This window comes from Ammospiza nelsoni, chromosome 4 (assembly GCF_027579445.1).
Source record: "Ammospiza nelsoni isolate bAmmNel1 chromosome 4, bAmmNel1.pri, whole genome shotgun sequence".
Classification (NCBI taxonomy): domain Eukaryota; kingdom Metazoa; phylum Chordata; class Aves; order Passeriformes; family Passerellidae; genus Ammospiza; species Ammospiza nelsoni.
Window position 1 is genome coordinate 20,055,599 of NC_080636.1, and position 279,065 is coordinate 20,334,663.

Genomic DNA, 279,065 nt, shown 5'->3' on the forward strand with positions numbered 1-279,065 from the left:
TTTCAGCATGGAGATTGTGTTCCCTTTCTGCTTCTCTATTCAGATGATCAGCAGTGATGCTGAGAATTTCTTAGTGTCCCTTAGCCCAGCAGAGACACAATCTTCAATTGCAATCCCCAGAGTGATGAGGGAAACCTGCAGCACAGTATGGAAGTACATGACATTCCTTATTTTTTCTGGATTGAAAATAAGCAATTTTTTTTTATAGTCCAAAAAATAATCCAAAATTATTTTCTGGATTGAAAATAATATTTATTCATATAGATCTAAGGTTTTTTAACCATTGTGGAGGAAGAAACCTGTCCTCAGTCTAAATTTCACCAAGTCCCAAGTAATTGACACTGAACAGAGGCAACATGTTGCTAAGGCCTCAGGATTGCTCTCAGAGTCAGTGGCACTCACTCTTCCTGCTCTGGTGTCCAGGCACCAGCAGCTCCTGTGCTGCAGGATCCTCACTGCCCTCTCAGTCCCTGCACAAAGCACTCTCCCATCTCTAAAATCAAAAGGTCAGAAAGGAGTTCTTATCCCCATCCTGTTCTCAGTTTTAACTGAAACTTTCAGATATGGGGATTAGGATACGAAAATCCCAGTACGGACACTGACACCACATTTAGAGGACCTAAGGCAGGGCCAGTCTGCAAGGCACTGTGACATATTTACCCAATAGGGACAGCAAAGCAGGGGAATGAATGCATTGTTACCCTGTGGCTTCCTGAGAAGAGTCATGACAATAATGGTGACGTCCTTACAACCACATATATCTGTTTCCCTGGGGAACCAGGCAGCTAGGAGTTAAACTTCACCATACAGCTGACAACACACAGGGAGCAGTGCCCATCCCAAACTTCCTAAATCAAGCAGCTTTGATCACCACAATGGCTGTCACTGGAGAAGATGGGAAAGGGCTAGGGGACACTGTTTCAGCCTTGCCAAGTGTTGTCACAGGCCATGTGTATCTCGTGCTGTCAGCACAAATCCAGTGCATTACAAGGCTCTGGGTTAGACACATGTCCAGGACAAAGAGAGACTGATCAGGTCATCTGATGCTGATGCCTCTTCTCTGATCTCATTACTGGCATCTGTCAACACCATACTCTGGAAAGTCCCTCCCTGATTAAAGGTCTCCACTCCCATCATCCTTCCCAAGCCAGATGTGGGGAATCCAGCCTCCCCAGATTGGTTTCCTTGTTTAGTCTCCTACTGCAGTAGAAAAGGCTTTGTCTCCACAAGGAAGCAGCAAAGGGATCCTGGGTGGCTTTCCTTAGGCTGAGGAGCAGCCATCAACTCCTAAACCAGAGAGAGCTAAAAAAAATGGCATCTTCACTTGGAGACAAGCACTTCTGTTTTCTTACCTGGGCCTCACAGACAGGCAGGATGCTCTGCCACTGACATGTAGGGTCCAAGTCTGATCCAGCTAAAACTCTCTTTTAACTGGCTTAAAGAAAAGGTTGTGTTTATTATAGATATAGCTACAGCTGTTTTTATTGTAGATAAAAAGTTATATGTAACTTTGACAATGTGGAAAAGTAAACATGGCTTTGCCCAATTTTTTCTCTCTGCTTTTAACATTCAGCATTTTTTATTCTCTCAGACTCTTGGAAGAAGAGGGAGTGGTTGACTCTTGAAAGAGTGCATTGTGTCTCCAGCGTTTTGTGACATCATCTTCTGTAGCATGTTTGGGCCTCCTTGGAGGAAAAGTATCACATGAAGGAAACCACCTCAGACAGGGCTTTCAGAAAGATAGATGTGCCACTCTTGACAATGTCATATTAATAAATAGTGCTTCCCTTCCTAGTCCCAGGGAAGAGCTCTTTCCTAGATGGGAAAGCAGCTTTCCGTGTCACAAGCAGAAGATCTGAAATTAGCTGAGGGGTTTGAAGTCTTTGCCAGCAGTGCTCAAGCAGCATTACCTCCTGGCAGGGTGCCTGGGCTCTCTCTGTCCCTGCTGGAGAGCCACAGCTGGCAGGGGCTGTTAACCCTTGAGGCCATCCCCCAATCCCCCCACCAGCATGGGAAGTGTTGGGGGGCTTGGCTGGAGAGGTGAGCCAGTGTAAACCTCCTCAAGTTCAGCAAAGCAAAGTGCAGGGTCTTCCATCTGGATCATGGGAATTCAAAGTTGATAAAGGACTGGAGCAGCTCCCGTGCAAAGACAGGCTGAGAAAGTTGGGGCTGTTCAGCTTGGAGAAGAGGAGGTTGCATGGAGATCTCATAGGAAACTTCCAGTACCTGAACAAGGCCTGCAGGGAAGCCAGAGATGGACTTCTCATCAGAAACTGTAGTGATAGGATAAGGAGTAATGGATAAAAATTGAAAGAGGGGAAATTTAGGTTAGATATTAGGAAGAAACCACTTAACATTCTATGATTTCGTGTCCTTAGTCAAAGCCAAACCTGCCCAAGGAGCCCTGTGGAAAAAAGTTAAACCCCAACAGCTCTCCCACACAGCAGCTGTGTGGGAGAGGAGCCCACCGAAATGCCAGGTCCCAGGAGGCCACACCAGAACTACACATTCCTGCTGCAGTCAAAGAGACCCCAGAGGAGAAGCAGGTCTGTGCTGCATTATGTGCTTTAGAGATGCAGTCCAGGGTATTTGTCATCCCAAAGACTTTAGCATTCAGGAGGAACTTACAAGTACTGCTGGGATCTCAGCTTCACTTGATTCTTTTTTTTAAGGATGAGGATTCTCCACAAGCAGCATAACTTGAGTCACTGAGTACATCCTGAACAGCAATTAGAGATTGAAGGAGCAGTGGGGATACCTTTATTTCTCCCCTTGCAGGGATGTGGCTGGGATCTCTGCTCTTCAGCTGCCTTGGCTCAGTCACTGTTCCTGTCCTCACCTGGGACTCTCTCCATGACTCTTGTGCCTGGTAGGACACAAGGCCTGACTGCCATGCACAGACTTCCTCCTTGCCTTGTCTCCTGTTCACTCTTCAATAATGCTAAATATTAACTCATCCCAGGAACTGATTTCATTCCATGCTTGACTTCACATCTCAGACCCAGGAGGAGCTCTGCAGGTCTCAAAGCTCATCAGAAATCCATGATCCTTTCAGATGCCTAATAACAAGAATGACTGCCTCTGTCTTGTTCCCTGACCAGACATTTTCCTCCTGCACCAAAGTTAAATGCTCCCTCTGAAATATATCTTTATGAAATAAACTTCCAAGTGCCACTAGCTCCTAACTCCTCTGTGCTTCTGGTTCCCCCAGCTTTTCTGTCCTCCTCTGATGTCTCCTCCTTTTGCTGTCACAGTCAGAGCAGGCTGGTGGAGGTGTTGGCCTGACACTGCTGGGCAGGCAGGTGGGCTGACACAGACACTTCTTAGCCCCACTCCTGGCTCCCTTTTCCACACTCATCACAGTGACAGGTTGATCTGGTGTGGGTGGGCTGGGAGACAGCAGCACAGATGGGAGACCCAGACAGCCCATTCAGGAGCACAGCAGTAGGGCAAGAAGCAAGAAGATTCCTGAAGAGTGTTGAAACTGCAGGGGAACTGCAACCACAACTGGGAAACACAAGTGAACTTGCATAAATCACTCCACATGCCACATTTATTCCTCTAGTGCTCATAGAAATGGCAGAGCCTAGCTACCCTTTGGTGTTTATTGGATTGCTGCTGGGCTAACAAGATTCATGGGAAAATTAAAAATTGATCAGATGAGCTAAAAACATTGTGTTCTGCTGGAAAAAAAAGTTGGCTTTGAGTAATTTTGCAAGTTGGAAAAGTATTTTTTGAACCACACTTGACATTGTTGAACACATATTGTTTTGCAGCTGGAGTGGGGTGACAGGCAATTGCTGCATTCTTGAAATGGAACATTTCAGTTGCACATACTGGAATCTTTCTTCAGGTTTACAGCTGGAAAACACTTTGGTGATGGTGGCTTTTCGTGGCAACTCATAACAGATTTATTATTCTTTTCTTTGACACCCTAACAAATTTCACAGGGAGAGAAAACCACACTCTACTGAGCTCTGGCTACACGCACTTGGGGGCCAGGCATTGTTCTGCAGGGAAGGCTGTAGTGTGTGCAGCTAAAACAAGGGCAAGTTGTGCAGCTGCCTATTTAACCCAAACAGACACAATAACAGTCAATAATCAGATCAACTGGAGCTGCTCCCGTCTCAAACAATGACATCTTGGAGTCAGGGTACAAGTGACCCCACCAGGCTCTGCCTACCTGCACCAGGGTCTGGTTTTGCAAAGCAGAACCAGCATGTGTGCCATGCAGCTGCCCATGCAGAGGTACAGAGCACCACTGAGGTGTTCTGTAGGCACTGGACCATCTGTAGGGGAGTGGTGGCTGTGACAGGGGGCCTGAAGCAGGATCCTCCCCATACAGAGCAGCTGGAAACCAGGTAGGCTGTGAAATGGCATCACCTTCCTCTGTTTAGGCAAGAACACTTTACTGTCCTCATCTGCTTAAAGAGAAAATATTCTCTTCCCAAATGTTTCTGGGAGAATGAGATCATGGCTGTGTTCATACTCCTGCTTGTAGAGCTTCTCCCCACTACTGAGGCAGTCAGGTCTGGTGGGTGGATCCCAGCCCTTTCCTGACATTAAGCACTGTCATTAAACTGGACACTTAATGGAAGACCTCTAAATGCAGACCAAAGTTCTTGCAGGGCCCCAGCACCTCAGCATTCTAGCAGCAGAATTCAGTGGCTGACAACTTGATCTCCCCCACACAATGAGCCAAGGCTGGCTCAGGAGGAGACGCAAAGATTTGCAGATTGCCTTGGAGCAAGAAGCACTAGCAGCCTTGGAACGTCCCCTGCAATGGCCGGCTGAGGAGGTGGATGTCCCTGCAGAAAGCAGTACTCAGCATGATATTTACAATGATTTACAACCAGAATTTACAACAGAAATTGCCTCTGGTAGAAAAAACTGAGCATTATTAGCAGCACAGTAAAATATTCTGGGAGTCTCTGAGGATCAGAGCAGGGCACAAGAGAGGCAGGGTGCTGGGTCCTTCAAACAGGTCCTTTTCTGTGAGGAAAATTGGTTTTTAAAATTTAGGCACTGACTTGCATTTGTCTCGGGACTTTAGCTGGTCAGAGTGACCCCAAGATATGTTAAAAACTCTCTTTTCCCAGTATGGCGGTTGAAGAAGGAGTCAGAGCTCTTCAGTTCTCGGTCTCAAGGTTGTTTATTGTTCCTTATCTATAAAATATTTGCTCCTGTCCAGCTGAGGTCTGCTCAGCAGGACAGTCAGAGGCACTCTGCCTCCCCTGGGGCAGTGTTATCTTTTTATACTAAAACTACATATACAATGTTTCCAATACCTATCACCTATGTTAGACAGTGAGCTTCTACTCTAAACCAATCTAAAAGTGCCACCATCACAGCAGAAGATGGAGGCCAAGAAGAAGGAGAAAGGCAGGACATGCCCAGATTCCTCCATCTTGCCCTCCAACCCCCATTCTAAAAACCCCAAAAAATATATTTTTTTCACCCTGTGATAAATTCACTATCATTCTACTTAAACTGTCATGGCTTGCAGATCCTCATATAAGGTTGGTAACTTGCTCCATGGGTCATAATCAAAACCACAGGCATCTTGGGCTCTGTGCCAGGGTCTCTGAGCCCCCCAGCAGGGATCTTGGCAGTCCAGGACAGCCAGAGGGATGTCCTGAATTCCAACACATTTGCTCTCATCTGAGTGACTTGCTGGGGTGGCTCAGTTTTGGTTTGATCTGCTGGAAGGGCCAGGCAGGCTGGGACAAGCTCTGTTCAGTCTTACTCATCTGGCGTCTCGCTATCACGCTTCTCTCCTGGCCGGACCAGCTGTTCCCTACAATCAGCCCCTCTGAGATAGCAGAACGAGCCAAACGTGCTGTTCCCAGTGTCCCTCCAGCCTACAAACTGCCTCATGCCTGCCACAAGTGATGGAGGGAAGTCCCTGAGCAGGATGTGGACTCCTCTTGGGGCCTCTGAGACATGCAGAGAATTATTGAAAGCAGAAATGAAGTGAAACTTCTCAAAACTTGTCCTCAGCACTCAGGACCCAGAGGGGCTTCAGTGTAGATCCAACCATAAAGAACCCAAACCTCACCATGGTATGGATGTGGTGTCTGGGGGCTGACTTGCCTTTTGTCCTTCTCCTGTCCTTCTTTTCCCAGAAGGTGTGAGACATCTGGCCCAGGTGGCCTTCTGTGACAGCACACCAGTTACATAAGCTCCCAGCTACAGAGAGGAAAGGAAATCTCTGGGAAAAGCCCAAGGAGAGCAGATTTCTACCTTCTCCCTACAGGAAGGGGAGGAAAAGTGTATCCAGGCATGTTTCCTCAGAAAGATGTACTACCAGCCCAGGCTGCCTTGCTCCAGGAATGTTGCACAGGCTTTTGCACTGAGCAAAGACAAAGCAAAAGCCTTTAAGGACAGATTCTGCTCCATTTCCTTTCCTGTCCACAGCACCAAAACAGCCAAAACCACCAGGAAGCTCAAAACCAAAGACACAGGTTGTGTCCTTTCCTGAGAAGCCTCCCAAAGAAGTTGGGCTGTGGCAATGCCACTGGGAACCAAGGCAGACACACACTGCAAAACACAATGGTTGCAACAAGGAGATGAATCTCTGGGTTTCAGATGGGTCTTGGCTTGTTTAGTCTAGAAAAGAAAGCTAAAATGCCAAAAGAGGATAATCATTCAACATGGGAAAGGTTGCTGTAGAGCTGGAGATGGTCAGACACTGTCCCTCAGATCCTGACAGGAGAACAACAGATAACTGGAGTAATATCCAGCAAAAGTGGCTCAACTTAGACAAGTAACTAAAAGGAGATATCAGACAATAAAAACAGAGATGAAAATGCTGAAGAAAGCTTCAGATTCCCATCTATAAAGGTTTGTAATGACAGATCAGACTAACTTTGCCCTAGAATAGTATGGAAACATGCTGAGTGCTTGATGAAGGAAATCTTCATAAACTCTGGCCTCATCTCAAACAGAAATGCTGTTTGAGAGGCTGAACATGGGCAAACAGATGAACAAAAATAAAAAATAAAGCTACTTGGAGAAATGACTGCCCACAAGAGCAAGTCACTCTATGAAATATGACATCCCAACATTTTTTTCTTTGCTTACTTCCCATCTCCTGTATTGCAGTTATGTGTATTTGTCAGTCACTGACCCTGTCTTTCTATCCTCCCCCCTTTCCCAAGGCCTGGCCATGCTTTCCCCCAGGGCTGCTACATATTTAATAGGTATTTTTAGTACATGCATCACTATGCATCTCCTCCCACCTAAAAAAGCTGAAGTCAGTACCTGGTCATGCTGTGATGTGAACCTGTAGTTCCCAAGAGTGGGGGCATGAGCTGCTGAGCTGCACATTCCAAATGACACAATTTACTGAAACTTCAGGGCCAGACTGATTTATGGAAGCTTCCTGAAGCCTGCAGGTATGGCAGTGACCTTGTGCTGGTAGCAAAGGCCAGCTGATGTTTCAAGATGCTCACACTCGAAACAGGTGGATGAAATCCATCCTCACCCCAGCAGAATAGCTGTAAGCACTGAGCCTGTTTCAAAGTGGCATCCAGTGACCTCCTGGTAGCCAAGTGCTGAACCAGCTGAAAAGGTCAATAGCATATCAGCCAGAACAGCTGGATTTAATAGAAAATGAGTTAAGATGATACACAGCTGGCATTGCAGAAATAACAGATGTCATCTGGGCTGGTTGTACCAGCGGTTTGATGTGCTAAAACAACTGAAAAGAGACTCACATAACCACAGCAAATCACCCTCTTCCCAGCCACTGAAACTGAGATAACCCACAGATGTTGCACACAGATTTTCTGGAGACCAGGTTTCTGCACATGGCAGATACAAGGCAGATCTCATGGCAAAGCATGCTCTTGAGAAGGGCTATTTGCAAGGAGGGATACAGAGATGGAGCAGATTGCAAGGTAATAGATATCACCCACAGTATTGACTTACATTAGGACTCTGAAGTTTTCAGTCCCAGGCAACATTGCTGCCATCCTGGATCATGCATACCCAAAACCCACATTTTCCATTTCACTTTCTCTGCTATAGTTGAAGAGATGGTGATGTTTGCAGATTTAAAAATAATAATAGTCATAAAAAGCAGCTGCTTAGCTCAGAGCATCTTTTATTGTCCAAATTACAGGGGGCTCATGGGGGCAAGGTGAGGAAAGCAGGAGGCAGAGAGTGAGGCTGAGAAGCCAGTAAGTCTTTCTGGGGGCCCTGCAATGCTGCACCTCGCTCCCAGAGCTGTAAAAAAAGGATTAACTTAACAAATTTAGAAAGAAAAAGAAGGCTAAAATAGGAGTCTAAAATAAGAATCAGAATCCCTCTGGTAAATTGCTGAGTTCGCTCCCTACTGTAGAGAGCCAGTGGTGTCAGGGGGAGTGAGCTATTTTCTGGAGATGTACTGGAAATAGCACGGGGTAGTCAGGGAGCAGCAGAGGGTTCAGAGAGCATCAGCAAGGGAACTTGTGGACCCTCAAAAGTTTTCCCACCAGGTAGGGGCACCCCAGAGTACAGTGAGAGGATACAGCAGGGACGAGGTGGATGTGGGATGGGATGGGATGGGATGGGATGGGATGGGATGGGATGGGATGGGATGGGATGGGATGGGATGGGATGGGATGGAGAAGGATGTTCACTTTGCTGCTGATTCAAGGCTCTAATCCTCAGCAACCACAAGGCACTGAGCCTTGGTGTGCCACTCATGGAGTGAGTGCAGGGCACGCTGACCCAAAAGCATGGGGCTTCTTGCAGCCCTGTGACTTATGGCACTATCCCAGCACCACATCCCAGCTGCTCTGGCCCCCCAGCATGCAGGCAGTGATGAGCAGAGAGTTGTCTGACAAAGCAATTACTGCCAGGCCCAACATGCCACTGCCAGTGCAGAAATTGAATTTTGAAGCAGTCAGCAGCACTCCCCAGGGAGCACCAGCAGGTGGATGGGGGACAGCAAGGAAGGAGATTTTTCTTACCAAGCTTCAATCCTCGCTTGGACATGCTGAAATTAGACACTAAGCCTTGAACTCAAATCCTCTGATCTTCCCTTTTGTGCTCAGCACAGCTCTTGACTTTCTCTTATAAAACCTGTTTGTTGTAGCCACTCAAGATACCTCATTTGTATCTAAATCATTTGTCCTGAATTTTGAGATGATTCTGCCTCTTGCAGACGGCATGATGGGAAGGTGATGGACATCAGGAAAATCAGAAAAAGCCATGGAGGAGACTGAGGCTAAGACATTAGGCTAAGTAAAACCAGCCATTTGGTGCAAAGGGATCACAGAAGAAAAAAGCCTCAAAGCTAATTCCTTGGTCATTGTTAAACCCAGGAAATCATCACCAAACCCTAGGGGTTTGTACTGCTACTTTTTTTTCCTCACAGGAGCAGCAGACTGGCACGTAGAGCACTACCTTGTAAATGAGTAACCACTCCTTATGGAGGTGTTTACAATAGAGGCACATGAAGAAATGGTGGTTATTAGAAGGGCCTTGATGAAATCACATGAAGCTGATGAGTTCAAACCTTGTGCCTGTCTGGATGAGAACACCAGGAGGGAGGATATCCATGGGAAAGCCCCTCTGCATCTCAAAGAAAGAGGGAGGGAGGGAGGGAGGGAGGGAGGGAGGGAGGGAGGGAGGGAGGGAGGGAGGGAGGGAGGGAGGGAGGGAGGGAGGGAGGGAGGGAGGGAGGGAGGGAGGCACTGAGTTTCTGTACTGCACCCGTTCCTGTGGGTGGGAGGTTATGTGTGATGCTTGTCCCAGTGATGCACTCTAAAGATCCTTTTTCTGGACCTTCAGGGTTTCCCACTGAGCATTCCTGAGCCCTGCTCCCTGGTTGTAAGAAGGCATATGGTCAAGTATGGGAAACAAAATCCCCAGCTGCCTCACCTGCTCTCAGGTTCTGTGTTTCCAAGGGGCAGCAGGGGCTCTAAGGAGCTGAGGCCACGCCAGGTCCCAGAGCCACATTAGGACTGGGAAGGTTTATCTGCATTTCCAGGGCCTGTCCCTGAGAACACCCTCCTAGAGAAGCTGCAGGCTCTGGGCCTCAGAAGTGAGATGGAGCCAGGGCTGCCACGGGGCACTGTCACACAGTGCTCCACTGCATGAGCACTGCCCTGTCTCTCCCTGAGACCCGAGGCACAGCCTGCAGCCTCAGCCAATGTGATTTATTTAACCCTAAGCACTGGCCACTTGCTCGGGATACAGAGTAGACGGGGTCGACTGATGAGGTGATTAAAGCTAGTTTATTGCAAAATCAGCCTCGTGGAAGGGTGAGACTGTAAGGTTGTTCCATCCATTGAAGCGGGGAGGAGAGGAGTGACTCTTCCATATCCCTTTGCTTTCCTACAGGACCCCTCACCGTGCACATGAGCTCTTGTTCGCTCACTTGCAGGGGCGGGGGAAGAAGAGGCGCCTCAGGCGAGGTCCCCGTCCCTGGGGTGGCGGTGGCAGTGCCAGCGACAGTGCCGTGTAGTACTCGGGAGGGCCACTGGAGGTCTGCGTGCATTCGCTGTCTCCTGCTGCTCCCCGCACCGCTCGGCATGAGGAGCCCCGCTCGCAGTCCCTTAGCCCGGCCCGCACAGCGCACGCAGCCCCCCGGGCCAGCCCTGTCCCCCAGGGCGGCTCCGCTCCGTCCAGGCATCCCAGGGCAGCCTTGGGCTCGCTCTGGCTCCAAGAGCGGAACTCGAACGTGGGGAGATTAGCTCGTCTGGCTGCTCTCCACGCAGGAGGCACTATGGGCAGCTGAAGCTGCACCGGCTCTCTGTTTCCCAAGGAACTTGCACCTTTCCCAAGTTCGGAGTGAATTCATCCTCGGGCCAGACCAGCATGAAGCTTTCTACCTTTAGGACATGAAAGCCTCCTTCCTTTCCCTAGCTGGCTGGCACCATTGACTGGATGATTTTGGTATTCTCACAGCAATGCTCCTTTTTTCAGGGTCACAGGTTGCTATTTTCTGAAGACAGCCGCTGTCATCCAGCCCCTGCAGCTCCAGCCCTGCACCTCTTGCCTGTATCCATCATTGCTTCCCTGGCCCCTGCTGCATCAGTTGCCCTGATTTTGTTTTTAGTCAAGTTCAAATTCATTTGTGAGCTGCAGGATAACAGCATGAGTGTGTGTTTGCACAGTGGTTTCATTCTAGGAAGGTGCTCACCCACTTTCCCAGCTGGACAAACAGACAGGCACAGCAGCTGTCTGACAGAGGGAGCAGCTCAGTGCCAGCACTGAGGATGCAGGATCACAGGTGACTCAAGGCTGGCTCACTTTGACCATGTTTCAGCCCAATTTTGTTTACCCACAATGGCAGGATGGCATCTTCCCTGCCCAGGGTGCCAGACTGTGCTCATGGCTCTAGACTGTGATGCCATGGGAAGGCACTGTGGTTTTTGAATTTGCCCACTGCATTCAATATAACAAAATCACCACTATGAAAATGCCACCAGATCTTTCAAACTTCACAAGCTTTTAGGACTTCAGTTTTAAAGGAAATAGGGCACACAAGGATCAAAACATCCCCACTGCAGCAAAATCAGAGCAGAACACACGGAAAACCAAACTGGACTTCTCAGGAGAGCCTAGGCTGAAGCTGCTCTAGCTTCATCTACACAAGGCAAATGAGCAGATCTGCATCTAACACTGGAAACCAGTGTGTGAAACAGATGCCTGGCTGTGTCCTGCTGCAGCAGGTCTATCCTCCTGCCCCAACAGTGAATTTTGAGTGGAACCTACCTTGGGCAGATGCCCAAAATGCCCTTTCCAGGGGGCACATGTGAGCCCTGCTGCCTGTGGCCAGATCAGAGTTTGCCCAGGGCTCCCCCAAAACCTCTTTGTGGACCCCAATCAATGATGCCCAACATCTATGCTCAGTTCAAACTGTCCCTGAGGAGGATGCTGGACTCCTGGATCTCTGTAGAGAAGAGCACCAAGCATCAGGCAGCTGTGGGAAGTGTGATTTTTAGAACTTGAGGTCCCCCAGAGAGAGAAGGGAGGATCAGTCAGATGCTTCTGTCTGTGATAAGTGTTGCTTCTCCAGGTCCCTGTGTCATGTGGGTGAGTGTCCCCCTGCCCCACCTACAGAGGGAAGGGGATCTGTGGTCCTTGTCTTGCAGCAGTGTGGCCTGGGGGCATCACTGAGCAGGAAAACTGGAAATACCTGAAAATTTGCCTCAGTTCCTTGGTGAAATGCATTATGAAGGGAAAGGAAAATGCCAGCCTGGATCAAGTGCTGGAAAAACCAGAGTAAAGTCAGCTCTGACATGAGCCCATGAGGGATGATCTATATTGCCTCCCCCGAGGCTACACACACACTGCTGAGGCATTTGCTGGACATTGTATGCAGTTACAGGGCAGCCTTGCAGGCCAAGCTGAAAATGTGACTTTCCTTTGCTCGGCAGCAGAACTGACTCTCAAATGTTGCCAGAAAAACTTCAAGTAATCTTGCCACATCTTTTTCTGCCTTATTGCAGAGCTCATCTTGAATCAGGGCATTTAGAAGTAGTATTTTGAGGTTTTTCTACCCGTGGTTAGTTTCAAATCTAATTTTCCTGTCCTTGCTACAGAATATCCTCATATCTTCTTTGCTCCAATTTTCTTCCTGTTTTCCTTTTAACCTCCCCATGGTCCTTTTCAAACTCCTTCCCCCCTGCCTGCTGTCAGGCTGCTGCAGTGTCTGCCATGTGGAGAGTAAATAGGATGCTCCTCATCCAAGTCCAATCATAAAGCTACAGTTATACTTTGGTGATCATTAGTTAAAACAATCATTGTTTAAAACACCAGGAAAATAGCTGCTGGTCAAAAGTACAGTCAATAACCTCATGTTCTCCCCTTCTTCCTTAGCAAAGATGGATACACATTGACAGAGTAGCTCATGATACAGCAGATTTTGTAATTGTGCTACCCTGCTGACCCAAGCAGGTAGCCAAAATTCAGGTGGCTGGAGGTTATTTACAGCAAGAGAAGGAACTGACTGTGGAGGAAAGGTGATTTTCCAAAGTGGTGCTGCTAATTTACAAAGAAGGTGCAAAGTCCTGCACTGAAAACCCCAAGAAATGAGCATTTCCTGGCTCACACCATCTGTGCTATTCCCACGTGCATAAGGGCTCTCATGCTCTCAGCTTTTCTCAGGACACACATCATCCTGTCCCCTCCTTCATGGCCTTGTGCTCCCAACACAGCCCCTGGACAGCCTCTCTCATTCATCACAGAGCTTGGTCTGCTTGCACAGCTCTGTCTCCTACACCTCATTGAAGTGAAAGTTTCTGGTAATGTTTGGGAGAAAACCAAACCTTCATTAAAAAAAAAAAAAAAAAAAAAAAAAAAAAAAAAAAAACTAAGCTTACAGCAAAAATATAATAAGGAAGAAAGATACGTTGTCTCCCCAGGACTTCATATCCAGTGTCAGAAAATACTACTCAAATTAAAATGCTTAAAATCTCTACAGAATCATGGAATGGTTTGGATTGGAAAGGACTCTAAAGACCATCCAGTTCCAATCCCTGTCCATGGACAAGGACACCTTACACTAGACCAGGCTGCTCAGAGCCCCATTTTCTCTGCCTTGAACACTTCTTTGTTGGAAAGTATTCATGATGGCTGCACCGAGATAAATGGCTGCTTTAGATAAATCTCCAAGTAATTGCTACATGGCTCAGATTTTAATGTTGCTTTGATCTAGAAGGGGTTTTCTTCACCATAGATGTTATTGTACATTAAATGTACATGCAAGTTCCAAAAATCCCCATTCGACAGAGGATAAAGCCAGCCGTGGGCGTGCACACTGTTTGGGAAACATTCATATTTAATTCACAACCCACAAAATTCTTTCAGCCCAAAAAATTTGTAGGAAGAGATTAATCTTCAGAGATACCCCAGGGAGACTTACACAGCTAAACTAGTCACCCTTAACTCCCTTTTATATATAAACTCAACTGCTTTTAGCACATGATTCATTTGATCTATTTGAGATCCACATTGGGTTGTGGGGCTCCATGACTCCAAAGGAGCCTGTTTTCCTACTTTGCTGTGCCCAAAGCAAAAGTCAGCCAGCTCCAACACCAGCAGAGATCTGTGTGTGTCAGCAGATCCCACCTCTGGCCCTGGTTACCAATTCATGGATTTTTACCAATTGGAAATAATTCAGCATGTCAGGTTTTATAGTGACATTCACAGCACCCAGACACACAGGGAAGGAGGGAGCCCTCATCATTGTTGGGATGGGTCACAGTGAATGGCAGGACTGGGGAAACCAGGCTGTGTGTGTGGTTACTGCCAGACACTCACACAGCACGGGAGCTGCTGCCAGTGTTGGCTCCTGAGCAGGAGATTTGTGAATCCTCAGCCCCGGGGGTCTGTGCAGCAGGAAAGGGGCCAGCAAAACACTCTCAGCAGGAAACCAGCGTCCCTAAGAGAAGGTGCTGCAGAGCTGCTGCAGTCAGAGGGAGTGCAAAGAGAAACCTTGGGATGCTAATTAATCCCCCTTTGGGAAGATATTTATTAGGCAAATGCCTCACATTCATATGTACATCTGCAGTCAACAAAGAGGCTTTTACTTTTCCCCCAGCCCAGCAAAGCAGGAGGGTGAGAGGTTGCTGTGACCAAACAGCCAGAGGTGCTGGGGTGCTCAGCCTGCTCCGGGCATCTTGGGTCAAGCATGGAAAAAACAGCTGAAATTACCAAGGTCCAGGTTAAAGGAGAACCTGGAGGCAGTTGAGATCTTTAAACCTGAATATCTTCTCCCCCGCTCACTGATGGAGACTTTGCAAAGGACAGGGTGGGAGCCATCCCTGATAGACAGCCTCAGCCTGCTGGGATGAGCTGTTCCAGAATCACTGCATTAATATAACCTGGGGCAGCTTTTGCTGTCAACCAGTTAATTGCTGAGGTTGATAGATACAGCCCCTAATGAGCAAAGGATTGTGGCTGCTTGCAGCTTTTGCAGAACAGGCAGCAGGGCCTCTCCTTGTCCAGCAGACACTGAGCAGCGGGTCACGGAGGTTTGCCTTGGTGTTCCCCGCGCCTTAGGTATAGGTGCTTTGGGAGAGCAACTGCTCTTCCTGAATTGTTTCCGTGATCTGCAATCACACTGATCTCACTGCTTCAGGAGTTACAGTAAAATCTGGCTGGAAGATGTTTCAAGTCATGCAAAGCCCAGGGTTGCACAGAAAACCCAAAATTTCAGACAAAGAGCAGGGCATGATCCTGTCAGCAGGGGAATTGGTAATTCTGTTCTACATTTGCTGGGTGTTTCCTAGGGCTCATGGGAGGGACTCCCCTTGACCCAAGATGAGAGCTGCTGACTTGGGAAGGATAAATAATGGCATTTCCAAGGCTTACTGGTTTGATGTGCTAATCCAAAGCAAAGTCAGCCTAAAGCAGACCTGCTGAAGGCAAAGCATGTTTCTTACTGAAATACTCAAACCTCCTCAGCCCCCAGAGTCACACAGGCTGCCCTCATTATCCCAGGTTTTTTCCCCAATGTACCAATGGATCAAACATCTATACAATCTCCTGTTTTACACTGAGCAGTGAGAGCTGCTGAGAGCACTGGCACGACACTCAAACTTTAAACTGTCCATCTTAATTAAATTAGTTCTATCTGTGAGGTTCAGCAGTCGGTCATGGCATGTGGGAGATTCACCCTCAGGTCCTGAAGGAGCAGAAGTAAACTCAAGAGTAAAATCCTCAGTGACTTGGGATGACAACTGTGTTCTTAAAGACCAAAAGCTCCTGGCAGAGCAGTTGCCTTGCCAGCAAGCTGCTGTTAACAATATCCTTTTCATTCCAGGGACCCAAATCTGCCGTCTGTGAACCTGACTGGCTTTTGCAGTGGATTTCAGAGAGGCCCTTAATTTTCACTGACATTTGCTTCAGTCAGTCACAGCTTTCAGCTCCTCATTCCCTCTTCCCCATTGTGCAGTACCCCTAGAACTTCCCCTTCACCCTCATTTTCAGAGAAAGCTGAATCCTGGCTTTGCAATAATAAAGGCAAAGTTTGGCATTCCTACAGTGAGGACTCAGGAAATTTGGTCCAGTGCTTTGTGTTTTCTTTGAGTCACTGCATGATGGTGCACAAATCTCTGCATCCTTCTGTGCCTCAGTTCCCTTGCTGTGGCCAAGGATGAAACCCCCTTATCTTGGGGGAACAGGAGATATTCATTACTGCTCATAAGATGCTCAAATGGCAGCATAAATAGTAAACAAGTATTTAGTACTTTTCTAAAGATAACTCATCTGCAAACACTCAGGTCCACAGCCCAGAACTGGGAGCTCCCTTGGCTGTTACATAACTGCAGTAGGTTGTTTTTATTTATTTTTTTTTTTTTTAGGAATGAGTTGTTTTTATTACTGTAGTAATTTCATAAATAAAGAATACATCTGACTAGAAAGGATGAAGCAAAAATAAATGCCTGCTTGACCCAGGCATATGGGAACTAAGCATTATCTTAATTATATTTCTGAAACAGCAACCTCCTATCTTTGGCCCAAAGCTTTCAGAATTCAAAGGCAAACACTGCCCTGATTTTTCAGCTTTTCTCCCCCATCCACCAACTCTTTGTGTTGGTGAATTTGGGGCTGCCAGGTATCTCCCAAGTGCATGAGTCCAACTGCTCCTTCCTTGCTGAAATGAGATGTTAGGGGGCATGCAGGGGTGCCATGTGCCTTGCCTCTCCTCCCTGGGGTGATCTCCCTCCCACAGGAGGCTCCACTTTAGAGCAGGAGATGCTCTTTTGGCCAACTCATCCACTATTGTACCTGTGCCACGATGCCTTTTATAATCCCGTGTTTTGATCTCCAGTGCAGAGGCTTTGGGAGCTGAGGGTCGCTCTGGCTGCAGTTGCAGGTGATGCTGGTTACAAAGGGGAGCTCTGCAGGTGCCCAAGCAGCCTGGCAGCTCTGCAGTGCCTGGCCACGAGCAGGGCCCACAGCCACCCGAGGAGCAACTTCTCACCAGGGTGCCCAACGCAGCGCAAGCCTGTGGGGTGCTGGCACTGCTCCTCTGGGTGGGAAGGCTTCCAAGTCCTTATCTAAACCTTCCCCCCTCCCTCCTCTCATACTCCTGAACTATTTTTAATAGAAAAAGTGAAGAAATGAAACCACTATGAAATCATCACGGTGAAATAAATCTTTAGCTTGAAGCCAAGATCCAGTCACTGCATCTTCCTGAGGACCAAAGCCTGGGAGCTCCAGGAAGGCAAATCCCGCAGAGTTCCAGCGACACAACCGCACTCCCTGAGGGCAGAGTGCATCTCCCAAGACATGCAGCGACAGAACTTGTAGGGAGGGTGCACGGGTGCATCTCACAGGGACATGTGCACATGGCAGGGGGACACAGGGGTGTTGACTGCACGGGGGGTGCACAGGAGCACCTTACCGGAGCAAGAGGCACCGATGAAACTCTGATGGGGTGTATGGGTGCACCCTGTAGGTGAAGGCACGGCTGAGGCTCGCAGGAGTTGCAAGTCCCGGGGGGATGCACAGGTGAAGTTTGAGGAGAGGCACAGCTGCTACGGCTGGGCGCTGTCACCGGGCAGGGGGAGGCGCAGACGGAGGAGCTCTTGGGGGATGCACCTCACGGGACCGGGGGGGTCCGGGGCCTCCCGCCTCCCCGCCCAGCATCCCCCGCCCACCCCGTCCCTGCACCGGCCGCGCACGGCGCATGCCTCGGGCAGATGCCGGCCGGTTCCAACCGGGAGAGGCCGAAGCTTTTCGGGTCCTGCGAAGAGGAGGAGCCCGTCCTCCTCCCTGCGCATCCCTCCTCCCCCTCCATCTCTTCTCACCGCCCCACGGAGGGGCGCGGAGGCGGCTGGGCCGGCTGCGCTCTCCGCACCGCGCAGTGGCGTGGGCACGGCAGGAAAAGTTACTGACCGGGGGGCGCTGAGGGATGGAGAGGGGCATTTACCGGGGCTTGGGACGAGCCGGGGCCGCGCGGCTGCACCCCCAGGCCGTTCCGCTCCGCAGAGCGTTCCGCGCGGGATGGCGGAGCGGGGGCGCGCAGAGGCGCGGGGAAGGACTCACGGCGGAGCAGCCGCGCCGCAGCCCGCGGGGACGGGGTGCGGAGCCCACCCGGGACGCGGTGCGGAGCCCCACCGGCCGGCCCTCCCTCCCCGCGGCTCCGCGCTCCCGCAGCGCCCTGCGCAGTTCCGCGCACCCGCAGCAACTACTCCAGAAATCTGCTGAGCGCACAGCGCGTTCGCAGTAGATAAACAGACACATAAAAAATAAATTAATAACCCTCTTCCGCGTGCACCGATGCATGCGGGCAGGGATGCGCGGCCCCCGACTCTCCGCGCAACCCCGCGCCGTAGTAATTTGCAAGGGGCGGTGCAGGGATGGGGGGGGCAAGGGGGAGGTGTCCCGCCCCCCCGATCACATGGCGACCCCGCGCAGCCAATGCGGGGGGCTCTAGGACCCGGGGGACCCGCGGCCCCCCCGCCCTATAAATGCCTCTCCAAAATGCAGCGGGGCTCCTTCCTCTCGTCCCGCCCGGCCGCGCTGCTCTGCGCCCCGCTGCCCGCGGGTCTCCGTGCCGGCTCCGCGCCCCGCTCCTTCCCCCTCCCCTTTTTCCTTTTTTTTTTTTTTTTTTTTAATCTTATTTTTTTGTTAATTTTCTGACACCTCCCCTCCCGTTTTTCTCCTCGCCCCCTCCCCACGGCCGGTTTGCATGCATTGTCTGTCTCCCAAGATGGTTTGTGAGACCAAGATTGTGGCGGAAGATCATGAATCAATCCCGGGATCCAAAAAAGACACGATCATTGTTTCCTCCTCCCAGATGTGGCCCTCTTTGGCGGGCTCCCCTCCCTCACCCCCACCTCCCCTCACCCCACCAAAAGAAGACCCCAGGCGCGACAATGTCTATATCCGCGAATTCCACCCCTCTGAACAGGAGGTGGTGCGCCGCATCTTTTACGAGGGGATCATGGAGCGAATCCCCAACACGGCGTTCAGGGGGCTGAAGCAGCAGCCCCTCACTCAGCTGCTCTACGGGCTGCTGGCGGGTGAGTATCCGCTCCCTTTTGGGGCGGGGGGCGCCGGGCCTATTCGCCGCCGCGGGTCTTCACAAAATGGTCGGAGAGGCGGGAGGCGGCGGGACCCGCGGGCGCGGTGCGGCCGGGCAGCGCCGCAGCATCGTGCGGGGCGGCCGCGGAGCCGCAGCGCTGCGGCGGGGCCAGGCGGGCTGGGAGGGGGAGCCTGGCGCCGCCGGGGATGCGCGACCCTCGCGGGTGGAAGGGCGGGCAGCCGTGCAGGGGAGGTCGCGGCGGGGGTGAGGGCACATCGGTCATTGTGGTTATTACAGGGCTCGGGGGTGCGCGGAGGGGAGCGGAGCCGGAGCCCACCGGCCGCCCCCGCGCAGCCCGGCGAGGGGGGCACGGCGTGCCGGCGTTGCTTGGAGACAGCCGGGCCCGCCGGTGAGCGGCCCCCATTCGCCCCCGGCGTGGGGAGGGGGTACCCCTGCAGCCGCACCGAGCCGCGGGGTCACCGCACCTCCCCGAGTTAAAAATAGCGCTTGCAAGGTGTCCTCTCCCCGCGCGAATAATTAATAACGCGCGCCCCCCGCCCCGAGAGGGCTTTGGGGTGGTCTCCTGTCCCCGGTGGGTGCAGGCTGGTCGCACCCCGTGTCCCAGATACCGCGGCGGACGGGATCCCACGCTGAGGGGGCCCCCGGCAGGCGCTGGGGAGCTGGGGGACGCAGCCGGTGGCTCTGGGCCGTGCCGAGAGAGCCGCCGGCTCAGAGGCACTCGCGGAAGCGCCCCAGGATGGGGACGGGCAGGGTGGCTGCCCGGAGAGTCGGTGCTGATGGAAATAGCAGTGCCGCAGTGCCGAACACATGGCTGCGGAGCGGTGCCCGCAGCGCGGCTCCTCCACCCGGCCGCGTTCCGGCCTCGTCGGGGACAGCGGAGGGGCCGGGGGCGTGCGGGGCTCTGGGGGTGCCCACGGCCCCGCTCCGGAGGGGCTCGGTGGGCCCCGGCGTGGCGCGGCGGCATCCTCCCCACCGGCTCCTTCAGGACCTCATAAACTTCTCCGGGTTGTCTCGTCGCGATACGCCGTCCCTTAACACGATAATCTCGAGAACGTGAACTGTGTGTGTACTGCAAATGTATATTTTGACTGTGCTTGTTTTGTTGATTTATTTTTATAACGAGTTTGTATTCCGAAATCAACACTAAATTCTCTTTTCTGACAGGTGTCGTTTATTTCTCTTCCTTATCTCCATAGTAATGTGCTTTGTTGTGACCAAGTCCTTCCTGCTGACCTGCTGTTTGCCCATCTTTCTGATGGGCATGAGGTACTACTTCAGTAGAAAAGTTATCCTGCACTATCTCGATTGTGCGCTGCACACGGACATGTCCGATATTGAGCAATATTACATGAAACCGCCAGGTGAGTACGAATTCCCCGAGGGAGCCTTCCTCCCCCAGCCTGCTGGGGAACATGGCTGCTCCCTGCTGCTGGCGCCTTTTCCTCCTGTCAGCAGCACTGAGCAAGCTCAAAAGTCGCCAGAATGCAGCTCTTTAGCCACACCAGGCACAAAGCCATCTCTGGCTTTGGTTTGGGGTTTTTTTTTGCTGATTTTGGTTTCTTTAATTTTTTTTTTTTTCATTACTCCCCCTCCCCCAAGTGCCTAGTCATCCCAGGCAGGCTCTGTCCACCCCTGGAGCGCTGTGCTGCTGGGTCCCACAGCCGCCCCGAGGGCTGGACTGAGGTGCCTGGGGACACTGAGGCTGGAGGATGTTATTCTGGAGGATGTGGGTCATTCCCTGCAGCCTGGGCCCACCCTAGCCCTTACATCCTCAGCTCGGTGGTTTTTTGCTCCATGCATTTGGTATTAGCTCTGACTGCAGGAGGAGAGGGAGATGAAGAGGCCTTTTAGCCCAAATGCTCAGAGGAGCCCATTGTAGCTATTGAGCCCATTTTCCCATGTCATTCAAGAACATTCCTTAATGCTGGTGTTTTGGAGGAGGCTTGGATCAGGTATGTAAAGGGCTGCTGCCACATAAGCTTGCCCTGATCTGGGTTCATCCCTTTGTTCCATATATGCATATAATTAAAAATACAGTATCTAATGATGATGATACCTTGTTAAGCTGTAAAAGACGACTTAGGTTCTAAAGACCCTTTTTTTTTTATGACCTGTCAGGTGCTATTTCCCTTTTTGTAGGCACACAACCATACTGAGGACAAGGGCAGGGGGATGCCTGGGCAGTCAGTTGGGGTTTGAGGTTTGCTTTTGGTGGTCACAGAGTGCTAGTGGTGAGCTGGAAAAGCAAGGCAAGGATGGTATCCCACCTGAGTTCCATCTTCTTGGGGTACCTGCTCTCTTCTTGGGTACCTGCTGTGTTATTTTTCCACATGACCATGTTTTTGCTGTATCATTTGCTGTATCATTCATGTTCCCCAGGTGGGACAAACCTTTCCCTGGGCACTTCTAGAGAACTGCTAGGAAGTGTAGTAACCACAAGCCTTCCCTTCCTTCTAATATGCAGTGTTACATTTTGCTAAAGTGTTGCTCCTCTTATGAAAATCGTTAACTAGCTTAATTTAGCTGTCTCTTCCCATCATAGTGTATATCTTGTACAGATATATCTTATATCTATACATAGTGCATATCTTATATCTTGTCCCATCTTACACACAGAGTGTGTTTCATTTACAGAGAGTGTTTTTGTAAAATTAAGTGATGTGTGATGTATATTGAAAAAAGCTCAATCTTCATTAAAGGTGGTGTCACAGAAATCAAAGGGTTCATAGCAAAACATTTCTGCACCTCTGTAGTGAGGCCCAGCAAAGTATTATGCTGGAGAAAAGAGCAGAAGATTCCAGTAGAATAAGAATGTGTGACATGGAGTTAATAGGTGAGCTGCTTCGCTTGTTAATGCTCAGGGCTTGCGTGGTCACAACTGAGAGGGATCACAGTGCCTGTGTTTATAACACTTGCAGACACAGAAAATAAGGGAAAGAGACTCAAAGTAATGCCCTCAATTTGTTTAGGGTCAGTAATGTAATTTAGTTCAGCTGTGTTGCCAAAATGTCTTTGAAATGTTAGCATTGCTTTTATTTGGTACCTGAAAGAGCTAATTGCAATTTTAGAGCAAATGTGTGGGCTTTAATTTTTGACAGAATTTAATCATCTAATTAGGCTTCTGCCATGGCATAAAAAGCAGATTTATGGGATTGTTGGTGCTTGTTAAAAGTTCTTGATGATAATGGTGTTGGGAAAAGGGACCAGGGAGGCTTTGGGGTATGGAGAAGGGTGTCTGTGCATTGGAACCAGCGCTGTGTGCCATAAATCCATGTGGTGCTATTTGGTGTAGCTGGCCACAAGGCATGAATCCAGTGGTTTGCTCCTGTTTCCTCCAAAAATGCAGTTGGTGGATTTTTTTTTTCTGTAGGACTGCAGGATAAACACAGTTATCCTAGAAAATGCCAGAGTTTTGTGCACTTTGAAGGCTGGCTGGCTGAACATCCAGAGGAAGGCAGCAATGTGCCCCACTGGCATTGCCCGTCCCACCCAAAGGGCACAACAATGGCAATAAAACAAATTCAAGCCCCAAGTTTGTCTTTTATTTGCCTAGTTTACAAATTAGCACTCAGGCAGAAATTATTGCAGTGGGAATGAGAAGGGCTTGTTGTATTGTGGCAGCTGAGATATTTGTGAGAGCTTTCTCGGTGAGGTGTTAAGAGTAATGGGATGTGGGGACAGGGTCCCAGAGAGGCTGGAGGTGGCCAGAGCTTGACCAGACAAGTTAAACCCAACCTAATATATAACTGCAGCTTGGCCTGGGAATATGACCAGGCAGCTTGCTGCTCCTTCTCTAGAGAATCCATGTTTTCCTCCTTCAATATATTTTTTTCTCAGCACGGAAAAAAGAGAAAGAGAGTTTTTTTGTGGTGGGGTCATGAATTCCTGTTTCTCAGGGTGATGAATGCAAAGGTAGAAGTGGGACATGGATAAAGATGTTGGTTGAGGCTTTGCTGAGGTTTTTGCCCTTGGAATCCAAGATACCCAGGCACAAAAACCCGTTGTTTGCAGCCAGCTCTGTGTGGTGCCTAGAGCTGGGGAGTAGTGTTGTAGTGAGTATCTACAGCAAATAGCTTCTGGTGAGGCAGGCATCTACAGTGAGGGGGTATTTTAACTATTAAAATGGATTATTCTTGGTGGTATTGTGAAAGCATCCACAGAACATGTGGGTCAGTTTATAACCAAGCCAAAAGGACCAAGTTTGCTGTGGGATACTGTGAGCACCCAGGTTAATGATTAGTGTTGAACAATTCCATGAGTTGCACCATATTAGGGCTTTTCTTCAGTAGCTTTTTTGAACCTCTTCAAGTTAGTTATTGTTTGAATTTTCCTCTGCTGGATTTTGTATGAACTGAAAAATATGTGCTGACAGTGATTTTGCAGAAGTACACTAGCCAAAATTCAAATCTTTGTTTTCTATTGCCCTCCTACACTTATGCCAAGGGTCTGGCAGAACATTTGGGCCAGTGCTTAACTTGGAGCTTGTACACAGCAGTGTGACTTGAAATTGCTTTCAATATGAAAGGAATTGTTTGTGTTGTGCTTGCTGGGGTCTTAAAACAGAAGGTCGAATGGTTCAAACACCTTCCTGAGCTCTTTGTAAATTCACATTTTTCATTTTAAAATAGCACTTATTGGAATTTACCTTCTTTTTTTTTTTTTCCTTTTTCAAAGGCTATGAAAAAAGACTAGTGGAATGGCGAAAAAGAAAGAAAGGAATTGGATAATGGGCTTAATTGTCAACCAGAGTAACAAGCTCTAGTAAACAGAAAAAACCCCAACCAAAACCAACAAAAAAAAAGGAATTAATTTTAAATAGAGCCCTGCCTCTAGCATTTATCTACACAAAAAAAAAGATGAGCACAGCTGGAGCATCTTTTATGGTCTGATGATTTTGATGACTAATCAATTTTACAGTGTCTCTTTAAGCTTCTGTCCCAGTTGGTTGTGTTGTATATTTTTTTGCAGTGGTTGGTGTGTTAGAGAGATTCTTGTGAGGCTGAGGTCTCAGCTGGAGAGCTTATGGAAACCAAGACTCCTTGTGTCCCATGCAAAACTGCTGTTCCCCAAAGCGACAGGGACTGGAGCTTTGGCTGACGAATTTATGAATTTCCTTGTGTCTGTGGTTGTTCATCGAGTTGCTGTGGCTGTCCTGGCAGGGTTTGCTGAGGTGTGTGCATACCTGACCCGGTCCTGCAAAGACCCCGTGGTGGTGGCAGCTGGGCTGTGTCAGGTTTTGGAGTTGGTGACAAGCTTGGTGGCTGCATCACAGTGCCCAGTGCTGCAGGGGAGGCTGGACAGACAGACAGCACAGAGGGGACACCCTGGGGAGCTGAGGCTGCAGCACCTGGGGGGTATTGGTGCCCTGGTGATGCAGCAGCTGAAGCTGCAGTGCTGCTGCAGGTGCTGGGTCACAGAGCCACCCGTGCCGAGGGCTGTGGCAGCTGCACAGCTCCAGCCCTGCTCCGTGGGCAGCCAGACACCTCTGGGTGCTCCAGGCAGGGAGGGGATGGTGCTTTGCTCTCCTGCCTCCATCCAGGGTGAGCAGAGCCTTCCTGTGCTGCTGCCCTTTGTCCCCTGTGTGTGACAGTGCACGGGAGGAGCCTGCAGGGATATCCTGGCCTCCCTGCGGCACAGGGCCCTGGAAGAGGGACTGCAGGGGGATGGCTCTATAGGGGTCAGTTTCTGCTGCTCTTGGGTGGCACATTCCTCAGCTGAGCCCAAAGGGGGATGTCCTGCCCTTCTTGGCAGAGGTTCTGGGATCATGCCCTTCTGCCAGAAGAACACCAGTTAGGCAGGTCCAGAGCTGGGTTGTGATCAGGTGAGATCCTGTTTGCTGCCTCCACCTTTTGAGGTTTCCCTCACCTGCTGTGAGGTGTCTGTCTGGGTAACAAGTGAGTATTTGTGTCTTGCATCAGGCCATTTGGCAGTGGGTTTTTTCCCTCTGGCACGATGTTTGCACGGTGAACAGCTGTTTGTGAGTCCTGTGGCACCTGCTACCTCTGCTCCATAAGTGCTGAGCCTTGGGAGGCTCAGAGGTGAGCACCAGTGACTTTTGGGGTGCAGGGAAAATACAGGGTCTACCTTGGGAGGAGATCCTCAGCCCTGGAGCTGCGGTTGCTCTGCCATGCCTAAACTCTTCCAAAGACACACAGAGGGGGTGGGGAGGGTGTTTCTCCCCACTGAGCCCCGGGGCAGAGGGGCAGCCACAGAGCCCAGTTCTTCCACATTCTGGATAATGCTCAAGCTGCTAGATAAGCAGGAGTGAAGCTGCCGAGTGATAACATTGTTGGGGAAGAATAGAGCAGCTCTTGCTTTGCAATGAAACTGCTCAGTTACCTGAGCCAGAGAGGGCTCGGGGCTGCTGCTTCTCAGTGGAGGAATGTGTTTTTGGAGAGCCCTGCCCCACTCCTGGTGCCCAAGGGGCAGCTGGAATCTGAAGCATCCCTATCTGCAGCATTTCTTGCTGGCTTATGCCGTGCCCTGACCTCGTGTATCTGCCAAGCCCCCTGAGCTGCCTGTCCTGTGTTGGGGTTTTCATGCTTGCCTTTCCCCCAGTGGGGTAGGGTGGTGAGCAGTTCTGTGTGGGGCTGGGAAAGCCACGGGAGAGGCTGTGTCCTTATCTCCTCCTGGGTGTTCCCCAGCTCTGCTTCCTATCACTGCTGGCAACTGAGGTTAGGTCTCTTCAGCAGAGGAAAGTCTGTCCTGTGAGAATATCACTGCTGGCATCTCTCTGCAGCTCCATGAGAGTGCTTCCAGGGACGTGACCTCCATAGCAGAGAGATCCTAGAAGATTAGGATTACAGGCTTTCCATATACTTTATAGTGGGAAGTATTTTGTTGAAGTGTTTCCAAAGCTGACTTCCTGCAAAGGAGACAGTCAGAGATTTTTCTACTGTTGCTTTTGGGTTTCTACAACTTAGCAGCATGAAACTGCCTGGTTTGGCATCTCTCATCTCCAGTGCAGAGTTTTTTGGGAAGCAAGATAAAAACAACTCGTGTTTCCAGGTGTTAGGGATGGGCTTTATCCAGCATTTTTAGTGGGCTGAAATGTTTTGGTTTTATTTGAGTAATGTAAAATGTCTTAAGAGTGGGATTGCCTCCCAAAACCCACCTCCTCTCACACTGGCACTCCATCACTCATGGCTGTCTCATTTCGCTGTGCTGGGGCCTTGGCTTTTCCATCTGGATGCAGCCCTGTCCTGCAGGCATGGGCACAGTGAGCAAGGCAAAGAGCTGCTGGCACCAGCTCTGCCCCCACCTGAATTCCCAGAGCTGGCCAAGGGCTGTCCTGGCCCAGCAGCAGAGCCCCAGTGCTGCAGCCCTGCTGATAACAGCTGGGCTAGATCAGGATGTGACACAGCTTGGGTCCCTTGCAGTGCTGAGCCACGTGGGCCCACTCTGCTCAATCCACTGGAGGGTCTGCAGGGTCTTTCCACCTCACAAAATCTTTTTTTCCCCACTTCTGGGGGCTCAGGTAGTACAGAGTAGAAGTGCAATGCTCTTGGTGAAAGGCCCACATAGGAAAACTGGAGTTGCCTGATGAGGGGAGCAGTCTGTAGATTCAGGGCTGTGTCATCCACAGCCAGTGGAATAAACATGGTTATGGGCAAGCAGCTGCAGCCTCCCCCCCTCCCGATTTATTTATCACAGGAGCAGGAACATATGCAACAAACCCATTACTCAATGTGCATACCCATAACATAAAAATAGCTCTCCCTTTAGATCCACAAGTTTGGCACAGTCCCATGTCAAAATTAGATGAAAATAGATTTTATAGTAAATTTTGCAGAGTAATATGACCTTTTTTTCACCCTCCACGTGTTCAAGCATTCTCTCTAAAACAGCCAGTCCCTCGTGTACATGACCATCACTCAGTGTTTGAGCTGTAGCCATGACTGGTGGATGTGATGCTGCTGAACCTGAGCTCAGCCTGCAGGTGCTGAAGATCCTCAGCACATGCCAGTGCTGCTCATTAATCTTCAGTAGAGGAAGTAACCAGTTGTGTAAATTGAACATCAGTAGTTTTTTAGGTGCAGTTAACTTCTCAAGACCAGCAAACACACCACATTAGGATTTAGGAACGTGAAGGAGTTAAGGACATCAGGTGTTTTGTGTTTTTTTCCTAGCTTTGAGTAATTTTTTTAATGTTTTCTGCAGTGTTAAATGTTTTCTGGCATGACTGTATGCATTTTTTCAGGACTGTCTTAGTGAATAAACCAAAATGGGTTCTGACTCCAGAATTTTGTTCACAAGTTTAAATGCAAATTTATTACTCTTATAAAGGGGTTTTGGCAGCTCTTTTTTCTCTTGCTTTCTTAGGAATGACCAAAATTTAAAACAATTGCCCAAAAGTGTTTCAGTTTAAGGTTTCATAATAGCCTAAATTTAGGCTCTGTGTTGGATATCTGACTAGTGGCAGGAGTTTTACAGGTACAAAGCTTTGAGCTCCTCTTGACACTGAATTTTGAATGTAGGAACATGAACTGATAAATCTTATTCTCACGTTGTATTTATTTATTATATTCAGCCTCCTAGGATTACCCAAGTGTGGTCATGTTGCTGCCTCTCAGTGTGCACCACCAGTGGTCTTAATACTTTAGAAATTGCCATGGAGGATTGCTCTCTACTTGAAGAGACCTCTAAATATATTGAAAAAAAACCTGGTTTTATGTAAAAGTCTAAATCCATGGCCTGATTTTTCAAGAAGGTAGAGCATTCAAAATCTCCCCAAATTTCAGAGTGGATTTCTGAAATTCCCTCTGTAGGCTTAGATCTTGATTCAGGCAGGTTATATTTAACTTCTCAGGGTGGGAATGACTTTTGGGGTGGCTGTGAGCCCCTTGGGGACTCTGGGAGCTCACAGAGTTGTTTGCTGATGTATTGGCTTTATTTTGGTAATGCACTGCTGGGGATCTGTTACAAATAATCACATACTTGGTGCTGTTCCCTTCCAGGCTACAGCAAAAAGAGAGACCTGGAGTGTTTTGCTGGTATCTGGTTCTGTGATGAGCTGAGGGATGTATGAGCCTTTGTTGTCACTTTCTGCATCAGCAAAACAGGGAGCTTCAAAGTGTATTTTTAGATTTTCTCTTTTTCCATTCTGTGGAAAGCTGAGGCATCGTTTTGTTATCCTGACAGGTGGCTAATGAAAGGAGTCTTAAAGAATATCCAAAGATAGCAGCATGTCTTACCTAGTTTCTATTGACATATTTATTCCTTGTAACCAAATAATAGGGTTTAGGGGGGTTTTGTGGGGATTTTTGGGGGTTTTTTTTCCTTCTTTTTTTGTTTTTGTGTTTTAGTAAGGGGGGCACTTGCAATTGCCAAGAAGCCTCATGTCCTTTATTAAGGATGCTTCAAAAATTTGTTCATAGTGGTCTGGTCAGAGCCAGGTACAAGCTGTGGTATCTGTTACAGATGGCTTTGAGCCATTCTTTTAAGTCATCTATTGACCCATTGGACCCCAGCAATCAATTAACAATTTATGACAGCACAGTACAGTATCATTCATTGTCTTCTATAACTGTTTGAAGAGTGTTTCTTTCAAAAGGAAAAAAATTTATTTCTTACAGGATAGTTCTGAAATGTACACCTGTGATTCCCAGGGCTTAGTGCCAGGCTGGGCTTCTGCTTTAAAATGGGATTCTGGGAGTGAAAGGAGACCTTTCAAAATTGGTAATGGGAAGCATGCATTACAGTTGTATTTTTAAGTGGCTACATGAGATATTGTTATTTAAAGTGGGATTTGCAACAGTGTAAATGCTAATGGAATAATGCAAGGTATTAGTCCCACCACAGCGTGTCCTGCTTGAAATTGTAACTAGCAAGTCATATTTGTCACTTAAAATTCATGTGTTATTTCTAGGGCTCATCCAAGTGGCAAAACTGAAAAACAGGTTTTGTGAGAAAATGATTTTTCAGTTCAGGAACTGGAAAGTAAAAGGAAGGAAGGGTAGTTTTGGTCCAAAGCAAGCTGATTTACTACTCCCTCTCTGTTTTTTCATGTGATGAAGCAAGGATCTGTGTTTAGTGGGGGATGTAATGCTTTTTTCAGCCCAAAACACAATAGTTGGCTGTTAGAGCTTTCCTTAAGAAGCACAGGTCAGACCCAAGTGCATACCTAGGAAATGCTGACCATGATAGAGCCATGACATGGTAAAGTGTTGGTTCCCCTCAGGCAGGTCCTGCTTTGCATGGCACTGTTAAATCTGTACTGAGTCAGTGCTGGCATTTCAGGCCCTGTTTGAATTACATATTTAGGTATTTTATACCGGTGCAGTAGTTGAAGAAGTGGTGTTGAGGGGTCCGTCTCTGAAGTCCTGGCTGCTGGGGCATCCCTTCCATGTGATCCTTGGAGCACTGAGCTGTGTGCCTGTGTCCTGGCCAGCAGTGCTGGGGGCTGAGCTCTGTGCAGGATTTGTGCCAGCCTGGCTTTCCTCTGCCTTTCATTTTCCACCTTTGGTGATTCAGGACAAATGTGTGAATTGTTTTGCATTGACAAAAACTGCATTTTTAAGTAAGCTGCTTGCCGAGATTTACCCTCAATCACCAGTAATTGCTATACAAGCTGCTCCCACTCTCCCTTGCCAGTGTGCTGAATCCTGACTTGGAAGCCAGCATCAGCAGTGCAAGTTTGTTTGCTTTTTACCCTTGCAACTCTTGGGCTCCGTGCTGGTGCTGCTAATTGAAATGGGGGTGCTGGACCAGCTGTCTGGTCATGTGCACCTTGCACAAAGCTCACTTTAACAGGTATCAGATATCATTAGTGATTCCTTGAGGGTTTTATTTTCCCATTTTTTTTACCCCTCTTCCATCCCCTAGCACAGTAGTTCAGTATCCCACATTTCCAGTCTTGGGTCTAACTGCAATATTTGCATTCCTTTGAGTTCTGCTCACCTCTCTTGTCCATCCCTGTGTTGAATTCTCCCGCGATTTTTGGTCTGATCTACTTCTTGCTTTACTCATCACTTCTGGCATTTCCCATGGTTGGTGGTCCCCTACCCAGGATCCCTCTGTATCTTTGATTTTCCCCTTCCTTCCATCAAACTTTTCAATTTATGTGCCTTTACCTAATTTTATTGTATATGTACTTTCTTCTCTTCTTAGTTCGTCCAGATGTGTGGTGAGTGCAAGTAAATACTTGCAAGTATCTTTTGGTAGAAGTGTGAGAATAACAAAGATGAGAAAATAAATAGAGGTCAGCAGCTCGAGGATATTTTGTGTCTGCTAAGCTGCAAACAGTGCACAAACCCACATGTCACTGCTGGGGGGAGAACATTTTACCTAAAGGCAAATGAGCTGCCAGCAACAACATTTCTTACACCTTCTTCAGAGCATCTAACCCACATCACTTCTAGGTGTATCGATTGATCTTTTCCCCTATAACTTTTCTTACAAGCCTAATCCTTCCCATTTTAACAAGATATATAAAATCCTTATTGCATTCAGAGTGTGCAAGAAAAAAAAACACAAACTACTTCATTTTCTGAGACCAGGGTTTTTTGTTCTTTTTTTGGAGGTGCCAAATCTGTTCATCCTCCCTGGATCTAGAGAACAGCATCAGAAACACTGTGTAACACTTCTAGTGGGAATCCAGGGAAGACCTAAATCTGTAGTCTTCCAATTTAAAATAATGTTAAATAGTAGAACTGCAAAGAGAAGCTTTTGAAAACAGCCTGGTTTGGAGCACCTGCCATTTCCAAGTGCTAATTCAGATGATGGTTAGTGAGAGGCAGAGCAATGAAAGCACAGCAGAAACCTGGCTGCTGAACATCCTGATGAAGTCCTCCTTGGTGGAATTACATTATTATTGTGGGATTTGTTAAAAAAGAGAGAAAGCAAGCAGTGAAAAAGTTACTGTACAATAGAGATGCTAATGAGAGGGTTGTGTTGTTTTTTAAAATCCAAACTGTCTAAAATGGGTATTTGTAAAACACCTTTTCAAACTTTTGCTGCTTGTAAAGTCAATTAGAGTCACTTAATGTCTCTGAAAATTTATGTCTGGTGGGGTTTCAGAAGCTGTCAGTGTTCGGAGGATAACATCAAGCTGTGCCTCTTGGACAGTGATTCTTGTCTGGGAATAAGCCATCATCAGGTTTTATGGGGCTTTTTTTGAGCCATCAGTAGTCTGAGGAACATCAAAGCATCTGCAAGGATTCTCAAGAAGTGGGAACATTTTTCATGGATAACTCAAATAGCTAAAGAGGATTTCAGTGAAATCCTAAAAAAAAATCTTCACATAACCCCCCACATTGACTGAGACTGAACTCTTGGGACAGTTTGGCTTAAAGATTCAGTGGAGCATTTGCTTTAGCTTAATCATGGGCTTAAATCCCTTGCCTCTTGCTGGGAGTTTAGCATATACTTAGGGGCAGTATAGGTCCAAGTCCTCTTTGATAGTTACAGGTGGTAAACCTTGGGTTTGCTGTGTGTGCTGTCAGCTGCCTGCAAGATGAATTTATGATGCTTTAGGGAATACTGATGCACTGGAAAAAGGAGTTGTAGTTGTGAACCTGCCCTTGGATATATTCGTCCTGCCCTATCCTGGCATTGTGTGTGGAGGTTTAGTGTTGTCTTTGTAGATAGGACAATCCAACAGATCCTTAAAATACTGCAGTTCTACCCAGTCTTGTGTGGATTTTAATATCTTCTGGCTCAGGTTGCTGTAGTGCAGTTTGTATTCAGTTTGTATTTGTAAGTTGATCCCCTTTCCACAGGTCCTTTGTGAATGAGCCTCAGTCTGAGGGGGCAGGCATGAAGGTGTCTGCTTTCCCTAGCCCTGAGCAGCCTGCCCTTCATTTGCCACGTGTGTTCCTGATGGAGTGAGACATGGCCTGTTACCTACTCACTCCAGTAATTCACTTCACAGATGTCTTTCAAATCTCCAGCTCTTGTGGCTGGTATTGAGGCTGGGGTTCACAGAATGTGAGGTGTAACAAGCTGATAGGTGCTTATCACAGGAGGTATGGAATAGACTTCTGTAGGGACTTTTTTGGCCTGAATGTGTGGCAAAGGTTAGGGTTTTTTTCTTATTTAGTTTTAGAGATGTAGAGAGTTACACATGTAATTTTCATTTTCTGTTAATGCATCATCCACAACACATCCATTGTCTGTGCCCAGCCTGACAGATGTTTGTGTATTTATGGATGTGGAATTTTCTTGTGCTGCCAGGTTAAATAGATGTGCTGGTTTGAGTCTGGACTAGTGGACCTCAGCAGAGCTATACCCAAAGCACATTGGCTTTGATGTGCTGGGAGAGGCATGTAGAAAACTGTTGGCTTTCACAAGAGTGGCCATCCAGGTGTGTGCTTTTTCTGCACCATGGCAGAGCTCTGGCCTCATGTGGGGCATTGCCACTGGTTTGCTGAGAGTTAAGGGTTGAAGCAGTGTGTGGTGATGAAGACTCCAGCTGCCTGGGAGGTTTTTCTGGGGTCTGCTCTATTGAAAGACATTCCTTCCTATGGCAGGGGATTGGAGCCAAATGATTTTTAAGGTTCCTTCCAACCCAAATCTTGGTAGGATTCTGTGACCTGTGGCAGAAGGAGGTGAAGTCCTGAGGCAGTGTTTGCTCTGCTTGTGTGAGAGGCTCCAGCAGCAGAGTGGGAGTGGGAGCCCTTTGCCTTGGCATACACAGGTGAGTGTGTGTACACACAATACACTGGAGCAGCCTCACCCCAGGGCTTGTTTGGCTGAGTTAGGGGTAAATATTGCAGCCCCAGGGGTTACATATTCACAGTGAGGCTGGAGAAGCAAGAGGGCTGCAGGCCAGAAAGGTGTTCATTTACAGTGGGAGGTGGGGTGGGGTGCCCATGGGGAAGGGGGTACCTGAAGGATGGTGGGTTGCCTTCTCCTGCTGTGTTTATTTTCAAGGACAGCTCTCATTGCAGTAGTGCCACTGGCTGTCCCAGTTGCCTCAGAAGGGCTGAGTACCCTCTGACACCATCTCAGGGGGGCTCAGCATCTCCCCAAACCAGGCTTTGCAAACACAGTGAGAGTAGAAAGCAGTGGTACCAGCCCTGTCTGCTGGCTCTGCCTGGTCATGGAAGTCACCACCCACCTGGTGGGGGTTGGGTTGAAGATGTGGGAAGGTGCAGATACCAGGAGGTGCCTGCAGCTCTGAGTGGGTCAGATCCAGCCCCAGCAGGACTAGGGAACACCTTAGGGTGTGGTGGGGAAAGGGCCTCCTTCCCTGCTCATCCCAAATGGGATGGGCTGATTGGTGTGCCCAATTGGAGAGGGTCATTGCTCTAGGAAGTCCTCCAGTGTTAGAAGTGTGATGCTGCTAAAAGCACATCAAGAATACTCAGAATGCTTACTTCCAGAGAGGTTTGGTAGTTATTTATTCATTTATTTATATGGGCCAGGAGTTGGATTTGCTACAAACTGTAGGATTAGTCCTGTTACTGCCTCTAGCCTTGGATGTCAGAAGTACATCAGACCCCATTCCAAGGGAAAGGACATGTTTCTTGGCATGCTGCAGACAGAAATTGGTTTTTTCCCATCACTTTCCATGATAGGATGAGCACCTCTGCATGCTGCCTTGATGGGAGCATGCTGAAAGCCTGGGCTTGGGTGTCCAAGCCTGGTTCTCCTGACCAGGTTGATTCTCTTTCCCAGTTTCCCTGTTTAGTCACATACCCCTTCCCCAGAGGTTAGGGGAATAGGTTTGCCCAGGTGTTTGGGGGCTCATGCAGGTCAGAGAGGGTTGGTCCAGTGAGAAATATCCAAGTGAGAGCCCTTGGTGAGCAGCTGGGCAGGACAGAGGTGATGAGCTCACTCCTCACATCTTGATCTCTTCCCAATCCATTGTAATGGATTTTAGGGGCTCACCTGGGTGTGGCAGCTGGTGACAGGGTGGGTTTGTCCCAGCTGATGATAACTGATGTCCTTGCTGGTTTCCTGTGCCCTGGAAAGATTGTGTGTGCAGCACCATTTCAAGGTGTTACACTAGAAATAGGAAATATTTATTGCTTGCAATAGACTTAATGACATCAAACCATCTACCACCTGACTTCAGCCTGTAGTTTTTTACCAAATCTCCACCCTAAACCTCTTATTTTTTCCTGATGTCTTCCTCAATATTGAGTAATGAATTCTTCACTGTGGTTTCAGAGAGAATATAACTCCTTGTGGTTGCTGTTTCACTCCTATAGGTTATGAAAAGCTGGAGGTCAGGGAGGTTTGATTCATTGTGTCAGGGATTCTTGTGGAACCACTGCCATGGGCAGAAGGAAAGGCTCTGAGTACAGCAGAGCCATATTTATTGTGGGTGTTAGGATGTCCTGGTTGCTTCTCTTGGCTGTGCAGGGTTTGGTGAAGTGCAAGTCCCTGTCTGTCAGATCAGTTTGTCCTGGGAAGGAAAGCAGAGGGGCTACCCTGGGATCTGGGACTTTTCTGGTCAGTGTTTCTGCACCACAAATATTGCCTTGTCATTGCCACTCCTCAGCTGCTGGGGTAGGGAAGTCCTCATTTAGAGACTCTGAGGGCAGCAAGAATGTGGCAGGGGCTAACATCATGCTCAGAAGCACTGAAACATGCTGTGCAGCTTGTTTTGGTTGAATATATCCTATGTGTGTATATATATATATATATATGAATGAATATATACCCATTATTTGACTTGGTCTGTTGTGGTTTCTTTTCCTGGGTGGTTTTTTTTTTTTTTTTTTTTTTTGTTTGGTTTTTTTCTGCTACTTTTTAAGTATGGAAATATTCTTAGCTGCTCCCTTTTTTACCTTTTAGGGGAGGCACCTCTCAGCCTTGTTTTTGACTCTGATTTAAAGAATTTGCATGTACAGATGAGTTATTCTGTCCTGATGCATCATTCTGCCATATCCTAAGGTTGAACTTACATCTTGGCTGCAATTCATCTTACCTAAGTTTCTCCTGACTGAAAGCAGTTGTTTGCAGTGAGCTCTGTAGGCTTTAGCTGTGGTCTTTGGCAGAAGAGGGGCTCTCCTGAAAAGTGACTCATGTCAAAGGTTGTTGGCCTCAAAGCAGCATAAAACCCCCTGGAAGTCTTTGTACAGCTCAGAATTATGTTTATTGTTTAACCTTAAGTAAATGAACCTTCGTTTCTCCCTTTGCTGTGAAGCATTTGGTGCAGTACCTATGTAGATACAGGCACTCTGTTGAATAAAGGGAGTCTTGGCTAAATTTAGACCAGAAGAGTAGTGATGGATGGTACAAATCAGATTGATTCTGCCCATTTTCCCTGTTTGATTTATGGCTTGGCCAAGTGCTAAGCTAAAGAAAGCCATTCAATAGTTATTGCTCAGTCCCTTTTAACAGTAAAGCATATAAAGTAAAAGTCAGCCACCAAGTAATGAATTCTAGAACATCCAATAATTGTAGATTTCCCAGTTTGTTCAATGTTTGGGAGTGAAAATTGCTGCAAGGCAAATTCAGTACCTTTTGAAAGCAATAAAGCCATGTAGTGAAAGATTGATGTAGGAGATGGAGACCAAGCTTTAACAATGTCCTTTTAAGGAGCTGGCTCAAAACACAACCAGCAGCACATTTGATCTTGTAAACTAATTTCACTAACAAGGAGCTAATTGTCACATCAGTCTTTCAGAGCTGGCACAACCAAGGCTAGCAAAGCAGGCAGAAGAGCTTGGTTTCTTTTGTCCTTAAAACTTCTAACTAAAAAACAGTTTTAACTTCTGGGACATAGGTTTACTTAAGGCTTGACTCTGCAGTTAGCTTAGTGTGTATTTTTCATGCATAAGGAGCATCTACCCTGAAAAGTTTAAATACTTTTTTCTGGTTTTGTCCGTTTGTGCAGACCAGACTGTTCTGCTGAGCCAGCTCTATTGCACTGGGACTCATCACCCAGCCAGCCTGGAGGACAATGCCCAGCCAAAATCACACATCCCAGTCTCTATCTGCTCCTTTAAGCTGTTTAATTCCTTGCTGATCGATAACAATTGCTCACATGCCAGAAGCACAGATGCTGCCTCGTTCCTCAATCTGTGCTTTCCCCCTGGTGACCCAGCAGCAGGTAGACAGACCCTGGTTGCTGCATCTGTGGTTTTGTCTTTGCTTTCTCTGTGTTGTGTCATCCTTTTCAGCAGCAGAGAGATGGGCCAGGCTACGTCTGTCCAGATAACCAGGCTGCTCCTAATCCCCCACAACTGCTTCTGCAGCTTTTGCTTAAACAGTTGTTATACACTGGCTTTGTTACAGTCTTTGCTTTTCAAGGTGCAGCATGGCCAGCAAAAAGAGCCTGATAGAAGATTTTTTAAAGTCCTGCTGTTACACTTCTTAATATAGCAGCCTCTGAAATGTGCTGGAAGGGCTGTCTTTATCCCATCTGCGGCATCGCCCGGGTTTCTGGCTGTCTCATCAAAAGCTTGCTCCTGCCAGTGCCCAGCACTTCCCGGGGCTTTGCTGAGCACCCCCTCGGGTGCTGTCACACGTGGTGACACTCTGGGCCCCAGGGGACTTCAGCATGTTTGTAGACTCAACCAGTGAAGTGCTGACATGGGGCAGGGCCACTGACAGCTCGCATTGATCCGGGCTGGGTGCTCCAAAGCCTTGCCGGGAGTGAGGTGCGTGGGCAGGAGCTGTTGGAAAGGTGCTTCACAGGAACAGGGTGAGGCTTAAAGCAAAGGTTTTAAGAAGATTAGAAATGCCTGCTGGGTTATCTCCCCAGGAGTTGCTATTTAGGACCAAACCTAGCCACTTCCTGAAGTCCCTTTGCTGCAGAATATGTTTTTCTTTTTTCCTGTCAAAATGAGTGTGAAAGTAAGCTATAGCTAGCCATCAGCATCTTAGGGGTTTTCTGGGGGCTTGGCACCCCAAAATGGAATGCCTGTGTTGGAGTAGCTGGGTGCTTTTGGGGCTGCACCAGCTCCATGAAAGTTTTCATACTGTTACTCTAAATTGCAACCCCACCGCCCTTTCCTCCCCCAGGTGCATGTAGAGCTGCAGTGGGGCCATCACCTTTGCAGATGTGCTGCTGCTCCAGGCTTGTCAGCCCTGGCATGGTACAGCACATGCCACTCTGAATGCAGATATGGTTGTGGCTTGCGCTGGTGCTTAGGGCAGCAGTTCCTGCAGTCCAAACCCCATCACCCTGCCTCTCATTCCATGCTCAGGTTTATCAGCTCAGAGGCCAACTCTGCACTCCTGTCTCCCGGGGCAGTTTGAGACCCACTGCTGTGCTGGATTGGGGTCACAGTGTTTCTGGTAGCAAATGTCCATGGATCTGCCCTGTGGCTGTGTTGCAGACTGAATGCTGGATGTCACTGTCATCCCACTGTTTCCCTGCTGCTTGCAACTCCAGAGGCTTTGGCTGAGCCTTGTGCTTGTGGCAAGTACCTTCAGCCCTTGGTAACAACACAGGTGAAACCTAGCAAGGATGGAAAAGGAGGTTGATGGAGAAGTAGATGAAGTGGTTGCTCAGAACCAAACCATCCATCTCTTTTCATGCTTTGTAGGTGATCTCATTGCCTGCTGCCCAGATGCTCCATGAATTAAGGGATGTCACCCACCCTTGGCATATAGATGCACTGCCCTGTGCTCTCCAGACAGGAATTATTTATAACAGGGCAATGTGTCCTGCAGTGGTAGATTATGTGGGCTTATTTATGGGGAGGAAGGTGTCCCACAGCATTTCTTATTTCATGCATGGATAATTCCTGTGTCCCTGACATATTTTGTTCCCCCACACCTGGGCCTTGTCTGATGCTCATGGATGTCAGGAGTGTTGGAGTCAGGATCTCTTGCATCTCACTCAGTTTTCATAGCCATAAACTACACTAAAATGCCATTATTTTGTAGGACCCTTCTAGGAAAGCCTTTTAACTGAAGTCAAGTGTAGAGTTACTAGCAGAACTTGTGGGAGCTGTCATGCAGCCCTGCCTGAAGCCAAGGGAAACTAGAAAGGTGGAAAGGAGAGAAACTCAACACTTGGGAAAGATGGAGGGAACGAGGGATAATAGGATAATGGCATGCCTCATAAACACAGGGAGAAATCCCTCCCCATCCTGGCTAGCTGAGCAGTTGTAGTCAGTGACAGGGACAGCTGCTGCCTGTCCTTGGTTGGTCGCTGCACCCAGGCTGCCTGTGTCTGGCTGGGTGGCAGCTGATGTGCCCTGTCTGTGCCCTCCTGCCAGCAGCATTCACGTCCCAGCAGCCAGGCTGTCCCCAAAAGAGCCTCCTTTCTCCCCTGATGCTGATGTGACTCGGCTGCTCTGCCCTGTGTTTCACCAAGGATGAAGGGCAAGGAGGAGGGAGTGTTGCCTCGAGTGCTGGGTGATTCCTCTTCTCCTTCTTCAAGACCCAGACAGGATAAAAGGGCAGGAATTTAAGCAACATCAGCAATACACAGCCACAGCACAGCCAGCTTTGGGCTAGGGACTCTGTCCACTTGCTGCCATGTCCAGCTTGTCTGTTAGAGTGATGCATGTGAATAGTGCTGGCAGGAGGAGAGCCCAGACACTGAACTTTGGGGCTTTTCAGCAGGTTATTGGTGAATAGGTAAAAACAGCTCTGCACTGGGTCCTGATTCCCTCTGTACTGCCCTGCTTGGGCCACCCCTGCTTAGCACAAAGAGCTGCTGCTCTGGCCACAATCACACCAAAAGGTGGCACAGCAGGCTGAACAAGTGACTGCAAGGGCAAGCACTCGAAGCTCCATGATGTGACAGCATGTTGTGCCTCCTCTGTGCAGGTGTTTCTGTGTGGTAGTGTCACACCAGGCTGTGCTGCAGCCAGGGGTCACAGGGAGGAGTCAGGGAGCTTTTGGATCTCTGGGATGAGCAAGCCTGTCACTTTTGGCAAGCCTTTGTGCAGGTATATTAAGAGCATGGAACACAGGCAATTGCAGACCCTGTCCTATGGGAAGTACAGAAATTATTTTGAGCTTTTTGGTATTTGGACTTTTTTCCTTCCCTTTGCCGCTTCATAACAGCCTGGAGGAAAATGTAGGAGAGGGGTTTGCCCTGTGCAGGGTGCTTTCCTGTCTCTGCTGTAAGGATGCACAGGAGCTGGTGCTGTCCTGGTGGGCTCCCAGCAGTGGTGATGGAAACTGCCAGTCCCTTTGCTGGATGATGCTCCAGGGACATCACCTGTGACAGCTTTGAGCCAGCAGGGAAATTGCTCACATTTGTGTTGTTGTGACATGCCAAAGCAGAATTGAAAGTCACAGTCTCTGCTTGAAGGGATATTTTCTTAAGGAGTTGCATGTCTGTCTAGAAATTATGTTCCATGCATAAGCCTCTAAGAATTAATGAGAGCTTGGCTGCACAGATAGCAGTGCCACCCCTGAAGAAAAGGAGAGAAGACTGGCATGCCTCTGGGCAAGATTTCCATGCTTGCCTGTGCTGAGCTTCCAAGGAAAACTCCTTCCCACAGGGATGCATCCATGCAAAATTAGCACCAACAGCCAGTGGTGGCCCCAGGATCTGCTGTGTCCTCTCCCCAGCCCTAAGGAAAACAGGGATAGGTTTTACCTGCCTCAGCCCTCACCCCTCAGTGTGCAGGTGCTGGCACTAGGGAGCACACAAGTGTTGAGGCAGCAAAGGTTTGCTTGCTCTTGTGGGAATGCTAGAATTTTCTAGAAAGCAATGTATTTGAAAAGCATGTGGAAGACAGAGCTTTGCCTTTTCAGAGCAACACAATTCTGGGGCTGCTGAGGCTTAAGAAAGCTGTTGGATCCTGCAATAGTCAGTCATGTGGGACTCATGCTGGTGAGGAAGGCTGCTGTCCCTGTCCCCTCTCCCTTCTAGCACTACTCTGCTATTGCTTTTGGCTCCAGTCTTTCCACCCATCCACCCACCGGCCTTTTATTCATCAAAAGGTGTAGAAGAATTTGCAGCAAAAATAAATGAATTTATTTTCACCCACCATCCATCCTTGTGGGCTGCGTGGGGGAGAGCTGTGCAGCTCATGGCAGTGGGGAAGGCTGGGAGAGGAGGCTGCAGGCACAGCCAGAGGATTCCATGGCAGCCTCGGCAGGAGGGGAAGATACGTGGCCAGCATGTGCCACTACTCTGGGGACATCCTTGGTGTCACATCCTTGGGGTGGTGTGTCAGCAGGACTATGAAGGCAGCCCTGTGCTGTGGGAGTTGGGTAGATGGATTAGAAGAATACCCTCTTTGGTCTTCCTCTAAATTTAAGGGAACCATCCTTAAATTTAGAGCAGAAAGACAGTGCCATCTTGTGTGCTTTCAGGCTCTGGATGCCATCAGCTGAGCAACCATGTCTGACCTTCCTGTGAAGCATGAGCAAGCTGAAATTGTGTTCCTTGGCAGGCACATCACAGCCATTTAGTGCCTTTTTTCATAGGTGTGTGCATCACAAGGTGGTTTTTTTAATGGAATGGTTTGGGTTGGAAGGGACCTTTCAGGACCATCTTGTTTCAACCCCTCTGCCATGGGCAGGGACATCTTCCATCAGACCAGGTTGCTCAGAGCCCCATCTAACCTGGCCTTGAGCACTGCCAGGGATGGGGCAGCCACAGCTTCTGTGGGCAGCCTGTGCCAGTGCCTCACCACCCTCATGGTAAAAAAACCCAAATCTTTCTTTATTGCATCTTTAGTCTGTGATGTGAGCTCCTGATGTCAACATTGTGTGGTGAGGCAGCAAGCTGAGGAAGAGGAGAGAGCTAAGGGAGGGTGGTAGTGGGTTTTCCATGTCTGCTTCTCCTCACTTTTACTTTTGGCAGCCCAGAAGGAGTCAGGAGGGAGTGCTTGGTGTTTGGCTGGGAGCAGATGGGGCCTCTGGAAAGTGCCTCCAGTGCTTCAGAGTGGTGTTCCCAGGGCAGCTGTGGTTAAATGGAAGATGTCCATGAAGAACAGATCCTGGAGTGAGGAGGAAGGGCTTTGGGTGACCACAATGATGGGTTGGCAGAAGGTGGAGGCAAGTGAGGATGAAGGCAAAGGTAGAGATGCTGCCATGAGATGAGTATCTGGAAGGGCAGGGAGAGTTGTAGCTGTCAGGGTCTGTGTTTATCTTTGCAGCAGTGATTATTTTCAGATAGCATGTGAGAGAGTAAAACGTCAGCTCCTGCTAATAATAGCCCTGCAAACAAGGCTGTTGCTCATTACTGACAGCTGAGATGAAGTTAGTTTTGTTTCATCCTAGGTATGAAAAAGTGCAAAAACAAGCTGTGCTCTGAGTCAATATCCTCAGCCCAGAAAAGGTCAGGAGGAGACCCTCTCCCAGCCCTGGGATGTGGCAGTGCCAGGTGCTTTTTCCAGGCAGCTTCCACCATGCTCCAGGGTTAAGTGCTGCTGGAAGAGTGGGTATGGTGAGGAGCTGCAGCTGGCTGGCATTGTGGAAAACATAGAATCATAGGATAGGATAGTTTGGGCTGGAAAGGACCTTTAGAGGTCATCTAGTTGAGCCTGGGTAAAAATCAGTCTGAGGACCTTCTTCCTGTGGAACTGGAGGGATTTCCCAGAGGAGAGGAAGTCTCAGCCCAGGGTTGGCAGCCTGTGGTGATCCCAGGACAGCTTTCAGGGGCAAGTCCCCATCCCAATGGAATGCAGCTGCTTGGAGAAGGGATTTGACAGCCCCATGGGGGAAAGCTGTTCCTGACCTTGTTCCCACCTTTGGGAGCTTGAGGTGTCTTCAGTAGCCTGAAGGAACTGGCTGCTGGTGATCCTTGGAGCAGACACAGACACAAGGAGGACAGCAGGGTAGAAGTCTTGGGGACTAATGGTGCTTGTGTAAAGGAGAGCTGAATACAACTCTCATTGTTTGAGCAGATGTGTCCTGTCTGTGGCTAATTATAAGTGTTGTGTGCACAAAACACACTGGGACATTTGCCAGATACTATTTCTTTTCGTGTTGAACTCAAAATCATTATAATTAAGCTTTAGAATTGTAAGCAAAAACTAACAAGGAGTGCATATTTGCTGTCATGCTGCTTGTAACCAGGTCCAGTCCCTGCTGGGATGGACAGGGGTGGGAGTATGGACAGGGTGGTCAGAGGGCTGGGAATGTGAAAGGTTTGGCGGCTCTGTGGTAGCGGATGTGTCCAAATTTGGGTTTTAAATATTCAGAATGCCTCAAAGTACCAGAAACGTGCCATTTTACAAATGTGGGAAGTGTTGCTGAGTGAGCTTTAGCAGCCTCTCAGGTTTGGTGGGCACAGAGAAGAGGTGCTTGCTGAGAGGAGAAAATAAGGAATAAAAGTGGGAAGCAGTCGTGGAAGCAATTGTGTAATCTTGGGTTGAGAGGAACCCAGGTTGTTTCTCTGGTTTGAGGGGAAATGAGGCAGACTTGCTGAAGAAGCAGCTCCAGGAGGAGTTGCTGTGGATGGGGCTAGATGACGGAGATGTGACAACTGTACCACCAGCTGCAGCCCGGTGGACACCAGGTGATGGCTGCTTCAGGGCATTTTTGGGGGCTGCCCCAGGAATGGAGCCCCAGCTCCCCAAGTGTGGGGAAATTCCTGAACCTCCTTTTTGGAATTACACTACAGGAGTGGTAGCCATGCATGTAGGGTGAGAATCACTGTGACCCTTATGTTTGGTGTGCTCGCCGTATGGCCAGAGGTGTGATGGATGGGCTGGGGAGTGAATTGGGCTCAGCCACCACGTGATGAGCACTTTAAGACCAGCAGTGAGATCTCCACCCTGCAATTTGTATGCAGAGTGAGGGTGGCTGCTTGATTTCAGTGCTTGTAGGTGTTCGTCTGGGGTCGTGTCTGAATAAATCACGTTGTGAGATCCGAGCGAGCGCTGGGGAACAAGTCGCGCTGTCAGTGCGGCAGCGGAGCAGAGACATCTCCACTGCTCGTGATAAATGGGTCAAGATGGGCCCTGGTGTTTTAAAAATTAGCTGTTGACCTAGATAGCAGCAGCATGATGACTTGCCCACAGTGGGAACAAGAGTGAGTGTTGCTGGAGCTGCACATTCCTCTGAATGTGAGGATGAGCCCAGTGTGCTGAGGTGAACCTGGGATGGTTCCCTGCCCCTTGTTTGTAGCCAGCTTTTCCTTGGAAGCTGGACTGTGCCACAGGGAAGAGGGCAACACCTGGGGCATCTCATTTGGATGGCTTCATGGAGTCACTAGGTGCACTTTTCCTACTACAGCTGCAAATGCGCCTCCCACCACCCCATGCTTTGCTCTCCTCCAGTGAGAAAGTGTACTGAGTTGTCTTACTCATGTTTCCCCTGGTTTTTCAGGAGGGGTGGTCCCTTGCCCCCCTGGGCTGCATTACTCAGGTCTTACAGAGGTGTGCCATGCATTTGGGTTGGAGCAGTAGGAAGGGTTGGTGCAGAAGATGGAGCTGCTGCCCAAGTCAGGTTCTCTTCTGCTTAGCAGCTGGGAAGAAGCCCATTGCCTGCACCGGGGGTTTCTCCTGTCATGGGGTCTTCTTCCTCTGGATGAAAACATATTGCTCCAGAGCACTGAAAGTCAGTGCTTTTCATCTGGGCAAGAGACCTCTCAGTGCCCATGATTGGCTGCTGTATTGAAAAGTGGCTTCTTGAGTTATTAAGCAACTGGTCAGGCCACACCTGGAGTACTGTGTCCAGTTCTGGGCCCCTCAATGATGCTGAGGTGTTGGAGCACATCCAGAGAAGGGCAACAAGGCTGGTGAAGGGTCTAGAGCGCAAGTTCTGTGAGGAGCATCTGAGGGAGCTGGGGCTGTTCAGGCTGGAGAAAAGGAGGATCATGGGAGACCTTCTCATTTTCTACAACTCCCTGACAGGAGGTTGTAGCCCCTGTGCATTTTCCTTGGGAAAACAACATTTCCTTCACGTTGTCAGGGAAGAGTGTTTTTTCCTTTCTTATGGAGGTCATTAGTCCCCAGATGTGACGTGATTTTGGACCCCAGGCCCTGCTCCCAGAGGTGTCTTTGACAATGGCCACTTGTCTGTCGGGGGTGACTCCATGTGCTGCTTTATCTCCCACAGGCTCCTGCTTCTGGGTTGCCGTCCTGGACGGCAACGTGGTGGGGATCGTGGCAGCGCGGGGCAACGAGGAGGACAACACGGTGGAGCTGCGGCGCATGTCCGTGGATTCCAACTACCGCGGCAAAGGCATCGCCAAGGCCCTGGGCCGCAAGGTGCTGGAGTTCGCCATGCTCAACAACTACTCCTCTGTCGTGCTGGGAACCACGGCCGTGAAGATGGCAGCCCACAAGCTCTACGAGTCCTTGGGCTTCAAGCACGTGGGTGTCGTCGAACATTACGCCCTGCCAGGGATGACGCGCTCCTTACTGGAGAGAATGTTTTTCCAGGTCCGCTACCACCGCTACCGCCTGCAGCTGCGGGAAGAATAAAAAAAAAACCCCACCAACCAAAACAAAACAAAAAAGTATTTTTTTCCCCCCTTCCTCCCCCTTCAAAAATAATAAATTATCCTTCTATTTCTCATCACCATTGATTTGCCAATTTTGGGTTAGAGTTTTTGTACCCTCACGTCACGTTTTGGTTTGCTCCGTTCAGCTCGATGGGCCGGCCGAGCAGCGCCCCTTCCTCGCATGCTGTAGGTGGTGGTGTTGGGAGTCCTGCAACCCAGCGGGACGGAGCAGCGGCCTCTCCTTCCCAGGTACCTCTGTAAAGCACAGAAACTTACTGCAAAATAGTACAACTGCTCTGGTGTACATAGTCCTCTCCTTTTCCAGGTGTAAGATAACATAGTGATGCATTCATAATAGTGCAGAAATATTACTTGAATGCAGTTTTCAGTATTTCACGCACCAGTAAGTAGAATATGCATTCCTCTTACCGTAACCTACTGGTTAATAGAGAAAAGGTGGGGGGTGCACCTGCCCCTCCGCCCCAACCCGCTTGCTACAATGCATGAAGAGGGAAGCGCACGCACTCAAACACATCGCACTGCCACCACGGCACTGGTGTTGCACTTTTTTTGGATGTGCCTCATTCTGCCAAATGTCTGAGAGACCCCAGGTGCATCCGTAACCACGATTCCGCTCCAGCTCCCCCTCCTTCCTAAGCCAGCACAGACTCGGACCGGCTGAACTGAGCCCCATTGTACCATAGTGTGAAGTTAAGATCAAACCTGAGCATCTCCTGCGCTGTTCCGTAGCCACGCGTAACCTGCAGTCCTGGGCCAGACTCCGCATGTGCGTTGGACTTTCTCTTTGCTGCCTTTTGGGGTTTTGGTTTTGTTTGTTTTCATCTTATTTTTAAGGGTTTTTTTGTTGTTGTTGTTATTTTTAGTTTTGGCTTTTGCTGAATGGTGTCGTTGAGGTGTAATGGAGGCTGCAGTTCCTATGGCAACACATTTGCACATTAATGTGCGCACCAAATCTCACCACTTCAGAGAAGCAACGTGTGACAGATAATAGCATTTTGGGGAGCACCAGGGTGGGGGGGAGCGTACTTATTATCTTAACCAGCTGCTTGTTTGATAAATGTAGATGGCCTCACTGCAGCCTTCCATCAAAGGTAATTAACTGCTTTAATGATGTCAGATTTGTGAATTGTATAATGCAAAAAGCAATGCAAAGCAGATTTGGCATGTGTCTGTACCCGGTATGTATGTACAGTGCCTGCCAACTAAAGAATAACCAAGACTACAGCTTCTTCTAGCCTGAGATATCAACTTTTATAACTTATTTAAACAAATAGCAACTTTGCATGAATTACATCTTGGGGAAAAAGAAGACTGGTAGGTTTTAATTTTTAAAGCGTGGTATCAGAGGTATTACAGAAAACCATTTCTGGCTGCACTTAATTTCGGGTGGGTAGAGGGGTTTGGCTCTGCTAATACATTGAAAGGGAAAACCCCTTTATTTACTGGGAAAAACAATTGTAATTTTATGAAGTATTATGTGTGTGGTGAGGGGGGAACCCCCCACCTCACCGTGATGAAGTTGGTGAAGGGGGTAGAGCATGTGTTAACCACGCTTGTGAATACAATGGAAGAGTCAGCAGGAGAGCTGCAGAAGGAGGGAGCCTTGGGGTGTAGGGAGAGGACAGGAGCCCTGGGGCACATGGGGGGACAGACAGCACAGACCTTGGACATGGGGTGCTGTCTGTCCCACTCCTACCAGGAGCCGCCCTTTCCTCTCCAGCCAGAGGCTTTCCCTGCACTGAGATGTGGCTGGTGGCGCTGAAGGAGAGCAGGGGGCTCAGCCCATCCCTGCCAGGGCCATGGGCCAGGCACTGGTGCTGGGGATGGAGGAGCCATTTGGCACAACCCCAGCTGCCCTCTCATTGCTTGGCTTGGGCTGGGTCCAGCCTGTGAGGAGTGGAGGGGCAGAGTCCCAACGTGTGTTCCAGCAATAAGGGGGTCATGAGGATGGTGAAGGACACTGTAGCAAGAGACCATGAGTTTAATTAACAAAATTTCTCTATGGGGCACTATATTTTTAAAAGTCTTTCTATGCTGTACATTTCTCCTGAAGCTGAAATAATGTACTGTTGGTAGGGGTTCTTGTATAGTGTACAGAAATCGGCAGAATATTTTCTTGCTGCGTTCAGTGATTTATTAACCGAAGTAAAGCAGACAAATATGAAGTGTTAGCAAAAGTTGAAAGAAAAAACACAAAAGTTTGTGCCTTTTTTAGTTTATTTTTCTGTTGCTATATAATCACTGCACTAAAACCTTTCCAGAGGGGTAAAAAAAACAAAAAGCAAAAACTAGTCTCTTAATAAGGGAGGAATATGTAAAGTCTAAATTGAGCATTAACTTTTTTATTAGGCTATTTAATTAAACTAATGTTGCTGGTTTTATTTGATACCTGTGCCTTTGAAATAAAACTCCACATCCTGTCAGAAAATCCAAACCTGGAATAAATCCCACCAGATCCCACAGACACAGATGTACCATCAGGTTTACCAGTATTTTCTTCTAAAACGTGTAAATTTTACCTGATGATATTACAGTATCTGATTGTAATACCTGTTGAGTTTCCTGGGGAAGAGGTGCTTTGGGAAGGTGTGGCTTTGGGGGTGCTGTCTGCATTCCTCCCCAGCACACGGAAATGCACTGATAAGGATTGAGTTGTTGCCACTTGGCCGGTAGCTGCCAAGAAAATTTATTCCCTTAATGCTTCTGCCAGTTGCTTTGTGACCAGGCTTTTTGGAAGAAGTCCAGCTGGTTGCTCCCAGCTCTCCAGCCAGGACAGCTTGTTTCTGAAGGAAAGGGCTGGCTGCCAAATAGGCTGGGATTTGCTCTCCTTGGAAGATGGCGCAGGCTGCCAGAGCTGCATCCCTGGTGGAAGCAGTGGGACAGGGGTGCTGCCAAGGTTGGCCTTAAAAGCACCACATGATGCTGTTGTTCTGTCTGCATTCATGGGAAGTTTCCCTAAGTGCCGTAGCTCAGGCACAGCTCTGGGGTCAGGGGTGCTGGGTTCTGCCCAGCCAGGCTCACCTGCTGCCAGGGAAGTGTAGGGCAGACCACAGTGCAGCTCACAGGGTGGCACATGAGGTTGAGCTGCCTTTGGCAGATCCATCCCTCCGGTCTGCATCTTTCAGGTTTTAACAAAGTGCTTAGAAAAGATCAGCACAGCCCTTTCTCAGGCCCTGAGCATCTTCTCCTGACTCTCCCCATCCCAGCTCAGGGCTGGGTGGGTGAGGAGCAGCACAAGGTGGTTGTGGGATTGGTCCCAAGCAGATGAGGTGGTGATCTGGACCTCCTGCCAGTCCTTGAGTCTTGATTCCAACAGAGACCCACATCAGTGTGAGATGAGAGGGGATTTTCCTGAGTCAGTTTGGGGGCTTCTCTTTCCAAGGACAACATTGGCAGGAGTGTGTGGAAGAGTGGAGCGTGTCTTGGGTTTGAGCCCAAGGTTGGTAAATGTGGTGGTTGAGTAAGATCAGTTCAGATTTAGGTGGGGGATGTTTTAGACATGTGAAGGCATTTCCCACACTGCTCTTACTCTGCAGTGCAGGGGGGCTCTCACAGGCCTCGTGCTGCCTGCAGGGGTGCAGTTTCCTCACCTGGTTGCTCCCTCCTTAGACTGGGGCTTTTTCTGCTAATCCCTGTGCACGAGACACTGCTCAAGTGTCCTTTGCTTGGAGGGGCTTGGGGCAGAGCCTTTGTTCCCGGCGGAAAGCACTAGGTGTTATGTCCAAAAATTAAAAAAAAAAGAAAATGGGAAATAAGGGAAAATTTGCATTACTGTGGCTGAGATCCACAGCCTTGGGGTTGTCCCAGCCCTCCAGCACAGCCTGGGCCATTCCCTGTGGAGTGAGTGGGAACTCCCTCCACATCCTGAGCAAACTGGCATCTCAAGCACATGTCAGATTTGGCAATAAGCTCTCTGGGAAGCTTGGCCCCTAAACAGATCCAGGCTGATAATGCTAAGCAATCAAGCCAACAAAGAAAGTGGTTTCTAGTCTGACTTGAAACCCTTGAATTTGTATTTGTTGTAAATTCATGCTGTGTTCTCCCTCAGTGCAGCAGACAGCCCCTGCAAGATGCTTAGGAATGGCACCTGTGTCTCTGCTGGGAGATGCAGAAAAGTCCAGGGCATTACCATCAGTGGAAAGCTGCTCTTTTCCCTCCCCTCTGTCCCTAGGTGGGGTGCTATCTCTGAGAAAGCCTTCACCTTTCTCCAGAAGTGATCCTGCTTTGTGGGGATGGGTGCAGCCTGCAGGATTCATTTCAGAATTGCCTTTCAACAAATGCAGGGGGCAAATGACCCTGGGGACATCTGTCCCCGGGGCTGGGACCTGGGGTTGTTCTACCCTGTGTTCCTCCCCATGGCAAATGAGGATGATTCTTCAGGCCATGCTGTCAGAATTTGTGTCCCTGCGGAGGGCAGGCAGGACCAAGGGCCAGCAGAGGCTGCTGGGGCTGGGATGTGCCTGGTGGGGTCCTGGTGCTGCTCACCTGCAGCACGAGCACAAAGGCTTTGGTGCCAGGGCTGTCCTGGGCCCTGTCCTTGCTGTGGCCACCTGGAAGAGCAGAAAGTCCCATGGTCAGAATTCCCAAGGGAGCTGTGGCTTTGCAGAACTTTGTCCCAGTCCTTGCTGCTGCTGTTGCTCACTGATCCACACCCCTGTGTGATGCAGGTCTGCTGCCTTTTAATTTGCCAGATTTGCTGGCTGAGGTGCAAATGGATAGAAACTGCAGGGACTTCCAAATTGCCAAACACACAAAGGCATGAACCAGCTCTGGTTACCTCTGAATTAACAATCTCACTTTGGGTGTGCTGGGGCCTGTGTTTCATTAGTGCTGGTGTGATGCTCTTGGTATGCACTCTACTTAAAGCTTAATAAAGGCATTTTAATTGGACACTAACTGGAGTCTTGCAGTGGAATATACTGCACCACATAAAGAAAATGAAGTAATGCTAAGTGTTAAGTAAGCTTTAAAATGCAAAAGGAAAATATTCTTTTTTTTCTCCCTCAAAATAGATCCACATAGAATCTTGAGGAAAAATTGGTGTGCTCTTGCATCCCTCAGTCATAGAGACTATGCAACAGAGCTAATCCCACCCACCAAAACCTGCTACCTGAATGGTGCTTGGGACTATCTTTCATAGAAAGTAAATCAGAAGATTAATTTGGATAACTGAGAGTTTAGTCAAAACACAGTATTGTTTAAAATAACAAGCTCCAAGTCAGCATTTGGAGTTTGATCACAGTTAAAAGTCACTGTTCAGTGCTGTCTTTGTATTGCACGTGATCACCTGTGGGAGAGAACATGCTTTTAACATCTAAATAGTAGAAGACAGACCTAGTGAGACCAAGAGCATAACAAATACATAATGCAACTGTAAATTTATTTACAAGTAACACATTTGAATGCAGAAGCAGCTACTCCTATGTAAGTGTAATGAACTTACAGCTAATATTGTTTCCAATTTCTTTTCCTCCAAAGCTTAATCCTTTTGCCTTGTAATATGTATATTTGATTTTTTTAAATGTAATTAGGTTTAACAAAGCATCAGTTGCTTTGTGAGTTGTACTTATGATTGTGCTGGGCAGTTAGCTTTAAGCAGTTTGTGTGCTTGTGTTATTTTATTAAAGCAAAAGTCTTCTTGAGACAAATGCAGTAAAGGAAAAAAATAATATTTTTGGTAGTGTTAAGCAGATGTGTGGTATGCATTTGGAAAATGTCCAATGTCAGTTAAAAAAAACAAAAACAACAACAAACAGGCTGAATTGCTTCCCAGAACTGCTTGTGTTTAAGGCAGTGGCTTACTCACTCATGTCTAAATAAGAAACTTGGATTTCCCCAAACAGCCTCTTACTCTGCATCTCCTCCCCATTGTACAAGACCAATGTGAAATGAGTCTTGTGTTTTCTATGTTCAGCATAGTATGTACTGTATCTGTAATGGGAAGTGGCTACAAGTCCTCAAAGAAAAATGAACACACTCTAAAACAGCAATAATTACCACTGGAAAGCAAAAGAGCACGTGGGGGAGAGCCAGGGAGATGGTTCATGAAGGTGATGCTGTCAGGAGCACACTGTGTGTGTGTTCTAAGGAGTGCTCTTGCACCTGGGGAGCAGGATGAAGTACAGGGAAGGCCATCAGTCTCTGGAGCTGGGTGTCACCTTGGCAGAGAACCTGCCTGTGTGGGGTCCCTAGAGCTGGGGCATTGCCAGCCCTGATGCAGTGCAGGCTTTTCACCAGGTAAGGGTGAGTTACTGCAAATACCATTCCTGGTGGGAGAGACAGACATCAGGAAGAGCTGTCAGAGTCACACAGAGGAAGGTGAACACTTATTGCCACAGCCTTGTACCCCAGCACATTCTGCTACTGCACTTCTGGGGCTCAGCAATGGCAGAAAACAGAATCAATTGCTCCCATTTCTGTGGAGGGAAGCAGGAGCCAGCTAGGTTGGAAAACTCTTTGCATAGCTTTAAGGTAGCAATGCAAACCATTCCCCGGGTGTGGCACGTGCTAAGGTGGGTACAAGTTATCCCTTGGTGTGCTTCAGGCTTTGAGCTGCAGCCTCCCCAGCGTGGCCCCGGGAGCCAGGCAGCTCTCCAGGGCCAGCAGGGTGTCCCCAGGCAGGGACAGCTCTGCAGGGCCAGCAGGGTGTCCCCAGGCAGGGACAGCTCTGCAGGGCCAGCAGGGTGTCCCCAGGCAGGGACAGCTCTGCAGGGCCAGCAGGGTGTCCCCAGGCAGGGGCAGGCTGGGTGCTCTGCACAAGTGACTTGTAGGTACTTAAGTTCTGTTCCTGATGGCCGCTGTAACTGTGAAAATTAACCAGACCTGCTGTGATAAATTTGGTTATATAAGGTTTATTTGGTTAATTTTTTATAAGTGAAAACTGAAAAGATGAAAGAGAATTGTAATATGAAAGCAACTGCTGTAAATAATGTACGAATGAATAAAATCTAAAACTTATGTCAGTTTTTTCCTAAACTGTATTGCTGTCAAGTTACTGATGTGCAGATGGTGCCTGCATCTTTTCCAGCTCCCCAGCTCCAGATGGGCAGACACCACTCATTCCTGCTTCCATTGATAACAGGGATATCTTTTGGTGCCTCATGCTTGTCCTTAGATTGTATTTCCAGGCTATTCCAGCTCATACTGCCATGTCCAGAAGCTGCACACAGTAATGTGGAGACAGCCCTGCCTGGGACCTGACTGCTCCAGCCACCTGCCTGGTGAGCACTCACCCCAAATCCCCCCAGGGATCAGAGGTGGCCCTGAGGAATGTGCCACTGGAGCAAGGACACAGCAAAACCACACAGTGTCTGCTCTCTGCCACCAAGGCCATAAGGTGGTGGGGTGAGAGTTACTGAGGAGGAAACTTTCATGGTGGGGGTGCATCCTTGGGGTTCCCCAAGCCACACAGGCCCCTTTTTCTTGCCTACACCTGTGCATTACCTTAGGTAGAAACCCATCAGAGGGCTGTCCCCACTGTTTGTTTGTGAAACATCACAAGGCTATTCCTGACCCTCTCTGGAGCACTTCTGTGAGGCCAAGAATCACTGACCTCCCTTTGGGGTGGGAATGGGGCTCCAGCCTCCAGTCAGAATGAGATGCATTTGAAATAAACTGATTGCTGCTGAAACAGCCTCTGGGATTGTCTGTTCCTGAAAAGCAGTTTCTGGTGGCAGTTATGAATGCTGCAGGAGTGCCCTGCCAGCCAGCAGCTGAGGGACACCTCCCCAGCACCATGTATGTCCCTGTCAGCCTGGCTCTGGGTCCTGCAGGCAGCACCCCCAGGGCCATCATCCCCCAGCAGTGCAGCTGGGGCTGTGGGATGTGCAGGGTTATCTAGCTGAGCAGTCAGCAGTGATGTGGAGCACAAAGTTAATGCATTTGCTCTGTGGATCTGGCCCCTGTCACTTCCCTGCCCTACCCAGAGGTGCAGATCCTGATAGCTGTATCTCACTCTGAGGAGGTGAACACAAAACACCTCCTGGCACTGATAGCAGTGAGTTCTGGGATTCGACCTGGGGGCAGAACAGCTGTAAAATCATGTATGTGCACAAGCTTTATTTTATATCAGATCTAACAAAAAAACCAAAAAACCCTCCACCCTTAAAACTGCTTTAGTTTAGTTTTAATAACAGAGTAGTGGCAACAAGAGCTGAGTTGGTTTTAGAAGCTGCTGCAGAGTGAGTGTGCTGTGTGCCTCAATTAACTGCTAACTGGGTTCAAACTCTCCACTAGCCACACATGGCCACATCCCTGTCCCGGCTTCTTTCATCCTTTGTGGTGAATTTCTTCAGATAAAAAAACTAGAATTAGAATTAATGGAGACAAGGACTCTGCCTCCATGCCTGTGTTCCCAGCACATATCTCGTGCTCTGGACCTCCTGATCCTTGTGCTCTCAGCACAGCCACCATCTATGGACACCTTGGTGCCTCCTAAAACGCCAAAGCAAAGCAGCAGCATGGACCCACTCCAGGCTGTCCCTCTGCCATAAGCATGGCCTCCCATCAGGGGTTTGGTGCTCTCCCAAAGAGAGGAAGAAGGTTGAGGCTGGAACCAGGCAGGGAGGACCCCAGCTGAAAACATCCAACCCACAAAACTGCTTTTATCTTGGGCAAACAGCTGCAAAATATTCCATCTGTCTACTTACCTATCCAGCTATCTACATCTCTCCATCCATCCATCCATCCATCCATCCATCCATCCATCCATCCATCCATCCATCCATCCATCCATTCATCCATCCATCCATCCATCCATCCATCCCCACCTTGTGTCAAGGGACACTTCTGCTCAGCTGTTGCAGAGCCTGCTTGGAGTCAGCTTGAAGTTTCCTTCATCTCCCAAGTCTTTCATGGAGCTTTCTGTGACATTTCTCTCTTTACTCCCTTAAGCATCTCCCTGGTTCACAGCCTCTGTTCCACAAATGAAAGTACCACAGTTACCACCTCTCCCATTTTAATAGAAGAAATCCTCATGAGGGTGAAGGTGAGGGTGTCCTGTCTCAAAGATTATTTTTATTGCACTTATTTACAACACTACTGGCCAAATTTGTCAGGAAATCAGCCTATTAATTTCTCCATGGTAGGTTTTCATTCTTTTCTGAGCCTGATTGCATTTGCAAAGTCAATAAAGTAAATCTAGCACCTGATATCTGTTATAACAGAAGAGGAATGAGCATTGTAGGAAGATGAATCTTCTCATCTGGACATGAAAGCCAGGGTCAGGTGAATCATGCTCCAAAAAGCACTCATTTCTCTCCATTAATAACCAGTCCAAGGCATGTCTAGACTACCCAGCAGTAAATGTCTATTCCAGAAACACCTAAGGTGAGATAAATCCTAACATGATGCCTCTGTAGAGAAGCTTAATTGCACCTGAGAACTCAGGGAAGCTGAAGGACAAATTATCATTTCTTCAACAGATATTCATTTGGGCTTTAAAGGTAAATGGTTGCAGTCAGTAACCACAGATTAAAGACTTAGCAGGGAAATATATTCCCGGTTGTTAAAAAATCAAAGGTTTGATGCTTGGTAAAGACAAATTACTTGTGAAAACTCAGGTGATCATTAGTGTGGTCCAGCTGCACTGGTTATCTGCACTGTGGTTCCCTCTACCAGAGAGAAGTGTGAAAATCATTTGCTCACCACCAGTAATTATATTAGAGTCTAATTACTTCAGTTTTTTGACCTATACAGGAAAAAACTGATGGGATAGGAAAAGAATAAAGAGCTGCTTTGTGTTTCTCTGCAGAGAGAGAAGTGCAATAGAAGAAAGGAACACTACAGCAAACTGAATTACCTTTCACTCCTCTTTATTTGTTTTATGTTGTCACTCATATTTGCCTTGCAGCAGCCCTGAATAATAGCCAATAAAAATCAACATCAGTTTCCCAATTCTGTTGTTTAGAGGCCATTTTGGTTTAGAGCTGCTGGGCTTACTTGTAGAAACAGAAGCTCCTACATCCTTCTCAGCTGAAGAGGCCATGTTTCTCAACAGGAAAGACTGATCTGTATGATGAGATTGGCTTCCAACATTAATTTTTTGTGTTTTTTCTTTTGTGGAAGCATAAAGAAAAAACAACAAAAAAGTAAATGCTTAAGTCTTACAGGTTGTGACTTCTTTAAGAGCACTTTAAGGAAGAGAAAGAAATGCTAGAAGTCAGTGGACCATTAAAAAACCTCCGAGTAATGTGCACTAGGAAGATATTTGGGCAGAGCACCAAGGGGAAGAGGATTCAGTACCGGACCAGGAGCCACCAAGTGGGAAGGATGGATCTTTCCCACACCCTGGGAATTGTGAAAACATCAAAGAGTGAGGGAGGGAGGGATGACTAAATGGCTACAAATGCTGCTCTTGGCCTTTGCCAAGTGTGAAAGGTGGAGAACCCTCCAGTCCCATGGTGATGAACTTCTCTTGCTCTTAAAGCACGAGGAGTCTCAAACCTGCTGGAGAGTCATTACAAGGGGGAGGTCCAGCCTTGAGACCCAAGAAGATCACCCCAGGAAATGAATTTAGGATTGGATGCTCTCTTCACATACTGATTTACCTTTTTTTTCCCTCCACGGATAGATGAGCTGAGCAATCCAAGAGGTGTTTGTAGGGTTTGGATTGCTTTGGCCTGACAACAACCCCGTGCCTTGAACAATGACCTCATGCAGAATGTCAAACCTGCATGAAGAGCTGAATTTTCCCTCCATCCCAGCAGGTGGGTGAGAGGCTCCAAGCCCAGGAGAGTTTGTGCCTCTGAATGCAGGGGTGGGCAGGGCAGCAGGGCTCTGTGTGCAGCTGCCACTGTGGGCACATCCCCTCGTGGATATTCACAGACACAAGGGCACAGCAGAGGAACAGCTCTTCCTTCCATTTCAGGGCAGCACACCCAGAAAAACACCACCTAAAATAACTTCAAGTTTAACCACAGGGGAAAAACACACTGTGATTCTGCCTCACATTGCAGAGATTAGCATTCTGTTCAAAATGCTCTCTGATGCAAGAATGTCTAAAATATCATTATTAGCCTGTATGCATGTCAATTCATATAAAAACTCAAAAAAAATATATATTTCTGTAATGAAGATACCTTTTTTCCTCTTAAGAATGATTATTATACACCCAGCTCTCTCACTGAGTCCACTGTAAGAAAGAACCCAACTGGAGAACTGGAGATCCTCCTTTTGCATTGCCAGGTGTGGTGAATGGAACTCAAATGACAACCAAAATTATACTGACCTGTCCCTCTCTTCATTCCCATTAAGTTTTGCAGGGGTTAATGCAGAGAAGAAAAAAGGTAGCTCTGTTCATCAGATTCTGTTTCAGATAATGTTAGATGGGATATCAGTGTCTTGGGAAGAGTGGGGAACTGAAAAAAGGGTGAGCAAATTTAAAAAAAATTAAAAGGGAAAAAGAATGGAAAATAGAAAATAAAAAGTTAACCTGATAGCTAGTTTCTACAAATACAATAGTGTGAAAACTTTCCAGTTTGGTTCCCAGACAGGAAAAATTTGTATGGCTGGCACTTGGGTACATTAAACTGCAGAACATATCCATGATAGCTTATTAAATTTTCACAAGGCTGAGGTGTTTCTCACTGATGCTAGATCTGGACTTTTTATCATTGCAGTATTATTCTCCTAAATGTCAATTAATACACCTAGGATTATCACACACCATCTCCTTCAGCCTGGCCTTGGGGAGGAGAACTGCAGTTCCCCTTCATGCTTCAGCTCTGTTGCAGTGTTTAAAACCAGTATTTGAGATTTTGGGCAGCCTGGCAAAAATCCCTCCCTGTGACTTGCAGAAATTGTGCATTTAGAGAAGGCAGATGCTGTTTTTTTCACACTCCTTCTAACAGAAACACAATAGATTTTGGTATGGACAGCAATGCCCTCTAGAAACACAAAGGACATGATTCAGCTGGATAAACATGAGGATCTACTATCATTTGAGACAGCCTGTGTTCAGATGTTTGAAGTGAGCCCAGCCAGGCTGTGAGCAGTGCTTTGGGAGAGTTTACCAACTGGAGAGGTAAGAAATGTTGTTGTCTTCTCCTTTACTCTCGTGCTGAGTCATTAAGATTTATTGAATGCTCTGTTTGCATGGCAAACCTGAACAAGTCACACAGATACCTTGAGCACTTGCAAGTTATGAAGGCTAAAATATAAATATCCTTTCCCCCTCTGAGATTGTTTGTTTTCCTAGACTCTGAACATCTGAGACACACAGCTTAATCACATGATTATCTATTATTTCTTTAGTAGCCTTTTAATTAATACCAGTGTCATAACACCTCTGGTCCTAAGAATTTGCTATGCCTGTGCCTAATTAAAAAAAAAAAAAAGGATAGCTTTCAATAGGACAAATAATAGTGAAATGAGCAGGGTATGTGATAAAAGGGTTCCTTTGTCATTCACTTAAGCAAAAGTAATCAAAACACTTCACTATGCTAATAAACTGCAAAATTATTCATTGAGATGGCTTGTTCCTTCATCATGTCAGAGTCTCAAAGGATTTGTCACCAGAGCTTCCACACAGATTTTCAGTATTTTTTGCATATGTAAAGAAGTCTTAAGGGAAAATAGCACAGAAGCTCAGGGCCTACAAAAGGCTGTGTCAGATGGGTAAGAACTGTGAACTTCATACACTTCCAGCACACAGGTATAGAATAATTTATCTGTGTCCTGTACTCAAAAACTCATTCTCAGAAAAATATTTCAAGAGTTTTGTGTTTAAACTGAAGAGTTATTTTACCAGGGGTGTGCAACAGCATCCTACTCCCTGGATGTTAAGAGCTGCACAGAGCTGGAGGCTGAAGAGCTCATTCTGCCATCACTCAGTGGCTGCCCAGAGAGCTTTGCCCCTCTCATGGCTGGTGTTGTGGAAAATCTGTGTCAGCTGAAACACCAGGTCAAGGTAAAGAACAATGTTTAAGCTTGTTTCTTTGTTCCCTTTTCACTAAATTAAAGAATGTCACACAAATCTCTTTACATTCATTCTACAGATAATGAGTTTAATAAAGATTGTGTGATTCTCATGCTGCAGAGCTGACAGGTCCAAGGCACTTTCACAGGCAGCTCTTGCTCTGAACAAGATGCTCTAAACCAGCGTGGCTGCAGCTGCAGAGCATCCTCAGCAGGCAGCTCCCACACTTAGGATGGGGTCACCTCTGCCCATTGCAGGCCTTTTAAGAGATGGTCCATGGTATCTTTGCCCCTCTTCACCTCTTCACTTCAGGACTACCCAGGGAGTGGGACTTCAAAGGAATTCCTCTGGGTCTGTGAGTCTGTAGGATGTGTTAGGGCAGGGCAGTAACAGAGCAGAGCCCCCCACAGGACCTTGCCCAGTGCTCCTGCAGCCCACACTGTGCTCTCTGCTGCTCCACCATCACTGAGCCTCCCAAACTGCACTGACAGCAAGTTCCTGCCACGGCTATGGAGGCATTTGCTGAAATTCAATATAGCAACCCTTGGTCGGTTTATTGGGATGTGAAGTTCCTGGAAGTGAGGTACCTATCAGTGTTGTTTTGTAGGGGGTACAGTATGGGTAAATAAAGGTAGTATAGAATATAATCTTATCCCCTAAAGAGTTGCAGCTGAACCAATTACTAAGGCTTAGGAGCAGGCCTGATGTTAACAGGCCACAGCTGTAGCCAGTCAGAAGAGTGTTATAAAAGAGTGGATTGGTTGGTTGGCTGAGGGGATCTGGAGTCAGAGGCTGCTGTGAGGACAAGGAAGAGTCAGTGCCTGGAGGAGCTGCCTGTGAGAAACATCAAGGAGGTACAAAACTCTGGCAATATGGAACCCTTGTAATGACAGTAGAACTCTTGCACTATAATGATAACGTTGTTTTCCTGGCAAAATGTTTTAATAAAAGAAAGTGATTTAGTTCCTACTTAATTATTATTTCTGGGAGTACTACCAAAGTTAGACATTAAAATTATAAATGCCAAGCATTTTGTCTATCTTGCTCACCTATTTATGACTTCTACACACAACCCATCCCAATTATTACAATGCTAGGTCTTCAAAGGGGCTGGTTTGATTTAGTTTACAAAGAAGTGAAAATTCTGTGTGGTTCTGAGTCTTTTGTGGGGGATTGTCAAAGGCCACATTCTGTGCAGGTGACTCAAGATCAGTCTTTACAGACAAGGCATGTCAGAGTCTAAGGAAAATAGAAATAAATAGATAAGACACTTCTAAAAAATGTTTGATACAGCCTGCCTTGGTAATGGATTTATGCTTGTGTCCTGACTGGTAGCACTGCCAGAGGCTCTGTTTTCATAGTCCTGTGCCACAGCCTTAGGGAATAAGAGCATCACTGACCATTCCAAGAGGAAGTGATCTGAAAACCTTATTTCTCTGTAAGCAAAAATTGAGATCCCTCCCAGCACACACTGTGAGGAGAATGCCTTGGCCTGTAAGCACTAAGTTGTCTGGAAGAGTAGCGGTGGACAGATGGCTCAGATGAAATTTCAAAGAACCTGAGGCAAGAAATCATGATGCACTTAAAGATACACAATGAGAGGGCGGCTCTGAGCTGTGGCTCTTCTCTAAACCTCTCACAGATGCTGAAATTACAAAGCAGGCTTGAGATCTTGGACCCCTGCAGTGGTGTCCAAGTTCAGTTATCAGTACCAAAGGGTTCAAAACTTTCCTATTCCTTAATTGTGGGAAGCAGAAAGGCAGAGACTTCTTCAGAGCATCTCCAAACATTCTGAATTGAGTCTTTTCCATGCAGGTTTCATTTAGGCTCAGTTTTATCTGCTGAGTTCTGTCATTTCACTAGTTTTTGGGGGAGAACCCACATTTTTTCAACTGTATATCAAGAAGTGTTTTCAAAATTGAATTTTAGCCCAATGGCTTTATGAACCAGACAATTTGATGGCTTACTTCCCCATTTCTCCAGGGCAGGAAAAGCAAGTATCTGAAGATTAAACACTTAGCCTACAACATGAGGTTCATGTAGGCAGTAGAGGGATTTCAATTCCACAGTTTCCTCCCTATGACTAATGTGTTTAAATGAACCACAAACAGGACAATGTTTTAAGCTGGCAGATTTGGAAATAAAAAAAAAAAAACCCAGAAGTGAAAAAAAAGAGACTTTGCTGTTGCTGAGGATGAATGTCCTTGGAGTAAGGAGTAAAAATAATGTTATTGGCAACTGTTAGGTACAGAACTATCAATGAGCAAAAAAAAGCAGGAGGTAGAGTGGGATGGGGAGCGAATAACACCTGCTGCTAAGATAATCTATTGAAATAACTGAAATATGAAGAACCTAGAAAGGAGTTTTAAGGCAAAGACATCACATAAAAATAGCTGAAATGCCCACTCTTGAGTCAGAAGATGATGGAGGGGAAGCGGGGACAAGCAAGCACATTCCTGGCTTTGTACCACCAGTGTGGAGCATGAAGAGGGACTTGGAGGATCCATAATTGAGGAGTGATAAAAAAAGTGGAAAGCCCAAGGGCAAAAGGAAGGGATTTCACTGGGGTGTACCTATGGGCAAAGACATATTTAGAAACATGAAGGATTGCCTGGATTGAAGACTGGAGACAGAGGCCAGGCTTTTCTCTATTCTGTGGGTACAGTAACTTGGAGGATGGACAGTCAAGCCTTTTTTTTTTTTCTTTCCAAATATTGATTAGCTCAAATGCAGTGGCCAGCCCCAAGAGGGAGCACAGAAAGCTCCTCAGCAGAACATCCTGTAATCTGGTGATTTGTGCATTCCTGTGGGTGGTGGATGCTGAAAGCCTTTCAGGGAGAAAGGTTTCTTACACTTTGTAGATAAAAGGACAGGAGCAGCAGCAACATCCATTGCTCTGGCTGCCTTTTGAAGGAAGGAACAGCCTGCTCAGTGCTAGAACAACAGACCATGGATATCAGTCACAAGGAAGTGAATCCCAGAAGCTGGCACTTAAACTCCAGAGGGGCAGAATCAATCACTTCCCTGGGCACAGGTTTTGGGCTGCTTGGTTATTCAGAGGGCTGGCAAACAAGGGACAGGTTAAGACCAGGCACTTTCTGGAGTGCTGAGTGAACACCTGGTCCTAGAAATGCTGTGTGACACCAACAGTCTGCCAGCTCCTGCTACTTCTGTCAGGCTGAGTAATCATCATGCTAGCAGCTGATGAAAAGAAGGGTCAGAAGTTCATTTGGCCCAAGCTTCACTTCCAGATAAGCAAAGATAAAGTGCCAGCTCAGGAGGTCCCCTCCCTGCATGGCAAGGATGGACACACCAGGAACATGAGCAGGAAACGGAGGTGGTGCTGGGGTGGGCTGGGATAGACAAACACACTTTTGGCCAACCTCAAGGGTAAGGTGCACTTATTACACAAAAGCCAACACATTCCTGATCATGTCTGTCTGGCACTGAGCCTCTCAAAGGATACATGCTCATACTTATGTTTGAATAAGTCACAGATGTGTGGGTTTGCTATTTTCAATCTCCCAAATGAACTGACAGCAATAATTCTGAAGAAAGTGTTCAGTCAGAGAAAATCAACCTGTACATGCCTGAGCTTGCAGAGGCATGTCTTCCTCAAAATTGAAGCAGAGGGGAAAATCACCTCTGAAGTCAACACTGTGTGCCTTAAACATGAAAATAACGTTTTTCATTAATTAAAAATTCAGGTGTTGCCCAGCATTGAAAGTAATTTCTCATGGAGGACTGATGAATACAAACTTTGGTCAGTCTTAAGGAGCTGTCTGCAAATCAACCTGGGAATAGCGTTTTCTGTCTTATGACTTACTGATCTTGTATGTTGTTTCCTAATTTGTATCCTAATTGCTGTTTGAACAACCATAGAGTTATGTATATGTTATATACATATGTTACATACAAAAGGCATGACCCTGGGTAAGGAAATGCGTCAAAGCCTCAACAGCTGAGCAGCAACTCACCTGCAAGGATACAGATAAAAGTTGTATCAAGTTTCAATTCACACAGCTGAAGGTGCTTCCCTAAGAATTATGGAGAGGAGGCCCATCTCCAGTCCTCAGCCAGCACCAATAAAGATTGCTCAGCAAGGTTGATGCAGAGGTTCCTGTAACATGTTATCCATCAGGAATTGATGCAGAGGTTCCTGTAACATGTTATCCATAAGGAATTGGCAATGAACACTGGCAAGCAGGGGAGAGAGCAAAACAACAGTCTTGAGAGTTGGAACACTACTATTTTTTGCTTGATCAAAAGATGAAGATCCTTTAAAGATCAAGGGCAGGTCAGAATTTAACTATTTTCTTTCAGTATGAAGAAAAATCCGTCTGCACTAGTTGAGACAGACTTCATCAGAAAATCCCAGTTTTCTCCACACCAGTAGAACTCCAGTGATTAAAAAACACCATTATGGGCTCTTTCTCTGAGGCAAGTAAGAATCTGGCACTGTCATCCAGGCAGGCTGCAGAGCTGGCCCAGGTGGGACTCTGGCTGGGAATGAGCCAGCAGAAAAGCTGAGTGCTTCACCTCTGCATTGGTGTACACCCACAGAATAACTGAGGCTGGGAAGGATCTGAGCTGGTTCCTTCTACTCCTGTCCCCAGGGGCCAGCTGCACAGAGAGGAGTGGCAGGGAGCTTTGTTTGCTCTTACACTGTACAGAGTCTGCCCAGAACCTGTAACACACATTGCACTGGAAGCCCCTCATTTTGCACTGGGATGGAAACTCGGGGTCTGGTTTGCCAATGGCATCTTTTCTGTTGCTGTGTGTGCATTCTCTGAAGGATGAAGGGTTGGAAAGGATCCCAATGTGCTGCTCAGCCTCTGCCTCTGGACTGAAGAAGGATCAAAGAAGTATAAGTATATTGTGATGTGTATTTGTAAATCCTGCTCTAGAAATGCATAGTAATAAATACCTGAAAGCTCTATTCAACTCCATCCAAATGTTCAATTATAGCTAGCACTCTTTGTAAACACTTGCTTAACATCTCCCCTAGTTACACCTTGCTGAAATTTAAGCCCCTCTCTTCTCATTCTATCCCCAGGAGACCTATGGAGCAGTTCAGTGCCACCTTTATGACAGCCTGTCTCATACTGGATGAATCCTTTTAGATTTCTCCTCAGTCTTCTCAAGGTTAACTGATTTAAATTCTTGCAGCCTTTCCTCACAGGTGATATTGTCTATAGCTCTGATCACTCCTATTGGTCTCCTATGGATTCCTGTTGCTCCATCTATTTTCTGAAATGCACTTCTGAAAATTGGGCAAAGCATTCAACTGAGACCTTGCTGGTGCTGAAGTGAGTGGAGGGATTAGTTATTCCACTCCTGATCCTTCTAGAAACACCTTCAGATCCCCAGGTCCTTTCATGAAATTGATACCTAACTAGCTGTTCCCTACAGTTTAGGAAATATGTTGCCTACATTTGGGTAGCTAACTGGTTTTGCTTTTGTGTGATGCTTTGCATTTATCCTCACTTCTTTATATTCCTCTTATACTAATATTCCATTGTGTTAAAATCCTATTGAATTATAAACCTGTTGGCCAGAAGGATTTAAAGCAAGATTTCAACTGTACAAAAGCAATATCAACAGGATTCAAGAGCTTCCCAAAGAAATATATGATTCTTTGCAGAAAAATATTTGGTTTGTTGTGCAATGATAAATGTCTACCCAGACTGGAGGTGTGGGATGAATTAAAGAGGTTTTTATTAACCTGATTTCCAAGGAATGGAAGGTGTTAAAGGATATGGATAATGCCAGGAGAAGGTTAAATTTTAGGTCAGGTATGAGAAGTGAAAGGACTAAAAACAAATAATCTCCAGAAGAAAAAATCAAATGTATCACAAGCCACAGTATCAGAAGCAGCCAGAGATTTTGACTACAGCCCAACATTTGCAACACTTTTTTAACCTCATCTGAGACCCACAGAGGCCTCAAGGGAAGATGTTGACTTCTCCCAGCTCATATGTTACAAAAGCTCATTATATTTAAAGGAAAGCCTCCCTGGGTAGCTTATTTAATTTACCATCACAGTTCAAGTGAATGGATGGGAAGATAAACAGAGATGGGGATTGCTGGCAGGAGAGTAGGGTGGCTCAGCTTTCAAACTGCTGCAGAATTTATTCATTGTGAAGAAATGAAGTTCTTATAGGTGTCTTTCACATGCAGTTTGGAGTCAATCATCAGCCTGAACAGGCTCTGGGGCATAGCTTAGAGTTAAAAAGAGAGGGAAAAAAATATCTGGCAGAAGTCCTGAGGACACTTGTCTTCTTCACCTAACCAGATACCAATAAAACATTTAGGATAAATCAGCAATTAACGAATTTCTGGACTCAGCTGGATGTGGACTAATGGATCAGTGCAGACAGGCCAAGTAACCCAAGGAGATATTTAATTTTGTCTCAGCCAATTCTGTAGAGAAAGGCAGGAGCCACTTGTGGGGAGGATGGAGGTTGATTCTCAGGAGCCTGTAACTACAGTACTCTGCTTAACACACAAATTGGAAAATGGGATTGTAATCTGATGCATGGCACTTTTGAATAATTAGATGTGAGAAATTCAGCGTGCACAGCAGATCAAGCTGCCAAAAATGTAGGGGGAGGGGAAACCAGAGAGGATTTCTACAGTCGATTTCTGATAGCCTGGAAAAATTGATCATGAAATGAATAACAGTAAAAATATAATTAGCCAGAGAACAGTCTCTAAAATGCTATAAATGCATAAATGTCATACCAAATGGCAGAGGAATCAACTGAGGGCACAATGATTAGAGATAAAAATATAAGCAATTTTTTAACTTGTGGACAACTAGTAGTGAGATTTGTACTAGAAATAACAACAGCATCGATGAGGAGTGGTTAGCAGGGAGGAAAGGTTAGCAGTGGAAAATTGTCAGTGTAAGAAGCAAAAGCTGAGGAAGAAAGGAGCTAAAAATTGTCCAACTAATTAACCTTGAATGAAGAAGGTGACATGGAAAAGTGGACAGAAAATGTACAAACATTGACTGGAAGTTGGACCTCCACAATTCAAAACATAAATAGACAGCATAAAAAATTGCCTCGACTTAGAGCAGATAATAACAACTTGCTTGATAACAAAAAGGGACTTGCAGGAACAGGTGGTAGAAGTGCCCTTCAAATAGGTCTCAAGAGAACCGGCTGACCAGTAAGAACAGCCTGGCTGCTGTCTCCAGAAGGGATGAGTTGATTATTAGGCTGGGGATGTTTCCCAGCAAGGCAAAGACAAGGCACGATTGAAACTTATTTTAAACACAGAGAACTCTATTACAACCATTGCAGAATGGCAGAAAAATCTATTCCTTTCCACTCCCTGAATGTTTCTGACAATGTGCTACTACCAAAAGGAAGTATACCAGCCAAAAGTGAGCCTGTGAGCCAGGGAATATAGTAAATGCTGGCACAGAATGAGGCAACACAGGTGGGAAGGCAAATTCCAAAACACTTCTGGGGCTTCTGCTGGAATGGCACTATATCCTTAATGTGGTGAGCAGAATGTTTAAAGGGAATTTCTGGTTTGTCTTCCACCCAGGTGATTGCTGTTGTCTAACTGAGGAATGACACAGGACCAAAACTCAGTAGGGATGGGATCTCAGGAGGTCTCCAGTCCAACCCCTTGCTCAAAGTAGGGTGAGCTATGAGGCCAAAAAGAGGCTACTCAGGGATTTGTCCAGTCTGGTCTTCTAGTGGTGAAGCAAGAAAAGAAGTTTCAACCTTGAACCTTGTTCAACAACCTTGAACCTTGTTCAACAACCTTGAACCAACCTTATTTGTCCTCCTTTTAAAATCAGATTAAACATGAAATGAGAGGAATAGGTTTTGCTGACTCCCAAAAAATGAAATTATTTTCTTTTTAAGGGCTTTTTCTTAATCATTAAGATTAATAAAACTATGTCCTGAGTGATCTAGCAGACTCAATCTCTTAATCTACTCTTACTTTGCAAAAACTCACACTTTTTTCCCCTCCTCATGTTTAAGATGTCTTGCTCACATAACATCTGAGGTCAGTGTTTGAGCTATGGTTTTTATCAAGCTGGACCAGCACTGAAGATCAGTCCTGCTGTCCCACAGTTGTATGTGGACATGACAAGATTTGCAAGCAGGGAAGTGTTGGTCATGGCATCCCATGCAAACACCAGCAAACAGCTAAGCTGTTTCATTTCCCACAGACACTGAGCTGAAGTATTTTCAAATAGTGCTCGTTCCCCACTACTTCACATGGCAAACAAAGAGATTTACAGATGAACAGAAGGAAGATTCAGGCCGTCAAAGACAGACCTGAAATAAAACCCAGACACAAATCAGTTTAAAAGGGTGTTATTACTGTGTTCAGAGAATCAATTAATGAAATTCCTGCTCACAAAGAATAACTGGAACTAAGTACAACCAGCTATTTCCCCCTGCCCATTTATTTTGTGATTTCCCATGCTCATTGATCAGTACTTTTGCAGGGTTCTGCCATTCTAACAGAAGGTTTTGTTTTTTGCTCTCCCAGTGCCTCTTTGTAGGTTGTGAGGAAAACAGAATCATTTTAGAGACCAAATTGAGAGCTTTAAGGATGTAAAAGTGCTCTTATGATTGTTCTGCTCAAGCCTAACCATGTTTTAAAGTCCCTTTCATGCAGAACCAAAATAACCTGACAAGGTGGTTATTTATTATAATAAGGGTCTTGAGTCTTGTGGTGTAAAATTATTGTGCCACCCAAAGGAATTCAAGGCAGTCATCAAATACTGAATATTTTCACCTATATTTATTTGGGAGGAAATCTGTGGTCAGGACTGGCCTTGCTTCCTATAATGGCTCTTTAGATTCAGGCCTCAACTAAGGTTTGGATAAACTGTACTGCACAGATTATTATGATTGTACATAGATCAGCACACAAGTGAGCTAAAACTGATGCCTTGTCCAGAGGATCTCATTGGGAAATGAACTGCAAACACTACTCTTTCTCAAATGGAGAAAGCTTCTCAGTTTCTTTACTAGAGAATTTGGAGCACTGATATCCCAAGTTCATGGTATGTATTCTGCAAGCTGGGGGGACACAAACTTCACCAAGTCCCAAGACTTGGTAAGCAACAATCCTCCAAAATTATGCCAGTTTGCCTTTTGGCCTCACAGCAGTGCACACAGAATGAGCCCTTGGACACTTGTGATAAATTGGTGCTTTACTGCTTGGTCTTCAATCTTCTATTAGCTGATTCTTTGGGAATTTAAAACCCTGAAGAAACTGTGATACAAGGAGAATAAAATATTAACTTTGCCTCTTGTATGACAACCTACACAAAGTGCACGTCTGGGGAAGTGTGACTGACAGTCATTTGTGAAGGGCTGTGTTTGAAAATTTGTGCGGTGACCTCTGCAGTTCTGTAGCTGCAGATTTGAACAGATGTCAATTCGCACAAGTGGATTGAGGTTCTTTTTGTTCTTAAGTGTGTTTTTGGGTTTTGTTAGGTTGAAGGGGTTTGAAAAAAATGCATCATTCATCTAATTGTAAAGTATGCATCCTAAGAAAAATGCACAAGGTGAAAATCAGCTGGGAAATTTACCAAAAATTATTATTTGCTCCATATGGTAGGAAGGTTAGCAATATAGTGTTACAGAAACAGGGCTTAATTAGTAGAGGCTTCCCAAAACCAGCAGATCTTCAAGAGGAGTGAAAGAGATGAGACAGAACATTTCACACTTATTCAATGCCACTGCAAACACAGAGGGCTCGAAAATAGCAAAAAACAGAAGGAAACTTGTGCAACCTCCTCTCTGCTGGAGAGGTGGGATCAGGGCCCCTGCTCCCAGCACCTGGCACGGAGTCACAGCCATGCAGGCTGGATCCCCCTGCCAAAATCTGGCCCCAATTAATGTGCAGCAGGTTCTGACTTTGCTTACATGATCAATGCCAGTTTTATAAGAATCAATTTTTAGAAACTACTGACTCACATCAGCTGACAGGTTATGTATGATTAATAAGCAACATAAGAAAACAATGTTTAATAGTTTAATGGCTCTAAGTGCAAAGTAAAATTAATTAATTATACAAATTAAAAATGCTACAAAGTCTTTACAATCATACAGTTCTAGAATTTAAATCGTATTACTGTGATAATTTGAAGTCTAATGCTGAAACATACTGAACAACTCTTAAAAGTTTTCTGCTTGACTTTAATTTCTGAATAATTAGTAGACTTCAAGGACAATTTTATATACCACAAGCACAGAGACAGAATTTGTAAAACAGTAATGTTATGAAACAAATCTCACTTGAAGAACAAAATCTACAGAAAAACAAATTATTAATAAAAAATTCAAACATTGAAGTAAAAGCCTGAATCCTAAAAAGGAATAAGGCTGAATCCTAAAATTTATCTAAACAATATTTGTCATTATATCAGTAATAAAAATAATTAATTAGCAAAACTGTCATACTTTGTCTAAAGTATGCTAAGGCTATAGTGAAAACTCAGTTTGAAATTAATTGAATGGACAACAATCTCCTTATTTTTAATACCTTTAAGCTTCTATTTTGTTTATCTGTTTTGCTCCAAAATTCTAGACAAAATTAAGTTCATTAACTCTTTTTCTAAGTCTGAGGAATGGGACAGTTAATATGTGACGAACACCAAGCAGTACATTCTACTCACAAAATACAAAATAAGCTGAACGCAACAGTCAAGCATCTGACACAGTCCAAATACTGCCAGTTTATAAGTATTTCTACACAAGCACTTCACAAAATATTTAACATTAAAGTCTAAACATCTGTGTAACTCAAATATATTTGTGATGCTCCCAAAGGGTTAATACTGTCTTGTTTCATTTCTTACATGTAGTAATTTAGCTGTGAACAAAAGCAGCTCCCTGCTGGATACCTTGGCTAAAGGAAACACAATGAACTGGTAAAAACCAGTTTTATCTCACTGCTGTTGCCTAGGGCTACAGACAAAATGAAGTAAAAAAATTCACATGCAGAGTATTAGGTGCTTATGAAAGATCCAGCAGCGCTGTTGCCTAGTGATTCAGCCAGGAATCAGCACAGGCCAATGAGGTGTTTGGGTACTGAATAACATCCCCAATGACTGCTTTACATCTCCTCCAATTCTGTCATACACCCCCATGATTTCCCAGTGGTGAGAATCACTTTCAAGGGAACCTGTCAGGGAAAAAAAAAAAAATTTAAACAAATAAACACATCACATATAGCACAATTACTCTTTTTGCTTTTCCCTTTGGATGTAATACTGCTCCAGATTCCATGTCTATCCAGTGTGAAATGCTCTTCATTTGTATTAATACTCAATTATTGCTACAATTCTGATAAAAATACCTTAACAATTTAAACTAACCTTTAGTTTTCAAATTGCAAATACATGTTACTGAATTGCAATGAATACACTAAAGCAAAATTCATCTCATGCTTTTAAAAGAGCTACAAATGATGATTTTGATGTTTTCATCAGCAACTTTGTCAGCAATGCATAAAGATACTAGGGTTTTTTACCCCCCACTTTTCAAGTTCTGGGGTATTTTTATTGTTGCTTTGGCTTAATTTCAGTTTGTTTTGCAGTGCCTAGTGCTGTTGTACACAGTAGATTTGTTGACATGAAAGCTGCCTCATTAGCATGGACTATATTTTGGGGAAAAAAAGCTACTTCAAAGATAAAACATCCTTTACCTCAAAGAAGAAAAAGAGATCTCTCCCCATTAAGACTATATGTGTGCTCTACTTTAGTGACATTTTGTCTCTGTATTAAGAAATAATATTCATACATAAGGGTGCACATAATACATATTTAGTTGAAGGAAGTCTGCTGAAGGGGAGCAGGAGCATTTCACAAAAATCTTTTCATCTTCAACATCTCTAATCCTGAAAGACATTTTCGTACTGTATAGAAGGGTAAACAACATGAACAAAAAACCAGACTTTTTTTTAAAGATCACTCTCAATTTTTTCTCTGAGATCAAACTTTATGTTTTCTATCTGGCCTCTGTCATTGATCTCTCTTTGAAGCTTCAGAGGAAGCTGAAGTATCTCCATGATGGATGTAGTCTAACATGCACAAGCAGAAGAATGTCAGGACTGCCACAGTAATTTGCTTAGGAAAAGGAGACCAAACAAGGGTTATGAAATGTGTATCTCCAAAAGTCCTAATCTTTGAAAGCCCCAGATAACTATTTATTGTCTAAGAATGTGTTTCTTTTCACCTATTAAAGCATAGTTGGTGTTTAAAGGAGAATTACAGTTCTCATGGGAATGACATCTTGAACCCATCTGTTTAATGCATTGAGAAGGATTTGCCAGTGTGTGACAGTAAAACACCTTAGACAGAGGTGAATAACAAGGTATGTCCCATTTGTCCATAGGACATTGAAACCTTCTGCCAGTTAATGGTTAGTCTGAAAAATGTAACACTAAAATGATATTCTACCCCTGCAACCAGGAACACTCTCAGTAACCATGTAAACATTTGTCTTTCCTAGAAACCTATTACAGTGCTTATATTTATTTCATGGCCATGACTTCCTCAGAGAAAGTATGAAAATTTTACCTCTGAAAAAGGCACCAAAAAGTCTCCTTAAACTTTTCCTATCCGGAAAGGAGACTATGATTGCTATTCACTTTATATGTCACCAGTAATACCATACTTGATCATTTTTAAGAACCTTATAGAAGCATAAATGCCAGGTATCTAATCCAGTAATTAAAAATATTTCAATGTAATGTATCTTGAAAAACACTCTAGCTTCTTTTTTTCCCAAGGAATTTGTAACAAAAGAAGAAAGGCAAACACAGGTGTACAATGTAAGCAACCTACAGAAATGCATTTTGCAAAGCTTGGGAGTATCAGTGTGAGACATTTATAATCCCAGTGTAGCCAAAAAGTCTCATTGGACTTTTAACATTTATTTAACAGGAATGTAAGATCTTACAAAGGTTAAGTGAACAGTGAGGGGGGAAATAAGTATGGGAACCAGAAAGAGTAATTTAGATCTTGGATACCCTTCATTATCCTTTCTCAATTTTTGTGGGAAGGATGGGCTCCCTAAGGACCCATAAAGGGTCTTGTAACTGCAAGCCTCAAAGAGTGGCTGGAATTCTGCAATAGATACAGAAGATCTGCAGGAGGAAATACAAGAAAAATTATCAAGTAGTTTTCTTTTTCAGCTGTTTCCATGAGTGCAAATCTGTATGTTGCAACCATCTCTGAACTAATTAGAATAAAGCTGTTTCTGTCCCTGAATCTTGTTGGGTATTACTGCTGAGTGAGTGACCTGGCAACACCAAGTACTCCATTTGTCAGCACACTGGAAACCCTTGGGCTTTGGCTCACTGAAGTTTAGGGATTCCCAGGAGCTTTAGCCTTTTACCAAGCAACAAAAGCTGAGCAGTAGGCTACAGTGACAGGTACCAGTTTTGTAGATAGAAAAACATAATTATTTTATCATGTAATTACCATTTGGTCCAATACATAGAAAGCTGTGTAGTTACCTACTCACTTTCTAGAGATGCTGGTCTGGCAGATTATGTTCTCTACCTTTAGCAATGACCAGTGATTTTGTTTGCTTTGTGTGCTAGGCATCCACACAGAAATGTTAAATAGACACATTTTCTAACTGAAAATTACTGGAGAAAGATCCTTTGCAATATTTTTTCAGCAGTAATGAATGCCTGGCACATCTAGAAAGGCAGGCACATATTAAAGGGACATATTTCTCACTCTACCACACCCAACAGAAGTTCCACGGCAATGAATGAAATAGATTTTTAAATTACCATGTGCATTGCTACAACAATCTCACTTCCCAAAAGGGAGTATCTTTTCTTTCAGTTATTTTCCTTTGGAACTTTTATAGTAATTTGAAAAAGCAATTACTGCAAATATGAAAATGAAACAATTGAAGTAAAAAGCAAAATAGTTGTTTCTAGATTCCTAATATGATGATGATGATGATGATGTACAAAGCTAAGCATGCCTGAGAAAGAAATGGAAATTCAAAACTGTCCCTACCTTCAGTGGCACTTCCAAGGCTTTGGTTTGCTGTAGGGACTCCATTATTCTTTTTACCAGTGCTGTAAGGTAAATTTGAAAACCTACAGCTTTATTTTCCATGTTAGAATTGTTATATATATGTATATTAAAAATAGTTTTTTATATTCTGTTACATAATACCTGCATTTCTACATTAAAAATTATAATTTACAACTTTTTCAGATTATTTTAAAGTGATATTTTATCTCTTGAGAACAGTTTAATTTCCTTTTTTAAATTGAATTTTTGGGTAAAATTTGCAGAATTATTTAATTTATCTAGCCCATATGTAAAGAAGTATAGCACTACTACATTTCATATAAAGGTATGTAGAGCATGTGTGAATGCTCAGTGTTCAACTTCACTTCTCATAACTATCTGTGTGATGACATTTTATATATTTTAATTCTCTAACTTTCTTGTGCAACCATAAAACTCACTTTAAAAAAGAAGCTAGGAAAAAAGCCCACAAGAATCTGAACTTTAAAAAATATTTTAATCTTCAAAGTAAAAAGATCAGAGCCAAATTTTTTAAAAAATCATCTCTGTGGGGTAGTGGAGCTATCAGGACTCTAAACAATTAACTTCAGTATAATTCATGTAACTTAACAACTCATCATGCCATAACACTATGCTCAGTATTACTGTGCAAATGCATCTATAATTATTCCAAAACAATCATCTGGGATCAGATTTACCATCACTGGTCCTGCTAATTAGTGTTTTGCTTGACAAAGATTGCTGCTTCAACACAGGCTCTTCTAATAAAAATCAAGGAGAGGATCAACAGCTTCTAAAATGGAAGGTATTTTTGGCTAGTGAAAGTGAAGCAGGAATACCAGGTAGCCCCAGAACCTGCCTTGCTCTGACAGGATGGGGGAATAAATAATGGATGTGGTCTTGTGTCTCAGAGGCCTGAGAAGAAGCAGAGGCTGTGATTTGAGCTGCCAGGGCAAACCCACATGACTACTGAGCAGCTTCCTTTGAAGTTATCCCTCACTGCACATCACAGCTCTTTGGCAGCTGAGGTTAGAGGCAAAGGAGTGACAAGAACTCTAAGAAGCTGTGGATGTTGTTGCTCTGGCTGCTGCCAAAACCTTTCTAATGATGCCAGCAATGAAGAGCAGTCTGTAATGTTTCATGTCGTGTCACTGACACTGAGGCTGGCCTGATAATAATGATGAGGATAACCAGCTTCTGCTTGAACAGTGATCAGACCGTGCTGGCTCACTCAGATTTCTATGCTAACGAGCTGTCATAAGCTTTTCATGAAGTCCAAACTATGCAGTAACTCAAAGTATCAGCAGATCAAGTGCCAGAGCTGAGGAAGCCAAGACATTTGTTGACACATCTATGTACAGCTACACCTGTACGCTTGCTTCATGTCAGATTTGGGGTACGTCGTGGTCCACTGTGGGGCAGAACAACATTTTTTCAAAAGCAGAAACAAAGACTGCAATCCACAGATTGTGAAAGGAGAAGTGCTGGCCTAAATAATTACTCATTTGTAATCCAGTCCAAGTCAACATGGCTATTAATAGAGGAGTGTTGGACTGCCTCTGTCTTGAGAAGCCCACTCTGAATTTCAACAAGCTGTCAGCTCCAGGAGGTCAGCAATGCAGCAGATGCTGGGGCACCCCAGCCAGGTGGGATGCCTTCAGAAGGCTCAGTGTGTTGCCAGTCAGTCCTGGATAAACATTTTTTCCAAGCTATGACTACACAAAACTTTTGAGAGGATAACACCTGAATTCTGCACTTCTCACACAGAATCACTCAGCTCTGTGTGTTTCACCAGACACTTAGGAAGAGCACACTCAACTCTGAGCAGCTTATAATTTCTTGTGTTTTTAGATAAATAAACAGCAGCAGAGCCTTTGGGCAAGGAGAGGAATAGGTCTTCTTGACAAAACGAGTTCCAACAGACAGTAAAAGATGGAGCATGAGTCAGCAGCATCTCTTCCTGGGCTGAAATAAGTGAGGGATATGACAAAGGCTGCTGCCTCCTGTGCACTGAGTTAGATCTGCTCCCCCCAGGTTCTCTAGACCTCTGAACTAGACTAGTTATGTCCCATTTAGCTGTTATCCCCAAAAGGGGATGCATGATGGCAGCAATAACTGCAACAGCTTTCTCTGTTGGTTCACACATCTATTGCTCTAAGGCATCTGGCACAACCAGAGTTCTGCTGCATTCTTAAATACTCTTAATTTTAAAATGCACAGATTAAAGTGGCCACATCAGTGAACAAACCCAACGGTTCTTCATTCACTTTGACAACCATTAAAAACCTCTCCATGGTTTGCTTCATTTTCTTCTTTCCTTTTTTTCTGTCAGTTCAGGTCCCTGTTCTCTTTCTCATGTCACACTGACTTTTCTCTATCCAGAGTTTAGTAAAGCCATTCATTTCAAGCAATCTGAAGTTGTTGTGTCTGCATTTCAGCCTTTTGAAATCACTCCCTTGCAAATATCAAGAAAAAGCAGCTGGATTGCCATTCCTGTTCAGTGGTCTGCTAAGACTGTAAACAGTGAAGAAGGAAGAATTTAAATACATTACAGTCTTTGCACAAAAATAAATAGGTATAGTGGCTGAATACATTTAGGCTGGAAATTTAAAGTTCTAGGTTTTGGAGAGACAAAATTCTGGAACAGTCCTTAGTGGGAGTAATTTTTCATACGAAGATGATAATTTATAAAAGAGACCATATGGCATGGGGGTATGTAATCACAGGAAAGGTTCCCTTTAGTCCTATGTACATAATATCTGATTCTTCCACTGCTTTTGCAAATCTCCTTGAAAACTTCCCTCTTTCTCAAGGCTCACAATAAATAATCAAACATGTACAACTATATCTTCTTTATCTTGTATACATTTTAGAGTGTAGTCACTAAAAAACAGAACCACAGTGTCTAAATAAATCTGTCTCTATCACTCTTGATTTTTTGTTTCTTGTCTAAGATTTAGACTGGAGACTTTGGGGATAATGATTATTTCTGTTCAGTCAAGAATCTAGTATATCTAGGGCACATAAATTATTAATTTTAAAGTGTTCCTTTACAGCCAGCCATGTACTGCAAAGGCATCTGTAAAATGCTGTTCTCCCAATCTTTGCAAGTTATCTCTCAAAACCCATAGTCAGCAATTAGGAAAGCTGTTGATTATACTCATCTTAAAATGCTTTGTAAGCTACGTATACATGTTAAAATATTGTGCATAAAAAATTGGTGACAGCAAAGTTAAAAGATTTTAGAGGAACTGAAATTTTAACACATGTTTTACCATACATTAGATTTTCTTGATACTGACCAGAATAAATATGCTTATTGAAAGTGCTGTGAATAGGAACAAAGATAAGACACGCATGCTTGCTGTGGAACAAAAGCTTATTTGTCCCTATCAAACTGAAGACATTTTTCAAGTGCACTCACCTATGAAATTATGACTCTAGAAACATGTCAAAGCTGGCCAGACATATGATCTATGGAACAGGAATTTTTGCAAATTGAAAGCTATCTAGAGGCATCTTTAGTTTACGCACCAGTGTTTTCCAAGCTAGAAAACGGCACCTCAGAGGAAAGAAAATGTCACTAACTTGTGATGACCAGTTCATTCTTTTGTTCTTCTGTTCCTGCAGTTCCCTTTTGAACATGTGCACATTTTAATGCAGTTGTCTCAGTATCAAGTAAGCATAAAATTGCAGCAGAATAAAGTGAAATTTCATGTAATCTGTATGTGAGCCAAAAATGTGCACTGGCAGATGTTAAAAAAATGTCTAAGATACTATTCTTTGGGTAGCAAGTGATCTTAATACTAACATAAATAGGTTTAATTTATATTGATTGTTGGTTTGGTTTTTCTTTTTGGTTGTGTTTTGTTATTTGGGGTTTTTTTGTTTGTTTGTTTGTTTTTGACTGGTCATTTCTATGTTCTTAAATTTAAGGTAAGGACTTCAGCTGAAATATTTTATACCTAGTAAAGTATTAGAAAAATTGTTTCAAGCTCTACATTGTGCATGTATCAAAAATACAAACAGATGCAGAAATTTTTTATTTCTATCAATACTGTATAATTATAAATGAATTCTAAAAAAAACCCCTTTAAAATTACTCTAATGCACTGTGATATTGAACACAAAGCACTGGAATACATGAATTTCCACAAAAAGATGTTATTTCAAGTACCAAGTGTCTTTCATTTAATTATCACTAATGGATGCAATCAAGCAGAGAGAAAGGCATAGAAGAGTCCACAGTAATTGCCGCTGGCAAAGTTCACCTTTCAAACTCATCAGCTATTTATGGAACACACATTAGAAGCCAGATTCTACAGTTGTAACTACAGGTATCCCTTGACCGTAAAAAAAAAATTTAAAAATTTACTTTTCTTCCCCACAAAGCATGTTTCCCCTTTTAGCTGTAATGCATTCAGCATAATCCAAAGCCAAAGAGGCAGTTCAAACACAGCATGGAGCACCAGTGTCAGAAACAGTCTCACAAAATGAAAAATTGAGTTCTGCCATTCCTAAATACTCTTCCAGAGTCTGACTTGGGGAAAGACTGACTACCCGATTACACAGACTTCAGGACTCAGAGGCACTGAGCCTTCTCAGATCCAAGAATCCAGTTTTTTGGCATTCCCATAGTATCATCTGCCTTTCTGCTTCCTGGGCTGCTGGAGAGCTCAAGATGTGAGGAAGCCAGACAGGCAAGCTGGCCAGAAACCAGGCAGATTATTGATGGTAAAGCTGAGAGTCTTCTGCCCAAGCAAAACGAATTTCTGCCAAATGTTTTGATTTGAACTTCCCAAGCACCCTCTAATAGGAAATTAGTATTTTAAAAAGCTCTTTTGCTGTCATGTTCTTGCCCTAAACAGAGAATTGAAGGAAACAATATTCCATATCATTGATGAAAATTGCAACATTCAGAGTAGTATGTGCTTCATTGTATTTCAAAGTATGTCAAAGCTTGGGCAGTCAAAACCTTATTATAAATAAATGATGTTCTGTCTTGTCCATTCAGAGTGAGCCATATGTGCACTATAAAACTGTGGGCAATGGATTCTTTTTGAAGAAGGTATTCTTCCAAAGTACAGATGAGACCTTGAGATGACCCACCTCATGCAGTACTTTGTGCAGAAGTAGATCAGAAAAAAAAGAACATTTCTTTGCTTGTTTGCTTGTCCTCTTGTTTATTAGATTCAAAATATTCCAAATAATTTGTGCATTATTAGATGCACTATAAATGGGATTTCTGTATATTGTAAAGTCCTGGAAATTCTTATGGGAACATATGAAGTCCTATGCAAGACTAAAGAAGGTGCCAATACTACAATTCCTTGGGGCAATTTTCAGCTGCCATTCAAGAGAGTCTAAGAAGCAAAAGAACATTTTAATGTTGTGAAGCAATTCAAAAGAGACTCTTCCATCAGGGAAATGCTGCTGAGAAGGCTTATCTCCTGCATTGTGATCTTATGAAATAATACTATTTACCTTTATGTTCTTAATTTATAAATCTTAAAAATATTTTAAGTTTCATGTTCATTCTACAAGCAAGAAAAAGGAGACATATATTTGTTGATGCTTTCCTGAAAAAGTAGATCAGAAGCATGACTGGAATCAGAATGCAAACATGCTGAATAGTAGGCCAGTACTTCTTGGATCACATTAAATGCAGAAGAATAACACAGCACTGAAGTGTAATCCATTTAAACCCTCCAGCACTGTTCTTTAGCTTCAAGTCCACGTCCTTCGCTTTACAGAGCTTTGTGACTGTACAACTGAGATTTCTCTCTGGATCATTAAACTGCAGGCTGGAAACTGCAAGTCAGCAGATTCTGTAATTTAAAGTTTCTGAATGGACAAAAGCTCATTAGATATGTAAAGACAAAGCTGACAGCTAAAGAATATTGGCAAATAAAAACAAAAAGAGTAAGGATTTTTAAAAAAGGGTGAGAGAACTTTAGGTAAAGAGATGAAAACTCTATTTGGACTTTCAAAGCACTTAAGTGAATTAAGAGCACATATCCTACTGACTCCTCTTTGGTTTAACTCTCAGATATCTAATCTGTTACCTTACTTAGCAGCTCCGGAAATAATTGGAAAATATGAGGAGAAAAAGCGTGTTCCTATTTAGTTTCATCTGAAAGGAATCTAGGTCAACTGTTCTCAGGCTGCTCTGTGATGTGAACTCAAACCATTCCCACCAAGGACTGGGACAATAGGGAGATGTGCTTCAGCACTGCTGCTGGCTGCAAGTGAGATGCGACTGCAGATCCACACTTTCTCTGCTATTCAGATCAAACAAAATCCTCATTAATGACTGAAGAATTGCCAGCTTTGGACCCTTTTAAGACATCTTGGATTAGTTCTTCTACCAGTAGCAGAACTACTTGCAAACCACAGTCAGAGAGGTTGAAAGGAGCCTTTGGAGTTTACCTGGTCCAGCCCTGCTGCTCAGAGGGACCACCTCGAGCTGGTTACCCAGGACCTTGTCCAGATGGCTTTTTTACATCTCCAAGGATGGAGACTCCACAACATCTCAGGGCAACTTGTGCCAGTGCTCAGTCACCCTGAGAGTAAAACAGTGTTCCCTCATCTACAGAGGGAACCTTTTGTGTTTCAGTTTGTGCCCATTGCCTGGGTGCTGTCACTGGGCACCACCACTTCCTCTATGCCCACTCCCTTAGGATATATACATTAGCAAGATCCCCTGAGCTTTCTCTTCTCCAGGCTGAACAGTCCCAGGTCTCAGCCTGCCTTCTCCCCCAAGACCCTTCATCATCTTTGTCACCCTTTGTTGCACTTTCTTCAGTCTGGGAAGCTCAGAACCAGATGCAGTACTCCAAGTAAGGCTCTCCCAGTGATGAATAAAAAGGAAGGAAATCAATATCTCAATATCTCTTTTGTGTAAAGAATAAGACAAGTTATCATTCTTCTGTTCTGACAGGAGTATATCTGAAAGTTCCTGTAATGAAGAATTTCCTTTTTTTTTCTTTGGCTCTTAGGGCAAAGTAGAGACAAATTGAAAAGTCAATCTTCAATCAGCAGAATGAAACAAACTTCCATCTTGAACACTCAAGTTTGGCAGCCCATGCTAAGTGCAATGACAATTTCCAAGGTATCTCATACCTCAAGACTGCCCAAGTCCATTTTCTAAAGGTCATCTTAGCAACTTCAATTATAGGATTATAACTTTGAGGCACAAGAAGGAATTTACAGGTATGTTTGTTCTGCACCCTGCAGCTAGACCTGGAGATCAGCAAACTAATTACTACACAGTCTAAACTTGAGTATTTGAATTGCACTCCTTCTGCATTTTCAGAAAAAAGCCTCCAGTCACCATATTTCCATATTGGGATAATGTATTACTATTATTCATATGATAGCTAGAGGTTTTTTTCTGTTATACTTGAAAAGTATTGATTTTTCTGAATTTGCTACAAATTCAGACTAGTAATGGAGATCTAAATTTGACCCAATGGGGGCAGAATCTATGATTTTCTACATGTATAATCAACCATGAATCATTTTTATATTTTGGGTATAATATTAGCTCTATACTTTATGCAAATTGATGCAAAATAAGATAATAAAAATCCTTCTATGCTGTCCTACAGATGTCTTTCAATGCACTACACTTCCTAACTCTGAAACTATGTCACTTTTAGACATTTTCTGAACAGATATTGCAATCTCCTATAAATTGCATATATTTTTTAAACTTTAAATCTGATTTTAATTCCTGTATTTAGAGGTCAAATGTTAATATATTAACTTAATTCATTACAATGCCCTGAATATATTGAGCTGAAATAACTCCCAGGTAATTTGTTTAGATTAGATAGAGTTTTAATGCTCTCATTCTGAACTAATATTCACAAGAGGGATCAGTGATGAAATGAGACTAATATAGGAAATTGCACTGTTCAAATGAATGCAGCACGGGAAGGTGAAATTAATTTTTTATTAAATGCTTGTGCTATAATGGAAGATATTTCTTGTATTGGTGAATTTAAATCATTTTTGATATTTTGACTAATGGGTTTAGCCAAACATTTTGTTGAGCTTCAAACTAGGTCAACATTTGTGAATAACCACTTGGTGCCTACAGGAATAAATCCACAATTTACTGGAGAAGAGACCCAATAGTCTGCTACATGCCCTCACTTGCTAAATTTGTACCAGATGCTGACACAAACCCTGGCTTAGGGAATAATGTCTGGAAGTAAGACAGATGAGAAGATAGAAACATAGGCACAAACTTTTACTAACCTTAATCTTGAGAGTGCCATCATAAATGTTTCTTATTACAAAAAAGCAGTAAACTAATTTAGAAATTACAGTGTGGCATAATCTTACATGAAGAATGGAATAATTCTTTATGTAACAGCCCCTAGTCTAAAGTACTTCAAACTGGTTTATTTCCCTCTAAAACCTTGGAAGAAATAGTATTTACTTTTACAGGATTCACACAATGGATGATGAAATCTTGATTAAAAAACTACATACAAATAATCATGCTAATGAATTCCAAATGAGTATATCACATTTTACATACAAGCCAGTGGTGGAAAACATTCAGAAAAATCTGCTTAGTATACATTTTCTTAATTGTGAGAACCAATGTGCTTCTTCTCACTACATTAGTTCTTTATTCTCTAAGAGGAAAAGAGCAGAAGAGATTTTATTTACCTGAGAATTCCTGGATTTGAGAATCTTCGACCTCAAACAACAATTCGTCGTGGATCTGGGCAATTAACCTGAAAAATTTCAGAGACATCAGATAATACATGCAAGAAATTTTTAACAGTGCTTTCCATTCATGAATAAGTTAAAGTGAAAATAAACATCCAAAGAAAATTTAAAAATCATTAATGAATTTAAGAATTGCCTCTCCCTATATTCTGGAAACATGAAGGCCATAGTTGTAAACCCAAATTGTGCTTGCCACCATATAAATGTCATTCAGGGATTTGATGACATAACAAGGTATCACTTAAAACCAACCTAATTTGCAGAAAAAGACAAGAAATGATGGAGACAGACTACGTTTTGTTAATATAGTTTGGTTTTTTGAATTGGATATAAAGAAGAAGTTCTTGCTCATGATGGTGGTGAGGCACTAGAACTGGTTGCTCAGAGAAGTTGTGGATGCCCCATCTCTGGAATTGCTCAAAGCCAGGTTGCAGGGGCTTGGAGCAATCTGGTCTCGTGGAAGGTGTCCCTGCCCATGGCAGGGGGTTGAACAAGGTGGTCTTTATGGTCCCTTCCAACCCAAACCATGCTGTGATTCCATGATTTAAATTAAATGTCACTTGTAGACTTTTCTTAATATCTTTTCTTAATAATAGCAGTTATTCAAGTAAATAATTCTTTACAAATGGCTGAAACATCAATATGGTTATGACTTATAACTTTTCACAGCTTCTTAAGATAGTTTCACACTGCCTTAAATTACAGTGTGACATTGACTAACAGTGTGGTGAGCTCTAATAATAGATCTTAAATTATTAGTCACTTACAACACAGTCAGAAGCAGAATGAAACAGATTAACATGTTTTTAATAGGAAATTAGGACACAGGACACAAAAAAAGAAATAGATGAAAAGACCAGGATCATCTATAGCAAGAGAACACAGTTACATGAAAAGTTGTAATTTCGAATTCAAGTAAATTAATTAAAACAAGAGTATCCTGATAACCATTGAAATGACATGCAAAAGGTACAAATCAGAACAGTGAATATTAAAGATGAATAAACAGTCAATCAATTGAATAAGTGAAAATAATTGCATTTATTAAACCAGTCTAATAAAAACACAATAGACTGATTATTGTTTGTTCCAGAGTAGTCTCATGCCTTCAGTCAGGATTAAAGCATCATATATTCTGAATATTTGGTAAGGAAAAGTCCTTTCTTAGAAGAACTTACAATATACATAAAAACTTCATCATAAATTTTTCAGGATTTAGAAATGAAAGAATAGGATTTTCAAAACCTCTCAGCATTGTAGCAACTGATCGCCTCACCTCCATGCTAAAAGTAAAACAGGAGGAGCAGGTTTGGACCAGAATTAACTGCCATCTTATGTATGTCCAAAAACCTGTGGAAGCAATGTAAATTAACTGAAATTTTCTCTCTGGACAGCAAAATAGACTTGATACAACTCTACATGCTCCTGTTCACCAAATGAATGCAGCCCAGCTCCTTTAGCTTAGGTCTCCATCATGGCTAAAGGACATTTCTGTTTCTCACCCACATCATCCTGAACATCACAGCCCATCAGCTCAGCTGCATTGCCAGTTAACTCAGGAGCTGCCTGGAGCTGCAGAGTTACACCTGCCCCGTCTTACACATTTGTGATTAATTTGAAGTTCAGGACCATGTTCTGTCTGCTAAATACAGAACTAAAGTTGGCATTGCTGGTTCTCTGTCTAGCTCTGCTCCTCTCCTAACCAATGCCTTCAGTTAGAAAATGGGAATAATATTTGTGAGATCTAAGGAATGAGTATTTCTAATACACTTCTATTTTCAAATGAAAGATATTATAGAAGATTTAATTAACACTAAACATTATTTCCTGGACTGATGCCAATAATGAAATAGTACACATTGTTTCCTCCTTAATCTTCATCAAACAAGATAGATATTTTTTGATGATGTTTTATCTCTTTTTCTTACATGTTTCACAGCAAATAATGAGTTCTGGTCTTGCAGTACAAGGCCACCTGCATTTTTTCAAGCTTGCTTAAGTAATATTGCTTTCATGCAATATGCTGTTCCACAGAAGGAAGCATTCAATTTGATATCAATAAAGATGAAAGAAAAAAATCAAAGCAATTTGTGCATTCAATATTTACAGTTTTCACCATTCCCCTGCATACACCTACCTAGCTATTGCATAGACTGAGTGAAAGAAGTTTGAAAAAGCCCCTATACTTTTGCTTAATAGCTTAATTGAATTCTCTTCACTTTGAAGGAATATTGCAATAGCAAGCTCCTCTCATTATCTTGTGCTAAAAGGTATGGCCAACTGGATTAGAAATTGCAAACCAGGCAGACACTAGTATATTTTTAATTCTACAGATGTTAAGAATGCCTTTGATTTAGAAACTAGTATTTTATTAACTATGTTCTTGCCTGACTAAAAATTAGACATCACTTTTGGTGAGTACACATAGGATTTCCTTTACTGAGAAACATGACTTGCATCTGAGCATGCCAGTAGTGTGGAAATAGAAATTTTTACAGCCTGACCTCTCAAATGCAGAAATATTTATGTGACTGCCAGTCTGAACATGGTTTTTGACACCACTTTAGTGTGCCCAGCATAAAACAGCCTTCTTAAACTATAATGCTGCACTATAGGATTTAAAAAAGAAGATATTTTTCATTTTCTTAACACTACATTGATCATTCTTCCAGTTTCCTATAAAGCAACACAGGGACTAAATTCTCAGGCCTCCAGTAGATCACAGCCCAGCTATTACTACTGAATCATAATCATATTAATGAATAATATATGCCAAAACTGATTAAAATGTTCTCAATAGATTTTTCATAGTATTCTATTTATGAAGCCATATTGTTAGAGCATAGTATCAGGCCAGTTGTCTAATAAAAGAACTAATGAAGATTTTGTTTGTTACTGGAAATCAATATATTCCAGGTCTGGACTACTCTGTTCTAAAGTACAGAATTGGAAGGTTTTCCATTACTACTACAAAGACCTAGAAATAATTACACTACTGAACTGATCTCACCAAAACAGCTGTTACCTTATTACTGAGCAACTGCATTTTTCTTTATCATTAAAGGAAACAGCTTTCTCTCTAAACTCAAAAGAAGTTTAGTGACATGACATGCTGCAGGCTCCACTGTAGGTATGTTCACTAGGAGAGGCCAGTGTAGGAGAGGGGAAAAAAGAAAGGATTATCATAGTAGTCTTCATCAGAAGGAGGATTTTAACAGCAACATGCAGTGCTTCAGGATGTTAGAATGTGCCAAGAGATGCTGAAACTAATTAAATTCATGCTTCTTCTACAGACAAGGGACTAGGGCTGGTTCTGACCTAGATGTTCTGAACTCACACTTGGAAAACCCCAGCTCTGTGTGGTGGCTTTGTGGCAGTGCCATCTCCCAAAACAGCTACCTGAAGTTAGACAGAGATTAACCCTCTGTACATTTTTTTATATAGTTTTTGCATCACTGGGGAAATTTTTACTTCTGTTAACAACACACCCAAAGCATAACATGGTTCAGCTTTCCAGATTGGTCTGTAGAAAGATAAAATAAAATATAAACCACCAACAGTTTATTGGTGGAGTTGGCAGTACCAGCTTAACAGTTGGACTCAAGGACCTTAGAGGTGTTTTCCAACCTAACTGATTCTACCATTCTCTATTATACTGTGCTGTCTGTTTTAAGAATTTGAATAGGAAATAAATTAAAATAAGGTTTAAAACTGGGCAACTGGAAAAGGGGTTAAAAAAGAGGGTTTGATCATCATGCATAACATAGCAGGACTTAATGACCTTAAAGGTCTTTTCCAGCCTAACTGATACCATAATTCTGTAAGGAATTGAGGCCACCTCATTCTGACCAAGAGCCAAGCTGAGAGCCCAGCTCAGTTTGAGATGGTTCCTGATGGACACTCCTACATCTTCAGATAAAAAGTGGTGCAGGACAAGGTCACAGGTCTGATTCTGAACTAGATCATACATACCAGCGTAAAATTTCCACAGCAAACGACATATTTTAACTTGAAGAGATACTGAAAATTAAATAATATTTTAACAAGGGATTTCCTAAAACAGAAGGATGGTCTTTGGAGAAGGAGAGAAGAGGATTGATTATTTGAAATCCATTATAATTTAATGGTTGGAGTAAAAAATTCTAGTGAAAAAAACCTATAATAAATCTTGAGAATTTAAAACAATGTTAGCAGTTAAGTATTTATGTAAGAACAATAAAAATATAAACATTGAAGAGTTACGAAAAGTACACCACTTTAAATAAGGCATTAATGATCACTTGGTAGAATAAACTTTGAAATACTTGTTTAAAATATTCTTTAAAATATTTTATAAAATATTTAAAAAATATTTCTTGTTTTCTATTCTCACAAGGTTTTCATCTTATTTAAAAAAGTACTATGTCTCTGACCAGTGAAATGAAGGCCATACAACAGTATCAGATTTTATGTCCCAAATAATAATATCCTGGTTTCTCATCCTATGTTCTTCCCCTTTTTTGATATAAGCATATCAATCAATAAAATAATAATCCAACTAGTAACATCACATTTTTTGTTTTGAATTTGAAACCTATAAATGCCTAATGGGAGACTTCAAAATTGCAGATATGGGAGTACACAGTTAAAAGCTATGTGTAAAAAGTTTAAAAATAAACCCAAAAAGCATAAAAACTGTTAAGTGGTTAGGAAAAAAAATATTAAAACAATAAGGTATTTTAAAATCAGACAAATGGGGGAATATGGAAAAAAAAAGAAAACCCAGTCCATCAAAACAAAAAAAAATGGAAATATATTTCATGTTTTTTAAATTAAAAAAAAAATTAATCATTTGAAAAATGGACACATTCACACTTAATAAATCAATATTTAATAAAATAAAATATTTAATAAAATAAAATATTGACTGAAAAGGCACGTAATGAAATACTTTGCCAGAAAAAGCCAGAATGGCTGCTCATTTAACAAACACTTGCATGGATGTCAAGAACATTTAGAACTGATGACATACAATGATTTTGTGGGAAGACTTTTAAATCTTACTTTTCAGAACTCAGACTCATCCCCACAAGCAGAGCAAGATGAAAATCTGCAGACAGACAGACATTTGTACTCTCTACAGATCTTACACCTCCCTCCTGGAGCATCTGCTACTGGCCACACTCAGTGATAATGGACCAGATGGAAGCTGGATCCAATTCCTCTCAGAAATATCCATGTTCCCTGTACTGAAACACTATTCATTTGTTTTCTGATACTACTAACACTACCTGTTGGGTAATTGTGCCATGGTTTTCCCACAGAACCCAGTGGACAGAAGGCCTATTGTCATGTAAGAAAGGAACAAGATCATTAGCATATTGCAATATTTTGTAGAATTTTCCCTTTCTAAAAATTTTTTTGAGGCTGCACCTATGTGGATTCCTAATGTTGTAATATAAAAGTTATAGCTCAGGATACATCATGCATGAATAGATGTTACTTGCATTAACTTCAAGCTACCTGTTCCAGTGTTTTCATGATAAAGACCAAATTATTTTAACATTTTTGCCATAAAAATTCAGCTAGCCTGTGAAATAGGTTTTCTCAGCAGCTACATCATGAAGAGTAGGAAACTGAACAGATGGCTAATTAAAGATAATAGAATTTCTGCATGTATCCAAAATGTTTGAAAACATACAAATCTAAAAGGTGACCTACAAAAAGGTTTTATAAAAGAAATATATTTATTTGTATTGAATGTCTTACATAAAGGAATAGTGAAAAACCTGCTAAATCATGCATGTCTCTTTTGGCTGTGATATTTCAGCATTTTAAATGTACTTGGCTCTTTCTATAAAGAACAAATTAGTCTGATTTGCTCTGGCTCACTGAGCATGAAGTGTTCAGGTAACAGCTCACCATCTTGTGGATACATGCAAAAACAATACTGCTTTAGTTGCTTGAGGAAAGTGATGATTTTTCTAAGTTACAGCTTGCATAGAAATTCAATGTTATTTGGCTACTTTGGGAGGCAAAGAGCTACATATTAGAGAACAGCTATTGAGAGTGCAATATGACCTTAGAAATTTCCTTGTGCTACAGAAACAAAAGCATTTGTCTGTGAAACAACAATCTTACTCTCCTCTCAAGCAGAATCCAAAATTTATCTTTTCCTTGTGGTTCAATTTCTCCAGTATCAGGCTAAGGATAAAAGTTAATCATCTTGCTAGAGTTAATACATTAAGGATGTTTGGGTGCATACTGAGTGGGAATTGTGGGCAGAACACCAGAGCAAAAAGCATTTATTTGAAAATCCTAGTTAACTGCTAGAGAAGAAACATGTAAAAACAGTTCTTTAACTTCTGAAGAAACACATAGATGGATGTAAGTTTTATACCCCAAATTAAAGAAAATCAACACACATAGCAGCAGTACTATAAATTTTACTTAATTTATTTGTTTGAAACTATGATGCAATCAGGGAGTTTGGTTTATTAATATGCCCTTTTGTATGAATCTGAGAGATTATAAGCAGTTTATGAAGTAATAATTATTGAATCCCTACACACCTTATAAAAATGCTGCTAGATTCTTGTGTTGTACTAAAACTGAAAGCTACTTTCAAGAAATTCATCATTTTTGACTGATCGCATGACTTCTATCTGAAAAAAATCCAGGTCACATAAAACGATACTTGTTGCTGGGACAGTAAGAGCTGTTTCTAACCAATTTAGATATCTGTAGAAGCCAGTTGTATTTACAGCTCACCAGCACAGAAAATCATTAGGTTGATTAAGGCGTTCCTTAAGGAAGACATACAAAACTCCAACATCCACTCACTGCTATTGAAAAGCAGTTGGGATCAACCAAGAAAATAAACCTTTTCCTTTAATTTGCTGGTGGTTTCTCCCTTTCAGATTACTCATTTATACTTGGCCTGTGGTTGAACCTGTCTCTTTAACTGGACTCCAGACATGCTGAGATGTAAAGCTGTGTGTTTGTGGCACAGGTCCAGTGCTGGAGGAACAATAACTTCATGCAAAAGCAGATTTGGTGGATTCACACCAAATTTCTCAATAGTTCTGCAGACTTGTTAAAATTCATGTGCATGTTGTTGAGATACTGAGAAGTCCATGTAATACCTAATAGACTTTGGGTAACATCAGTGCTTCTTCAGCTTACAAAATGATAATATGTACAAGCAATGCTATAGGCAGCAATTCTTCCACAATTTGTCAGCACCCTTCTTTCTCACCAAGTTTCCATGTGGTTCTCACTGCAGTGATGTTTTAAACACAGAAAAGAACTACAACTGTCCATCTGAGTTCACCAAGTTCACCTTTGCACTCTCATCAATTCCATGAGTCTTTCTTTCAGCTGCTACTTTATGCCTTGATTTCGTTTCAGAAGTTTCTCTGCTATCATCTGCCTGCAGGAAACATTGTGAGGAGATTCTGTGGATTGCATCAGATGGGTGAAAGCTGGCACTTCAATAATTTATGCTAGCAGCACATTTTCAGTGAGCAACTTGGTCAGCAGCAGCAGAACATCTTAAGAAAGATCTAGGTAATACAGGAGAAGTCTGAAAACTTGTCAGCACCACACAAAATGCAGAGATATTAACACTGATGCCAGTAGTCAACCCATACTATTATTAGATCTGTATCATATATATTAAATTTAATACTACTTTTCCTGATTTCTGTAAAATTGCTTCCAAGTAATTGATTGACTTGTTATTGTCAATTGCATAAGCTGCTAGGCTAGTATTTGAGTTAGAAGATAAATAAACATAAAGAAAAAATTGAGATTGTTGACAGAATTTATCAGTCACAGTGGAAAGTATTGTTTCATCAAGAACACCTCTCTGATGAAGCATCATGAAAATGTAATTAAATCACCTTTCCTGCCTTCCAAATACAGTATCATATGTGCAAACAAGAACTAAAAATCTACTGACTGCTAGACACACAAAAATGAAGCTTCACACTGTTGGGTCAGAGTTTTCTTGCTGCTGAACAGCCTCCAGCACAGGAACAATAAATGCAGTGTTGAGAGTGAAGACTGCAAACATACCTGCAAACTAACACTAAAAACTGTAAGACCTTATTTAGAATTATTTTTTTTCTCTATTTCTAAGGTAAGGAAGAAAAAATGTTGAATGTTAGCCAAAACTTAGCTATGCTTAATAGAATACTGTCTCCCAGGGTAAATGTTCATAATCACTTCTAAAGCATGTAAAAATGATATTTCCCTTTGATATGCTGTTCAAAGTGAAAACCCTGTTTCTAAAATTAGAAATTATAACAGGGAAATAAAGATACTTACAGGCGTATGAAGATAGAAGGAAAGATAGTTGTATGCTGTCTTTGGAATGAATATGATCTGATGGAGTGATAATAGGAGATTGATTATATTTCTTATTTTGGAAGAGCTACTGTACATTCCCACTGTTACAATAGCACCAATTATGTCCACACTTCCTTTCAACAATATTTTTCAAAAGGCTTTACAAAGGATGTTAGAATCATTATCCTAACCTGACTGATAAGAAAATCAAGAAACAGACTACTGAAAAATAACCAACTGAATGTCACCTGGCAGACAAGCAGAAACAAAATATTTCAAGTTTCAGTCCCATATTCTTTTGGCAAGATCCTTTTGATGTTTTCAAATGCCACTGTCCAAGCAGGGAAGTGCTTACAGAATTTACAAAGGCATTGATTGTGCTTTTCTGACAAGCCTGGTCTGTAAGTACCTACTAAATATTACAGCAAGGAGCCATTATTGACTACTAAAACACTCTCCTCTAGCAAAGGCATCCAGTTGTTAATGGCTGGCAGCAGTTCAAACCCCCTGTTTAATACCGTCTATCCTTTTTAAATGCCCTTGCAGTGTTGGTCTTTCCCAGCTGTGACATTTATGATAGGAACAAGCAGGATAGACAGTGATGTTTTTCTGTTATCTGGTGTAGCCATTCCTCTATGCTTTCACAACACCGGGAATTTCAACACGTACAGCTCCAATACTTCCCCATGGCTGTTACCTCCTTAGCCATTTGGTGACATTACTTCTTTGAAATAAATGATTTTAAGAAAGAAAACCTCAAGTAAAATTTTTTGTTGAGAGAAAAAAACATTCACAAGCTTAATCAGACATGACATTAGTAGCAAAAACACTTTGGCTTTCTCAGAATTACAACAAACAGGCAGCTGCTGAACCTAAAGATCTGTGTGCCAGGCAGGAACCACAGAATGTAGTATGTTCTTTGCCCTTGCAGCACCTCCACTTGCCTGCTCCACTAAAAGCTGTTGGCTGCTCCTCTATCACTCATCTAACTCAGTTACGCCTGCTACTGCTACAGAAATTTTCATCCATGCCACAGCTGACAGATTCTGGGCTCTTCATTCAACTCAGGTAGCAAAATGAATTATAATCAGTGCAGACAATCTGCCTGGCAGTGTACAGTGCAATATGTGAGAGTGCATCATCCAACATTTAATACATAAATGTATAATTGACTGAGTGCAGGCAGGATCTCCACCAAAGAACAATTTCCCTTTTCAGATTTGTACTACTTTATTTTTTTTTTAAATAGTTCGATGGTATTTTGCTTTAAAAGTTGCAAGAACATTTAAGAGTTATTCAGAAGTTGTTTTATTTTTAGCATAGGAATGAGTCCAACTACTTTGAATTCAACAAACTGAACTTTTATTTGTAATTAGAAATTGGATTTTCAAACACTGATCAGATAAGACAACACTGCTCTGTGTAAATGATACACACACTAACACACACAAATTACTTATAGGATTAGATAATATCCATAAAAGTACATTCAGAAGGACAAACCCTATTTCTTTGTACTGAGCTACACACCCACAGTAGTCCTCAATGCATGATTGCTACAGATAAATTATCATCCTTTCTAGATGCCAACAGAAACATTGATGTTCTGCCCTACTTGCACTAGCCTGCTTTTGTCTGAACTTCTACTGCACCAATTCATGTTCTACTGGATTGTTTGCTACAGAATCTTTGCATTACCAAAGATGAGAAACCACTTATTTGGAGTTTTTTCTACATATTTGACTTCAAAGTCTCTTTTTATTGCAGCAAATAATAATGTTCAGTGGCTGTCTGGACCAACTTCTCCACAGGAAAAGTAGACTTCATTATTTCTGCTACTGGCATAAAACTCTTTGAGGACATTCTGTGATCTCACACCCAACTCTGAGCAATCACAACAGAAGAGAATCATGATGACCAAGCTTTTCTTTAAAGAAAAGCCATCTATACAAGAATGAAAAATGTTCATTTATTTTGCTTGAGCACTGGTTTCCTGATTCCTGTTTTTTTTCCCAGTCCATTGAATGTTCAATTCCCACTGTACAGTACGCTCAAATACAGGAAGGATATGATCAGTGGGCTTGATTTCAAAGGTGCAGAACTACCACTGAATTAGATCTGACTGAGCTCAAATGACCCTGGGGCACTTGAATGCCTTGGGATGCATTTACAGATCCAACCATTTAAGCACAAAGATATAACTTTAAATGTATAAAAGCATTCTGCATGTCCTTGCTTGTTAAAAGACTCAGAGGTACACATGGTAGTTCTAGAGCTGCTTAAAATGCCAGTAACATTCATTTCAACTCATTTTGTTTTGAAACCAAGAAATTTTGCAGTTATTCATTACTAACCTGGCTGTTAAAGTTGGAGAAATGACAACAGAGGCAAAAATCTTCACCATAGCCATTTTACAAAGATCAGCTGCAGAGCCTACGAAAGAAAGGGATCTGGTTTTAATTTAAAGCATGCAAAAAGAAAATGTTCTTCTTGGAACTATGGCATAGGAACAAAAAATATCAGAAGATTCTGAATTATAAGAATTTTGTAAACTAGCAGATCCAATTAATGTAATATGTGAAACATTTTAAGATTAATAAATAACAGAGGAAGTAATTATATGTTAATTAAAACTAGAAAATAACAATATGATATCATGTGTTAATTAAAGGTGAATTTGTCATTCCCGACTATATGTTGAAAAATTGCTTTCTATAAAAAAGGTATGAAATTATCTATCTCTAAGCTTTAATTAAAATTTATCTAATAATCAATTAAAGTTTAATGTCACAAAAGGTCAGAACATTGTTTCAGTGCTGCATTTCAATTTGGAGCCTTAATTTTACACTTTTTCATATTTCCATGTATATGCAAAATATATTCATTACATTACAGTGTTAAGAGCAGTGGTGCATAAAACAGTGTCATGGCACGGAATAAATGACACATTTCTGGTCATCAAGAAGCAGAATGATTCTCCAGGCCTGTAGTCTGGTGAAGGGCTTTGTTCCAAACATTTTACACAAAAGATTTATCTGATAAAATATAAAAACAATCCTTTGAGTAAAGAGTGGAAGCCATAATCGTCCTTAAACATTAAACATCCTAAATGTCATGGTCATTTTTACCACCCTGTAACTCAATGAATTCTGAATTTTTTTCTTTCAAATGATTCAACTTTCAGAATAGGGGCAGAGAACAGCCAGGTAGCCAAGTGACAAGGGTAGTCTGCTGGAGGTAATCAGAGAATCACAGAAATCTCCAATCTGAAGGGACACATAGAGATCATCTGTGGATGCCATGGGACAGAGAGAGAGAAATGGCAAGTGTTTCTCACAGCGGCTTGTGAGAAGTTTTAGGGAGCTGGAAAGATGTGATAACTTGTTGACTATAAACAATTTGCAGGTGTCTTTCTACTTTGTTTTTCTGTTCCTCTCAAGGACAGTGCGTGAGAAAGATGTTTCTGTTAGTTGGCCAATAGAAAAGAATCCATGGTACCACTCTATAAAAACCACACAGTTCTTTTGAATAAAGCTTTCTCTGCCTTTGCTACGACCCTGCCTCTCGCCTGTTCCTGCGCCGAGCCCGGCGCAAGAGTGACAATCAGCAAGTCCAACTCCCCAACTCCTGCTCCTTGCAGGGCTCTAAATCTGAACCCTATGACTGAGAGCATTGTCCAAACACTCTTTGAACTCTGTCAGGCCTGGGGCTGTGACTGCTGCCCTGGGGAGCCTGTTCAGTGCCCAGCCACCCTCTGGGTGAAGAACCTTTTCCCAATATCCAATCTAAACCTCCCTGACACAGCTTCATGCCATTCCCTGTAGTGACAAGTCCTACAGCTGTCACTGGAAAAAGGAGCTCAGCACCTCCCCCTCCACTCCCTCTCTTGAGGAACCTGCAGACTGGGATGAGGTCACCCCACAGCCTTCTCTTCTCCAGGCTGAGCAACACAAGGGACCTCAGCTGCTCCTTCTAAGTCTTGTCCTCAACCCCTTTCACTGTCTTGGTGACTCTCCTCTGGACACAGTCTGACAGTTTGATGTCCTTCTCCTGTGGAGGCACCCAAAGTGCACACAGGACGTGAGGTGGGGCCACACCAGGGCAGAGCTTAGTGGGACAGTGACTGGCCAGGGAGGCTGGGCCTGATGTCCCCCAGGATACAGTGGGACCTTTTTGGCTAGGGAAGAATATCCAAAAGAACAAGGACAAAGGCTTAACATCTCTTCCTTCTCCACAGTCATCTATGACAAGCTGTCTCCTCTGGATCACATGCAGACTCTGTTTTGCTCATTAACTGCACCCATGCTGACCCTCAGCTGATGATTGAGATGGCAATGTCTGACTGCAGATTTAGCCTCAAATACCTGTCCTGTTTTCCTGTTTAAATGATGTGGCAAATTACTCAAATTACATTACAAAAAGGGACAACTGATATAAAAAGTAAGAAAGGCTGTTTCAGCAAAGGTAAGGTAAATATCTTCTAAGTGATTGTGAGAATAAAACTATACTTAGCATTTAGTCCATCACAAAAGATATGCTCTAGATACATTCCTTATGAAACATTGTAGAGTAATAAAATTTGAAAGGCTTCTCAAAATATCTTTTTACTGAAATATGATTTTTAGAGGTATCCTATTTTAAAAAGTAAATAATTTTCCTTTTAAAAAAGAAAATAATTACAAATAAATAATTAAAGATAAACTATTTGCTCTATGGGAATAGGTACAACTGAATAATAACTGAAGAATATTATGCTGTACATTGGTGAAAACTATTGAACTGGAAAATATTTAAAAAGAGAAAAACACTATGAAATAAATGTGAGAAACTGAATTGTAATAATTTAAAGCTGCAATTCTGCATTCCTCTCAATATTGTAATGCATCTGAAATGCATTGTACTATCATTTACTGCTACCATAATCAAAATGTAAACTACTTAAATTAATTAGACTATTAGGAAAAACTATAAAACATATTAAATGCAATTTATTACACTAAATGTGATAAAAAGTTTTATAATTTTGAAAGTTTTTATAGACTTCAAATATTACCTTATAGGTGAAATCTTAAAATTGAAACATCATGGTAGTCTAAAATGATTTTTTTAATAAAATTTGGGAATACCGAATATTTTATAGTTTTTAATCCTTGCTTCACTACACCTTCTAACATTCCATTTTGACTAACAATTACATTATTTTTCATCAGATTTGTCCTGCAGTACTGACAACAAAATCTGACAATCTCATTATTGTAGCTTCATAGAAGTGAGTGTTCCATAGACAGCCTTGCTTCAGCTCTTGGGACAGATGGACACAGCAAATGCTGCTCAGAGGGCTGTGTCTCTTTATCAGTGCTACACTGTGTGCATTGCAGGACTCACAGAATGGGAATTAGAATAAGAATTCTAGACCTGTAGGTATCTTTGCAGAGACAGTACTCAAAGACTGTCAAACATGACATAAATACTTAAGTCATTTTAAAAATTAAACATTAAAATGAATAATATTTGGAGAGAAAGTGATACTTTCAAAAGGAAAATTCAAATAGCTTTGGAAGGAACATGCCATCACCATGTCTAGAAAGCACTTTTTCCTTGCCTGTAAATTGTACACTTCCAGGGTAACTTAAAGAAAACCCTGTCAGCATCATCCAATTAAAAAAATAATTCTTCTAAGGGACATCAAGGTAGGAAGGATCTCAGTCTTGGGCTGACAGCTCAGGAATTTTTTTCTTTGGGTAGCTAAATTCTGTACACACCTGAGCTGCAAGTGACCTAACCAGAGTATGTTATTGTATCAAATTAACCAACATGTGAGCACAGAATGCTGACTTTTACATTTCCAATCTATATGCAAAATGCTTTTCTGTGGAAAAAAAATACTTTTTTTCTTGCCCTCTACAGAATGATGTTTGAAGTTTCTGCAAAGAATGGGCTGGATTTCAAAACAAATAATAACAATGCACAGTTATTGTAACATTCTGTATTTCTGAAACTAAAGCTACCTGGCAAAATAAAAGCTGGAATTTGTAAGAAATCACAGAAAGAATCACAGGAAGAATCACAGAAACCTTTCTGGAGTAACAGACTATAAAAACCAGAAAGGAAAGTGTTTAAAGAAACAATGTATCTCAAGAATTGAATTCTAGATATTCTCTCTATACATAGTGTTCATCAATACCCACATTTAACTATCACAGAGCACTTTAGTGTATTAGAATATTTATACTGTTGCTATTATTAATATTATCATTATTATTATATTATTCTGTTTACTGGCAATTTCCAAGGTAGATAGAATATATAATTTTAACTTCTTTTTCACAGGAAAACTCACGCCTAGTCTAGTAGACTACTGTAATATCCATTCTTCTGAGATTATCAGAGTTGTTGCCCACTAAAGCTAAGCAGGGATAAAGACAGCTGGGTAGAGAGGAAGGTAGGGAGGCAGATCTTTACCTTGAACAACAAAATTTACAGCCTGCCTCTCTGCTTGAGTGCGTAGCTTGTAATCCTGTGCATTGATGTTGGCCAGGGGCCTCTTGCGTCCCATTATGGAAACCACATAACCTTGCAGGATTTAAACAAAAATTACTTTTATGTGTTACAGAGTGATTAAAATTAAATTTCAAAAATCATTTTTGAAAATAATACAGATATTTGTAATTATGTGCTGCTTGAGTCAATTTAATATTTTGTCCACTGAAAACAGTCAGAGTTTATTTAAACCTTCAACGCTTATTGTATTTCTGTATTAAGAATTATTTAATTCAGAGAATTGGTACATGTTATACAAGGAAAACTTTAGTGCTTTAAGGCTGTTCAATTTTTATTAGGAATGTCTACTGATAAAGCAGCAAACTCTCTCTGTGGGGGATGAAACTATAAATACCTAGCAGAATTAGCTATCTATTAGCAGCCATAATTAGAGCTTTCCACACAATGAATAGTTTACTTGGGAATAGTAAAGAAAAATCAATTTGTAGAGTCATTAAATCAGTAATGAATATTTCCCAAAAATATAAAATAGGTTCTTTGGGGGGGAAAAAAGTTATTTTTTTCCCATTTTCTTTATGTAGTATTTCTGTGTTCCTTTCACAGCCAAACTTCCTTAACTCTAGTGTGGTGGGAATTTTTAGTTTAAAATAAACATTAAAACACAGTTAAAGCTTTATGTTAGGCCCTATGATGTATTTTCCTAAAAAAACCCTATTTGGAGGGCAAGTGAGAGGAGTTGAGATAGGAAAAGAGATGTGAGGTTCCTCTTGTCAAAATAACACACACAAACTTACCTTATCTTCAAAAATAAACTTCTATTCTTATTTTAAGAAAAATGAAAAATCATCCATGTTAAAAATACATCTTGAAAAAAATTTTCTTTCTATTTCTGATCACCTTGACTACCCATGAATTGTCATTAGATACCATGGAAATTCAGACTGACATAGTTTCATCTCCTCCTCTGTGCAAGCACAAGTGGTAAGGAGACCTCTTCAAACAAAAAGTTGTCACCTTATTATGGACAACACATACCCAGGCTTGTGTGCAGAGGATGAATTAATTTAGTTTTCTGTGAATTATTGCATTTCCAGGAGGGCTGATACCAAAAGTACCAGTTTTGAAACAACAAACTGAATTATCTGGAAGTTAGGGTATTCTTTGGCAAATCAGTCTTCCCAATTTAACTAACATTTTCATCATTTTCCATGATGAATAGTATTTAAAGATGGAATTCTTGAACATTGTATTCTTAGGTAAAATTAGATTGTATTCTTAAGTAAAATCAGATTTGCTGCAATATCCTGATTCCTGTGAGGTGTGACTCCTCATAACTGAGCAGCATCCCCAGACAAACACCATCATCTGTGTAACAGTGGCACAGAAGGTGCCTGGTGTCAATGATTAATCTGCAAATGCATGCCTGAATGAGGCCTTAATATGGTCTTTTCAATATGTCAATAATTTCATAAAAACAGCAGCAGGATATTAATATATGCACTAACAAATCTCTTCCTCATAATAGAATTATTTATATGTTTTTCATGTCTACATGGAGTATCAGACATTCATAACACTTAAAATATATTAGTCAGGGGGGTGCTGCTCACCTTTGAACTGCAGATAAGTTTAAAAAAAATACCTACTAATGAGCTCAATAAGTTGGAAGGTTTTGGTGAAAAGTTAGAATCCAAGGTGGATTAACAAGAAAAATATTAAATAATATTGATCTGCTGCAGATTTCTAAAGCTTGTACAACCTAAACAGATTGGTCTTCTACCATTAATGGTTAAAATGGTTGATAGGCAGGAGTGTAAGAAGGAGTAAGAAGTAATTAGACAAGGGTGCTGTGATGATTTTAGAGTATTAATCATGATATTCCTGTCTACTGAACTCATAAAGCAGATTCTCTTGCACAGAAGTCTGTTCATTGAAATTCATTCACTTTAAAGAAAAGAATGCTGAGTTATTTTAAATATACCAAAAATATATCATAAATGTGTAATATTTTACTAGGTATGTTATGTTTGGCTTAATTACAGCTAAAAATAGATGTTCAGTAACTTCACTTTTCTTGAGCAACATTAATAAACAAAGGAATGCAAATGTGTAACACAATGACAGTTCATACTTCCAGTAGATTTTGAGAGCCTACAAAGTACAAAAAATTAATACTACCAATTTTCATGATTAGAAGTGAATTATATGTTTCTGTCATGACACTCACCCATACAGTAATGGGTAATATTGTATTGCAAATTTACTGTTTATTTCTAAAAAATGTCTTAGTACTGCCTGCCCTTTTAAGAAACAAAAGAACTCAATTTTGACAGTTCTGCTAATTAGCTTTTAAAAGACAATATTTCAAGCAGCTATGTTTTCTCTTCTCAAATTACTGCACTCCTTGGATTCACTAAATATAAATGAATATTTAGACTAAAAACAAATTTGGTGCAAGAAGAGTTTGCAGCTGCTGGCTCCAGAAGCACTCTGTGCACATCTGTCACTACAGCTACCACCTGAACTTCAAGAACATAAATTCTGATTGCTGCAAAGAAAAAATAAGTTAAAAAAAATTGGCTGTGTAAATTGACTGAACTTCCATGGTCCAGCAGCCATGTACCAAATTTATTAGGCAGAAGATTCCTTGGGCTTTTTTTCTGTTGGAGTACATTATATGTCAAAATGATGCAGTGTAACTTGACATTAAGTGGGGTTCATTCTGAGAACAGATGTCTTATTCTGTTAGTGTCTTTCTGAGAAAAGGCAGACTTACCCAGCTCCTTTTAGGGCTAAAAAAGAAAAAAAAAAACCCCAACCCTGATTCACCAAGAAAGGATATTCCATCTTTTTCTGTTGTCCTGTAACTATCTGAATTTGAGTCAAGTTGAATCTTTGTCCTCACCACTGTCACACAGTGCAGATCAATAAACAAAATATGGTCACAGACTTTGGATTACCTTTATTCCGGCACTGCTCAATGGTTTTCTTTGTAAATTCATGCACTTTCTTGTATTTTTGCATAAAACTCTCTATAAATTGACTGGCTTGAACAGGAGTAATTCCCAGGCAGTCAGCGAGACGTTCTTTACCTGGTGGTACAGAAATTATTTCTGTATGCAAAAAAGCAGAACAGAAAACCACTACATACAATAGCACTGGTTTCATGCACAATTAGTGGAATTAATTAACTTTACTTACCTCTATGAAAGAGGATGGATCTGATACACTAAAATCATATTGCAGCAAAATAAATGTTTAACCCTGAGCTTGAATGTTTTACTGAAGTTACTGGATTAAGCATATAATTAGTAAGAAATATACAGGAAGTATGTAATTAAGAAATTACTCGTTAAAATTTATACCTATAAAGTGGGTAAAATCACTTTTGTTCACAGAGCAATGCTGTAGCTTTAAGTATCATTTTACTAGATCACTGTTGCAATCTCCAAACTTAGAAGAGCAGATAAAGATTTGAAACTAACTTTTAACAAACACAAATATAATGAAGATCTAAAATGGTTGGAGATGTTTAAATTTAGCTAGAAGCTTTAGAATTCAGTCTGAATTTAGAAAAGATGTTTGGAGGCTGGGTCCCACAGATTGCAAAGAGTCCTAGGGACCTCAATGTCAGTAGAAATTGGGGTCCAAATTTTGAGATAAAAGGGTTGGAAAAAGAAAAAAATGGGAAAAGAAAAAACAGAAAAAGTGTTCCAACAGAGGGAGAAAGGAATAATAGCTTTTGGACAGGATATAGGCGTACAATATCTGTTATGCTGGATCTAAGAGCATTTAAAATAAGATGTGGAAAAAACCTGAAGATATTCCAGAGTGTTAAAATATAAACTAAGAGCTACTGTTTAAACCCACTTATAAATCAAACAGTTCCAGTAAAAATAAAACATACATCAACATTAGTCATATGAAGTTTGAAAGACAGATATATTTGTGTCAGCTGCACAGGAACACAGAACCAGCACTGTCTGAAGCTGAGAGGAGACATCTCAAAGCACCAAAGGCATGGAATAGTCATTGTCACAGTAAGACTGTCAAGAAAAATTGTCTGGCACTTTAAAAAGAGGGAGGATTGCAGCCATCTACATGCCATCACTGTCAGGCTGATGTGCACTTCAGAACAATTCTTGTAGCATTTTGTTCTCAGTCACGCCAGGATCTGCACTGAGCTGCAAGAACACCAGTCTGGACAAGGTGCTAGAGGAAGAAATTCACACAGACATCCAGGATGACATTTGCTGAGCTATTATAGATCTGTACTCTCTTTTTTTAAACATCTAATTAATTTGGGTTTTCTTCCTGGGTCAGCAAATGACAAATCTATTTGATAAAGCACACATTGCTAGCAGCTAGAAGACTACTGTACCTTCCTTGGAGAACTGTAACATCTAAGTTTGTCCATGTTCTCCATTTAAAGAACTATTAATATACAGAACAATTGCATAAAATACTAGGAAAATTAAAGCACAATATTAGCAAGGATATCTGGAAGGTCCCAGGGAAATGCAGCTCCCAGGAAGCAAAAAGAGGGGAATGAACAGCCACGTAATTGTGTCAGATCATGCTCCACAGTGCAGGAGCACAGGCCATGCAAGGCAAAGCCCAGGATGGACTAAACCTTCTCTGAGCACTCTTCTGGAGTTATCTGTGCCAGGGTAATTAGCAGCAGCAGCCTGTGAGTTTCAATGTTCTCCATTCTGCAATATAATCTTTCAAAATTTAAAATAGCATTAGTTTTCATTTATACACTGTGGTAGCCCTCAGTGTTAGTCCAGGGCTTGAACATCCTGCCATTGAATAGAAGGAATTCCTTATTTTACAGATGTTTAAGTTGCTTGCATTTTAGTTCTACGAGATGACTAAGGCAGAAGCAGGTGAATTGAACAGCTCCAAACCAACCAAAAATACTTAAAGAATGTCCTGAGGTGGAAGGGACCCACAAGGATCAATTCCTGGGCCTGCACAGGACACCCCAAGAGTCACACCATGTGCCTGAGAGTGTTGTCCAAATGCTTCTCAAACTCTAGTTCAGACTTAGGGCTGTGACCACTGCCCTGGGGAGCCTGTCCCAGGGCCCAACCACCCCTCTAGGTGAAAGCTTTTTCCTAATTATCAATCTTCTTTTTCCTTTATTATCCTTCAGAGTTAAAGAAAAGACCTTGAAGGCATGAGCCAAGTGCAACCTAAGAAAACAGAACATGCAACCTAAGAAAAAAAAAAAGAAAATTAAAAGCTTACTATTTACTACATGAAAGGTTTTTATTAGCTCCTGTAAGCATAATACAGGCAAGCTCCTCAGGGAGTGTTTTTGTAGTTTTCAATCCTAAAAGAAATATTATTCACACTCTTCAGTTGTATTAAAAATGTCTCATTTATGAAAAGTGAGCTGTCTTTTGAAGGGAGACAAACTGTGGGTGGAATTCAGACCATCAATTTCAGGTATCTAACAATTACTTTTTGTCAGCCCAGTTTCCATCTAAGTGGTTTAATGATATCATTTCATGTCTTAATTAGGATCTGATCACACTTCTAATGAACTGGAAACTTCTTATTATCTTTGAGGTGCTTCAACTGCCCTTGTTTGAGAGAGAGGGACACAAGGCAAACAATTAAATGGAGACACATATCAAGCACTGCTGCACTGAAATCTTTAGTGCCTGGTTCAAAGCAAGTGAGGGAGTGCCAATACTGTGCTTAAATGTAAACATTAAAGTTCTCTATAGATTAGTAGACAGACACAGGCTCTACTGAGCCCTAGGAATTGAGGCATTTCTGACTATATACAGAACTACAGGGCATTCAGCTGGTGGTGATTCTTCTGATTACATCTGGTATCTGTCTGTTCCACCCACAGTGAAGGGAAGAGATAGGAAATGTGTACCATTTGCATGGACCAAGGGGCAGGGGTCATAATGCTGGCATTTTGTAAAGCAATCCAGTGATGAAACCATTCAGGTGGGAAATGGAAGATTTGATTCCAGTCTCAGCACAGAGAGGTCTAAATTTACAGTGTAGGGTACGAGTGCTGGGCTTCTTTAATATAGATTTTAAACACAGAGGTTTCAAATGCAATACAGCTTAATGGAAAAATGCAGGTGTGTATGCATACACACACACACATACACACACACACCCCTAAACATAAAAAAGATATTCAGGAGAGCTGAATTTGATGCATTTATTCCCAACTGAATGCTATAAATGATAAATGGAATACCCTGACTGATTCTGCTTTTGGTTCAAGGACTCAGTGCAAAAGATGGCTTAGAAAGCATTCACAACCAGGAACTCAAGATGTAACATTAAGTGTTTCCAAGTTACACAAAGTTTGCAGCCCAAGGCTCTGATTTCCTAAATTACTTTTTCAAGAACTTACCCTCTGTAAAGAAAGTTAGTCAGGTGCTCACTGAAGCCAATTCACAAGAGCTTCTAGGCTGATGACATACCTGCATTTATCTCCCTAGAAAAGGTAACTCTAGGCATGTACAAAGGATAAGGAGTGTGGGGCATCATTTAGAAATAGCAGGTAGTTTTGGAAAGTGTGAAGAACATCTTGACTTATCTAGGACCTGGTCAAGACTTAGGCAGAATGGGTAACAGTGGATTTTTGCATGATTTCTGCAGTTGTAAAGAAATGGTAGCAAACATTAAGACTCAAAGTAAAGGGACACTTTTACACTGTGAGGGTGAGCAAGCACTGGCACAGGTTGCCCAGGGAGGCTGTGGAGCCTTGAAGAGCCCTTTCTCCAGCCCTGAAGACACTGGATACAGGCCTGGGCAACCAGCCCTGCTTGAATAGGGGGCTGGATCTGATGCCCTCCAGAGGTCCCTTCCAATCTCTGCCATTCTCTGATTCTATAAATGTGATTTCAAACAATAATGGAGTTTTTAAAATTTCATTGCAGTTATTCTCATCTCTATCTATATGCTAAGAAAATTATAGCTAATTAGTTAATTAAAAAGTCCACTCAAAATTAGATATATGCTTTAGTTATATCAGCAGTAAATAAATACAAAATCAGACAATCTTTGTATATGGCAATGTAACTACATTAAATTCTTAATTTTTATACTGAGTAGATAATTTGATAATACTGGATAAAAATATAAATGCAATACTCTGATAAACTTTTACTCACCTTTATAAATTCAGTCTACTTATATAAATTATGAATAAAGTATAAATTTACAGTGGCTGGGTTTTTTCTAAAAATGCCTACCTGCTCCATAAACTACAGAGTAAACGATTCGCTTTGCCTGCTCTCTATCAGCATGTTTCACTTGTTCAATTGGAATCCCTTTCCTAAACAAACAAACAAAAATCACACATTTTCAGTTAAAACTAAGTTGTTATCCCCACAGAAAACTTATTTAAAGTCAATAATCATTCAATAACTACAAAATTGTAAGATATGAGTAGATGTACTTGAGGGCTTTTGTTGTCAGCCAGGAATGCACAACTTCTTTACAAATTTTCATGCTGATAGTCCATAGTAAATTAAACCATTTATTTTAATTTTAATTTTCTTCTTTCCATTTCAATTAAATTCTTGGTTAGGAAAAATCCTACTACTATATTACTAGCTTTTCAGGTTGAGGAGGATTTAATAGTGGCTCATGAGAAAAATTAATTTCCAGCAGCAGCATTTCTTCAAGATGTGAGGGTCTAGAGACTCAAAGCAGAAGTCTGACCTAAAGCTTGTTTAAATAAGGCTATATTCAAGGCTTCACTAACAGAAATATCAAACCTTTTCTCAAGAAATAACTGATTGAACTGGCACTGCTTGCTCCATATGCTTTACAGAGCTCCACAATAGCAAGGCTCCATAAAACAGCAGCAGTGGCTGATTCTGAACTCAAGAGTGCATCCAGATTACTCCCAGCCAAGTGTCCTCCTTCCCAGCTCCCATTCTCTCCCAACTGATATAAAACAGTCCTACAAAAATGCTAATGGATTTAGCAATGTGAAAAATGAAAAGCTATGACTCTGCAATCATCAAGTATGTGCCATCTATAGTTTTCCTTATCAAAATGCTTCAGAAAGAATACTGAAATTATTAACAACTGAAAGCACTGAAGAATATTGACCATTTGGTTTAAATGGAATGGTGTTGGGGGAAATCATACACTCACTCTCTGAAAACAAATACTTACAAAAATTGTATTTGAAACATGGAGATTAATTGCTATCAGAGATACTTGATGACATCTGCACCATTTGAGAAAAAGTCTCCTCAGGAGACTGTCCATTTTTTTCATGAGTCTGGTCACATTTTTAAAACTTTTAAAAGTTTTCTATGGTTTGCTATGAAAGCTTTTTTGTCATGAAAGATGCTTTGCTGTGAAGGTTTTAGCAGAGGAACTTTGAGAAAATGGTGTATTTCTCTGAATCTTCTTCAAGGAAAGTCTTTCGCCACTATTAAGATATTCAAATTTCTAGAAAATCAGCAGAGCCACAAATTTTTGCTTGCATACCTCATACACTGATTTTAGCCAAGCCTATGCTCAGCGCTGGTATAATGAGGCATTCTGAATGACAAACAGGCAGACACTGGATGAAATCAGATTTAAGCAAGTCTTTACAGCAGTACAGATTTTTGAAGAGAAAAAATAAAACTGAATACAATTTCCAGCCTTCATTGGACAAAAAGTCTTTGGTTTTGCAGAAGCCCACATTGTTCTGTTGACTACTACTAATTGCTTAAAGATGAAACAAAATTTTTCACTGCTCAGTTTAGCTGAGAAACAAGAGTAATTTAATAGTGTTTCCACCTGTAATGAAGACTGTTCCCACTTAATCATTCTGCTAGTTTGAGACTCTTACACTTTACTTTCTTAGCTGTGGCAGGTCAAAAGTTCATGGATCTTGTTGAATACAATAGGTTGAGATTCTCAGTTGTACCTGAATACAAGGACAAAGTGGCAATAAGAGCTAATAAGTGCAGAATTAGGAAACTAGACATCATTAAGGATTTCCTGAAACAATCTCCAGCAGAAAGACTCCAGGAATTTCCTGAAGAACCTGGCAGAGAACTACACAGACACTTGAGAAAGCATTGATCCCAAGGGAAAATAGAATCTGGTAAGAGCAAATATCACCTGATATGCAACACTAAGACTGGGGAATGCTGAAACTGGGGAAAGCCTAAAAATGTAATACTGCTTTCCTAATACTGCATAATTTGAACTAGGTTGGATTGGACCAGGCAAGAAATGGGAGAACAGGAGCAGAATTTACTTGGAGATTTACTGAAGTCAGAGGCTAGAGAAAACTGAGAGGCAGTGGGTACATCAGCTGCTCACTTCTCTGGAAAAGAAGGGCTACAACAGAAAGGACACAGTGGGTAAGAACTGTGGACACTTGTAGGGGAATAAAGATATTCATCAGACCATGATGCTGAGGGAGACACAAGGTGAGACTTGCTGGGAGGGACTGGTGGCTCTAGAGAAGTTTTAGCAGTGAAAGACACCAGAACTGGATTTGTGCACAATTAGAACTGCTGCTAGAACTTTGATTATGATTTTGCATTATCCAAGCTTCAGCTTGGAAGGCTGACTGGAAAAACCAGAAATAGTCTCATTGCTGTGATGATGATTGGCAGTGTCAGCAATCACAGTAAAACCTTGCCTAACACAGTTATTGGTGCAGATGTACATGCATCATGTAATCATGGCAATCCAACAGTCATTTAGCAATTCCTGGTCTGTGATTAGTCATGAAACACATGGAAAAAATAAAAATTTCAGAGCCTTATCTTAAATATTTCCTTCAATATAATGTTACAACCAAAATGGTCAGTCAACACCTCCAAGCATGCCAGTGGGAAATGTGAGCATTGGACAGAGAGGCATTACATGTACCACTCTGAGTATTTGCAAATTTATGTACCACATGAAAGAATACATAATTATAAGGTATGAAATTGCCATATAAATCAAAACTGCTTGAGCAAACAGAAGTCATTAATCATAACTATTCTTCTTTTTTTTCCTAATAAATGCTTTTTTTCTCTTTGTATTGACAATTATTGGCTTCTCCTAGAGTGTTTGATTCCTTCTGTAATTCAGAGAGGCATTCCTGCAGTTTGAGGTGAAGGCTGTTTATTCCTTTGAACAATAAAATTAAAGGGGAGGTGTGCAGTTTCTCAGAACTGCAGCAGCCATGTTAGAAATCCCCAGTGGGCTTTCTGCTTTATCCTGTTTCCTTTACAAACTAATTTAGGTTTGTGATAATTGATTTGTCGTAATGGGTACTGTGAGAACCTATTTAATGATAAAATCTTTATTTTGCCTTTGGACTCATCATGGAACACCCAAAATATTGATAAAAAGACATTGTGATCTGCATACTTGCATAAGAAGTTTTTAGTAAGCCATCCAGGGCATGAAAATATTCAGTGCTGAAGTGTGGTATATGTAACATAGATCTTTAGTGGAAATGCATTTTTTTAAATAGATTTGAATCTGAAAAAGGAAGGTTAATAGGCATAAAGTAGTCTTAGCTGCTGGGCAGTGACACTGAGGCTGTGACTCCAGCCCAGCCAGCACTGTCTGTACAGCTGGAGTAATAAGAAGACTGTTAATGCAATGTTATAGAAATTGGTACAGAAAAAGCTTAGGAGGAAAAAGAATTTGCTGCAGATTTTGTTGTGGAAACAGCAAAATTCCTGAAGGCCTGCAGGAAATAAATATGCAGTTACTAGTTCTAGTATGAAACATTTTTCCATTTTTCCACATCCTTCTCTCAAGTATGCTGGGAAATGTTCAAGTTCATAATCAGTATTTTCACCATCTTCAAATCTCCAAATGTGCAGTATTTCACCTTCTGCATTCCTGTCCTTGCCTGCATACTTGCCTCAGGCTATTTCCATATCTCTGATTTGCTTGTCCTTTACTTTGTTTAGCACTGATTTCTAAGTACTTTGCCTTACAGTACTTTATTTTATAGACATCTCTTAGGCAGAAAAAAGAACAGTTCTCAGTGCTGGAAGACATATTCAGGTTGGCAAATCTCAGTATCCTAGGAAAGAGTTAGCAGAGCTAAACAATCTGGGAAGGTTTGTAAGAGCAGCAAACAACTTGCAGACAAAAATTGTAGTATATCTAACAAACACGGTGAGAGTAGAGATACAGAGTCTTTAAAAAGGTGGCTCTAGTAAGAATTGTACTGTTTGTCTAAAAGGGAATAGCTGCCTAATTCTGAGAGTAAAAAACATGGAGAAAAAAATTTCTAGCAAACAATGAAGAAGGATAACATGAAATTATGATTAAGAAATAAAGTGAAGATACAAAACAAAAGGAGGTATATACCATTTATTACTTTTTCAGAGAAAATACTTTGAATATTAACATAATTTCTCCAAAATGCACTATACATTTTCATTTATTAATGGGATCTAATGGACATCTCAAAGAGTTTCTACTGAATTCAGTCTTAAGTCACTAATACATATGAACACCAAGTTTCTTTATACCCCAAAAATATACAGCAATCATATCTGTAATTTTAACAAAGTTTAACTGTAAACTGGAATAGCACATTTAATACAGAGTAAACATCTCAATGGATTAATTTTTTACCTGTACAGAATATTAAAAAACTAACATGAATTTTAGTATACAGAAATGAGCTCACACAACATAAACACATAAAAACCCATTAAGATTAAAGAGGCCACAGGGCATAACATATGAGCAATGGCAAAATAAAACCTTGAGAACAGGTAGAAATGGGAGGAAATCACTCTTAAAAGAATGCGATAAGACATTCCAGAATTTCTGGGAAACGCTGTGTGGGGACGGAAGGCAACTGTTTATGCACAGGAAATGGCAGAACAAACACCTCAGACACAATATCTGGCAGGCATGTGCTGCCTTGATCTGCATTACACTCCAGCCAAGCTATGCTCACTCATAATAGCCACAAACCCTTGGCTGCTCTCTTGCATCTGCCAATTCATCCAAGTCAAAGCTGTGAATTGTTGGTGTGGGAAATGAGATGGAGTGGCATTAAATTCATTTTATATGTGGTCATTAATGTCCAATGAATGAGTCAATGTATGAGTGAGTACACTTTTGTTCATCTGATGGCTCTTACAGCTTTTTATGTTTTCATCAGTGAACTATATAAATCTCATTTTCCACCACCTGTCGCTGTTTAATAGCAGATGAGTGTGTTATATTCAGTAAGTTTGCCTGGAACTTTGTGTTGGGATATGAAACAGGTATGGACATTTTATGTAATCAGTAAAATTAGAAAAGCCCAGTTTTACAGCAGCATCACCATTGGGTGGATCATGTAAATTCTGAAAGTTCACTTTTTCAGTTTAGCAGACCTTATATCTGAGGCAGTCAGAATATATATACTGTTTCATATATATATATATTTATATGTATATATAACATATATATATATAACAAAGTATATGAGTATTCAAGACATACAGGAAAAAAAAGGACTACCTGTAATCCAGTTCACCTGCTGCTAATGCAATGAGCAAGAATAAACAATTTTTTTGAAAGCTGCTATTCCATGACTCATGGAAAATGCTGACAAGGCTCAGGCATACTTTTTCTCAGATATTTGCAAGGCAATATGCAGAAGCTAACTTGGAATTACTTTTGCCTGGCTAATCTCTGCTACAAAATACAGAAAAGGAAGAGGCTGGGAAACAGTTTCCCTGAAGACATTGTCGTATCAAAATGTATCACTACTTTTGTGTTGTATCAATCAAGAGCTAGACATAAGATATGTAAAATTAGCCCATCTTTTTTTTCATACAGAAATGTAAAATATATGGTTTCTATGCTTTCTATAACTATGAGGCATTTACACAACTACGTTCAAAAAAAAGTAATGAGATTATCTTTCACACAAGAGCATGGAGACAGCAGGATGAAAAATGAAATTTTTCTAGAAAGCCCAGAAGAGTGGAAATACAGCTAAAATACTTTTCTAGAAATAGGAAAGAAACCTCTCCACAGAGAAGCTGTGGACTCCCTATTTCTGCAGGTGTTCACAGCCAGGCTGGATGGGCTCTGAGCATCCTGGCGTAGTGAAGGTGTCCCCTGTCCATGGTAGGGGGCTGGAACTATATAGTCTTCCAGGTCCCTCCCAACACAAACTTTGTAGGATTCTAGGATTCTATGAAAAAAAGCATCTACAAAGACTAAAATGCAGACTAATATCTTGCCAGAAGGGAAACAGCAGGTCAAGAGTAACAGAAAGATAAACCTTTCTGCTGCAACCTAAATATATTAGTTTTTGTTGTATTTTTTTATCTATGTCACTTCAAAACACTTCTCATGTCTGATTCAAAGGTTATGTCAAATGCCTGGATTTGCAATTTTATCATTACCTGGTTTGCATAAGTGAGCTAAAAGGTCACAGAATAACATCAAGAAACTCCTCACAGCATAGGACAGCAGATCCCTCACATCTCTTCCTCCTTACCTGAAGGCAATAGTATTACATAGTATTACATTTATATCCATGTGTATTTATCCTCACCCTGGCATCAGCAGAGGCGGAGCTGTCTTGCAGTAACCACTGCACATGATGGAGGACCTCTGGCATGGATCTTCCATGTAAGTACTGGGTCATGTAGCCATGGCTCAGAGGGGAGAGAGTCACAACACACTATTCAGGAGTTAAACATTGTGTTTTACTTAGATAAGAAGGTTTTTTTAAAGTTTTTATTTGTGTTCAGCTTCTTTGAAATAAAGACTACAGCTGTCATCTTGATGTCATCCTTCCCAGACTACAGCCAACTCTAAAACATTTTTGTCATTTTGTCTCTTTTCCCTTTGGGTATGCCACCCTACAAAACTGTGGTTTAATTTCTTTTATATGTATTTAGCACAGGAAAATCTTTATAACCCAAATAAAACACTTTTGCAAGAATCCAGAAGCACTTTAGCATTTTAAAACTTCTTCCAGTACCTAATAATAAAATAATTTATTTTGTGTGAGTAGCCTCTATAATCCACTGCATGAAGATTTATTTCATTAGTTCTCAGCCTCCTTTTAAAGAGCATGGTATCTAACTTTCATGTATTTTAAAGAAGATAAAGACATGACTTTGCAGTTTGCCATGAGGGTCAGAAGTCTTCTGTTGTTACATTTTAAAGTAGCAGGGAACCAGATAAAGCAATTGCAACAAGATTATATCATAAATTATAGCTATCATCAGTAATGACTTGCTGAGAGATTAATTTGGGACTGAAGTGATCCATTATCTTTATGAAGATATTTACTGGCATGTTGCTGTTTCAGGTATCAGATACTGAAGAGATAAATTAGATAGCACTTATTTTCAGTGCTCTTCATTAGAAAAAGGCCACTTAGAAGATTTTTCTGTAAAAATGCACAATTCTGGACATATGTCAGCTGGAGCAGGAAATCCCTGACACTGACATAAGTACTTGAAAGAACACACCTTACCCTGCAACCTTCACCTTGCCTCTCCTTCACCCCATTGGAAAAAAAGAAAAAGAGCTTTCACCTCACATACCCATAGTCTTTTTTTATTTCTGAGCCATGAGGGCAGTCTTATTTTAGGGTCTCTCTGGGTCTATGAGCACAGAAGAGAAGGAAGTCAGGGTAACTAACTCCCCACATCAGGTGCTGGTGTGAGCATCAAGAGTGATGGGCACTATCACTGAAAGAACAAATAAATGTTAATGGATTAAGAGGTCTATGCAAACTGGGATGGCATAAAATTTCCCAGAGGCCATTTGTATAAAACAACAGGGATCAAAGGATCAAATGCAAATTAATGCCCTTGGAGTTCTTTCTTTACTTATCACAAATCACTTTTCAAGAAGCTTCAAATAGTTAAGACAGAGCAGCAGCCATTTTGGGAGATGACACAGGCAGCTGCAGCAGAGCATCAAATAATTACTCATCTTGGACCTGTCAAAAGTCTCATAAAGAGATGGACCTTCAGAGCAGCCTTTAGATAAATACCAGAAAAGTGAAACAGAAAGAGCAGAGTTCTTAATATATAATCAAAAGATGATGTAATGCTATCTCAGACATTACACAGAATAAAACATAGAGCTATCATATTGTTCCAACAATGTATAGTTTGCTCAGGAAAAATAGGCAGGGGAAGGAGGAGATGTCACATTACATCAAACTGCATCCTCACAAGACAGAAAAAAAATAAGAGACAGACTTTGAAATATCTTGGCCGGGCAATCAAAAAAGGAAGAAATCAGTCATGCTATATATAAGGGTCTTGAACAAATCCTGCAGAGAGGGATAAGAAACTTCCTATCCCATTTTTTCAATCTTCTCTATAAACATCTCTTTCAGCTTAAATTTCTGCTATGCCTTGGGTCAACACTGAACTAAAGGCAAAAGTAAAAGTGAAGAATGAATTGCTGTGACAGTCTTGATTTCATCAAAATTTAGCTTGGCACTAGAGTTGAAGTTGAGTTAAATGAAATAAACAGAAATATTTTACTGAGCTCTGGAGTGTGCTCATAAAACAGAGCATTTTATCAAAGTCACTCTAGAAGGACATGACTGTTTGGAGATAAGAGTTTCATACACAACAAAACCTTTCTATGAAATTAGCAAAGCCAAAAGTTATCAGACACCACAAAACAACTGAGGACTATCCAGCCTCCTCAGAGCTTGATTTCTCTCTAGTTTCTGTTTTAGTTGTGGTGGTGGCAATTGTAAAACATTATTTTTCATTTACTCTAGAAGGCTAAGAAAGCATTTAATGTGCAATAATAATAAGCTCCCAATGTGACCTAAAATTAAGCTGTCTGCTTAAACTTCTAGTTAACTGCCTCATTTATTTAAACCTTCTAAAACCAAAAGCCATTATGCTTCCTGAAGATTTTATTCCCTCTGCTTCATCTGCCAGTCTAAACTAAAGCCACAGCTGCACTTTTTACAAGGCAGTGTAAAGTACAAGGTGAAATTTCCACAGGTTGTCATACAGACTGTCAGAGTGCAAAGTAAGACAAGTGTTAAATTTCATTAATATCAACTATTGCAAATGAGCTTTCAAAACACATAGAAATCTGTTTGCTGCAAAAGTAACACTGTTAAAATATTCCACACCAACACCTATGAGGTGTTCAACTTGGAACTTAAACATTTTAAAGCTCTGATTCTGAGCAGGCAAACTGAACATCTTCCCCTTTTACCACATACAGCAGCTGCAGGAGCTGCAAGTGGTACAGCCTCACTCATAACATTTTACCAAACAAGTTATTAAATGGCAGATTCATAATGACAATACCTGTACATAGTACCTGTCCCTGAATTTGTGACTTGATTTAAAAGAGCATGCCTTCTCATTCAAACTGAAATTGTCTCTCTTAACAGCATATAAGAAACAAATTACTGATTCCACACTTTTTATCAGTATCACTCTAAATAAAGGTACAAGATGAGAGATATTTTAGTTATTGATCAGAATAGAAATTATACATATATAGCAAAAAATCCTTCTTCATAATCTGTTCCACCAAAGGAAAGTAAGTAGAAGCCTTGAAACTAACTAAAAATTGTTATAGGATTAGAAAGCCTGCCAAGTAAATGTTAATGAAAGAAATGTTATATTAAACCTTAGTGAGTGTCCCAGCAGGCAGCACTGAGCTTAGGGCCTCCTGATTTACAGTGAATCAATACAGGCTGAGTCACAGAACCAAACTTCAGAGCTGAAGGATCACAACAGTCACACACTTCTAAAGGGAGACTTCAGCAGAGATGCTCACTTACACTTATTTAAGGGGGCTGCCATGTAACACACAGGAAAACTTTTCTCCACTCTCTTCAAAGGATTCTAGAAGTAACCTTAAATACTCCCCAGTAAAGAGTAGACATTGATTGTAACTTGTCTTAATACTGCAAATGTTTCACCATTTTATATGTGCTCAGTGGCATGGAATGTCTCTTCTTCATTGCAACTCCAAAACCAAAGATTTTGCCATTTTGCAATGGATGAAGTGGAATGAATTAACTCAAATTCATTTCAGACTTGACATTAAGTTCATAAAAAAGGGGAGAAATGCATGAACCCAAGAGATCCCATGTCCTAGAAGATTAGAAGTGTATGAAATAGCAAGTGTATGAAATAGCCTGGATTATCTAAAAAATCTTTAGACAAATATGGGGCTCTAAGAACCCTAAACTGGCGTAGCTCATTATTTAGACAAAGGACAAAACTAAAAGAGCTCTGCTTGGGGTAAAGGGAGCTGTGTAACCCTGTGGCTGAATCTTGTAACTCTATGTCTGCTAGTGGGGACAGGAGAGATAAAGCTCTTCCTGTTTCCTTAGTAAAAATCCACCTGGATAAGCATGATCATTTAATTATTCCTTAATCACCTAACAAATACACAGGTGACATCTCTTGATTAATAATGACTCTGTTCAAGCTTGTTGATAATATTTTCATAAAATTAATATAGAAGGACAAATATTCATATCTGTTTAAAACCCCTTGAGCTGCAGATGTGGCATTCACTTCCCAGAAATCTATTTAACTTATCCCTGATTAACTGGCCTTTCCTCTTGCTATTTGAGAAGGCAGCCTAACTGAATTCCATATCTGCTATACCATACAGTTATATGAATTAACCTGAAAAAATACTATTTTGTGGAGGATTAATCTTTAATCTATTCAATACAAAGAAGGTATTTGAAACAAAGTCATATGAAATGGATATGGGCAGGTGTGTATATATTTAGTCAGCCCACCACCAAGCATTTGTGCATACTTGACCTTATCTTTTTCAAACAGACCCAGTTATCTTTTTGTATGATTCAGCCCATGGGGACTTATTTTGATTAATTTCAGGAATATCCAAAATACCTCTGCTTATTTCCTGTGTGCTTCAGAACTCAGCAGGGTATCAGCAGATAGAGCTATTGTCAGGAAGCATCCTGAATTGCCAAGAGGCTGGAAAAACAAGAGTTCCTATTTTGTCACAGTTCCTACCAGACCAACTGCCAGCATGCAACAGTTTGGCTCACCTGGTCACCACTGGATATAATCAGCTCTGTGAACCCCCTGCTTTGCAGGTGGTAAAGAAATAAATTTCCACACTTCCTGTAGGAAGACATTCTGTGAAGAACAAACCAAATCTTCCTGCACTGTTGTCTTTTTATACAAGTATGGCTGAACTTATTAAAAAAAAATCACCCAAAAACATAACAAAAAGCCTTTTCCCCTTTCAACATGCTAATTTCAAGTAATTTTGTGCTTTGCTTCTCTCTAGGCTTTTTCTTAAGTAATTTCCAAAACCAGCATGTCAGTCTCTAACAAAACAGTTCAGAAGAGATATCACCATGATACCACAGAAATACCAGCTGAGGAGACAGGGACTTTCATGTTCAGAACATTTTATAAACAGTTCCCAAAGTTATTTGAAATGAAGTGTTCAAGTTCCTCAGATTGTGGTATGGATAGTATAAGCTAAAGACCTTTCCATGTCTTAAAAGCATCAGCCAACCAAGCCTACACTATAAAAATGGAAATATTTTTTTTTTCAAAATAATTGGTGCTAAAGAATTTATAAATCCCTTGGAATTCCAGGAAAATTACACACTTCTTTATTTTAGATATAAACTGCTATGGCTACAAAGACATAATGAGATATATTCTCTTCTCTGGAGCCAATTTTTTAAACTCTCTGAAAGCCACACAGACTCAGGTGAACAATTATTATATCCAAGGTAAATTCAATACCTGGAAAAAGCTCACGTATTCATGCTGCTCTTCATCACCACACAAAAGAAAGCACTAATAGCATGAATATGAGGGAGCAGATGACAGATGAGAGAGAAGGGAGTATTTTGTGGTTTGGATCTTACAAAACTCAGATCTCAATGTGAAACAGGAGCAACTAGACCACTATCAATTTCTCCAGCCTTCTTTCAAACGCTGCCATGAGTGCAAGCATTGCACACAACTGCCACAAACCATCCTTTCATTGGTATCATCAGAGCAAATATCACCCTTAAAGAGTATGCACTAACTACCTTGTTACTTTAATTCACTATCAGTAGTTAATGTGTATAGGTTAAATTACAGTTCAGAGCTAGACACTGATACTTTAAAGAGGATGCCCATTTTCATACTGGAATGGCAGCAGTTATCAGATTATTATACCTTTTAATACACAACACATCTGTATACTGAACAGTATTAGATGTACTCCTCTACTATATAGTAACATGTAAGTATTACAATATAGAAATTATTTAAATCTCTCTACTCTCCTATTCTTTTACTTTTAGAATTTAAGGGAAACTCACTGCATACAGGCAGACTTTTTGTGTGTTCTCTGATTTCCATACTGAAAAAGAATTAGAGTACAACTGTTTAACAATGTTGTCTATTGAAGGCATTTTTCTGAGGCATAGAATAACTTGGGTAGCATTACACTGGATCTACAGACAATCTATAGCACAGAATATATGACATAAAATACCCAGGTAATTTATCACTGCACAGGAAAATTTGTGCACAGGGACAGTTACCTTTCTACTCTCACACAATTAAACACTCACCATTTATAGCAGTAATAAATTCATGCTTGCAAGTAGATCATACTGTAAGCAACTTACAAAATATCTTTGTTAATTTCTCCCATTCTCAAATAGCAAATATCATCCAAAGAAAAGGTATATTTACCATGAGAAGATAACAGTAAATCAATACAAACCATCTAGAAATATTAGTATTAAATCTCAGAGAAGTAATGTAGTCAAGAGAATGTTCTTTGTTTCATATGTTAGTGTTATCCCTAGAGACTATAAACCACCTGGGTATTCCCTTTCCTAAATTTCTGGATATAGGAGTATTGGACTTTCACTTCTATCCATTTGCTTACAGGGTCTTTTCCTCTGAACCTCTTGGTTTATGAGGATATAGAGACTACATGTTTCACCATCTTAGTTCATAGTTATAATTTAGAAAGGGCAAAATGGTCTCATAAATCTGCTAGGCCATTTATGACAGACATATCAGCGTTCTATTTCAGGCGTGAGAACATAAAACATAGAACATAAATACACTTTGCAGATACTAGGGATATCTGTAGCAAATAATGGATCACAGTGACAACAACTTCAAGCTTAAATTGACTAAGCTTGTTCAGAGCCATAAATAACAGAGTTGCATTTGTATGGCCAGGCTGCACTCAGGACCCCTAATAGAGGGCAGCACTGTGCTCTGTTGGATGCAGCTGAACTTGTCACTACTGGGGATCTCCATTTGTCTGAGGCAGATTCTAAAGAAACAAAGGAAAGGACTTACCCAAATATTTTAAGTATGGATGAATGCTCCAATGATAGGAACTCTGAAACAGTACTGTCCTAATTTAAAAAATCACTCAAGCAGTAAAGTAGGCAGAAGTCAGACAGGATGAAGCCCCTATATGAAGCATATCATGCTATGATGTGTTTAAGTGCTTAGCTAAATCAAGATACTTTTCCTGGTTTTTGACTCAATATTGCCAATATGGGTATTTACTTTGTTGGAGAAACAAAAACCTACTGAGAAGGGTGACAAAAGAACAGTTTGAAAGAGACAGCTAATCATTACACCCCAAATTACTAAATTTTGCAAAGTGCAGATTACCTAAAAGACCAAACTTATTTTTCAGCATCTATTTTTGAAAGTGATTTTAAGATATGCACATCAAGAGCATTTTAAATTACACAGAATTACTTATTTTTCATTTATTCTGTAAAAGCTAAAGAGGTGAGAGAAAGTTCACACTGAGGTTTGTTGTCATCAGGATGTCTAATGGCAGTTGGGTCCCTTGGCTGGTCAGACAGCTGCCAGGACAGCTCTTGTCACCTTCAGCACTGGGATGATGATTTGGATTTAAAAGGATTATGACTGTCACAGGCCATCAAGGCAACAGAACACAAGGTGAACTCGCAGGTAGCAAGAATCCATTATATCACGAATTTTTAAAAGTTTAGGCAAGCCTTGAAATTTTGCCATGTGTTCAGTGTGTCATTAACGTAATGCACTCTTGGTGTTGCTGTAATAGCAGGTGTTGACCTGTCTTTAAAGCTTTTTCTTTGTAGGACATAACAGAGGACTCACTGTAAGATAATACCTCATCATCCCAGCAAAACAGGAAGAAGAGCACTAAGCATATACAAGTGACCATCAAAATCTCTATCACCTTAGCTTTAGCTGGAGTAACTATGTTAGATGATCAGAAAATATATTGGCTGTACAAGGCAGAGATGAGCAAGCTGGTCTAGTGGAAGATGTCCCTGCCCATAGCAAGGGGATGAACTAGATAATCTTTAAAGGCCTCATCCAACACAAACCATTCTGTGGTTCTGTGGAAGTTAACTGCAGCTTCTGACAGTTTTAGCTGAATGGCCACTTCAAGACAGCTCTGCCAAAGGGAATACACAATACTTCAAAAACACTCTACAGCAAGCAGTGTCTTCAGCAAACAGCTGAGCCCAGAGCAGGGAGGCACAGAATGCTGGAGCTGAGTTACTCCTGAAATGAGCTGTCTCTGCAAGCTCACCAGAGTAGCACAAGATCCAGCTCAGCCTGGCAGGAGTCTTGCCTCTCACTGGGGTTAGTTTGGGTAGTGTGTTGCACATGAGTGAATTTTAGCTTGGCAGTTTATATTTCACTCAGCCCTTTACTACCATGTACAGACACAGCCTGGGCTGACACACACTTCTACCTGCTCTGATGACCAGGGTAAAGATTCCATATGAATGACGTTTAGCAGAAACATGGATCCAACAGGGATCCAAGAGAAATGTATCTCTAAGGCACCAGAGACAGGCTGAGTCACAGCACAGAATACCAAACCAAGTTGTGAAAGGAAAGCTTTTATACATGAGAGATCTTAATTTAATCAGGAACTCAGAGAGTTCACCTCTTTGCAGAAACTGCCCACCCATGTGTATTTCCTGCCAAATGCTATAAAAAGCCTGTGAAAGTTTTTAAAAAGGTTGGATTTCATTTGAAGGCTTTAGTCTGAAGGGCAGCTAAGGACCAGAGTCATGTTTCAGTGAAGAAGCTATGAAGTATAGAAAAAATAAATGAATAAACTGATACAAAACTTGGCTGGACTCTGGAGTGTGGCTCAGATTTCTATCCAATAATATATTCTTCTCTATTTATGATTTAATATTTATCAGACTAAGGATTTTTAGATATAGAAAACCTGCTAAAAGATACCACCTGACATGCATTCAGAAGCTGATATGCTACTAGATACTAACACTAACCTAATTTTTCGTCCTTGGAGAGGGAGCTTCAGAAACTAATCCATTCTTTATAGATCTTGTAGAGAAAAAACCTTTTTTTGTAAAGGTTTTTCCAATTGTACAAAATATGTCAGGAAAGACAAATAGTAAAACACACAATTCCTTCAAACAGAACAAAACTTTTGCTATGCCCATTGGTGTATCAGTTGCACAGATTTTAAAGGATAAAGACCCAGAGAAAAGCAGATGACCAGGAAGAGATAAAAGATTTGTTGTTTATTTTGTTCTTCTCATTACCGGTCAGTAGAATCAACTACAGACTCTGAAAGAAGAATAAATATCTGGAATGAGAAAGCATTTGTGAAGCCTGTAATTTTATATCTTCTCTTTGGTGCCAAAGAAATTAAGGACAACATTCAAAAATCCAAGCTGAGTTCAGTAGGAACTGACCCAACAGGAGGAATTCAATTTGTCAGAACAAATACAGATGTCCACATTTAAGCTGGCCACCCCAGACCTACTTTGTTCTCAATGGTAAGAACTGAGAACTCAACATTTTTATTGTGCAACTGATATTATTACACAGGGCATATCAGCAGTCTGCCAAATGAACCTCTCCAAGTATGTGACAGATGTCCAAGGTTAGATGAGATTAAACACGCCCTTCGTGTTTCTGTGATTCATAAGTCATCTAACAGATTCAATAGAAAGTTTCTTCCAAGAATTAGCTTTACTGAAGCTTGAGAGTAGAGTCAGCAGAATCATTATGTAATTATTTTGTAGACACACCATGACAATTCTGTCTGATAAAAATATTTGCCTGTAATTCTTCATTAAATTTAAAGTTACCGTGTAGCAACTGCAAGAGGTTGATGGCTGCCAAGAGCCGTGAGATTGCTGAATAGAATGGTATTCCTGGAGCAGTGCCCAGAGCTGAGACAAAATTTGACTCATCTTCATGCATACATTTCCAATAAATCATCAAACTAAAATAAGCATTTAACTCCATCATGAGGTTCCAGCGATATCGAGTTAGAGCTATGAATTGATTACAGTATCAAGAGAAGTTTCTAAGAAACTTTAGAAAAAAGGTGAACTTTCCATAGATATATTTCATGGAATGGTTGTGGTCTGGAGTTTTGTTCTCCCAGAATGCATACATCTCAAGTAGAAACAGTTGTTGGTAGCAGAATAAATATAATGTGAGCTCCCTTTCTTTGTACAGATTCAGAACATATTAACAAATATGTCCCGGCCCTGGATGTGTTCAAGGCCAGGTTGGATGGGGCTTGGAACTACCTGGGATAGAGGAAGGGGTCCCTGCCCATGGAAGGGGAACTGGAAACTGGTGGTCTTTAAGGTCCCTTCCAACCCAAAGCATTCTAGGATTCTAAGATTCTGTGAACTATGGAAGTGTGCAGGAAGTACCATGTTTGGAACACTATGCCTGCAAAAATTTAGAAACTGTAGGATGAGAACTGAGCTCAATCAATCATAGGTATTTTTGCTTTCATTTTCAGCTAACAATCTTCCAACTAAAATGGAGATGAAAAGATAAAAAAGAGGGGGAGACAAAGAAAATAAGCGAAGTGCATAATATTTACATGATCTACAGTTTGTTCAAACAGATTTATGCTACAGCATTCTATTCAATTTTTTTCTGACCTATCTGTTGAAACCACAAGTTTCTTGACATCTACCCTGGCACTTATTGAATGCTCATGCACTTTTGAGTGCAATGGAGTAGTAGTCTCAAGTGAAGTTTTTAGGCATCACCATGATATAAACAACAATATAAAATTCCTTCAACAGCTAAGTGACTACTATTTCATCTTTTTTGACAGTTAATATTTTAATTGGCATACTGAAGAGATTAGTAAATAATTATATAGATATGGAGATTAAAATATCTACCTTTTTTAAATGATTGGGGTAGCACCTTTTCCAAATAATTCCAGAATATGGAAGCACTAAACCCTATTAGTTCAAAAGAAATTCCATAAGCTCTAGTCTTTGTTTCTCAAGTATATGTAATATGATTCCAATACTTCTATTGGATATCTACGTAAATTTCAATAATGCTTGTACTGCTACTCAGAAAAACTGTTCTGCTTTTTTAGATGGATAACCTCTCTAAGTGCTGCTCTGGATTTTTTAGAAGAATTGGTTAAAAATAATAGAAGGAGGAAGCCATCAGCAACCACTGTTCACAATATATCATTGCATCAGCTTTAGCCACAAGGCTCATACTGGCCAGTTGGATTGCAGAGTTTTGATATGTGGAGAAGAGAAGGCTCAGAAAGACAGAAGGGAATTCATAGTGTTAAAATAGTATGAAGAATAGATATTGTAACAAAATACTGTCTTTTGTTATCATTATGCAGTAATAAAATAGCTTAGGTTATTCTTAATATTTTGTCTAATTACTATTAAAATATGCAACATTTAATCTTACCACTGAGAAGCCAGTGTAGTAAAGATATCGCTGATTTCAGGTTCTTGGAACAGTTTCAGAAGTTCTGGTTCAGATGATAAGTCAGCAAGGATCCTTAACTCAATATGGGAAAAGTCTAGAAAACAGTGTTAAAATGCATCTATTGCTCTAAAATAAAAACATACCTACATTTTAACCAGAGTATCACAAAGTAAAATGCAAGCCTGGAGTAGTCAATCATTTCTTCATTTTCAAAAAAGGCAGGTGCCTGTAAGAAGCTCATCCTGAAGATGCTATATTCCGGCTATGGATCACAAAGTGTCTCAGTCCTTCATTATCTTCATGTGTCAATTAATATTATTAACTATTTCTATTCACAAGGCAAAAACATCATCCACTTCCAAAACATAATAAGGAACACACATCACATAACAAAATTAATTGTTACTAAGGGATTTGACATCTTGTAAAATATGTCATCCAAAGGAGAGGGGAAAAAGACATGAGAGAACTGTGACTATTAATATGCATGAGAATAATAATTCACTCTCTCTCTTACCTGCTGCTAAAAATGTACATCCTTTTTTTGAAACAAACAGTGTTCTTGGGGAAATAGTTATTATGTCCTCTTCTTTTCCTAAAGAGGAGATCCACATTTAAATCCCAAACACCAGCTCAAAAATACTGTGCTGCAAACCATAGAAGGTTTTATACCAAATACACAGCCAACACCATAGAAATGGCAGTGTAAGCAAACTAGCAGAGCACCAACTGCCAGCATCAAAATTATTTCACTATATCAGTCATGTACAACTTTACCTTCACCACCCTTGCAGTACTGCTGACTTCCTTTCTCAAATCCAAACCCTTTCCTAAACACAAGCTATCAAATATATACAATAACTAACATTATTCACAGATCACTTAATAAAGGATGCATTCATAAAGAAGGGTCTACAAAAATAAGTAAAAATAAGTATTTTTTTATCTTTAAACATGCTGCAGCAATGTATTAATAACCAAATTCTGAGGTGGTAGGGGAATATAATGTTGAGAACATACAGCTGTCATAGGCATCCAAACTGTAATGACAGAAATCCCCAATAATATCATGAAACACTAACACAAGGTACTAGAAACTGAATGCATCCAGGGAATATCACTTGACATAGTGTAGGGAGGGATGGTGTTTGAAATGCAACAGGATCTGGTCAGCATAAAAGTGAAGAAAATAGAAAAAAATGTGTCTTGATACAGGAAAAACATAGAAATACATTTTTGAGAAGCATATAAGATGATTAACAAAGTCTCCAGAAAGTTTCATGTGCCACAGTTATGCCCAGCACCTCAGGTTTATGCTGCCCCTGCTGACACAGTTTTTAATAGCAACTTTGAAAAAATACTTATAAAAATGACTCATGTAGATAAAATAAAACTGCTGTCAAAATTTTATATTATCTTCTCTAGCCTCCTGTTTAATGACCTGTATTATTTCCAACACAGGGAGTGAAAAGCTGTGAAAAGGCAAAGCTTGACCTTAGCAGAAAAACATTGAGCAGCACTGCCCAGCTGTGGCCGCAGGCATTCAAGGAGGAGAATGTGTGTTCCAAAATCTTTCTTATATTTGAGTCTGCTCTATGGGTTTCTCTCTTTATCACTTGGCTCATGCTTTTCTAGACTCCACTTTGATTCTCTCTGAACCATCTGCCTTAAATCATCTGCCTTAACACATCTGTTATCAAAAACAACACATCTGACTAACTACTGGTGTTTAGTTGTGAGTATGATTAAAACGGCCCAGCTTAAACATTGACTCAGGCAAAGCCTTACGAGCTAAACACACAAAATCATCCCTGGATATTTAAGGTATTTAAGATGTATAATTTCATTTGGAAAAAGTGAGGAAAACAAAAAAAATCTAAAAGCTTGTAACTATTTAAATCAGTGCTGAAACATCAATTGTTTTTTTCAGGAACATTAGAAAAAGTAATTGGTTTAAATGCTAATGTATAACAAAGCATTGATCATCTGATATTTAATGCTGGACCTATCAGCTTGCTTCAAAATATAATACCACACAGTAAAATAATTAGATAAAACTGTCTTTTCATCTTAATAAAAACACAGTTTACCTTTTATGTACTGTTTCTTTGCAATTGTAACCGGATGTTTAGAGATACCTTGAATGTTCTACAAACAGGAAGAATAAAATTGCTTAGTAAGTGAAAATGTATTAAAATATGATTAGGAACAGTTTATTACCAGCATTAGTGATACTAGTGCCAACAACTTTTTCCCATATAATAAGAAAGATTAACCACTTTGCCTTCCAAAGGAATCTTCACCCTCTGCACCTGTATATACTTTTGAATATTTTTTCTTCCATAAAAATTGGAAGATTCTAAGAACAATTACTCGCTTGTGACCATTTCAAAGCCTAATCTCTGGATGCACCATAGAAGATAATTAGTAATCCAATAAAAAAGAATTTTCTTCCTGTTTTAACCTGTGTCTTTTAGTTATATTGCATTACTTTTGAGAAAAGAACACATGTGAATCTTGTCTGCAGGCTAAAGGAGCTGAATATTCTTCAGCCTCTTGGATTTTTTCTAGTATCTATTCCTACTATTTTTAAATGCAGGATAAATAAGGAACCATTTATTGTCTACAGCACATCAGTACAGGTTAAAAACTAGAGCTAATTTTATCAACCAATATGCAGGTCTAGGATCAGCAGCAAATTTTTTTTCAAGGTCTGGGTTCATACACCTCCAGTAAAGCATCAAAGATGCACAAGACAACTCCTTTCTGTTATTTTGTGTCATTATGCTTCTTTATCTAGAAAAGCTACACATGACAAGAGAATGTGTATCAAGCTCTGATTTTGCCATTCCATGTAATTAATTTGCAAGTGGTTCAGGAATTAGAGGAACATACTAATATTATGCAATACTGAAAGTTCAGAGAGTGGGAATAGTGCTATATAATTTCCAAATCAGAACAATCATTTTCTATGCAATTTTCAACTCAAAATTGTTATTTTAAACTTAAGAGGGATGTAATCAGACAGCAAATGCTATTGAAATCTAAAGCAGAAGCAAAAGAACAAAACCCCCAAACCACAACAGTGCCATTCCTAGCATGAGTACCACCCTTAAAGATGTACAATTAAATGTACTCAAGTTGAACACCTGCCACAGCATCCTACAGAGAGAGATAGGAAAATACCACACAAAATACAGAATATTTTCACAGCATGGGTAAAAATTAGCAACACTCCTCTTAGTCCATCAATACTCAGAAGAAACACTTGCCAACTGGAATATTTTATTCTTTAGCATCTAGAAACAGTTAAAAACACAGTTGTGGCAATGCTTACGGTAATGCATATTTTGAAGTCATTTTTGAAGCAAGTGGTTATTTAATCTATACACAAAACTAACACTACCACTGGCAGCTATTGATTTCCACTAACAACAAGATGGGGAGAACTAGTATTCATTCCTATGAATAATATGCAGTCCAAGTGGCCATGGAATCTAGTAGATCCTCAGAAACTCAGAAAATTTAGTCCATTATTATGTACCTGGACATGAATGAATGTGGGAGCCTAATTTTACACAAATTAAAATATATTTTAACTATGATTTATAGAACCATTCTAACATAGGATGGAGAGGGGCTTTTCATTTGACTCTACACTGGTATTGTGATATGTACTTAGGTAATTTCCAGCACAGGTTAAAATTGTTTATAGTTACTCTCACTGATATTTTTCCTTGTCTCATTAGCTTCAAAATCCTGAACAAAGTGAATTAAAAAAAAAAAAGTATTTCAAAATCTATCAACAATGTAAAAATCAATCACTATATTGCTATCTTGTTTACATTGAGGGCATATGAACAAAGTCTACCTTAAACTCAATTTTAAAAGTGTTATTAATAATTCTGGGAAACACCAGTAATTACAATTGCAAAATGTGTTTTCACTTGTAAATTAGTTAACACCTCATAATTTGACTAGCTCCTCAGAAAAGAGGTAAGTCAAGAAACATGAGAGTTGTAATGCTCATCTTTAAGCTATTGGAATAGTTCAGCACATCCCTCTCATCTAATTTTAGATTAATTAATTTTAGGCAAGTTGCTGGTTTAAACAGGCTGCATAGAATCCCTCTATAGCCACGGATTCTACCTCTACTGGCTCTACCACTACAAAATATAACCTGTAGTTTTGTTTTTATGTGTACATTTCAAGTCTTTCTGCAAAAACTTCACAGACCATCCAATCTGAGATGTGAATGTTATCCCTTACTGTTAGAAAAGGGCATCCACATCTTGTTAGAACCTACAAAGAAACAAAATTGCCCTCTCTGAAAAATCATGTTTCAACAGACAAGAAGGAAAACTTGAAAAGGTGTGGTGGAAAAGCTGGTTGTGGAAGTTTACTATTATAACACCTCTCTTCATTGTTTCTGAGTGAGGGTAAAAAAAAAAGATTAAGCTATTCTAGTAGATAATTAACAAGAAAATCCTAGAATTATTTTTTAAAATATTAAAAACAACACTGTAATCCAAAATTATCTTCCAACTGATAAAAGGATAGATGAAGCCCAAATCCCAGATTCAATAGGTCTGAAAGGCTGTGATAATCAGGGCAGATTTCTGAAGACAGCAGCTGTCACTCTTATCTTCCGCAAGGACAAGAAGGAAGATGCAGAAAACTACAGGCCAATGAGCTTTTCCTCAGTTCCCAGGAAGATGATGGCACAAATAAACCTAGAAAACATCTGCAAACATATTAAAGTCAAGTAGATGATCTAGGGTTGTCACCATGGATTTAGAATGAGGAAATCATGTTTAACCAGTGACACCTTGTGCAATGCAGTAAGCAGCTCTGTGGAGGCAGGGAGAGCAGCAGATGTTGTTTACCTTGACTCCAGCAAGGCTTTTAAAACACTCACTCATAAAAGCCTCAGAGAAGCTGCTGAAGTACAAGTTAGATAAGTGGACAGTGAGGTGGACTGAAACCCAGCTGAACTGCAGCTCCAAAGGGCTTTGGTGAGTGGCACAAAGGTGCAGTCACACAGCTGGAGGTCAGTTGTCGGTTTCTCGGCTGTTTAGGTGGCCTGGAAAGGCCCAGGGATGGCCTTGAAGAGCCGACGCTTCAAAGGACGAGAAGAGACTTCAGATCTTTTCTCGGTCTCGGTGTTTATTAATTGTTTATCTAAAAGATTTTCTCTCGGCCCAACAGAGATCTGCACAGCAAGCCAGCCATGAGCACACTGAGAGCCCCCGGGGTGGTCACCTATCTTTATACTCAAAGTTACGTATACAATATTTATCATTTTTCCCCAATACCTTTTACCCTTATTAACCAGTGCACTTTTAGTAATAACCAATCCCAAAGTGCCAACATCACCACAGAAGATGGAGGCCAAGAAGAAGAAGAAGAAGAAGAGGACACGCCCCAATTCCTCCATCTTACTTCTTTAGACCCCCCTGTACAGAAATCCTAAACCCTGTGTCTTACACTCTAATTAACCTATCCCTTCACCATTCACCCAGTGAAATCCTCCCATCCTCATACAGGTGTCATCTCCCTTGTAGGATCAAAGTCCAGCCACCAGACACTTCTGGCAACATTCCAGGACTCCCGAGCCCCCCAAGGGTGGTCTCGGCCACTCTGCACCTCCGTCCTGAGGTGCTGAGATCCCACAGTCAGTCACTGCTGGAGCAGCCCAGGGGCAAATAAGGTCCAGCAGCCCCATCTATGACCTGGATCACAGGACTGATGCAACCTCAGCAAGATGGCAGGCAATCCAAAACCCTGAGCAGTGCTTGGCAGATGAGTGATTCAGAGGGACCTCAGGCAGCTGGAGACACAGGATGGCAGGGTCTCACAGGGTTCAAAGTCTGGAAAGCAGCTCTGCAGAACACAACCTGTGGATCATGGTGAAGAGCAAGCTGAACGTGAGCCAGCAATGAGCTTTGTACTCAGGAAGGCCAACAGCACCCTGGGCTGCATCAGGAAGAGCATCACCAGCAGGACAAGAGACTGATCCTTGTCCTCTGCTCAGGGTGCCTGATGGGAGCATGTAGAGAAGATGAAGCCAGGTTCTTCTCACTGATGCCCAACGACAGGACAAGAGGTGACAATCAGAAACCATTACAGGAAATTCCATTTGAATGTAAAAAATTTTTTCTGCTGTGTCAGTGGTCAAACACTGGAACAGGCTGCCCAGAGAAGTTCCAAAACCTCTACCCTTGGAGATATTCAAATCCTCAACAGACAATCTCCAGCAGTCCTGGCAAGGAGGCTCAGAACTGATGGGGTTTGGGTGTCTCTCTTGAAGCCTCACAAACACAGCTGCAAGCCTCAATAAGCAATGCTCTAATCCATAAGGAAAGTCATTATATGTAAGGAAAGTAGAATCATCAATGAAACAATCCCTCATCAAAATCAAATAAGCAGGTCCCAGTTTTATGAGTTTCTTCTCAGTCAGTTCAACTCTGTTGAGCTTTTTATTTCTGGTATCCAAAATTCTGCATCTTCATTTGCCACTGATATTTTCATTCCCTCCTAGATTAAAACCAGTATATTATTTCAGTTCCTTCCAAGAACTACAGTATACAGACATATATTGGATAAATGACCTTTGAAGTCAGTGAAGTTAGATTTCACCTAATCACAGAGGCTGGTGGTGCATTTTAATTCTTTCTTACTCTACATCAAGTAGGGTTGTTGTTTGTATTTCCTATACTCTGATTCTTCTTTCAGTTTTTTATATGGATTCAGCTAACCCCTACATCTCTCCTCCTCCCCATTTACATTATTAATAGCATAAATTGTTATTTTGAACAAGTAACCTCAGTCAGCCCCAGTGACTCAGAATACACATCCATGTCTGTATACAAAGGCATCATCAATAGTTACAAGCTTTTTTTTTTTTCTGGAAAATGGCTCACTAATCTATAATTACCCAGATCTGCATTTCTAAAGCTTTATGGAATATGTCATTCTGAAGCCCTACAAACTGCAGGGAGGGGAACAAAGCAATGTAACAGGTAGGTAGGTACTGAAATAAATGGGAATGCACAGAGGTGGCTCCTGACTATTCTGTGGGCATTTGATTCTGACTAATTCCCTCACTGTTCTAAGAGCTTACTTAAAAATAAGAACAGAGACAAAACTTCCTACTAAGATAAGAATATCCATTCATAAATATATACAGGATGGATGTGTCACAAGGGAAATTAAAAAATAGCCAAGGAGTTAGACCAAACAGATAGAAGGAAGGAGTTAGACAGGTAAAGTCATGTACATATCCTTTGATGTGGTGACCAATCCACCTGCTGTTAGTGAGGCACAGTGCCAAGCACAAGAGCAAAATAATGGAATTAATTATTGTTTTACAGTGGCTACCAGTGCTAACAAATAGCAAAAGCTACTTGCATTTCTTGTAAACAATAACATTTACTGGGACTGTGATCTTGTTAGATTGAATAGCTCTAATAGATTTTGCTTCAGGAAACCAATTATTTCCTCATACTTGAGAAATACACATATTTTCTTTTTCATTTGAAAAAAAGTTCAGAACAGCAAAATTCTAGTTTCTCTCATGAAATGTAGCATTCCAGCAAAAACTGAAGCATTACCATTCAAAAGTTCCTGTTATTTCTCTTAGCAACTTCTTCTCCAGAAAGTTTATTAGAATAATTAGGCCACAACTATTCTCTTTGAACACCAACTCAGCTCTACACAATAAAACACAAAGTAAGCTTTTAAATCCACAGCATCTGTTTGATGACTAGCATTGTAATACTTTTAGAGCAGAAGCAAGACTTTGGTCTGTAAGACCAGACTTCATTACAATACTAATAGATAGTTGGATGACAACTCCTTTGAGCTTTACATTCCAAATTTCTAATTACATTTCAAAAAAAATCTAATTGCTATTTTTTTTTATTTCTTGCTATTCTTTACTGTTTTCTCCAGTTTATTTGCTTCTTCAAAATTTTCTCACTTCTTTGTCTTTTGTTGTTCTACATGGGACCACACCTGGTCATAAATTGTGCTTTCACATCTCATTTAATCAGTTTGAGAAGAAATTTAAGCACAGGTTCAGTGAACTGCTTTCCTTGACCATCAACACTTCACTTGCTCCATTGTTAAAGGCCAAAGGTATTGGAGAACTAGCAAGGAAAACTGCACCCTGCCTAGAAGAGCATCTTTGCAATGCAGAATGAAAAGACTGAGGGCACTCACAACATCAAACTCACTCAATTTATCTGGCACCTCCAAAGCTGGAGGCAACTCACTCATGAGAAATTACACAGCAAAAATAATTTAAAAAAACTTTTTGGAAAATTGCCACATTTAATTATTGCCTACACTAGCATTAATTAATAGTTCCAAAGGAATAAACAGCTATTTTTGTGACTTCTATATGAAACACAATTTCCAGACAGTCTGAAGATCTAATTTTTAAAATCTGGCATGGATCTCAATAAACATAGAAAATAGGAAAATGAACAAAGTCACCATAGCAATACCAGCCTGGTATGGATGGTACATGCATTCCTTAGCAAACCTTGACTTGTCTGCAATCGCCATCTAGTGGCTTGGGGAAAATTAAGGACATCTATTTTCCTTGTCAAAAACCACAGAACCATAAAGACTTCTGGAGAAGGATTTCCTCTTTTCTTGGGTCCCAGTTTGCACTTTTCAGCAGAGAACAATCAATCGAAGGTAAGGCAGTACCCTCTTGCCTTACCAGCAGCAAGGAATTATCAAGGTTTTTTAGACATCAGAAACTTAGAAGTTATTCATCCCATTCCCACAAGCTTAATCAGCTTTGAAAGATGTGAGCACAAGGAAGGAAAAAAGGGCAACCAAAATTCGTGACTTCTTCCTTCAGAGAGTAGGCTCTAAGAATAGTGTTTGATTACCTACAACTAATTATCTTTTTGCCATATTCCTTGAAATTTAGACCTGACAATGATCTCAGATAATAAAGATTTAGCAGCACATGAAAAAGGTTTTGATGAGCTATTTTTAAAATGAAAAAAAAAAATTTAATCACTGCTTTGATTAAAATCTGTGTTTTGTAACAAACTTTCACCTTTGCACAGCAAGCAAGGAAGTTTCTATATACACAGCTCTTTGTATCTTGCAAGAGAAAAAGACTGCTCTTGTTCCCCATCTACAAACTGACTACATTTTATTACTTATTTAATTTCATTTTCCTGAAAGAAAAATATATACAGAATACCAGCTCTATTACACTAATATTCATTAATATGGAAGCTCAAACTCTGGGATGAACCCCAAGGAGATGTGACTTGGTTTTGGTGAAAAAATCCAATGCTAAGGCATAGAGATAACTCCTTGAGTGGCAGCTGGAGATGGCAAATATTGTACAGTTTTAGATAAGCTGCATATTATAGCTTTGAAGCAAACAGTGTCAGGGGAATATTGTCCAAAGGTAGAAACACCAGACCTCTAACTGCACAAAAAATTGCAAGATTTCCAGGCTGGAGGAATTTACTGTTAAAAGAAAAGATGTAACAGTTGTTTTATGAAAAGGGTAAAATTTAGCATCTCAAACAAGATTGTTCCACATACTGAGGAATTTACTGAGCATATGTTTGCAGGGAATTCCTCTTAAAAGGCTGTGAACAGGAGGCTGGTTGAAGGAGTTAAGGAAACCCAAGTAAGTAACATCTCTTTGCTCCCAATGAGGAAAGGACAGTCCCTGACTTTACAGAAGTGGCCCTTAACTGTAAATTCCCAAGAGTCAGAGCCAGCACATGATCATGCTGGGACAGGAGAACTATGGACAGCAAGGCCACAGGGGTGACAGCAAGATGACCCCAGTCCTATTCTGTCCATCTTAAGCAATTGTTGTACAAACCACTGGTTTTTTTCTACTGCTGTTCCCAGCTTGAGAGAGCACATCCATATCCAAAACTCTGCACAAAGTTTCCTGAGGCTTTATGAAAGGTTGCTGAGGAAATAAAGAATTGGTAAATTTTCCACTTAATGGAAAATTATTGACACAGAAATAAAAATAATTGTCAGCAGAGAAAGATGAATATAATAGGAATGTAGAGCTACTGAGATAATTTTCCTGAATTTCTTTGGAATGCCAATGACAAAGCTTTGGAAAATCATTACTATGTGAAACCTGGTCCATCCAAGACAAGAAGTCTTTTTCAATCTACCTAACCTTTGATCTTCCCCTATAAACCATTTTTTAAATCATTCTTCACTTCTGCTCTTGTCCAACCTCTTAGATATTTTAATTTTTTCCTAGATAGAAATTGGAAGATAATTGTACAGTAGAAGAACACTACATAGCAAAATAAACTATTTAAATACTTCTGCTCTATTTAAACATGAAATCTATGTTGAGATGGAGTTAAGACTGCATTTTGTCCTTGCAAACAGGAATTCAGCCATCAGAGAAATATAGTAACACTTTCCCCTTTTGAGAGCATGTAACACAAGACATAATTTGTGTGTCTGAGATTTTTATTTCAAATGTTCTGTCTCCAAGCACTGAGTAGTTCCTACAGTGTATATCTAAAACTCTCTCTAATGGAGTGCTTCATATGAACACCAAAAAAAACATCAGGCAGAATTTCTAAAATCTTAATCAATTCACAAGAAGTTCCAACAGAAAACTTAATAACAAATAGACACAGAGATATTTAATATAAGGATCACACATGTATTTGTGCACATTGCTGAAGATTCAGCAATCTTATGTCTTGTGGATGAGGACAGTAAAAATTACCTCAGCAGGACATGGGCTCCATGAAACTCCTGAGAGCTTACAGAGGCCCAGTGGGGACATCAGGGGATGCTGCACATGCCAACCTCAGGCACAAGAGAAGTGCCCTGACAGGAGTTGAAATGTGAATGGATAAACAGCAGCAGAACAATGACTGTGACAGACATCAGTGAATGACATTAATTGTTTCTTGCAAGCTGAACTCCATGCTAATATTGCTCTTAAACTATTCTCAGATTACATGGAATCAAACTTAATAAAATTCCAAGAAACACCCCAAAGTGCATAGACTAACTCATGTAACAGAATACTTCCAGTAATAGATATTACTATAATTACTTTACATTAAAACACCTTTGAATCTGTGAGGTAGTAAAAGCTACATTAATCAAAACAAGCTTTTTAGCAAGGATGATTTTAATTTTGATTCTTGTTAGCTTTGTGCTCCAATCATATTATAGAGAAAAATAACCTGCCAGTAGTAGTAGCTGTATTCCAAGGTGAATTTCTAAAACATAATCATAGCTTTAGCTTTTACCTGGAGCATTCCCAAAAGATCACTGGCAAAGGCCATTTAAAGGGTAAAATGAATCAGCATATAATCAACAATGTTAGCAATGTCCACTCAGTAGCAGTAAATGCTCAGTACTGACAATTTAATTTATACATACTGGATTGAAATATATTATCCTCTAATTCCAAAGAAACAAGTGGAAGTATGCAGTGCTGTCATCTCTCAAGCATAGGAAGATTTTAGAGGAACTTTTTTTTCCCTATTTCTACAAATTTAAGCTTCTCTGAGAATTTCTTTTGCCAGAAACTAAAGGACAGTGAAGGAAGATTTCAGCCTCCATAGTCAATATTTCATAATATGCTAAAAATACTCTGGCTGATATTTTTCCAAGTTGTATAGAATCTTTCATTTTTGAGCAGCCAATTTTAATTCCTCTGTTTATTTCTATGCTTATGTTTAGCTTGTAGAAGAAATAATGACAGACTACCTTATCCTGCATAAACAAAATGCAAGTATCTTTTATGCTATTACTGCAAGGAAGTAGATTTATACCAGCTGCACATTACCTTTCTTTAAATAACACATGGAACAATTATACATGCGAAGATGATCCCAAACAGAAGAGGACAGGATTGAACTGCTTGTTTTAAAGAATAAGAGCCCAGATGATGCTACAAGCTTTAGTGAGTCAAATTGTGCTATAAAATGTTGTCCATGTATTGGATACACCCACTCACCATGAGGTAAATGAATCTATACAAATCAGGAGCATTACAGCAGAGAATGCCAAAGATGTGCATATATCACAGAAAAGGACACTGCAGTCCAGATGCTGAGAGAACAAAGAGCAAACCTTGTTTCTGCATTTGGGTAATAAACCAACACAGTGATGTTCTGGAGCATCAGATATGAGTGTTACAATGTGACCAACAGTGACTTTCCACACTACAGTTGTTACACTAATACTTAAGAACTTTCTATTGCAATGTTAAGGTAGTGTAAAATTTCATCCTGAAAATGTCATTGGACCAAAGGCTTGTCAACATGCCCATTCACTCAGTTTTAAGTACAATTTTCCTGTCTCAGAATTTCAGCTGTGATGAGTGAGGAAGAGGAAATAGAGAACTTCTGTCTCCAACACTGTAAATGCAGCTTCTTCAGGCCTTCATTAAGATAACTTAAAAAAATGAAGCAACAACAAATGCAGCTATAAAAACATAATTCTACTCATAAAATGAGATACTATTTTAGTGCTATTAGTGCAGTAATAACCACCATATGACTCAAGAGTATTGGAATAAGCATACTGAAAAGAAATATGGCACAAAAATATGCTCTGAATGCAAAAGATGCTCACAGAACACCAATCAACCACAACAATCAGCAAGCACACTCTGGCTTTCTCTAACAACACATCAGCTCATCTGAGTGACAGGGGTTTGTACTGACCAGAAAATACAACATTAAATTGCTTTAGTTCAAAAGCCCAAGAACGCACAGACACAGTCTCATATCTGCTAAGACAACCCACCCTTGTTATAAGCAAAGCCCACATTAGGGAATACTTAGCAAAAACTGATTTTGTTAGCCTAGATGACATTATAGAAGTTTTAGACAAGATGTTTTATATGAACCTGTAATGTGTCTGACATGTCTTTATCCCCAGTGCTTTCCAATAAACATACTTTAAAAAAAATAGAAAACACACTCCAAGATCAATGAAAAGGTAAGGCCCATATAATGTCTTCATTTTACATAAGTAATCTTCTCAGCTGGACAGTATATTTGGAAAGCAAATGTTTTGGAAAGCAAGTTTACAAAAATCTTATTCCTATCAGTGCAGTTTCAAAAGCAGCCAAGGCCTTGGCTCATTTCAGGGAGGAGGTTAAACAAAAAAAGGAAAATGCAAGCATATTCCTGCTCCCAGTCTTGGTGTCTGATTCCTCACATTGCACCAGCCTCTGCCAAACCTTCTAAAAGCTGTGAAAGAAAGGGGCAGGGATAAAACAAGACAGTGCAGAATCCCATCACTATTGAAACACCTTGCAGAATATCCTGTTTCTGCTGGAATCCAATTGTGACCACAGACTTCAAACTTCCAAAAAGAATATTTATAGTAGCACACATCAGCCTGCAGCCTTATTAAGGCCTTGAACAAAATGCCTGAAATTTGGAGCTGCCACAACAGCTTTGGGAGCACAATTCTGTCAGACCACCCTGCTAGGAGTGCACATGTGGAGATGCCAAAATGGAAAACCTATTGGGATTCTGCTACAAAAGGGAGACAAACAAGCAGCATCCCATCCACACCGTCCAGAATCCCAAAACTATGCCAAAACCACATTTCCATTGTATCTCAGAGAAAATTAGAAAAAATTTCACTCCAAAAAAAACAGCCCAGAGGGGAAATAACACAGATACAGTATGGCTAATCAGAAATACTGGTTTGCTAAGTTAATTGAGAGAACAGACTCATTTTGGATGGCAATTGCTCAGAGGGGCCTCTACTTCAAGGGAGTCTCTCCCCTTAGAATGAAAACCAGATGCTAAATTCATAATTCATATTCCAAACACTGCTTGCAACACTCATTTTCTAATAAACAAGCATGCAATTCTCTATTATGCATTCACCACCAGAAAATCTTATATCTGTGGAAGAGATTGAGATATATGCAATATTTCAGGTTCTTTATGATCCTTCCTTAAGCATGTTAACATTTAATATGCCCTAATTAGCTACCCTTTCAAATTACATTCCTGATTTCCAAATTATAGGCTAACATGTTTCTTTGACTTTGATAGGTTATATTCTTTTATTTCTTTGCCTTCTTGGACAAGCTATAAAAGCATTTTTCCTGAAGAAAAGCAAGAATACTTTTTTTTTTTTCACTTTCTTCAAGAAGGTGAAAATTTTTTATTTATCTTCAGTATAACTTTTTGTTACTAAAAGGAAGGAAATGCTCCCTGAAGCCCACCACTTTATGCTTTTCAATTTAATGATACAAACATCTTCTGAAGTAGAGAAGCATAAACTCATTAGCAGCATTTCAGTTTTCTCTGCTGCAGAAGCCTGGAGGAAAGAAACCTTAATACAGAATATCTGATTCTAGCACTGAAATTTACATCTTAAACCAAATTATAACATCTAATTTTATGCAATCTTTATATCTCAGGTTAGGATTTCTCTCTTTTCATTCTGAAAGGGGCTTGATCTTAATTGGGTTTATGCTTTTCCATTTGTGTCTTGATTTATTTCTGCTTTAAACTATGAGAGACTGAAAAGAGATATTTCCAGGTGGCTCTGGAGAAACATAAACAAGTTTTATGAATGTCATAAATATATATAATAGAAAAGTTATCTATGAGTAATATAATCAAAAAGCATCCTAATGTAGACAAGACTAATACATTTATACAAAAACAATTTGAAAATAACACATTCAAATAATAAACCTAATTCTCCAAACAGTCATAAGCAATCCATCATAGAGAAAAAAACCCAACAAACTGGCATGTGGATACATTATAAAATAATTTGTAGAGTTTACAATTACTTTTAGGTTTCAGATACTCAAGTTTTCCAAAAGTAGCAAATAGACATCTACAATGCAATAACAGGAGATTGCAAGATCAAATGCAATAATACATGTTATTGTTTAGCAAAAATACATTAACAGTTATGTGTGAAAAACACATGATTTATACAGAATACATTCTGTACAGGAAGAAACCAAATGAGAAGAAAGGAAGTGTAAAGTTAAACTAAAATAGATGAACACATGGAGAGCCACTGAAGTAAAGTGCTGCTAAGAAACCCCCTCTAAGTGGTTACAACACAAAAGTCATAAAAATTCATGTGAATAAACTTATCTATTGAGAAAAACCCACATAAAGCCAAAAATATACATCATCAAATGTGGAACTGTCTGAAAGAAAATGACAGAGTTAATCTGAAAAAGAAATTCAGCTCTGTATCCAATGTCTAGTCATTTCCCCTCAAACCTACAAGGAAATCTCTCCTGGACTCCATTAAATGCCTTACAGGACAGAGGACAGATAGATCCATCCTCTTTACAAAACAAAAGAAAAATAAAGAAATCTTTGCTTGGAATCCAATCTCTCAGAAGCACTGCAGAATATGGGATGTTTTTCCATTTGAATTGTCAAAGAATGTGATTCACACTTATCTTTTACTTTAATCACTTGTTAAAGCATTTTAAAACAGTTAAAAATAAACTGCCTCAGCAAAAAATTCAGCTAAAATTTGACATAATATCATAGTAACCGCAAAAATATCTCCAATATTTATGATTTCTGGCAAGAATCTTCCCAATCCTTTAACACTTAGCAAAGTGACTGGGCACTGCAGTATATCTTCCATATCAATAAATGATTCAGAAACAGATGGTATAAGTTCCATAAACATTTCAAACAAAAAAAGCCATGCCAATGTTTTTCCTTAGAAGGAAAAGCCAGCCTTAGGCAACCCTGGATGCTAACTTTAGCAGCATTATTTTGAACAAAAACCACTTTTAAGAAAAATAGATTTCATGTCCTTTTTACTATGATGGGCCAAAGGTCACTTTGTGTTGTATGTGGTTTTTCAAGACAGCTGTCTGTTCAGCTATGACTTGGAAATGCCTGTGCTTCACTCCAGAGAATTCAGCAAACTGTGACCTTCATGATCATCTTTTGCTCTCAGTTTTTCCCATCTGGGTGCATGAGAAATGACAGCAGCAGTAACACTTCCCCATTCTGTTGTTAATTCAGAATCCTAAACACTGATTTTTACTCAGCAAAAAGCATAAGCACTTCCTATAAATTGTTTGATGACAAATTGCATGGAAATATGTAGCATGAGGGTAGGAAGATGCAAATGAAACATGAACTGTGAAGACAGGTGAAAGAAAAGCTAAGGAAGTCACCAAGTGTGGTGAGGGTGAGAACCCCCCCGGACAGGTTTCTGTCAGAAAACCAAAGTCACCATTCCAGGCAGGACTTGCCAGGAACCACAGCAGCCCATCCATGCAAAGTGCTCACAACTGTTAAAGTTAAATCTCTGCTCCCACAAAGAGCTGTGGAACACCATGGCCTTTCTCCAAGCCTGCAGAAATCTCCTAATCCCATTTGTGCTCATGAAGCTTAAGGTTGGGTCCTGCAGAGAGATAAGCAGTACCCAAATCTGCATGGACAGGAAGTGACAACACTTTGGGGCACAAGTTAGAAGGATAACAGCCTCACAGATTCCCTCTAGCCTTTGTGGACAGTCCCATCTCTGCATCTGTCCCCAGTCACCCACAGGGCCAGAGGGCAGGTCTTTGGCAGAAAAGACAATGGTTAAACCAAACAGAAACTGTCCCCAGATGGACAGTCACTACTTTTCTTCTGCTGTTCTCTCACCTATGCCTCGAGCCCCTGGAGCTCTGCAGCCCCATCTTGTCCCACTCCAGCTCCTGCACTCTCATCCATGCAGCCACGGGCTGTGACAAGAGAGGAACACAAAGGCCTTTGAACTACAGCAAATGGTCAGTGGGTGTCATAAACACCAAGAGAAATGGGATCATAGAACACATTCAAGTAAGCCCTTGAAAGGCCTCTTTGTGGAAAGGAAAAAAAAAAAAAACAAGAAAAAAAAAAGTAACCTAAGCCTGCAGCAGTCCATAAAGTAAAAACACATTTCAGGCATGTACATTGAGATTGTCACAGACAAGAGAGGAAGCACAAAGAGCCCACGTGTCACAGCCATATAAGCAAGACTTCCAGAGCACCAGCACTGCCAGCTGAGCCCTTTGCTGCTATGAGGCCTGAAGCCAAATTCCAGAAGAAGAGAGCTTCCTTTCTTTCTCTAATACCCACTTTGCAGGGCCCACTGATACTTTACAAGGAGTGCTTCATGAACACCAGAATTCATGACAAGGAAGTGTCCAAGGTACATCCATTGCTCACAATTGTACTCCTCTCCTTCAGGTAACAATGTTAATTCTAATCACACATACCACAAAATATGCCTAAGAACAGATGTCCTACAGTAAACCACCCATTTAATAAGCTTTTTCTGTCCACCATTTAGATACAATACAGTAACAGCTAGACTTGCATGAAAACAAACATTTCTTGTGTTAAAAACATTACATATTTTGTACAAGTAATATTAATTTTTCATTTCTATTAAAATGCAAATCTTCCAATAACCTCACTTACAGGATGTTTGGCTGAAAGTCTGCCAGTCACAGTTCCTGTTTGATTCCAAGTGGAGGAAATGAATCCCTGTAATCGGGTAAAGTAAAAAATGGAAAAAAATAAAGAATGAAGACAAAGAACTATATTTTATTTGATATAAGTATCAGTAACAAAAATTCACTGCAATCAAAACAATAAAATACAAAAGAAATACTGTTAAATTTTCCATGTATAAAAGTTTTTAAACTGTAAACACTGCAATCATTTCACATATTTTAAGGATTTTACAAGCTACTTCATATATTTCTACCTTTTTCATGCACGTTCGTAGTCCATCCACATAAGTTGATTTCATCTTATGAACCTAAAATACATAAACTTTAAGATAAATGTTTACTTATAAAAAAAGGGATTTTTCAAATTAAAGATCCTAATTTCCAAATGCATCCTGCTTGTAGACTTTTCTATTTTAAAGACAGTTTTATCCAAATAAATAATGGATATACTCGCTGACAGCTTAACCAATTCCTGTGAGTTAGGTAAATGCTTGGTCATAACCTAAAGACAGAGCTTTGCAAATACTATTAAATTAATTACTGGAATTTATTATTTTATATCTTATGTCCCCAGGTCAATAGATTACATGAAAAACACACACAAAAAAACACAAACAAATTTAAAAGAAAATCAAAACCAAAAACAAACCCACAAACTTTTAAACTTTTATTTTTTTTTTAATTCTTGGAAGCTCATTCACTGGAACCATAATGATTAAGTGTGAGAGCAGACTAACTAGATAGTTTAGGATTTTCAGGAGGCTTGTCATCCCAAAATTCCCCATAAACAGTTATCTCTTTGACTTTATGCACAGCATTTCTTCAGAACTCAAAAAACAGACATTTTGCCCTAAGTATGCTTTACAGCACTACACAAATTTAACACTGAAGTTTTCCAATTGTCTTTGCAACATTGTACAAGCTGTTTGCAAGCTGAAATTGAACATAGAGCAAAACAACAATAAGCATTAAAATTAAAAAGTCTTAAGGATACTGACTTCAAATTAGTATTGGAATGAGCTTTCGCTAGTCAACTTATTTATTTATTTAACTATAAATATTTTTCTGTCTTGCTAAATTTTGCTTTAATGCAACTACATTCTGTGAAAAAGTATCAGCTCACCTGGCGGTATTCTAAAATTATCTTAGGCAAGGGATGAAGATCTTGCAATTTATTCAGCTGCAAAATCAAGAAAGAGAATTACTGGCATACTTTACTTGAAGTTTTATTATTAAACAAACTTTAACAGAATACATTTTGGAGGAAGAAATTTTCTTTACCAGCTGAATGGACAAAATACTGGCAGAAGGATGCTATCACTCAAGCAATCCCAGCCCCAAGAAAGCCTTCATTAGGAAGGATGGGAATTTTTCCTTCCCATTTTATTTTCTCCTGTCCTATACAGGAACAAAAAGACACAGACATAAAAACTTTCCCACAGCAACTTTGAAAACACTGGGGTGAGATGTGTGTGTACTATTTATGGCCCTTTGTTTGGTTTTTGTGCTATACAGCACCAGTGCAAGAAAGAACATGATGGAAACAGACAAGATAATACATATATACACATGTACATATTTATATACACACAATGCAAGAGGAGAATTTCTCCTGTTCATGCCTTAATAAAAGCTCCAGGAAAACTTCAAGAGAAATTCAAATTAAAAAAACAATAAAAGAAAGCATATTTCTGATTACTTTGATTGGAAACTGCAAAAAATTCTGTTGAGAAATACAATTAAATTATTAAAATAGAGATTGGATATTTATAAGTACAACAAAAAATTCCTGGAACTACAATAGTCCAGGATGAAAAACAGATGCAACTGTACTAAAATTTATATTTAAAATATAAGGGTTTTTTCTTGCTATGAGGGAGAAACTAACATCTTCAGATTTATTGTCTACTATTCATCTCCTGCAAGGTTTCATCCTACCTTTCTCCAAATAACCAATTCTCAGCAGTTGTTGGACTACATAAAAGCATTGCTTTGATTTTAGCTACAAATCCTATGTTCCCACAAAAAGGTGACGTGAATTCTATTTCACTGATGCCTCTCACTTCCCAAGGCTCTCTGTCACCCTCCAAGGTTACATGGCTGATCTATGAAACCTCCTTCTCCTTGAGTAATGTGTGGGTTTTATGGTTATACTGTTAAGGTTACTGGAGATCATATTTGGTAGTTCAGACACTTGACTGAATGTGGAACTGAAAGTGGAATTTCTTTAAGGAATAAATATTACCTTTCTATCTTCCCCAAATATGTTCATGTTCAACAATGAGTTGTGCACTTTACTCTAACTCCTATATAACCTAGAGCAATTCAATTGTGGCACCAAATCAGAAACAGGTGCAGCTGCACAGAGGCTTTTTCTCTTGTAAGAAGAATCTCCATTGCTATTTTTATCTTTACAAAATGATTTTTTAATGATCTGACAAGGGGATCAAGAGCATCCTCAGTCAGTTTGCATATGACACCAAATTGGATGGAAGAGCTGATCTGCTGGAGGGCAGGAAGGCTCAGCAGAGGGATCTGGACAGGCTGAATGGGCTGAAATATAACTTAAAAGTTTTGCTAAATCATGCAGCTGGTTTTAAAACCCTTCCCTGTCTCACCACAACTTCTGAGGTGGATACGAGCTGTTGTATTTCAGTTCTGTGAAGTTTCTCACACAGCGTATGCAGCTTTAACTTATCAAATAGTACCTAAGGTAAGAAAAAGACAATAAATCTTTCAGTGTTTCAAGTGTTGAAATAGAAAGGAAAATTATTGGGTGCGTAAACTTAAACAGAAACAGGTTACAAGGTAAATAGAGCATACTGTAGCAAAGAGAACCAATACAGAATTGAAAATCTTTATTTTTGAGCTATTGAAGCAGTGACATATTTACTAAAAAAAAAGAGCATAATTTATGCACACACATTCAAATACAGATTATTCAACATTGTCACAATTATGAAAAAAATTTTTATGTCCTTCATTAAAACCAGAAAATAATTAATATAGAATAAGTCAGAAGTGGTAAGGATATATCTGCTTACAGTTCACTGTATCAATAAATCTGTAGAACATACACCTTAAGCAGAAACAGTAGAACAAATGATACCTCTCGGAGCTGACAGCTGCTGGTCAGAAGGAATCGTTCTCCAGCAGCCTCATGAGCCTCCTGTTCAAGCTCTTTGAGCCGCAGCTATAAATTACATCAAAATTATTCTGCTTGCACTATTATTTTCTTCAATATCTGCTGCTTCCAAGGTTCATGAGAATATTGGACCTTTATTTAAAATGGAGTACTTGATATTGTGTAATCATGGCTGGCTACCAACATTTGTTTGAGCAGATTGCTTATACACTCCTTAATTTATATTGTTTTATGATCTGGGAAGTGGATTTATTGTAGTAAGTAGTATCAACATTTCTGGTTAAAGAATTTAGTTTACTGAAGCCTACAGAGATCTGTGAGAAACACAGCTATGCAAATTATTCTGATAAATTAGTAATCTGTCAGACCAGTATGATTATCTAGTCAAATTTTATGTTACAAAATAGGATCCTCTTGCAGCTATTTTTATCAAAGAACGCTCATTTAAAGAGTGCATTGTTCACAAAAAGAGGGAGAGGAGTCTATCACTTCTCAGGAAAATGGGTACTGAAAACTCTAAGTTCAGAAAGAGTCATTACCATTTTTACTCTACAACACATAACCCAAAAGGACCCATGCATTTTGCAATGCAATTTCAGTTCTGGGACAAGGCTGATGACTCAAATGTGTCTTTTACTTGCGCAAATAAATAGGGAAGTATCCTAAAATGTAAATATAATAATTTATAATGATATACTAAAAACATCACACTATTACATAAAATGTGACAAAAGTTCCTTCTCTTTTTAATCAGTTATCCTCAGTAAAAGCACAAAGATGATGCTACATCATTTTCAAGAAAAAAAATTAATACAAAATTTACCCCCAGAATCTCTGACGTTTTTTTCAGTTCTTGTTTGTTCACATATATTTTGTGTGTTTCCATCACTGTAAATACAATTTTAGGTTGAGAACATTTATAATACACAATTTCAATCTTACATTTTTCTTAGACTATAAAATGGAAACTCAAGCTCACACAGCTGTTATGAGGCTAAGATAACATTTCATATTCAGAGGAATTACATTCCACTTGAGCATAGTCAGCAGCTGTGTGAAAACAGTGAAGATTCATATTTTGAACTGAACTTTTCATACCTGCCAGAATTTTGATAAGTGGAAGCTCTAATGTGCAAAATAAGTTCCACAAACCTTGAGCCTGTAAAGTAAGTTATAAACACATTCTTCAGTATTTCCCAGTGAGCAGTATTTCACTTTCTGTATATTCCCTTTTTACATGACAACATGTGTCTGTGGCATGAAATACTACTTAGTGTAAATTATAGTTTCTAAATGCTGTCAGTTCTCTTTGTGGGGAATAGGAATTTTGCAATAGTAACTATTTTGTACAAGAATGCTAATAAAGAAATATATATACATCTCCTTTTTTCTAAACAGTTTATTTTTAAAGCATGCCTCATTATAATAGGACACACAGTTATCCTTTTTCCTTTGTTCACTTGAATGATTAGGCAACCATTCATAATTCATAACTTTGTTTTCATTAGGGAGAAAATAAGAGTTGAAAGGGTCATGTCTCCAAACTACTTACAGAGAACAGAAAGTCTGATGTTTTTCTAATCACTGAAGCAACCTGACTTTGTCTAAAAACTCTTGTGGGCTCAGGCTCAGTGTTTCTGTGCCTTCGGTGTTTCCCTGCTGCCTCCCTTCATGGTTTGCTCACCACACTGCTGATATGCACATTAACATGGCTACATCACCTCGTGGTCCAAGCCCTATACCTGCTACCAGCAACTTCAGAAACAATCCCTGGGAAACTGTGATGCCCCTTCTAGCAGAACCTGGGTGTATCCCTAAATTCTATCCCTGGATTCTATACCTGGAAATGTACTTTTCCAGCTATATGGTCACAGGAAGAAAACACATACCCCAACAGATTTCTTGAGAAGCATTCTGAACTGCAATAAGGGGTAAAATAGAATAAAATAGTTCATTTGGAAGGGACCTGCAATGACTATCTAGTCACATTGCCTGGTCAATTCAGGGCTGACTAAAATTTAAAGAACACGATAAGGGCACTGTCCAACTGCCTCTCAAACACTGACAGGCTGGGCCATCAACCACCTCTCTGGGCAGCCTGTCCCAGCATGTGACCAGTGCTTGGTTAACACAACCTAGAACAAAAGATATGCTGAGTTTTCATAAGCAAGGAATACATATATAGAACAATATATGTTCTATCTCTTTTAACACTTTTTAAACAGTAATATATAGATTTAAAATATTCAAAGACTAGTCAATATTCTGAACCTTTCCTGTTCTCAGAATCTTCATTTAGTTAAATGTAGCAGAGGAAAATTTTCTCCTAAACATTAACCTTGACACCATCTCCTTCTAGAAAAAATAACAAATTTGATGGGCAATTTATTTTAAATGTTGACTGCCAATGTAAATCACGAAGGACTGAAGCATTGCATTATTCTAATGATGTATTTCTAATACATCATTAACTCTCTTTAATTCAATACTTACATAGTTATTACTTACAACTTACCTTTAAGCCATGAGTAAGGTCCATCATTACATTATAAAGCTTCTCCAAGTTCACACCTAAGTTTTGATACTGACATAAATAAATCAAAAATATATCAGTAACTTTGTTGCTAACAATACACTAAATATTTTAGCAATATAACTTCTTTAAAAGGCATAAATTGTAAAAACGTGATTTTCTGTCTACCTTCTGTTAACATTTCATAAACGTGATCTCTGTGAAACCCAAATCATTAACACAGCACTAGATTATGAACATTTCAGATTTTGCCTGTTCCTGTACTTACATTTTGCATCAAGTACAGAGAAATATAGTATTGATAAACTGCCTTTGACACTGAAGTCAGAGTTCTCTTACTACTTGTAAAACGAGGAAAAACTCCTTGCATCCTTTTTCTTATATAAGTACTGCCACTCTTGTGCCAGAACTGTTCATTTCCTTCCTTTCTGTTCCAGAGGTGTTCCACACAACACCAGGTCACCTCCTTCAATTGGCTAGAATACCATTTGAAATGTATACAAATACCGAGAAAGATTGTTAGCTGCAGTTACATGACCATTAAAATAAACTTAATAAAGACTGAGAAACAGCAGGCCTGGAAGATAAGATGCAGAGGACTCTCTACAGAACTGAAATATGCAGATCCACTGGTGATGATCCTTGCTCTAAAATAGTCTAGTCCATACTGCAGTGAAAAGTCACCATTTTGTCTCCAAGAAACCTTATCCATACCAACTTGTTCTGGAACAAATGAGCTGTCTGTGAAATACAAACAGCTTGCTTGATCCCTTCCTGGAGGTGGAAGAGAGCCCAGTGACAGGCCAGTGACAGGCTTCAACTGACACCAAAATTCTTCATCAGTAATTGCAGCAATGACAAGACCAGCATAATGTTTAGCACCTGCTCCAGCAAATGTTTCAGGAGTGTGGACCATGAGCACTTTGGCACAGCACCAAATACACAGACAAGCAGCAAGCAGCACATCCTTGTGCTAGAGGTGTGTGGGTGAGCTGTGGGCTACAGAACAAACCAGCAGTCATTCCAAGAACTGTGGTGGGTGGACAAGACTAGCACAAGACAGGGAGCTGCACTGAAGCAGTGAGGCACAAGATGATTTATCACTTACCACAGATCCCTCTGGCAGTATGGACAACTGTAGGGAATCTACCAGTAAAAACAGAGCAAGAAGACTGAAGAGATAAACTTGGCAAAGAACCAGGAGACACAGGAAGAACTGGAACTCCCTGAGCAAAGAGAGGGAAGCCAAAAAGGAAGTGTGAGAGTGCAGGTGACAAATTAAGGAACTAGGAATGGTGGGGGGGAATAGTCACAGGATGTCACAAGGAGACATTAACTGGGAATTGAGTGAACAAGTCACTGGAGATGGCTGTGGCAAGGAAACAAACTAGACCTGAAGCAGGACAGGAAGGAAATAAAATTTCAATATTTAACACAGAGCTGGAAATCAGGATAACAAAGTTGAAAAATAACTAAGAACAGATGTGACATCTGAAGAACAAAAGACTAAGTCAAGCTAAGGGAAGAGACAAGATTAAGGATGCTGACTCACAGCAAGGCCATCACACATAAAAGAACTATAAGTAACTTCTGTCTATTTGCTTGTCTATTTCTACACTAATAATTTAATTCACAAAGTAGCTTCTGAAGAACTGCAGTTTACAGCCAGTGCTTTCAAGTAAACTGCCACTGCTTTTCTCAGAAATGTCTACACTGATGGGTAAGTGCCAGTATAACCAACCCCTGTCTATGCTCTAAGCCCTCTTGGCATCTGTGGATTTGTATCCTACAAGTCCTACAATCATGGTACAGTACTTGGTCTGAATGAGCAAGGCCTCTGAAAAGTGAATGGCAGAAAAGACAACATTATTTAGGTTGTTATACATCATCTTATCCTTCAAACAACCTCTGACAGCTAATATGTCCACAGTAGATCCCCATTGCCCAAAAGAGATACAAATATTTTATAGCATTCAGGCAATACATCCAATAGAAATACAGGGGACATTTCCTATGATAAAGGAAGATTCAATTTCCATAGTGCAGGGGATAACATCTCAAAAATTTCATCATGAATTCTCTCACACTGAGAATTAAAATTCACAGATTTTTTCATACAAATGCTTGAAGGTTCACATTTGACTCCCTGCTGTTTGTCAGCCTATGATGTGGTACGTACCAGCTGAGAAATTTAGCAAAATTGTTAATAACAATCAACTAAATACAGGCTACAAGTGCACAGGAACTGGACAACAAACATAGCATTAGATATTTTGGAAAGGAGAGTTGGAAATTATTTCTCAGGATAGTGAGGAGAAAAAATATAAAACTCTATATTAATTAATGTTGTTACTGAACTTTACAGTTGTAAAGTAAAATTTTACAATTGTTCCTAGAAAATGAGCTCCCATCTTGTTAGATGCAGTAAAACCTCCCCTTCTCCCCTTTCTTTCAGTTTCCAACATGTCACATTAATTGTATTTTTTTCCATTATAAAATCTTCCATTAGAAAATCCATCTATTATCTATCTTCTTTTGCAATATCTTCTAAGCAAAAGTAATTCTATTATCATTTCCTTCCCTTTTTAACCCAAACAATTGAAAACAAACTACTTACAGATACATTTCTCAAAGTGCCTGTATCAGTATTCTCTGCTCCCTTTGAAAAAGGCTTTTCAAAATACTTCTGTATTAAACACTCAAAGGAAGGAACTGTGTCACTGGGGTTTATCAGCCATGCTGCAATCCTTGGATCTAACACGACACTATTGGCAACTACAAAAACAAGTTATTCAAAATATTTAAAATACCTCCCATACTGAAAAACAGCTTTAAAGTTTTGCCCATCTTTCCTGCACACACACATCATAAAAGGACAATATTTACTCTACAAAAATATCAAACATTAAATTCACAGCTGTAACACATGGTTAATAACATGACTACACAGGAGGAAGTGTAGTATTGCACATCTTTGAAGAGTGTTGTTTCATGAGGTTGGGGTGGATTTTTTGGTTGGTTGATTTTTTCAAGTTTTCAATTATAAGTAAACTTTTGGCTCCTTGGATTAACTGTAAAAACCTTCCTTTCTTAGAACTGAAAACTTCAAGCTGAAGGGTTTTTTTATGAGAGTCTCCCTCTGGTACAGTTTTCTTATTGTTGTTAACTAGACTGATATCCACAAAATTGCTATTGGGGATCACTGAGAGATTTACTTCCTAGCAATTGTTAATGTATATATGAATTCACATATGGGTGCACAATGAACTGTTGCCAAAACTCAGAAACTTTTGTCCTTTAGCATCATATGTGCTTACACTGCACCCTCATGTTCATACAGATGGATAGGATGGGCCAAGCCCAGTGCTGTTTCACTTTCCTTTGAACTACAATCTCAACATGCCTCCTGCACTTCTGCCAAGAACAGGAGAAACTAATAACTAGGCTGCTTTGTGATATATTTAAAGATAAACCTAATTATCCTCTTCAGTAACCGCTAAGTTCAAGCCATGACCTACAGGTACATTTCTAGAGAACTTCATGCTACACAACCTTATGGACAAATTCTAATGTCCATAATGCAAGTCACAGCTACAGGACTACTCTAAAGAGAATTTTAGGGATTTTGTTTGTTTTGTTGGAGCTTTGTGTGCTTGTTTTTTTCATAGCAGAAATAATGCATGAGGAAGCATGAAGTTTCCAAGTTTAAAAGCCTAAACAAGAATTGGTTTGGTTACTAGAAACTTCAGATTCAAATCCCATTAATTGCATCACAGTATCAAATACTTCCTGTGTGTACAAGTTACATACTGTCACTATTGCCACTCCCTTTACAGCATTTCTTTTCCCACCTTTCCCATTCCCAGTGCTGGATTTTGTACAGATCCTCACTGTCATTTACTGAAACTTTTCAGATGCTGAACACAAGCTGATCATGCTCCATAGAGACAGCCCTTACTGAAAGGTCACATGTACTTTTGTAATTCACTCAGCAGTAATTTCACAGAATTCACAGAATGACTAGGTTGGAAGAGACCTTAAAAACCACTGAGTCCAACCCATGCCCTAACACCTCAACAATTTGATATATGGAACCAGAAAAAACACCCAAAAAAATCCCCCCAAAAAACAAAAAAAGACATTATATTTACATCTTATGCTTGTTGCTAGCAATTGCTCTTAAATCCAAAGAGAAGAGTCTTACTTGTTTCTATCAAAGGAACATGGGCTCATTCAAGTCATTCCTAATTCTGACAACTATGAGCATCTCTGGGATTTATTTCGGCCCTTGCTTTTAGCATTTTCCTAGGAAGTTTTTTCCTAGGGAATATGAAACATGAAGTAGTTTGACTTTTTCAGCTATAGTCAGGACTGTGTTGAGAGCTTTTGTTTCCACTGGAAGCTATCCTTAAGTCAATGATTTAATTCCTACTCCGAGAAGAATACATGAGGCTTGACATGCCAAACCTCTGGTCATGACCTCCTCCAAGAAAGGTGTTCTTTTGTATGGTACTAAACTCTGTTTTTCAATATATTACTTAATTTAGTAAGTAATATATTGCTTACTAAATTTAGTTATTTCTACAGTCAGTGATTTTAACAGAAACACCAGTGGCACAGAGATTACAGGATGAGATCATAGATTCAATACTTGCCTTGTTTCCAGCTGATTTCATTACCATAAATTTGAAGTAGAGTCCTCAGGAAATCTTTTGCATTGAAGCAAATTATTGGAACTTTGCACTGCAGCATTTGGAACAACACTTGCCTGCACAGAAGTAGCTCATTAGCACACACTATACTGCTCCTAGATTTAGTCAATCTATTTACTTTGTTCTTTTAATTAGCACCTAATACTAAACAGTTAACCCAAGACATTTCCTTATTCCTATAAGAACAGAATACTGCATTTGAATATTAAATTATCAATTCAGTAATCCTCAAAGCTATGTTCTATGAGAAATTAAAACATCCTAGCAGATATGCCTTATCACATGTACATAAAGAAAACAAATCCTTGTTTAACTCTTGAAGTGCAACCTTAATCCAAAATATCAGCTGGCATCCCTGTAATACTCCAAAATACCCAAATAAGATCACAGAGGCTAAACTGATGTAGCATTATAAAACACTGATTTTAAAGTTACTAGACAATCTAAATTGCCATTACTGCCCTGTGTTAATATGCTGTTTAAATCCAAAATGCTTCATCTTTGTCATGTATTTCTATACCTCTTGAAAATGTCTAAAATTGCCTCATTCATGATATTTTAAATAGATATAACCAACTACATAAATATTAGTGTATAGATTTACCAACTATGTGGGTCATTTGTTCTAGTAAGTTATATTTTGGGCAATATAGAAAAATAATAGTTTTTATAAAGCATTTTTAATGGTATGAGACCACAAATCCAGGGTTTGGACACCTTAGAAATCACACAGATCACAAGGTATTGCTGTATGCACTATAGATCCATTTTTAAACAATCGCACCGTTCTTACAATAAGTAATTACCCATAGGTTTCATCTAAATGCTAATACTCTTAATCAGCTTATCAAATTTTTACTGTTCATATGTACATGCTTTACTGATATGTTAGTCTCAGTTCCCAACAATCTATATTCAAGCTGACAACATGTTATTAAAGTACTTGTCATGTAACTCCAATATTTCAGCTGGAGAAGCAAAGCCATGACTTGTTTCAAGCCACGATTTCAAGCAGTGGAAGAGATACAGCTAAGAACCAAGTCCTGCATCTTGAAATTAATGGTTTGTCATTTAATAATCCAAATTCAGCAGTTTATAATAAAACAGCAATTATTGAAAGTCATAAAATATTCTGATGGAGTTTTAACATGCTAGAGTATTACACCTAGGAATCAGATTAAGTTCTTATTTTTCCCTTTTTGGGTTATGATTTTCAAGGTAATAGGAATAAAAATGGACTTTGATTCTAATAACTGGAAGTTTAAAACATAGTCCAAATTTTAATTAAAATTTAGTATAAGTATTAAGCAGATACATAAAGCCTTTACTTCCAAAATTACATTGTATTATTACTGAATATTAGTAGAATTTCACCTGGAATGTCAAAAGCCATTTAAAAAAAAACTGTACTAAAAAGATTTAAAGCATTAATAAAGCTCAGAAAGGAATAATGTCCATCAAAATCGTACTAGTTAAGAAATGCAGTTCACTAAATGGAAGTTAAAATACAAGAAAGATAAACTTGGACAAAACATATTCTTTGGTGCTGTCCAGCTTTAACAGCTCATAAAGGATTTGCAGGTGAATGCAAACAGCTCCTACAAGAATCCCAACCCAATTCTGAAAGGGCTGCAGTCAGCGATATGCTGAGCCCAAAGGAATAGTCCATTGTTATTTGGTTTCTCTTAGCCCAGACTTGATACAGAACTAACACAGCCAAAATGAAATTCAATGAGCCTGACACATAAAGATCAGGCCTGTGCTAAGTAACCAACACCGTTACTGCTGAAAGCATTTGTAAAGCAAAAGAGTATTCTTTCCTTCATGCTCTCACCAAGAAAATTTCTTGTGAGCCGGTTCTCGTTCTCGTTCCCAGAGAGATGACTGTTCAGTTTTTAAATAAATTAGTTTATCATTTTCATTTGCAGCATTCCAAGTATAGCCAGTTGAAGTGTGACCTGGAGAGCAAGGCTGATCAGTCTGATTCTTCACCAGCACAACAACTCCTTTTACTGATAAGGTAGAGGCCTGTTAAGCATAATTACAATAGTGTTTCCTCTGACAGATTTTGTGCAGTCCTATAAAGAAAAATTCCCAACTATTTTACAATATGAAACCTATTTTGTACACTACAGTTACTGCATACACCATTGACACATGCAAGAGGAGCATGCAAATGTTTCAGCCTTGAAACAAAAATCCTAGTGGTTTCATTTTCTCTAAGTTGTACCTGGTAGTTGAAAATAAAATGTAATGTAAAACGTAATTTTTGGTATGTCATTCACAAAAGTGTTGCCAATGAGCATGGGTTTGTGATTATCACTCACATGCACACTCAAATGGTTCTACAGAAGTGACTAAATAAAACCCATCCTTCACTAACCTGCTCTGAGTTGAGCTGTGAAGAACCATCTTGAAATATCATAGTAGTTATAAAAGCTGCTGCCTGTTCTATAGTTGCAAGGAGTTTGCTTTTTTCTTCACATCCTAAACTGCTGATATCACAAGGATACTTTCCAGAAGACTTTATTTGTCCAGGGGTACAGCTGTATCTTCTTTCATGCAACATGGAGGTATTTACATGCAATTTTCTTGTTTTCTCTGAACAAGATGTAGATACATTTTGCTTTCTTTTAAGAGGAATAACCATTTTGTTTTTCCCATCCTTCAGGGTTTTTCCTTCTACTGAAAGATTTCTTTCTTGATATTCCCATTTTGGGAAGCCTGAATCCTGGTAACAGCTCAGTATTTGGGTATCTTGACAGCGAAGTATTTTATCCATATGCACTGTCCTGACTATCTGACCAGCAGTTATTTTTTCAGGGCTGACAGTTGTTTTTAATGTGGCAATTCTGGAATCATAATCCTCCTGGGAAAATCAGAAATTTTTAGCAAACCAACTATTTGGCTTGTAAGGAGAAAGTAAAAATTGCACTAAGTTAGTTTAGATAAGCTTTCAAGAAAGCAAAATTCTATGAAAAATTGTTGGTACTAACAAAACAGAGCCAGTTTAGGGGAGCCACATAAACAAAAATTCAAATATGTATCAGTAGAGATTTTGTTGACATACACCATTTGCATCCACAACCACTTCTTTTTTAAGCTACTATTAGTCCAACACTAAAAATGGCAAATGAGCAACCACAAGAGGCATCTAATCCAATAGCCTGTCTTCCATAGTGACAAGGTTATTATTGTCTGAAAAGGGAAGAGACCCTTCATCTTTAGCTTCAGCATTCAGAGCACTTTTCATGACAGTTTCATTTGTTATAGAACTTTTGGGAAGGGACTTTATTGACTGCTTTGGAATCTCAAGTATGTGAATCAACTGGATCCCTTCAAATAACTTACAGGATTGCAAGACATAAAAAATACATATGAAAGTTGCATTGAAGTATTATTATTACATTATTATATTACATTGAAATATTAGTATTACATTCTATTCTGTTTGATCCACTATACCCAGAACAGTTTTTCCTACTCCAGATAGTCCCTGGATTCCTCCACTGCAGCATGCTACTGAACAGCATTAAGCAAGATGCTGCATGGTAGTGCTTGACTTCTACTCCTCCATCCTTATTTCCTTCAGAAATTTCCTTGCTATGCTACTGGCCCTAGTGCTTTCTTACTATTTACTTTGCTAGTTTATTCTACAAACTCCTCAGCTGAAACAGATCCTCTGCCTTGATTTTATTTCTCTGGAATGGCAACCAGTGACCCTTCCAAGATTCGCCAAGGTGAATGTGTGTTTAACTATTTACAGATATACAGATTTGCCTCTTCCCTCAACACTTTTTATGCCTCAATCACAAATAGGCCTTAGAGGAGCTGGTAAGTTTCTACTCCTGAGGCACTTGAAAAAATTATGTATTAGTGATGCATTTGCAAGCTTTTCCTCAAAGTTATTTTGAACCATACCATTGTATATTTCATTTAACTTAGTCAGATGAGGCAAGTATAGAATAATACAAATTCTGCTTAGGTCACATTTTTGCATGATGACATTTTTTAGTAGTCTCCTTCATACTGCCTCTTAGCCATACTACTTTTTCCAGACACAATTTAGTATTCATTTCAAATCATCAATATTCTACTTCAAATAAATCCCTATACTACCTACAAATGTTCTGGATTTGGAGGGCAATTCTATATAATTTCTTTTAAAAGCTTCTATCCAAAATTCCATATAATTTCTTTTAAAAGCTTCTTCAATTTTATATAGTTTTCTTGTTGAAAATTAATCATTACTTTTACCTATCTTTCAATGCTTCCAAAAGATTATAGCCTCTGTAAGAGCACCTGTCAGCAGGGAAGGTTTTGGACCTGACCTCACACAGATCAAATAAAAACAAATTTTTCTCATGAGTTCTCTAACTGTTCCACAAAGCAGTTGTCTCCTAATTTTCAGTTGGAGCACCATGCCTAAGCTTAATATTCATTAACTCCACTGGAAAGTGACTGAAATCTCTCATAATTACTGTATTTTGGTCTCTTCTAGCCCAGTCTCATTCAGTTCATCTGCTGTCATTACCACTGCAAAAACTGAGAGCTCTTCCCTTCAAAGGAACCACCAGGTCCTGCTGGGCTCCCTCCAGTCCCCAGCAGAGTTTTCACTGATCAAAGGCTGCTGTCCACCTCCATCCCATCTGTATTGATTGAGCAAGCCACAATGACAAAGCCAGTAAGTTTGGGGCTTTTTTATGGTTTCACAATATGCCTCAAACCAGTTCCCATATTCCCAAACCTTAGAAGTATAGAGTCAAGAGGTGAAAAAGGCTTAAGAGTGCTTTAGATCATACTTCACAGGATCTACTCTACAGTAAAAGTACAATTACAAGGTAATTCTAACACTTTAAGTAAACAGGAAAAGGAAGCTAATTCAGCTTCTGCTACTACCAAAATGAAAAGTAGATGTTCCAAACGAAGACAAATTATTGAATTTTTGCAATGCTAACCAAAAGGTGGGCACTATAAAGTTACCAGAAGGGGAAAAAACCTGTCACAGAAGGGCCAAATATTTAAGAGCCATAGAAAGACAACTAATTCACTCAAGTGTATTCTCCAGACAAACTGCAAATAGTTTTATCATTTAACATAGCAGAATTTAAATTAGGACACTCTAGTAATTATAGAACCAGGAATAAGCAATTATCTTTTAAAGATTCAAAAAATATAAACAAAGGAATTTAATTATCAAGTCAGAATAATACAGCAGGAACTACAATTAACCACAGAAAGGAACAGCAGCTTCTGTGAAGAATTGACCTTCTATTAGAAATAATGGCATGGCTGGAAGTAGAGAAAATGACTCCCAGGATGTAGTTTCATAATTTATGTCAATGTAGGAAGATCTCATTAGATGCAGCAAGTCAAAATTAGAGTGTCATCTTTACAAAAAGGGGTTCCACTCCTATCCATGTGCACCCACAGCTGCATGAGTGCCTGTGAGCCAGTGTAATTTGTAGGAAACTATCTCATTCCACTCAAGGCATCAGCTTTCTGCATCTTGAGCAACCTGAATGGAATTGAAGTGTGCAACATGCACCAGAGTCAGAGTAAGGAAGGCTGTGAAATTTGCAGCTGGGATTAGTAAGCAGCATCTGCAACTCATCAATCAACTCAATGGATTTTACAAGCAAAGCCTGAGCTGGGGCTGCCACAGTTACCTGTTCCCACTCCTGCACTGGCACTCACTCCCATGCACACCAAACCAAATTCAGAGAAATTATTAAACCCAAAATTAAGGGTTCCTAATACAAAGTAATTTTTCATACAAATCAGCTTACTTTATAATTGTTAAGTAACAGGAATCTAAGAACACTTCTAAACTCTGGTGGCTGTCTGTGGCAACCTCATTTCTGATCAATCTGTCATAAAAGACCAACTTCTTGTGAAAAGGGAACAGAAGTTGGGCCCAGATTCTCAAAGGTAAATACAGACCGAGTGTAAAATAAGACAGAGGAAGTTACCTGAACTATGACTGTATAAAATCTAGCATGATAAAGCTTGTTATGAAAGAACCAATGTATAACTTCAAACCTCCTACAAAAAGACTGTTTTTATTCGTTTTCAATTTTACAAAATGCTTGCCTTTTCATTTCTCAGATGTGCATCCTTGTCATCTAGTTTATTTTCCTTTGTCTTCTCTATACCTTTAAAAAAGAAGAAACAATTTACAATACAAATGAATCTGCAAGTAGCTCATATACCTTGGGTTTCATACAGGATTATATTACTGACACTTTACCAAACCTGAAAGAATTGTAAAAAAATTTCCCTTGACAACCATTTAACAAGTTAGTATCAGGTTAGTATTCATGCTTAAAAGGGCCCTGCAGGTTCCAAAATATGCATATGCAAAAGACTCTCTGTCACCATTAAGAAAAAAATTACTTAAAATTCACTACAAAGCAGAAAAACCTCTTCCATGGTATTCACAGGAAGCATTACTATAATTCTGTAATTATGTGAATTTCCCTCTTCAAGGAAACACAACTCATTTTGTTCATAGTAAAGCTGGGGGTATGAGCACGAAGGAAAAAAAAAATCCAAACTCTAGAAACTCCACACAGCTTAACTGTTTTCTTGGAATTCAGCAGCAGTATTCCACAAAACTTTTGTTCTATAAAGCATTATGTGAGTTTAGCACATCGTGTTGAACAAACTGACCATGTTTCACCTGCAGGGGATAATTTTTTCACATTGCTCATCTTGCTACAGAACAGGCATGGCAAGTGACACCATTAGGACATGCAGTTTCTTTTCGGCCTTAATACTGGCCACAAGTCCCAAGAAGAGGAGAAGCAAGTGAAGGCTGGAAGGAAGGAGCCAGGGGTAACAGGCTAGCAGGAATTACCTCAGTGGGCACAGAAAGAGGATCAGGGAAAAAGAGGACTCCCCTCAAGTGCAGGTCTCCCCAGAGTTTGCAGTTAGGATTCCTTTATGTCTCAATTATCTTCTTGCCCAGCCAAAAGACACCTCACAGGCAGAGTATGTGTTTTGTCTGCCCATACTGGGTACAACACCAAACTGCTGCTGTCAGCTATGAATTGGCATTACCAGCAGCAAGATACTCTCTGAAACAACAATGGTGTTCACAAATATCAAAAAAAGCAGAAGGTAACCTATTTCAATTTACTAGAACTGTTCTTAAAAACACTTGTTTGGGCAAATCAAGACCTTTGTCTACTGAAGAAAATAAGCTTATTTATGCATGTTGGTGTAAGTGTATAATCAGACATTGAGCTCCAGCTCAAACTTCTAACCTAAGCTGTTAGAACAGCCAAAATGGCACAGCTGTGTTTGTAGCTTCAAACATTTTACCTTTGTTTTCTCAACACTTTCTACAATGAGATAATAAATTAAGAATTATAGTATCTGAGTTTACATTCAGTGCTTATAATTGTTTTACAGTTAGACACTTTTCCTTGACAAATCCAATCCCCAGAGAAGATGATGAAGATTACATTTCTCTCCTCCAGCACCCAACAGTTGGTATGACAGGTACTGAAGAGATCTGCAACTTCCAGTTTCTGAATTATGGCAAAGTATCACCAGATGGCAGCAGAAACCCACCCCTGCCTCCAACTCCTCAAGGCTTGATGAAAAGATTGGAGCTCCACTGCCAGGATAACCACAGAATTTCACCAACTAGGTCAACAGTGTAGATATTTTTTCTATTTGAGCCCAATATTTACCTTCTAAAGACAAACATTTTTTCATTAAGTAGAGTTAAAAATTTAAAAATCTCTCTATGAAATACAGTTCAATGCAGTCTGGTCCAGACCACTAACATCAGAGGTTTGCAGTTGTTTTTGGTTTTTTAAGAGAGGTAAACTTCTTTTTACAGACCCACACTAAAGCAATATGCATATGCATGTATGTATATATATATAATGTATGTATGTGTAGGCAATGACAAGGTTGCAAGAGACGTAAAATATCAAACTGAGGCTCAAAAGAAATCAAATTCTCTTTAAAATCATCTGGGTTTTGGTCCCAGATGTACTATATAATGTAGCATTTTAAAATTAACTCATCCCACATTTCTTTAAATGTGTATCAGTGATTTACACAGTGATGAACTATTACCTTTGTCATTGCTTCACCACCAGGCTCCACTGATCCAATACTTTACTGAAAGAGGAGCCTGAACCACAATTAATATACAACAGTGGCTGCAAAAAACATAATATACACAGGAATAAATATCAGATTTAAAGCCCATTGATCAAATATTCCAGGCTTTAACTCCCAGGAGGAAACAGGCAACTGAAATTAGGCAAAACTGTTAACTTTCTACTTTTTTCCAGAGCCACAATTTGACTGCCTGTGATTTGCACAGAACTGAGAATAAAACCTGCACCTTGCAAAACCTCCTTAGTGCCCACAATATTCTGGAACTGCTGATGTACTTGTAACATTGCCTAATTTGTTCTTTCTCACAGGGACTTTTGTTCACTCTTCCCCCTAGAATTTCACAAGGAGCACAGTGCTAATGAATATGTGTTTTAAGGACAGACATGAGTCTGGAGAGCTCACAGGTCTCCTGTTAAGTTCCTAGTACCTCCAGTGATCTTTAAATATCTAGTCCAGAGCCAAGTTAATGTATGCATCTAATTAACAACACTGTAGTACTTAAGGAACAGTGTGAAATTCCCATATAATTCTGTACCACATAGGAGGAACAGAAAGAGAAAAAATTAAATTGGTGGTACCATTCCTTGCACTCACATAACATCACTGAATTTGAAAAGTCCCAGCAAGTCTCACAGTAACAGCTTAATTCCTTTTCTAAACCTGTAAACCTAAACATTTTCTTTTTCTCTATTTAAAATCAGGGACTAAAAGTTTGATACTGTTGTGTTTCAACTTTTCAACAGAAAAAATCAGGCTAAGTTTTACTCACTCTGGTTATTTTCTCTGTTAGTCTGAGCTTCTACAGGAATAGACTGCAAAGCTGTCATAATCCTCTGAGCAATATTAGATAAAGGCACTTTAGAAATCTCACATCCTATGTACTGCTCCATTTCTAAGGTTAAACCTAAACACAGAACACACAAATTATAAATCAATCAGGGCCATGAGTAATCCTCACTTACATTCTGTTGAAATTAAAAACAAAATATAATGAACATGTTTAGCCATTCATTCTCAGTGGAAAATTACATTTGCTGCCAGACATGCCTATCAGTACTGTATAGAAAATAAAAATATAATAATGTATAAAAACAAGCTTCTTTGAAATAGTGTTTTAATACTCCAACTAAAAAATCAGCAGTCTTAAGTACAACTAACTTGTACTGAAAGAAAATAAAATCTGACAAATAAAACAAGAAGTATGTCTGAGATACTTTCCCCCTCCCAGCATCTTTAAAGTAGTCTGTATCTAGCACATGGATACATTTACTGTCACTAGTGCTTGGATTTTATCAGGAAAGACATAGTTAACTTTCAAGTAATTGCCAAAATTAAGCCAACACAAGATTAAAGAAACAAGCAATACTATCACAATATACAGCCATTAGTTATGTGCTGTTTCAGAAAATATTTATCATAAAAGACCTCTACTTTTTAAAATTTTGTATAATTGATGCATTCAAATACTTCCATATATTAGTAACATTAAAATAGCTACTATAGCTTGTTAATTTAAGGAACTGGTCAGTAACATTTATAGTCCCTACAAGCTTTGACCCCAGCTACTGTTGTTGTAACTGTTATCCTTTTCTGAAAAGGAGCTGGTTTTCTAGCTGACCTGTCCATATTCTATAAAACCTACAAAATGCTTGGGAGAATCCCTAGGTACACTACACTGGAGAATCACAAGTAACAGTGTCCCCACTGGTGACTTCTTGTTGTTTTACAGTTAGACCAGAAGAACACGTAAAACTTGTCACAAACACAAGAGAAATGTCCAACACTTTAAAAAATACTTCAAGGATCCAAGCTGTATAAATCAATCACTCTAGCAAAACCTGCTGTTGACTCAATTATTCCTGCACAAGTGGGTAGCAGGAGTGCTGTTACTCTGGTCTTCTCCCACTAGACCCAGTGCATGAGCAGACTGTCAAACTTCACCATCAGCAAACAATTCCTCTGCCTACACAGAAATATTTTTCTTGGCTCAAGACCACAGGTACCTTGCAACTTTTAATACTTAAAAGTGCAAACATTTGCATCTAATTCAGAGGAACACCCATCACTCTGCATTAGCACTGGCTATATCCATCTAGTTCTAATGAGAAGCATGTGAAGGAAAGGGTGAGAGGTGGAATGGCTTTGTTTTCCCTGACGTTCCAGGAGTCAGAAGCACAATCCTTCCCTGCACTCAACTCCTCCTAACTTCTATGCCTAAGAGCAACACTTCTTCCCCACACAGGGTTAAAGTGTTCCCTGCCTGCCCAAGCTGGGAAGCAGCAGTCCCAGCCTCAGGGGCAGATCAAAATGAGAACCCATCACACTACATACAAACAAGACACCATGCTTGAGAACAGGCCTAGAAAACTCACACAGATTCACCATAAATATTAACCACACTGAACTGAATTGATAGAGTTTGGCATTTAATAATATACACAAAGTATAGAGTTAAGCAGCATGAAATCCAGACATAAAGACACCCAACCAGTAAGTTTAAAAAAATTACACATTTAAAAATAAGTTCTAATCACATAGAAGTTAAAGGAGTGCCATCAAAAGAGTTTTAAGACTACTGTTATTGAATTTAAACAAATATACTAACCTTCATCAATATGTACAGTGCTTGAAAGCAAGCACAGCAGATCCCATCAAAATACAAAAGACTGGAAGTTATCAAACTATAAAAGCCTATTTAGTTCCATTGGTACATTAGGAAGCTATATACAAATTTTATAAATGGGCTAACAATGCACATGAAAGCACAAGTATGAAAGCATCAGCACTCTGAATTGAAATGCCTATCATTATAAATTATAAGGCAAATTCAGAAGTACAAAAGATAAATTTTAAATTCTTGTTCATTGCCAAGCCACAATAAGTATAGACTGGTTTCAATGGAGAAGATAGGCCATAAGTTAAATTAAGAGATATTGGAATGGTCTTAAAACAGATGGTCTTAGTAGTTAAAACAGATTCTGGTACATATTCCAACACATTTCTAACAAAATCAAGTCTTCTTAGAAGAACTGTAGGGGAAACAATCATGAAATATCTGTTGCCTTTGAGAACTCTCCTCTTCACTATGAGCACATTACATCCTTGCTCCAAAATCTGGAATGCCTTCTCCACATTCATTTGGCAGCTCAAAAAGTTCTTAGCAAGCAAAAAGACTCAAGGGAAAACACTCCTATTGAAGCTATGCTGTGTGCAGCAGAAATGAGCACACAGGCCAGCAGAAGAGCAGCCTGAACATACTTCTTTCAAATAACCAACAATGATTTCATGTCCAAGAATTCTGACAAAACTGAGGTTGAATTCAGGGGGCAGAAGAAGCCATAGAGTAGCACACAGTCTCAGCTGGTAACAGTGGCAGTAAGATTCACTGCAGTGACAGGTGTCAGCCATGACAAGCTAATGCTTATTATTCCATAAACTCGTAGACAGTTTACATTAACATTTTCCTTCCTTAAGAGGACATTGCTGTTTAGACATTAAGAACTGCACTGGTTGTGAAATTCTCATTTTCCAGACCACTGGCTTTAGCCTGAGACTGCTGCTCAAGTTTCTCCACCATCTCTTTCAACTGCTCTTTATCTTTGAAAAAATACACATACAAGTCTCTTTCCATCTGAAGCAGCTTATTGGACTCTAAAAAGCTTCTCTTTGACTTCAGATCAGCAAGCAGATCCTTAAGGAGATGATTTAGTTCATCTAAACTCACTTCCAGTCCGTGAAACTGCTCAGTAAGTTCCTAACAAAAAACAGAAGACAAAAATTTATTACTTTTCTATTGTTAATATACTAGCTGAACTAAAAATATGAAAGATTTTTTGCTTTGGGAAGCCGTTAATTTGTAATCAAAAAATAACAACAAAAAAACAGAAACAAAGATAATAAGGGATTCCATTCAATGTATATAATTTTTAAGCTCCATGTAACAGAACTCATATCATATTATGCCAATGTAATTCCATTTACTTGTGGACTAGATGAGTTAAGACCATAAAAATCTGAACCTGACCTAGAGACATGACTGAATGACATTTTCTATCAATTACAAGTCTTCACTGCTAGTCAAGTCTTAAAAGGGAAGAACAAAGCACAACAAAAAAGCCAAATCAATCTTACAATTAAATCATTAAATACCAGCTAAACTTTCCCAGCTGGCATTCTTGTTATAGCTCAGTATAAGCAGACTAATCATCGACTTGCACACTATTCCCTTATTAAAGGAATTACTTTCCTTGAGAAACAGTAGCAGTAGAACAAAATGCCATATTTTAAGAAGTAACTTAAATCAATAGGAAGGTATTTTATTAAATTATGTTCAATCCCTAAATACATACTGTTCCAATTACAGTCTCATTTTTAAATAAAAACTGTTCTATATGCTGTAAATTCATTTGACAGATGAATGTTAAATATATTTTTATGTAATTAACCAAGAACGTATTATGTAACAGAAGATTTCCCTTGATGCATTTTTGAGGTATCTACAACTATTTAAAAACCCTAACAAGGTGCATTTAAAAAATCCTGTTCCCATTTAAAAGATGTTCTAAGCATAATACCTGAGAGCTGTGTAGCAGGATTGTCCTACTACAGCTGTCTTTTAAAATTCTGGCATTTTTATTTTGTCCAAATGACCCACCCATGGCCAGGCTTTTAAGCGGCCAAACCATACTATTGGGGTCTTAGAGGTAACAGGGCAGAGAGCCCACATGAAATGAAAAGCTATTTAAATGAGTTTTCCAGTGACACCCTACCCAGACAAAGGATCCCCCACACCACAGACTTACAGGAATACAGGACTGCACAAGCCTCTGAAAGAAATTCAGTTAGATGCAACTGTTTGCTCAGAAACAAAAAAATTATTACCTGCCAGCATTTATAAAAATCCAGCATTAGCCAAGAACAATGTAAATGTTCAGCATCCATCATCATTATGTTAATAAATTTGTTGCTAATTAGTGGGGACAGTCTGCATGTCTAGAGCCTTCACACTATACTTTATCAGTAAAAGAACATGACAAACAATGCAGTAATTTGAAAAGAATCCTTAAGGGCTTACTGGACTCCGGAGCTGGACCTGATTTGTCCCACAATAGAGAGCAGCATGAAGGGCATCCACATCCCTCTGCAGGCTGGCCGAAAGGAGAGACCGCTCCTGAGCAGATGCTGCCAGCTGATCTTCTACTGTGGCACAGTCCTGCTTTAACTTCTGAGCCATCTGCTCCAGGCTTCTGTATGTCTTAAACAACTGCTGTTTTTTACTTCCTCCTTCCAGGAGCTGATACAGCCTGTAACAAGTGAAGTTAGACACACAAATATTTTAACTTTCCCAAGCACTCTATCATCATTAGTTAAGAGAACATGTCTGTGTTGAGAAGTCAGAGGATGAGTAAGGTAAGTTCTGCTGAGGGCACTTTTACAACACTACTTTGTCTCCCACTGATTTCAGGATTCCATCTATATATAGCAGTGATTAACAGGAATCCAAAATATTTCAATATCAAATTAGCAGCAATGAAATATTAAAGTAACAGTAAGTACATCATGAATGCAAATAGAAGTTGACAGTGTGCTTTTGCCAACTATTTCCTGACACTTCAAGAGCTGCAAAATAAGATGGATTTTTTTTAAAGTGCTGAATGAAAGCAGACTTCAACAGCCAATGAGAAATAAGAACAATCTCTGTAACATTCTCAAGCTTACTGAAGTATTTCCTGTTTTCTATCTCTCTATGAAGAGACTGCTAAGAAATTCTCCAATTAGTTACAAGTCATGCAAAAGACAGAATTGCACACTACAGCAGAGTGTACCCTTACACTGCATCAGGAAGGGCTCAGTAAGATTACAGACAAATTTACATAGTCCAAGTGTTACTACCACCTCTGCATAACAAAATCTTCAGGAGCTGATGCCCAATATAAAATCACACTGGCTTTATTAAGAGAAGGAGCTATGTTTCAGAAGTAACTGAATGTCTTTCAAGTGTCTTCTGTTTACAAAGCCTATAAGGTTTTTAAATATTTCAACTTGCCTGCCCTTCATCTAAAACAAAAAAAAATAGCCAGAAGTATTCAGTGATTTGGAGACTTTATAATAAACCTGAACAAAAGTGTAACAAGCTAACACAAACACACAATAGGAGTAAAATTAATGCTGCCTAATTCTTCCAGTTATTTACTGTGCCTAACCCCATCCAGCTATTACTTATCAAGTATTGAAAAAAAATCAAACACTTAAAGCACCATTGTAAAGAAGGAGGAAAAGTCTGACAGTAACACACCTATAATTATACAATATATCACATCAAAAGGTTTAGTCTTGATGGAAGAGCAGTACTGCACACACCCTTAACTGTATCACCTGAACTTTAAGGAGACTTTATTTTGATGGTGAAAAACCAGACTCCTACATGGGCACCAGGACACTCAAACCAGATGGCAAATCAAGCAGTAAAATCGAGCTGAACTCATGTCACAGTCCAGAGGAGTCATTCCTCTCTCCTACCACACGGGGGGTTTTTGCCGGCCATGCACACAGCCTAGGAAATCACTGCTACTAACATCTGTATCTCTAGAGTATCAGGAGGTGCTAGATAAGACAGGCCTGGGTCTAAACATTCTTCATGCTATGGATATTAATTAGGAGTGCTTCAGCAATATTAAAAAGACTGATAATTGAACAATTTTTCCTCAGGCAAACCTGCAAAGAATTTCAAAGGACATGGAAGAAACAAGTTTCACATGTTGAAAGTTTCAGTTCTTGAAAATTCAAATTTCTAATTAGCTACAGCCAGTAAGTAAGAACTTGGCAGCAGGCAAGGCTTCCCTTGCCTGAGCCTTCATCTCCTCAGTATTATTTCAAAGCAAGTCCAACAGTGACTATAACACTTACCTGCAAGCCAAACCATCCTCTGGGCCAATAGTGCTCCTTGGCTTTGCCTGCTCACTCCGTTCAGCTATCACCTGTAGTCTCTGCTCTAACTTATCATTGCTTTGTTTCAGAGATTCTACCAAGTTCTCAAGCTGGCAGCTGAACTCCTGGTGTTCCTTCATCTCCATTTCACAGGCCAGCTGAATAAGTTCAAATGATGTTTTCTGTCTTATCAAATGCCTGCCTATTTTAGCTTGAATTGCAGCATAACAGTTCTGCTGAGCAATTTGGTGATCTAAGTATTCTTTCAGCACTGGTGCAGTCAGAAGTTGTGCTTTCTTCTTAAGAATGGGAAGCAGCTCTTCATTATTTACCCGAGCTATATCTTGTTTAATTGCTGAAATTTCAGCATTTAAACTAGATGTTTTAGCATCAATGTTTTCCTGTTGTCCAGTATCCTGCATAAAACAAAATATTTGTGAATTTCTTCATGGTTCCCGCCAAGCCACATCCCAAACATTTCTTCAGTTCATATAAAATTCATGTATTTATGTTACATTTAGCTACAAAATTAAATGAAAACTCCACAAGTAGTTTTACAGAATTTTACAAAATAATGCAAATACAGATGAACAAAGTAGATAATAAATATAATTTCTTTTTATCACAGGGTCAGGAAACAGTTTATTGTGTTAAAAACAAAAGAGCTTCATTTTACCTTGCGCCTGTTTCAAGCATGCCTAACTGAAATCTCACAAGCAAACAATTTTTTATATTCAGTCAGATATCAACACTGCTGGCAAAATCAATCTTTTCCAAATTACCCTAATCAATCAAGTCCTGTATACTAGTCATCCATAAATGAAAATATACAAACTGACATGATGCCTCAAGTTATTCCACGCCTGGCATAAGCAAACACTTTTCCTTTTATTATGATTTCTTCACAAATTCCACTAACCACATCTGCCTGTCACTCACTTGTTGAAAGACTTCTGGAGCTTCAACTCTCAGATCCATTTATTTGGTACAAACACTCGAGTTGCCAGAGTGAGTGAACTTTATAAGCTTATGCTAAGCAATATAGACAGGAATACATTTATCATATTGGCTCCCTGATACCACAAAACTGCAACCAAAGCTAAGATTCTGTTTACTGTACAAAGAGCCAGTTCTAATTTGAAAATTCAAAGTTAAACTAATCTAGAAAGGTACTATAGATTCTAGGATTTTAAAGGTAGTAATGCTGAAAAGTAGAATTAAAGGTACGCTACCACACTGAAGAACTAACTATGGAAACTAAAGATATTTCACAAGAGCAGTTTTGTGAGCAAGACTAAAACTTCACAAAAGTGCAATTTCACTACATAAAAATGATTGAAATACCAGTAACTCAGCAATTCCTTTCACTAGACCCAGTGGAACTGGCCTGTCTGTTTAAAACTCCAGCACCTTCTGTCACCTTTTTACCTTACCTTGCCCAAGGACTGCAGCAGGCTCTCTGCACACTTGATAGCTGAATTCATGCCCTCCTCTTCAGCCTGCAGCTGAATGAGCTGGTTCTGAGCACAAATATATGCTGCCTGGAGCCTGCTTATCTCTTGCCTCTCTTCACACATTTCATTGGCCTCATCAAAAGGGACTTGCTTGATAAAATCTTCAAGTTGAATGATGTCTTCACGTGAATTTTCAGCACATTTAGGCATACCTTCATAAAAAATCTTTTTTAAGTGTGAAGTAAGAGCTGCAGTGCTTTGTTCTTCCACAGACAAATATCTGTCCAAAGAAATTTGGGAAAAAAACAGTGCATGTGCACCTAACCCTTGTTCTGAATCTGAAGCAGTGAAGAAAGAGGCAAATTCCTTCACTGCAGCTATAAGAGACTGCAGTTTATTGTCAAGCTTATTATTTGCTGCAGTAAACACTTCCAGTCCTTCTTTCCGTTCCCTCCGTGCTTCTTCCTGCCTGCCTCGGTAAGTCTGTAACAAGTGTCTGTTTGTAGCAATCAACTGCTGGAGCTTAGTATGCCGGTGAATTTGAAGGGTTTTTAACTTCTGAAGAGTCTGAAGTTCATCCTCTAATTTCTTCACTTCCTCCTCGTCCTCCTCTTGGCTGCTGTTCATTGAATCTGTGGGCTCCAAGGTTTTAAGGACTTCATCCAGTGCATTTCCTTCCAAAACATCCCTACCATGCTGGAGAAGATTATCAAAATCTTGCAGTTTTGCTTCAGATATCACATTCTGCACATTTATGTTTCCACAAAACCACTCCAAAATTGATTTTTCTTCTGGAGACTCAAACATCCAGTCAAAATCTTCTCCATTAAGCTCATCAGCCTTTGGATATCCAATTTTTTTAACAGTTTCCACAAAATCCTTCCCATAGCTCATGATGAAAATATTTTTGTAAGTAGAAAAGATCCAAATACATTAAAAAATCTGAGGTATTATTCCAGCTTTATTTTTTTTGCCATTTAAAATGAATATTCAGTATTTTAATAAAAAGAGTCTGTACAGGAAAAAGGAAGTGTCAGATCACAAAAAAAAACAACCAAAAACCAAACCAAAAAACCTTGAAGGCAGTTTTGGATTAAAGTGGCTATTCAGAGACTTGACATCAATTTTAATTTCAGATATCTTAATATATTTTGTTGGTCAAATCAGGACATATTTTTGTATCAATTACACCCCAGATCATTGCAAGCAGCTATGTTTTTCCTTAATTCACATAAGCTTATTATGGAAACAGTAGAGTATCATTAATTTAAAAGCAACAGGTGTTAATACTGAGCAATTCATTGGCCTGCAAAAGTGATTTTACTTACATGGTTTTCTGCATATTCATTTAAAAAAACACCCACAATTATTTTAACTATTCCAAAATGACCAGGGTTTCCAGTTTGTTCTAAAAACAAAACTACAGTGATGTCACACAGCATTTCAAGATCTTGGCTATAAGGGCTTTTTTACCTCAACAGCAAGCAGAATCTTGTCTTCTAAAACTTTGTTTTAAAGTTTCCTCTGAAAATGGAACAAGAAATGCTTTAATATATAAATACCTCAACATAAAACTGCAGATTTTTTTATCAATTATAAAAAATTTAAATTAAAATAAGTGTAAAAATACCCTTGTGAAAACGGTCACAACTTACATGAAAAGGAAGTTTGCGGCTTTTCTGTTTCCTAGCAGACAAGTAATCAGCTTTGGAATCCTAAAGTGTGTAACAGACAGCAAAGGATACAGGATAAGTTATCAACAGCCAGGAGGCCTTGCCTGCAATACTCCAGTAACAATAAGGGACTTTTTTTAGTTTGATACTACCTAATACTTTGTTTCTAAAATATACACTGCCCCTGAGAAGCCCACTCTGCCAGCCTGGAGAGCTGAACAAGTAAAGCCATTCCTCTAAAACTCCCCATGTGTCTGACTTAGCTCAGAGACCGCAGATGACACAGAATGTTGCGAGAATTCCGCGCCACAGGGCAGCGCCCCAAGCGTCCTCTGCCCTCCGTGCTTAAAAGGGCTGTCCTCAAAACTCATAAATATGGGTGCCAAGTGGATGCTGCCACAATCTTTTCAGTGGAGCCCACTGACAAGGAGTAATGGCTGTAAACTAAAACACGAGGAGTTTGACTTTAACATGAGTTCGGACTTTACGCTGAGGGTGGCAGGGCACTGGAACAGGCTGCCTGGAGAGGTCGTGAAATCTCCCTCCCTGGAGACATTCCAAAACAACGTGGACGCCTTCCTGGGTAACCTGCTCCAGGTGACCCTGCAGCAGGGCTGGACTGGGTGGTCTCCAAAGGTTCCTTTCAACCTTACCGATTCTGTGATTCTGTGAAATGGCGGACACCCACACAGTCCTGAGCGCGGCACGCTGGGCCACTGCGGCACTGCCAGTGCCATCCAACACCACAAACAAGAGCTCGGGAGCCCTGAGGGAGCCCCCGCGATGCCCGGCCCCGCGCGGGCCGCACAAGTGGAGCCCTCAGGGCCACGTCCCGCCCCGGGGCAGCCGCGGCCTCCGGCCACACAGGGACCCCGGCCGGGGGAGGAGCGGGGGCGCGTGGCGGCGGCTGATCCCGCCCCGCCGGCAGCGAGTGCCGAGCCCGCAGCACCGCTCCATACTCACCCCGGAGCTCTGCTCCGCCGCAGCGGCGGCTCGAGGGGAGTGGAGCGAAATGTCGGGAAAGCTGAAGGAAGCCTCAGGGAGGGCTGAGGGAAAGCAGCGGGAAGGCGGAGGGGTGGCTAAGGGAGGGCTGGAAGGAGGCTCAGGGAGGGTGAGGGGCGGCGGCGGGAAGGCCGAGGGAAGGCCGAGGGAGGGGTGAGAGAAGACGCGGGAAAGGCTGAGGGGAGGTTCAGGGAAGCGCCCGCAGCTCGAACCGCCCGCCGCGCGCGCGGCATTCCCGCCCCGCTGCCCCCACCGCGCTTGCGCGCGCCCCCACTCCGCCCACGGGGCCTCCCGCGCACGCGCGCAGCTTTCCGCCTCGCGCGCGACCCGCGCACGGCGACGTCATGTGGGCGGGGCTCCAACGGCCGGGCCGTGCTTCCCTTCAGGGCGCTCGGCTGGGGCGGGAGCGCTCGGTCCGGTCCCTCAGCCCCCTCGGGCCCGTCCCTTCCGCTCTCCGCGGCCCTTGCTCGCTGATTTCCCTGCCCAGCACACGGAAACGGGAGGATGGGGCAGACCTGAGTGCAACTGATGTCGTCCAGCTTTGACCGCTGTGCCATTCAGCTTCCTTAAAGCCCAGACATGGCTAGCGGCGGGCACTTCAGCATCCGTACCCAGTGTTGCTGTGTTGCTGGTTTTCACCCCTGCGTAGCTCTTTCGGTGGTAATTCATGGGCTTAGTGTCCCTGGATTTGCCTGGAGCCTTTTTGAACATGCTGACGCATAACTTCCCAAGGCAACATCCAGAACATCATTAAGTGGTGCTTGAAAAGGCATTTTCCTAATTGTTTTGTAGCTCTCTCTAAAACCCATCAAATGATTCCTGGTATTCACATTTCAGGATTTGGTCACTGCCACTTCTGCATGTACCTTACCCGTGGTATTCATGACAATTTACAAACCCCCAGAGCATTTTCTTTCAGCTTTTTTCTCTCCAATTTGGAGAGTCCCAAAATTTGGCCTCTGTAGGGGCAGTGCTCCATTCCCCGCATTGTTCCAGTGCTCCATTCCCCACATTGTTCCAGTGCTCCATTCCCCGCATTGTTCCCAACATCTTCCTCTGAACCTTCCACAGCATCTCTATGCCTTGCTCAGGGTGCAGAGACCAGACTGCACAGAGTCCTCAGGGCACGGGTGTACCAAGGTTTCCTGTGGAATCCTCATTCCCAGTGCCTTCCTTACAAAGCTCCCTGTTTTCCTGGCTTTTTGGCTGCTGCTGCCTGTGAGGTTGCCAGAATGCTCTGGCCACAGATTGTGGCACCTCTGCATTGCAAAGACTGGCTCTCCAACAAACGTCATGTAAACTTGTCACTAACACTCTGAGCATCCTTTATCAGCCACTCCTCGAGTTTAGCTGTCTTCACTTCCTCTTTACATTTCTCATGCCACGTTTTCCTGGGCTTCCCCGTGTGCCTTGCAACAGCCTCCTTAAAGTTCTCATTGAGTCATACCAGGAGGGGAGGTTTTTGCCATGTTTTTCTATTTATGTCAGACATTTTACCTTGGCTTCTAGAACTGTATTTTTAAGCCTTATGGATGTTTGCAGGCTCCTTGGTTTGGAACTAGTCATTTAGGGTTTTTTTGGCATTTTTCCCTATTTTTGCATAAGTCATTTTCTTAAAATTGAGTATCTGTTTGCTTTATTTGTCTTGCATTCATTTTAGTGTTAAGTTTAATTATATTGTGGTTGCTACTATTGAGCAGCTCACCCACTAATAGCTCTTGAATTAGATCCTCTGCACTGTTGAAGACTAAATTCAGAATGATATTTCTTTTTGTTGTGGTTCATAGGGCCAGTTATTCTAAAAAGAAATAATTTATTGTATCCAGAAATGTTATCTCTACATTTCACCCTTATGAAGCATTGACCCAGTCCATATGTGGGTGGTTGAGCCCTCCCACTACTTGTCCTAAATGTCCAGCTTCTCTAATCTCACTTAATGCAATTGTTGAAATGAACCAACACAGGGAAATGAGCAACCTTGTAGTTTAGCACAGCTAAGGCAAGCTCATGTTAGGCTTTTATGATCAAAATCGGCCCCTGTATCACTTGCAAAGTACAGAATGTTGGTTTCCAGTATACTGTGGCCTGTGCAAGACATTTTTAGACTAAACCCTGACCTGGCAGTGAGTTCTCATGGGCAAAAAGAGCTGTAGTGTTGAATTCCTCCCCATCAGATTACAGTCTGATCTGCAGCTGCAGTTTAGGCTGGCTGAACTTTCAAATCATCTTGCAGATAGAGTGCATTGTGTCTGTCCAACAGGGAAGGAACAAAAGCATTCACCAGCTTATTTCATAATGCCCTGCTGTTTCAGTTCAGTCAGTTACTTGCACCAAAATGAACTTCTCCTACAGTGGTATTTTGCAGACTTGTGCTTCACAGTGTTGTGGTTTGGGGTTTTGGTTTGGTTTTATTTTATAAGTATCAGTGTAATTCATGTAAAAAATGCCTGTGTAAAAGCAAATTTTAAACACCTAGAAAAATTCCTAAAATTCTGCTGTCCAAAGGCAGCTCTGCCAATGAAGTCCACAAACGCATCTGATAAAAGTTTGCCTGTCTATTGTCTATCATATTGTCTGCCTGGATTGCTGCAACTGATGCCTTCAGTTCCCTGTGTGGCTGCTTCCTCTCCCTCCTTCCAGACTCACACAGCTATGATGTCCCACCTCCTTTGTGGCCTTTCCCAAACCTATGTCCCCATCTGTTCACCTGGGGAAGCAGCACTAATTTCATTCTGGAGCAGGTTTGGAGCCATGTCCGTGCTGGCCAGTGGCCACCTCTTGAAAACAGGCAAGAGCTCAATTTGGCCATGTTCAATGCAGGAAATCTTTTATTTTTCTTTCTACCCAGACACGGAATTTCCATGTAAGTTTTCATCATGGATTATTATTTGCAGGCTCCATTCTATCTCTGCTTTGTCAAATTTGGTGAAAATTAGCCAGAAGGTTCAGAAGTTATCAAGAAAAGGAGGAGGGGAACAGATGGACAAAAGAAGAGTTGACAGACAGCATGATCTCATAATCCCTGCTGGTATAGGAATTCAGGCTAGAATTGAAATATTTTAGGTCAGAACACTGTGCACTTAAAATTCTCATTTTGAAAGAACAAGCCTCTGAAGAGAAACAAATTTTCATCTGTTAGACCATCCATCAGCTCTTAGGGCAGAGATTAAACATACAAACATATCATCACATATCATCAGAATTTCTAACAGCCCCTTTCCCACCCAACCTCAGACCCGTGTACTTCAGCATTTGCTTTTGCTGCTCCTTTTGGGTCAAGATTGTTTTCCTCTGATTCATCTTTTTTTTTTTGGTTGTGTTCTGTCAAAACATAATTAAGGCTTACCTTACCCTTTTTTTCCATTCTAGGAGCAGTTGTTTTGCATCTGTTTCCTAGAACTGGAGAGGCTGCTTAGATAGCATATTGCTTTTACATGCCATTTTATGGTGAATTCCAGCAGATTAAGGCATAAACATTTCTGGAAAGATGTCTGCAAGCTCTGCAGTATTCCATCCTTACCATGTTCTGTTTGTTCCACTGCAAAATATGACATCATTGTGCCTGACACCTCAGAGAGGAGCTCTCGGTTCCCCATCGTCTGAGGCTGTCACAGCAGCCAAGGAGTGCAGTGCCACCACAGGCATTGCACTAAACCCTCCCACTGGGATACATCTGTCAGATGAAAAACTCAACCTCGTTTGCTTGCTACTGCTTTAGGGGTTTGCTTTGGTTGTGGTTTGGTTTTGAGGGGGAAAAAAAATCAACACAGAGGAGGCAAGGAAATAGGCTTTTAGCTGGTGAACTGCAACTGTACAGCTTTTTGATTTTACATCACAATGTACTCTGCTCACAGCAGCAGGATTGCAAAGGTCCCTGCTGCAGTTTGTTGGAACAACAATTATTCTTTGGAAACACCCTGTCCTAAGATGTAATTCATTGCTTTAAGCAAAATTGTATTCTTGATTAGGCACAACTTTAAAGTGCCATGTGAACTTCTATTATAACAAAGTCAGAAGACAAGAATTTGGCACCAGCTTGCTTTCTTTGCCAAGTGCATGGATCTTCTCTCCAGAGGAATGGTAGATTTCATTCTGAGACCTTGTATTCCCAGAAAAGCAGGTCAGAGTGATTAGTGTCCTTCAGCTTTGTTGGATTCAGTACTGTAAATATACAAGAAGCTCCTACACATTCAGGCTACCACTCATAATGTATTTAAACATATAATGCACAAAGGGATATGTTCTTTTTCCTAGAAAATTGTTTGTTTACTCTCCTGACCCTGTTTTGAATGAAAACCCTAATTTTGATCCTGATAGGCAAGGCAAGCCTCTGGATGTTTAGTATTAAATTTGAAACATCCATTATTAGTAAAGTGAGGAAACTTATTTTTCTTTTAAACAAATGGTATGATGTGACAAATATCATAAGCAGAGCTGTACAGATCATAAACTGTACAGGATTTACAAAAATAGTGCCACCACATTTATAATTTTTTTTTTAATTCTTGTACTGAGAAAACTGGTGCTGTCACAAAGTACAGCACTGCTAAAATCTTTTTACAGCTATTTTTTTCTGTTGGAGATTAATTTATAAAAAGTTATTAAGCGCTAGATTGTATTTTATATTTATTTTGTGATGTTAATTGCAAAGAAAACTGTGATAGAAAAATTAGTTTACTATGCTTTGCCCATGAGTATCTTACTGATTCAGCAGCTCAGCTTATTCAAATTAAATATAAATGTATCAACTAGCTACTGGCCATGATTTCAATGTAAAACTACTATTTCTGTATTTTTAAGGTACCACTGTATTTAGTACCAACATGTGTGACAAACTGAAACACAAACCAGGGGATGTCACACACTGCAGCTGAGAGAAAACAATGTAATTTACAGAAGGATTTCAGCTTTGTCCTTCCTCTCATCTCTCATCAGCTAAAATGCTTGTTTTTGTCTGGCTGCACATCACTTGTGATGTGACTTTCATATTTGACAAAATAAACATGCAGAACTTGTAGGCTGTCTTTTAATGCTTTTTTCCCTGTCTTGTACCGAGCTGAAATTATTTCAAGTATAATTACTTAGAACAGACACTAATGCATTTCAATTTGCACTTTGCAAACAGGTTAGTTTGTCTTCAGAAATGTAACAGTGGAAATTTATACAGCACCCATGGTTAGAGACAAATAAGATTAATGATTGTTGGGGTTTCAATGGGCCAGTGTGTGTAAAAGAAGTCTAAGTAGCACCCCAATCTTCATACCATGCTATTAATTTGAATTGCTAAAACTCAGTGAGCTCCTTATGAAATAGCTGACATGAAATAAGCTGACATGTAAAGATTTGCAGTATGTAAAGAACTGCAAAGAGAAGAAACACAAAGCACAAAAAACAAGTGATGAAAGTTTAAAAAAAACCTGAGTAACACAACAAAAAGGTATAAAAATTTGTATTTATATCATGACGAGATAATGATACAACACAATACTCCGTGTGCTACAGAACGTAGCGAGCGCCATGTACGTGTGTACAATGAATCTGTATAGTACAGTCAAATGCATCTCACAGACTATGAACCATTCCTTTGGCTCTGGGACCCAGAGGCTCTGGCACAGAACCCCCCACTAACACCTTTAGGTAACAATTGTACCAGTAAGCAGCAGAAGGCTCTCAGTCAGTGCTTCACCTGCACCAAAATTTCATCATAAACATCCCTCCTGCACAGACCCTTCCAATGCCATAAATCCTGTGGAACCACAGTTTATGCCTCTCGTGCAAAATGAAAGAAAGGAATTGTGAACTTGGGGCACCTTCACTCTGCTTTGCCAAGAGTCAGGCCTCTGGCTGGCCATGTCTCCCCAGGAATCCTTTCCTGGGCTTATTTACAATACTTCAGGCAGAGAGAACAGCCAAGGTGACCAAATGGTCTTTTCTGTTTCATGTACCCCCTGCATTTTAATTCTGGGTAGCTACAGAACACACTTGGATGTTTTCTTTACAGCTACCAATTAACAACAGTGCATTTAGACAGTCACTTAAACAAATTAGCTCATTTCATTGCTGGCAAAATTAATTTCTGATGTGTTTGCCCCATTAGTATTTGTAGGGAATACAGCTCTTCCTTAAAGGGTTCCTAAAGGGTCTCAATTATTCTTCCATCAATTTTGGAAAGTGTAAGTTAATGGATTAAATATCAGCACTGTTACTGGCTCATACCACACACAACTGATGGCCTCTACTCTTTAAAAAACAAATTTAACAGATTCATGAAAGAGTAATTTGTTTTGAAGACATTCCTTTATCAGCAGCATCATAAAATTAAATGTATAAAATTCATATTACTTAATTAAAAGCTGTGATGATGTGGTTCTTTTCAAAAATGTGTTTCTTTCCACATGGCTGATCCACAAGGATGAAAAATTTCACCACTAATTGCCAGTCTGCCAAAAAGTTAGTAAAATGGTGAAATAATCACTTGTTCAGGAGGAGAGACTGCTGTAAGTACCTCCAGGAAAAGCAGAAGTACCCACCCAGAGCAGGTTTGTAGGCAGACCCCACACTTGTAACTTCACCTCTTTCTGTTGCCCAGTTCTCCTCTTTTGGTATTTTAAGTTCACCCACTGAAATGGGTTATGCAAAGTGCACAGTCAGGTGCTCAGAAAATCGGTATTTGTCACTGTAACTTATTTGTAGATCAATGAGTAACTTTTTTTCTAGTCTATAATTATATGCATGTGGTATAGTTGAACCCATACTCATCCATGTCAAAAATATAACACCATTGAAGTCAGTCTTAATTCTGTAAGTTAGAACAAGTTAAATGTGTTAGATTTTATGTCATTTTTTTCAACTCCAGATCTTATACTAATAAATTAGGATTGAAACACATCTATAAACAGCACATGGAAAACTGTCATTCTCATGGATTTTTGGGAGGCTTTTTTATTTCTGTTTTAACCTGCTAAAACTCACTCTGAACCAAGTTTGTTCTTTGCAGAAGACAATAGAGGATCCAGTCTCTGGTTAATAATGTGTTGCAGAGCTTCTACTGCCAAACCTGCTCTATTCAGAAGATAAATAAATCAGCTGCAATGGGCCTGGCACGGTACAAACTGGGCAGAGAGAGGATGGATGCGAAGGAGGATTCATCCTCTAAATTGCAGCAGAGAATATGCACAGAAAGAACTAACAATTTTAGGCTGGTTTTTTTTTGTGCCTCCCCGTGGTGATGCCAGAGTGCAGGCAGGGAGCTGGGGGAAGCACTAATCCAGGAGCAGTGCAGAGGCGTGCATCCTCTGACACCTGCATGCTGCAAGGGAAAGCCCTTCCTTTCTTCTCCCCCAGGAAACAGGCCAAACCTCAGCGTCCCCAGAAAAAGAACTTTGCGATGACTTCATCTCTCCAGAGCCCCTTTCACAGAGAAGGAGACCTAGCAGCCCTGTAATCTTGTCCCTACTCCTTTTCCAGTGTGGTAACTGCAGAGGAAATGGATGAACTGAGCAGCAGCACCTCCTCGCCTGCTAAAAGCGCGGTCACAACGTGGCAGAGCTGCCAGGGTTTCAGGATTTCATCCTTCATCAGAGCTGCCAGGGGCAGGATTTCATCCTGCACAAATAGTTTGCTTTTTGCAGCCCCACTGTGGGCACAGGTACACTTGCAGACCCACAGGGCACACACACATGTCCAGCTGAGAAAAAATAGTAAAAATAACACTGCATCCCAGGTGCTGTGACCACAGGCAGTGCTGCACTGGCTGCTCAGCAGCAGAACCTAAAAGAATGTCAGAGCCCCGACTGTCCCCACTGCCTGCAGCTCTGCTATGGGGACAGGCCAGCCCCCAAACCTGACCCTATGATCAGCTGTGCCTCTAACGGGGCTGCTGCTGTCCAGGGGCTGTGCCTGAAAATTCCACCTTAAATTGGGCTGTGCTTGAGGGAGAATGACACAGGCAGTATGGTGTCATTTTTCTTTACCAGCGTTAATAGCTCCCAGCTGTAACAACTGAAAAAGTAAAAACAAATAAACCCTTTTTATTTCCACTCAAGATTATTCGAGTAATTTTTATTGAAAATATAAGATCTACAAAGCCATGGATACCCAGCGTGGAAGAACTCATTAAGTTAGCACATTCATCTTTAAAAGGAAAATTTCAGGTTGACCTAAGGTACAATAATGTTCAATTTAAAGTCTCGTTTTTCCTTCTGTAAGTTTCAAATCTCTTTTCATTAGGAGGTTCTGTGCAAGAGCTGCTTGTCATGAAAGGAAACACTTTACAATCCATGAATGTGTTCATTATATAATAAATGAACAGCAACAATATACTAGCCTCTTTTTTTTTTTCCTGTTAACAGTCGTGTGTTAAAGTAAACTCTTTATTTTTTTTCCATGATTTGGAAATTAGTTACATATGCACCAAAGGAGCTAGTAATTTCTGCTGCTTGTCAGCTACACACAATGAGTATATTGCTGTGTGCTTTCCCCAACAATGAGGATTTTAGTAATATGCAAGGTGTATAGAATGTAATACCAAAACCTGCATCACAGAAAAGGTTAATTGTTTTCTTATTCAGCTGCCAGAGTTGATAACCTTAGGCCCCTCCCCAGAGCCAAAGTAGGGGTGGCCATCCATTAGGTTATGTAAATTAAATGTATACGTTTCCTTGTTGGCAAGTTCCAAGCAGTAAGCGAGAGTGCAAACAAGGATCTGTAAGCTGCCACAAAATGTATTCATATTTCTACTCCGTGTTGTAAGAGCCAAAGGGAGGACACGTATGTCAGATGTTGAAAGAACAACTGAACCTTTGCTTTTGATCATTATGGTCAGTCTGTCATGAGGTCTTGTATCTGAATGCTAAAAATGGCACCACACTTGGACATCCCATAGCCTTACACAGTACGTTTGTGTTTCCCAAGCCACTGAGCGCTGGTCTCACAGAGACCCTGACTTTATAAGCTAACAAAAAATAGATTTGGGTGCTGAAGAATCCAAGGGAGGGCTCATACAAAGACAATTAACCCTCGCACCAAAACCTAATTTCATGATTTTACTTAAAGCCACACTGAATCAGTTGTGAGAGGGTGAAGATATAAATACACCTCTCTGCTTCATCCGTAAGAAGGTGGACAACTGACCATTTGAACAGAGGGTCTTGAAACAAAGCTTAGTTGTCCTTTAAACAATGAGAAGGAGAGGCATACATAAATGGTCACCAAGGCACAATATGACAAAGGTGAAGAGTCCCTGAGACTCTGGTCTGGGTCTGTACCATTCCCCTCCTTATACAAGTAAATGAGAACATTTAGGAAAATATAATACAAAATCTCTTACAGGAAATATAGACTACACTTGCTAAAATCACTTCCCTAAAAGTGTTTATAGCTTTTTTCTTTTTTTTTTTTTTCAATTTTTTTCTTTTTTTTTCTTCTTTTTTTTTTTCTTTTTTTAAAAGACCTTCTTTAAACAGATAATGCAAAGACTGGTCCATTTTTTTCTTACCCGGCAAGCCAAGCTCTAATGACTTCACTAAGCAGAAGTTGTATTAAAATACATCTTCATAGTATTGCTACAATTTGGGTAAATATGTTCTGAACAGCTTGATGAGTACTAAATAAACTTTGCTGTTTTACAGCATACATTTTAATTTTTTTGCACTTTTTTAAGAATAGAAAATGCAATTATAGTGTGCAAAAGAAAAAAAATTAATTATCTTCTAGCTGAATACTGTAATTTTAAGCCATGCCTTCCATAAGAATGTATTGACATGTGTAAATAGAAGAGAAGAAAAAAAAATACAAGCAAACAGAGATTTCATTTCCTTGCAAGGAAAGATTAACTATCACAAACTGGATCACTTGAGTTCTGTATTCTTCAGAGAAAGAAATGAAAACAACAACCCATAAAACCACTGAAATGCTTCAAATGTCATCCACTCCACGGTAACAGGTTAAAACTGCCATGTTGCTTTCTACTGCTCCCGTTAACATGGATAGAATGATTTGCTGCTGGTTGGATATTGAATACAAAAAGCAAAAGAAAGTTGAGATCATCCCACATGAAGTCATTATTAGAGCTGGCTTTTCCCCCATTTTGAAGTACAGTAGTGACTTGTAAATACGACCTTTTCTAAAGATCATTTGAGATTTGAACATTTATCTGCCTGCTTCACCCAAACAACAACTGCTGAAAGAATTTACTCTATGGAGCCCACTATACAGCATTCAAAATGTTTTGGGTTTGGGGTTTTTTCATGAAAAAATACCACAAAAAGTAGTTTTCGATTTTTGTATCTCTGAATCACTAACACATTGCAGATTTCATTTATTCTTCCATGTTTGAAAATGGTTTCTGCAAAATCAAAATAAACTGTCAAACTCCCTTACGCCATGCTTCCAACAGTTTGAATTTAATACTTCTTGAATGGAACGACATAATTTATTTCCTTTAATTTGCAGGATGGCTACATCAAGCTAGCTTTAAGTCACAACTGTACCTAACCACAGTTCTCTGCAGCAAACCCATGATTTACAATATCTAATATTGTGGTTACAGTGCAGGGAACCGTGGGTAAGAAACCTCCATGTCAGAGTATTGTGGTTGGGGTTTCCCGGAAGAGTGGCAGTTGACACCTCTGGAATATTCATATATAAGTGCTTCAGTCAGATGGTCCTGAGTTGAGCAGGTAACTCAGGCACTATGAGAGCCTGGCATTCAGTCTGCGGGAATGTGTGTAACCTCCGTCACTCGAACCGCTCTGCAAACTGTAGTGGTCTTCAGCATCACTGGCACTTCCAATACTGTCCATTTCACCTGGAGTAAACTCCATTCCTTCAATATCTACTTCTAAAGAAAACATAAGAAGGCACATTTTCAGAAAGTTGTAGCGACTAGTCATGGGCCAGTGTCAATCAACACCTGAATCACACTTCAGTTGCAATAATTATAAAAAAAATAAGAACTGGCACAGTAATTCCTGAGGAAAGGATCATCTTGTCCACCTGAGAATTAAAATTCCTTCTGTCCTCAGCGACATAAATATACTCCATGACATCAACACCTGTGGCATTCACATTCTCTGAACAGAGAGACATAATTCTCTCTCTCAGTTTTTTTTCTGGAGATGCGCAGTGGGAAAACAATTTTTATCTCTGCTTGCTGCTCCTAGTGTTTTGCGGATACAGAGTGTGTTAAGAAGATTGTTTACCTAAAGAAATTTAGTAATTAGATTCTGGTAGAAATTGTTTATGCCAATTAGCCTATCAGGTCCAAGCTGTGTGGACTGTCAGTCTGCAGACAGACACGAGTTTTTCAATAGTAGTAAGTATAGTATAGTATAGTATAGTATAGTATAGTATAGTATAGTATAGTATAGTATAGTATAGTATAGTATCTCTCTTTAATATAATTGTAATGTAATATAGTATAGTTTTAATAAAGCAATTGTTCAACCTCCTAAATCAATAGAATCGGATACCAATCATTCCTGTGATGGGAGCACCCTGCAACTTTGATAAATACCAAATGTTTTCCCAGAACTGTTCCAACCTGCAGATTGACACTGATTTAGAAAAAAGCCAGCCCTCAGAGTCTGTCCTACTGCAGAACTGTCCATGGTAATTCCAGCCATGCAGGTGTTGGCTGCCCATGGTGTGGCCACCTGTCCCCAGGTAACTGCCCCAAGACCATCCACTCAATCCCCCTGGGCCCTGAAACAGCCAGCCTGAGCCACTGTTCTGCCAGAAAAACTTCCAAATGGGAAAATAAGAAATGGCAACAGCCAGCTTGACAAGCTGTCTTAAATGAGAAACAAATGCACAGAACCCTTGGTGATCATTGCACAGAAAATGTTTTAAAATTTCACAATAAATGATGTGAAAATCATTTATTCACACAAATGAATTAGACTAAATAAGATATTTTTTTCCATGAGAAAATATTATGCCAGCTTTACCAATAATTACAGTAAAAATTCAAAACATTAAATGGTAACTATTAAAAAAACTGCCAAAAATACATGCAGGAAAAATAGCTTTAAAAATACACACAGTATTAACAGCTTCAAAACTGATTAGGAAAAAAAATAATTTCAAAGAATGTGAAAAAGATGCCTTAATTTTTTACTCTTCAAATCACATGATGTTATAATTTTGTCTGGGTTTTGCTGAAAGCATGATTTTAGTTCCAAATGACATTTCCTTGTTTCCCTACTTCCCTTTTCCCCCGTGCTGCTGCAGGCCCTTTGGGAAGGGCTGGCTGAGTTACCTTGTTCAGAGTCAGTGGATATTGTTGATCCCATGCTGTCAGTGCGGATTCGCTCCATGCCCTGCACGGAGAGCTGCTCCAGCCTGCGCTTGAGGTAGCGGTGCTCCCGCTGTAATTGTTCTTTAATATTCAGAGCTTTTCGGTCCTGTTCTTCCAATTTCTTAAAGGGAGAGAAACACAGTGAGCTGGCAGTCTGTACCCATGCAAAAGCGTAAGTAACTTAAGGTCTTCTCATAAATAGTAATTTCAAAGCAATTTAATTATTTTAATTAATTAATATAAAGTTAAATCTAAAATTTCGATTTTTTAGTTAGCATTCTGTAGAGGTCAGTACAATTTTAGCAGACTGAATTTGTTTCACGGTAAAGATATATGGTTACAGGGGAAAAATAATTATAATTTAAAAAACAACCCTCAGAGACTCTCTTGTCACTAGCTGGCATTCCCTGGCTAAGACCAAATTATTGTTGCCTTGGTTGTGGGGAATATTGAAATCATTTTATCAGGCGAAACCAGCATCATCTTTGATAACTCGAGCACAGCTCAGGTTTCAGTGAGAACATAATGCATCTTTAGATGAGTCTCTTACTCCACCTATCACCATAAAGAAACCATCGTGAGCCTCTGAATGTTCTCCCTCCTACCGTAGGCCATGGAAAATTTTAGCATTTAAAATGCTTCATGAACAATAAGCAGCATTAATTATATATAGAAGGAGGAATTTACTAACAACTCTCTTTATTCTTGCTCTTTTTTTTCCTTGAACTTCTCCAGAGCAAGTATGATAATTCTGTGATATCTACAAAGTCAGTGGTATTAATTCAGAATTTCTCGGCAAACAGCCTGTGAAAGGATCCTTCACATATCTACCTAAAATCTCCCCTCTGACAGAATAAAAGCAGGTATTAATTTTGCAAATAAAAAGAATGCTTCACACCCGATAAAATGTGCTGCACTGTTGGTCCAAATACAGTAACAGGAATAAAGTACCTTTTTGTACTTGAACTGAGCCCTTCTCCAAATCACTGCTAGCCATTTAAAAAAACTGACTGCGTAATTAGGGAAAAATTGTAAGAGTATGATGGGATTAAAAGCATGAAGGATACACAAATCAAAACACCTTTTATTATTAAAAAAAATTATCTATCTGATGCAGTAAATTACAGGTTGTAGCAGTAAAAGCACTCATAAGAGTGAGCAGATTTCTCTGTGAGCTGTGTTTACATGATCACTGAGATTTAGGAGATGTGCAGGGACTGAATACAGCTGCTGAAGTCTCCTCCCTGCCATCTGAATGAACCTAGCCTTGGTTTTGTGAGGCGAGCGGGCTGGGACAGTGCACAGCAAAACACAAGCAAAACCCTTTCAGAGATCTTGCTGTTCCCATGCAAGCCTGAAATAAAAGTGTTTGAAAATAATTGACACCCTTGAATAGGGCAGTTTCCTGGCTCAATGAAATCTACTTTCTTCCACCACATTTTAAGCCCCCTCCCAGGCAATACACTCTGCAGATAATCATCATAGGTGGATACACAATGTTATAATAGGAAAAGGGGTTGGTACATCCATGTACACAACAAACCAAATGTGCCCAATTGATCAGACTTCCTTTTCCTGTATTTTCCTGGCTGCAATCCTAAACTCTAACAACTATTTTAGGAAAGAACTCAGTGATTCATATCCAGGAGACTCAAAACCATCTAGTCTTTCAGAGCAGATCTCAATATATGGGGTGTGAGTGTGTGTGTGTGTGTGGGGGTGTGTGGGTGTGTGTGTGAAAAGTTGAGAACTAATAACTGTGCTGAAAATGCCAGCTGGGCACGGGCAAGCTCTGGCAGGGCAGGAGAGGGAGCTGACCTGACAAAAGGGGAGCAATTAAATGCCAACCCAGTTTGGGAAGGTTCAGTTAAAATCTTAAAAAGAAAGTTAAACTTCAGTCTGGGTTTTCAGAAGACGAGTACTTGGTGCTGTGCAAGAGAGATCTGGAAAGAATCTGTTCCCAGCTTTTTTTATCAGCAGCTGAAATGGTAACTGCAGGGCTAATCTCGCACACTCGCCACTTGTAAAAACACTTCTTCAATTTGTATGCATAAGCCCATCATAGGGGGGCAGCCCAAGACAAAAACCACATGCAGTGCCTTTCATGCATGTTAGCCTGAATTATAAACAAGAGGCCAAAATCTCAAATGGTAAAAACAGGGGTTGCCCAGCTGGAGTAAATGTGCTTAGAAGTGCTGAAAAAGTAGCTCTGTAAGCTTGTTCACAAGAATGGTTTTGTGTAGAATAATCTTTATTTCTTCATATGAATCACACCCACTTCTTTAACAGCAGTGAATCTTAAAGCTGTGCATCAGCAGGATGTTCTCCAAAATATTCCAAGATTACTGACAGTGTTCAATTTTGCCTGACACTTTTCTTGACCTGTTTCTCTGTAACACTGAAAAAATGCCAGATGAGTAATTACAGTCCTGGACACAGCAGCAGAAACCTGTTCTTTAACTTTTGCATTTGAATACCTCTTTGTCTTATTTCTGCATATAACCCTGTTCCCTGAAAACAATGACAGTGAAAATGGGAGTGAAGGTGTCTTTGGAGAGAGAAGGCCTGAGAAATAATTTCCTTTGAATTACTTGCGCAAATGTAGAACCTGCACTGCTGCTGGATCATAGGTGAGATTTAAGGCTGTTTTTTGTTTTAAACTTGTAACAAGGGGAGCAGCAACTAACAGGAGATTGCATTCAATTTTTTGTTTCATTTAAATGAGAACCTGGTCAACAAAATGTTGATGGGGTAAGGCTCACTAATAGATATGATATTTTTGATTCCATTATTTTTTTATCATTAATGGATCTGGCTTTTTACATTTTAGTAAATTCAGTACAATGCTACTTTGCTTGGTTCTTAAAAATAAATATATTAATTAAAGAACAGCTTTGATAATTTTTTTTTAATTATAGTGTAAAATAAATTAAATTATAGTGTATTAAATACACTAGTTAGCAACTAAGAAATCACAAAACCACTGTTTTATATATCTGAGATGCTAAATTGCAAACCACTAAACTTTGACACTGTGACTGAAATCCCTGCAAGTAATAAAGGCCAATAAATCCAGAAGATGGGACATATGGATATGGATTTTGTGTGAAAATTTGTTTCCTCTCTATGGATACACATTCTGGAAGATTCTCCCTTGAAAGAAATAAAAACATGGATGAATGTTTTTACCTTGATATGCATCTTAGCTCTTTTCAACAGACTTAGAGTGGTGTGTCTGGTGCTGTCCGGCCCGAGAGGCACAAGCTGTTTTAGCTGTTCCAAATATAGCCGGAGTTTAGCCCGCCTGCAATCATCAAAAACCAAGAGTTGTAGTGGAGTTGCACCCGACCAGAATCTCCTCTATGCAAACACCATCTGTTTGCAGGATCTCTGCTCAGAGCTCGAGTCAGCCGTGGCTTCCTTTCCCCTCCCTTTGGCAGAGTTTCAGACTGAAAGGTCACTTGAAATGCAGTAATGCTGCTTGGCACACTCACACAGGAGGCTCATACCTGTGTTTCAGAGCACTTTGCTCAGCCTGCTCAGTCCCATCTTAACCAAAGGGGAGTATGCTCAGAGATCTGAGACATCCAGGCAGGGCTGCACACAACCTGTGGCTGGGTAAGGCAAAAAACCTGGGATTTTGCTCCAATGCAGGGAATTCTGCAGGCACAGACAGAGCTGTGGGCAGCTGCAGACCCTGATCCCCCTCTCCCCCTTCCTATCCCTGCCTGCTGCAATAGAACACACTCCACCTATGCAAGCCAAGGGCATCCCTGCAGCTCCTCACAGCTCAGAGTTGTTTTCAGCCATGGTTTATCAATGCATTTTAACAGGGAAGTCCTGATGCCCCTTCTCCTCCCTTCTACTGACCCACAGTCCCCTCAGAAGGAGACAGTTCTTCTTCTCACTGCACTGTGTTTTTTATAAACACACAAGAAGAGATGCTTCCAGCCATATTCCTCAACAACAGGGTCCTGATTTCTCTGTTACTCCCTTGCAAGTATCACTACTGCTGCTCTCAACAATCTCTCCTGCACTACTGCCATATCTATCAGTAAAAAGAGGATGAACAAAATACTGTTTCTACAAATATTTTCCAAACTAGAAAGCAGCTGGTGATACAACAGTCCAAGGAAGAGTTGCTTGACCTATCCAAAACAAGGCAGTGGCCAAGCAAAGAACTGCATGGGAGTGTGTTTCTGCAGTTACATCCTAAAGAAAATCTCTCCTGGTTTTGATTCACACCCCTTGAACAGGAATCCACACAGTTCTGCAATGAGAAATGGCTGTGGAAGTGCTTCCATGAATAACTGCTATCCTCCTTTCTGCCAGCCTGTTACAGGCTGAGCAAAGCCATGACCTGGAGCTGGCATTGCCTTCACAGCCATAAGAGGAACTGAAGCAGATCCCAAGAGTGAGGTGAATAATCATCTTTTTCAAATTTGCTCGATGCTGCATGAAGGAAACAAACACTGCAGGGAATTCAACACTTCTGGTCAAGAATAAACTTTTTTTCAACAATGAGCTCAGAACCACAGTCCAGCATCAATGTTTGAAATGGACAAACACTCTGGGGCCCAAACACTCTTCAGCATGGTTTAATATGCACCAAATGACAAATTAAACATTTGTAATTGGAATGATTAGTGCAATGTGAAAACAACCTGAGAATTAATGTTGATAAAATGCAAAGCAAAACAGAATTAACACTGAACAGCAATGACTACATAGTTACACATGTAGTTCTCTCTGCCTATAAATCAGCAGTGTACTAGCTAAGAAACCACAAAGCATTTCCATAAAATTTTAAATTTTTTCTTCAAGCCACTTAGGGAAAAAGGATTTTTGGTAAAAATCTGATTCATCAGAGAAAACTGATGACAGACTTTAGGTCTGGGGTTTGTTTTTAAATACAAGGTTCTAAACTTAAGCATCAAAATGCTTTTATTTAAACAACACCAACAAAGATTAGCTGAAGCATTCACAAAAAGAGCCCAATCAGATCCCCTGAGGCTGCTACTTTAAACTGGAATATCAATCTTTAAAATACTGAAATACTCAAATTAGGGACTACTGATATTTATACCGAAAATCTTAACCAGGCAAATTTTTATTTCTGTGTCTGTAATCTCTAACAACTACCTGGGGTAGTTGCATTTTAATTACAAAAACTTGTGTCAGGGACTCAATTCAAATAATCTTCTTGTTTTCTAGATGGCCTCTGAACATGAGCCTATTTCACTTAGCCCAACCTGGATGCAACTGTACTTAGACTGATGCCAAGAAAGTGGGGACTGAAGATGAAGGAGCATATGGGAAGGAAGAGGAGAAGAATGGTACCAAATAGTAAATAGAGAGGTAAACACCTAGAAATAGAATGAGCAATATACTTGGAGCAATTAGAAGTCTGATAAGGAATATACAGAACTGTTGATCTGAGATTTACTTACTATTAATTCTGGAAAACATTAATGAAACAGACTACATAGTGAACTTATCTGCCTCCTGCTATTTGAGGAAAGTCTGCTTACCACAGGGAGAAGAAAGCAAGGCTTTAGTGCACTTCCTTGCCATCAACTGGGGAATTCACAGAAATATCACCAAGGTTCAGGGGCATGGCCGTGTGCCTTTGTAAAGCACAAACTCTTGAATGTTACCTGCCAGCCCAGTAGAGCAGGACTTTACAGAAGTGACAGGAAGAACATGGGACTGAATCTAAGAAGAGAATTTTTAAGTGACCAGTGAGAAGAATTAAAGGGGCTGAATATTAACAAAACTGCTTTAAGGCTTTTCCAGTACTACCAGCTGATACTGATAGCAGTAAATGTAATAAACACACTTGCTGAAAGACCTCCTCTAACTTCACCTTTTTTTTCTTAAAAGGACTTTTTCTTTCATCTAATTACTCAACACCTATGAATCCATTACAGATTTGAAAGCATAAGCTTTACATAGATCTTTACATAAGTGCAGACATGTTTATGTGACTAATTTGTATATTATAATCGATGGCATAGATTGTGAATGTACAAAAAGAAAACCAGCCCACCACAACTCCTCTGTTACTGGAGTAAATATCCCCACGTTTTTCATCTTGCACATCTTAGAAAAAACTGTAAGAATGTAAGAAAACATTTCAGGCATGTTACATTAACAGATCACACCAGCAGGAACAAGGGACTCAAACTTCACAGCAGATAAGTTGTCTCGTACAGACTCTGCCAGCACTAATTTCTCTCTTTTTCTGCAGGGACCTGACAGCTTTTGCTTTTCCTCAGCTGCCTGTGACCACAGGAGGAGGGAAAGGCACTCACAGAGGTGATCACAGCCAGAGCTGCTTTGTGTTTTGCAGCTCACGCCTTAAATTCCACCTAAAATAATAACAAAAAAAAAGGAAAAAAAAAAAAAAAAAGCAGCCTGGTGTCAGAGCAACAGGGTAACAGTCTCTGTGCATGAAACATGGCTGAAGTTGGGTCATTATGCTCTGCTCCAGCTTCCAACGCCAGTGTGGTATCTGCCTGGACAGCAGAGCTGACAGAAAAGGGCAATTTCCTCACTTCAGGTGGATGCACAGAAATATCCCCCCCCATCACTGATACTGATTTCATCTGGGAAGGCAGGGATCTAAAAAATGCCATCCAAAATCCAAATCAAGCCTGCAGCTCTCTGTTTTGGGTGTAGCCCCACATATGGAGAGGTGCATGGGTGCCCAGTCTGATTTACCACATTGTCCTTTGTGCCAGATGATAAAGGGGTTTCAGGTGTTCAACTCCAGTGTTTCCCCATAAGCAGGTTCACAGCAGGGTCCTCTGAGTGCTTTACAGCTCTTCTAGTGCTTGATAAGCCCAGGCTGGTCAGCATTCCAGGGCAGGGGCCATGTCCAGCAGCTGCCTGGTGGCCCCTCACATTCACATAAAGGACAAAGCCACCTGCTGACAACTGACCCAAAGGCTACCCTTTGGGAACTGCCCTAAACTGGTATTGAATCCACTTAAGCCATGATGGGCAGTAGAGGCAGGGCTTTCAGAGCCCATGACAGAATGAACCCTGGAGCTCCACAGCATGGAGGGACAAAGCAGCAAAAAGGGGTAGTAAGACTTTTCCTACAGAACAAGGACATCCACCAGAAGACCATCACAGGAAGACCACTCACTGACTCTATCCTTGGAGACTCCAGTTTGCTCAAGTGTTTGGCTGTGAAAAGGCAGGTTCACTACTTCTCAAAGAAAGGGCTGCCATACAAAGACATATTAAGATCTTTGACCCTAATCAATTTCATAATTGTGTTAAATGAGTCTATTAAATAATAGTCAATAAGCTTTGCTGCATATCTGAGATCCCAGATGGAAATCCAAGCAGTAAACCAAGAAATGGAATACTAAGAGGCAGAAAAAAAAAAAAAAAGAAACAAAAAAGTCCATTGTTCACCCTGGATAATCTTCATTCCAAGGAAACTGCAACAACTCCAAGAAATTCCTACAACTACTTGACAGACGGTTGCAATGGGAACAAAATACTTCTCTGTAGGGCTGAATAATACAACAAAGGCAATGGCTGTGGATTCAGAGGTTCAGGGTGGACAGTGGGAAACAAATTTTTTATTGGGGCAGTGGTGAACAACCAGAATAGGTTGCCCAGAAAGGCAGTCCTTGGAGATTCTTAAAGATTTACCCAGACAGAGCAATAAACATTCACAGACACATATCCATGTCTATGAACATGTAAATCCAAAATTGCCTGTAACCCTTGAGCATCTGACTCACAAGATTGCTCCTATTCACGTACCAGCAAAACATCCCCAGCTGTGTGGCCTGAACCTGTGCCACTCTGCCTGACAGACTGCTGGTAGGGCTGTGCAGTGACCTGATCCACTGCAGCCTTTCCACAGGGGCTCTCCAGGGCTTTGTCAGGTCCAGCACAGCAGAGACAAATGGCCTGCAGCCATCAGACAGCAGATAGCTGTTCAAGCAGCAGTTGCACAGTTTTTTGACAGCAGCAAAGGTGTGTTTCCTAAACCATTCAAGTATAAATCTACAGGCTTTATTTAGAGGCCAGTGAGCTGCACAAAGCCAGCTGCAAAGGCAAGGTGCATATCCCAAATGAGCTGCTCAGTCCCCAGCATGGCACGCCTCAGCCAAGCCCCAGTGACATTAAATGGCCACAGACACTCATGACCAAGGGTGACATTACTGAGTTCCTGTGAAATGTGTGCCTGTCCATCCTGCCATCCCAGCTGGGCACTCCCTGCAGACAAGCTTCCAACAGCCCTCCATGTGTTTGTGGTGGGTAGCACGGGGTGGGCATTTCCTGGAAGCTGCATCCAAAGATAAACAGTTCCCAGTGCTGGCATTGTGTTCCTGACTGCCAGAGGTCACTTGCTGAAAGTGTCAGATGGACCATGCTCATCTGTTTCTGAACAATTGTGAGCAAGAGCATAAAGCTCACTACAGAGAAGTCAAATTCATGACAAGTGTTCACCTTGCACATCCTCCAGGTCTCACTCCACCGCCCCCATGGAGCACAGGAATGACTCCCCCATGTACCCATTCTCTGCTGACCCAGAGCTGGCTGTAGAAAGGAAGGAGCAATTCTATCAGCAGTCTGTGGGAATCCCAGAACAGTTCTGTCTGGTCCACACCTGCTCCCTGCTACTAGCAGATTGCCCAGTCTGCCAATGGAGTTGTCCTGGCCATACTGGCATCTTAGACATGCAGCATCTCCAGCTGATGGAGGAAGGATCTGGAAGGTTAGGAAATGGCCAAAAAACCACTAAATGTCTGTAATTCCACACTGCATGCCCTGATTTTCCCTTCATGCTGGCTGCAGCAGTTGGCAGGGTTAGACATGATGTTGCTTCCACATGCATAGCCCATCATACCTCTCACCACAGTGCACCACTGAAGCAGGCATGAAACAATGCTGACCTCACAAGCAGGCCCTAGCTGTGCTTTCTGTAGGGTACCTTAGTGCTAAAAACACTTATGTGACTGAACAAACACTTGTGTGACTGAACATGTGTCTGTGTTTCAGACTTCTCAATTTTACTCCACTAAACTGGCTCTGTGTACAGGAGGTTGACATACTCTCAAAGAGATCAAACTCAAGCAATGCAATCACTACAAGCCACACCAGTGAGAATAAGCAATAGATTTGAAATAGATGTAAAAATTAAAAATCTGTCATTTCTGTACATTAACCATTTTGGTCCAAAAACCAGACAGCATCATGCCCTATCACAAAGCAAATTCAGTACAAACTTAATAAAACTAAACCCCAACTTCAAAGACTAGAAACATATTTGAAGTTAATGTAGAAGACACATTATTACAAACTGGACAGAGTTACCTAAGCATTTCAATTTCCTTCTCTAATGTTTCACTTTTTTTTCCACATTCAAACCTATCCTGGTGCTGTGCAATGAAGTTAATACACAAAGGTTTAAATATAGAGCAGTTACTAAATTTTTCATTGTTGCATAAGGACTGTGTAATCTGGCTTAAACATACGCACAGGGTAAAGTCAGAGAAGAATCTCTGCACCAAAAATTCACTTCTGGAGTCAAATGTTATCCAGATACACTATGAACCAAAATAGTCTGGCCCGAGCCCACAACTTTGGGTCAGAGACACCAGCAGTGAACTAATGGTTGTGTTCCCTCCTTAAAGCAAGGTGAATTTATCTCCCTGCCAGACATGAAATTCAGCATAAAATACAGAAGTGAGCTAACAGCAATTGTAAGGCAGTCATGTTTTTACAGGAAGACTCTTCACAGATTTATTTATGAAATGCAAATACCTGCATACAGGGAACACTCAAGTTTTAGACAGAATCAGCAAAGAGAAGCTCAGGATACTTTGTGACATGCACTGGGTCAGGATGAACACTGACAGCATCATTACTCATAAACATCATTATTTCAAAGTTTTTAAAAAATGCAGAAATGTAGCAGTAAAAACCTCCCTAGTGTGACTTCAGGGTTCACCTGCCACCAAGGTAGAACGAGGGCAAGAAACTCTGCAAGTCCTCTGATAGCAGCTTCAATCCCTTCTTAGTGGAGCTTGACACAATAAGGCAACATATTTTAAGGGCTGCAGCTCTTTTTATTCTGTGCACAGTCACATCTAAAGTGGAGACATAATTTTGCTGCAAATTGTTTTAATGGTACTGAAAATTTAATATATTCATATTATTTTGTGTAGCTCTGGATATCATGGCCACATATGCAGTGTTGGTAATCATGTAATTATATACCCAACTCTGCTTAGTGGAAGCTGGTACTTAAACATACTTGCCTCGCTCCTCTTTAAGCTAACACTTTTATTAAAGTGTCAGGAATTACAGATTTACACCTCTACAAGACTTTTTGTAAGCTACCAAAGATGACTCTGTACTAATTAAAACACATTTGTTTACAAAGGCATTTAAAGAGATTATTTATAAGCTTCCAGCTTACGAAATCACAGAAATTCAATCAGATAAATGGTTCTAAAGAAACCTATTTATTAATGATTCAGACAGTATTTAGCATATCTCCAGCAAAATATTAAACATAATAGAAGATAACGGCCGTCCACTGCAATAAAAATTCATGTTTCTTTCATATTTATTTCACTCAGAAACACTTTTAATACTTTATTCTCTACAAAGGATACCTCAAATACTTCTTTTTTTTCTTGAGGATGCTCTAGCTCACACTTGAGCTGCACAATCTATTTCAACTACACAACAAATACGCTCTAGTGAAAAGGAAAGAAAACCTCTTAGTATTAAAGCACTGTACCATAGCAAGGCACCCCGTGTGCAGATTGCTCTGAGATGTGTGAAAAGCTTGCTCACAGCCGAGTGCCTTTGAGTCAAACCCAGAAAATGCAGTCTTGCTCTTACAGCAAACCTCTTGGCTTTTTATTGTCCAAGGAAAGATAAACCAAACGCCAGGAAGCTGAGGGTCTTTTTCACGGTAAAAACAAATGCCTGAAGTTTGCCCACTGGTGAAGATTCATCCAAGTATTTTTTGTCTGTGTCTAACATCTTATAGGGTCTCTGCAACTAAATTCTGCAGTAAAGCCCACATGGAAACTAACAGGGAGGAAGAGCAGTGAGTGCCTAATTGCAGTGATTGTTAATGAATTAAATGCAACAACCCTGAAACCACCTGCCTTATTTACTGTGGTATTAACTGTATTCATCCTCAATATGCATTTCCAGCATGCTGAATATTTGTGTGCATCTGCTCTGCTGAACTGAAAGCAGCCACCTTGGAAGTGTCCAAACAGGGGATAACAACTGCTGCAAGTGCCTCTTAGCATCACAAGCTTTCAGAGAGTCAGTGCTGCTCTGGACTCATCTGCAAGTTTTCACATGAATACTGCTCAGCAATGTCTGGTGCTGTTCCCAATGCTAAGGAAATAGAGAAAACCTCTGCTGCCTGTTAACACAGCCTGTTATTTCCATGTTTTGCACATTTTATCACTCTGAAAAATATTTTGGTTCTTTTACACTATATCTAAATGCACATTTCAGCAGTTACAGTGCATTTTATTTACTTTCCCTTAGTGCCACCTCAGCCCACTAGCTGAGTCCAGATTCCACACTTGACCTTTACCTTTTCACCTTCCAAAAGATGCCACTTGTTCACATTTTAGAACATATACCTGGAACCAGAACTTACTCCTACATCTTTCAGTACACATAAGTTAATGGAAGCATCTGCAGCGCCACAAATGGATGCATTTTTGGCCAGTTAACAGAAAGCTAGCTGGAATGCAAGCTGGGAACAGGTGACTAGTAGCTGGTCTGTGAGAGGGAAGCTGCTGACTCCTAAAAGAGGGAATATCTGGCAGACCGTGCTGCCCATGTTGCCTCCTGTCTCTCCCACCATTACCTGTCGCTCCAGTAGCTCCTTGCTGAATGCAGTGACAATTGCCTGTCCTAAGTTACATGCACTGGGCTACATCAACATCTCATCTCTCAAAATTCCCACAAGGAGACTTTGATGCACTTTGTGCTCTGGTTCCCACCAAAAGGTGAGCTGCGGTCACCCATGTGCTGCCATAACCCGGGAACATCAGCTAAGAAGGGCAAATGACAGCAGCTCCCAAGGCTTGCTTTGGGCTGGAATGACCCTGCAAAGCAACATGGACAACACCAGGACCAGAGACCTGACCAGAGCCTCAGCAGCTGGTGGCTTGCCAGAGTGCCCACATGCTGTCCCTTCAGGAACCTACCCAGCAGCAGAAGCACACAGACTGATGCATGCCCCACAGTCACACCTGACTTTGGCCACCAGAAGAAACAAAAGCCCTGTGGCACAGTTAGTGCCTCTTGCTGCACTGCTCCTCAACCTTCTCCCACTGGAGCTCCTGTGCCTGCAAAGTGAGCAGGAGCTGACTGAGGCGTGCGAGGTGTGACAGGGATGTGTCACACGACGGTGCACGCTCACCCACGTCCCCGCACCGCCCCCAGGCCCAGCCAGCAGCCAGGAGGGGCTCAGAGGAGCCCTTGGGCAAGGCAAGCACAGGCAGGAGCACCTCAGCAAGGACTGCAGCACAGGGGGAACACCAGCAGCTCTCACTGGTATCGGTTTTACCCACTGGGGAACCAGAGCCTTTGCCCCTGCAGCACTAAGAGCTGCAGGACCATCATCTGACCACTCTCATCTCTTCTCCTTGTTTTTTTCCAGACTCATCCCTGCAGGCAGGTTTTTCCTCACAGCTTTCCCCATGCTTCAGCCATCCCACTGTCTTAAGCTGCTCTTATCTGAAGAGCAGCCATGAAAGGTTTAAAAGCCCTTCATTGTTTTTGTGTCTCGGCAATAACTAACAGCAACACACAGAAATCTGAGATGTACTTCATGGGAAATGTCAACAGGAATTTACAAGCTATACAGGGATTCTCAAAAGCATCACAAGCAAAAGTAATGGCAGCTGGATATAATTTGTCTTTCCTGGATGGTATCCATCATAAATTTACATGTATGAGATTCTACATCCTTTGACCATAGGCAATAAATCTCTGACCTTGCAAGAATCTGAGGCAACAGAAATCAAACATTATGCAAACAGCTGAAACCCACTGCAGTATGTTTTTGCCCTTGTATGGATTTCTTTTCTTCTGCAAAAAAAGGGGAAAAAAGGAGATTCCAACTTATATTTTAGCATATCAGCCTTTAGGTTGTGCTCATCTATAAAGAACAGTTTTCTGTATTTTAAATCTTCAAAGTCAATGTCAGACAAATAGGAACAATTCTTAGAGCTATAGAAAAGGAATTTCTTTTTCAGGTGTCTTCTATTTTTAGCCCTGTTATCTACAGATTGTTTTTAACATTTACCTCTCTAACACTTTTAAGCAATAGTGAGGGAAGTGTCACCTGGTACCATGAGCTCAGCATCACATAGTACCTACCTAATCCAGGCAGATGAACAACAGTGCCTTGTAGAGAAATACATGAATGATGGAAATACCATCATACATACTGAAAACACAGTCCACAAAAAACTAGTCAGCCATGCTTTTAATAAACTTTATTTAATACTTCTTTCAGCCAGCCACCCATTTGTTTTGCATATTAAAATGTGCTCATTACAATTTAGTAGTCCTCCTAAATTAGACCTCTTAAACCCATCTGTCTTACTGGCACTCAAGTTTCTTAGATTACACTGCAGGGAGACTCAAGTTTGTCTGCTACCTCAGAATAGTGTCAGACCCAATTAGATAAGGAAAGTGCTGCCACGAGATCATGCCATTACAGGATCAAGCAGTTGTAATTCCCACTTGACGTGACATGGAGGCACACACGTACTCACACGCTGCCCACAGAGCCCCAGCAGTGGGTCAGGACGTGCAGCAGTAAAACTCTGGCCCTCCCTGGCAGTGGAGAACCATAAAGCAAATTTGCACAGCACATCCAAAGCCATGGTGTGAGTCTGCAGACCTGCAACAGGTGTGTTGGCTTTTGCCACCTTTCACAGTACTCTTGGAAGGAATTTGTCAAGGACCGCAGAGAGTGGGTTAAAGAGAATTACATTAATTTAAACAAGGAAAAGCTGTGTAACAACAACAGGTTTGCACTGGATTTACCCACATAGGGGAACAGGATGATAGTGATGATTTTTCACAAATTAACCATTCACCACCAGGTGGCTGGAGAGGATGCAGTCTGCCTCCCCAAGAAGTGGCTCCTGGGAGCTGCATGTCCCTCTCACGTGGGGCTCCAGGACCAAGGTGCAGCTCAGCTCTGTGCACATGAGCTACACATTTATCGACTGACAACACCCCAGAGCAAGTCACTGCTCACAAATCAGCTCATGGCTTGAAACCGGCTTTAATTATCAGACTGTTTCCCCACATCAAAATGCTAAGCAAGAACATCGTGTCTCAGGACAGCTGCCAACAGGAAGGATCTTAAAAAAAAGTGTGGGGGAGACTACAATGCTTAAATAAGCCTAGAGAAGTTGAGCTGCAGCACAGCACTAAGCCAAGAGAGCACACTACTGGGCCTAGTGAGCTTTTTCTGCCTAATTTTAAACCTATTTTAAACCTAAACCCTATAGACCTAGTTATTTTGTACGTGTGTCAAATGAGGGGAGAAATGTGTTCAAGTCTGTTTTTTTTTTAATACCACAGTATGATGCCAAATTAAAGGAGAGGCAAGTCAAGTTGAATTATTTTAGCTAAATTAAAAACATGCATTGCTGCCACACACTGAGCACAAGGCCTAGGGACAGCAGACAGCCAGAATTAAGCAGCCTTTTCCTGCATCAACTTAAATGACTGTGAAGCATTAATATTTGCAATACTGGGTACCTGTGTCTGTGATTTTATTGTCTATTGAACCTCAGTATTCAAATATCAAGTATCCAGTTCAAGCAGCCTGACAAATGCTGTAGGGACTCCACGTTCCACATGCACAAGGCACCAAAAGAAACAACAGCAATTTACACCAGTTCTAAAACCTCATCAGAGCTAAGGCAACTCTGTCTCCAGTTCAGCACCTAAACAATTACTTGCTCCTTCACAGTGGTAGGAAGTTTTAAGCTCTGATCAGGAAACTATCAGAAAGAGATATTTAGTGCTATGTGTTACTTTCATTTTTGCTTCTGCTATTACTTCCTCGGCACATGCACCTACCAAAGCCTCGTGGCCATCTTAGAGGGAGCAGCTAATGATGGCAGCTTGAGCATGCACAAGTGAATTGACTTCACTGGGCAAGGAAGTGGTGGGTGTTGCTCTTACCAACAAGAGCAGATACTTGAGATGTGTTCCAGTGAGACAGCTGAGGTGCCCTGGGACAACAGCAGGGTGCCTGTTCCAGCCAGCTGAAGGCTGGTTCAGACCCCAAGTGAGAACAACAAAGGAGAGAAGAAAATAAATCACACTGAAGTAATTAAGAATACATGTCCCCAAATGTCTTGCTGTATGTCTCCAACTCCCTCATTTAAACCTTGTAATTAGAGGTGAATGGAAGACAGTGAGGTGTATGTATAAACAAATTTAGGGGAGGGATTAAATGCACTGACTATAATTAAAGATGGTCACTTCCAAGGCTGCAATGGGTACTTTTACTTTCACGTGAATTAAAAGCTGAATAAACCTATTTCTGCCACCACCCCCACAAACAAAAAAAGAAAAAATCTGGCATCAAGGGACAGTGGAGACTTGCAGATATCTGACAGTCCTGCCTCCAAGTTTAGATACAGCTTGCCACAACACCAGTAGTGCCTTGTTTATAATTTAATGTCCAACCAATTTCCCTTTCCATTGAACAGTATAAAACTAGTTGTCCTGAGCCAGATAAGGTGCAGTTGAGCAGAGTCTGAAAATTATCCATCTGGGGATGATAAGGTATGCAACACCTTTCAAAACTCTCCCTCCTTCTTTCTTCCCTGCAAAACTCAGCTCAGATTTCTTAAGTGCAGTGTCCTGAGGTTATCTGGCAATGGAAGGAAGCACCAGAAGTTTGGACTCACTTGCCATGTGAGTATGTAAAGTCAGGCAGTGGGAACCAAGACACCCAACAGTCTATTTAAAACACCTCTTAGCACCTACACCCAATAACTGCTTCTAGCAAACACACACAACAAGCTCCCAAATTTCCCTAGCAGAAATTATTTGCTCCACCCATGTTGTTCATTGCAGCAGTCAACACAACAGCACTTACCAATCGGGATTAAGTCAGCTTTCTTGGGAAATTACAGGGTTTGCTACCTTTATGTTTTGTAAATACCAGCTAATGTGCTATGTAAGACACAGAGTGTCTGTGCAGCTGGTATTTGCAAACACTGCTGGTATTCCTTACTTCAATAGGAGCTGCTGAGTCCTGGCAGCAATTACATGCCAGGCAGGCCCCTTATTTAGCACCTTGTATCTTCATTTAGTTACCCAAACTGAACCATCAAGGAAAGAAAAGCAGATAAATCTGTTAGGCATCAATCCCAAGGAGGCAGCTGGGAGAAGAGGACTCACCACTACAACTCCAGCCTTTTACAGGCGTTTTGCCACCTCCAGATGCAGTCTTTGACTGTTACACAAATCTGCTTTGTTGCAATAAGGTAGAACCTAATAAAGGCTTTCTTCATGTAGGGCATGTAGCCTGCAACCAGAGTTATTAGTTTTTCAAGTCAGAAGCATTGCAACATGACCTCATGTACATACATCCCAGCCCACACCTCTGCTGTGTCGGCTGCGCCAATCTCCATGTGCTACAAAATTAGTCACACTAATTTGTGTAGAAAAAAGCTTGTGCAACATAAACTAGCATTAAACAATAATATTAGCCAATTGACATCCTCTGACAAGTTCTGTCACTCTGCTCTAACCTAGAAAGATGTGAACATAGCTCAGCATATGTATTTCCATCTCAAAAGACAGCACTCTATCGAAGTCCCAAAACAACTCTCTCCTTCCACACGTAGGGAGGAGTGGGTAGAAGGAATATCTTATTTATTCCTGGGGATTGCACAGGGCTTTAGGACAAGAGGAGTCAGTTTTTAATTGGATCCCATGCACAAGGAAGGGGCTGGGGGGGGGGGGGGAGTTGGTTTTGGTTTTGTTCTTCCAAAAAAGGCCCAAATTAAACTTCTGTGAAGAAATTGCCTTATGCTTTTTCACATTTATGATCTGCTGTCTAAATGCTCATGCTCAATACAGTTTCTGGAACCTTTCTGCATCCTCTGCAGCTGCCTGGATGTGATGCAGGGTTCAGCCTGGAAGCAGGCACAGCTCCTACTGAAATTCCCTGGGCATGAGGCAGAGTTGGGCCCACAGTCTGCCAGTGTACCAAGGGGAAAAAACACAGATTAAAAACTACTTGACCTGCAAAGGAATTCTATGCAGTAAATCTAAGCACAAGTGTCTGCTGACAGAGACCACGAGGGAAAAGGAGCATGAGCTACAGCAGGGAAGTACACACCGTTCCATTCAGAAAGAGACATTTTGAATTTGGGACCAGGCCATGGTATATCCAATACCCAAGTGAGGTAGTCACTCCAGGGAAAGGAGTCCTAAAAATAGAGCTACAGATGCCAATAGAGCATGGAGGCAGGGAGAGGAAGGGACAGGACAAGCAACTCACAGAACACAGCCACCTCCTCCAGCTGAGGTTGATTCCTTTTTGTCTACTCCAAGCAGGGGCACTGGGACGTGAATGCTCATGACAAACTTGGGAGAAAGAAAGCCAGGCTCCTGCAGATCTGGTGTGAATCCAGAGCCAACCTTGCCTCAAAGAGCTGGAGCTGCACTGCTGACTTTCAGGCACATTTGCTGCTTCTTCAAACCACAGCAGGTACCACTTCTGTATATTGGTCTGTGGGCTTCCACAGACCTGATTGGCTGGGATTCAGCCAAGGATTCCCATTGCATTATGTAAGACTCATTTCAGAGGCCAGCTTCTTAAAGTCCATTAGCTGCCTAAATACCTTAAAAAAAAACAAAAATCAAATTCCAGCTCACTTGTCCAGATGTAGCTAAGCAAGCTTAAAAAACCCCTATTTTTCAAAATACCTAATTCAACTTTTTTTTTTTCTCCTCCAATGAAGAGAGCAGTCACCATCAGGCCTCTCCTGCCCTATATGCAGGGAATCAGCACCTAACTGTCCTGAAAGTACCAGAAAGTGTGGCCCATCCATCTCTACTTTGTACAAGTCCAGCCCACTTTCTCTACCATGCTGGATGAGAACTTGCCAGGTCAATTAGCAGATCCTGAAAACATAAACCACCTTCTACATAGTCCATTAGAGGCTGACACACAATGGACTTATGTTTGAAGAGAGGGATGAACAAATTCAAGTGGAAAAAAATGCATGCACTTGGTTTCTCACCCATCTGCTCCCTGCTGGCTGCTTGGCTGGCCAAGAAGCACAGAGCTTTCTGGAGCCCAGACCCAGGACTCCACTCATGCTCCACAGTCCAAAGCTGACTACAGCAGAAAAAAGGACATAATTGAGTCTAAACTGTATTTTAGTTCCATCTTTCATTGCAAAATAGCAACTTTGTCCAAATCATGAGTATGTGTACATTTCTGATACCTGTAATATAACTTCCTGAGCAGATTAATTTTCAAGCTTTGTCTGCTTAATACACTCCTCCTTTCCAAACCAGCAGTGTAGGTAGGAAGATTTGTTGGAAGTGCATCATCAGGTGAGCTGCTCTGTGCACTGAAAAGACAACAGTTCAGGGCATAGGTATCCACAGCAGCTACTGCAGCAGGTACTGCAGGACAAGTCACAGGTCCAGACACTTGATGGCTGCCCAGAGATGAAAGGAACAGCATTTAAGTACAAAGCTGTGAACCTTCCAATTTCTTTAATTCCACAGATCTGTCAGACTCAGAAGCATGGGTTGCTTTCATAGACTTTGCTAAACAAGCTCTGCAAAAAAATTATTACAGAGATTTTTAACACCTGGTAAGAGGGGCTTTAAGATGACATTCAGCCTTGCCCTGGCTGAGGCAATGCCAGTTACCTGCTCACTACAGCTGGAACCCTCAGAGAAGCAGTCATAGCTGGGGAGGGGGAGCAGATGCCCAAACCAGGGTGGCTTTCAGCTCACAAAAGTAAAATCACACTCCTAAGACATTATCTTGCTCAAGTAGTGCAAAGGCATATTTATTGCAATTCACTGGGATTGTAATAAACCTCTTCATACCAACCAGAAGGTGCAAAAAAAAAACCTTTTTTCTTGACAAGAAAACCAGAAGAAAGACCTAGTACAGAGGTTAGATTCTGCTAGCAAGACAATGTGGTTCCCACCACTAACACAGCAGCCACATTATCTGAATGGTTTATGCACAATCTGGACAGATCCTAGAAATGGCAGCAATTTTTATAGACCCATTATAACAATGAGATCTTTCCCAGGTCAGCAAGACCCATCCAGCACAGCACTTTCCAGGAAACAGCAGCCAAAACTGGATGCTTAGGAAAAACATTAAACTGGCAGAGAAGTGAACTGTAACTGCTCTGTACTGTAAATTAACACTGTCACTCAAAGAAGCCATCCCACCCCTCCCCGTGACACAGCAGGGTGTGCCTGTGACAGTGAGCTGGCTCAGGAAGGTGACCTGGCCAAAGGAGGAAGCTTCTCCCCTCCTGCTGTGCTGGCAGGAAGCAGGACCCAGGAGCACCAGTGTGCAGCCAGGGCTGGGTGAAATTGCTGGGGGAAGCACAGCACTGAGACACTGGGTGATCCTTCCCTGGAAGGACTTTACCCCAGCACCAGTTCAGGGGTTTCCTCAGTTAGTGGTGGCACCACAGCCACTCAGCATGAGGGATCAATGCAGTTACAGCTTTTTGCTGCATAACACTGCTAACCACAATAGTAATTTGTGATTTTGAAAAGGCAGCCCATAATAAAAATAAACATTAAGCATTGTTTTGGTATGCCATTATTTCAATGACCTTTCAGTTCTGTTTCAAAACTTCCAAGTGTATCACCAACTGGCAATTACATGCTTTTCATTAACCCTACAGTTTACTAACATGAAGAACCACAGAGAAGATTTCAGGACATCCATCTAGGCATTCTCTCAGCTTATATAAACTTCAAGCACCAAGCAGCTCTGGTGGGTGAAACTGATGTACCAATGAATGTAACTGTGCTTTTGAATGTGCAATTCCTCCATGAGAAAACCACCTGTCAGGACTTAACTTCAGAGGCACCTGCTCTGTTTTTTAATGTTGTACATAATAATGCTCCCATCAAAATATATATTGCTTATCAAAGCCTGTGTTTCTGTAGGGATACCCTACAGAAACACAGGCTATATTGCATCATCGTGTGCATCATCATTCATTCACACGATGATGCAATATAGAAACTTTGCTCTGGTAAGATTTTAGCTTTAAGGACTGCACAAAACTTGCATCAGTATTACCTTCTGTGCACAAGGGAACACTTTCAGTCTCCCCCACTCAGCACTCTACACAGCACATACATTAAGCTTCTTTGGGAAGAAAGAAAGATTTGGGGGTTTTTCCATCTTTAAGGTTTTGCACTGTCTCTCATGTATTCCCCATTCTCTTCTTGCACTTCTGAAAGTTCAGGGCTGTCTCACTCAGCTGATTCAGGCCAACTCCACAGCAGTCTCAGCTTGAACAGCAATGCCTGGTTTTTACCTCCATCTGGCTCAGCTTACCAGCTTTTGTCAAATCTAAGCCTGAGGACGTGGGACCTAGATCAGCCATACCAGGGTCACACAGCAGTTCTTCAGCTCACATGGTGCCAGTCTGGGGACAGCAGCACGTGGCTTGCTGATTCTGAGGTACACTTATTCATTTCCTCACTAGTTCTTAAAAGCTGTTCTTTAAAATCATCAAGTTTCACGAGCTGTTTCCACAGACTTTGCCAGGGGAAGGGCAAGACCTTGAACCTCTCTTGCAGCAGAGCTCCTCATGGCCAGGCAGGACTGAATGAAACCAGGGAAGTCCTGATGGGTTGATCCCAGTATCCTCTCTCAGGGCTCTGTGTCCTTTGACAGGAGGTGACAGAGGATGAGACATCATCTCTTCCTTGCACAGCCCTGCCCAGGCTGGGGAGAAGACCACAGTGAACAGCCAAGGGCAGGTTCTCCCTGCCTTCAGAGCAGTGTGGAGATCTCAGCACAGTCTTCAGGGACATACACCTTGGCTTTTACCTTCTAATGTAGAACTAGTATAAATTGATGCAAATAAATGAGATTATGCTGTGTCTTCTAAAGAAGCTTAAGTCTCTCATGAATTCTTGGGTGTTTTTTTACACTATGAAAGCTGAATTCCTCTATACAGCTGTCAGGTCGATTTAAAAATTTCCTTGCAAAAAGTCATGATTACTAATTTGCTTACTATTTATATTGCTCTGTGAAAGCCTACAGACCTAATGGTCTGGCTGGAAACAACAAAAGATACCTACATGAATATACACATTTGTCATTAGGAACTAGTTACATCCAAGTGCCACTCTGACTAACCTGTCTGTAATTATTAAAATATCCTCTAGGACCTCAGCTGTCCCTAGGATAGAAGATTTCTTGCCTTCCTGCTTTTTATTTAGGGGTTTTGCTGTTTCACGGCTCCAAGATGCATACCTTAAATGCACAGGACCAAAACAAGACTGCCATTAGAGGGATGAGTCCTTACAGAGTTTCCCTGTAAGAACCCACACCAAAGTTCTGAGCAAGGTATTCCAGAGAGACATAAAGCAGAGAAAAAGGAATTTCATATATGAATCACTGAGAAACACTTTACCATAAATGTAATCTGAATTCTATCATATAATGAAATTTTTTTCTTGCAATTACATTTCTGCTTTCGTCTTCCTCTGAGCACCCCCTCAAGAGCACACAGAAAAGAGACCCAGCAGCACAAAACACAAAATAAAGTGGTAGTGCCAAATGGCCAAGCCAGCACACACAGAGGTCAACCACTGCCATTCCCCCCAACACTGAAACCAGAGATAAAACCTCTGATGTGCAACAGCAGTGCAGAACCCAAAAGAGCAGCATGTACATGAATGGCTGCCATGGCTTTCCAGTCACCAGCATCTCTGGCCATGCTGACACAGGACACGAGGCTGTGTACAGGAGGAAGCCATTTCCCTGCCCTCCAGCACGGAGGACAGCCTCAGACACCACGTGAGGGACTGGGCATGCAGGAGGACACGCGGCCATTCCTCTCCTCCGCCTCGACAGGCTGCTGTGAGATAACCCAGTGTGCCTTGCCAGAGCAGCATCATGGCAGTGCTGAGTCAAGGCACCGGTCCTGGAAAGGAGACACCTCCAAAATCAACATCCAGGGCTTCCCAGCTGGCAGGGCAGGGCTGCACCGGAGGGGGAAGGCAGGCTCTGCCGCAGGGACACACCACAGCTGTGAATCTTCCATTAAAGCATGCAAGACACTTCATAGATCTTAATGTAATTTTAGTTAAACACAGTGAAAAACACTATGATCGGTATTATCTACTCATACACCTACAGTGGTGGAGGAGGGGGTTGTTATAAAGAAGAAAACAGAAATTGCAGGAGTCCTTCACACCAATACATCAGGCAGCTAGAACTGTACACACCTCATCTGCTTTTGCGAGCACCCATTTGCACATACAGGGATCTTGCACTAATTTGCAGGTTCTCACCAGGAAGAATAAAAATCTGGCTTCAAGTATAGTTTAACTGCAGGAGGCACAGCAAGCAGCAGTAGTTAGAAACATTAGTTATATAATCACAAGACATACTGTGCAGTTTACCTATTTTGACCTTGAGATGGCAAAGAAAGAAAAGGTAGCAAGGCAAGTACTATATGGTCCATCTACTACAAAGATACAACACAGAACTGAAAGTGAGATCAGCGATTGAACAATTAATAGATTCTCCTTCTGGCCCTGCATCTGCTGCAAATGCTGCTGTGCCTCATTTACTGTGCTGCTTAAACACGTTAAGGCAGAGAAAAAGGAAGAAGAGGAAAATAACTGAAGGAAAAAGAAAAGGAATATGCAGATTAAAGTAAATTCTTAATGATGAAGCAGGAGGAGAGGAAGAAATTGAACAGAATGAGAAAGAATCACAGTTGGGGGCAATTTTTTTTTTCTTTTAAAGAAGTGTGACCAAAGGACAGAATTTTACATCCAGTTATTTTCCTGAAGACTCTGTCAGCAGAACTTCTGCCGTTACGATGTCACTGCCTTAGCCAGTGCACTGCATTCTACTGCCCAGGCCTGTGTTTGTGAGCTTGAGCCTTTTCCAGTTCCTCTCATCTGTAGGATGACCACATGGCTATTAGGCACAGCTATAGTTTACTCATATTACAATTAAACTACAGGAAAGCATGTAAGCATGCAAGGGAAGTGATGCACAACTGCAGCCACAGAACAACACACAAAAAAACCCCACGAGTTCAAGCTTGTTGTGCCATCAACGACATTTCACCTATTTAGGACCATGCAAACAGGTTTAAATCATATCCACATATACCCCCCTCGCTTTTGCTGTATGTGTGAAACCCGAATGACCACAAGCAACACACAAAAAAAACCAACAAAAACCACCCGAACGAACGGGCGTTTATCCTGCTGCCTGAATGGTGAGTGAAAGGCAGAGGCCCCACAGTGAGGGTGCCACGGTGGGAGCGAGAGGCAGAGCCAGCACGGCCGCGGTGTCCCCTCGGACAGGCAGAGCCAGCACGGCCGCGGTGTCTCTGTGTCCCCTCGGACAGGCAGAGCCAGCACGGCCGCGGTGTCTCTGTGTCCCCTCGGACAGGCAGAGCCAGCACGGCCGCGGTGTCTCTGTGTCCCCTCGGACAGGCAGAGCCAGCACGGCCGCGGTGTCTCTGTGTCCCTCGGACAGGCATAGCCAGCACGGCTGCGGTGTCTCTGTGTCCCCTCGGACAGGCATAGCCAGCACGGCCGCACTGTCCCTCTGTGTCCCTCGGACAGGCAGAGCCAGCACGGCTGCGGTGTCTCTGTGTCCCTCGGACAGGCAGAGCCAGCACGGCCGCGCTGTCCCGCTGTGTCCCCTCAGACAGGCAGAGCCAGCACGGCCGCGCTGTCCCGCTGTGTCTCCTCAGACAGGCAGAGCCAGCACGGCCGCGCTGTCCCTCTGTGTCTCCTCAGACAGGCAGAGCCAGCACGGCCGCGCTGTCCCTCTGTGTCCCTCGGAGCGGTGCTCCCGGAGCCCGCCCGCAGCCCAGGGCCCAGCTGCACACACACCCTGGCACGGTCCAACACCCGCGGGATGAACGCTGCCTCCGGAACGGGGCAAAGCAGAGCTCCGCACCGCGCGGGGCTGCTCTAAGCTCTGTCCTGGCTAAGCCCGGCTTTCCCGGCGCTGCACTGGCCGGAGCAGGCTCGGCTCAGGCAGTGCCCGCTCCTGCCCCAGCTCAGCTGAGCTCTCCGGACAGGACACCCAGCACCAAGGAAACGGACGGAGGGGAAAAACGGATCTCTAGGTACTGATATGCAAGATGAAAATTAACTGCACTTTAGGCATACTTTAAAAGAAACATAAAATAACCCTGTGTGACACATTGTTCCCGAAAATCATTCACCTTAATCACAAAAATACTTTGCACTTACAGCATTTAACACTTCTAGCAAACAGTTGCTGCAATCAGATTCTTTGTTAGTAACAATTCGGTTAACCAGTTACAGCATTAATCAGTCCAAAGCTAACTATTAGAGATGTTTCAAAAAGAGCACACCAGACAACAGGGGGAAAAAAAAAGCCAAATAATACTACAATTATTAGATTTTAGTGGATAAAAAAACCAAAACCAACTTAATGAATTATTCACCGCAGAATCAAAACAATTTCAACAACATGTTCTTCAATAAACACAATTCAAATGTCAGCCATACATCTTTTAATTATCTTTTTTTCAAGACTTACCTATGTTTTTCTAGTTCGTTGTGTGATGACCTATTAAAAAGAGAAAAGAAATATTAGAGAAAGGATAAATAAACCAAGATTTATAATATTTTAAAGACAATACTTGCATAAATTGCAAAAGAGTTCTCTAAAATACGTATTTAACATGGATTATGAAACAGCTTTTCTTTTAAATTAGTTCACTTTTATATTCTTCAGGGTATCAACTGAATTTCCATGAGTAAACTGTAGGTTTGGGGGGAATTATAATATATTTGCATTTATTAGTGTTCTATACATTCAGAGACAAAAATGAACATTAAAAACTGAGCAGGTTAGTAATAAAAACAGCCCACGAGATTTTTATCAGTGAAGAAAAATTATGAGGGGGTAGAAAGTGTTCGAAGATCTAAATGGTAACAGGCAAGAGCAAAAAGCACCCAAAAAGCCAGCTTTCAAGCCCATGGAAAAGCAGAAAGAAAAATCAGCAGCTAATCACTGCTGTTGTTGTTGACATCTTAATGGCAACAAAAGAGGAATCCTCTTAATTCTTCTCAGTCTACAAAGAGAAAATAAAACCCCAAAAAAATCATAGCCCCTGTACCGACCGCAGCAGCATGTTATCCTTTTCCAATCTACTTGGATTAAAGATTTTTTTTTTCTTCTTCAACTCATGCCTCGGTTTCTTTGCCATTAGGAGGCAGCCCTAAATTCTTGGGGGATTTTTTTTTTAAACTGATTCAGCTAAAAATATTCATTTTATTTATTTACACAGCTCAGATTAAAAACATTCCTAAAATGAAGTTACTGTCGCCGCCTCAGAACCAGCAATTTTCTGTACTTTCAGTTTTGTCCCACTGAAAACATGCCCAGCACGTCAGGATCAAAAGATGCAGAGGCGGTGGCAGCTTTTAGGGCTGGCAGATTATGTCAGAGCAGCTCTGCTGGAGCCTGCTGCAGCCCCAGCCTGCAGCTGGGCACGGGGTGCAGAGTGAGGTGCCTTTGTGCAGGGCAAGGGGGAGCAGAGCCATCCCAGGGGGATTTGGGAGCCCTCCTGCACAATTCTGCCTGGTGCCGAGCTGTCCGGCTCTCCCTGCACACACCGAGCTGCTGGATGCTGGGCCTGGGTGTGACCGATGGCAGAACATCACTCCAGGCACAGAGAGGGAAATAGAAAGCAAAGCTCACACAAGAAACATCCAGTGAACAAACCCACGAGCAGCTGATCTCAGGCCAGTGCAGCTCCTGATTCTGCAAGGAACCAAGTGAACTACCCCTCTGCAGGTAAAACTGAAATGCATAGAAGGTTCAGCACTGATGCCAATCCACTCTCACCAGAGTGTTGGTACCAAGACATCAATGATGTCAACAATTACCTGGCATCTTTTTCTCAAAAGCCTATGAATGAATTCTTTATGTATTTTTGTTGCATCAAGTCAGCCGTGACCAAGTAATGTGTGTATTTCTACAATGCCATTTAAGTGCTCCTGACCAATGCAGCAACACTACAAGTGTTAAACACATTTTCTGTTCTACATTACTAGGGCAAGGTGGGCTTGGTCATTTGGCTATCTTAAGACGATTTCTTTTTTATATTCTACTCCTATTCTCTACACAGAGGTCAGACTTTCTCTACAATCATTTCTCCACACCATTGTTCACAAAAATTGACAAAGACCGTGCTAAATCCACCAGTGTTTATGAAAACACATGGAGAATAGAAGTTCAGTAGGGAACCAGTGTCCCCAAACACCCTCAACAGGCCTGTCAAAGGCACTGTTTGTAGGGAACTTTGGAACCAGAGAGGAAATACAGGCCAGCCTGCACTCATCCCTATGACATGAACTCCTTCTGGCAATTAGACACAAAGGTGAACACAGTCACTCCAACTGGCCCATTCTGAGCTGCCAGCTCCCAGCAGCTCTGGCGAGCACGCACAGGAACTGCACGGGAACCACTGGCCAAGGAATTCTGCCTGCATGGAGTACCGTGCTGGGCTGAGAGAAGATGCTGTGAGCAGCTGGCAGTCCTGCACACAGCACATCTACAGGGCACCTGTGGCACATGGAGGGGATCCTGGCATTCTCCTGAGGTACATCCTGCCAGGGCAGCTCTGCAGCACACAGCTGTGGGTGTGCCAGCTGCCAAAGCCAGCAGCAGTGACCATGTGCCTCTTGGCAGAGCTCCTGGGGACACAAAAGCCCCAGCGACACCTGCAGTGTGCAAACGTGGGCACCAGCCACACATTTCAGGAGGTGACAGGGGCCAGCTAACGCCCCAACTATCAGACCCCAGGCAGGAACCAAAACTAAGAGTCCTTTTATCTGAGAATTGCTCCATCTACAGAGCAAGTTAAATACCCTATTACAAAGCATGACAGGGATTTCTTTGGTTGGGTTTGTTTTCAGAAGACATGAACCTCTCTTGGTTTTATTTCCTTCACTGTCTACAGCACAGTATATTTGCAAGAATATCTGTCTCCTGCTGTTTATGCAACCTAAAGTGAGGGAAAAAACCATAAGAACTGGTCTCCACACAATCCAGTACCCTGTTTCAAAATGGAGTCTTTTACTAATTTAGTAAAGATAAGATGTAGGTCACAACTAATAAGATATATGTATATATGTACTTATAAGAGAGAGACAGATCTATGACTGTGGTTTGCAGACAAATGGTCTGTGGAGCCTTTCAAAATGGCTTCAGGAGAAGGAAGACTTCTGGTATTTAACTCAGGTTCACTCTACTGACTGCTTTTTGTATCTCCACAAAAAGCTTGGAGAAGTTGAGGGTAGCAGTGAGGGGAAAAAAAGGTAAAAAGGTTCAGTTAAAAATAAAGAGAAAAAGCCAACAACAAAAAATTCTGCAAAATCACAGATTTACAAGAAAGGGATAATGAACACTGGTGCTTAGACTACACTGTTGATCTGAGACAGCTCTAATATCCCTTTAGCAAATGCCAAGCAGTTCACAGACTATAAATTTTATTTGTGAAGAAATTGTCAAAAGAAGATTTGAAAGAATATAGAGGAACCAAGCAAATGCAGCCATTGGTCTGCAAGATGCTGTGCTACTTCTCACAGCACATCCCCAGAGCCATCCCCATCCATCACCTTCCTTTTCCCCAATTCTAGGTATTGGATTTCACCTTTTGGTTGAACATTTAGCAGACACACCTAAGAAATTTGTACAGGTGCTAACTGAGATTGCAAGACTAACACAGAAAAGGCAAGGGCCCCTCCACCTACACTGCTGCCAGTTTATGGGTGAGCCAGCAGGATCTGGTCACATGCAGGCTAGGCTGAGATTTCACTGTATGCAGGATGCACAGCCTGTTTCAGTATTCAGACAGCTTCCCTACTCCTCCCTCCATCCATCCATCCATCCATCCATCTGCTCAGCAGGAAGGCAGCAGCTCCTGACAAAAGCAGGGATGTATAGCAGTGCTGTTTATTGCCCTGTGTTAACAGCAGCAGGTCTAGACCGTGACTCACCAATACACTTCCAGTTGCCAAAGCACTTTAAAGCACTGTAGGGAGCAAAGCAGGGTACTGAATCAAGTGCTTGAAACAGTGGCAGCACCTTACCAGTGCCAGGGCTTTCTGGTGCAGGCAGGACTGCCAGGGTGTGGTACAGCCCATGTGCAGGATACAACTCCACCTCAAATCATGCAGCCATGTGAACTACACTGCAAGCACTTCACCTTTTGTCCAGGCCAAAAAAGTAAGAACAAACAGAACAGGAAGCTTTACAAGGTGCTACATCTTAAGTGTCTGCATCCAGTTCCCACTACCAAAAGTGCAGGTGTGTAAAAGCACAAAGCTTACACCTGCAGTCTTGTGTGAATGTGACTGCTGTGCAGCTTTTCATTGAAAGGATCCAGATTCACTTCCACGAAATTCTCTGTCCACATACCTAACCTGCTGTGGAATGCACCTGAAAATACTACAGTTCACTCCACAAAGCACAGACAAACCTGAACATAAGCACACATTCTGCCTATTATTCATAGCTTCTGGGTTGTTGGTTTTTTTCCATTTGTTTCAAACTGGATGCATTGCTTACAGCCTGTCAAAGAAACAGCCTGTACCAAATTAATCCACTAAAAATTAATTTTGCATTCTCCTCACAGCGAAATTTAACCAGTTTTGCAGATTCAGCTGGGATCTGGGAACCAGGCACTCTGGCACAGCCTTGATGCAGAGTTCTGGCTCTGGGATCACATTCAAGTTGGTGCTGCCACATGTTTGCAGTGGCCAGGTCTGAATGTGCTTCTAATACGGTGGCAATTTGTTTTCCTCAACTGCACAAGCAGTGCAGCTTCCAAACATTGCAGACCTACTGCAGTTCCTCAGGGGGGACAGGTCCACTGGTGAAGTCTGTTATACTGGGACTAAAATGCATTATTTTGAAACCAAATGTGGCAATATCAATTGCTGTCCTAGCTTCAGGAAGGCAAACTGAGAAAGATCTATCGAATTCAGAAATCCAGGTGAAAATTCAGCTGTGTCTGCACAGTCTGCTTTGCAGTATTTTATTCTTGGCCTCTCACAAAAAAAAAAAAAAAAAAGGAAAAATAAACCAAAAATCAGGCCCCGATCCCTAAGCTGCTTAGTGTGGGCACAGAAAAACATCTGCAGAGAGCAAGGGGCTCGCTCTGCGGGCCACAGGTTCACCCTCACCATGAGCCAACATCAACAGAGGAATTTGGACATTAGGCTCTGTTTTTATTTGAAAATCCAAATGCCGCTTTCATCTTTTTCTGCATATAACCCTTTGCCAGAACACAGCACGAAGTACATGTCTATTTATATAACATATGAGCAAAAATATTAATTAATTAATAGACACAGAAGATATATTTATAACCCGGCATTTATTTTGCTCCCTCTCCTTCAATAAACCAGCTCCTAAATTAACAGGCCAAACACACTGCATCACCGACATTCAATTCCTTTCTCTGAAAGTAAATTTAACTGTGACCTCAGTAGACTGGCATCTAACACTAAGATTTTGCTTTTCATTTTCGCTTATTTCTGACCCTTTCACAGCAAAGCAGCTGCCTGAGCTCCCTGGTGCATGGGCAGACACACACCTCAAACCCAGACAGAGCTCAGGGTACCCAACACCTGGTAAGTGTCACCGCAGCCAGGGCAGAAGAAAGCCCAGTTATCTGCAGGATTGCATGTTCCTCTGTGAGACTGCTTTGCCTTGTGAGCAAACGTCACCAAATTTCAGATTTGTGTCGCATTCCTCCTCAGCACATCGCACACGTGTCACCTATCTGTTTCTTTAGAGCAAAAACCAAGCTTGACTTTTGAATATTTGCTATTAACACTTCCAAGGTACACTAGCAATAAACCCAGTTCTTTGTTTTATGCCTTTTTTTAATTCTAAGTACACCTTAACAAGAATTATTAGACTGCATGGCGCTGCTTTAGGAACTACGTACAGCCACTGCTCTGCGGAGACATTTATTACACTATAGTCAAGTACCTGATAAGTATTATTGTAACAAGATGTGACCTAGGTTTACCTCCCAGCAAAAGATAATATTGTGGCTTTCTCTAATCTCCTGTCCTCTTCGCAAAACAAGAATCCAGTTTCATTTGCCAGAGGATTTTGGTCAAAATTACTGGGGGGAAACAAGTCTGAATCTCAGCTGAGGACATGGTACGAACAGCAAACAAGAAAGAAAACAAAGCAGTTTGGTTTGTGTGACATGGGAAAGGGCACATCACAGGAAACTGAGAAGAAAACATGTAAGATCAAGACATTTGAATGTGCAAGTGAAACAGAAATGGCTAAAAACTGTGTCTGATTGCTACCAATGACACCAAGGATATTGTTTATCAACAAACTGCTAACAACCACTTTCAATTTTGATTCAAAGCTAACAGTGAACAAAGCAAAACTGTTAAATTCCTACAGTGGACAGAAAGCCTTTAGATTTTGGCTAATTAAATGTAATTCTGCTGGTATATTTCCCTGCATGAATCAAAACCTGCCAAAATTACTTCTCACTCAATTGCAGTCAAGAGGCCAGCAAGCTTTTAGCCCAGACCTGACATCCTGTCCGAAGGGCTGGCAGCCTCCTGCCCCTTCTCCTGTGGGTCTGGGCCTCGCCAGCCACCCACAAGGGATGGGGGTCTCATCCTACAGATTCTTACATGAACATCACCAGCACCTCGGCAGGGCAGGGAGGGGTCCATCGGTGCCCTTGCTGAAGGCCAGGGCAGCTGGAATCCATCCCTGCCCATCACCCAGCCTGCAGTGCCTGGCCAGCACACCTGTGCCACACGGGGTGTGCTCTTCCCCCCACAGGCAGGCACACAGGGGGGAAAACACAGAACAAAGAAGAGTACAGCACGCCAGGCTTCCTCACATCTGACAGTTTTTCTCCTCCTCCCCTCTTTTCTGATTTTCCAAGAATAAGGAGATGTTTTTTGTGCTTTTCTGTATGTATACCTCATAAGGCATAAAAAAACCACAATGTATGTGCATATATACATCTCTCACTTTTTAATCTGATCAGATGCTGCAAGCAGCAGGATACAGAAATAGATAATGGAAACAACAATGCCCCTGCAGATCTGAAATGTGCAGTTAGCTGCTCCTTTCCTACTCCTCCAACCTTAAGTATGTATTTTTAATCCAGAAAAACAATGAAATAATAAGGCATGAATTTCAGACACGTATGCAATCTCCTGTTAGCAATCAGATGCCTCCCTGCATCTAATGCTCCAAACCCAATGAGTCTGGAAAACGGTTAAAGTGGAACAACATGGACAAACACTGCTCGGTGGTTCACATCACCCACGACCACTCCAGATCCTCTGAACTTTGGCCAGTCGTCTCCCTCTGTTAATCTTTGAGTTGCTTAGGAAGAATTAACTGTGTTTCCAAAAATCCACTCTAGTCTGGGGCTCGACCCCTAGAGCCTCTAAGCTCCAAATAATAATAAAACAGTGATGCTGGTGTATATCATGTATTTTGCCCTGCATATTTAAATGCAGGGGTAATTTCTCCCCTGCAAATCTAAGCATGCAGGAAAATGTGAGCAGCGATTGCTGGACATGGGTACAAAGCCCATAAGGACAATGCAGAGGCACCCACAGGGCCCTGCTGCTGTCCCTCAGTCCCTGATGGAGCAGGGAGCTTCATTAAAGCAATGTCCCTCTGATTCCCACATCAGCCAGCAAACCTGGTACCCGTGCTGAACCAAACCAGCCACTGTCCCGGCAGTGTCCACACTGGAAACCATTCCCTGACAAGCACTGTCCTGTCCTGTCACACACATGACCCATCCCTCATCTCTTCACTGCAGCTAGAAGAAAACCGAGTGTGAGCAGATGTACACATTGTAGGATGGCATTTTTGAAGGTTGCCACTGCTACGGAGTGAGAATCAGAACAACATGCTAAACAGGTAAACAAATACAAATCTGCAGGCAGAAAAGCAGCAAGGTAACTGCAAGTGGATCTGTGTGCCTCAACTTCAATAACACTAGCAAATTTGTAACCAGAAATCTTTTAATTCTGAGGTATTTGATAGATTACAAATCCTCTCCTAAAAACTCCTGAAAGCAGCTTACAATTCAGACAAATAACTATTTTGCAGCGGATGACAAGAGCCCTAAGAACGGAAACGATGGAATAATAGCTCTGTAAGTAACAAAGATTTCTTGAATGCAAGAGACACACAAGAAATCTGTCCGACTCAAGGAGCAATTTACAGCTGGAAAACTTATGAAATGTGTTTTGAATTTTTTTAAAGGCAGTGAACATACTTTATATGAAAATAAAAATCTTAAGGAGCAAAGTGTCTCAGGACATAAGACACTCCTCCCACTCCTGATGACTTTCTCTTTTAAAATCAACTGACTGTCTTCTCATGCTCCATGATGAGACAAAGAATTCAACTAAAACTATAACCAAAGTAGGAATACTGCAATTAACAGCCCCCAAAATGGTTGCCTTGCTCGGAGCAGGGGCACGGGGGCACAGTTTGCTCCCCCTCAGTAATCTTGGAGACACACAGTCGGCCGCAGCAGGCACCACCAGGGCGCTCAGCAGCTCGTGTTTTTTGCTCAAGGAGGGAGTTCGTCAGCTTTTGATTTCGGTTTGCACCTCCGGTGCTCCACGAGCAGCTCCTGGCCGCCTGCCGGGCGCTTCCCCAGCACCATCCGAGCCGGCCGCAGGATGCCCAGCGGAGCAGCGAGAGCGGGCCCGCCGAGACTCACTGCTCCTTTGGAAAACAAGTCACGTGCAAAGCAAGTTCATTTTAGGCTATTCTACAGGAGCCACCAGCCAGCATGACCATGCAGAGCAGAGCATCGCTGCCCCGGGACGAAGCAGGCCCAGCAGGGCACGCTCCTCGGTCCTCTCCGGAGCAGCCCTGGAGGAGCAGAGCGGAGCAGAGCTGGCAGAGCCCAGGGCCGGGCTGGCTCCTGGGCAGGGGCCGGCAGCGTCCCCGTAAGACAGCCGGCCTGCCGCACGTACACAGCCCGAGCAGCAAACAAAGCTGCGGAGCCTGCGCGCAGCCGCGCTCGGCTCGGGCCATCGCAGCGCAGGTAGCGGCTGCGGGGCAGCACCAGAACCGGGCGCCAGCCGGACAAACAACCGCCGAGCCGCGCACCCGGCCCGTCTGCGGGCGCGGGCCGGGCGGAAGGGGTGGCGAGCCGGCGCTGCAGCACAGCCCGCGGGCAGCTCAAGCTCGCTCCGGCACCTTCCCAGCCCGTGCCTCCCGGAGAGGCCGGAGGGCGGGCGGAGTGTCTCCCCCGCCGCCCCGCACACGCTGCCGGCCCGGAGCCCAGCGCCGCCACAACCGGAGGCTGCATCTGCCCGGGCTGCCATGGGGGAGACGGCCGGCTCGCTGCCTGCGGTTCATAAATGAATGCCGGGGGGAAAATTAGGTGCCATGCAAAGAGAAATCCGGGTGGCGATTATGGTGCTTAGGTCTGCAGCAAAAGCCGCTGTCGGCGAGCGCGGAGCAGAAGGAGCGATGAGGGCGGATGGGTCTGAAGTGCAGTGAGTACTAAGGAGATGGTGTACGCGTGGCAGTGTTTATATGAGAGATCAAAACAGAGCCAAGCCCATCCAGGGGAAAAATGGCGACTACCGGGATGGGGAAAACTGAGATACTGGATTAGTTATTATTTTTCATAAATGTATGCACTGCACATAAGCTAGACACATTGGAAAAGCTGACGATTCATTCTGAAAAAGCGGTGCGTCTATTACCTGTTATTCTGGGATTTTCTGGCCATGGTGCCTGCCTTTGTTTTCTTTCTGGAATAGTCACTATCGAAGGGTAACACTGATGCATAGCCATGTTCTGCTTCTAGGGACAAAGTCAGCATTAGTGGCAATATATTTTTTCCATGCAATTTTTTCCTCCTTTGCAGGAACGCTAGGGTAAAGAACAGAATTTTTTCCGGTTGATTTGTTTGGATTTTATTCTGGCATCTCTTAAAGAAGAGAGACAAAAAAAAACCATAACTCGGTAAACCAAAGGGAAAAAAAAAAAAAAAAACAACAAAACGACACCGAAGTGTCGAAATTAGGAGGATTATTGGAGTGCACATTAAAAGCGAGGCGGATCATGCAAACCCTTGTCACGCTGCGCTGGGGGAGGGGAGCTGCCATACAATCACCGACTGCCACACACGGAGCGGCGAGAGGGATCCTGAGCGCTGCCACACGCACCGTCCCCATCCAGGGCGGCACAAACAACCCCCTTCTGCTTTGCTTGGGGGGTTTTATATTAAAAAAAGCCAAGATCCGAGCAGCGATGCTCCCCCAGCGCGGTGCCGCTGGCGCAGCCCGGGTCCCCCCCGGGCAGGTGCGGGCTCGGGGCCGCTGCCCCGGCCCGGCCGCCGCACAACAAAGGCCGAGAGCGGCTGGGAGCGCCTGCGGGTGCCTGACCGACTGCCCGCCTGCGCCCTGTACCTCGGTCTCTTCGCTCCAAGTACTCGGCCGCTTCCAGGAGGATTAACAGGGAGTTCAATTCCATGGCTGCCCGTCCCGAGCCCCCCGCGCCGAGTTCACGCGCGGGGACTCCCGAGCCCCCGGTTTTAAGCACCTCGCTCAACCTACATTTGACACACAGCGGACGGGCAGCCCGCGCAGCCAATGGCGAGCGGAGAATGCGCGCGGGGCGGGACATAAGGAGGTGGCCGGACCAATCGGCGGCCAGAACCCCCCCCCCCGTCGGGGCAGGGGATGTTGACAGATCCCCGCCGACCGCGCTCATTGGCTGCCCCTGTAGTAACAATTTAGAAGCCGAAGCTTAGCAACAGCACGTGGTGGCCCGGCCCCCTCGCCGGGTCATTGGCTGCTTCCTTGCAGTTAAGAAGGCCGAAGCCGCTCATTGGTGCGCGGGGCGTCATGCAAATGAGGGTGGCTAAGGGGGCCAATGGGGCCGGAGGCGCGTGCCGCGCGGCGGGAGGCGGGGAGAGAGGCGCGCGCAGCCAATGGGCGAGAGGGGGCGTGGCGTTGCCGTGAGGAAGAGGTAGGCGGAGGGCGGGGCCGCGAGAGGCTCCGCCCCCTCACACGCGCCGGGCGGGCGCGGGGCAAGCGTGAGGGGAAACGGGAAAAAGAGAAAAGGGGGTAGTGAGGCGGCGGAGCGGCCCGCCAGGGACAGGATAGCAGGAAATCAACGGGAGCGAAGGAGATCATACTAACGGGACCCCGGCGGGGCTGTGAAAATGTGTCTGGCACGCGCATCCTTAACCCTTTGCGGTGCTCAGGCGAGAGAGGAAAACGGCAGCGCTGTATAAACACGCGCAGGGACGTAGGAGAATTACTAAACTCTGCACAATGGCCGAACCTGCTGAAAAAGAGAAACAGTGGGAAGCTCTCAGAAACGCAGCCAGAGCTCCTGCCAGCCCTCCAGCCCTTGCCAGCACATTCAGCTGCCTTTCGTCATCTGGATGCACAGAAGCCGAGTACCAGAATAGCCTGGCTGCCGGCTCGGGCTGAGCAGGAAGAGCTCAGCACCTTTCCTGCCCGCACCACCCGAACTCTGCATCCTTATCTCGGATGGCTGCTGCACAGCTGTTGCCTAAAACTGGTTGGTTTTAACACGAGCGAGTGTAGTTTTAAAATAGGCATATTTTGAGCTGTGCTGTGATCACACATTGGTACATCTTCAGGCCAGAAGTGCTGGAGCCTATAATCAGTCCTCCTGCAGGATTGCACTTGGGCACACAAAAACCCAAAAATTGGTTTTAATTGAACTCTGTAGGTAAGAGCCACCCAGCATATAGGATTGCAGAGTATTGTCCTGTGTGTTTATTCCTTGGCAAAAGATGTCAGCCAGAGTTTCCTTTTAAGAGGATAATAGCAATTCAGATTAAAACAAGGATTATGGTTTACTGTTTCTACAGCATTGTGGTAAAGCCACATATACATTACACCTGATCTTGTATTAGTCTGTATCTTGTTGCCCCAGATGCACAAGAGTAATGTGGCTCTTGAACATTGCTGAAACACAGATCACATTTTACGGCCATTTGGTCCAGGCACCAGGGATAAGAGAAAATACAAGGCAGTGATAAAGCAGCATTGTGATTGTAGTTTAAGAGAATTTTGTATATGTTTAGGATAAGTCTGAGTGATTGTGAATTACAAGGCAGAAGGGAATTTGGTGCATAGATTGCAAAGGTAAAAAAAAATTGCTGTAACCTTTTCCACTTGCTTCTTGAACTGTTGAAATCCTGCTGCATGTGGGTGAGGCAGTACAGTTTTTACTGTAAAGCCATTGAACCTTGTGGCAGTTTTGCTGTTAACTGGAAGTAGGTTTAGACACAATTTGACATTGCCTTTGTTACGAAACAGCGTGAAACCATATATGCACAGGTCTGCTTTGTCCACACAGGAAAGAAAGTTCCCTTTGCCTGACACATGCATAGGGCACTTGATGAGGAAGATACAAAGATGCACAGCATCCTTGTTCTCTGCTGCATCCACAGCAGTACCCCAGATCTTCAGAACACCTGTATTTGTATGTTAGTGTACAGGTCTAAATAATCTTAAACTGCTTTGCACACATGCTGTGGAATCAGTCATACATCCAGAAAGGCAGATGAATGTGCTAGGTAGGTAGGTGCTTGTGTGAAAGCCCAGGGTTCAGATATGGATTTACTGAGGCTCTGAATGCCAAAAGCTCTGCCCCACCACACTGTAAGCGCACAATTTTACCTGGGAAAAAAACTCTGGAAATACAGAGGTATAACAAACACTGCACAAGTTTGTGCTTCAGGAGGATACACAGCCCGAGCTGAGCACACTGCCCTCACCAGACACTCCTTGGAGCTTGGGCTGATCCAACCCTGAGCTGGAGCCACCCTCAGCCTCCCCTGCACTCCCCAGTACCCAAACTCAGTACCTGAGGTAAAAACCATTGCTCTCTCTGCTTTCACATGTGCACAGAAGTATTTGGAAGACAGCTGTTTTAAGGAGATGGAGCACAATTTCACATTGATATTGGCACTTTGCAGGGCCTTGTGCCTCCACACTTCCCTGCGTGGAAGGGCTGCTTTGGTAAGTGAGGAACCACTGAAGCCAGCTGGAGTAGGTGCAGGAGAAAGTGCTGTGCAAAGCAGGGGCCAGTGCCATCACCAGAGGCACCTGATGTCTGATTGTGGTGGCTCTCGGCCTCAGGAGTCATAAACTGCATTAGTCTGGTGGAACAGCATAATAATGTAACCCCACACACTCACAGAGCCCCTGCTGGTGAAATCCAGGGTAAATCCACACACATTTGGGAAGGACAGGGCTGGCTCATGCCTGACAACCACTGACACACATTTACCCACAGTTGCATTGAAGAAGCAGCACAGCAACAACATTAGTTAATGCTGAGAAGTTTTATCAAGATTATTCCTCCTAAGGGTGAACTCAACTGAGCCCTTCTCAAGAGGCACCACAAAAGCTTTTAAAATACCTAGAAGGAATCATTCTGGATCTGGTTTTATTTGTGCCAGGGAACCAGGACTAGTTGTGGTGGTGTCAGCGTGGGTGCGGAGGTGTAAAATGGGTGTGAAAGAAGATCAACCAAATTAATTTAAGAACTGAAGGACAGGCTCTGAGATAGATGTGTGCTGGAAGGCTTTGCAGATTTGGGTCTCTAAATAGCTTTCTTCCATTTCTACCAGCAAGCAGCAGGAACAGCTGAGTGCAAAAGAAACAGCTGGCCTTCAGTGATAAGGGGTAGCTGTCACTTCATGGTGAAGTTTGAAAAACTTTGTATTTAGAAGCAGAAGGGAGAGCCATCAGCAGCCACACCCTAAAAGCTGAGCTGTTTTGCAGTTTCTTTGCCACCTGCACTTGGTGATTGGAATGGTAATATTTACAATTTTAAATGTCACAATGTCTTTCTTTTCCAAAATCCATCCTGTGGCATGTCTTGGCATGTTAGATCAGTGACATCAGAGCTGTTGACTGCCCCAAGCTGTGGTGAGGGCAGAGATCTGAAGCTGATGATCAATAATTCAAGAAACTTCATTCACTATTTCCCACCTATGTCCTTAAAGACCTACCCTGCTTTTCAGATTTGGCTCGTTGTATCTGCTGCATGTTTCTTTCTTTTATCTTTTAAAATTCCATACTACATCATATCCCTGTGTCCAGAGATAAGCCCTTCACTGTACCTTGGACTCCATCCCTCTCTTTTCTTGGGTGTTGTTTTAGTAATTAGCAAAGACTAACTCATCTGCCCACATAGGAGGGGATCTGCACTCAGGGCTGGCACTGACAAGTTTCATCTCCCTGACTCAGTATCTCAAATTCCATTTATTCCTCATCTTACCTGTGATTCAGATAATGAACTCTGTTTCCTAGATACAGAAACCAAAACACCTGAAAGTTGAAGGTGGGACTTTTGGAGGAAGTTTCAAAAGTAACAATTTTGTCAGTGCCCAAGCCCAGTTTGAGACACTGCTTCTATTTTCTCTGCCAAGTAAAGCAGTTCTCCACCCCTGATCTCAGCAGGTGTCACTGCATCTGCTTGGCCCTGTATCTAGACTGCTACTGGTGCACATGTGGCTTTTAGTCATCAATTTATTTTATGTGTGGTTTACTTTAAGTTTGGGGTGGTTTCTCTAAGTTCAAAAGTGGCTGAAGATGGGAGCAGCCCATCAGAGAGCTGCTTTCACACCTTGAAGCTGAGGTTACATGACATGAAGATATGTGGGGTGTCAGGGTTAGTGAGTTGCTGCTGCAGTGTTGAGGGACTGTGTCCTGTGGAGGAGTCATGTCTGTGCAGCCTCACCCCATGAGCTTTCTGAGCTGGTCCTGACCTGTCACACCCCTTCAGCTGCACCCAGGCGTTGGCTTGGAGAGGAGCTTGGTCCAAGGATCACAACAACAAACAGTACAGATTCTGTGGATTCCTGGGGACCTGAGTGGCTTCCATGCATTTGATGGGCTCTCTATGTGAAGCTCACTGCCTGGCCTTGACCAGTTGTTTGCTGCAGAGTTTGAATCACCAACTTTCCCAAAACAATTGAATTTTTCCTGATTTTGCTTGGGATTTAGCATAGGCTTATGCACTGCTGTGGTACACACATGCTTGAAAGGCAAATCTAAAAAGCAAAAGTACTTCAAACCGAATGCCAGTCCCTTGTAACACTCTTTTCATGTTAATTGGTGTTATTATGAAAGACAACATTTGTATCTTGGTGTCCTTGAGAGTTTGGCTGCAGGGAGCTCGTGTGCCCCTCTCTGCCAACGCTCCCCGAGCAGCGAGACGCGCCATGCCCTGACGGCAGGCCCTGCAGCCATTCCTGTGAGCAGGCATGAAATTATTCTTAACTGATTGAAGTGAAACATAGATTGAAAAGCTTGAGAGACACTGCTTTACTCCATCCTCCTGCTCTGACAATTTTAAACAGCATGATCCCAAAAATTCCCTCTGACACTGCCGCACTGAAAGTGCTTTACAGGAGGCAGTGGTATTGCTGCTTTCATTTTAAAAGACAAAAAAGAAATGAGATGGGGCAAAACAACTGGCCAGTAGCACTCAGCAAAGGCAGGGCAAGGGTTGGGAGGATGGCTGGGCATCCCAGTGCCCAGTCTGGCTTGTATGGCATTATGATATACTGCAGAGTAAGGATTTGTTATGTTATTTCAGATCTGAATCTCAGAGATGTCATGGCCTTATTACATTCCCTTGGTGTAGGAAAAAGGCTTTGTATTGCATTAATCTTCCACAAGGGGCCTTGTGTACACTTGTATTGCATTAAGCTTCCACAAAATATAGAGGCTAGTGCAGTGCAAAGAGGCTTTGAAGAAATCATGGCTCAGACCCACTTTGTTCGAGTGCTTTTGGGGGGCATGGGCATCTGCCTGGGGTCACTGCTTGAATGGGCTGGCAAATTAAACATTTCTGCTTTAGCTGATAAAATCAGGCCTTCTTGCTGGGTAACTTTGACACAAGCACATCATATAGAAGTAAAGTATTCTTCCTCACTGTGATCATCTTCTAAGCTGCCTTGATGCTTAGTACCCTGCTGCAGTCCAGGACAGGCAGAGAAACAGAGCAGGGGTGTGCATTTGTGCTACCAAGCAGAGCTGAAATCAGCCTGCCTTTAGCAAATACAATGTTCACTAAAGGAGGGAGGAAGCTGTGAGCTTTATGAATAAAATCAGGCAGTGGTAACACAGTCTCAATTACATCCTCTGAATATAAAAAAATAGGATTTTCTTACCAAGGTACCTGCCTCCTGTGTATCTGTCAGTCATGACTTCTGAGTTGTAGGAAGAAGCCCCAGTGAATTTGTATTGGTTTTTGGTGTGAAAATCCATCCAGATATGGAAGAATGAGTTCATGAATCCTATGGAGACCAACACAGTAGTTAGCAGCCTTTAATTTACAATATATTTGTTACAGAGGAGGAACCAAGAAAGAAAAAGTTATATTTACAAATTTAAACATGGTGATTTCTCACCTGGGTGCTTGGACATGCAAAATCTACTGGGTTTCAATCTGGGTGAATCAGTTAATGAAATGAGAAGGCAATTAGAGCTCTCCCTGAGTCTTTCCATAAAGCCATTCTCCAGGAACCAAGTGCATGCATACCTATATGGGAGAACAGGTTTTATCAGAGGACAGATATCTGTAACATATTAATAGGGCTGCAGCAATTATATATGGAAATTGTTGTGTTCTGTTCTCAATAGGGAAAAAAAATACCTAATGTGGCTGATGCAAATCTGCTGCCAGCCATAGGATCCTATCATTTGTATCAGCTGTGATGGACCCAAGTGAATCTGTGCTGGGAAGATTGCAGGCACATCCCATATTGTACAGTAATGGTAATACCCTGCATTTCTATAGTGTGCCCAACTCACTCATTTTAGACTGCTTAGTCAAGATTTTCCAGTTCAGGCATTTGATAGATATTAATAATTAGGCAAATAAAATGCTGTTCAGCTGATTGAGGGAGGAATCAGTATTGATCCTGGGCCTCATGCTGCTGGTATAGTTGGGTCAGTATTGCCGTGGTGGAGATAAGAGAGCTCGTCCATCAATACACACATCTGAGAGAACATCAAAACAGCCCAGGTGGTAAATAACCTGGACACTTGCCTGCAGGACCTAAAATTAGAGATCAGCACAAAGACTTGGCAGGTGAATACTCAACAGATGCTGTCTTATCTCTCTATTTGCTTTGGAAGTTTGGGGCTGACCCAAAACATGTTGAAATCAATTTGTATCTTCTCCTTTATTTCAATAGGATACGCACTAGCCTCTAATCAGTTGTGGGCCTAATCAAATGATTTTTCTCATTGCCAGCTAATTACTCCTATGGAGAAATGAAACAATGTTAGATGAGCACTCTGTAGGAACTGTATCTATACCATATGGTTTAGAACAAAAAATTATGGGCTTGATTGGATTGTCTTAAAGTCTCTCCACCTAAAACAAGGACAATTTCCCACTTTTTTCTTGATATGAATACAGAAACTGAGTGAAGAGTCAAGTGGAATGACTGTAACAAGCTCCCTTCCTTATGCAACAAAAAAAAGGTACTGCAAGCAGGAAATCATTGGCTTTCAGCATCCAAGAGAGGAAGCAGCAATGCATTTAAACTGCAACAAGGAGGTTGGATATCAGCAGAATGTTCTGTTGGTGAGGACAGTGAGAATGGGGCTGGGATACTTGGGGAGCCTTTGGCACCTCCAGCTTGGCTCCAGCCCCAGGCAGGGGATAGAGCACCCAGAGACTTCCTGGGCCACTGTTGCCAGTGCCTGCTTGGAGTTCTGCCACAATCTGGGGGAAAATGCTGGGTACAGGACAAAGACAAATTCAGTGCCATCACTTTGTGGCGACAGGCCATTTGCTCTATTTGACACATGGCAAAGCAGGAAACATGAAAATGTGAAATCTGCAATTAATTAGATAATGGGAAATCAATCATGCTAATAAGTATCTAAATGTTGTCAGACTCTAACTATAGCTTTGTGGATAGGACTGATCTAGTGATCACTTTCTTTAGGAATCACAGGTGGAAGGCTGCATAAGTCTGGCCAACTGATCCTGTGTGCAGCTTCCCTGTAGTATTTCCCAGCTAAATATTCAAACTGAGTGTTGGGTTTGAGGCATTCCATGAGGCACTGAATCTCAGCAAAGGGAAGATCTTTGCTCAACAATCCCAAAAGCTTCTTTGACATCCTGGAGGGGAAAAGAAATGGCCTCCACAAAAGCTACAACTTGCTGAAAACAATCTTGCATGCCAAAAAAGCACCACTTAAACTGCACTGTGTGTTTGTGGACCAGAATCTAAGATGCTGTAGCATGGAGTGGTTATGACCCAGCCTTACAGGACCCATACAGCACTGTGTCTGTAAAATATGATATATACAAAATGCAAACATTCAGATGAGCCAGCAGTGCCCTGGCAGCTAAGAGGGATATCCCTGTCCTGGGGGCATCAGGCCCAGCATCACCACTGGGGACAGGGAGGGATTGTCCTGATCTGCTCTAGGGTGGCCTCACCTCGAGTGCTGAGGGCAGCTTTGGGTGCCACAATATAAGCAGGACATAAAGCTGCTACAGAGCATCCAAAGGAGGGGCAACAAAGATGCTGAAGGGCCTCAAGGGGAAATGGTATGAGGAGAGGCTGAGGGCACTTGGTCTGTTCAGCCTGGGGGAGATTGAGGGGAGACCTCAGTGCAGTAACAAATTCCTTGTGAGGGCAAGAGGGGGAGCAGACACTGATCTCTGCTCTGTGGTGACAGTGACAGGACCTGAGAGAATGGCCTGAAGTTTTGTCAGGGGATATTTATGTTGGATATTAGGGAAAGGTTCTTTACCCAGAGGTGGTTGGGCACAGAACAGGCTCCCTATGGAAGTGGTCACAGCACCAAACCTGACAGAGCTCAACAAGCATTTGGACAACTCTCTCAGGCCCATGGTGTGATTCTTGGAGTGTCCTGTGCAGCTCAGGGGTTGGACTTTGATGATCCTTGTGGGCCCCTCTCAACTCAGGATATTCTATGATTCTATGACTTCATCTCAGGCAGATGTTTATCCTTCTAGTGTCATGTAGAGTGCCACGTTCTTTGTGTTGATTTTAGCATTGAGAGAAAATTTCAGTAACAAGGTGCTAGTGAGATGGAAGAAGATGGGGGCAGGATTGAGAATTTAACTTACTTGGTTTATTTGTTTTCCTTCCAGCTTTCCACAGGTCTGTTTTTTTACCTTGTTCTTGGCTCTATGTCTGATCCCTTCTGTCCTGTTTTTGTTCTACTTCCTTTGTTGCCGATGGTTTCCCGCTGTTTCCATTCCCCTCCTTTGGTGTGACACAGATTCTCTGCCTGAGCCCCGTCCAAGGTGTTGGGCTCCCTGCAGTTACAGCACAGGCTCAACACCAGGGACATGACTTCCTGCTTCTCTGACAGTGTCTGCATTGTGTAAGTGAATGTGTGTTTTATCAGCCCACAGAAAAGAAGTTTCAGGGTATTACTTAATGGATTCTCCTTTTCTACCTTCTCAGGACACTGGCAGCTCTTCACCTCTTCTTCATTGTTGCTGCTCACTTGGTATCTACAGGAGACTGCTCTAGATGATCTACATACAGCAAGAGAGCTTTGCTTAATGTGAAGACCCTACAGTCAACACAGAGAAAACACATAAAGGTATGAGAAAGTTGTTAGGAATAAACATTCCCTATGCAGAGGGAAGTAGAAACACAGAAAAATCCCTGGATCTCATTACTAGAGGAATGAGATACCTGTAATAGCTTGGATGTCTCACATCCAGCCCTGAACTGGACCACAAAATAGTCGTCCTGTTCACTGGGACCAGGGTAACACAGGGATGGATTTTTACTTTTTTCACCCTTTCAGATGTGCTGAGGATGGTGGAAGGTAAGACCTGTGCCCAACACTGTACAGCACTATTGGCATTTCACCACTCACTCCCTCATGTGGGAAAGTCTAACTTAGACCAAGTCACTCTGTCACCTCTCTGTCTTTGAATGAAATGTGAGGGTTGTTTGAAAGTAATAAAGTATATTTATTACCCAAGCAGTTACCCAAGGGGTGAGAAGATCACTAGTAGTATTTTCTTCTATTTAAAAAGAGGGGTGCAATATTCAGAGGTGCACTGATGATACTTAAAGCTTTAACTTCTAATAACCATCTGTCTGGAGTTTGCAGACACCCCTGATCTACAGCTACAAGGTATTTGAATTAGCATCCCAGCTTCTGTGAACTCAGAAAGTCCCTGAAGAGAGGTAACCTCTGACTGCTGAGCAATAGTGCTGCTCAGTTCTGAAACACTGACACAAACCACACTATAGCTGTGCATGAGCAAAGGCTGACACAACCACACAAAAGTATCTATAAATCTTTTTTGACAGCAGGTAGAAAATCTTTCTTTGGTCTCATTCTTCTGTTTGCATCCTTGCCTTTGCCTCCCAAATTCAGATACATGTTTTTCACCAGACAGGCAGTATGATTGCTTAAGAAAAAGGAGGCAGTACTATTACCTCAGTGTGACCTCTGTTTTCATTGTCTGTACCTTTGACATCTACTCAAACACACATTAAACTATCTAAAATGCACACATCTGGGCTCTTTGTGGAGTATGTTTGTTTCATTTTATAAAGCTTTGCTCACCTGTGGAGTCTACTATTTATTGTATGATGCTTTTTGCCACTTAGGCACTATGCTTAATCAGATTTGTAAATTAATTCTCTCCTGGGGTTTCTCTTTGTGTGTTCAGAAAGCATAAAATGTGTTAATGACACGCTTCAAAACACACACTGGTTACATTAGTCATCCTCTCAGCATAGTAGTTTTATGGAGAACACTTTCAGTTTAAAAAAAGGCCTTATTTCCTTTAATCCAGTTTATTTCCCCCACTTTTGATCCCTAGAGTTATGTTACATGTTAGTAAACAGCTACACAACACGCAAAGGCTGTAATTGTCTTTTTTTTTCTAGAGGAAAAGAGCTACTGTTTACATCTTGAAATATCTATTATTACTTTTTATTATATATTCAACTGAAAACATTTTTATACAGGAAATTCACCTTATTCTGGAAGATGGAAAGCTGGTTGTAAAAATGAGCCCTGCTGAATCACAACATGCCTTCCTCCTGCTCTCCCTGCCCAGCAGTCCCAGCCCATGTCAGGGCTGACACTGGATGGGAAAGGACAGCTTGGATGGGGAGCACCAAACTCTCCATCAGTGCTGCCCACACCTTCATGGACAGACCTTCCCTCACACACCATGCCCCCACCTTGTCAAGCTGTTCAAAACACCAAAACTCTTCTGTGGCAAATGTTGGGAAGTGGGAAAGAATTTACACAGCAGGAAATGTCACTGATGTTGGTGACATGTTGGAGGAGAGGGGGCTTGGACAGCACTGCAGTGCCCCTTGGCAAGAAAGGAGGACTGCCATGGCCACTGCTCTGCAGTGACAACAAACTGCAGCAGATCACCTTGAACTGAGGGGTGCTTCCCAGAAGTCATTTTCACAGACAAGTCCATTTCCACAGACAAATGTGGCTGCAGTCCTCACTTTATGCCAGTGGCCCCGACAGAAAATCTCCTCATACTGCACACTCACTCTTGTACTCTCTAGGAGTCTTATCTACACACCCCACCCCAACCCACACACTACCCCAATCTCTCAGCCCTTTGTGTTTCACAGGAAACAAGTAGATAAACCACATCTTTCAATTTCCTAATTATGCAAAAATGTAGAAACTCCTAAACTTTCAGAAGCTCAAAAATGCTGACATGGTTGGAAAAAAACAGGCAAAGAGGAGACCTGAAACCAAATGGGGACTTTACACTGGGATGTCATAAACATGATGAAGATGAGGGGTGTGCTCACAGAACACTCACATGTTTTTGCTGAAACAGAAGAGCAGTGGATGGTAAAGAGAGCCCCATCTTTGAGGAAGGACCCAGCAGGAGGAAAATCTTTTGTCTGATGGAGCAATCCATGATTCTGAGAAGAGAAAACATTGCGTTGATTGTTGCACAGAGGAACTTGCTCAGCTCAGTGGGGAGGAACCTGGCTCTAGCACTGCTCTCCAGCAGGACCCTGGGGATTTCTAGACATGTTTTTGGCCAGACCACTTCTTCTCTCCCAGCCGCCCTCTTTCCTTGGATCTGTGCCTACCTCAGAGCTGTGGGATAACCAGGACTTCATCCATTCTGCACCAACATGGGGACATGCAACTGCACTAAGGGCATGCAATGGAGCCCCAGCAAGAAGCCAGAGAGCAGCTATGCCTGTGCTGTTGCTCCCTCATTTCTGAGTTCCACATTCACTGCCTGTCCATTGGCTGGCACATGTTTGTGTTCCTGGGACACCTGGAGAGGCTGAGTTCATCCCATCAGTGCAGCTGCTTGTTCCCCTTCTCCCTGGTTTCACATGTTCACTCTCAAATCTTCTCCTTCTTGCCAGTTGCTTCAGACCACATGATTTAACCCTTTCCAAATTTTCCCACATTCAATAACAATTTTGGGAAATGGGAAGGGCATCCAAAGAACTGAACCTGCAGGGTAGGTGGGCTGGTGGTGAGTGCAGCCTGTTGGAGCCTACTGCTGCTAGCAGGGAATGCTGCAGCCCATGGTACCAGTACTTACAGAGCCCTTTTCCCCCCGTTCCCACATCATAACAGCCTGTACAGGTCTCTAGCTTGGATTTCCGTGTTCAAATGTCTGTATTCTTTTTCCTTGGGAAACAGCAGAGTGACATGGAGGAAGGAGGAATTCCTGATTCTGGTGAGTTCTGGCCATGAGTGCCACAATTGTCAGCCAGATGCCAAGAAACCCATGTCATTCACAGGCAACATTTGTTTCCTTAGCAGCTCTTCTGTTCTCTGGCACGTTGTCAAGGGCAAAGGAAGAGGGCAGGTTCATCAAGCACTGCTGGCCAGGCTTGCAGGCACCATGCAGGCTTGGAGGACTGACTGCAGCAGGGCATGGGCAGAGTTTTCTGCAGCCTGTGCTGCTGCTTTGACATCAAATTACTCAGGTCCTGTAGGTTAATATGGTTACTGGTTCATATATAGGAAAAGAAGTGTTAAAACACCAGTTTGAAAGGCAGGACTGTTGTGAGGACGTGAGCACCTTCCTCCTGAGAAGAAGCCTTGGCCTGGTAGAGCTTTGCTGTCTGCAGGGCAGCTGCACTATCTTGTCCTGGATGAGGACCTGCTGCCTGTCCTGTCCCAAATCTGTCCCAACCTCCCTTTCTGTTTCCACACTAGGAGCAGAACATGAGGGTGGTGTCTCTGTGGCTCTCCAGCTCCTGCTTTAACCAAGAGGATGTTTGTTTCCTGAAAAACAAAGCACAGTCAGCTGTCATGCTAGAGGAAAATAAAACACAGGGCCAGACTGGTATATTTTACACATCTGCATAAAGATTTCATCAGAGCTTAACTTGGCTTATCAAACCAAGCCCTAATTTTGTACATCACTAGTAGACAAGCTCAGGGGACTGATGCAGACAGGGAAATGCTCACTTTGCTCCCAGTGTGGTTGTCACATGAGACAGACCCAGCTGGAGTAAGCACTGAAAGTATTGAAAATGGACACTGACCATGTGGAGCTCGGGAAATGGAAGGATATGACATTAATGCTGCAGATATTCCACATTCCCAGTGATCTGCTGCTGAATGTGCCACATGGCTTCACTGCGTGGTGCTTGTCCAGCACATTTGTTACTCTGACGAAATTTGGTTCCTTCACAACACCCCATAGCTGAGGCATTGCCGGATGTTCTGTATGAATGTGAGAATCAGAAATTCGTGATAGCATTGGGTGGATCAGGAATAGGGACTTTTTAGGTAGGGAAGGACTTACTGTCCATGGCTAATGGTGACCTTGGGAGAATCATACAGCAAAGCATCTTGACTCCATTAGGGTCCTGAATCTTCCTGTTGTTTCTTGCAATTCCTTTATCTGTAGCCATTGTGGAATGGGTAATCATGCCCATTTCAGCCTAACATTGTCCCATTTTCCTTTCCTTTCCCCTTACACTATTATACATAGCAATCATTTTTGGCCACAAACATTTTTATTTTTGTTAACTGAGGTATTTCTCAGAACAAAAATCTTTCTAAATCTGGTTACTGTTTTCCCTTATTGTGAATATTCATTCAGCACTTACCTTTGCCAAAGATGATGTAGTGCAAGCAGGTGTCCCAGCCGTACGGAAAACACATTTCATTCCTGACAGCGATCCTGCTGATTCAGGAGAAGCCTACCCCATGCAGAGATAGGCTGGTTAGATCAAACTGTACTAATTGCAGACTGATTTGGAAATCTGTTCCACTTGCAAACAGAATGAATCCAACACTTGGTAACATTGAATTAACAAAGGTCACATTTCATAAATATTACCAAGCAATTTTCATAGATAATGCAGCAGGCTGGTTAATGATTAGAGCAGTAAACCTCTGATGTAAAGCCACGGTGAATAAGGCACATATTTTTACAGCTTCCGTTATTATTGCCTCAGGGATCTTAACTAAAAGCAGCAGAAATTATTAGGTTCCAACATATCTTTAAAATCTAACCAATCAGGCTGTATCTGCTCTTCCCAATGGCTTTTGTATTGCAAACTAGAAAATTCAGTTAAATTCTCAATGGGAAAAAAAGAACATACTGGTTTCAATCCGGTTCTACTGGACTCTGCAAAGTAAAAACCAGTTTTGGTAACTGGTGGGAATTGGCATGGCTCAGGTTAAGAAGGGATGGAATTCTCCCTCATGCCCCAACTGCTGAATCTGCTGGATCAGGGCAGCAAACTTTAGTAAAGATGTAGTTCTGCTCCAAGGATTGATCCCAGGGACTGGCTCCCCTCTGAAAACTTGGTTTCAACTGGGTCAAAACACTTTTTCTTAGATTGGAATGAATTACCTGAGCAGTAATCTTGATGAAGTCTGTGGGATTAGCTCTGTAGGGAACCAGTGTTGAACATGTTATAAGTAAGGGAAGATGATGGAATTAATTCTTATGAATCTGTGGGATTAAACAGAAATCTTGAGCCCAGGTATAAATAGAGAACTCAAAGCCAGTGAATGTAATTTTTTATTACTTAATTAGGCATGTTTTTATCTGATAGTCACATACTCATAGACAACCTGTACTTCTCAATAGAGTTTTATCTTCTGTGAGCTATTTGTGTCTGAATTTTATGGGTTAGAAAACCTTGGTATACAGCTGTGGCACAGCTGCCATCCAGCAGTGCTTAAGGATGGAGGGCTTGGGAATCAGCAAAATTCCAGCAGGAATTTTATATTTCCTTCATTCAGAAGAAACCAACAGGGATGGAAAGTTGCTAATGCCAATCTATAATGCACGTTTGAGAGAAATGATCACAAAATGAAATGAATGCATGAAATGAAACATGTAGCCCTTTGTGAAACATGCAGTGATGTCCAGGTACTTGGATGAAGAGGTGGAACTTGTTACATCTCCATTTGGGAAAGCCATTTGATGAGATAAAATGTGAATTGTCTATGCAGTGACACCATTTGGACATGACAGATTTTAATTTTCAAATTTTAGGTGCTCGTGCTCTAAGGCCATTCAGAACCTAAACCTAAAAAAGTAATTATTTGAAAACCTAAATGCAATTAAAGTGACAGAAAAAACAAAACCAAACCAAACCAAACTCCAACATCAATGAAAGTAACAGCTCAGCTAAACATAAAATAATCCTAATTGTTAAAGCCAGCCTAAAGCAGCATCAGGACCAGAGTCAGAAGAAACCTAGAAGGCTTTTCCCACAGCTGGACCCAGAGGACCCTGACAGGCTGTAGGGTCACTGCTCCCTGGAGGGCTCACCCTGCCTGCAGACAGCCCTTTCTCCAGCCCTGCCTCCATCCCAGCTGGAACGGGCTGAAAAATAACTGGAAGTTTCTTGTCAGAGCAGACGCACAGCACAGCCAGTTCTTCATTGACAAATGAGAGAAAGAAAACAAAATATCACACTGTCATTTAAAAATAGCTTCAGCAGAAATACCACAGGCAGTGCTTTCACCAAGCAGAGATCAGCGACTGATTAGGGAGGGTTATCAGTGTACCTGGTGCCGGACAAAACCCGATCCCGCTGCACGGCGCTCTCACCCAGCTGCACAGATTGTGGGGGTGATGAATGCCTGAGAAACTCTAGAAGATTTCTGATAATGCAGGAGTTTGAAACAAGGGGGGTCTGCTCCTCGCCTGCAATGCAGATTTGGGAATGCTTCTTGTGGTCTGATGGTGCCAAGTGGCATTTTCAGATTTTGGTGGGACAGGGCCATTCCCTGTTTAACACAAATGCAAGCTGGCTTGGTCTGTTGCCAAAGTGGGGAGAGCTGTGCCAAAGGGTGATGCCCCCTGCAAATGATAGTGAAAGTATTTCTAAAGGAGAGGCACCAAAGTTCAGCCCAGGTTTGGGGACTTCCATTTTTAAAGCACAGTGTGTGCTTTAGTTTTCAACATGCAATAGTTTTCAAATGGCAGAGCTCAAATTGCATGACCCAGGATTTAGGGTTATTGCAACTTTTAACATTCCTTCTGGTCTCCTGCCCCTTGATTCTGTTTATACAAAGAATTCAGGTGTTAAAATGAATGTATTTTTCTTGATCTGTTCATTGTAAAGTACTTAGGCATCATTTAATTTGTAACTGTTATTTGGGTCTATTTGCATTATTCTAATTATTTGATCCAATAGAGGAATTAATATTCACTAGCTGAAGAAAATTGTGCAATGAACAAAAACACACCAGTTTGCTTAAGAGACTCTAGGATGAATTTCAAGATAAAATAAAAAATTGATGGAAGGATATCAAGAGCAAGTCCTGAGATTTTCTGAGATATAATTTGTTAGTTTACCATAGTCCCTTCAAGATGTACCTTGACCCATCACTTGTCTAAAACTTCATATCAGGAGCTGTGGCTGAAATCCAGATGCTTGAAACACTGTCAAGTACTGAAAAAAGAAAACAAGTATATTAGAAGAAAAGCAACTGGATGAGTAGCTTTGCTAAGTCAAGTGTCATTCTCATGACCCTAAGATTAAATATCTTTCCTGTTTTTATGTATCCTGACTGTTCTTGACACGTGACTGCAAAAGCAAAGCACAGCACAATGGAAATATGTGCAAACCTATCAAAACCACAGAAAGAGACAAATCAGGTAGCATGGTGACCTACTCTAAAGCAGGGAGTCCCCCTCCTGGGGCTGCCCTCACAGCTGAATGTGTGCCCTGATGGTTGGATGCCATCCTGTGCAGCGTGCTTGGGAGGGCAGAGTCCCTGCCTCTGCACTCAGGATTGAGGACACAGCATCTGCTGCCTTCCAAAGCCACTCCATGGAGTGGGTAACACCCCAGGAGCAGAGCACAGCAGTGCCTGGAGCCAGCGTGGCACTCCCCTGCCCCTGAGGTACAGCTGCTCACAGCCTTGTTGGGCAGCAAGCAGGGGGATGCAGAAGCCTCACTCTGGGTCTCCTTGCAGGAGTCATCTTGCACCCGTCCTTTCCCCTCTTTTTGCCCCCTTCCCAGGATCTTGGCCATGCAGAGTTCCCACCATTCTTGTTCTTCCAGGCTATCTTCAAAATGCTGTCTTGGGTGATTCTCTGATCTCCCTGGGAGCTGCATTTCTGAGACTTCCCCTCCTGCACAATGTCCATTCCTGGTGGGATCCACATGGGCCAGTTCTGGAGGCAGTACCAGATCCATCACACTTCTGAGATTCCTGCTCATGAGGTCAGGGCATTATCTGGGACTGGCTCTTTATTAAAGCAATGAGTTACTGTTCTTCAAGCTGAGGGAACAGCAAGTGACACCTTAGGCCTTTCACTCCCAGGTCAGTTGCTTGTGCTCCAGGCACCACCTGAAAGGAAAACCAGTAAACCAGAGGTGGGAAAATGCAACTCCCTCAGCACAGTCTGTAGCCATATCTACTCAGCCTGGACCAGTGACTCTGACAATTTTGCTGCTGAGATCCCCTGCAGGAAGGAGAATACTGAATACAGGTTGTCAAAATGCCTTTTAGCATTAGCAGGATACTCTGCTCCAGGCAGAGTAGGATACATACAAAGCCTTAAGCTGTTCCAGGCTTCACAGAGCAGCAGACAGGAAAATACATGTGGCTGCATTGGGACACATTGTTTTAAAGCCCTGTATGATAGCACCAAGTGGCATAAATCAGAATTACCTGTCACAAACTGTATGTCACTGTGGCCATTTCCCCAGTCCTGGCTGAGCAGCAGCTCAAACTCTCTGAGACAGTGGTTATACTGGAAAGAGGGAAAAGATGTAACAATGCAGGAGATGGTAAAAAAAGCACTGATGCCTGAAAAAAATGTTGAAATGCATCCCTTTAAAAAGTAGTGCAAGGATGTGTGAGGGCAGGAACATGAAGGGCTTTCCTCCTTCCTGAGAACCCAGAACTGGCTCCAAGATTTTTTCCTTTAGCATCAATTTCACATTTTGGCTTTTCTCTATGAGGAAGTGCAGGACTCATATAAACGTGTGCTTTCTGCAGCCCCAGGGTGTCCAATGTTTCTCTAAAACAGTTTGCTAAGTTAAAGCTCAGTTCCCCAGGGAACTGTGGAGTGAGGCCAGCAGCACGTCCTGGAAGCAGCTAATGAGTGAGCTGCTAAATACTTCACATTCCTCATGGACACCAATCCAGACTGGAAACCTGAGGAGGTTACTCAGCATAAGACATTTGCCCCTGGGAACTCTTCTGAACAGCAACAAGTCAAGTCAAAACCTCAGTCCAGACCTCACCTCCAGATCCAAGCCATATCCTGACCAGACCCAACAGCCCAAATGTGGGGAGTCACAACCTGGGGCCTCTGCCTGCTCTGGAGACCAAGAGCAGGCTCTGTATTCCTGGTGCTGAGCTATTGCCCACCTGTGCTATTTAAAGGCCTTTTTCCTAATTGCCTTCCACAGCTCCATCTTCTGTTGGGGTTCCATCCTCCTCTCCAAAAGTCTCTGCCTGCCTTGGTTTAAGTAACTCATTGCAAGACCCTCTAACCAGGGCTGTCTTAAAATAAAGGTAGGTGTTGGTTTCTTTTCACCCTCCATTTGGGTGAAGTCACCATGGTGTGTGAGCAGGTTGGCAGTGAAAAGCAGCCTGGCTTGGAGTTACCACTGCCAGAGAAGTTCTGGGCATTGTGCTGTGGTAAATGAACAACATCCCATGGCTCTCAGAAGTATTTACCATAGAGAAAGTCAAGATAGTAAGAGCAGATTTTGTATAGTTTAATACCAATATGTGCTACTGAAAACCAAAGATGTTGCTGAAAATTTAAGGAAAAAGTAAATTGTCCATGAACACAAAGTTTGATGCTGGGATCAAGGTGCTAGGGCTCATAGCTGCTATCCCAGACCTCCTGCTCCAGCATTTGGGGGTCAAAGACTGAGAATAGCTGTATTTTTGGAAAGAAGTCCTATTCTTAGATGGATTCAAGCATAGAGAAATCAGGACAAGAGCTTCATAAATTCATTTCCTTCTGCCTTCCTCACTCATCATTGACTTTTTCCCCACACTTTTTGGCAGCCTCTAGCACTATTTTTCTTTTCCCCATAGACTCCTGTGCTGCTTCTGTGCAAAGGTAAGCTCATGTAAGAGAGGCTTAGACAGAAAGAAAAACAAACAGCCAAGACCCATATTTTAACTATTACTGAATACATTCTGGTATCACTTAATTCTTAGAACAAGAAATTATTTGTATATGTCAAAAACCTAAAGAAAACGCTGAAGTGCTGAATTTATTCTTTCTAACATAATAGTTATAAAAAGAAGGTACCATTTGCTATCTGCTTCCTACAACATTACACCCAGGTGGTCTTTCCATTTGTCCCAGAGTTTGTCCTGAGGTGCTGCTGTGCTTTGCTCATTACTGCTAATGCTGTTGTTCTGCAAGGTTATGAGAAGATGAGGCAACACAGAGCTTTTCAAATCCAGGTTTCAGGAAGAAGAGAGACACGTATCACTCCAGCCTGTTGGGGGAAAGAATGAAAAATAAATTGCTCTGGTGATCTGCAGTTGCTGGCTATTAATTCCTTTGAGGATTTTGTATTGCTTCCAAGGCAAATACAAGATTAGCTGATGGAGTAATGGAGTAGTATGGGATAGAGATCACACGGGGGTTCTTGTAAACAGATGTTATTTATTTAGCCTATGCAGAGCAAACCTACTTACAGATGTAATTCTGTATGTTCAACACGCTGTCTACGTGCCCAGTATAACTTGAGAAGTCAGGAATCCTGCCTTTGTGAGCCCCCAGCTCCCAGGCAGGGACAGCTGCCCTCACACCCACCCCTGCTCAAGCGAGTGCTCCATCAGGGAGTCACAGTGGAACCACCTGGCAACGTGCAGAAGTGAGCAGGTAAGAATCAACCTGGCTGCAGGAAGGCAAGTGGAGAACAGGCCTCAGTCACCTGGAAACTTCCTGCTGATTCAGCCAGCTGCAGGGGCTGCCCATCCCAGCTGCAGCCATCAGTGGTGGTGCTTGGAAGAAATGCTGCTGCTGGAAGAATGCTGCTATTTTGTAAAAGCATGTGCTGGACCTTCCAGTGCCAGATATCCAGACGTGCTAATGCAAAATGCATTAGCCCAAGCAGCAGGAGCTCCAAGGTTGCTGGCGCCATTGAGTTCTACTCATTTCATCTTTATTATAAATACTGCATTGTTGTCTCATTCTTTTCTCTCATCCTCTCTTTAGAAAAGAATTATAAGGCTCTAGTTGACTGGTCCCTTTGACTTAGTACAGTTGTTAAACCACAGGCAGTAAATACCTCTTTCAATTGTTTAAGGCGGATGTATTTATTTCATTGGAACAACTGAATGAAATCTGTAAGAGCTAAAGAATCCCCCCTTTCACGGCAGCTCTGCTTTTCTACCTCTGAGCTGAATGCAAAAGGAACTCTTCCTTAAACCTGCCGTGTGAAATCAGCCCACCTTCAGGCTCCCCACTCTCAGCTTAGTTTTTTGTGGTTCAAGAAGTATTGCAGCCTCCAAAGACTCACCGCCTACTTGTAAACAGCGATCTTTCACCAGGCAGATCTCAGCTGACAAATGTTAATTGTTATGCAAACTATCCAGAAGATGAGCTCTTCTCCCAGGACTGAAGGGCAGCCACGTCCCAGATGAAACGAGGCAGCTGTTTAAACAGCGCGGGGTGCGCTGCCCCGGCTGCCAGAGCAGCGGGAGAGCCGAGCTGGAGCCGTGCCATGCCACCATGGTTAACACCCCCGCTTGTGTGGAGAAAACCTCCGCAGCACTGCTGGAGAACTTTAACTGACCCCACGCCACCAGGAAGATGATGCTGTTGCAGCGGAAAACAGATACATAAAAATTGTGTCTTTGGGCTCCTGCGGTGGGGTGCTCCCCGCTTCAACTGGGAAAAACAAATTCTGGTTGTTGGGGCAGGATAGGGATGGGAGAGCAACATTTTTCCCAGACCAGAGGATTTGAAAGGGACCAGGGATGCTGAGAATGCCATGCAAATCTTGTTCTTACCAGGAGGCAGATCCTTGCCTGAGGTGGGTGGTGCTGTTGGGCTGTGGCTTCCAAAGGAGTCTCCTGGGAAGCTGGGAACCAGCTCCTGTTCTTCAGAAAGGCTCCATTGGTACTGCTCATAACTCCACCATCTCCTGAAAGGAATTCTGACCGTGCTGTTAGCTCGTTTTTCCTTCCGGTCGCCTTTGGTCACTGGTCCTTCCCTCCTGCACAGCTCCAGGGTGGGGTCTTTGGGATCACTATGAAGAGTAAGAGTCATCCCAGACAAACAGAGGGACTCACCACAGCTGCTCATGAAAACCATCCTGACAGGGCTGCTGGGCACTCTGTGAGCAGCAGGTCCTGCCCTTTGCCTGGGCAGCCTGCAGGGAGGAGGTGGCTCAGCAGTGCAGAACAGCTCCAGGAGTGAAAGGTGCCACTTGCTGCTCCCATGCCTTGGGTCACCTGGCTGCAGAGAAAATTTACATTTCACACCATGTATGAGACACACATAGAGACCACTAGTGTGTGTTGCCAAATTATCTGGTATCAGCCACATCTTTGCACTTCTGGGCTAAAACCCCCACTTTTCTGGCCACCAGGTAACTTGGAGAAATGTTTATTCTCTGGCAGGAACTTAGGATAATTTTCAGGGGTTGCTGTGCTCCTGATGAGTACATGGAGAAGTACTTCTGTATGTGGCTGTGCTGAATTTCTGATTCATGCCATCCTCTACTCCTTGGGGTGGTTTCAGAGGTTTTGCTTCTAGCTTGTTTTCATTTTTAAGATAGTTTTGTACTATTGCAGCAGGAAACTTCAGTTTGGTTTTGTTCAGTTAGAGTTTTTAAATAAATAAAATGCTTTATCCCACCTTACATAGTTTTCAGATGTATAGGACTTCATAAGTTTTCTTCAAACTTATTTTAAGACAAAAATACATTGAAAGGAAGAACAGAGGAAGGACTAAGATTTGAAGATTCAGACAACAAGGAAGTTTGTAATGATTCTTATTTTCTTGAAATTTAATAGCAACATTTTCATTGATTTCAGTGGCAGCAGGATGGCAGTCTACTTAAAAGGGAAAAAAATGGAATTTAACAAAAAAAATCTGTTCCAACTCCACATCTCCTTCCCTGCTTTTGCATCAGTTCCCAGGCTTTTGCATCAGTTATCAGGCTGAGCAGAACAGCCATGTGCTATTTCCATGCTCCACTTTGCCCTTCAACAGCTCTCTTTGGCAACTTATTTTAAAAAATACAGGAAAACTCCTTCCCCAAAGGGCTGTAAAGCCATGGATTCAGTTGCCAGAGCAGGCCACCCGTTCCTCTCAGCAAGGGCTCTTGGCTCAGCCCACACTATCCATAGTTGTTTTCAACTGAGACTGAGCTGATAAGGGGATTTCCTTTCAAGTGGAAAAGCATAAACTATATTTATATTCAGATAATTTCTTATTTGTTGGGTTTAGCTTAACAGGTTGAATTTCTGGCCTGTCTCTCCAGTGCTCTCCAACCACATGAAACATTCCCAGTGGTCCGGGTGGGAGTTGTTTTGCCAGAAGCTGGAGAGACGCCACAGTGCAGCTGCTGAGCAAGGCAGAGCTGGAAGGACACAGCCAGTCCTCCTTGCTCTGCTTTTTCTGCAAGGAGCTGACACAGACCACAGCACCTGCTTAGCATCTGCTACTGTGTTCATTACAGGCACTTGTGCCACTGACCCATCATTTGTCCATTCTCTGGGCAAAGAATGTGTATTTTGATCAAAAATTTTAAAATCCCTGAAGTATAACTAATGCCTGCTGAGCCACCCTGAGGACTCTGTGATTTTGCAGGCAAGTAGGACCATGCTCAGCTAAGGAGCAGAAGAGATTGAATGGCATGAGGAGTAGAGGAAGGATTTACTGAAAAAGCTGGTAGAAGACTCCCAAATTATTAATGCCCAGGAGGAAGGGAATATCAAACCAGCAGTACTTCATGTTCATCTGGGAAACCTACTCCATTTTTCTCTGCAGGGATTTCCAGAGGATGAGACCCCAGTTCACAGCAAACTGATAATTATTAGTCTTCTCTGTACCCATTTACTTGCAAAACACCTCAGGATCCCTCCCTGCAGGAATTGTTCATGTTTCTTGTATTACCTGGGAGTTTTATATTGCATTCCATTCACTGACTGCCAGAGGAGTATGCTCTCGAGGTTTAAAGATTAAGCTTTTATTTAAATATATATATCTCTAATGTTGTACATCTGGTTTTGTTTAAACTCATTTCAGAAATCCTTTGTTTTCTGGGACCTTTACTGCTGGTCCATCTAAACTCAGGCTGTGGATGTTACCAGCAGCTCTAACTGAGCCAATGTCCTTTCCAAGATCAGGATTCCTCCAGTTTCACCCTCCTGGGAACTCATGGGGTGGATCAATATACACAAAGGTTTTGCAGAGCAATGTCCTAAAGCCACCTTTGTTTTATACTCTGAAAGTCCAGAAAATATTAAAAACACCTCTGAAAGACAATAAATATCTGAATGTGTTACCCTTTCTGGGAGCCCTTGGTGCTTCTTGAGTCCTTTGATGTTTGGGTCAGTATCCTTCAAGAAACAGCACAAAGCTCTGGCCCACCCACCTCCAGACAATCTTCTGGTTCTGGAAAGAGTTTTTTTTTTCAGTTTTGGAGTGCTGTCTGTGCCTTCTTGCAGTAGGATCTTGTCTCTTTCAGTTTTGGAGTTTTCTGTTCTTTTCTTTTGAAGTAGAAATATTGTATGAAACCCCAAGAGCTCTAAGGACAGTGTTGATGGTCCTTGATGCCTTGAGTTAAAACTGAGAAAATTCCTATGCTGTGAAACAGTCATTAATCAGCTCTGAAAGTTCAAGTTAATAGAAGAAGTCTTTAGAATTCAAATAGAATTTGTACAGATATAGGCAGGTGCCCCAGGCCTTGTGTGTGTATGTACATACAAACACATATGTATGTACTCACATATGTCTACATTTATACAAGAAAAGTAAGAATCAATATAGAAAGTAGTATCTGAAAAAATCCAGTTACCATCACAAAAGAGACCATCTCCCTAGTCCTGCCCTCTAGAACTGAATAACTCTGACTCTATATAAGAATTTAAATTGTATGAAATAGCAACATTGTTTTAGCTTTTGGTTTTCTGGGAACTTTTCTCTTCTAGAGTTTCTCAGCTTGAGAAAGTGACATACTACACAGTGGATTCCTGTACCTTGTGCAGCCATGCAAATTACATCTAGTTTTCTCATGCCCATTTTGAAATACAGTTCCCATCCTACTTAACCATGTCCTGGTGTGAGACAATACAGTATTGAGAAACACTTGAAGCTACAATAGCAGCAATGCAGATCTTTTGTTTTATCATTAAGTGGAATGAATCCCTGAGGACTCAAGAGAACTCCACAGAAGCCTGATGTATGCAAAAAGAGGCTAGTTATGGTAAACAAGGTTAGAGATATGTGAATATTCAACATGCACATTCACATTCAATGAGTAGACAAACACCCAGTGTGATGGGAATTTTCGTGAGAGAGCCTTCCTTCTTGCCTGTAATAGAGACAAAGGGTCAATATCCATCCTCCTTTATGAGATCTCAGGTGGAGGAATGTAAAACTACCAATGCTCCATCTATTTGAGGCTGCACATGGACCCTGACTGAGCTACAGCAGAGACCAAAGTCTTTCATCCTTAGAATGTGAGATCACCAACTGGAAGTCAAGTGCACAGGGCCAGGTAGATGTTTCTTGCTGCTCCCTGCTCCTGGTGAAAAGTTCCTTTGCAGAAAGGAATAAGCATGTCCTAACAGTGAGAGGTGGCTGGCATTAGAGCTGAGGACAAGCCTGGATCCAGAGCTCTGCACAGGAAAAGCAGCAAAGGGAGGTGGCATTGCACAGAGCTCTTAGAAACAAGGCACAGAAATCCTGGTAATAGGACCAAAGTGGCCACATTCAGGCAATCAGACCAAACACAGGAGGAAAACCAGGTCTGGCCACGGCCTTTGACATGTCCTTTTTGAGGACAGCAGGCTCCAATCTCCTGCATTGACATCTGCAGTAAATTGTTTCTTCCTAAATGTCTGCAGTTGAAAAACAAAACCAGTCTACAAGATGTCAGTGTTCATCTTCTGTGAGAGGTATATCAGTCAGGTTGTCAATTAAAAGCATTCACTGAAGGTGAGCTGTGGATAAATTAATCTAATAGGAAAGCTCCATAGGTCAACAGCTTCCAGTCAGGGATGAGGGAATGTCACAGCACATTGCCTGTGATTGCACATGATGGTAATACTGTCTGCAGTCACCTGGAGGCAACATCCCTGGATATGCTAATGACACCTTTGCCTGCAGCCTGCATGGTGCTGTGGTTCAGCATGTTTGAGCTGAAGGTTTGTTTCTGTGCTGACCACAGCTCTTGTGCTACTGAATTGCCCACATGAGCATCCTGGGTGGCTCTCTGTGCTTGTGAATCATCTCCTCCTCATATACCAGAAGAGCAATTGTCACACACTCAAGAGGAGATGCAAATGGGTCACTCTGTAGACAGTACTAAATGGAACCAAGATTACAAGCAGAGGAGGTGCAGTCTGATGTGGGACATCACCAAATACAAACTGCTGGAGATCCTCACAGGGGCCAGCAGGATTTGGCAGTAGGGACTAGTAGGCCCTGCATGCTCTATGGTCTGGTCCAAAAGCACCAGCCATGGAGTGTGAGCTGCTCCAAGGACCACACAGCCTGAAGAGGTGGACTGTGAGCCTTCACAGTAAGTCCTGCCCTCTGAAGCAGAGGTGGCACAAGATGACTGAAAATCAGTTTATTGGCCAAATACCCAAATAAGAAGTAATGAAGATTTCCTGTCACCTCTGAAAAGCATTAATTTCTCCAAAGGTGAAAAAATCTCAGGTCAGAAGCACACTTGCTTGCAGAGTGACACTTGAAGGTAGAACCAATTCTTTCAGCCATGACCAAGATAAGAAGACAATCCACATCAAACTCATCTGAATTTAGGGAAATATTCATCTTTGGCCCACTGCATTCAAAGGACATAATTTGAAACTACAGGAAACACAAAAAAGACACTATCACATACATGTTGTGGGAGAAGCAAATCTTCAAAAACTACCTCAGCACTTCAGGAGAAGAGATGAAAAAATCCAGATGCTCAGAAATACTCTGCTGGACACATCCCTTAGATGATTTTTTTGTTGCTTAATATAATGTTTAAAACAGTCTATTGTTGGCTGACGTTCTTTAACCAATCAGTTCACATCTGTTTTTTTTTGTAAAACTATTTCATATTTATCCTCCCAGAGACTTTCTAAGCAGTAGTAGACATTTTTCAGAGATGCAAAAGGAATTCTGGATTAGTTTGGTTGGTTTTTGTTTTTTGTTTTTCAAGATGAAGAGGAATTTGAGAGCAAAACCAGTTTACTTGATTTACTCATCAAGGTAATTTTTTATAATACAGATGGCAGACATGAATATGGAAAAATAATCATAGATTCTCTCGTGAACCAAAGGATACCTTTTATCCATAAAATGTCTCAAAACAACTACAACCAAGTAATGAAAAAAAAATATCCTTGAATGGGACACAGCTGGTTTGTCACAATTCAGACAAACATTTGTTATGCAAAAACAACTCCTATTTTAAAAGGTGGAGCAGGATATTTGGGAATATTCTCAAGAGCTCTGTTCCCATCTCTGCAGAAACATAAAATTACATTTTTTGACCCTTTGCATCACAGCAAGGTCAAGCATTCTGAAGTCACCATGGTTGGGTGCAGGAGCTGCTTCTGCCAGAAATTGTAGACATTTTACGTCATGCACATTCTGGTGTTTCCCGTTACTGTTTTCTTTCAGTTTAGGGATAATCCAAGATGTTTGCATCTTGCCATTTAAAACTAAGAGAAAAACCACAACAGTATTTTCCATGTAAGCCAAAATCTTTCACATGTGCCAACTGCCAAAGCAGACAAAAGAGCTTTGATCATAGTCAGACACCATAACTAGCTACTTGTTTTAATTACAGAAAGTTTTAGCTATTATTACACGACAGGCTGGCACATTCAGCACATGACATAATTTTATGAAAGGTTTTCATTTCCCTCAGCACAGCTCCAGCCCTAGGCTATTCCACGCACAGCAGAAGCATCAGTTTGAATAAAGCCAGGGAGATATCCCAAACTGAGACCCACAAAACCCAACCATGCACCAATACCACTCCCAACTGGGTTGGAAGAACATCATTCTCAGTGCTCCAGCCAGGGCAGAGTGTCAGCTGCCTACAGATTGTGTTTTCTTTTGTTCTTTTAATTTTTCAGGATGAAACAATTCCAAGCCTCTGGGTTTTTGGGATATACTGCCTATTGCTTTTACTTGATGTTTATAGTACATTAGTTTTAAGTGGCAGATAAGCTAACCCCCAAAATATTGGGTGTTTTCGTGCCTGAATGACTGTCAGACCACCAAAAAAAAAAAAAAACCCAGCCATGGCACAGGTCAACCCAAACATTTTTATAGGTATTCCTGGGCTAGTACAAGTTTTCATCTCTCTTAGCAATAATTGAATTTTTTGGCAAAGCTTTCTGTGAATAAACTTGCAAGAGCTCTGATGAAGAGCAAATCAAAGGGGCTGTGATGGTCCTAAAAAAGGCTCTGTGATTTCTATTTGAACAAATGCTTATGAAGACTCATTTTCTCAGAGCTCTGGAGCTCTAATCCTCATCTATTCAGCCCATTGGAGAAAAATACCAAATCACATCCCCTATCACTGCATCTAATTTCAAATGAAATCAAATAAGCATAGTAAAGAGAATAAACACAAATAATTAGTGGCAACGATAACATAGAAACTGGTTTGAAAGAATATCTTTCCTTTGGAAAACACTGGAAAGCAGTGTCAGAGTTTAATTTCAGAGATTTCTGAAGTTAATTTCTGAAGTTTAATGTCAGAGATTAATTTAACAGCCATTAAAACATCTTATTAACTCAAGTGCTAATTGAGTGCTTGGCAGGAATAACAGAGCACTGCCAACCATACACATAAAAATGGCTAGAATTTGAGGAAATTGTGTGGTTTAACATTTATTACTTTTATAACTTGCTAATATAGGTTTAGCTGGCTCAGGTGGCCTTACCTACCTCCTTTGTACCTGTTTTGAAGATGTCATGCTCTGATGGCACAAAGTCTCAACTGTCTTTAGGAAAAATTAAGTCCTTTTGGCTGAAATGTTCCAGATTGGGCTAGATGTGTTTTGCAGTGATGCCAGAGTTTGCAGGCAGAAAGGTTCAAACTGCTGAGCTTTGGGAATTCTAAGTGCCATGACTGCTGACATGATGGGCACTGAGAGAGACAAGGTGAGCACTGGGGGAACAACTGGCTCAGCTGTTCCAGTAAAGGACCCATGACCATGCTGACCACCACACTCCCAGGACTGGTATTTGAGTTCCAGAGTAGCAAAAAATTGCTTTCTTGCACATGGATATCTGCAGTCTGTAGGGAAAAGTTAGACCAGCAATGCTCCTTCCTCTATATTTGACCCCTACAGTGATGGTTTGTGGTTAACACATGCTGCTTCCTGGGTCTTCTCATCCCTTGCACCCATGGCCTGGGAAGGCATCCTACCATGGCTCTAGACTGAGAGAAGATGGCCACAGATTGTTGTATTTTGCTTTCGCAGAAATCACCTCCACCCATTCCTTCGCCAGCACCCACAGCAGGAGGAAAGCAGTTTTTCCTGACCAAGCAAAGCCAAGGCACCATACAGCCTGAATTTCACTTGAGACCTCAAGGGAAGTGTATCCCACAACTGGAAGTGTTACAGGGACACAGCTCCAAACCTCTCCCTTGATGACTGCAAATGGAAGTGGGTGGTAAGGACCTCACTCCTTTAGGGCAAGCCTGAACTTCAAGTCACATCAGCTAAATTGAGCACAGGCAGGTGATAATTTGAGCTCAGCCCACCCTAAACACACGACAAATACTTTGAGACCAAGTGAGAGCAAATAATACAGATGAAAAGTTTAAGGTCACGAAGTTTGTCAAGTTTAAAAACACCTCAAGTTGTTTCCTAGCCCTCAGCAGGGACACACCCCTAGCAATATGTGTTTAGATACACAGAAAGCAATGGATGAAGCCCGGATTTATGGGCTGACCCAAGCTCCTGACCTGTGTGGGGCTGCAGCACGTGCTCCCCTGTTCTGGGAGTCCTTGCTGTGACTGCTGTACCTGCAGTGAGCATGGCTTCCTCCAGCTCAGCAGCTGCAGCCATGGTGGTTGGTGCTCTCACACACAGCTGCCTCAAGCCTGTAGTCAGGAGCCCCTGAGAGGTTATTTAGCTCAAGCTTCAAAGCTGCTCAACTGCTCTTGATGAAGCTCCAGTGAAGCATGAGCCAAGCAAGAGTGACCAGGGCAGGACTGGAAGGTGTACCTAGGACAAAGTTCAGGCTGCCAGGCTTGCACAGGTACCTGGCACAGGTTATAAAGTGCTTCAAGTTGTCTACTCCACTAGGAACCTTGTTCAGAGGAGGGAGGGAGGTTTTGCTGCATGTCATGTCCCCCAGCCACCTAGAAATGACCAGCCACCAAACAACTAGTGCTTATTAATAAACTTGCTTAAGGAAATTGGCTGGAGTCTTACTTTTCATTGTGCTGAATGAATGGAGCTAAATATAATCCAGAGCTCGTTTTGCTGGGTAACAATGCAAGAGAGACTTCCTGTTCTAGCAGAAATCCCTGAGTTTAAAAGTAGAAGCTTCTCTAGGGTGGGTGAAATTCTTCAAATCTAAAGAAACACTGAGGTCACTCTCTAAATTCCTCTGTCCTCCCAAATACAGATATTATTTTAATACTCTGTGTGAGGAGAAATGTAGTGTCTCTCTTAGAACCCAGCTGAAAGCACAAGTTGTTTTAATCAATGAGCCCTCACATACAAAGGTACTTCTTGGCTTAAGACCCAAATTCAATAATTATTTTTTCAGCTGAACTAGAATAAAGACATTATTTAAACATGTATCTGTCATCTCACACTGCCTGCGGCTGGCTGTTGGCTATTTCTCAGCAGCACTGTGGCAGCTCCTTATGTAAAAGGAAAAAAACATAACCATTTCCTTGCATGACTTCATTTTGGGATTATGCCTCCTTACTCCTCCTTCCGTGGAGCATCCTGTCAGGAGATGGTCTCAGGTGCTAACAGAGCCCATGGTGGGTGTGCCAGCGCACACTGGTCTTTGCAAACTGTTTGTGTCGCAAATGTGCAAAACAAAGGGCCTCAGCTTTTGATTTTTTTGCTCAGTGCAAAATGAATCAGTCTGGTTGGGCTGCAGGAGAGACGGGATCACTGGAGAACAGCAGTGGCACCACTGTCAGGGCTGGGATACTGGAGACTGAGCCATGTAAAAATATTTTAATCCTGCCAGGCTCCTCTCCTTCATTTTGCCATTGGTTACGCTACAGACCCATCAACTCTCTGAATAGTTTTCCAGGATCAGCTTTGATCCTACAGTGCTGCAGTGTGGGCAGCCTCCTTGCACAGATTGTGCTCTAGGAGAATAAGGACCTAATCCATGAGCCCTTTTCTTAATTCTGCAGGTGCAAAATCTGATTTTTTCCCTTTGGGGCAGTGTCATGCATAACAGACCTGAACTCAGAATTACCAGTAAATACTGACTGTTCTCCTGTGTGTGGAGCTGCAAGATGGTATTGGACTGGATTCAAGCTTCATGGGGCCGTGGTGATTCCCTTAGAGGACGAGATCAAGGTGGTCAGGTGAACCACAGTTGTTGTGGGTGGGGTACTGAACACCTAAAGGGTGATAGAAAGGAGGCTTTAAACCCAGAATAAGAATTGGTGAATTCTGGGCAGAGCCAGCTTGGTCCATTTACTTCACACACCTGGGGTCAAGGCACTTGGTCAAGGGGTACAAACAAGGAGGAGGCAGAAACTGGTGGGGTGAAAACAGAGATGTGTGTTGGAGGTGGAGGGTGGGCAGGAGGCCATGATCTCAGGGTAGGAGTGAAAAGAGGCAAAAAAAAAAAAAAGACACACTGGGTACCTGATAGGGAGCTACTGATGATCTCTTGGATGTTTCCTGCATAGGAATGTTCCTGGGAGGCTCCTGGGAGGCCATAGCCTTGCTGTGCTCCTGTGCCATGTCTGTAGGGCTTGCATACACAGGTAGTTGGGTCTGCAAGATTTAAGTATAACTGCAACAACCTAAGCAGTCCTCTGCTTCTGATTGGCTGCAGGTATACACAGATAATAGACAGATCTATCTAAGATCATCTTACCCTCCACCAGTGAGATCTGGGGCACTGCTGGTCTTTTCAAGGCTGGGTGGCAGCCACACTGCTGCGGAGGGCATCACTTAGGGATGAAAACACCTTGGTAAGCCTTCAACCCAAGGCAGCAGCACCCAGGTGCAAACTACTGCCTTCAGCATAATTCCCCCTGAGCTGAACCTGCAATAGAAAGTCAGCATTATCAGTTTCAGTTGCTCCTGCAACTCTGGTGAGTTTGATAGTTAGGAGCAACCTTCAAAATCTGTATGTGTGCTGTCTGTATCACCTGTTCACCAAGTGGCCTTTCAGCCTGGAGCAGCACCATGCAGCATTTTCCCTCACTGTCCCATGACTGTGGTTCACAGGGGACTTTCCCCACTGTGGGGCTACCTCTACCTGCTGGATGATGAACACATAATCTGGAGCTTGGCTGTCCCCTTGGACAGAGCCTGAAATGCTCTGGCACAGCCACAGTCCCTCAGTGTGGGGACAGCCTGAGAAACACAGGGCTTGAGAAAGACAGGGCACACTGCTGTCCATGAGTAACTGAGGTGGCTTTTGTACCTCAGTCAGGCCCTGCAGAACCCTCCAAGCTGTGGGGAGTGGCTGGAGGATGCAGGAGCAGATTTTGTGCTCTCACCCTGTGCTTTGATGCTCATGCCTAATGAGTTAATCAGCTGCTTGTTGTCGCGCCTGAAATATAAATAACAAAAAAGCAGAGGATGAACTGGTAAAATAACAACAAACAACCAGGGGATGAACTGAAATGAGCAAAACATTTTTCTGGCATGTGCTCCTTTGACTGCAACATCAAAGATCATATTAAGATTTTTGTAGAAGGTTACTTCTCTGAGTGTCTTAGCTCCAAAATTATCAGGAGTGTCAAAATCCATTTGCAGGATGACCTTCTGGGGAGGAGGACGCTGCTGAAAGGGCACAGATGTTTAATATTTCACGAAGGGCATGCACAGACTAACACACATTTCTCAAAACATCCTCATTAAAATGCTTTAATTAACATTGGTTCAAACACTAGCAGACTTGGAGATTCACATGTCTCAGATACATTGGGGGTGCTGTGCACTGCTCAGGTCCCAGTGGGAGCATCCTTTCCCTCTGCCAGGGGAAGGGATGCATCTTGACCCCCCTCACAATCGCCTTCTATCACCGTGTTGAGATTCCTCCTCTCAAAGGGACAGTAAATATTTTTTCCCTGACCACATTCCAGCCAAGTAACAATTCATGCAAGAGCAAGTGAAATCAACAGTGTAAAGGGAGCAGCAGAGATGATCCTTTCACTTTCAAAGGCCATAGTTTCAGTTCCCCAGTGTCATTAATTTAATTAACCAACTACCTGGAATCTGAACTAAGCACCCCCCTCCTCCCACACAGGCACAGGGAGCGCTTCCCAGCCCTTGGCCACCTTGTCTGTATTTTGGAGAAAGGACAGGAGAGGGCTTCAGACCAAGCTACACAGAAGAGCAGGGGCAGAACCCCATTTATAGGAGGACTTTTTTTGAAATGGAACAAAGATGCTTTTTTTTTTTTACCCAGAAGAGACAGAGTGCCTTACACTTTCTGAAAAACTGAGTTAATTCATGAAAAAAGAGATGTAGGGTAAAGCAGGTGGAAAAATATCCCCAGTGCTTATTGTTCCTTGGGCCAGTAAGGATTTTGAGGCTCTCCAGAGCACTGCCCTGCTCCAGGCATGTGTGGTTACGCAAGAGCTGAACACCTACAGTGACCTGGTGCTGCCCACCCCATCATGGGCATTCCCTTCCATCCAGGAAGTCCAGCCTTCCCTGACATGTGCAGCTCCACAAATCACAGGGAAAGGTCAGGGACTAACAGTGCCAGCAAGACCAACCAAGTTTCCTGACAGAAGCAGCCCATGAGGAAGTGCCCTTTGCCACCAGTCACTTTATCTAAGAGATAAAGAGGAAGGGGCTGCTCTCTGGGCAGACTGCTACCCTTCCCAAGCCCTGCTGCCACCTCCCAGCAAAGCCATTGGGGAGCTGGGTGGCAGCTCATTCTGCACTGCCTTTTACAGTGATTATTAACCAGGCTGGAGTCACATTCCCAGCAGCAGCTTCCTTTGGTCAGCACTGACGTAGCAGCAAGCCATGGTGAGTCAGATCTGCTGAATGAGTGCCTGAATGACTCCATCCTAGCACATGGTTGGCTGGAAGGTGCCATCCCTGCACATGGATCCCACTGGAGGATGCCATCCCAGCGTGCAGGGCAGCTTGCACTTCAACCTACAATAGATATGAATTTCTACTCCAGAGAAAATACATTTTAATTATGCAAACTCTATGCGCATTTTTAAAACATAAGGAAAGAAAAAACGGGACCCCGTTCTTATCTTTTTGTGAAATCATTATTCATTTGAAATACATGGATAATTAACCACATTATCATGCAAATTTAAGTGAATTGAGCTGGCTGAATTAAAGAGACTTCACCTACCTAACCATAAAAATTGCAACACGGAGCTGTCGCAACGAAGCTCTGAGCACTATTTTTAGTGCAGTGCTGTAAGAGGGCCTGTGGGAGGGCATCTTCCAGAGGAATGCAGACAGTATCTTTCAGGAGGAATTCATCCTGAGGAAACCATTACTAGCTCTCACGAATGGCCAAGGGATATTTTTCTGGCTGGGCTGGAGTTTATACACAGGGAGCCACATGCACTGAAAAAATAATCATGACTCATTGAATTTGAGGAACAGTTTACTGAAACCAAATTTGCAAGTGCTCCTCCCTCTGCTCCTGGTCCCTTGGCTCAGTGTCCTTGGGGCACACCAGCCCTTTATTGGTGAATAAAAGTTAAAAAATTCTTATTTACTGACTCTGAATGAAAGCTGCTTAGTTTTTTCAGAATTACAGTTCTACAAAGCACTCGTGCCATACTTTTATTCAGCTATTGAGATGAACTTCTTTCCATTTTCTGTGGTTTTACAGCTTTGCATTTTTGACTGTCAGGTCTCAGGCACCAATGCTTGAAGAGGACATGCACGAAGAATTCCCCTCATCAAAAAAGGACAATGAAAATCCAAAGCAGACCCTGAATAGTGATTTTTCTGAAGATATTTTTGTTCTTGTTTGTTTTTTTGTTCTTTGGGGTTTTTTGGGTTTTTTTTTTTTTGCCTGTCCACACATTAACTTTGATCTCTGTAAGAGAGTACAGCTCATGCTTAGGAAGTACCTTGGTTCTTGTTCAGTTGCAGCCTTGTGTGGGCTTCCCCTTCCTGGTCATCCTTCTAGGACACTGACAGGTATTTCTGGCACACCGGCACTGGAGAATCACAGGGACCTCTGTTAATGAATATTGTCCTTAGACATTCACAAACCTGGCTATCTTTCCCCCAAATACCTTTAAAGACATAAACTGAGAATACACCTGTCCAGGCTGAAATGTTAACCCATCTGAATCACCAAAATCATTAAATGAGTCACATAAACTCACATTTTACTGGTAAAAAGTACTTAGCAGCATATGTTTGAAAAAAAGTCACAATGCCAAATAAATGGACATTTTGAGATGATGTTTTGTGGGTGTTTTTGGATGCATCACACTCACTCTCTTCCTCCCTTGAATATCTTACCTCAAAAACATTTGACTCCAGATGCTGTATTGATGACTTAAGATGCTGTATCAGGAATCTCAGATGAAGGGGAATCCAGGAGTTCCCATTTCCATGAATGTCACTGGGACTTCGGTTGCCCAAGTGACTTCAGCAAACAAGGACTTCAAAGCCTTTCAAAACAGTACAGCTGAAAAACATAAATAAAGGTTGTAACTGGCCTAGGATTTTCAAATACTTAACTACTTTTTTATGAAGATGTTTGCACTTATCAGCCTTATCCAACACTTCAAAGGGTAACCAGCGGTGGTCAGCTGGGTCCCTTCCTTCTAATTTTGCTTGTTGGAACTTGGTTTTGATTGCATATCCATGGGGGAAAGATTTACATTTTCTGACACGTCTGCAAAATGCCTGCCACAATGTCTGAGCCCTCAAGCTGCAATAATAATGATAATGATAATGATAATAATAATACTAATACTAATAATAATAATAATAATAATAATAACAACAACTACTACTACTACTATTCCCAGTGTGCACGGTGTGCAGCGAGGCAGCTGAGAGCCTGACTGCCAGCAGCTTTGTAGTCTGACATCTAATTACCAGCAAAGAAGAGGGTGGAGGAAGGCCAGCTATAGCAGAGGAAGAGGGAAAAGCTCCTGGGAGAAAACCAGAGTGCTTTACAAGGTGGAGTTGCTCTGCTCACCCGTGTTTAATGAAGATGCTGTGACTAAACACTTTTAAGGTATCACTCCAGAGAAATCCCTTTGTTTCTATTGGGAAAGTTTGTCTGGGTGGATTTGAGGTTGTTTTCTGCTGCTTAGGGAATTCCACAGGCTGGCACAGACCAAAAAACACCCTTAAACACCAGCAGAAATCAAGAAGCAGCAATGAACAGGGATTGCCTTGCCATCAGGGAATGCCAGGAGGTGGACACAGGCTGCACCAAGAGCAGGAACAGGAAATCTGCTGAATCCCAAAGCCCTGTGATTTATTGCCCTGGCGCAAACCATCTGCCCAGCACATGGTCAGTCAGCCTGACGCCTCTAAGAAATCCCACCTGAGAACCCAGCAGGCTGAGACAGGGCAAAGGGACCACTTGGGTCATAAATACTGCTCTGTGTTTCTGCAGGGAACTGAGCTACATATTTCACTCAAAATGAATGAGTGAGCGAGCTGGTGAGGAATATGGGTGGGGGTTTTTGTTTTATGGGAAAAAATCTGCAATTTTGGAATTTGTGTTCTACTTCGAAGCAGGTAATAAATTTGTCGTGGACTGCAATTCCAAAATTGCTTCACATGAGGTAGATCAAAGTGTTTGGTGTCTATGAAATCTGATGTAGGTCTTTAAAAATCATAAATTATCTTTTTCTATAAAACTGAAAGACATTGAACCAAAACATTCCAAAATATAGAAAAATCTGGAGCAATTTGAGTTTATTTAAATTTTGTCCAATTCAAAGCATTTCTTCAAGAGAATTCTTTTCCTGACACATCAGCATTTCCAAGCAGAAAAAACCACTGGTCCTGTTTCCCATCCCTGGTGCTGTTCTTGCACCTCTGCTCAAAAACCTCTAAAGTGTTGAAGCTGGAGAAGGCGGCTCGTGCTGGCAGCAGCTTTGGGGAACAGTCAACATGTGCTGATGAGAGCCCTGGACATGCTGGGATCTCCTGGGATACCCAGAGCAGACACCCAGGCATTCCCCCAGAGCCTTGTCAGCCAGGCACACGTGGCCAGCTGGTTTCTGTCACCACAGGCAGAGCTGGAGGGCACTGCACACGCGGCTGCCTCTGCACACAGCAGCACCCTGACAGGCATTTTCTTGTCCCAACAAATTACCCTGAAGTGCCCTAAAATATTCAGCTTGCTGGAAGGAATTGGAGAAATGTGAAGATGTAGGATGTGTTTTGCTGAGCTGACCAGAAAACTCTTCCTGCAAACAGTCAGGGCATGATGTAGCACGGCAGCAGAAGGTGAGGAGATGAAGGCACAACAAAGCAAATGTTTTGCAATGACATTTGTCCTGGAGTGTAAATTAAGAGCTGGAAGGGCTTGGTGACAGTCCAGCACACACCAACAGCAGGGTCTGCATCAGGAGCCAGAGGCGACAGCCCAGCTTGCAGGACCAGCTGCTGAAGCAATGCTAAAGGTAGTCTAAAAATAAAGCACTTTTCAGGGTGAGAAGGGCTGAGTATTTCACCACCCTGCCTCGATCGATGACTAGCAAAGCATGAGCAAGGAGGATTTCTGTTTTGTTAGGAGCTGTTTTCTGACTCACAGTTTGCTGGGCTTGGGCAAATACCTTCCGTTGACTTAAACTTTGCAAGAATGTTGTGTGAGCACTGGGCTGCACCATCCCTCACCCGCTGGCATGTCTGTTCCTTTGGTGCAGGAGAGCAAAACACAGCATTTTTACAGAAAAAATACATAAAACACATGGCTGGCCCAAAACTTGTAAGAAGCAACAGGTTTGGTGCTCAGCTCCTCCTGTGCCCACTTGCCCCACATGGAAAGGCAAGCAAACCTTTCCCTGCCATAGGAAAAAAAGCTTCACCCCATCTGAGTGACTTGACAAACTCTGTCCTTGGAGATTTGTTACTTAAGGGACAATTTCACTGAGCACACGGGTAGGTTTGGTTCTTAAGGCCTTGCATCTCAGGGAGACAGGCAGGGAGAGGACAGGGAGAGAAGCCTGGCAGGGGGTAGCATTGGCAGGGCAGTGCTGGTGACACTGCTGGACCCACGGTGTTGGACCCATCTCTTCAGGCTGTAGGCAGGCTCTGCGATAAGGGCAGCTTCACATCCTTGCCCACACGCCGGGACATCCAGCACCAGCCTCTCCCGCAGCACGGATCCTCAGGCTGCTTTCCCAGAGCTGAGCCAAGCTCTGCACGGACGGGGGGATGGCACAGACACGATGACAAGCTCAGCGCTGCCATGCGAGGCCCGCTGCCGCCGCCCCGGGACCATGGCCGTGGGAAAGCCTTTGATGTGACCACAGCTCCGGGGCCGCCAGCCGGACTCCGCTTCCACTCGGGTACCTGCCCTTGTAAACAGCGGCGCCGGCGCACGCAGAAGCCACATCCTGTCACCCCCTTGTGCAATCCGCAGGGCCGGCTCCTCCTTGGCCACGGCGCGGAGGTTGCGACACGCGGGGAGCGACACGTCCGTGTGGGGCAATGGCAATGCGGGCCGGTCCCGGCGGGGCGCGGCCCCGGCTCCAAACAGCCGCACGCAGCCGGGGTTCACTCTTCAAGTGACCAGCGCAGCCTACGTGCATCGGGAGATGGTTCCTGCTAGTAATTCTTCTCCACAGGAACATATAGCTGACTTTATAATTCATGCATGCCTGGGAAGTTCAATCCAGTCCCACTGGAGTAGCAAGCTTGGAGGGAGTTTACTTATTTAAAAGAGTGCATGCAGTAGCTTTGAAAAAAAATCAAATCTATCAGAAACCATAAGTCTTAATCTTAACCTAGCTTTGCTTTTCTTAAAATATGGTCATGGGAAACTGCTTTTAAAATGTGGCTTCCCTAGTATTGCAATCCCCACCCAACAGGGTTATAGTATAATAATTAAAACATTTACAAAATGAAGATAATCTATGGTTTATCCAAGTTTCTATGGAAATTTGGAGGCTCTGCTGTATGCAGCTGTTCCCAACTAATGCAAAGGTTGGCTGTAACTTTACTTCTGAGCCCCTTTGTAACTTGGGGGATAATTTATCTGTTCTGTTTACACAGTTCTCAGCTTGCACAGCCCTAGAGTGCAACATTTCTATGATTCCCAAGCAAAAGGGTGCTTTATCCTCAGCCTGAGCAATTAGTGTTCTTAGGCTTAATGAGGCAGCTCTGCTGAAAGGTGTGGGTGCTTGCTCTGGTGTTGCAGACATTGAGATCTACAGCAGAACGGAGGGGTGGACTGCAAACCCTTGCTCACACAGGCCTTTGTACCCCCAGATTTGGCAGAGGCTCTGCCAGATGATGGGCTGTGGGTAGGAGCCCATCCCCACTGCTTCCAGCTAATGGGTTTTGGTGAGCCCATGAAGGGTAAACAAAGACCAAGGGAAGCAGAAAAAAAGAGTTTTCCCCCAGGATGAGGCTGGCATCTTAAGGGTAGGAAAACAGTTCTCTCTTAAGTCTTGGGCACCTTTATACATGCCACCTTATTAACACTTTCACAGACTCAGATCAGGGGAAGCTGTTGGATGACAAAGAAAAAGGGAAGAAACACCTGAAAAAGGATTTTAAATGCAATGATGAAGAACTGTTGGGGCTTACATTTTATAAATCAGGCTGATAAAAAGCTGGACAGCCTGCAACTTCTTGTGGGAAAGCAGAGAGCAGGCACTTGCTACCTGCTCATCATCATGACATGATTGTGTTTTACATTCACTAACTTATCTCCAGTTAGTCCGTGGCTGATACAAGCAGTTTTCACTTTGCAATGTTAAATTACTAATGAAGAAAGTATTAATAACCTCTAAGCAAAGAAAGTTGGTCAGAGGAGCAAAGCTCCAGCAGCTACACAATGGCCCCAGGGATGTAAAATCTTCAAGCCTTGTTGAAACAACAGCATGAAAATCTGCTTTTTACAAAGGGAGAGAAAAACTCTGCCAGTCAGGAGTGCACAGAAGAAAATCTTTCAGCTGAAGTAAGGCCAGAGGTTCCCATCCTGAACAAATATTTAGCATCATCCACCAAATGAATCCCTTAGCATTAGTTTAAACTCTAAGACAGAAAGTCATAAAGCTTCACAGTGGGAATTTTAAAAAAAGCCCAAACAACTAAAAATAAGCCAAAATAAGCCAAAATACAAAAGAAACCCCCAATTCCAGTATTTTAATTTCTGTCTGTATTTAGCCACTGCAGGACAGCTGAGTTACAATTGGGATAGAGGTGGTAATGGCTCAAAAGTGTCATTGATTTTAGAGAGTGACTGTATCCAGAGGTTCTCAGTCATTTCTCAGTGAAAATAATTTGCAAATAATGATACATATCCCAAGATATTAAAAAGTCTGTCAAAGGGGTCCTACAGGAATGCTGGAAAGGGCCTTTTGACTAGACCATGTAGTGACAAGACAAGGGGTAGAGCTTCAGAATGACACAGGGCAGGTTTAGATTAGGTATCAGGAAGAAATTCTTTACTGTGAGGGTGAGGGCAAGGGATTTGAATCCACATATGTTGTATTGCATAAGCATGTAAGCCAGGCTGAGATCAACCTGAACTCCTCTGCTTCCCCAAAGGGCAGGATCAGCTCAGCCCCAGCAGGCACAGACTCTGCTCTGATGGATAGCAATGCCCTGTTCATCCTCCTTGATCTCCCTGACTTGTGTGTGGGGAATAAGGAAGGGGGTTTGATGTAACACAAGAGTGATTTCCTAGAAGACAAGAAGATTTGCTGAGCTGCCTGTGCTAAAGTGTTGTTTGCAGAAGCACAAGTCCCTCTCTGTCCATGCCAGGGTTTGCAGCAATAAATAATGGGTTCACTTGGATGCATTCCTTATTGCCTGTGGGAACCCTGTTGCTAAGTCACACAATTATGTCACCGTGGAGCATCTATAATTTTTTTTGTAGTTGGGTTTCTTTGGTTCCCCAGAAAATCTTCTGGCCATACAGGTTTCCTTAAAGCAAAATCTTAAATTTCCAGTTACATATTATCTAGATTTTGGTTGTCATCTTACCTGCAACCTGGACAGCCCATGAAAACTTGTCTTCATATGGTTCTCTGCTGGGTTATAACAGTGGCCACCTCATCAGAGCTGCTCACTTGCCTTTTTGGGACAATACAGATAAAATATTTTAGGGTCCAGTAGTATCTGTTTGCAGAAGTCCTACATCAGCTCCTTATCATCATAATAAACCATAACAATACAAAAATCTGAACTAAGATTTATCTGAGATTAACAAACAGGTCTCCAAGACATTAAGAAGTAATTTGCAGTCTGCTTGCTTTCTAGCCTAGAGAAGCTCTGGATGCCCCATGCCTGGAAGTGTCTAAGGCCAGGTTGGATGGGGCTTTGATCAGCCCAGGCTAGCAGGTGGCATCCCTTCCCATGAGGATCTTTAAGGTCCCTTCCAACCCAAACCACTCTGTGATTCTGGTTTGCAGGAGACTACCTCTCTTACTCTGATGGCCAGTTTTGTTGTTTCTATGATTACACTGTTTTAAAGTCAGAGCCTAAAAATCTCTCCATGTACTGAAATCTCTCCTTGTACATATAAAGGCTGTGGATTTTAAAAAAAATATTTAGGTTCTGGTATTTTCTTTGTGACTCCTATGGCTACATGCATTAAGCCAGCTCTGAGGTTAGACAGCAATTAGAGCAAATGTTAAGATCATCAGCCACTCAGGTCTGTTAAAGCAGAAAACTATTTTTGAGGCAATCCAAGAAACACAGCCCAGCTGGCCAACGACAACACACCTTCCTCATAAAGACACAGGTTTTTGTGCAGCTGCATCTGACCCCTGAGCTCAGAGGAGCCCAAGTGCCAGCTAATAATGCAGCTGCAATGCAGTTGCATCCTGGGAGCACACTGCCCTTCAGTCTGCTTTCCTATAAAAGGGGGAGGTGTGTGGTGTCCAACTGTGTCCACCCGGACAGAGAGATACAAGAGAAGCCTGTTACTAAGAGCAAACTGAGCCAGACCTGAAACTGTGACAAGATGGTGCAAGCTGGGATCCAGGAGCACATGAGCTTCTCTTGCAGAACCAGTTGTCTTCATCCCATGCAACTTTGGGTCCCACTGGCAGGGAAGATCCTTTTTCCTGTCAGAAGGCAGAGCATGTCCTTCATCAGGCTGCAATTTGCATGGCAGAATGCATTCCTGATTAGAAAAAGCCACAAACTTCCAATTAACTAACAGCTAAAAATGACTTTAAAGAGGTCTTTAATATTTCTTTTTTTAAATTCCTCTGGTGTCCTTGAAATTTAATAAAAGAAAAACCCATGTTAAACTTCTAGGGTGTTTTAGTTCACTTTAATTCTCAAATACATCCCAGACTTTTAAGAATAAGGGTTGTTGCCTCATGTTCATCCCAATGGCACCTTCCAGGCCATACTGCAAACTGCAAGGATCCATTAGGAGAAGGCTGCATCAACAGCCCTTCTGTTGCCCAAGCAGTGTGGACAAAGTGTTCCTGGGATCCAGAGCAGAGGGGTGGGAAGGCAGGAGCTACCTGGGGGGAGTTTCACAGGATCTCCATCGGCATGGGGGGAGCTTGCAACCACAGTGAAACAAAGGAAGGGTTTTAGAACCAAAACTGACCTTTATGAATACTGCTGGTATCATAAATATGTTTGCAGACCCTCACAAGATGCCTGTTGGTAAGGAAGAAGGAGTATGTGCACACATGCAGGGCACACCAGGAGGCATGGAGACTTTTAAGCACCTGTTTTTAAATAATTCAAACCGTGTTCTTTTCAATCCTACCTCAGGCAGGCCTCCAGTGTACTCCTGGTACCCACAGACTGGCTTCTCAGGGTTTAGTCCTGCAATCTGCATCCATCCTTCCCTTCCTTATTTGATCAACAAGTTTGTGAAATGCTGATTCTGCAGGGATTTTTCCATTTTTCTCTGAAATGAAACTGTCACATGGAAAGGAGAACTCATCTGTTGTACCAATGTGTGAGATAGAAGGGATGCAGATTGCAGAACGAAAAAAAATAATAAGAAAAACAAAAAGACATCAAGGCCATCTTTAAAACAGAAGCAAGACATATTGAGTAGGGAAGAGCTAAGTACCTTGTTTATATACATCTCAAGTGCTTTTTGTTTGTAGAATAAAAAAGAAAAAAAGATATCTGGATGTTCATACTCACATGGGGACATTACAGGATCATTACACTTCTAGACTTCCTGTCTTCCCCAGCCCATTAAAATCCCATCCCCACACCTCAAGCAAGATTTCCCTGGAGATGTCACCTTCTTTCATCACATCTAATATCTAATAAAGACATAAGAGAATTTAATAACAGACTGCACAGGGGAGACTTCTGTTCAAATAGCTGAGGTTGCAGCTGATGAGTTCCTGCTACAGATGCTGAAGAAGTAGAAGAGTGACCAGGAAACTGCAAGGTTTCATTTTGGAGATCATGCCAGCAAAGCCACTGATATCACCCCAGTAAACCCAAAATTTGTATGAAACAAGACATAAAAAGCTTGTCCAGCCTTTCCAGCTTCACCTGATCGAGTCCAGCTCCCTGTCACATAGCTCTATAAATTTATGAAATTCTTTGGAGGGGGACTGCCTTCTCCAAAGGATCCCAAGACAACACAGTAAGTGAAAGAGACCAAAGTGGTCAAAGTGAACTTGCATCCATCTTAATCACACTTGCTGAATTTAACAGAGTATTCCTGGATTGCTTAAAATAATCTGCTGCCCTGCTTGAGAAACCAGCCCCTTATTGGTCTCCTGCTGGAATAAGTACTTGCATGAAGAGCACAGTGTTTTATGCTTTATCTGTTTTATCTCCCAGCCCTGATACAGCTTCCACAGCCAAAATTTTCAGGAAGGACCATTTGGGTTACTGAAATTGAAAAACCGTATGAAGCTAATTGTGGAGGTTTTTTATCTGGAGGTGAGCAACCATTGTCACAGCAGTGGTCTAGTATAAAACCATCTCAAAAATTCCAGAAAAACTGGGAAATGAAGGTGGCAAAAATACCACATCATTTCTAAAAATTGTGGCAAGCTAAAATAAAGCACACTGACCTGACAGCTGGGTCTTGAGGTTCTGTATGGCTTATTCATGCAGTGCCTGCCAGGTCCTCTGTCACTCATATTTTATAAATCTATGTTCACATATTCACTCTGCAGAGGTGTACTGGAATGTTTTTCTATAAATACTTTTCCTGCTGGAGATGGGCGATTGGCTTCATGATTCTTCTCAGGTGTGTGTTTAAACAGAGAAGGGAACAAGCCAAGCATAGACAGATGTCTGGTTACAAACATTATATATGTACTATGAGGTAAATATACATGAGAAATGGAAAATGTTTATTTGCTGAGAGATGAGCCAGACAACCAGGGGCAATGCCCTTAAGAGTTAAGCTCCCAGTTTTGCCACTGGTTTGCTGAGGAGGACAGACATGCAAGGTATTGGTGGTAGCTGCACCAAGGTTATTATTGAATAATAGGACCTTTTCACTCCCCCTTTCTCACCAAATCTGTAATTTCAGTTTTTACTACACTAAAAAAATCTCAACTTTTTCTTTTCAACTATTTAATGTAAATTGCCAGATTTCTTGTATGCTTCAGGAGATTCCTTCCAAAGTGGAGTAGGGTTGGTATTAATTTCTGGGCTTTCTCCCAGAAATATCTCTATTTTTCTTGTTCCTTCACAGGCTCAGTGATTCCCTCATTCTGGGCTCCCCACGCTTGGTGTCCTCATCTGGAGATCTCACAGACCTGGTACATCACACATTTGTGTGTCATCCACTTCTGCCACCCCAGGGAGTCCTCACTGCTTTGCTGCCAGAGCACTGAGCCATGGGGAAGAAGAGATTTGTAAGGCCCAGAAACAGTCTTAGGGAAAAAAAAAGGAAATGCTGAGTGTTGGCTACTTGGCAAAGGCTGCGTGTCTGCTGCTGTTGTGGAAAATGCCTGGGAGGCACCATTAACCATTGCTCTTTGCTACAGGCTGGCTTGTGTCCACACCACCAAGGACCAGCCTCTCTGAAGGGCAGTGGTTACCTTCATGCTGTGCAGCACTTGGCCTGGGTCCCCTCTGAGCTGCCTGCAGAGCCCCACAGACCCCCAGGTCAATAACTATTGCACTGGACACTTTTTTTACATTTGAAATTCTCTAAGTGGTGAAAGAACTGGGTGGCAGCCTGCCAGCATGATGGTTTTCAGCAGGATCTGAAGGCATTTTGGGTTTTACAGCATGGAGGACAGTGGGCATGAGGTATCCTGGGATGGCTGGAGGACCTCCAGGGTAGAATCTGGTCCAGCTCATGCCAGGCTTCTTTGTGCAACCCTGGAAAAAAGCTCTGTCAGTCGTGTGGAGGTTTCTCCTTGGGAGAAACCAGTTGGTTTGCTCTGGAACAGAGACAGGAGGGAGCTCATATGCATGCCACGGAGACAGCCGGTGAGCAGAGCCCGGGGGGAACAGAGGCAGCCAAATTGGCTGTGCAGACAAAAGGTGCTCCCATACCCCCACCATGGTCTCACCCAGTGAGATGTTAGACACAGAACAAGCATTGCAATTTTTCCTGACCATCACCTGCAGGACTGGCAGCGTGTCCCTCGCTGGTCACTGTCACAGCCATCAGTCTGGAGGTGACTCTGGCATGTGCTTCCTCAGCCACCATGAACTCCTTGAGCTTTGTCAGATGAGGATGATCTTCATGCCTCGGCTCTGCAATTTTTAAAGGTCAGTGTGACTAAACAGCAATTCTTCTGTATCTCTTTTAATTAGCCTTTGGTTTGGGCCTGTATAGGGGTTTAAGCTCAGTTAAGGTTAAACCCCTGTATAGGGGTTTAACCTTAAGATGTTAAGACATGTGAAACACCTAAACCCAAATTAAACAGCACACAACTGGTGGATTGCAGTATCACCCCTCATCCCATTTACAGGCCACATTTGCTGTTGTGATATTCTCTAGCATACACAGTCTATTTACAGCAATACACGAAAATGTTTACCTTAAAATATAAATGTAATTATAAAGGTATAATTACAGATATGCTTGCGCCTCTTTGAGCCACCTCAAATTACAGTTTCAAATTATAACAATAAAAAAGGATCAAATTAATGACCTTGATTAATTTCATTACAGAATGGAGTGAGCACCACTCAGCACAGGGTAAACTTACACTGCCTGACCTCATTTCATCCAACCTCTTCCCTGCAACACAAGAGCTCCCAATGGCACATCAGGTGAGTCCTTCCTCCCAAAGACAGTTGCTAAGCAATCAGCTGCAGGGTTATAAATGTTGAGTGCTTGATACACAGCACATGGAGGTAGAGATTAACTCTTTTTTTTTTTTTTGTCTTTTCAGGTATTAAGGGAACCAGGGTGGTTCACCTGAACTGCACTGAAGGAGTTTGGAATATGAAATCAACCCATATTTAAGGCAGCCTTCAGTGTTTGTGTACAGATTGAACTGATTTATCATGCGTGCTATGTGTGGAGTTGCAAAACCTTGCTATATTAGTGATTTTAAAAGAGGAACAATTTGATTTTTCATTACTAATAGGGATGTAACTAAATTAGTCTCCCACATATTTTATGCTGATGAGGTCTTGCTTAGATTTCCCTTTGTAGATTTACATCCTCACTAGCTTTAATCACAGCTAAGAAACATATCGTATGAGTAATACTATTAGTAATACTATTATGAAATCCTGAAGTACTTTTGGAGGGGTTTAGAAACCCAAAAAATCATAGAAGTCAAAATCAAAGGTAAGCTTTAACATTCAGCCCTATGTTGTACATTTGATTAAATATTAATTCACAGCAATGTGTTGGGTACTTACAACCAAGCTCTCTTGACCCATTTGAAATGCACAGTCACGTATATAAACTTGGCATTTGAAAAAGGACAGGTCAATGCTGTAGATCCCACTAAAATATTTTCTACAGTTCTTGCTTAATTAGTGGTCTAACCCCACTCATATATGTTGTCGACTTGGTTGCAGTTGTGGAATTAGGAAAATATTGCTGTAAGACAGATATTCAGGCTTCAAAAAATTATAGTCTCTCTCTTCAGTACTTTTTTTAGGGGTTTTTTTTGGTTGGATTTTTTTAGGGTGGTTTTGGGGTTTTTTTGTTGCTGTTGGTTTTTTTTTGGGGGGGGGGGTGGGGTGTTTTGTTTCTTTAGCAAAACAACAAGAGATGAAAGGAAGACAACCAAATCCTGGCTTAGTCAAAGAATTTGACTTCCCCTACCAACAACAGAAATCACATCTGGAGAGGAACATTAGGAATTGGGCTGCTTTCTGGTTAAAAAGAGGGGGAAAAAGCCACTGGGTAACTTCCTGAACTACTTAGTGGGATATAACATGAGCAAAGAGGAGGCTCATTGTGCAAGCTGGGAAGCTGAAACATCAGACTGCAGCAAGGCACCTCAGCATTTGTCTTCATCAGTGAAGTTGGGAGTAGACAGTGCAGGTTAGCAGAGTGCTGCCTCTGCCACTGCCCTGCAGCTTCTCACAGCGGCCATTACAGCCTTGACCATGGCCAAAACATCCACAACTAGCAGTGAGCAATTTGCTACTGCCAGCCCTTGCTTTGACCACCAAATAAATGCAGCACTGGGATGGAGGCACTTTTTTTCCCCATCCACAGTCATTCCTCAGTGCCAACATCTTGCACTGAAATTTCTTGAAGGTTTTTGCTTGTGTGAAACTGTTAATAGCATTTCATTTGGTTATCAAAGCTTTGATCTCCCCACTTAAACACCACATTAATGCAGAGCTCCCCTGGGTGCATGAGTTCACAGTATTAGTTAACCTCTTCTGCTGGAAGTCTCAAATATGATTTGGAAATAATTCTGTGCATTGTGACAGAAACAAAAACTCATCTTTAATTAAAAGTATAAATAAAAGGAATTTCTATCCTTAGACTAACTCAAATTCAGACAGTAGCTTTGTGCTGCTTTTTCATTGCATTAAAGGAAAATTCAAATTCTGCATGCTCAACCTACAAGCCTAACTTCTGGTCAGAAAGCAGGGCATTTTCCTGAATACCATAAGGCACCTGTGAGCAATAAGCTAGCTAAATCCTCAAAACATTTAGATTTTGATCCTTCTTTTGGGAATAGAAACTGAGCTGCAGATTTTGGGAACACCCAAGTTTCATTACCGCTGTCAACCTGTAAATGTTGTAATGCTATTTAAAACCTCTTTAAGAAGTCCTTCAAGGTGTTGTTAATTTGATCCACAAAGGGATCAAGCTCAAATTTTACAAGAAGCCTCTCAGTCACTACCCACAGATTTCTGACTTTTTACTGAGAAGGTGCTTGTGGGTGCCTGATCACGTAAATGCTGATGGAGCAGAGCTGTCTGCAGCCTGAGCTTTCCACCTCTCTCTTCCCAGTAGCTGTTGGGTGTTCTTAAGCACAAAAACAGGTTTATGGGGACTTTACCAAAGCAGTGCCAGAAGGCTGCTTTTTGTTGCCAGCAGCAGTCACTTCATTGCAGGATCAACCCTACACTTCTTGGTGGGAGGGGTTGTTTATCTAATTACATTTTTGTGTTGTATTTCCAGGCTCTGACCTGTAACCAGTCAATTGAGTGCTGCAATCACTGAGACCTGTGCTCATCCTTCTGCCCCTATATTTCTTGCCAGCCTGGTCCTGAGCAGGACCAAGGCTACTGTGGAGGCTGCAGCATCAATCCTACAATCCTTCACTCTGTCCATAGGCTGGCAGAGCCCAGAGCTCACAACTTCTTATTTGGCATGACTTCTGCAGGTGCTGGATCATTGTACAAAAGCAAGAGCATCACCACTAACACATCCAGCATTGTCCTGCTAACATGGACTGAATCTCAAGTTAATTCCACTACCGATGTTCCCTTATAATCTCAAGGGAAAAACAAACCCCTGTTTAGAGTGGACAGGGCTGCCACCTGGAGGCACCCCAGTTTTCCTACATAGTCAGAGCAGAGAGGGAAGCGTCTGTGACAGGTGACTGCAGCTCCAGAGATGTCTGATCACTCCCGCAGGACATTTATGCAGCCACATTTCACAGCTGGGAGATGTCAATTTTGGCACCACAGTAAAGCTAGAGGCTTCTCTGGGGTTAAGGATTTAATCAGGGAGCACAGTGGTTATTTGCTCCTAAACTCAGCCACAGAACTCTCAGGGGTTTTCTCTCCAAGGCCCTTATTCAGGCAGGACCCAAACTCCCACCTCCCCATTGATGTAAAACACAAATAAACAAGGACCAAAAGCACTTCCATCTTCCCCAGTTACCTCAGGCAGCTCACAACCCCCTCAGCCCTCCCTGATTCCCTCTGGTCAGTACCAGACTGGTTCCTTTTCCAACAGGAGCCTTGCAAAGGCAGTGCTGGGTTCCCAGAGGAGGGGCAGGAGCTCAGCAGGGTTGCGACAGGGCTTGTGGCACCGCAGTGCTGCGTCAGAGCCGGCACGTCAGGCGGTTTAAGCAAGGGCAAACAGCTTCAAAGAAACAAACTTCTGCAGATCTCTTGAGAAGTCAGGGGCAAGGAAGAAACAGAAATGCCACCGAGTACCCAGAAATTTGCCCTGTCAGTATATAGTGACCTTCAGCACACTCCCTCTCTCCTGCCCAGGCTGGGGGATGAGTAGTTTTGCCTTGCCCAGAGCAGTTTTGGATTTTTTTTTTTGTTAGTTTTTTTGTTAGTTTGTTTTAGTTGTTTAGTTTTTTGGGGTTTTTTCTTTTTTTGGGGTGGTGGTGGTGGTTTGTTGTTTTTTGTATGACATTCTGAGCAGCAAAGCAGCTGAGCAAGGAGGTGGAAGGGAGTTGAGGTAGTACTTGCTGCTCCTGCCATCTCACCTGGTGTGCTGGCCAGGGTGTTTTCTCCTCCTTTGTGACCACAGCTGTGTCCTGGTCCTTTGGCAACACCTGGAAGTGCAGTTCAGCAGCAGTGAAGAAGAGGGGAAGGAAAGGAAGGAGCCTCCCAGGAGAACACAGGAGGTTTGTGACAGGAATGAAAAACCTTCAAACATTCATGTCCCTTTATAAAGTCACCATCAGCCTCTGCTGTTCAGAGGCATCACTGGGAGATGCACCTGAGCAGCTGCCTCCAGCAAAGGCTGTTCTCACAGAAATGTGGCTCTGAATTTTCTTTTTCCTAAATAAGTGATGTAGGGAAAAGGCCAGTGTGACTGTGGGAGTTCCAGGGTCCATGCAAACATCACCATTTTGGCATCCATTTTTGTTTCATGTGCAATATGGGGAAGACAGAGCCTGATACCATCACACATTTTGGGCCGTGCATTACCCCACAGGTGACATTTTGGGCACTGTCTATAAGGAGATGCTTCAAAGGAGCAGAGGTGCTGCAAGCCATCACCTGGCAAGCAAATGAGTGGCCATTTCTTTGCCCAAAGAGAAGATTTATTCCCCCACCCCCAAAATACTGATGAGTACAGGGTTTTCCTCAAATCTCACAGTTAGCATGATGCCACAGGGACCCATTCCCAGAGGAAAGGCTGTTTTAACCCATCTCCTCCTAAAGCCCTCCCAGCAGGAGGCCTGGGGCAGATCCCTATTATGTTAGCAAAAACAAAGAAAAATCAAACCAACCAACCAAAACTCCACAAAAACAAAATAAAACACACAAAATAACCCAAACCCAAAACAAAAGAAAAAATACCTTTTTCCAAGCCTGTTTCATTTTCATTTTTCAATATAAATTATTAAGGACATTAATTTATAGGCAGACATCAAGTGAATTCACAAACTGGTTAGGGTCTCAAATCTCTTTTACTTGCCTTACCCAGAGAAAATCCTACCTTTCGTTGCCCCTGCCCCTTGCCTTACTCCTAATTTTCTGTTGGCTCTGGTTTCTCAAACCATGTGAAATTTTCTCTCTCTCCCAGGCTGGGTGTCCTCAGTTTGCCAAGGCTTCTGCTTGTTGTGCTCTTTGCTTTCATGCTGAAAAATTAATGTGGAGATCAAGAGCTGAACTCAAACCAATAAAAATTGTAGGGCAGTTAAGGACTCCAAACCCAAATCTTATTTGAACATTCACCCCCACATCTCCTCCCACAGAAGCAAAGACCTTCTCAGGCAAAATTGCCTCTTGACATCCCCAGTTTGTACCTCATCTGAAGAGGATCAGGGAAAGAGTCAGTCTGACACTGGGGAACTTCAGCTGAACTGGAGGACAACAAACCACAAGGTCAAACAGCCTCCCCCATCTCAGTCTCAGCTCAAGGTGACAGCATTCCCCATTCCCTGGAAAGGGAAGGTAGGATTGTACTGCACCACAGAGAATCTACACAGCCAACAGCAGAATAAACTGCTGCCAGCAGGATTTACCCCCTTATGTTCACAAACTGTTAATGTACAAAACTCATTTTCTCCAGTTTGTTTGAAAACATTCAGTGCCTTTTACTTTCTTTTTAATTATTATTTAATGTAATTTGTGGCTTGCTCCTCACAGCTCAGCTCCAGCATCTCCCTGGGTCTGGATCCTCTCCCATCACTGACAAGCACTGTCTTTGCAGTTGGGTCTTGGTGCTAAAGGAAAGGCAGTTTTAAATTCCCTTTCCACCTCTCTGAAGATGGAAGATTATGGAAGTATAGAAATACTCAGGGATTTGAAAAGCAAGTATCAAAAGAAACCTTATTCTGAAATATATGTACTGAGTCCTTCTTTTAAAAGGAATGAAGATTTTTCTGTCCCGTAAGAGCTTTCATTCAGCACAGACTGGCAGCACATTTCCAAGGGGAAATCAGAACATAAATGGCAAAATAAACAATATTTCTCCATCCAAAAAAGGCCAAAGATAAAGAAGTTATCCTTCATCTCATCCATGCAGTAAAGACGGGTGCCCAGCCAGTGCAGCCCAGTATGTTCAAGGGACAATTGTGTCATTTAACTTGGCCCATCTGGAGGTTCGATCAGCTCTCAGCAAATGCAGTCACTTCTATTAAAAAAAAAAAATGAAAATAAAATAGTCAAAGAAAAGTTGTCATTTTATTTCTGGAATGATGTAATACTGACCGAACAACTGCACAGGATTTTGTTGAGAAGCAATTCCTCATCCTTTCAATGCCCTTTGGGGTCCCTGGGGTGATAGGGCCACATCAAGACAGAGCCATGGGACAAAAACCCTACTGTTATTCAAACACACTGTCTGAATGGAGTTTTAAGAGGCAGTTTTCCACCTTTTTTAGCTTAGTCATATCCACAGGTGTTAGGAAACTCTGTGAAACTGTACTTCAGAGGTTGCTGCCAGCCTAGGCCATGCTCAGAGCCCTCACTGCAGACATCCCTCTCCTTTTCCTTGCAGAGGGTGGGCTCCCTAGTCTTGGTTTTGATAATCAGGAGGAAGAGGGGATGCTGCCCCTGACATGAGCTGGGAGATATGCCTGAGAAAGGGCAGCTGCACTGGCCTTCAAAGAACTTCTCTCTTTTTAAATAACACATCAAGATACTTTTTTTCATCTGTGTCCCCATTTTCACAAGAAATCCCAGTGTAATTTCCATGCTAATCAGATGAGAGCTTGCAAAATATATTTCCTTCAAGATGTAGGGGAATGCATGAAGTTAACTCCAGGTGACCTGTGACTCCGTCAGTGACACACACTCTTTAAATCCACGCAAACGAAAACCTTGCCCATGCCACAGGCAAATACTTGGTTTTTCCCATGCTGCTCTCATGGAGCTGGAAATGTTCGATGAGTGAAGCCTTAGTGATGCATTTCAGCAATAATTCATAGTCCATACATAATTTAGGGCCTCTCTGCAGTCCCCTGTACCACGTGCTGTACCGCGTGTACACACAGGGCCAGACGGCAGCTTTAAGGAGGCTCCAGGCATAATCCACAGAAAGAAGAAGTTTGATCCATCTCCAATTTGCACCTGCCAGATCATGAAGGGAGCTAATTGGATTAAAATATTGTAATTATAATTTCATTTACATGCAGTAAAACCTTAGGGAAACATTTTAAATGGCAGAAAATTTGAGGATGCTGTCCCTGAAGTCTGCTTCTTAAAAGCCTAATGCTCTCTTGCTCCTTCATTGCCTGAGACTAGACTTTTATTCCCAGGAAGAGGTGAGTTTGATGAGCTGCTGGTGCAGTGCACAGACCACAAAACACTACTGGGTTTGATCATGATCATATTTGCTAAGGCTACCTGGATGCTTTTGATATCACCAGTCCACTGTGACTGTGCCCAACTCAGGAAAAATCAGCTTTAAAACACCCCTAAAGACACATCCAGTTTCAGAGGTGACTGTGAGTCCAAAGGAGGAGTGGAAAGACCCTCCCTATAGCAGCAGCTCCCATTTCTTCTCCACAGGGTCCTGTGTTTTGGAGCCACAAAGCTGCCCCTGGGGGTGGTGGGGGTGAAGTGAAGCAGTTTTATCCCAGAGAGGGTTAAACTAGGAGCAGCACCTGGCCCATCAGACTGGTCTCACAAATGGGATGTGTATCCCCAGAAAGGGCTGGAAAACCACACACCTTCTGGCACATCTCCCAGGAGGGCATTGAACAGGCAGCCCAGCCCTGCTGTGCCCTTGGAAGCCGCAGGGAGCAGGGATGAAGTGCTGAACCTGTGCTGGTGCTGTCACCAAAGAGCAGGGAGAGCACACACACATGGTGCTGCACAGAGCCTAATGAAACACAGCACAAGGAAGGCCAAAAAGAACTCAAAGCCTTGTCTCCTCACACCTAGTGGGTGCTCTTCGGGGGATATAACTGTGTAGGGCAGTAGATTTGCTTGGCAGATTTACAAGCCAGAGCTGGGCTTTCCCCACTCCCACAGCTGAATACCTCAGCCTGGATCAGGTGTGCAGCCATTGCCATCTGGGTGCTCAACAGAGGGTTTGGTGTCAGAGTAAGCCTGATTAACTTCTGTGTTTTTTCTGTGAAGGGGATTCAAGAGTAAACGGTCACAGCCATGATGAGAAATAATATATCATGTTACAAAGCTTTAGTTCTCACAACTAACTCAGGGTCTGCCCTGTCTCCTGTGGAGATGACATGGAGCTCCTGGTCAAGAGTGACTTCAAGTATCACTGAGCAGCCAGGCCTGTGCATGTAGAACTTGATGCGCTCATCAAGAGCAGAAAGATGACAACACGAGAACAAATATTACCCTGATGAGGGAAAAAAATGAAGGAAACTCCCTTTTAGGTATTAACCCTTTAGGTGAGGACAAAAGGCTTTGAGGAGTCTAGTCTCTAATGGAGACCCTCATGCCAGCAGTGAAGCATGGGAGCACATGAGGGCAACTTTAATATCTGCCTTGGTGCCTTGCTGTTGGCAGCCTGGAGCCTACCATGGACACACTTACCTGGTCTCAAGGTTGTGGTTTCTTTTTTGGTACAGTCAACTCGATACACAATACATGGATCTGATTTTCAAAGGGCAAGCACCGCACCCAGTCTGGAAACTGGAGACTTTGTAAGATGTGTCCCATTAGACAGGCAAAAATCAATGCCTGCTCAGTCATTAGTCATTCTGGAAACCTCCGCCTTGGTGAGTCAGCCTGGTATACGTGTTTCCAGTATACCGGTTTCAGAAATATTTCCTTTTTGTGCCACCCCAAACTTTCCAATCTGAGCTGCATAGGCAGGAGCCAACCTCCCTGAGAAACTACCTGGCTGGGAACATGGCACGAAACTCATTTCTGCTCTCACCATGTCATATCTAATGCCTATAAAAAATATTTATCTGATGAGTATCCCTCTCTCCAGAAACAGAGCAAACAAGCAAATCTCACCAAAGTGAATTACTGGATGACTTCTGTTAAATGCACAAGCCCAGGGGAAAAAAGAAAAGTCTGAAAAGTAGAATTTGCTGCTGCCTTTTTTTGGCTGAGATACCACCAAGAAGGGCAGCACCAAAGGTAGTTGTTCAGAGACACAGCAAACACAGCTGGATCAGAAACAGCATTGCCATTCATGCAATGGTTCTTAGAAGCTTTAGGTCAACTATGACAGTTCTAGCCTGGATTTCTGGTCTCCACCTGGCCTGGAAAATTATCATGTCTGCCCATTTCTGACAGGCACAGTCCTGCTATGGACTACAACAGAGAGTTAATCAGTGTAGTTCTTGTTAGTAGAACAGCCACAACTCCTGTGGGTGCATATGATACATAAAGGCACCTTCAGCTGCTCCCTGTTGAATATCCTAACCTTAGCTGGACACCATGGGAGAGCCCTTCCAGGTTTAAGCCACCAACACACCTCTGAATGCAGTCACTGCATCCTCCCAGGGCTGGGGCATTTTACATCCCCACTAAACAGGCTTTTGCCAATCCTATATCTGACCTGTGCTAGGAATGTATATTTGGTCTTTCAGATCTCCACACTGGAACAGTGGTGATATAAAACTGACTTTGTACAAAAGACAAAGCAGGTGAATGTAAATAAAACTTTTCATCATCTAGCTACTTGGCAATGAAACTTTCCCATCTCCTCTTCTTGGAAAGTACCAAGAAGACTCCCAGCAGATTGCTCCCCCAACCAGCTACATTTATATGGTCACCTGTGCCTTCTTCTTGTGATGGGACAGGAAAAGGAGGTGGCATGAAAAGGATATTCTTCAGCACAAGAAGGAAAACATGCCAGACAGAACAAGACTTAGCTTCTGCCTAGGAGTGTCCAACTCCAAGCTGCATCAGATTCCTGCTGTTTCCAAGGAGAGATGTGCAGGAGAATGAAACAGGGACATAGATGGCCCAGTCTGGTCCTCTGTGCTTTGGAAAGGACACTCACATGACGAGAGAGCTGCTGTCTGCCACCCTGCAGAGGAATTTTGCTTGTGGTGTGAACTGTCTGCCTGGGCGCTGTGGATCGCTCAAGGTTAAATTGGATTAAACTGTTACAGCTCCACTTTCCCACGTGTGGTTTAAATTTAAACTCTATAAATTTCATGGTGAGTTATTAAAACCTTCTTGGCAAGGAGAACTCATCTCATAGAAAAAAAAATCTTCTCCAAGTTTGCAAGCCCACAGGGAGGCTTTAAGTCAAGTTAACAGTGAGATTTCCAAGTGGAGAGGAAGGAAGAGCTGAGGCATTTAATCAGTGGCGTGCAGGAGCCCTGCAGGGCAGCCTGGCCCCACTCTGCCATGTCAGCTGCTCACCAGGCTTTCATGGTCAGCGCCCTGGTCCCACGTGCCGTGCCCAGCGGCACAGATGCTTCTGGAGCAGAAGCCAAGCACTGCGCCGTATGGCACATTCAGAAACAGCAGGACCTTCTGGGCTGGATGCATGGAAATTTTTGTAAATACTTGTCAGCATAGATTAACAAACAAGCCTTGGGAGGCCTTGAAATGTCATTCTTCTGAGAAGTTTCATCGTGCCGGTTTCTCCTGGTATCACCTAGCCATGAAGTGATTTTGTCATGGAGTGGATGTAAAATGTCATGCTGAGTTTCAGTAGAAGCCACGCAAAGACGATCACAAGTATCACACACAGGGATGGCCAGCTCTGCAGGGCTACTGCTCCTCCCCAGGCTGAGGATGCAATCTCTTGCCCTATTGCTCCCTGAGCCTATGAACCAAAAACCATGGGGCAGACCCCTGACAAGTGCAGGAAGAGAAACAAGTGGAAAACTGTAAGGAAAAACAGCCCTAGACCAATGATTTGTGACAGAGCAGCAGAAAAGCAGAGCTCCTTCCTGCTTCCCACTCCAGGACAGGACATTAAACAGAGCCTTGGCAAGGACAGCACAGCAGACACACTCTTGCACTCTCCAGACTCTAAATCAGTAGACTAAACTGCAAATCATTCGGAGCTGGTTTCTGTTCTCAGCTGTAACAACACTGTTGGAGCAACACCAGCCCAGGCTGTTCTGCTCCACACACTTCCAAAACTTGCCTTGGATGTGCTGCTGTAAATGTTCACAAGCCGCTCTCGTCTTTCCAGGGGTGGACTAGAGTTTTCAGCCCGAAGTCTCCAGCAGACTCCCACACCAGCCAAGGTGGGCACGGTCGTCACCTCTGAGATGGTGAACAGCAAAGCTCCTGCCCTTGCCTTTACAGAGCCAGCAAAGGGCAGAGGCAGCCGCACACAGGGATGGCTCTGGGCATGGCCACGCCATGGAAACTGAAGAGCAGCTGCTTTGGGCAGCCAGTCCTGCCTGCACAACCGCAACTGCCCATTTCCATTTCTAGACAGCTTGAGAATAGGAAAACACTAAAACGGCCTCGCATATCCGGCTGCAATTCCAAGCAGATCTGGAGGCCTGGCTACTTAAGGTGCTTGCTGGCATTTCCATCTTAATTGGCAAACAGCACTGGAACCCAGGCCGGTGGCGAGTGTCCGAGCTGAGGGACTTTGAGGGATGAGCTCTGTCAGCACTGGCAACCCGGCGCTGAGCCAGCTGCGTTTTTGTTTGTTTCTACTGCTTTGGGGGTTTTTGGTGATTTTTTTAAAGTGGGGCTGGCGATTAATGGGGCCGCGGCTTTCCCGGCCCGCAGGCCGCGCTGCCCGGCCCGCACTGCGCCCGGCGGCCGCACGGGGTCACACCGAGACTGCGCCGCGCCCGCCGCCCCGGCCCACAGGCCGGGCGCAAACCATCCATGCACGCCGGGAACAAACCATCCGCTCCGGGAGCCGTGCCTGGGGCAGGGGACAAGCGCCGCTGCCTTGTGTCCAGAGAGCTTGGGCGTGAAAACACGAATTGCTGCTCTGCTCTTGCCCCAGCCGGGAGAGCTGCGCGCTCCCCGCCAGGCTCGGCGGCTTCACGCTGCAGATCGCGGTCTCCTGTGGGCTCACGGAGCATTGAAAATCTTATCCCTCACTTGAGGCAGGAGCGCTGGGGCCTCCCTCGGTACCATCCCGGGGATCGGAGGCTCCGAGGCGCTGGTGCCAGACCCCAACACCGGGTGCCAGCTGCCAGCACCCGCTGGGGACAGGGGCCGCGGAGGACAACGTGATCCCTGCCGCTGTGCCAGCACTTGAACCGCTTACATTTGACCCAAATATTGTGCTCTGCGTTGGCTTTAACGCTCCTGCGTGACAGCAGAGCAGAGGATGGAAGGACTCGGTACTCACCCCCCCAAACACAATCGGCTTCCACGCAGCTCAAGCACTTGACCTAAAGGTCTGCTCTGACTCGGCCCGGGCAGAGCCCGGTGCTGTGACAGCGATAGAGCAGCCTGGCTGTGAAAGCGCTGCCCGCTCCGTACCACACGGCTGGGACAGCAGAGGTGGAAAATTGTTATTGGGCAAGAAGGACTGGAAAGAACAGCTTTGCTGCATTTTAAATATGAGGTGTTTGTTTTGGTAGAAGGCGACTTTAGAATGCTAGGGTAGGCCTTAAAAATACTTAGAAGTCCCAGTGAAGAAAAATAATCCGATCGTGTAGCTGCTGGATGCAATGGATGTAATGCAGGAGCTGCAGTTCGCGCTCCCTCAGAGCAGGGGTACAGGGGACTATCGGTGAAGGCGGGAGGGAAGGGAAAAGTTTCAGCCCGTTGCAGGTTTGGAAGGGCTTGTGCAGACCAGTGCCGGCAGAGCAGAGGCTCGGCACAGCCGGGGACAGCGCGGGAATGTCCCAGCCCGGGCGGGATGCGCTGGCTGGGCAGCAGCACAAGCTCTGCTCCCGCGGGCGCCGTGCCAGAGGAGCCCACGCCGGCACCGCCGCTGCTGCCAGCCACTGCACACAACATTGAGCACAGAGGGCTGCTGAAACAAGCAGATAAAATATGTGTTTGGAAAGAGCAAAACAATCAACAAGGGAGCTGGGAAAGCTGGGTGGCCAGGGATTTGGGTGATGGCTTGGATGTGCTTACACAGCCCAGGATCCGTGGGGCAAACCTCTAAGATATTTCCCTGAGCAGCTGGGCAGAGACAGCCATTACTGAGTGCAATTAACTGCTTCATTACCACCTAAGCAAAACAAACCCATCAATCTCTGCTGCATTTAACAAAATGAGAGACTGATACCAAGATACAAACACTGTGCTGCAGACTGCAGGCATGGCCCACACCCCCCAGCCTGGCACAGTGACTCTGCTGCCCAGACAGTCCCTGGAAGCAGATTTTAGATACCCCACACTATTTCAGTGTGTGACACACACTAGTGAGCCAGCACTCAGCACCCTCATGAGCTGAGCTGCCCCATGGTGTTATAAACACCTGCTGAGATAGAGATGTAGGCCCAAGTGGGAGTAATGGATGTGAGAGCAGAGTTTAGCCTTTTAAGGTCCACCTTTTAAGGTGCCTGTGCTTGATGCATCCAGCAGGTTTTAACAAGCGAAATGAAGGCCAGAGACTGCTTCTCGACAAGAGCAGACTACCAAAGAGAAAGAGAACCTACAGGGTACTGGTCACTTTCAGAGGATTTTCAAGCTGAAGCCCAGAGCCATCCTCAGTTTACATGACACAACACCCTTCTTTACAGCAGCATAGACGTTTCCTACAAGCTCTCTTCTTCCCATCAGACACATCTCTAAATAAGGCTCCAGGTGACAGGCAGGGAGTAAAAGGTCCCCTGGCATGCAGGAGGAACAGGGATAACCGACTCTGAGATCCAAGGTTAAGCTTCAAAGGACCACTAAAACATCAGGGTCTGGAGACTTCAGCATCTCTAAAACCCTTGGTCTACTGAGAAGATTAAGCTCTGAGCACAGTAAAAAGAACTGCACTTACCTCTGTGATGAGATACAAGTGATTTATGAAAGGGATTATTCATGGATGCTTGAGATAGCAGGACAGGATCTCGTGTTCCCTAGTATTTTAATAAGCTCTTCTGTAGGATGGAGATAACATACCTACAGCAGTGTGAGGGCACAGTAACCAGTGCTGGTACTGTGGTTGGTGGGGAAAGATCAGGAGCACTGTGCATTGTACAAGGTTAAAATGAGGAAGGAGTTACTGTACAAAATCCTACAGACTCTACTGTGGCACAGTGTTGCAACATCCCTGCTGTGGGGAGGCCCAAAAAAAAAGCTCACAACAGCCCCTTCATCCTGAGCCTCTCTGAAAGGATGGACTGGGGCTCAGCAGAAGGGTTGGGGGGCAGAAGCCACTTCTCATGCTCAAGCAGAAGAAAGACATGGCTCCCCTGTCCAGTCCTTCACAGTTGGGTGAGCATATGAATAAATCCCTGTTGTGTACAAAAAAAAAAAGTTTACTTCCATCTTCTATTGTGCCTCACTGTAAGGTCTGTGCAGGGCAGACCACTGTGGTTCCATGCCTGGTTCCTCAGGCAAACCTGCTGCTCTGTGTCCAGCATTTGTGAAGGAAAACAAAGCAGAAGGATCATTTCTTCTCTGGCTGCAGGCAGGGTGTGTGGAAGCAGTGATTCTACACAGCCATGCTCAGCTCCCACATGTGGCACATTGATGGTAGCCAGAGCCCAGCCTGGCCTGTGCAGGAGAGATATGTTCAGCATGACACCGGTATTAATGAGCACTGCAGGAAATCACAGCCAGCTCACAAGGACAGGAGACTGTTCTTGGCAAACTGGGAAGTGATTCCTGTAGCTGACTGGGCATTGCACATTGGGAGATTTCTGTGCTCAGGGATTTTCCTTCCCTTTAGATACTGGGCTCCTAAACGGGAGTGGGTTCCTCCCTGCATTCCTCTTCCTTGTGTTTGCTCCATTACCTTTCTTGTCCTGCTGCTTCTAACAGCCCAATGCCAGCGTGAGTCCAGCCCCGGGGCAGGATTAGCTCTGGGGTGAAACAGGAAGATGGAGAGCACTGGGTGGCTTTGCCTGTGCTGCTGCATCCCTTCTGTACATCAGCCCATAGAGAAATCCCTCCTCTTGGTAACTTCCTGCCCCAGTTTATAATCTGAGACCACCAGGACCCTGACCTCTGTCACAGGATAGCCCCACTGGGTGCTTATTTCTGCCTTAGTCCCAACATGGGTGGCTGCAACATCGTGCCTGTAAGAAGTACCTGATGTTGTTTGTTAAAAATACTTGTGCTCATAGGTATAAGGGTTCACAGGAGATTTAAACTCTTCTTTCTCACCTCTGTTTGTTCAAGTTGACTCAACTTCTGGCCCATTCTGATTCCCATTAGACCCCTGCCAGGAGGAGCATGGCCTTCCAGACCTGTGCACCCAGTGTAGGCATTTACTGATGGTGTCTGCAACCCTATCTCTGATACATCCAATAGATTGCAACTCTGAACGTTTCCAAGCCCTTGGTCACTCCCATGGCTTTTCCCTCACAGCAAAACACACCAGGAACATTTTTAGTAGGACTCTTGCTCAACACCCTCCCCCAATGAGTTCCATCCTCCTTTGTGCCAGGTTCTTTATCCGTTTTATAAATACCACAAATAAATGCAAACCCTGCAGAGGATGATGGAGCTGAACACCAGCAGCACAAGAGCACAGAGTAGCCAAGAAGATACAATTTGGCAAGAACAGCCTTCCTCTGGCAGCCAATGCTGTGACAACATCTGAACCTTGGGAAGGCACTGGAAAGGCTCCAGGAGCAGCACATGGGGCAGAGGGTTTTATCACATGGAGCTGGTATTCTCAGCAGCTTCTGAGCTGTTTGTTCTCAGAGGAAGTGCTTTCATAATTGCTTGATTTGAGGTTAATGATTTTTCTGTTTAAAAACAACCTAATATTATTTAATGATTGGTAGTTATTTGCACTCTGCAATTAGAACACGCTATGAGAATTATTTGTTGCAGGAATGGGAATTTGAGATTTTCAAGAAGTGAACATTTTTTTTTTTTCATTTCTTACTGCAGCAATCAAGCAGAAAATACATGTAAAAATATAATCAACAAGCAAAAAGACAACAGCCTCTGTCCCCTCCACCTGCCAAGGAACAGTGTTTCTTTAACACTGGGTGGGAATAGACAAGTAGCACTCCCAATGGGTTTTTCTCTAAGCTCACTGAAAATACCCTCAATGCAGTAGGTAAGACAAAATCTTGCATTTCTCTTGGGAGTTGCTTTTAGCAAAACAGCCTGTGAAAAAAGACCTTTGGGCAGTGTCCCTTGGGCTGTCAGCTCCTTGGCTTCTTTCTCCCTCCAGCCTGGACGGGTCCCAGGTGCCCAGCTCAGGGCTGCAGCACCTGTGGCCTTGTGCCTGGCAGTGGCAGAGGCTGGCACTTGTGTTGGGTATTGTCAGTAAGGACTCAAGATAGCCTTAAGCTTTCACACTTTACATCAGCCTGACTTTTGGATTCTTTACTGCTGCTTTATTTTGGAGTCTTTACTTTGTTCTTGTTCCAGTGTAAGTCAAAAGTTGCATAGAGGCAGCATCTGGATGCAAGTCTGCATCCTCAGGTTTTCACAAAGCACCTTTTGAGACAGACACTAGACACAGCCATATTTCAAACACTCCTTACAGGAAAGAAATATGGAAACATTTTCCCTGAGACTCAGTTTAGAGTCTAACTGCAATATCATTCCTTTAAAGAGAAAAAAAGCAAGAGAAAGTGCAGAAAGCAGAATGTGAGGAACAAACATGACAGAAGAACACCTCTCAGGTGTACAGGTGGGCAAGGTTCTCCTGCTTTGTTCTCCAAGCACGGCTGATGTTCTGTTCTGTCCTGAAAGAAACTCTAAAAGACATGACAATGAGAGGGTATAAAAGAGGTCACTGAATTCATTAGTGGTAGCTTTATATTTTGTTCCTAGACACTTGGACCAAGTGGAATTTTCTTCTTTGAACAGAGGTTCTTTACATGTGAAGTATTGCAATTTCCTTCATTTTTTTTTTAATTAAGGAAGAGTTATTTCTAGACAAAGAAGTTACAATCACTGGCTCAAACCTGTAAGTTTTGGTCCTTTGTACCTTTCCAGCAGCTACAAGTCCTCCTAGACAAAAGCAGATGATTCAGAGATGGACACCCAGGACTTTTGGACTACTTGGGGTTCAGTTTTTACTGTATAATTTCCCAGTATTTGAGAGCATCATGGAGTCATTTCTTTTAAATATATTTATGAACTTGAAGTGATTATTTTTCTGTTTGTATCTTCAATTATTAATCTCCAGCTTTCTGCAGATAAGCCAAAGAAAGTGAAATCAATTTTAAAAACCAAAACAACACAAAACCAGCAGGCTTTACTGCTGCATAATAAACAGAAAAGCTGCTAGTGAAGCAGCAATCACAAATTATCTTGACCAGAAAAAATAATTATCATCAAGTGCCTCAAAATTTGATCTCAGAGGCTCCCCAAACAGAGAGGAAGATGGCATGGTACAGGTCCTTTGGTGACAAAGCCAGGATAGTCTCAGTGCTCTTTACATACCTGACAGGTGCCTTCCCATGACCAAGGATCTGACTGGGACAATCCATGCAGAGCCATTGGCCCAGCCCTGGAATGCGGAGGGACAACTTTCTTCAAATTGTCCAAAAAGGCTGAGGGACTTGCACATAATTTTCAGACACACCTCTTATGAAAGACAGGTATTTTTAACATGTTTTACAGGATATCAGCAGAGAAGTCACCAGTAGAAATACCTTTCAGGGCTAGCTCTTACCATGATCTTCAACTGTACTGATGTGCCCATTGGAACCACAGCCTAACTCCAGCTAAAAATCTGAAAGCTGGCCATTGCTGAAATCTTATGTGGAAAGCAGTCACCTCAAGCACCCTCCCTGCTGCTGTTTTATATCATTTTTATTAACTCAGTGAATTAAAAAGTCATGGCAGTAATACCAACATTTTATTGCCCTGTGAAGAACTATGTAAAAGTGCAAAAATACATAAATAAGACTTTCTAGAGTAAGACATGAGTTTAAGTGCTTGCTTAAGTGGTGTGAGTGCCTGGCCTGGGGTTATTTTCAGAAAATAAAATCTCTGTATTATGCGAGGTAGTTACAGCTCAGTAAGCTCTGCCATTCCTAGGCCCAGTGGTCCCTCACACCCTGGGCTGTGTCAGACACCTCATGCTCCTGAGGAAGAGCAGATGGGAGCAGCACTCACAGCTGGACATGAACAGCAGCCCCTCTGCTCACAGACACCCCTCACTGCTCCCCAGGGGCGGGAGGCTGACAGGGCCCCACTGTTGGATGCTTTAACACAGGATTTCCCCTTTTGCAGACAATTTCAGTCAGAGCCCTAAAAGGCTGCTGGTTCTTTGCAGAGAAAAATCGAGAAAAAAAAATCAGTTTCCTACCTTGGAGTGAAACATGAGGGAAAATCACTCTTTACACTTCAGAACCTTCATGTTTAGTGAAAACAAGAAATGAAATGAGTTCATGAAAGACTAATTTCCCAGTTTGTTTTATGCATGAGCCCCAGCATTCCTAGCACATGCAGTTACAGCTTGTTTTCAAAGAGACCAATTACTTCATTAAAACATCATCTTCACACTTCCAGAGCTGCTTTAACAAGTCTTCTCCTCTTCATCCTTGTAGCCTATTATTTTACCATTTTTTGGTTTAAGAGCAAATTAAAAAAGAGCCAAATGGCAATATCTATAATTTACTAACAGCTATTAAAACCTGAAAATTAGGATCTAGCCTTTCTCCACCACAAAGTAAAGGAATACTGCAGAACTTTAAACACCTTGGTGCAACACCCAGGGCATCTCAAGCAGGATGCTACTGCAGGTACAAGGATACCAAGAGGTTTGAAACAAGCCTGTGCCTGGGAACTTGAAGGGCAAGATCAAGAAACAATAAAGATGAAAGCTCTTTGAGTTGTCTTAATAATTCACTATGTGTAAGATATTCATAGAGGCCACAGAGTAAGTCTAGTTTATACACAGCAGAAACTGAAAGCTGAGTGATGGGTGAGGCAAAGGGTGAAAGAGAAGAAGGAAAAAGAGCTAAATCCCCCCCAAAAGAAGTCAAAAGGATGCCTACAGAGATGATTTGTTCCAGACAAGCAACATAAGGCATAATTCAGTGAAATGCTGTCATTAGAGTCCACAGAAAGCTCTTGACTGCAGCACAAACCTTGGTTCCAAATGAAGACATTTGAGGCATCACAGTCCCTGTGAGGAAGCAGAAAGCAGGAGTCTCCATCCTGCATGTGCAGAGTGCTGCAGTCCTGGCGCTGGCAGGGAGATGCTATCGGGGTTGCCACAGAAACGGCGGCGCAGCCCCAGCAGCAGCTTTGACTTTGCAGGAGCTGAGAGCTCAGCGAGGCTCTGAGAGCTGGCTCCTGAGCTCCAGGCAGGGCTGGGATGGGGCTGTGCTTGAGGCGTCCCACCTCCCCACCCGAGTACAGGCACAACCACACACAGCCTGTTCCCTCCTCCTTCCTTTCAGCTCGGACAACGCACACAGAGGTCACTCCTCACCCATCACTTCCATCCAGGTTCCCCTCTTACATACCTGACATGCTCTGTGACAGCTTTTCAGTCTGAATGTTCTGGACAGGGGTATTCCCTGGAAGCAGAGGTATTTTACTGAAGTTCCTTTCACTGCAGAGGAAGCCTTGATATCCACCTGCTTTTACAAACCCAGAGAGAGCTGGAAACGCTGTACAATTTGTACAGACCTAGAAAGGATCACTCCAGAGTTGACTGTAATTACTTTTTTCCCCCTGGAAACAGGAGTAATTCAGAAGGGAACTGTCATACAGGAGAGTCCAGCACCAGGTGAATTATTGCTGTCTTTGGCAATGCTGCTCTTACCTTATTATCTTCTTCACTCCCATTGTGATATCCCCAACAGGAAAACTGCTGTGAAACATAATGTATTCTGGAGAAATCCCCTTTTTGATTAAGAAGTCCCTTTAGGATTGATTTCTACTGTTCACTTATTCATACACCTGAAGGCAGCATTATTTGCCCATAAACATTATGCATGTTAATTCAGATACAATCTCACATTTGTGTGCAGGTTTCTCATCAAGTTTCCCCATTGCTGCACCACTGAAGCCAAGACCCCAATGTAAT

General features: G+C 42.3%; 4 protein-coding genes across 7 annotated transcripts; 1 reads left to right on the plus strand and 3 right to left on the minus strand.

Moving 5' to 3' along the window:
* The first annotated feature begins 18,629 nt into the window (after positions 1–18,629).
* Positions 18,630–50,897, plus strand: NAT8L (N-acetyltransferase 8 like). The gene is made up of 3 exons (XM_059470795.1): positions 18,630–18,974; positions 20,194–20,358; positions 43,877–50,897. Exons 1-3 carry the CDS (start codon positions 18,641–18,643, stop codon positions 44,242–44,244), a joined length of 867 nt encoding a protein of 288 aa, XP_059326778.1. The 5' UTR covers positions 18,630–18,640; the 3' UTR covers positions 44,245–50,897.
* A 17,407-nt stretch (positions 50,898–68,304) lies between these two features.
* Positions 68,305–156,627, minus strand: POLN (DNA polymerase nu). Its single transcript, XM_059470180.1, has 25 exons — positions 156,612–156,627; positions 156,352–156,486; positions 153,534–153,595; positions 149,824–150,309; positions 149,275–149,468; positions 147,384–147,496; positions 145,346–145,503; positions 142,711–142,779; positions 141,294–141,354; positions 141,019–141,083; positions 140,160–140,243; positions 139,669–139,758; positions 138,174–138,230; positions 137,305–137,358; positions 137,016–137,081; positions 121,638–121,695; positions 120,065–120,142; positions 119,527–119,641; positions 102,067–102,149; positions 97,792–97,923; positions 94,793–94,903; positions 90,685–90,763; positions 79,937–80,004; positions 71,231–71,292; positions 68,305–68,373 (listed from the first exon to the last, which is right to left on the minus strand). The coding sequence occupies exons 1-25, from the start codon at positions 156,625–156,627 to the stop codon at positions 68,305–68,307; spliced, it is 2,565 nt and encodes an 854-aa protein (XP_059326163.1).
* A 1,360-nt stretch (positions 156,628–157,987) lies between these two features.
* HAUS3 (HAUS augmin like complex subunit 3) lies at positions 157,988–166,771 on the minus strand. 2 transcript variants are annotated; one of them, XM_059471273.1, is made up of 7 exons: positions 166,600–166,771; positions 165,619–165,678; positions 165,437–165,487; positions 163,943–164,975; positions 162,489–162,925; positions 160,657–160,885; positions 157,988–159,336 (listed from the first exon to the last, which is right to left on the minus strand). In XM_059471273.1, the coding sequence occupies exons 4-7, from the start codon at positions 164,855–164,857 to the stop codon at positions 159,070–159,072; spliced, it is 1,848 nt and encodes a 615-aa protein (XP_059327256.1). In that variant the 5' UTR covers positions 164,858–164,975; positions 165,437–165,487; positions 165,619–165,678; positions 166,600–166,771; the 3' UTR covers positions 157,988–159,069. The 2 variants fall into 2 exon arrangements, with proteins under 2 accessions (XP_059327256.1, XP_059327257.1); XM_059471274.1 differs by lacking the exon at positions 166,600–166,771 and adding an exon at positions 166,290–166,368.
* Positions 166,772–174,665: 7,894 nt separating this feature from the next.
* On the minus strand, positions 174,666–213,837 carry MXD4 (MAX dimerization protein 4). 3 transcript variants are annotated; one of them, XM_059469880.1, is made up of 6 exons: positions 213,710–213,837; positions 213,002–213,101; positions 203,784–203,813; positions 182,126–182,240; positions 178,898–179,057; positions 174,666–177,478 (listed from the first exon to the last, which is right to left on the minus strand). In XM_059469880.1, the coding sequence occupies exons 1-6, from the start codon at positions 213,771–213,773 to the stop codon at positions 177,330–177,332; spliced, it is 618 nt and encodes a 205-aa protein (XP_059325863.1). In that variant the 5' UTR covers positions 213,774–213,837; the 3' UTR covers positions 174,666–177,329. The 3 variants fall into 3 exon arrangements, with proteins under 3 accessions (XP_059325863.1, XP_059325864.1, XP_059325862.1); XM_059469881.1 differs by having other exon boundaries at positions 213,002–213,098; positions 213,710–213,804; XM_059469879.1 differs by having other exon boundaries at positions 213,002–213,170; positions 213,710–213,788.
* Positions 213,838–279,065: the final 65,228 nt, after the last annotated feature.

Excerpts from the sequence above, each read along its gene's own strand:
- NAT8L (XM_059470795.1), top strand. The coding sequence starts at position 18,641 with ATGCATTGTCTGTCTCCCAAGATGGTTTGTGAGACCAAGATTGTGGCG. Across the intron at positions 18,975-20,193 it reads GCTCTACGGGCTGCTGGCGG|TAATGTGCTTTGTTGTGACC; the intron begins GTGAGTATCCGC and ends TTATCTCCATAG. Across the intron at positions 20,359-43,876 it reads ATATTACATGAAACCGCCAG|GCTCCTGCTTCTGGGTTGCC; the intron begins GTGAGTACGAAT and ends TATCTCCCACAG.
- POLN (XM_059470180.1), bottom strand. Across the intron at positions 145,504-147,383 it reads TGAAATCAGCTGGAAACAAG|TTGCCAATAGTGTCGTGTTA; the intron begins GCAAGTATTGAA and ends TTGTTTTTGTAG. Across the intron at positions 68,374-71,230 it reads CCTTGGAAGTGCCACTGAAG|GTTCCCTTGAAAGTGATTCT; the intron begins GTAGGGACAGTT and ends TTTCCCTGACAG.
- HAUS3 (XM_059471273.1), bottom strand. The coding sequence starts at position 164,857 with ATGAGCTATGGGAAGGATTTTGTGGAAACTGTTAAAAAAATTGGATAT. Across the intron at positions 162,926-163,942 it reads TGCTGCAGTCCTTGGGCAAG|GATACTGGACAACAGGAAAA; the intron begins GTAAGGTAAAAA and ends TGTTTTATGCAG. Across the intron at positions 159,337-160,656 it reads AGGTCCAGCTCCGGAGTCCA|GAACTTACTGAGCAGTTTCA; the intron begins GTAAGCCCTTAA and ends GTTTTTTGTTAG.
- MXD4 (XM_059469879.1), bottom strand. The coding sequence starts at position 213,773 with ATGGAATTGAACTCCCTGTTAATCCTCCTGGAAGCGGCCGAGTACTTG. Across the intron at positions 182,241-203,783 it reads AACGAACTAGAAAAACATAG|GCGGGCTAAACTCCGGCTAT; the intron begins GTAAGTCTTGAA and ends TGATGATTGCAG. Across the intron at positions 179,058-182,125 it reads GAGCTAAGATGCATATCAAG|AAATTGGAAGAACAGGACCG; the intron begins GTAAAAACATTC and ends TCTCCCTTTAAG.